The sequence below is a fragment of the Oryctolagus cuniculus genome, chromosome 3, assembly GCF_051225735.1.
Source record: "Oryctolagus cuniculus isolate XC-2025 breed Fujian yellow rabbit chromosome 3, ASM5122573v1, whole genome shotgun sequence".
NCBI classification, from domain to species: Eukaryota; Metazoa; Chordata; class Mammalia; order Lagomorpha; family Leporidae; genus Oryctolagus; species Oryctolagus cuniculus.
The window spans coordinates 115,213,131-115,501,488 of NC_142869.1; the positions used below are offsets into that span (position 1 = coordinate 115,213,131).

The 288,358-nt window shown below is 40.7% G+C and overlaps 1 long non-coding RNA gene, 1 other non-coding gene and 1 pseudogene across 12 annotated transcripts; 2 read left to right on the forward strand and 1 right to left on the reverse strand.

Annotated features, from left to right (window-relative positions):
* Positions 1–4,524: 4,524 nt before the first annotated feature.
* On the reverse strand, positions 4,525–123,842 carry LOC103348742 (uncharacterized). Of its 11 annotated transcripts, XR_016231618.1 has the most exons (6): positions 123,511–123,842; positions 90,510–90,541; positions 77,163–77,254; positions 76,930–77,034; positions 13,155–13,217; positions 4,525–5,258 (listed from the first exon to the last, which is right to left on the reverse strand). It is a non-coding gene; the product is annotated as an uncharacterized LOC103348742 (long non-coding RNA). The 11 variants fall into 11 exon arrangements; XR_016231622.1 differs by lacking the exon at positions 90,510–90,541 and having other exon boundaries at positions 123,511–123,841; XR_016231620.1 differs by lacking the exon at positions 90,510–90,541 and having other exon boundaries at positions 76,930–77,054; positions 123,511–123,841.
* A 126,375-nt stretch (positions 123,843–250,217) lies between these two features.
* LOC127491937 (U2 spliceosomal RNA) lies at positions 250,218–250,309 on the forward strand (annotated as a pseudogene).
* A 20,330-nt stretch (positions 250,310–270,639) lies between these two features.
* Positions 270,640–270,746, forward strand: LOC127491892 (U6 spliceosomal RNA). Its single transcript, XR_007920824.1, has one exon. It is a non-coding gene; the product is annotated as a U6 spliceosomal RNA (small nuclear RNA).
* Positions 270,747–288,358: the final 17,612 nt, after the last annotated feature.

Here is a 288,358-nt window from a genome sequence, read left to right on the forward strand (position 1 = left end):
AGCTTACTCAGGGCTGCAGTGGTTTCTGAGAACTTTGCCAACAGGCAGATTCCAAAGATGGCCCTGGAGTTTCAAGAACCAATTCTGCCCTTTCAGGCCTCATGGCCTGTAATGTAAGAGAAGTTTTGAAGATCTCTGACCTGCCCTCAGGGCCTTTCTCCCCTTATCTTGTACACAACTTCTTTCTACCTTTACTACTTTGCTTATTTTTCTAAAAAATATTTTTATTTGTATTCTTTTTATTTGAAAGGCAGAGAGAAAGAGACAAACAGATACAGAGATTTCCATCCCTTGATTCACTCCTCAAATGCCTACAACAGTCAGAGTTGGGCCACACCAAGTCAGGTGCCTGAAGCTCAATTCAGGTCTCCCACATGGGTGGTTGGGCCCCAAGCTCTTAGGCCATCATCTGATACCTCCCAAAATGCTCATTAACAAGAAATTGGATTGGAAGCCAAGCAGCCATGACTCGTCAGGCTCACTAATATATAATGTGAGTATCCCAAGTTGCGGTTTAGGTACTATACCAAATTCCCACTATTCTCTTTAGCAAGTGGTTTCTCTACTTCATTTTCCTCTCCTGAAGAGGGATTTTTTTTTTCTTTTTTCTTCCGCTGGTAAAGATGCAAATTTTCCAAAACTTCCTGCTCTTCTCCCTTTTGTCCTGATTCTCACCTTAAAATTTGCCGCCAATAACAGCCATGCTGCAGCCTGAACTTTTCTGCCTTGAAATCTCCACTACCAAAAAACAACCCATCCCACCAGTGTGGGGAGCAACTGGGAGTAACTCAGACTAGACTAAGTTACTGGAATTAAGACTTATTCTATGCATCTGCTCTCCCACAATATGGCGCTGGGAGAGAAGAAAACAGCTTCTACACAGCTGCCTCCAGTTCAGCCAATAAACTGTAGAACTTGCTCCTGATTGGAGGAGAGCAGCGTACTCGGCGTGTGGGCAGCCGAGTTAGGATTGGCAGAAGAGGACTATAAAGGAGGAGAGAGACGGCATGCACCAGGAACATCTAAGGGGAACATCTAAGGGAACACCTGCGCAGCCCCCGAGAGAGCCGGCCGGCGGTGTGCCACTCCCCTGCGGAAGTGGGGAAAGTGGCCAGGGGGAACCGCCCTTCCACGGAGGTGGAAGGGACAGTAGCCAACCCTGGAAGAACCAGCAGCAAACCCGGGGAGGGCCGAGCAGACGAAAGAACAGCGCAGGGCTTAGTGTCATTCCTCCACGAAGAGGGGGAGCGACATAATGGTGCCGTGACTCGGATATGAAGCCTAGGCAGGGTTTTGTGTCGTTCCTCCATGAAGAGGGGGAGCGACAACCAGCGTTAAGTTTAGCCTCCCATAAAGGCTCAAGACATGGACACAAAAAAGCCAGGTTCTTTGCCAGCATGTGTTAGGGATGGTCTATAGTCCCAATTCACTTTAGGATCTTCCTTTCTATCTGAAAACGCATCATCATAGCCTTTGCCATCCACGTTTTTGTCAGCATTCCAGTTTTCTAAGCCATCATCCCAACTTTTTATAGAAGGAAATCTGGGATCCTGTAATTACTTGGGTTTCCCCTTCTCCATGCTCTGCAGGCAGGGCAATTCAGATGTAAACTGTGTGACGCAAAATGTAGACTGAATAGGAAATCAGAGACAGTGTAGTGAAAACCTCCTGAAGGATATTTAACTGGGACCATCCTTTGCAAACTGAGAGGTTGTGATCTGACAGATACAGTGTTGGAACATTAAAATCAAGGACATAAAATGAAGGATGCCAATGGAGGAGGGAATGAGTTGAACAATTTCATTTTTTTTTTTTTTTTTGGACAGGCAGAGTTAGACAGTGAGAGAGAGAGACACAGAGAAAGGTCTTCCTTCCACTGGTTCACCCCCGAAATGGCTGCTACAGCCAGTGCGCTGCGCAGATCTGAAGCCAGGAGCCAGGTGCTTCCTCCCATTAGGGTACAGGGCCCAAGCACTTAGGCCATCCTCCACTGCACTCCCAGGCCATAGCAGAGAGCTGGACTGGAAGAGGAGAAACTGGGACAGAACCGGCGCCCCAACTGAGACTAGAACCCGGAGTGCCAGCACCACTAGTGGAGGATTAGCCTAGTGAGTTGCGGCGCCAGCCTAGAACAATTTCTTGAAATAAGGGAGCAGGATGCCAAGGTCAAAGGTTTGTGGAAGTGAGAACCAGAAAGTAAAGTAGAGCAAACTTCCCTCCTTTCAAAGTCTTCTTTCAAATACACACTTTCTTTTTAACAGGGAAGACCATGGTGTTGTGTACTCTGGGTTTCACAGAATTTCTCTCCTTTGACGCAGTCGGATGCAACAGAAAGGGAAAGTATCAGGGGAAGTGGGTTTTGGTTCCTGCCTTTCAGAGTAGCTACACGACCTTAGGCCGATTCCCTCACATCCCTGTGGATCGATCCTTTGCCTCATTCAATTCCTTACCCTCCTCACTGAATCTTTATAGCTTTAAGTAGAGTCTCTTGATCACTTAAGCAAAACCATCCCATCAAATTCTTTAAATCTTGAATCTCACAAATGTCTTTTCCTTGTAGACTCTTCTTCAAAGATGGTATTGAAGGCAAGTCTGGTTTGAATCATGAGCAAGACTTTCAGATTATTCCTTTTTCCACATTTTCTTTCCAGTTACCATTGGAGACAGACATAAAACCCCACTTTAACAGGTTCAGATGTTGATGACCTATCAGACTCATCACCTTCAGTAGTTGCCACTTCATCCCCATTCTACATCCCTTTATATGCAATTCTGCTCAACATAATTGACTTTGTGAAATAATGTACCATTTTGGTGCAATTAATTTTGTGAATTAAAGATATAATTTAAAATACAGAAAGATAATTTCTGAGTGATATTTTTAATAGTCTCATCTTCTATATGCTAATGTTCTTCTTAAATTTATATTCAGAGATGGGAAATAATTTAACAACACCAATTAAAATCTTAAAAAATTATTTGGTTTTCCTTTCAGTCTTAAAAATTTGCAATGTTTCATACGTACATAGTTTTTGCATGTCTAGCATTGCATGCACATGTATTATGCATGTATATGAGGAAAATACAAAAATTCACAGAAAATGCATAATATGAGAAAATTATGCATGGGTTTCAAAAATTTTTGCACTGAAATAACCATTTTTAATTCTATGTTTCTATGAGCTTTTTGAAGTACCCTTTCTTTATATACATACAGAGGAAGCCTCAAAGCAGAAAAAATACACTAAAATCTGGAATGCCTATCTTAAATCCTCAAATACTGGAATTTTTTATACATATAAATGTTCTATTTTTCTACTTATTTGAAGGGCAGAGTAAAAGAGACAGAGAGTCCTCGTCCATTGATTCACTTCCCAGATGCCCACAATGATCGTGGTTGCCCTTTGATCAAAGCCAAGAGCCAGGATGCAATCCAGGTCTCTCACATGGGTGGCAGTTATCATAAGTGCTGAATTTAAGTCTTCGTAGGTGTCCTATATATAGGACAATGGGATGTACAGTGGGTTAACTGCTAAGCTAAATGCCCAGTCCTTACATTTATTTTTGGGCTAATAAAAAAGGGCAAATAATTAAACTAAAGATAAATGCTAATTTAGATTTTAATTCAGAAAAGACCTAAAATACACCACCTTATAGCCTCTGATCAGCACAATTCTACTTCATCTCCTTCATTTCTTCTTTTTTCCAGGACTCCATACTGACCCCAAAGTTAAGAATGAAGACCTGTGACTGCCAAGAACACTGTAGTTGTTTCCTATTGTCATAATAAAAAGTTACCACAAATATCATGGCTTCAAACAACACAAATGTATTGTCTTGCTGTTCTAAAATTCAGAAGTCTGAAACAGAACTTAAAAAGAGAAAGATATTAGGGGCTCAAGTTGTGGCATAGTGGATAAAATGCTGCCTGTGACATCAGAATCCCATATGGCCAACAGTTTGTGTCCCAGTTGCTCCACTTTCAATTCATCTCCCTACTCATGGCCTGAGAAAAGCAGCAGCAGATGGCCCAGGTGTTTGGGCCCCTGCCATCCATGGATGAAGCTCCCAGCTCCTGGCTTCAGCCTGGGCCACCACTGGCTATTGTGGCCATCAGGGCAGTGAAACAGCAGATGGAAGAGATCTCTGTCTGTCTCTCCCTCTCTGCGACTCTTTCAAAATAAATTAATAAATCTTAAAAAATACAGAAAGGATTTTGGCTAACACCTGTTTCGATTGGAAGCTCCTTGTGTGTGTGTATGTGTGTGTGTGTGAATGGTCCATTTCTTTGCCTTTTGTACCCTCTTAGAGCTATTCCTGGATTATGCCCCACTTCTGTCTTCAAATCTCTCCTCTTTGACCTCTGCCTCCATCACATCTTCTGTCACCCTCTGACTCTCCTCTTACAAAAACCTTTTTGATTATATTGAGCCCACTGTGATAATCCATAATCATCTCTTATAATCTCAAGATCTTTTATTTAATCACATTTGCAAAGATCCTTTAATCATTTAAAATGTATATTCTCAGTACCTGGGGATTAATATGTGGGCATTGTTAAGGATTATTATTTTGCTTATCACAACTATCAGCGATGAATAATTTAAATCTTATTTGAGTTGGCTAGGAGATCTGACATTGTATTCACATCGATCAAAAAATTATTGAGGCTGGACAAACCCAAATAAATGAGGTATTGTTGAATTGGGGTCCTTAAAATCAAGGTGCTTATAGCATAGGCCAGTGAATGATCTAAGGAAACACAAAGCAGAAAAGAAGATGCAAAGATATGAGCAATACAGGATGCTGTCACATAATCCATGGTTCTCTTCAAGCTCATTCCAATCATTATTTCCATAACTCCTGCTAAAGAAATTATAGCAACAAATTGAATTTAAGATTTGTACCCTGACAACTTTTTTTGACTTGCACACTTTCTTGCACATTTAATATAAATACAATTCACATTCTCTTACACAGATGAATATAAACATATATGTACATATGTACAATTTAAGACATTTTAGGGGCCGGCACTGTGGTGCAGAGGGTTACAGCCCTGGCCTGAAGTGCCAGCATCCTATATGGGCGCTGGTTCTAGTCCTGGCTTCTCCTCCTTTGATCCAGCTCTCTGCTGTGGCCTGGGAAAGCAGTAGAAGATGACCCAAGTCTTCGGGCCTTTGCACCCATGTGGGAGACCCAGAAGAAGTTCCTGGCTCCTGTCTTCAGATCAGTACAGCTCCAGCCATTGCAGCCATCTGGGGAATGAACCAGCAGATAGAAGACCAATCTCTCTCTCTCTACCTCTCTTTGTAACTCTGTCTTTTGAATAAATAAAAATAAACCTTTAAAAAAAGACATTTTAAAATTATTTTTATAAAAAAACTACTTTGACATTTAAATAAATACATAGCTCTAGAATCACCAAATCTTTTTTAGAAATATATTAGATATGTTAGTAATTTTGGGCAAATCTCTATCTTTCTAATTTAGTAATGTTGACTTTTTTGATGAATTTCAATTTTTTAGATCATAGTTATGCCTGAGAATTATAGGGACATTATTATTATGTTACTCAATTATTATGGAGGGGCCAGCACAGCAGGTTAACATCCTGGCCTAAAGTGCTGGAATCCCATATGGGCTCCAGTTCAAGACCTGGCTGCTCCATTTCCAATCCAGCTCTCTGCTATGGCCTGGGAAAGCAGTAGAAGATAGCCCAAAGCCTTAGACCCCTGCATCCACGTGGGAGACCCAAAAGAAGCTCCTGGCTCCTGGCTCCTGGCTCCTGGCTTCAGATCGGTGCAGTTCCAGCCACTGCGGCCAACAGGAGAATGAATCATTGGATGGAAGACTTCTCTCTCTGCCTCTCCTTCTCTCTCTGTGTACCTATAACTTTCAAATAAATAAATAAATCTTTAAAAAATTATTATGTAGCTGAGAAGTAAGTACGTTTTTAAGTTTTTTTTTACATTTTTATTTCAATTTTAATTTATTTTTAACAAATTCAATATGATTTGTAGATACAAGTCTAAGAACATAATGATATTCCCTTCCTCACTTTGTCCCATCTTCTTTCCTTCTAACTTTCTTTCTGTCTTTTTTTATTAGCTTGTTTTTGAGATAACATTTCAAATTCACATTGAAGGACTCAAGACAGTGTGTAGATAGAACCTGGTGCAAAATATTTAATTTAAAATTTAAGAATGAGATAGGACAGAGCCCAAAGAGTCCATCAGATAATATTGGATTGGGTCTTTTAAGCTTCAAAATTGGGTATAGTGAAATCCTTGGATTGTAAATGTGTCTTTAATCCTTTGAGTATTATGGTTAAAGAAAGAAGAAAAAAAAAAAAACTCCAAGCGCATAGTTGAGGAGTCCTTTGGGATGAGGAAGAGAGGAAACTCAAGTAAGAACTTATTAGCCAAATCCTTGAATAAAGGATATCCAGCAGCACAGTAACAAGTAACTTCAGCTGAACTCTACAAAGAATACAGAAATTTTCAATAGCATTGATTGAAACACAAACACCACCCTGGTGAAAACTCATTGACCCAATGTATCTTACTGTTCAGATCCTTCTTTCTCAAAGAACTTTCTTCTACAGAGCTACCTTTTACTACAATTTAAAATTTCCAGGGGTTATTTTTTTTAAAGGATTTCTGCAGGCTATTATTTATCCCTTTGCACTAATCCCTTAAGATCTTTCTGGGCAAATTCAAATTATTAAGACCTTGGGGAAGAAATCCAAGTTTTCAGTTCTTTGCAAGAGCGATTTTATACTGTGATTTCCTAGCAATTGAAACAGTGGCATATGTAGATGGAATTAGCCACATTAGCACAGAAGAAAACCTTGATGGTCTTTGGCAAATTGGGTGCCAAGAAAGTAGTTCCAGGGAGCCAGAGACCTCTGCTTCTGCTCCTGCTCCTGAGAGATATCAGTAAGCATCAACCTCAACAGGATCAGCTGGCTTCCTTTGCTGTGATCTCTGTTGGCACCATGGAGAAGCTGCAGGGCCTGACTAGAAGGGAGAACAGTTTCACCCAGAAGAGACCAAAGTTGCAGTGACTTTTGTGCTGTGTTCCTTCCAGCATTACCATATATTACACTCTTTGACGTAAGATGATAATTTCAGAGAAAGTCGCCTATAGGACTATAAATTAGAGGGCGTGCTTCTTCTGTCTGGGCTTTTTGTGCTTTATTCACATCAAAAGGCAATTACTTTTTGTGCACACTTAATCCCACCAGTTTAATGGGGCATGTAAAATATGCCTTGCAATTTGCCCTTTAGTATTCTTAAGCTTACTGAAAATGAGAGCCAGCTAACCATTTGGATTCTTAAAAACAACAGTCTGCCCTTCAATAACTTAACCTTTGTTTAACTTGAATAGATCCAGAAGTCTCTGAGAATTGCAGTCTTGGCAACACCAGGTTTTTCTCAGGGCAGATTTCTCTAAACCCTAGTTGGAGCCAAAGAAGATCTGGATGGTGGCTGGCCAGAACAACCTGAACTTTAACCACTGATGGGCAGGGGGGCTTTGCCTCATCTGTCAGGGAAGACAAGGACAAGAGGCCAAGAGAACTGTACATTTGAGAGTCAGCCCATCCTGGGAATGGACACCAGCCCTACCACTTACTTATAAACTGATCATGCAAACTCACCCTCTTATCCTTAGTGTTTTTACCTGTAGAACACAATGATGCATCCCTTGGGCAGCATTGAGGCTGATAGCTAATAGAAGCAAATGGGCATCACATGGTAAATTCTTAGGCAGAAGTGATGGTAGTCATCAGGTAGTAGCCATAGAAATAGCAACCTTCCTATAATCTATAATTCATGTCATTATAACTCTCTAGGATCCAGACAGTGGCACCGAGGGTTAGAAAGACTGAGAGGATATGAGCTAATGCCATTTGAGGGAATGGAGGTCACAAATTAGGAATATAATGTCTGAATATCTCAGGCAAAACACTGTACCACATTCCAAACAGGAGCACAGAAATACAAGGAGTGGGGGGTGGAGGGAGCTCAGGCAGAATGGCAGTAGTTCAGATTCTGGGTGGTGGAGGAAAATGCAAAGAAGTAGTCAAGGTTTATTTTATAGCTGTTCTAGTTCAATTGTGTATCAGTCAGTCCAAGCTATCATGACAGAATACCAAGACTAGGGCCAGCGCCGTGGCTCAATAGGCTAATCCTCCACCTTGCGGCGCCGGCACACCGGGTTCTAGTCCCGGTCGGGGCACCGGATTCTGTCCCGGTTGCCCCTCTTCCAGGCCAGCTCTCTGCTATGGCCAAGGAGTGCAGTGGAGGATGGCCCAGGTGCTTGGGCCCTGCACCCCATGGGAGACCAGGAAAAGCACCTGGATCCTGGCTCCTGCCATCGGATCAGCGCGGTGCGCCGGCTGCAGCGGCGGCCATTGGAGGGTGAACCAACGGCAAAGGAAGACCTTTCTCTCTCTGTCTCTCTCTCTCACTGTCCACTCTGCCTGTCAAAAATAAAAAAAAAAAAAAAATACCAAGACTAAGTGATTAAACTGCAGACATTTATTTTCTCAATGTTCTTGATGCTGAAAGCCCAAGATCCAGATGCTGCCAGGGTTGGTTTCTAGTGAAACCTCTCATTTAGTCTTGTAGACATCTACCTTCTCAGTGAGTCCTCATATGGCTCTTCCTCTGTGCACATGCAGAGAGAGAATTTCTGGTGTCTCATCTTCTCGTAAGAGCATGGGTCCTATTAGGTTAGAGCCCACCCTTATAATTTCTTTCTTTCTTTTTTTTTTTTTTTTTTTTTTTGACAGGCAGAGTAGACAGTGAGAGAGAGAGACAGAGAGAAAGGTCTTCCTTTTCCATTGGTTCACCCTCCAATGGCCGCCGTGGCCAGCGCGCTGCAGCTAGCGCACTGCGCTAATCCGAAGGCAGGAGCCAAGTGCTTCTCCTGGTCTCCCGTGGGGGTACAGGGCCCAAGGACTTGGGCCATCCTCCACTGCACTCTCAGGCCACAGCATAGAGCTGGCCTGAAAGAGGGGCAACCAGGACAGAATCCAGTGCCCCGACCAGTACTAGAACCCGGTGTGCCAGCACCGCAGGTGGAGGATTAGCCTATTGAGCCGCAGTGCCCCCTTATAATTTCATGTAACTTTATTTGTCTCCCTAAAAGACCTATCTCTGAATTCAGTAACATGGTGAGTGAAGGCTTCAAATGTGAGTTTTGGGAAACAGAATGCAATGCAAAGCAAATAGGTTAACTTCTAAAGTGGTGTTGTGTGTCCCAGAGATGTTTCCATTTCAGGAAAGAAGGGAAGAAAAAGGAAGAAGACAGAGAAAAGGGAGGGAGAGAAGGAAGGCGGGAAGCCAGAAGGCTGAAAGGCAGGAAGAAAGGGAGGGAGGGAATGAGGGGAAGTGGAAGGGAGGGGAAAGGAAGGCAAGGGAAGAAAGCATAAAAAAGGAAGAGAGAACTTTGCCATCCAACCAAGTGATGAACAAGTGGTGGAATTTTAGACACTGTGGTGGGATTCTTGGAAAATACTGGGAATTGGCACTTTTTTATGGTTCCCCAATCACTTAGTATAGGTATTTCTCAGTTCTACCTATAAGTAAAACCCCTGTTTCCCAAGGCTTCATGGTCTTTTTGGCTGGATCCTGAGAACTATTTGAGTCTTTATTTAACAGATTATACTTATCTCCTCTTATGATCTCTGGCTCCTGTCAGTTGCCTTAACAGATAATGAAGTGTTGGTGAAACTAAAGTTAACTATATCTTCAAGCCTTGAACTTAGCACAATTAATTTTTCTTAGTTCTTTACCTACTGGTTGACATCCAAAAGATGCCTTTGCTTAAAAAGGAGATGTCACATTGTGAGTTCCTGACCATTCTAAGTTATGGTCTGATGATTTGAATTAGAAACGTCGTTTTGTGTCCAAGCCAATCAGCATCATAGGGTAATTTTTGGCTGTCAACCTGGATTCAAGGTAAGGAGTACAAGAAAGTGCTCTCAGTTAATGCATGTATGGAAAGAAGACATTGGATAAGATCTAAGATGAATATATTTAGAATTTTTGACAATATGCTGTCATTGCTAGGTGTTTTAAGATACCTGCAGAATATATGGAAGATAGATGACTAGAATGAGCTCTCATATTGATATACTGGCATCTAATGATTCTACCTTGATGCTTATGGAAAGACCATTTGTCAGAGGCTATATGGCATTTTAGAGGATGAGGGGAGAACACAGCATTGAAGAGAGGCTAGATGGTGTTGTGAATGGTTGCCTATTCGACCATCAGTTTACTTTGTTCCAAATATTATCACTACTATGTGGTAGTTTCATGATACAGCATGATTAATTACTGGAGGTGGTTAGTTAGAATGCTTCCAATAAAAGGTTAATTTTGAATGAAATGTTGCAACAGAACAGTGTTTGCGCATGCAAATATCAATATGGTATATTCACCTTCCCAACAGCACTTGGGCCTCAAGCTTCCTTTCTCAAAATCTCCCCCAGTGAGGCCGGCGCCACAGCTCACTAGGCTAATCCTCCGCCTAGCGGCGCCGGCACACCAGGTTCTAGTCCCGGTTGGGGCACCGGATTCTGTCCCGGTTGCCCCTCTTCCAGGCCAGCTCTCTGCTGTGGCCAGGGAGGGCAGTGGAGGATGGCCCAGGTGCTTGGGCCCTGCACCCCATGGGAGACCAGGAAAAGCACCTGGCTCCTGGCTCCTGCCATCGGATCAGCGCGGTGCGCCGGCCGCAGCACGCTGGCCGCAGCGGCCATTGGAGGGTGAACCAACGGCAAAGGAAGACCTTTCTCTCTGTCTCTCTCTCTCACTGTCCACTCTGCCTGTCAAAAAAAAAAAAATATCCCCCAGTGAATTTAGTAGGGGAGAATTTTCTAAACTAGCCTCCATCTTGTTTCAAGCAAGTAGGAAGGGGGTTCTCGGAAGATAAACTAAAAAGAGTAGAATGAGAGGGACCTTTAAGAAGGAGAGTAGCACTAGATACCCAAGGTAAAACCAGGAGATAACACATTATTGCTTAAGTTCAGAAGAGGACAGAAGATGTATTTGTTGATGGGAGAGGAGAGTATGTAGGAGTAGGGGGTCTCTACACATATAGTGTATAAACTCATCTTCCAGGAACAAGCAACAGTAAACCAAATTCAACCCCACTTATGACAAAACAGAATGGATTGGATAAATGAAGAATCCAAAGGAGTATCTTCAAGCCATTGAATAGATGAAGCTGCAAGAGAATAATAATGACATATGCGCAGTTTTTATTTGACCTTTTGACTTTTCTTCTTCCAGAATGTTTAGTAATATTTCATAGGATATTGTCCATGGAATAGAAAATGGAGTTCTATTACAGGCTGAAAGAGATCCCTCCAACATTTGCATGCTAAAGTTCTCACCTCTATTACCTCAGAATGTCTTCACTATGGGAGAAGGTATTTAAAGAGGTAGGTGGGTCAAAATGAGGGTATTAAGGCAGACTCTAATCGAATATGACTCTAATATGTCCTTAAAAGAAGAGGAAATTTAGACACACACAGCCTCAGAGGGAAGACCAGGACAAGAGGGCCATCAATCTCATTAGGCAAGCACAACCTAACCCTAACCCTAACCCTAACCCTAACCCTAACCCTAACCCTAACCCTAACAAGGACTTTCTCAGAAGAAGACAGCCTGTCAACACCTGGCCCTTAGACTTCAAAACTTTGAGAAAATGAATTTCTGTTGTTTAAGAAATTCACACAAACTCTGGTCATTGTTACAGTAGTCCTAGCAGACTAACAGATGATCTAAGATGTTTGATCTGAATTCTAGAATTGTCAGCCTTTAGATAGTGATTACTACTGGGGGACTCATAGTCTGGGTACCTAGAAACAAAGACATGAGGAGAGGGGCCAGTGCTGTGGCATAGCAGGTAAAGTCACCATCTACAGTGCTGGCGTCCTGTATGGGTTCCAGTTTCAAGACCCAGTTGCTCCATGTCCAATCCATCTCTCTTCTGTGGCCTGGGAAAGCAGTAGAAGATGGCCCAAGCCATTGGGCCCCTGCATCCATAGAAGCTCCTGGCTCCTGGCTTCTGATCAGCATAGCTCTGCCTGTTGCCGCCAATTGCGATGTGAACCAGTGGATAAAAGACCTCTCTCTCTCTCTCTCTCTCTCTCTCTCTCTCATTCTCTCTCTCTCTCTACGTGTGCCTATCCTTCTCTCTATGTGTAACTCTTTCAAATAAATAAACAAATATTAAAAAAAGACACAAGAAGAAAAGTCCCTAATGGGCCAAATGCTCTGACATAAGAGTGAGCCACAGTAATTTCAGTTTACTATGCCTGAGGAGGAGCCAAATTACAGATGTTTCACCTTTGCAGGAAGCAATTCTAGGATGTCTAGAGCCTTGAGACTGCATCTGCATATTGTTTGTAAATATGATATTTTTGTATAAGGCTGCCTAGTTTTTTAATTCTTAATTAAAGACCACTGTATGTATATTTTCCCTCTAGTTACAGTCCTTGTATTTATTTATAAGACAATTTATTTCCCTCATTTCTTAACTAATTTTTCTCTATCAGCCTCATAAGAAACAGCAGTATTCATTTTCTAAAATTAGTAGGGAAATATATCTGTGATGACAAAACAAACCTCAAGTCTCCCATGGCACAAAAGAGCAAAAGAATGTCAGCGAGGTAGAGACTTCTGTTCTATACAGTGGCCTACTGTTCTCCACCCCACTCCCTAAGAGATTGGTGCAGTGTCAGAAGGGGCCTCAGATTTTTTGACCTACGAAATCTGAGAATATATCCACTGAGAATCACCTTAGAGGATCACATGCAATCTCGGGCCAGGTACTCCATGAATGCCTTCCTGGAAGCTGGCAGATAAGAAGCATCCTACATCCTCATCCAATGCCTCTTGCAGTTAAACCATGCTGCTGAGCATGGTTTACAATAGCAGTTCTGTTCCCAGCCACAGAACCTGATCCTCACAATTCAATCGTGGAGATTCAATGCAGAATAATACTTACTTTACTTTCTTTGTTATTAATTTTTCCTTTGTAGACATAATGCTAAATGTTTGACAATCCTTTATATTATATTCCTGAGTACATAAGAAATTTATTTTCCCAACTCCTTACCTCAAGGTACAGACCTTATGACAAGTTCTGGGTGAAGAAATGTGGGAGAAGTGATGTACTCCTTTCCAAGGCTGACCCTATAGAAAAAAAAAATTCAGTGTGTATAGAAATGGCGACAGTCCTCAAAGCCTGAGTCCCTGGGAAGGAAAGAATATATTATGAGGATAATTTCAGTTAACAGTAGCTTAGGAAATACTAAGTTGAATCAATCACATAATCCCTCTAAATCCAATACTTTTCTTATCTTGCCTTCTTTAACCTGCAAATCCAATCAGTAACAGGCAAAGCTGTTTCTGGTTAGTCTGTTGTACCTATAGGAACTGTGGCTGAGAATGCCAAAGAGTTTGAAAACCATTATGCTTAGTGAATGAAATAAGCCAGTCTCAAAAAGACAACTATCACATGTTTTCTTTGATATGTGGCAGTTAATACAGAATACAAAGAAAGTTAAGAAATAGACATCTTGGGAATATGATTGTTATTTTTAGCCCTTTATTTATACTCCTGTGGAATTGTGGTCTTCCCATCTTTTACTTGTTGAATATAATGTGTAGTGGTGAATTACTACTGTGATTATAGTGCATATTTAAATTATGACTTTGTAAAAATTAAAAGAGGGGAGGCAGGGAGAGGAGTTAGTGGAAGAAGGGTAGAGGAAAGTATGGTTATCTTCTTAGAACTGTATCTCTGAAATCAGTTCTCTTTATATTAATAAAAAATATAAGCTCACTTGCAAAAAGAATGGAAAAAGAGTTACAGGAGAGCTGTGAGATTTGATTGGAGTGCTAACTGTACCACTGACCAGCAATGGAATAATGAATAAATTATTTACCTTCCTATTGTATGTTATAAACACAAAGTAACACTTGCCATATGAAAGGTTTGAACTAGATTATACCTTACCTTCATTCCACCCCCTTTGAAATATTTTTAGAGTCAAATTCTCAAATTCAGAGCTCAAAACCTTGAAGCCTGTGAGCAGATATATTTTGTTTGGATTCCATCATGTCTTAAAATAAAAACATTAAATAGGTAAACTCAAATTTAAGCTTCACTGGTGACAATCGCTATTTCATAAAGCAACAAAAATGTTGGAGCTGAGTAGTCAGCTAATCCATTTAAATGATGTATATAATTTGTTTGTCACAGTCCCCACCACTGCCTAGTCTTGTACATTTGCCTAAATTCTATCTGCCAGGTCACTGTAGACATTAGAGTTTGCTTCAAGGTTAGAGTTAACTTTAAACTTTCTTAAACCTGCCAACACCTGGGATGAGGAAGACATGTAGATATTGAGACAGAGCTGGGGTAGAAACTTGACAAAGCCAGGGGATGCTACATGTTAACGACGGAAAACTATCTTGAGAGCAAATATCAAGGTTAGCATCCAGCTGACAACTTGGCTAAGGTGATACATTGAAGCAAAATCACTGTGCTCTTAGACAGTTTCACATAGTGCCTTTAACTCATCTTTGATAGATAACTTATCTTAAACTCTCAAGTTTACAAAGAGAGAAGAAAAAACGTGGAGATATTAAAAGATTAGTAGTTTCCAGGGATCAAGGGAGAAAGAGGGATAAACTGGAAGAGCACAGAGTATTTTACAGAGTGAAAATATTGTATATGATTCTATAAAGTCTGTATGCATGTTATTATACATGTGTCCAAATTCACAGAATATACAGCACGAAGAGTGAACCCTAATGTAAATTAAGGACTTTAGATAATTATGTGTCAGTGTAGGCCCATCTATTGAAAACAAATGTACTACTCTGAACAGTTGTTGACAATGGAGAAGACGTGTATGTGTTAAAACAGGCGTATTTGTGGGTATTTCAGAGTTACTCTCCTCTGAATTTTGCTATAAGTGAGAACTGCTCTAAAAAAAAATGTCTTAAATTTTTTTAAAGAATTTTAAAAACAAAAGGGAGAACTCCACACAACTCTCACATCTTGTTTCGATAATTTAATCACATAGTTTATGTAAAGCTCAGGACCTAGCTCATAATATATACTCAGTTAATAAATGATGATGACCACTATTATTATTGTAATTGATAAAAGTGACTTTTATGTATGTAGTTGTAGGACTTGATTGGGACTGGCAATTATGATATGCAGGTGGGTCTTTCATGATAGCTGGGGAGGACAGGAAGACAATTATGCCAGCTGATACCAAAGCCTGTGCTTAACTCTCATGTGTAGGCAACCAACATAACACTCTCTCCCTCAAACAAGTCAAGCAGTGCAACCACATTTTTCCTTGCCCAACATCTTTATCAAACTATAAACTGCACTTCTGAGGATGTTGCTCTTCCAAGTTTTATGTTAACTTCTTTTCACCCAAAATATGAAATTGGGGGCAAGAAGGAAAATCATGGCAAAGAGAAAATGTAAAAGGATAAATATGCATTAATCACCCACTGCTTAGCACTGTTTGTCATTTCCTCAGAAGAATCCTATACATTTAATATAAATTTCAATTTACTTGTAATGAAACTCAGAAAGGGAATAAGTTAAATTTTTATGTTTTGTTTTCATCAGAGTACTCTTGTCAATATATTAAATCATTTTTAAAAATATTTCTTCTCTAAGTTCACATAAACAGAGATTCTGTTGTTTCCTTCAGTATTCCATTTTCAATGCCTAAAACAGCATGTGGTGCCATAATCTGGCAACATAAATATATCTAGATTGAAGAGTATCTGTATCATCACCTTACTGGAAATCTTTGTCCATGTGCCATATGTAAGTCAGGAAGAAGATGCCCTGGTGTAGAGATATCTACTGTCTTGATCAAAGAGCCTCTGCACACACCACCTGAGGGCAGGAGACATGCACAGGCATGGTCAGATTGTCCTGGGCATAAGTATATTTAGAAGACTGATAATCAGTCTTCTCTCCACACAAGCAGTGCCTGGTAATCTTATGCTATCATGAGTTTTTACTGCCTTCAAAGCAACGGAAGCATTGAATCAAAGGTGTTTCACATCCATTTCACATGTTATCCCCAAAGAACTTAATGCACAGGAGCAGGTGGTGTTAGACACAGTCCATAAGCGCAGACTTAGGAGTCAAAGTCACCAGCCTAAGGCCACAGTTACCAGCAGAGATACAGCTCAGACACTTGAGTTAGGCTGATACCTTTTAAATAAGCCATGCAAAATCTTTATTCCACACAGATGTAATGAAAGCTTAATATGTTCTGTGTTCTCAAGTAAGGATTTGAGTGCTTAATAGGATGGATGGAACACAGGCATTAATTAATATCACAGAGACCTGGGCCTTTAATTCCCAAGTGAATGACCAAAGATAAATTTCTTATCAATTCTGGGGTTCAGTTTTCTCACTTACAAAATTGAAATGCTACCACTTGCTGTCTAGCTTGCCATGAGACTTTAATATATGCACGAAGTGCTTTGCATGGTGCTGTTAAAAAAACAAAACCACAACAAATCTAGTTTTATAGATGTTAATTGGCCTTATTTTCACTTCTAGAATTGGACAGCAGTCTAAACTGAAAATAATTCAGAATGCTCCACTCAACCATATGGACAGGTTATATTTATAGCTAGAGATGAGAAAAGAGATGCACAGAAACTAGAAGCAAGGTACGGAGACAGTCCTATTGGTTACAGCTGGCACCTGCCTTATTTGAACGTGATTTGAACAGTTGTCCACTTGAGATTGGCTATGACTCAGCTACTCGTTACACAGTAAGTTACAGCTTGTTTGCACATCAAGTTAGGTTACAGTTCACCTTGTAGAGAGAAACCTTTAAAGCCAAACCTGAAACATGTGGAGGATGCTTTAGGCCAAACCTAATAATATCTTCCCTGCCTGCCACCTGCCAATAGCATAGTCATTTCCTCAAGGAGGCTGCACTCTAAAAACTGGCTTTAGGCATGAAACCCATATTTCAATGCCCAAAATATGCAATGAAATAAACATTTTCATGGGTGGCCATTTCAAGTTCATTTATAAATGGAAGAAGATTTTTCTGAAAATTTTTTCAATTCTCTTAAACTTGACCATTAGTGACTCCAAAAGGCATCTGATTGTCACAGGGTCTCACTAAATGCAAAGACATAAAGCAATATTGTTATTGCTTATTCAATAAAATCATCTCTCTTCTTGGGTGCAGGATGTCTATTTTAATGGGAAATTTAAGCATGAAAGAAATCTGTAAAATGAATAAATTCATGTCATAAAGCACTCCAACTGCCATTCTCAGGATACTGAGTTTCACAAACCAAGGGAGAAAGAAGGAACAACAGTTTAGTAGAGAAAATATCCCTCTCATTTAGTGACACATGAATCCAGCGCTTAAAGAAATCCTTGTAATTTCAGCACTCTAGCATGTGTTATAAAGGAATGTACAGATGTTTGATCTCCCCAACTAGATTTTGAGATTCATAGGGTTACACACAATTAAATGCTGTTCATTTGTGTATTAATGTGATAATAATACATTGACAGCAGAAATAATAATGATAAGACATGTATTATAGCCACTCTATGTCCCTTGTACGTGTTATGGAATTTCATCAGTGGCCAACACAAAGAAAGGTTTCAGTCATTGTTTTATTATAATGATGGTGATTGAATATCTTTAGTCCAAGACATACCATATTTGCCTACTAAGTCTGTAGCCCTGTTAGTTTTATTGATCACTGTTAGAGATATCCTGGTCGCTGATGCAAGATGGCAGCAAAATAAAGGGAAAGCTCCCCACACTGAAATTCAGCAGAACAGAGCCCCTGTCCTTCCTTAGTTGTTACTATCTTGTGTTTAACTCACTTCAAATCGCTGGACCTTAGTTTCCTTATTTTTGAAAAGCATAGATGCTCTTCAAAATTTTACTTGGACAAAACAATGTGACATTCTCTGAGGTATGATTGATTCCTTCCTAAAGACCTTAATACAAGGATTTAGAATGGCAGCTATACCATTTTTGCTTTGAAAACATGACATAAACTTCCCTTTGGAAAAGCCAAGGCACCTGGCTCATTTGGTACATGGCCTGCTCTCCTGTCATAGCTTTATTTTTCCCCAGAAACCTTTTATTTAATGCCTACAAACTTCATACATTTTATAAATGCAACTTTAGGGACATAGTGATAGTTTTTTTTCCCACTGCACTCCTACCCTTCTTCCTCCTCCCTCTCCTATTCCTATTCTTATTTTTTACTAAGATCTATTTTCAATAAACTTTTTTTTTTTGACAGGCAGAGTGGACAGTGAGAGAGAGAGATAGAGAGAAAGGTCTTCCTTTTGCCATTGGTTCACCCTCCAATGGCCACCACAGCCGGCGTGCTGCGGCCAGCGCACCGCGCTGATCCGATGGCAGGAGCCAGGTACTTATCCTGGTCTCCCACGGGGTGCAGGGCCCAAGTACATGGGCCACCCTCCACTGCACTCCTTGGCCACAGCAGAGAGCTGGCCTGGAAGAGGGGCAACCGGGACAGAATCCAGTGCCCCGACCGGGACTAGAACCCGGTGTGCCGGCGCCGCAAGGCAGAGAATTAGCCTAGTGAGCCGTGGTGCCGGCCTCAATAAACTTTATACACAGAAGATTATACTAAGTAAAGAGTTCAACAAATAGTATGAAAAACAAAACTGTTCCCAACAGTTTTTTGATTTCTTTTTTGATGTCTTCAGTGACCCACCATTCAGCAGCATGGTGTTCAGTCTCTATGTGTTTGCATATGTTCTACAGATTCTTGAGTTGCTGATTTCCAGTTTCATTCTAGTATGGTCAGAGAAGATACATGGTATGATTTTCATTTTTTTTAATGTCTTGAGACTTGCTTTATGGCCTAGAACAGTATATCCTAGAGAAAGTTCCATGCACTTGTGAGAAGAATGTGTATTCTATAACATGGGAAACCCAGAAGAAGCTCCTGGCTCCTGGCTTTAGATCAGCACAGTCTTGGCCTTTGTGGCTGTCTGAGGAGTGAACCAGTGGACAAAAGATATCTCTCTCTCTCTCTCTGCCTCTGTCTCTCTGTAACTCTGTCTTTTGAATAAATAAATCTTTAAAAAAAAGACAAGGGCTGGCACTGTAGGATGAAAAGTTATGTAGATATCCGTGAGGTCCATTTGATGAAGAATGTGGATTAACTGTTGTTTTCTTGCTAATTTTCTGTCTGGTTGATCTTTTTATTGCTGAAACTAATGAAAATGTATGCAAGTCTATGTCTCCCCTTAGATCCATTAACATTTCTTTTAAATAGCCAGGTGCTCTGTAATCAGGTGCAAATACATTTTTATTGTCACATCTACCTGTTGAACTGATGTCTTAATCATTGCATAGTCCCTTGTCTCTTTTTAATGGTGTTTAAGTTAACGTCTATTTTGTCTGATATTAGCATGGCTACACCAGTTTTTGGTGTCTGTTGGCATGGAATAATTTTTTCCATTCTTTCACATTCAGTCTGCATGTATCTTTGTTGATGAGATGTGTTTCTTGCAGACAGCAAATAGATGGGTTTTGGGTGTTTTTGTGTGTGTGTTTTATTTTTAGCAGCCAGTCTGTATCTTTTAATTGGAGAGTTGAGGCCATTTATATTCAAGGTGACTATTGATAAGCAACGACTTGACCCTGCCATTTTTCCATAAATATTCCTATTGTTGACTTTGGATTTCCTTTCTACTTTTACTGGGAGAAAATTTTCTGTCTTCCCCTTCTTTCATAGTGATGACCATGTTTCTGTGTATAACATATCATTAAACATCTTTTGTAAGGCTGGATGAGTGGTGACAAATTCTTTAAATTTCTGTTTTTTTGTGGAAGGTCTTTATATCACCTTCATTCATAAATGAGAGCTTTACAAGGTATAATATTCTGTGCTGACAGTCTTTTTCTCTTAAGACTTGGAATATATCTGGCCATTCTCTCCTAGCTAGTGGTGTTTCTGAGGAGAAGTCTGCTGTGAGTCTAATTGGACCCTCTGAAAGTAATCCAGAATTTCTCTCATGCACATTTCAGAATCTTGATATTTTGCTGTGGAGACTTTGACTACAATGTGTCACAGTGAGGATCTTCTCTGGCCATGTCTATTAGGAGTTTTTGTGCTTCCTGTATTTAGACATCCTTTTCTTTCTCCTAATTAAGGAAGTTTTCTGTAATTATTTCACAAAAAAGGCCTTTTAATCCATTTTCTCTTCTCATGCTTTCAGGAACTCCTAATACCCACATGTTGGGTCATTTGATAATATCCCACAAATCTCCAGCACTTTTTTTGGTTTTCTTCTTTTTTTTTTTTTTTTTTTTTTTGGTCTGACTATACAATTTCCAGAGATTTGTCTTCTAACTTGGATATTCTTTTTTCTGAGTCACTGATTATATTTATAAGGCTTTCCATTGCATTTTTATATGTTCTATTGAATTCTTCATTTCCAATATTTCTTTTTGATTTCTCTTTAAAATCCCAATTTCATGAGAAAAATTTTCTTTCATACCATGTACTGATTTCTTGATTTCATGAATTTGCTTCTGATTACTTCTTTTTTTCACTTTTATTTAATAAATTTCCAAAGTACAGCTTATGGATTACAATGGATTTCCCCCCCCCCCATAACTTCCCTCTCACCCATAACCCCCCCATCTCCCGCTCCCTCTCCCATTCCATTCACAGCTTCTGATTACTTCTAAGTAATCCTATGACCATTTCTTTTGAATTAAATTTCTGGCATTTCTTCAATCTCTTCATCTTTACTTTCTAGTACTGAAGTGTTGTTTGTTCCTTTGGGGGTGTCATGTTGTCTTCTTCATTCTTGTTTCCTAATTGCTGTGTTCTAGGCATTTGTGGAGATGCTTATTATTTTTTTCCCAGTGATGGCTTTTACCTTTGGACTATGTAGACTATGCCTCTGTGGATTAGTGGAATATCTGATCTTTCAGTGAATACCCTGGGGTATATGCTGGGTCTGGCCAGGGAGCTCTATTCAGTCCTCCAGGGTGACTGTCCAAGGCGACTCCTAAATTGTGCATAGTAAATCAATCTCTCTCTCTCTCTCCCTCTCTCTCTCTCTCTCTCTCTGTCTTTCCTTCTCTTTTATCAGAGGGGATTTTTTTCAGCTCTGTTGATGTAGACTCACACTCATCTCCTCTCTTCAAAGGAGACCAGTACCTGGGCACTAGCCTCAGTGTGTACAATATTCATCCATGCTACCACAAGAACCACACAAAGGATCTGTGCAGTCTTCCTCATGACCATGGATCCTGCAGCAATGACACTTACCAGGGAATTAAGGATTCCTGAGTATGTGGAGCCACCCACTGTGACTGCCCAAAGACCCAGCCATACCCTGCACCATCTCATGCAGCCAGTCTTTCATAGGCCCAGCACACAAGGCTCCCACAGTCAAGAGCACCCAGCCTCCATCATTTCTCCCAGCCAAACTCAAGAGTCTCCTCTTGGCTGGTTGCTGGGGACACAGACACAAGCTGGTCCAGCTTCTACGTATGTCCCAAATGGCACCCACCTGCTCTCAGCTAGTTATAGGACACTGGAGAAAGAAAAACACACTCCTTTTTTTCTCTTCTGTGTTGGCAGGTATACTGTCCCAAACAGGACTCCAAGCTAGACTCACGGCATGTTCTTCCTGCAGCTTTATCGTCAGTGGCTTGGGCTGCAGTCTGGTATTACCTCACTTCCATTGTTGGGGCTGAGGCCTGCAGTTGCTGGGGTCCTGATCTGTGCATCTCCACACCCTCCACATAAATCCACATTGTCCCTCTAATTTGTGTGGATTTTCCTCTGCTGTTTTTTTCTCTAATTCTTCCCTGAGAATGCACACACTCTTTACATTTTTTAACTATGTTCCCCTAGACTAGAGCAGTAAGCTCCCTCCCTGTTCTGCCATCTTGGTACCTCTCCCTGTTATAACATTATTCATGGGAGCCTGGAGGGAGTGACATCTGTGCCTGCCTCACCCATGAACAAGATTACCCGTTTTCCAAAAGACATGAATACACAATTTTCTCCATGCAAGATTGACATATTTATAGGGAATTGGTCTAGTTAGTGCTTTCCTGGAAGTGTTCATGTTCCTAGGAAAAACCAGGTCATCTTCCCTCTTCCATTCCCCCACACTATTTTATGTATTGTTGTCACATCTTACAGCTCTTGCTACCTGACCTGAAAACAAAGTAAACATATAAATGCAGCATCATCAACACAGCTACAAAAGATAAGCATTTAAGTGTAACACATCCTCTGACACAGAAAGTAGAAAATACGACTGCTTAATCCTGGAGAGGCATCACCAAAGGACATTCTTAAAATAGCTTAAATTTGTCAAAATGGATTTTTAGAGGTGATGAATAACCATTTCAATATCCAGGATGAGATCAAGAGGATTAGCACTTTTAGCACCAACAAATAAGATTTAGGGGACTTCAAAAAGTTTATGGAAAATAGAATTAAAGTGTAAGATTAATTGTTTGAACTCTATACCTAATGTAGGGGTAATCTTATGTGGATAAAGTTAATTGAAAAAATAGATCTTAGTAAAAATAAGAATGAGAATAGGAGAGGGAGGAGAAAAACAAAGTAGGGTGGGAGTGTGGGTGAGAGGGAGGATAAGATGGGAAGAATCACTGTTGCTAAATTTGTATTTTTGAAGTGCATAAAGTTTGTATACCTTAACTAAAAGATTTCTGGGGAGAAATAAAAAGTAAGTTTATTTTGTTGCCACAAAATTTTAAATTTATACAGTATCTTCATAATGTGCATTCCCCAAGTATTTTTTGAAAAGATTTGTTTATATGAAAGTCAGAATTACAGAGAAGAGACTGAGAGAGATAGAGAGACAGAGACAGAGACAGAGATGAAGAGAGAGAGAGGGAGAGAGGGAGAGACCTAAATCTTCTATTCTCTGTTTCACTCCCCCAGATGGCCACAATGGCTAGGGTTGAGCCAGGCAAAAGCTAGTAGCAAGGAGCTTCATCCAGGTCTCCCACAAGGGTGGCAGGGGGCCAATCACTAGGGTCATCTTCTAATACTTTTCCAAGGTCATTAGCAGGGAGCTCGATTGGAAGTGGGGCAGCCAGGCCACAAACCATCTTCCATATGGATGTTGCAACTTTACCCACTATGCCATTGTGTCACAATGTCAGCAGCTCCCAAGAACTTTTGAAGCCACTGTGTGCCTAGCTTAGTCAATGTCTTAGTCTATCTGGACTACTGTAAAAAGAATCATAGACTAGTGGCCTCTAAACAACAAAAAATTATTTCTCACAGTTCTGGAGCCTGAGATGGGCAAAATCAAGACACTGGCAAACTCAGCATTTAGTGAGGGCTTGTTCCCTAATGACAACTTCTTACTGGGTCCTCTCAAAATGGAAAGGACAAAGCAACTCCAGGACCTCTTTTTAGTGGGCTTAATCCTTTTGGTGAGGGCTCTATATTCATGATGTAGTCATCTCCCAACATGCCCATTCCCTAATACTATTACAACGGTGATTAGGTGTCAACACACAAATCTGGAGAGGACACAAACCTTCAGACTGCAGCAGTTACCATCCCTTTAATTGTACTATTTAAAAAATTCTTATACTAACTCCATGAGGTAATAGTGCTAGTGTTCTCTATTTTGCTTAAAAATAAACTGAGGTTTATATTAGTTAAGGACTTTACATAGGTCACCAGAACCATCATCTGAGCTCTTACCACTGTCCTCCAAGCCTCCTGCCTGGAAGAGCTGAAAAATGTGAACCTTCTTCTGTTCTCTCCAGTTTCTGTTGGTCTTTGCATGTTTTTGCAGCTGGGATTTCTGTGTGAATTTACTTTTGTTCTTTTCAGAAGTAGTCTGACTTCATAATGGTGACAAGGACCCACAGGAGAAAAAATGACTCCGACAATCTAGCATGTTTCCTGTCTACTACTCACTGGACTCAGTGTCAGCATTTCCTAAGTTAAATTGCACCATGGGCTTTTCTTCATCCCTCGACACCAGGACAGATAGCCCCAGTGAGAGCTTAATTACTTCTGCAGTTATGAAGACACAATTTTGCTGCAAATCATCTTGGGCCAATAAACCAAGGTCTGTCTTCGTGCCAAGTGATCATAAAGCCTTCCAGTAGAGCGACAGCTTCCTCCTTGTAAACAGAACAGGGCTTTCAATGGTTGCAGCCAACCATTTACTTGAGAGGGAAAAGGGTACAGTGAAGAATTATTAACAATTTTTGGAACAGGTACAGTTTAAGTCAGCAGATTTATCTTTAAAAACTATTCAAAACAAACATCTTCATCTAGAGTGTGAAGTGACAGATTACAGCGGAAATCTGTGGGAAGCAAACGGACTATTCTCCTCTGGATTTGTGAGAAAATGGTGAGTAAAGAGAAAAGTTTGTAGAGGAGTCATATCTCGATAAAAAGTCTCTAAGTTGGACTCTTGCAGAGTGCAAAGGGCTTTTCAGAAGAGCTGTATTTTGATATTCCAGCCACACTGATGGCACATAATTGTCTCCCTTCTGCAATACACCTATGTGAAGATAAAAGACAGAATAACAGAGAAAGGATCACAATGTTGCACCCTATTTCAGTTTTCAGGGACAGAGTATTTATGGAATCAGAGAAGGGGCAGAGTTAGAGTTGAAGTCTCTTTTCTTCATGGACTTGAAGAAGAAAAGAGTGGTTATCAGGGCACATTTTACTGGATATTATATTTCAAAGGTCATTATTTTACTTCTCTTTCATCTAAAATTATGATTTATCTTAATGGCATCTTTGTGATTTAGGAACCTGGTAAAAATAAGAAAGTGAAAATGAGGTTTTGTGGCTCAGAAGGAATCTCAGAAATCATTAAGGTTTTTTAACGTAAAAATCATCATTTAATAATCATTTCTGAGGAGTGAGTTGACTCAGGATGTAGACCTCAGAAGTCACCCAGCCACACCCAGGCAGGGCCTGTGTTCCATACTCTTTCATTAGGGTTCACCAAGCTTGATCTAGGCCCTATGCAGTCAGAAAGCTCTCTCTGGTCTCACTAAAAGGTTTTCTTTAAGTTGCATCTCCTCTTTATTTCAATCTCTTGATCCAAATGCTCACCTCAATAGTGTTCATATGCTATGTGACCATGTTGCAGAGGCACCTAATCCAGCCTGACAGCAGTGGTGGGTAAGTCTTTGTGAAAGATGTCACTAGCTGGACCTAGGGGAAATAGGAGTTGTATAAAGAAGAGAGTGTTTGGGATGAAGAATGGTATAGGATGTACAAATAAAAAGGAAAAAATAGAGCAACCCACTAGATGTTTAGTGTTATCTGACATGGAGTGAGAAGGGGGATGGATGCAAAATGATGCTGAAAAGGAGGGTGGTGGCAGGTCATGGTGTCCTCAGATAAACACATCAAAGGCACGAATATAGACACATTCCAGGGGCATGTGAGTGAACACCTTACAGAGCCTTCCCTCTGGGTGTGTGCAACCTTGAGTGAAGACAAGTAGGTCATCAAACACTTACTAAGTCATATTCTGAGTTCTTTGATAGGAATATTCACAGGCAGAAAACTGATGAAATAAATACATGGACTTTTGCCCACAACTTATCCTCATTCATTTAATAAGTACTTTTTGAGCACATTCTATTGCTTTTGTTAGGCATTAGGGGTATAGAACCACATGAAAACCATTTTCTGTTCTTGACGAACTCATAATCTCCAAGAATGACATACATGAAAGTCAACATTTATATCCAAGTATGATAAATGTCACAGCAAAAATACAAGTCATAAAGGGAGGACAGAGGAAGAAAAGGTACTCATCCTGGGGACCACAGAAGGCTATCATGTGGACAAAATAGATTGGTCACTTATTAAAGTCTGTGCAAGATTAAGCTGTGTGGGCAGAAAAAATCTCTGTAGGCCAATGCACTGATGTGCACAAATCTGTCAATATGCTCCCTCCTATACTCAGTGTTACAATTCAGATGGAAATGCTCTGGGATATGACTAAGCACAACTGTCCTACATTATGGTCCCACATAATTCTGTTTTAATAGACCCCAAAATCAGTCCTCTCCAGAAAGTAGACCATATAGTCTGATGGTTTCCTGGCCACAATGCCACCACCTGCCCTCATTAAACATAAGCCTTTTAAACGCAGTCAGTCATTCAGGGATTAAAGTCACATGGGAGAGTTTGGGAGCCTGCCAAATTAAAGCTTGGCCCTGAGTTGTTAGGAAAAGAAAGATAGCTTCTAAGATAAATATTTAGATTTTAAGAGACATGATCAGACTGCCATATTTTTAAATTATGGAAGATCACATGTGGAGCTTCCACTCTCAGGCACATCTATCCTCTTAATTCGTTAGCTCAACTTTTAAAATACATAGGAAAACATTGAGTCTTAAGGCACACTGTTAGTTGGAAAATCTCAGGATAAATTTTTGTTCTGAACAAATATTAAGACAGAAAAAATAGTAAATGGTAAATTCAAAGTCAGAGTTTTGTTCTAACTTTTAATATCCTAGTAAAGACAGTGGATTTACATACAGAAAAAAGGCAGTATCGACACTTTTTTTCTGCTTGCTTTTAATCATGTGTTAAGAAATCAAGCTAAATTCTGCCTCCTTCAGAAATTTCTTGTCCTATGTAGGAAGATCACTGAATTCAGAAATCCTTGAATTGTGACTAAGCATACCAAGTCTATCTGTGCTTCAGTTTCCTCATTTTTTATTTTTTAGAAAGCTTTTATTTAATAAATATAAATTTCATAGGTACAGCTTTTGGAATATTCTTCCCACCCCCCCCCACTCCCATCTCACTTCCTACTCCCTCTCCCAACCCATTCTTCATTAAGATTCATTTTTGTAGAGAACTTTTATGTAATAAATCTAAATTTCAAAAGTACAACTTTTGAATTATAGTGGTTCTTTCCCCCCATAACCACCCTCCCACCTGCAAACCATCCCATCTTTTACTCCCTCTCCAATCCCATTCTTCATTAAGATTCATTTTTAATTATCTTTATATACAGAAGATCAACTCTATATTAAGTAAAGATTTCAGAATATCAGCTCTATTCCAAGTAAACATTTCAACAGTTTGTACCCACACAGACACACAAGGTATAAAGTACTGTTTGAAGACAAATTTAACATTAATTTTCATAGTACAACTCATTAGGGACAGAGGGCCAACATGGGGAACAAGTGCACAGTGACTCCTGTTGTTGATTTAACAACTGACACCCTTATTTATGACTTCAGTGATCACCTGAGGCTCTTGTCATGAGCTACCAGGGCTATGGAAGCCTCTTGAGTTCACAAACTCCAACATTATTTATACAGGACCATAATCAAATTGGAAGTTCTCTCCTCCCTTCAGAGAAAGGTCCCTTCTTTCCACTGGGATATCACTCACAGAGATCTTTCATGTAGGCCAGATTCAAATGCCTTAAGGGCTGATTCTGAGGCTAGAGTGCTGTTTAGGGTATTTGTCATTCTATGAGTATGCTGTGAGGCCTGCTTCCCATGTTGGATCTTTCAGATTCCTCATCTTTAAAAGGGAAATTTGTCACTGTGGCACTAATGGCAAGATTGTCTTTCTGAGCCTCAGTTTCTCATCTGCAATGAGGTAGTTGTGCTTAGTAGCTTGAAGAGAAAACTAGACATTCTTGCTACTGGCTTAGCAGAGTGGGTCCTGAGAAGTGTGCTGAAGTGACATACAGGCCCAGAAGAAGTGCTTGAAGGTTAATTAGTGAAGTCAAGTCACAGGCAAGGATACATGTCTCCCCACTTCTATAGTCATTGCCTCCAAGGAGGCAAAACTATTAAGGGACCAGGTTAAGTAAATGGGGAAATAGAGGCTCTGCTGCATTACATCTGAAGTAGCTTCAGATCCAAAGAGTATATCCATATAAAATGTAGTGGTCCAACATCCTTAATTTTGGAAGACTTTTGTAGGTTAGGTAGAGTCATCAGTGAGCAGCTGATACACTTTATAATTTTACGTATTTGTCTGTCAGAGATAATTGTCAGAATTTTATACCAAAGGACAAAGACTCAATCAAATGGGATGGTACAAGTCAAAGTAACTTGAATGCTATGACATGAAGAATTAAATGTAAAGTAATATTATCACTCACTTATTAACAAAGCAATTACTCTTTGCTATAGGTAATTTTTAGGGTACCACAATCCATTTGATCTAACTTCTAAGACACATTGGGAATTCATCATGGGCACAGACAAATACTGCCCAAATATTCTTACACTTAGCATGGAGTCCCACACAGGGTGAGTCCTATCATACTCATTCAATTATTGAAGAAATTTTAAACAAGCATGGGTAAACTTCATGTAATATTGTTCTAAGGCTGCATATCTTCCTAACTCTTATCCCAATTAATAAACTGTACTGTTCAAAATTCATCCTAAACTACCACTTCATACTTTTAGGAAAGGCTATTTAAAGAAAATTGAAATCTCAGAAAATAACAAGTGATATTGGCAAGGCTATAGAGAAATGAGAAGGTATGGGAATCTAAAGTGATGCAAGAGCTATAGAGAACAGTTTGGCAAATCCTCAAAAGCAACCGAAAATAAACTGAGGAATGAATGGATGAACAAAGTGTGTACATACATATAATGCAGTACTATTTAGCTTGAAAAAGGAATGAAATTCTGATATGTGCCACAACATGTGTAAAACCATTATACAAAGTTCTCACTTAATATGTACATAGAATAGTGGAAATAATTATACACAAGAAGAATAGTACTTATCAGGAGCTGGAATAAAGAGAGAATGAGGAAGTATTGATGTGTAAAGAATACAGAGTTTTGGTCTGAGATTATGCAGATGGAATACTGGTGTCGTCCACAAGACAATGTGAATGTACTTAATGTCACTGAACTTAAAAATGGATACAATAGTAAGTTTTATGTTTTACCATAATTTAATTTTTAATCTATTCATTTGAGAGGGACAGCATCAGAGAGAGAGAGAGAGAGAGAGAGAGAGAGAGAGAGAGAGGAAGCTCCCATTTACTCATTCACTCCCCAAATACCCACAATGGCCGCATGAACCTAACTACTTGGACCATCACAGATGCTCCCCTTAGTTTGTATTAACAGGAAGCTAGAATCAAACTGGAGCTGCAGATTGAACCCAGGAACTCTGATGTGGGATGCATTAGGCATTCTAACTGGATGCTTAACTGCTGAGCCAAATACTGGCCCCAATATGTTTTCTGTCATATTCCTTTGCATTTTCACAGATAAATGAAACTCCTTGAAGATTTACCAAAAAAAATGGAGCATGTGATTTGCAAGATCTAACCCCCACTAAATTGTACACAACAGTATGTTGTAGTAACAAGGGCTACAGCTTTGGTTTCATTGTGAACTCAGTGTCTCACTACACAGACATCTTTCTGGAATATTGTGGTTAAATTACTTCACCTATCTGAATTTCACATTTTTCATTTTCCAAATAGGATTAACACTAGAACTTCTTTCCTGCATAGTTGAAAAGATAAATTTTAAAATAGTATTGAAAATGCTTCAACAACTGTTGTTACAATGGTATTTATTGCTGGACTTTGTAATAAAAGTCTCGATTGAAGGTTATTGCTAGAGTGTGTCATTTTGATAAGACAAGCCTCATGTTGCAAGTGGAGCTTACACTTCCAAGGACTCCTAAAGAAAAGATGATTGCCATTGTTCTGTGTATTTCTGAAGCCTCACTCTTTGGGAAGCAGCAGACCTGATGAGAAGAGAGGCTCAATTAGGTAGCCAAGCAGCAAAGGAGAGATTTTGTGTGATCAACAGTAAAGACTCAGTATGAAGACAAACATTTGTTTGAGGAGAGAAGTCAAAGAACAAGAGGCAAATTGGTATCAGAGGGTCCTTTATTGTGGGAAAGCTGGCAGAGCTCTAAAAATAGATTCCCCTAGGACAATCCTTCTATTTGATAGAAGGGTGCTGGCGGTGCCAATACTCAAAGGAGCTTACTGAAATCATGGACTTTTATGGGTGAAAGTAAAAATTGAAATTGTGAAAGATTTCATTCTAATCCTGTTGAAGAAACCACCTGAATTTTTTAGGAGCAAGATACTTTCTTCTGAAGTGAACTGGATCTTTCAGATCTAAGGTAATGGATCTCAAACTATGAGTCCATAGCAATCACTTTTGAATCACCTGTAGGCACACCACAATTCCAAAATCCAGCTCCAATACTCCAAGATGGTTTGGGGATTGGAACTGGAAAGCTGCCTGCAGTTGCTCTGGGATTTGATAAATTCTGGATCCATGACTCTTATTTTGGGTGCATATGAGATTCACCTACCTAGTTTTTCACCCCAGACCAAGTATTTGAGAATCTCCAAGAATGAAGGACCTGTAAGAAGTATCCTTTTATTTTATTTTATTTTATTTTATTTTATTTTATTTTATTTTTGACAGGCAGAGTGGACAGTGAGAGAGACAGAGAGAAAGGTCTTCCTTTTGCCATTGGTTCACCCTCCAATGGCCGCCGCGGCCACACTGATCCGATGGCAGGAGCCAGGTGCTGCTCCTGGTCTCCCATGGGGTGCAGGGCCCAAGGACTTGGGCCATCCTCCACTGTACTCCCTGGCCACAGCAGAGAGCTGGCCTGGAAGAGGGGCAACTGGGACAGAATCCAGCGCCCTGACCGGGACTAGAACCCGGTATGCCGAGTTAGGTACTTTAAAAGGATACTTCTTAGGCCAGCGCCTGAGTTAGGTACTTTAAAAGGATACTTCTTAGGCAGCGCCGTGGCTCACTAGGCTAATCCTCCACCTTGCGGCGCCGGCACACCAGGTTCTAGTCCCGGTCGGGGCACCGGATTCTGTCCCGGTTGCCCCTCTTCCAGGCCAGCTCTCTGCTGTGGCCCGGGAGTGCAGTGGAGGGTGGCCCAAGTACTTGGGCCCTGCAACCCGTGGGAGACCAGGAGAAGCACCTGGCTCCTGACATCGGATCAGCGCGGTGCGTGGGCTGCAGCGCGCCGGCCGCAGCACAGCCCGCGGCAGCCACTGGAGGGTGAACCAACAGCAAAAGTAAGACCTTTCTCTCTGTCTCTCTCTCTCTCACTGTCCACTCTGCCTGTCAAAAAAAAAAAAAAAATACCTAACTGACTCCAAGGCTCAGCTGGGAACGAGAACCTCTAATGAGATCATCTAACGAGATCTCTGTCCAAAGGAAGAGGAAGTCATGGCAAAGTCTTAAAGGTTGAAGCCTGGGATTCCCTTTTGTTAGTATCACAGAATGTTCAAATAGAAGACATCCAACAAGATTAAGGTTTTGAAGCCAGAATGTCTATTATCCATAAGAGGTAAAACAATTCAAGGAAATTCTTAGCCTACTCTGGAAAGAAATAGGGATTCAGAGGGCAAACCTCTCTTTCAGTAAGAGCCTATGGATTCGATCACTCTTCTTACCCCAAAATTTTAAATTTATTTTTAAATTAATGTATATTGAGCATATTTAAATACCAGAGTACCATGAAGGCACTTTCAAGGGACTCACTAAGATTATCATTATAAGGGGAGGAGACTAAGGCTTGGTGAGATGTGATTGGGCAATGATGGAAGAAGAGAGGTGTGTGTGTGTGTGTGTGTGTGTGTAAGAGAGAGGAAGAGACAGAGAAAAAGAGACGATGAAGAGAGGGGAGAGAGAGACAGAGAATCAGACATGGGGCTCTCATTTTCTGTTTCACTCCCCAAATGCCCATAATAGCCAGGACTAAGCTGGACCAAAGCTAGGAGCTAGGAACTCAGTTCAGTTCTCCCACATGGGTAACTGAAATTCAAATACTTGAATCTTTTCCTCTGCCTCCCAGGGTCCTCATTAACAATAAGCTACAGTCAAGAGGTGGAGCTCCATATTGAACCCAGGTATTCCAGTGTGGGACATGGGTGTCTGAATGGGATGTTAACCACAAGCTTAAATGACTGCCCCTGCTTAATGTTTTTAGAATACTTTATTCCTTTCCTATTTTTTTCAATTCTACCAGTTATTTATTTATTTTTTAATTTTTATAATTTATGTTTTAAGGAATACAAATTTCATAAGTACAACTTAAGGAAATAGTTATTCTTCCCACCTTACCCGCTCTCCCACCCAACTCCCAACCCTCCTCCTCCTTCCTCTACCCTTGGCAGTCTCATTCTCCATCAAGATTCATTTTCAATTAACTTTGTACACAGAAGACCAATTCTATACTAAGTAAAGTTTTCAACAACTTATACACACACACACACATACACACACGCAAACATAACTGTTTGAGAACTGGTTTCACAGTTAACACTCAAGGCAACTTATTAAGGACAGAGATCCTGCATGGGGAGTTAGTGCAAAGTGACTCTTGTTGTTAAATTAACAATCAACATTCTTATATATGATGTCAGTGACCATCCATAGCTCTTGAAATGAGCTTCCTAGGCTATGGAAGCCTTTTGAGTCCACAAACTCCATCAGTATTTGTACGAGACCATAAGAAAAATAGAAGTTCTCTCCTTCTTTTAGAGAAATTTACATCCTTATTTAAGGGTCAGTTCTTTCCAGTGGGATTTCACACACAGAGATCCTTCATTTAGAACATTTTTTGCCACAGTGTCTTGGATTTCCATGCCTGAAATGCTCCCACAGGCTTTTCAGCCAGACTAAGAAGACTAAAGGGCTGGTTCTGAGGTCAGAGTGTTATGTAAAGCAATTGTCATTCTATGAATCTGCTGTGTGGACTGCTTCCCATGTTGGACACTCTCTTATTTTTAATTCTATCTATTTTTATTACCAGGCACTTAATCCTATTTATATGATCTCTTTGACATTTAATCCTATCTATATGTTCACTTTAACAATTAATATGATAACTTTAACAATTAAAATGGCATTTTAAAAACCAAGCTTAATGGGATTTGGAATCCCATTACAAGTATTTAAACTATTCCCTTAGAAATAAATCTGTAGGAATGTATGTAGAATTATACATCTTTACAAACTTCCTCCTTCCTCTCTTATTCTCACACTTACTGTTTTCTAAGATATATTTTAAATTGACTTTATACATCATTAACTCTATGCTAAGTAAAGAGTTCAACAAATAGTATGAAGGAAAAAAAGCTGTTCCTTGACAGTCAAGACAAGGCAGCTCAAGTCATCCCTTCTTGAAGTGTCAATTTCATTTGTACAGATTTTGTTTTAGGTGCTCTATTAGTTCTAACAGATCAGAGAAAACATATGATATCTGTCCCTTTGGGACTGGCTTATTTTGCTAGGTGTATGTTTTCCAGATTCATTCATTTTGTTGCAAATGACTGGATTTCATTTTTTACCGCTATATAGTATTCCATAGGGTACATATCCCATAATTTCTTTATCCAGTCTTCAATTGATGAGCCTGTAGGTTGATTTCATGCCATAGCTATTGTAAATTGAGCTGCAGTAAGCATGGAGGTGCAGATAGCTCTTGATTTACAGATTTCATTTCCCTTGGGTAAATTCCCAGGAGTGGGATGGCTGGGTCATACAGTAGGTCTGTATTCAAATTTTTGAGGTATCTTCATACTGTCTTCCATAGTGGCTTTACCAGTATACATTCCCACCAACAGTGAATTAGAGTATTGTTTTCTCAACATCCTCACCAGCATTTGTTACTTGTTGATTTCTGTATGAAAGCCAGTCTAACTAGGGTGAGTTGAAATCTCACTGTGGTTTTGATTTGTATTTCCCCAATAACTAGTGATCCTGAATATTTTTCATGTGTCTGTTGGCCATTGTGATTTCCTCTTTTGAAAATGTCTGATTAAGTCCTTGCCCTTAAGTCTTTGGCCCATCTCTTTAGTGAGTTGCTTGTTTTGTTTTTGTGGAGTTTTTTGATCTCTTTGTAGATTCTGGTTATTAATCCTTTATCAGTTGCATAATTTGCAAATAATCTCTCCCATTCTGTCAGTTGCCTCTTCACTTTCCTATTTATTTTGCTGTACAGAAACTTATCAATTTGAAGTAATCCTAGTGGTTAATTTTGGCATTCACTGCCTGTGCCTCTGGGATCTTTTCCAAGAACTCTTTGTCTGTGCCATTGTCTTGCAGGGTTCCCAATATTCTTTAATAGTTTGATGGTGTCGGGACATAAATTTAGGTCTTTAATCCATGTTGAGTGAAATTTTATGCAAGGTACAAGGTAGGAATCTTGTTTCATACTTCTGCATATGGAAATCCAGTTTTCCCAGCACCATTTATTGAAGAGACTGTCCTTGCTCCAGGGACTGGTTTTAGATCTGTGACAAGATTTAAATTGGTTGTAGATATTTGGATTCATTTCTAATGTCCCTATTCTGTTCTTTTGGTCTATCCATCTATTTTTGTACCAGTGCCAGGCTGTTTTGATTATAACTGTCTTGTACTATGTCTTGAAATCTAGTATTGTGATGCTTCCAGCTTTGCTTTTGTTGTATAAGATTGCTTTAGCTATTCAAGTTTTCCTGTGCCTCTATAGAAATTTCAGCATCATCTTTGGTATTTAGATTGGTATTGCATTGAATATATAAGTTGCTTTTGGAAGAATAGACATTTTGATGATATTGATTCATTCACTCCATGAACATGGAAGATTTTTCATTGTTTTTTATCTTCTATTTCTTTCAGTTTTGTAATTCTCATTGTAGATTTTTGACATCCTTGGCTAAATTTATTCTGAGGTATTTGATTTTCTGGTAGCTATTTTGAATGGGAATGATCTTAAAAGTTCTTTCTCAGCCGTGGCATTGATTGTCTGGGTATACAAAGGCTGTTGATTTTTGTGTATTTACTTAATATTGTGCTACTTTACTGAAGTCTTCTATGAGTTACATTGGTTTTTTAGTGGAGACTTTTGGATCCCCTATATATAGAATTATGTTAGCTGAAAATAGGGACAATTTGACTTGCTCCTTCCAAATTTATATCACTTTGATTTCTTTTTCTTGCCTAATGGCTCTGGCTAAAACTTCCAGTACCACATGGAATAGCAATGGTGATAGTGGGCATCCCTGTGTAGTACCTGATATCAGTGGGAATGCTTCCAACTTTTCCCCATTCAATTTGATTGCCATAATGGTGTTGAGGAATGTCCCTTGTATACTCAAATTTTCTTAGAGTTTTCATGATGAAATGGTGTTGTATTTTATCAAATGCTTTCTCTGCATCTATTGATATATAGTTTTTGTTCTGCAGTTTGTTAATGTGATGTATAATATTGATTGTGAATGTTGAACCATCCCTCCATATCAGTGATAAATACCACTTGATCTGAGTGGATGATGACTCTGATGTATTATTGGATTCTATTGGTTAGAACTTTCTTGAGGCTTTTGCATCTATGTTCACCAGGGAAATTGGTCTGTAATTCTTTCTTTTTTGAATCTTTGTCAGGCTTAACACTGCTTTTGCTGTATACCATAAGTTTTGATACCTTGTGTTGTTATCTTCGTTTTCAGAAATTTTTTGATTTCTCTTTTGATTTATTCTATGACCCACTGTTTATTCAGGAGCCTTTTGCTAAGTATCCATGTATTTGTTATGATGTAAAGATTCCTAAGTTAATGAATTCCAGATTCATTCCATCATGGTCCAAGAAGATACATGGTATGATTTCAATTTTTTTAATTTGCTGTGACTTGCTTTATGGCCTAGTATGCAGTCAATCCTAAAAAAAAGTTCCATGTACTGCTGAGAAGAATGTGTATTCTGTAACTGTAGGATTAAAAATTCTGTAGATGTCTGTTAGGTCCACTTGGTCTATAGTGTCAATTAACTCTGCTGATTTTCTGTCTAGTTGACCTGTCCATTGTTGAAAGTGGAGTATTGAAGTCCCCATTATTATTGTTTTGGAGTCTAAGCTCCCTTTAAATCTCTTAACATTTCTTTTAAATAGCCAGGTGCCTGTAATTAGGTGCATATATGTTTGTAATAGTTACATCTTCCTGTTGAATTGATCCCTTAATGATTATAGTGTCCTTCTTTGTCTCTTTTAACAGTTTTTGTGTTAAAGCCTATTTTATATGATATTAAGATGGCTACACCAGCTCTTTTTTATGTTAGCATGGAATACTTTTTCCATCCTTTCACTTTCAGATTCCATGCATCTTTGTGGTGAGATGTGTTTCTTGTAGGCAGAAAATAGATGGCTTTTGTTTTTTAATCCATTCAGCCAGTCTGTGCCTTTTAACTGGGGAGTTGAGGCCATTTACATTCACAGTGACTATTGATAAAAAGTAATGACGTTACCCTGCCATTTTTCCAAAAATATTCCTAGTTTATACTTTGAACTTCCTTTGATCTTTTACTGAGAGATTTTCTTCCTTTGCCTTCTTTTGTATATTTTAACTCTATATCTATGTGTGGCTGCATTTTGTAATGCTCTTCCTTTCTTCTCAGCTGATTCTTATAGAAAACCATAGAGTGTTTAGGGACTAAAGAACTCAATTAATTCATGAGAACTACCTTATAGTATCCTAATCTTTAAAAGATTTATCTAAAATATTTCAATTGACTCTTGCCCACAAAATGCATGAGTTCATTATCACCTTTGGGAGTTAGTACAGATAGCACAATCTTCAAACTGAAGAGTGGTCCTTTGAGAATCTGCTTGCATTCCTAGGGCAAAGTCACTGAAATAGATGCCCTTTTAAAATTTCAACTTCCCTTCATTGTTTTTGGAAAGTTTACTCTAACTCCCTATTTCAGTAGAGATAGGCCAAAGATGGAATAATGAGACCTCCAAAGGGAATAAAACATTTTTCTGATTCATTTATTTGAGAGTAGGAGAAGAAAAGAAGGAGAAAGAGAGAGATACTGTCAGCTAGTTCACTCTCCAAATCAAATGCCTATAATAACTGAAGCTGGGCTGGGGCCAAGCCAGCAGCTGTCAGTCAAGCTCTCCCATAAGGGCAGCAGAAACCCAATTACTTGAGCTGTCACTACTGCCTCCCAAGGTCTGCATTGGCAGGAGGCTAGAGTCAGGAGTATAGTCAATGTGGGGTGTGAGTGTATTAACTGTAAGTTACCACTTGTCCCCCAAAGAATATTTTTAGACAAGAAGTTTGACAGAGTGGGCTGGTCTGAGTGTCAGGTATGGAAGATGACATAGCTGGTAGTTCTAGCAGTTGTATGAGCTGGACTTGTTATTCTGGCTCTCTCTTTGTTCAATGCCCTCTCCCAACCTCCCTGCCACAGAGTATCTCTGTATCATGAAAAACAGAAGTCAGTGATTAGAAAGATAGAATCCCAGGAGCCTTTCAGTTTTACAATGGTTTATTCATCTGCGAAAAAAAAAAAAAAGAGGTAATGAGCAGAAGCACATATAGAAGGAGAAAGGTGGAGAGAAGTAGTCTGGATGAGACCAGCAGTAGAGTTGCTAGCCTGGGTTCTGTTCCACAGGCTAAGCTACCCTCACCCCAACAATGCCCTCAGCATGGTTTGTGTCTCCCTTATCAGGGGCATCTGGAAAAAAATATGTGGTGAAGTTATTATAAGAAAAAACAGAGTTTCATGTCACAAGCAACTGGGAGCTCACAGCATCCCAATTTTATGGAATTTTACTCCTTCATGGTTGAAAGCTGGTATATACTGGTTAACTTTTTAAACCTTATCCAATATTACTATGAATTTTGCTTTTGTCCTCCATATATATATATATTATATATATATATATATATATATATAATTTGAAATCAGTATTCCTAGCACACACTAAGGCCAGCAAAAATAAATATTTATTGTTCTCTTCCCCAATCTCAGTTTTTCTGCATGTTATCTTCATATATTGTTATCGTTCCATCTCCTGTCAGATGACAAAAATGTTTTTTCTTTTACAGGAAAATGTTCACCACAGGAGAACAGGTGGAAGATTACCCAAGTGAGCCACAGTGCCAGCCATAGTTTCCAGATCTTAAAAGCAAACAAAAGACCAAAATTAAATGCCTCATCTGGGGCCGGTGCCATGACTCACTTGGTTAATCCTCCTCCTGCAGCACTGGCATCCCATATGGGCACCGGGTTCTAGTCCCAGTTGCTCCTCTTCCCGTCCAACTTTCTGCTGTGGCCTGGGAGGGCAGTGGAGGATGGCCCAAGTGCTTGGGCCCCTGCACCCTCATGGGAGACCAAGAAGAAACACCTGGCTCCTGGCTTCAGATCGGCACAGCACCAGCCATGGTAGCCATTTGGGGAGTGAACCAATGGAAGGAAGACCTTTCTCTCTGTCTATATCTCTCTCACTATAACTCTACCTGTCAAATAAATTAAAAAAATGCTTCATCTACTCACACACACTGCTCATTTTTTGGACGTTGGTCACCATTGTGTTATTCATTCTCCTATGGTTTCCCTTCCTAAAAGGTCTGAAAGAAGGATCTCATCACACTAGTATGCCATGGAGTTAGCAATGATTTGGGGCTTTCAAGCCTCTTATCTACAATTGTCATGTGAGATCAAATCACTAAAGTCAAAAGTTGGTCCAGAAATTAAATGGATACTAAAAGGAAAGCTAATACCCAGGTTCATAAATATGAAAGTGGGGGCCGGCTCTATGGCATAGTGAGTAAAGCCACTGCCTGCAGTGCCAGCATCTCATATGGGTGCTGGTTTGAGACCCAGCTGCTCCACTTCCGATCCAGCTCTCTGCTGTGGCTTGGGAAAGCAGTGGAAAATGGCCCAAGTCCTTGGGACCCTGCACCTGCATAGGAGGCCTGGAAGAAGTTCCAAGCTCCCAGCTTCGGATCAGCCCAGCTCCAGCCATTGTGGCAATTTGGGGAGTGAACCAGTGGATGGAAGACAGACAGACCGACCGACCGACCGACCGACCGACCTCCCTCCCTCTCTCTCTCTGCCTCTGCCTCTTTGTAGCTCTTTCAAGTAAAATAAATAATCCTTAAAAAATATGAAAGTGGATGAAAGTGGACCATTTTTTAAATTTTATTTAAGGTGTACTAACTTCATGTATTTCATATATACAAACTTAGAAACATAGTGATTCTTCCTACCCTACCCTTCCTCCCACCCACACTCCCACCCTTCTTCAATGAAATTTGTCTTCTTTGGACAAATCTCTATTCATGCCATTTGCCCATTTTTCATTTGGGTTATTTGTGGGGTTGCTTTTGCTATTGAGTCATGTGAGTTCTTTCTTTGTTTTGTATATTAAACTCTTATCAAATAAATGGTTTGAAAACATTCTCTCACTCACTAGGTTTCCTTTTCATTTTGATGATTGTTTGCTTTTTACAAAGCCTTTTAGTTTTATGTAGTTTCATATGTTTGTTTTCACTATTGTCACTTGTGATATGGGCATCATATCTAAAAATCACTGCCAAAATCAATGTCAAGGAGCTTTTACTACCTTAACCCTTTGTTATCATATCCCTATGCTTTCTACACATTTTACAGTTTCGTATCTTACATTTAATTCTTCAGTTCATTTCAGGTTAATTTCTGAATATGAATTATGATAAAGATCTAACTTCTTTCTTTTGCATATGCATCTCCAATTTCCCAACAGCATTGGTTGAAGGGATTTTTCTTCCAAATTTGTATTCTCCATGCTTTGTAAAAGATTAATTGATCAAATATATTTGTAATTATATTACCGGACTATCTATTCTATTCCATTGGTCTATGTGTCTGTCTTTATGTCAGTCTCACACAGTTTGATCATTATAGTTTTGTAATAGTACTTGAAATATAATGTCTCTAGCTTTATTCTTTTTTCTCAAGATTTCTTTGGCTATTCAGGATCTTTTGTGGCTTTATATGAATTTTTGCCATTGTAAAACTGTTCAACATCATTAATCATCCCAGTCGTGCAAATAACAACACAAGAGACAATGATAATTGGTGAGGAAATGGAGAAAAGAAAACTCTTATACAATGTTACTGGGAATGCAAACCACTAAAAACATGGAAAACAGTATGGAAGTTCCCCTAAAATACTAAAAATAGAACAAGCATTCAATTCCATAAACACACTTGAAGTATATAGACAAAGGAAATAAAATCAATACCGAGAAGAGATATCTGCCCTCTGATGTTCATTGAAAAATCACTTCCAATAGCCAATATATGGAAACAACCTATGCCTCAATCAATGCATGCATGTGTCGCTCCCCCTCTTCGTGGAGGAGCAACACTGAACCCTGCGCTGTTCTTTCTGTCTGCTCGGCCCTCCCCGGGTTTGCTGCTGGTTCTTCCCGGGTTGGCTACTATCCCTTCCACCTCCGTGGAAGGGCAGTTCCCCCTGGCCGCATTCCCCACTTCCGCAGGGGAGCGGCACACCGCCGGCCGGTTCTCTCGGGGGCTGCACGGGTTCCCTTAGATGTTCCCCATAGATGTTCCTGGTGCATGCCGTCTCTCTCCTCCTTTATAGTCCTTCTCTGCCAATCCCAACTCGGCTGCCCACACGCCGAGTACGCTGCTCTCCAATCAGGAGCAAGTCCTACAGTTAATTGGTTGAACTGGAGGCAGCTGTGCGGAAGCTGTTTACTTCTCTCCCAGCGCCATATTGTGGGAGAGCAGATGCATAGAATAAGTCCTAATTCGAGTAACTTAGTCTAGTCCGGATTGCTCCCCACAGATCCCCCTTTCTTTTTATTTTTTGGCGTTGATACGCGCCTGTCTTCGGTGTCCCGCAGCACACACTCTGCTCTACTTGCTAGAGTTGTCACAGGCTCTTACAAGTCCTATCAGGCAAACCGAATCCGGGTCCTCTCTTCGCCATGTTGTGAGGAGGTTTTTAGGCGCTGATGCGTGCCTGTGTTCGGTGCCCTGCAGCGCATGCTCTGCTCTGCCTGCAGGGGACTTACAAAACCTATCAGGCAAACCGAATCCAAGCCTTCTCATTGCCTTATTGTGGGGGAGACTTATTAGTGTTGGTTCGTGCCTATCTTCGGTGACCTGCAGCTCATACTCTGGTCGAGCTTTGCTGGCGCTTACCGCCTTAAATCAGGCAGACCGAATCCAAGCTTAATATTGTTGTATTGTGGGGAAGCCTTACTGATGTTAATTCGTGCCTGTCTTCGGTGACCTGCAGCGCATAAGCTGCTAGCTGCCCGCAGGTGCTCATCGCCTCACTTGATTAGGCAGACCGAATCCAAGCCTTCTAATTGGCATGTTGAGGGGAGGCCTTATTTTTCTCTATTTCTCTATCTCCGGGCATTCCTACCTCTCCCATTTTACTTCTGTCTGCCAACATTCCTATTTCTCTTTTACTTCACTTCCAAACTTCTGTTTCTCTTATCCCTGCGGCTTTCCGGCACCTCGCCCCGCCGGCGGGTTCCCGGCTCTGCGCCGCTTCAGCCCGCGCGCCTCTCTGCGCGGCTTCCCGGCTTTGCGCGGTCCGCGGTCTCCACGCTTAACCCTTTCGCGTCTGAACCACGGCCTACGCCAGCGTTCCCTATCTATTCACGCCCCGTGCTCTCTCTGCACGCGGCGGCTTCCGCGAGTAACACAGCGTAGCTTGCGTCTCTGCCACTAGGATTCAATCTAAGTTCCCCGGGCTAGCCTGGCGAATTCAACCCAGCGTACGTCTCCGCCCCACGATCTGGCTTCCCGTCCTTTGCTCCCCGGGCTAATCAGACGGATCCCAACCTGGCTTACGTCTCAGCTTCTAGTTTCAACTTTTCGCCCCCTATTCCCGGGCTAACTTGAGAACCCCAAAGTGGCTTTCGTTTCCGCCTCGGCCTGCCCCCCGCGGCTTCAATTTCCCTAACATTTTTCTCTACCCGGTATGTTTCCCCAAGCTTTCTTCCAACGATACTCCTCCCTCATTTCTCCTGGCCTCTCCCCACAGTCCGCGTCCGAGTCTGTTTGTTCTAGCTTTCACTTTCGCTTTCGACCTTAGAGATTTCTCCCAGCTTCCCCCCGTAGTCCGTATCCGAGTCTATGCCTAGGCTTTCAATAGCTTCTTCCGGCTCCTTTTTCGTCCGGCTTTTCCCTAGGCTGTTTGCTAGTTTCTCTCTCCGATATTTTCCCTAGTTCTTCCCGTTTCTTCCCTCCTAAGTTTCATATCCGTCCTAGGTTTCCTATCCGAGTTACGTTTCCTATCCGAGTCACGTTTCTTCCCTCCTAAGTTTGCTCTCCGTCCTAGGTTTCCTATCCGAGTCACGGCACCATTATGTCGCTCCCCCTCTTCGTGGAGGAGCAACACTGAACCCTGCGCTGTTCTTTCTGTCTGCTCGGCCCTCCCCGGGTTTGCTGCTGGTTCTTCCCGGGTTGGCTACTATCCCTTCCACCTCCGTGGAAGGGCAGTTCCCCCTGGCCGCATTCCCCACTTCCGCAGGGGAGCGGCACACCGCCGGCCGGTTCTCTCGGGGGCTGCACGGGTTCCCTTAGATGTTCCCCATAGATGTTCCTGGTGCATGCCGTCTCTCTCCTCCTTTATAGTCCTTCTCTGCCAATCCCAACTCGGCTGCCCACACGCCGAGTACGCTGCTCTCCAATCAGGAGCAAGTCCTACAGTTAATTGGTTGAACTGGAGGCAGCTGTGCGGAAGCTGTTTACTTCTCTCCCAGCGCCATATTGTGGGAGAGCAGATGCATAGAATAAGTCCTAATTCGAGTAACTTAGTCTAGTCCGGATTGCTCCCCACATGCATGGATAAAGGAATTATTAATATTGGAATATTATTTACTTTAAAGAAAAAAATCCCTCACTTGTGACAACATGGATGAACCTGGAGGGTATTATATTAAGTGAAATAAGAGAGCCACGAGAAGGGCAAATGTTGTATAATCTCACTTAGATATAAACTCTAAAGAAAGGTAAACTCTAGTAGCAGAGAATAAAATGATGGTTGCCTGGAGATGGAGGGTGAGGAAAATGGGGAGATATCAATCAAGCAATACAAAGTCAGTTATAAAATGAATAAGATGTGCAGATCTAATGCATAGCAAGAGTGTGCAGGACAGTTCTTTGTGGTCCCTTGGGTCTACCCTGTTCTCCCCACGTTCTCACTTGTAGTTCTCAAGAGTAACTGTAGAATGTACTGAGAATACAATATCCTGAGATAGGCAGAAACTTACTGGGGGAGCCCAAGCTCTACCCGTTAAGCTCGGGAAGGATGATGCTCTTCAACATTTTACTCCAGGATGTCTTTGTCCACAGAGCATAAAACCCAGGGAGTGATGGTATCCAGGGTTTAACACACAATGTATGCTAGGATCCAGGGTGTGAAATGCAGAGTGCTTGCTGGAATCCTAGGTATAAAACCCAGAGCGGGATCTCTCTGGTTCTTCAGCTGTATGTGGTCTGCATGAGGCAGGTGCAGACAAAACTCCATCTGCCCTGAGTGGCTTTCCTTAACCTTGCAGGCTTTGATCGCCTAGGATCTGATCCTGTCCCTTGCTGCCTATCTATGAGTAATAAAGTTGCAGTGCTAAACTTGCTGTATGTTCAGACAGCTGATGCACCCCAGAGGCGTGCTCTTGCCACTGTGGGCCAGGCAAGGTAATCCTGAAGGTTATTGCTCCTAAACTTTTATTTTTCCTTAACCCCTCTAGAAGCAAAGAAAATATCCCACTGGCTTACTCATTGCCTACCGGTTATGTTTTTGCAAAAGTCATTTCTTGTCAGGAAGAAGACAGGAATGAAGAGGATTCACAAATGCTAGTATCACTGAGGGAGATATCTGATGAGGAGATGGATATCAAAGACTTGATCATGGCACTAAAAATTAAGATTTCTCAAAGATCACTAAAAATTTGCATTTGTTAATACTTTTTATTAAAGCAAGCAAACTATAGCATTAGCATCAAATTCTATTCTGGGCAGGTCTGCATCTAAGTAATTTTAGCTCTCAAGGCTGATTCAGTCTAGGACAAATCATTGAATCTACTATCTTCTCTCTCTGTGTGTTCAAAAAATGCTGTCTAGTTTTTCTGTAGCCAAAATTTCCACCACACTACTGCTCTTCTAAACATTCTTATCTGTCAGCAGTGAGCTTTGACTCCTGGAGTGCTGATCTTCAGCTCAGACATGGGCCTATTTTTAAAAAACAAAAGTGTCTGGTAGTGTATCCTTGCTACCAGGTTTCTGCTCATTTTCTGTGAAAACACAGATTTCCCTAGCTCCCTCACCTCAGCATCTGTCTCACTCACAGCAGGCCTTACTATTCAAAAGCGCATTATCTCTTCCTACATTACTGGAAACCTGTTTGGAGAAAAACAGACATCTTTAACTTGATGTTCCCTTTCGACCCCATGTAGTTTTCTCCACTGTTGGCTGTTGAAACTCTTGGAGCTGCAGAGGTCCCAGCCTACCTGTATCGGCATTTGCGGGGCTCCTTAGAGCTCCCATAGTTGGTGAGTTCCTTGCACCTTTGTCAAGTGGGCTCAGAGCAATGGTGTCTCAACACTCAGTTTTCTTAGAAGCCAAGAGTATCCCAAAAGCTCGTATTGCCTCACAGAAGTTAGCAATGTGAGAGCAGATGGGCTCAAAAGGTACAGTCTTCCAGGGGGGAAATTATAAGTGTGTGGGCAAGTAGGGAAAAGGAAACAGAAGAAAATGCTCTTCCCCTCTCCATATCCTATACCATTCCTTTCTCTAAATCTATCTACCCTGTGGAAATGCCACAGATGAGTCAGGACATTATTTATTATTATTCTGTATTTTTGAGCCCCCTCACCTCTACAACAACGTTAATTGATAAAATATATATATATATATATAACATATGGATCTGCATTGTGACACACTGGATTAAACCTATGCCTGTGATGCCAGCATCCTGAGCACCATATCTGAGTACCAGTTTGAATCCCACCTACCCTGTTTCCCCTCCAGCTGCCTGCTAATGTGCCTGGAAAAACAAAGATGGCCAAAGTACTTGGACCACTACAACCCAGGTGGGAGACCTATGCAGAGCTCTGGGCTTCTGGCTTCAACCTAGACTAGCCTTGACCATTGAGGTCGTTTGGGGAGTAAACCTTCAGAGTCTCTGTGTGTGTAGTTTCTATGTGTGTGTGTGTGTGTGCATGGTAAGAGGGAGAAAGAGACAGAGACAGAGAGACAGAAAGAGAAAGAGGGAGGGAGACTCTGCTTTTCAAATTAATGCAATAAATATTTTTTAAAAATCATTGCATGGAACTGTCTGTCCATTCTGGATCTCTGGGTCCAGCAATTTGTTCAATTTCCTCCTACTTTTTTATTCATTTCTGCTCACCTATTCATTCTTATTCTTCAAGTTGTCCAAATTTCTTCCCTTATAACCGAATCAAACAATAACTTCTACTGGCCACAACTTTATGTAAAGCTGCGAGTGTCTGTGTGATCATAGGTTCTGTGGAATTACAATGTGTAAGAAGTCCCTCATCTCAGCGTTCTTTCAGAGTTTACTGGGCAGCAACTACATGAACTAATCTTTGTGAGAGAAGTATCATGATTATCAGAAAACTGAGCCTTAAGCATATTAAGGGACATAGAAGCATTCATTTTAGACATAATTCGAATTTAAACTTGCTGACTACAAAACCTTTTCTCCCTCCAATTCACCATATTGCCTAAAAACATGTGTTAAATAACACATAACATGTATGAAAGTTAAATAACAGGGTGAGTCGGAAATCACAGCCCAAGAACGACTAGTGCAAGGCCCCTTGTGCACACCTGCACTCTAAAGGAGTAGGGCAGGCAACAATCCTTACGTCTCACATGTTTTATCCCCATGTTTGACATCTCCAGATGACTGATGCAATGAAGACAGGAAGCAGGGAATAAATGTTAAAACCAGAACAAAGGGAGTCATCTAGGAATGAAGAATGCCTACAAAGATTTTATCAACCAAAAGTTAACCAGAAATTGTTTTTTTTTACCTAACGCTCAGAAAGTTAAGTCTGCACATCCAGTAACACCAAGTGAGACAGTAGGTAGCAGAGAGTTTATGTTAGAGAAAAGCTGTCTTCCAGATTTTCAGCAGTGCACATATTATCTCTAGAAGCCACTCCAAATAAATAGGTAAAGCTAGAGATACATATGTGATGAAACCCTTGCTCTGATAACTCCAAATTCAAGAGACAGAACATTTTTAATAGGTCTAATTTTTCTGACAAACAGAATTGAAGAGTCCTCCAGTCAGGGCTCAGGAGCAAACCAGAGTGAGGCAACAGCAAACATCAGTACAGGAAGGAAATTGGGAATTGCTTTGTGATGTTTTGAATTCAACTAGTTCCCTTGCTGGGAATAATTTCCATGTAAATTATATTCAATCATTTATTACTCAATTATGTAATGCTAACTTGGGCAAGACCTGGTGATACAACAGTCAAACACACAGATACTGTGATAGAATAACTAATGCCCCCTCTCCCAAAGATGCCTGTGCCTTAATCCCAAATATGTTACATTCCATGACAAATGAAACTTTGCAAGAGTGATAAAGCTAAAGGGCCTTGGAATGGGAATAGTGTATTAGTCATCCCAGGCTGTCATAATAAGAAACCAGAGACTGGATAGCTTAAAAGACAGAAATTTATTTTCTCACTATTACATTACAGAGACTAAAAGTGCAACGTGGTGCCATGCTTGTAGACAGATAGCTGCCTTCTTGCTGTGTACCCACATGACCTTTCTTTTGGGCACTTGTGATATATCTCTTGGGTACACAAGAGATATCTTTTCTTCTTCTGATAAGAATGCCACTTTATCAGATTAAGATCCCATCATTATGACCTTTTTTAATCTTAATTATTCCCTTAAAAGCCCTATCTTTGAATAGAGTCATATTGGGATTATGGCTTCCACATAACAAATTGGAGGGGGAGGGTACAATTCAGTTCATGAAAAGCAGCATCCCAAATTATTCAGGTTGGGCCCAATTTAAGAACTTGAGCCCTTAAAAGCCCCGAGTTTTCCCTGACTGAAGCAGAGAAATGCAATGGAAGAAGCAGCAGAGATATGTTAAGCAAGAGAGAAACTCAACCTACTATTGCTGGCTTTGGAGAAGGAGACAGCCACAAGTCTGAGAACAAAATTGATGCTTCAAGGTCAATTAAAATTCTGGCCCATAGCTAACAAGTAAATGGGAACTCAATCCTACAGCCACATAGAGCAGAATTTATTTATTTCTAAATTTTTAATTATGCCTTTTTGTTAGATACACCATGATACTTCAATACATGTAAGCGGTGTGGATCAAATGTGTGTAACTGAATTTTATTTGCATCACAAAAAGGACTTCTATTCTTACCCAGAGCCTGCAGAAACAAAACCCTGCCAATACCTTGTTGTCAGCATTTAAGACAGAGTGAAAGAATGAGCCGAACCCACCAGATTTTTGATATACAGAACTGTGAGCTGAATTTATATTGTTGCTCACTGTAACATTCATGGAAAGTTTTTATAGCAACAATAGAAAACTAATACAGATGTTATCTCTTCCTTCCTGGAGCTTATATTCTAATGGAGAAAATAAAAATAAAGGAAAGTGACAAGTGAGCAAAAGAATTGCAAAGTGGAAAATAACTTTTCTGTGAGAAACAAGCAAATAGATGAAACGGAGAATCGCATAGAGAACATGTGTACTAAGAGCTCCTGTTCACAGTGATGTTTAAGCTGACCAAAAGGAAGAAAAGGAGCTGGCCATTCAAAGGCTGAGAATAACAACATTTCATGCAGAGGAAACAGACATGCAAAGGCCTGAAGGTGCAAAAGAGCTCAGGGCATTCAGGAAACTGAAAGATGACCAGTGGTGTCGAGTATAGAAAAAGGCAGAATTTAGAACAAGGTTGTAAAGATGAGCTGAGCAGAAGGCATGCAGTGCTTTGTAGAACATGATTAGAAAGTTGGGTTTTATTCTAAGAACAGTAGGAAACCTTTGCAAGCTTTTAAGCAGAAAAGTGCTATGAGAATGGAATTCTGAAACTGAAAAATGACTCACCCCCAGAAAAGCCAGAGAAATCCAAAAAATGTCTTAGTTTGGTTACTAGTACTGTACCAGGATTAATTTCTTAATACCAACAACTGTGCCATGTTTCGTAAAATGTTAACTTAGAGGAAGATGAGTGAAGTGTCTATAGGAACTCTTTGTTCCATCTTTGCACTCTTTTGTAGGCCTTGAGTGGCTTCACAATAAGAAGTTAGAAAGAAGAAGAATGCCATAATCCATTTGCTATTGCAGGGGCATGGGAGTGAGAGTGTGAATATCAGCTAGGAAACTAATTCAGCAATCCGCATGAGACCATGTAGAGCAGAGAATCTGCTGAGAGTTAAATTCAAAATAAGCTTTTCTGAAGGAGAACCTTGAGCTATTGATGGTGAGTGAGGTTTATGTGTGCATAGACGTATTTGTTGTAGGAGATGAGAGGTAGAAGGTGAGAAGTAACAGAATGAGAAGTCAAATTATTGGTTTCTGGCTGAGAAAGTATTGATCTCATTAGTTAACAGGAAGAATGCAGAGTGTGGGAGAAAGGAATGAGTTCTTAAGGTGGATGGACCTCCAAAGCATCAAGTATACTAAACTCAGAGCAAGGTCTGGGCTGGAGATGAATATTAGGTGACTGGAAGCAGAACCATGGTATTTAAATACTGCTCCATTCTGGTAGGAATTAAAAGGCATCTACTTATTTTTATAAACAACCAAGAGAAGCAATATCCATGAAGGAAACTTCTTAGGCACAACCAATAGATTGTTGCAATAAAGAGCAGAAGAATGTCACTGGAAAGAAAAAAAATTTTTGACTCATCACTGCTTATTTTGTTTCCTTTCTTGATAAACTTCTCAGAAATTCCATGATAGCACAGCTATCGTTGTCAGAATCAAGCAAAGGAATTACCTGTTTATTCCCAAGCCCAGATAGAATGGGGGGCGGGGGGCAGAGGTTGGAGTAATGGCAGACGAAACAAGATTATTATTATCCATCTATGGAAGTAGATCTGGGGATAAGAATTTTGTCAGTGATGAGGCTGGCACTGTGGCACAGTGGGTTAGCGCCCTGGCCTGAAACGCCAGCATCCCATATGAGCACCGGTTTGAAACCCAGCTGCCCCACTTTTGATCCAGCCCTCTGCTATGGCCTGGGAAAGCAGTAGAAGATGGCCCCTGCACCCAAGTGGCAGACCCGGAAGAAGCTCCTGGCTCCTTGCCTCTGGCCATTGTGGCCAACTGGGAAGTGAACAATTGGATGGAAGACCTCTCTCTCTCTGCCTCTCCTCTCTCTGTATAACTCTTTCAAATAAAAAAATAAATCTTTAAAAAAAATAATTTTGTCAGTGTTTTGAGCCAGATGTTTCTCTTGTCAGAGATCACTTCTAAAATACATGCATAGATGTATGGCATCCTTCTCTATTTCATATATGTATAATATGATTTATATTTTTATCTATGCATAAAGCAAACCAGCCATTTCTTCATACAAGATGCGCTAATGCATAAGCTGTGTCATTTGAAAAATCATTGCTGAATTTCATAGAGAAATTTGTAAGCAGCAAATTCAGATTTAAAGTGCAAGAAATTTTGTGCTTTCTCCCAAACTGAGGTACTAAGATAAGATGCTTCCTAATGAAACACTGATAAGATATCAACCAGGATGATAGGGGAGAAGGCAAAATATGCCTACATTACCAGACTTAATCATGCATTTGAAGCAAGAGAAAAGGGAACCCCTGCTCTTTAACCTTTTCCCTTAGGGTTCTTCCATATCATGACCCTAAAATATTTTGCAACTCACTGTTCCAGTACCCCCAAGGGGAGAGCACTATGCTCTGTTGAGAGACAGTTAAAGATACTTGGATTTTCCAGTTGTCGCCAGTTGCTACTTATGTCACTCCCCCATTTTTCCTGAGCATTGTCTAGCTTTCCACTGTGGGGCAGTATGCCCAACCCTAGTCATCCACTACTCCAGTTGAATGAACTCAGCGGCATAGGCAGATAATAGTGTTCAGGCATAGACTGCCTTTCATAAGTCACTTAACTTCAGTGTTGCAGTCAAAAAAAAAAAAAAAAAGGAAACAGAAAAAGCTCTTTATTAGCCATGGAGTTGTTGGTACTACCTGCTGTGTCCATTGACAGGAACTTCCAGACCAAGTTGACCCTTCAAGGAAAGAGCGAAGATATCCCATGAAGCGATTGTTGAAACTGTTTAGTGGAACTCCATTCTTTAAGGGGATCACCTGGTGGTTGACATCACTTCCTTCCTTAAAAGCACCACGGTTTTCTGTGTTTTAACTCGGTTATCTTTTTGCAGGCTGAACCCCCTGCTGAATTCTTCAGACGTTCACCAGTCACCCCAGCATACCCTCCCTGGCAGTGGGTAAATGGCAAATAAAAAGGTTCTCTCCATCAAGTCAATTGACGAGGGCAGGTGGCAGGGTACCCAAGGATGCTTTTGCTCTCCATGCTGCTTAATGTCTCCAAGATCAAACATAAAGATCACGGGAGGAACAGGTGATCAGCGGGCGACAATAGATGACTGTACCAGGTCCTGGATGAGTTGTACAACTCAGACAAAATGGATGGCCCCATTTAAAATGACTTCAGAAGTATCAAAGGAAGTCTCTGTAGTTGCCGCATGTGCCTTCAGACTCGAACATTATTTTCCAGTCCCTGCTGGTGCTACTATTGCAGAGTGAGAAGGAAATATGAAAAAGCCTTTCTCATCATTCAGACTTCTTCCCATATGCTTTTTCCAAAGAGAATTACAAATTTCATGTATGGGTTGTAAGATGAGGCTGGAACAGAGTACAGAAATGTTTACTGGACACGAGAAAATAGGCATTCCACGTTCTAAGTTTTCACCTAGAAAAAAAATCAGATGATTTCTCCATTGCTCATCAGGAAAGTGGTTCCCATCATTCTATTCCTGTGCCCCCAGAGAAGCAATAACTTCTATTCTGAGATTGTCAACTCATTTTATTCTGTAATGAAAATACAAACAGTACTCTACACACACACACACATATATATATGTACAGATAGATATATATATATATATATTACTTTTACACTAGACAAAAACCAAAATTTTATCTAAAATTTTATATGGAAAGTGTGTTCTTTGCTTTTACTTTAGTATTACTATTTTTAACTAATATCATAAAAATTCAAAGAGTGTAAAGGACATCAAGTGAAAAGTCTCTATTTCACATGTAAATCCCCAGTTTCCTCATTCTCTGTCTTGGAACAACCTTACTTCTGCTTTCACAGTACCTTCCAGAGGTTGTCTGCACATTTAAAAAAAAAAGTGTGTATATATATATATATATAGTCATCCTTTTTGTTTCATTTTTCAGCAAATAATCCATATACCATCCATACTTCTATTTCATTTTTTTGCTTTTTTCCACTTATTTGTTTCTAAGAGATATTTACCTGGGGGCATATATATATTTCTTTTTTTTAATGACTACTTCATATGCTTTAACTTGTACACTCAAACATTTACATCTATCTCCTATAGGTTGGCATGTCCATGGTGTACATTTTTTTGTATTTTAAAAATGCAACAATTACTATTCATAAATAGTTTGCACACACATGTTCAAGTGTATCTATAAAATAAATTTCACAAATTGAAATGTTAGAGAGGGAAATCTATACAAGTTTTTACAACTATAACTGATGTAAACCAATCTAAACAATAACCAATAATATATGACATTATTTCTCTCCTCATACAATTATCAAAACAAGTACATTTTTGTCCACTTGAAACATCTGAAAAGATTATCTTTATGCATATTTTAATTATAAATGAGACTGATTGGTTTCCATGCATGCAAATGTCTTTGTTGTAAATTGACATATTTTTCCATTGACTTGAAATGCCACCAACATATAATGTTGGTACATGTGAAATTAATATTTTCATGTGTCAGGAAGGGTTGAAAATCAGCAATTTCAAATAGACTAGCTAGATGATAAATAAGTAGATAGACATAGATAGATAGAAGATATATACTTATATCAAAAATTTTAAAATATAGCTTAAAATGCATGACAAGGTATCTTCTTACTCATTTTTTAATTAATGTTGTGACTGTTCCTATGTCTTACTTCTCTAAGTTAACATATGATACTAAAATTATATCAAATTATAATTATAGTTTAATTTAGAGATGGTCAGTATCTTTACATTATTGAATTTCTCTATACCCCTATCATACAAAAAAATCTAATTTTATAAAAATACAAATCATTGATATCTCTTAGTATATACCTGGTTTTTTTTACATAGATTTTTTTGTATTTTGCTAATTTTATTCTTATTTTTGCACATTTGTTAATTTTACTTTGTAAATGCTAGCATTGGCAAAAATATTTTCTTCTTTTTTAAAAATTTTGGGTCTTTAGAAAAATACTAATGTTGAATAAAATTTTATAATACATAATTAAATTGTTATTTCTCAAAAAATTTTTAATTTAATTGCATTTTCAAATATGTAATCATAGTACCTGCATATAAACAGTATATTTTTATTCCTCTATTTGTTTTTCATGTCTAATTATTTCAGTTATTTCAGTATTCACAAAACTCATATTCTATTGATAAGCAAAATGCTGATTTTATACATACACATAGAAAGAGCAAGAAAAAGCAGGCATTTATTTCCATGAAATGTGGTTAAGACTTATACAATATTCTTGTTAAATTTTATCAAAAACCATTTTATAATACTTTCCATGGAGAGTAAAAAGATTATGTGGCATTTCTCCTTTGATATCTATTAAGAAATAATTTTATTAATAAGTTTACTAAAATCTAAATGGCTAAAATTGAACCATCCTTGCATTCCTTATACAATTATATTTAATTGTGATGTAGTCTTCTTTCATGTGATATTGAATATCATCTGCTATTATAATATTTTATTTCAAATTTTATATAAATATTCATAAGTGAAATTAGCTTGAAGTTTTATGGTGCAATACAATTATTACGATGGCAATACTGACACCAGAGGAAGAAAATTCAAAAGCTTACATCTCAATTGGTGTTCTGGAGTCTCTAGAATAATTCGAGCAACATTTAAATAATTTATTCCTTACATTTGAGCATAATATTCCTCTGAAATTGTTTGGCTCTGTATTTGTGGGAAAGAAGTAGGAGCTGTATGGCAAAATTTTTGGTTTCTTCTAAGATATTTATTATATTGTATTTCCTATTAAATATTTCACTTTAATAAAATTATACTTAACAAAATATATCACTGAAAATAGAAATAAAATAAAATATGAACATATTTGTATGGATTATTTATAGAAGGGTTAAAGTCAATCATCAATTCTCTACAAATTCCTTTGTGTTTATCTTCTCTAGTTGCTAGACATCAATAATGGAGAGAATCAGAAGACAGAGAAAGTAATTTTGTGTACAAATGTGTTATATGTTTCTAACACATCACTTAACTAAGCCTCTTTTTCAATTTCAATTCACTATTTTCATGAAATCTTAAAGTTAGAATGCACATGCAAAATTTTCATTAAAATGTTATTGTTATACAGGGGAAGAAATGTTAAAAGGTAGGTAATTGGCTCAAGTTTTCAAAGCTAATATAAGTTTGAGCCTGAACTGCAGACCTTGCCTAAGAATAGTAGAACTATTTTCACTCTAATTTTGAGTTCTATAATGTATATTTTAAATGTATATATAGGTTTTTAAACAGTACTGATTCTTCAAATGAAAAAATGTTAGTAACCCAAATGACTTTTTCAAATTAATCTTCAACATATCTATCATCATCAGTCACTACACTGAAAAACTAGAGTTAAGATAGGACTCATCATAAGTGAACATGGACCTTATCTTATTAAAGGAAATGTTTGTTAACTATTGTCTTAGTCTGCATGGACTACTACAACAAAATATCATAAACTGGGTATAGTATAAATACCAGGAATGTATTTCTCACAGTTCTGGAGGCTAAGTGTAAGATCAAGGCAGATTCAGCATCTGGTAAGGACCTACTTTATGAGTTAAGAACCACACCTTCTTGATGACTCCCACATGGTGGAAGGGGCAAAGGGCCTCTCTCAGGCTTGTCTTGGAAGTCACTCATCCAATGCATGAGGGTTTCCCCACAATGACCTCATCATCTCCCAAAGGTCACATCACCTCATTGGATCTAGAGGCATCCAGCACTGAATAATGAAACAAGGATATTTGTTGTTTTGAGCATAGATCCAAATATTCACCAGAGTTCAATAGGATTATTTCCTGATTTATAAAGTACTATCTTCCCATTGTATTTAGCCCTTCTATTCGAGGAAAGTGAATGAGACTAAATTCCATACGTACCAGCACTAGAATCCATACATACAGCACAAATGTGGAAGTTTCTCTTTACTCTATCAAAATTTCAAAGTATAAGTGGGTATGCCAGGGAAGAATACTTTTACTTTGATAGCATCCATTTGTAAATATTAAATGTCCCCTTAGTTACACAATTTAAAATCCAACAGTAATTATAGATTTATTCTGAAGACAGAAGAGATTAACTACAAAAGTCCACTCCCATGCAAGTGAGCATATTTTCATGTATTAATTGGCTTAATTGTGGAAGTACTGAGCTTTTGTTCTGTGGTTTTGACTGTTATTAACCAGTTAGGCAGTACATGTTGATAGTACAGACAGAAAAATATGTCAGTATTCATGATGCTGCAGGCACTGTATATGTGAAATGGGGTTTCTGTTCCTCCCCACTGAGAGCAGCAAGTGAGGCTTTGCAGAATGGAAGAGCGGTGCAGAAATATGAAGCATTGTCACAAGTTGTATGAGAAGGCAGAGCTTTCAGAACCTGATAATTCTTGCTTATTCCAGCCTTCAAGTGCTACTGTCTGTGACTTGACTGTGAGTTATGAGAATTGTGAATGGTTCATTGCTGTGGAAATCTCTAAGACACCATGTCAGGCAGGCGAACACTGCTGGTGGTCTCAGAATCATTGCCAACTGTTGGGATAACATTGTTGTTTCACATCGCATTCACATTTCTTCATTCATCAAGGCTCATTGTTCACATATCCTACAGTTATGAAAACATGCTGATAGAAAATGTACTATGGAAACTGCCAGTAAAATGTGGCAAAGAGGTATCAAATTGCAGAAAATGCTTCTAGTAATTAGAAGTATTTGTGAATTAGCAACATGGTTAGAGCCACGTACAAAATAAAGCAAGGAATAAGAATTACTGTCAAATGGCTGGCACCGTGGCTCACTAGGCTAATCCTCCACCTTGCAGCGCCGGCACACCGGGTTCTAGTCCCGGTCGGGGCGCCGGATTCTGTCCCGGTTGTCCCTCTTCCAGGCCAGCTCTCTGCTGTGGCCAGGGAGTACAGTGGAGGATGGCCCAAGTACTTGGGCCCTGCACCCCATGGGAGACCAGGAGAAGTACCTGGCTCCTGCCATCGGATCAGCGCGGTGCACCGGACGCAGAGCGCCAGCCGTGGCGGCCATTGGAGGGTGAACCAATGGAAAAGGAAGACCTTTCTCTCTATCTCTCTCACTGTCCATTCTGCCTGTCAAAAAAAAAAAAAAAAAAAAAAAACAGAAAAAGAAATATTGTCAAATGAAATCTCCATGTTAGTGATGTTAGTAGAAACCAGGGATAAGGCAGATACCGTATTTTAGAAGAGCTTCTGGGCTGGCTCCATGGCTCACTAGGCTAATCCTCAGCCTTGCAGCACCGGCACACCGGGTTCTAGTCCCGGTCGGGGCGCCGGATTCTGTCCTGGTTGCCCCTCTTCCAGGCCAGCTCTCTGCTGTGGCCCAGGAGTGCAATGGAGGATGGCCCAAGTGCTTGGGCCCTGCACCCACATGGGAGACCAGGAGAAGCACCTGGCTCCTGGCTTTGGATCAGCACGGTGTGCTGGCCGCAGTGGGCATGGGAGGGTGAACCAATGGTAAAGGAAGACCTTCCTCTCTCTCTCTCACTGTCCACTCTGCCTGTCAAAAAAACAAAAATGAAGAAGAGCTTCTGGGTCATGCTCAAAATTCTCTGATGCCATTTCATTCATATGATTTCTTAAAAATAGTAAGACTACTTTCACTTTTATTTGTTCTAATGGGGATTGTCATCATATATTTTATTTATAAAACCTTAAAAGCCACAAAAGAAGTGGATAGAAACAGTGGATTTTCAAGTTTATTATTTTATTTATTTATTTGTCTATTTGAAAAGGTAGACAGGGAAGGGGGGAGAGAAAGAGAGAGAGAGAGATCTTCCATCTGATGATTCATGTCCTAAATGCTCCTAACATCCAGGATGAAGCCAAGAGTGCAGAACTACATCCAAGTCTGCAATGTGGGTGTTCAGACCCACCTACTTGAGCCATCACCTGTGGCCACCAAAGGTGTACATTAGCAGGAAGCTGAAATGGAAAGTGGAGCAGGGATTCAAACCCAGACACTCATATGGCATGTGGGCATCCCAAGCTGTAGAATAACCACAATAACAAATGCTCACATCAGAAATAATTGTTTTTAGTGCAAAGCAGCATTCTAGAACATTTCACCAAAGAGGTGACCTGGAGTACCTCACTAAAATGCAGCCTGTCATTTTGTCTGGCTTACAGTGGCAAATGCAGTCCCTGACTTAGGAATGTGAAGAGAGATATTCAGATTGTCACTGTGAATTGTGTGATCCTGGGCACTTTATTACATCTTGAGACATAATTCTTAATACCTAAAGAATGGACACAAGGGCCAGTGCTGTGGCATAGTGGGTAAAGCCACTGCCTGCAGTGCCAGTATCCCATATGGGTGCTTATTAGATTCCCAGCTTCTCCACTTCCAATATAGTTCTCTGCTATGGCCTGGGAAAGCAGTAGAAGATGGTCCAATACCTTGGGCCCCTGAACCAATGTGAAAGACCTGGAAGAAGTTCCTGGCTCCTGGCTTCAGATCAGCCCATCTCTGGCCATTGCTGCAGCCATTTGGGAAATGAACATCAAATGGAAGACCTCTCTCTCTGTCTCTGCCTTGCCTCTCTGTAATTCTGCCTTTCAAATAAATAAATAAATCTTTAAAAAAAAAATAATAGACACAAATTCCTTGGCAACACTTACCTTATCTTATACAAAACTGTGCGGGGGGCGCGGGTGGAATAATGGGAGGTAATTACTATCAAACTGTTTGATGGAAATATTCCAGAATAAGTAGAATGCTGATCATTCACTTATTTAAACAAATATTTTACTAAGAACCCAAGGTGTGATGCACTTATGTACAAGGAGTTTAGCAGTTAATAAAATGTCTTGTCCTTATGATCCTACATCTTTATGGAGAAGAAAAACATAAGTAAATTTAAAAATATATGATATAATACCAGGTGGTGATTCATGACATGAAAAATATGAAGATGAGGAAGGAAACACAAGGGTCATGTTTGTTTACAAAAACTTCTGGATATGATGTCATGAAGACTATTCTGGTCTGGGGTTATTTGAGTAGAGATCTTGACAGATGAGATGAGTCATGTAAATATTTAGATTATGAGAATAACCGGCTAAAGGAGCAGCAAGCACAACCAGCACTCTTGATGTATTTGAAACAGCAGAGCTGGAGTCAAGGGGGAAGAGCAGAAGAGAGAAGAATTAAAAATCACATTGGACCAAGGGGGAAATTTGTTGAAATGAAATGGACACTATGAGAAACAGTGACTTGATCAGCTCTTGTCCTGACGGTTGATGTACAATGTAATACTTTATCCATTTTAGTAATTTTTTTTGTTCTAGTACCATTGGTTGAACTCTGTAATTAACACACAATTATTCTTAGGTGTTTAAATTTTAACTGAAAAGTGATCCCTGTTAGGAATTTGGAAAACATTATGCTGAGTGTAACAAGCCAATCCCAAAAGGACAAATACCACTTGTTCTCCTTGATAGGTGACAACTAACTGAGCACCAAAAAGGAAACCTGTTAAAGTGAAATGAACACTATGAGAAAGGTGACTTGATCAGCCCTCACCCTGACTGTTGATGAGCAACTTGATATGTTATCCCTCTTAGTATTTTTTTTGTTTGTTCTACTTAATACTTTTGGTTGAGTACTGTAATCAATACACAATTCTTCTTAAGTGCTGAAACTTATCTGAAAAATGATCGCTGTTAAATGTTAAGAGTGGGAATAAGAGAGGGAAGAAATGTGCAATTCGGGACATGCTCAAGCTGACTTACCTCAAACGGTAGAGTTAGAAACATACCAGGGGATTCCAATTCAATCCCATCAAGGTGGCATGTACCAATCCCATCTCACTTGTCCCAGTGATCAATTTCTGTTCACAATTGATCATAATGATAGGACTAAGAACCAAAGGGATCACATAAACAAAAATAGTGTCTGCAAATACTAGCTGATAGAATAAAAAAGGGAGAGAATGATCCAACATGGGAAGTGAGATACACAGCAGACCCATAGAATGGCAGATGTCCTAAACAGCACTCTGGCCTCAGAATCAGCCCTTAAGGCATGTGGATCTGGCTGAAACGCCCATGAGAGTATTTCAGGCATGGAAAGCCAAGACACTCTGGGGGAAAAAAAAAAAAAAAAAAAACCTAAATGAAAGATCTCCGTGAGTGAGATCCCAGTGGAAAGAATGGGTCATCAAAGAAGGAGGTACCTTTCTCTGAAGGGAGGAGAACTTCCACTTTGACCATGGCCTTGTCTAAAAATGATCAGAGTCAGTGATCTCAGGGGGCTTCCATAGCCTCGGCAGCTCATGACTGGAGCATAGGGTGATTACTGATGCCATAAACAAGAGTGTCAATTTGTTAAGTCAACAACAGGAGTCACTGTGCACTTATTCCTCATGTAGGATCTCTGTCCTTAGTGTGCTGTACATTGAGATTTAATGCTATAACTAGTACTCAAACAGTATTTTTCACTTTATGTTTCTGTGTGGCAGCAAACTGTTGAAATCTTTACTTAATGTATGCTAAACTGATCTTCTGTACATAAAGAGAATTGAAAATGAATCTTGATGTGAATGGAAGGGGAGAGGGAGTGGGAAAGGGGAGGGTTGTGGGTGGGAGGGACCTTATGGGGGGGAAGCCATTGTAATCCATAAGCTGTACTTTGGAAATTTATATTCATCAAATAAAAGTTTAAAAAAAATCACATTGGAAAGGTGGTCAGGGTGGATCATGTGTGGGATGCCATTGCTGCAAAATTGTGAACAGCAGAGGCCCTTATTTACTTCTTTTTGCTCTATGAGGATTATTTAGTCTGCTATGCCATGGCTGGCAAAAGGGGGAATGGAGACTTCAGCAACAGCCAAATTCACACATAATGACCAAAGTAGGTGCAGTAGAGGTGACTGATTTGGGATCTATTTTTTTAAAGATTTTATTTATTTATTTGAGAGGTAGAGTTACAGACAGTAAGAGGAAGAGACAGAGAAAGAGGTCTTTCTTCCATTGGTTCACTCCCCAAATGGCCACAATGGCTGAAACTGCACCTATCTGAAACCAGGAGCCAGGATCTTCTTCCAGGCCTCTGATGCAGGTGCAGGGGCCCAAGGACTTCCAGGTCTCTCTCTGCTTTCCTAGGTCATAGCAGAGAGCTGGATTGGAAGAGGAGCAGCCAGAACTAAAACAGGCACCCATATGAGATGCCAGCACCTCAGGCAGAGGATTAACCCATTGCACACTGCACCAGCCCCCTGATTTGAGATCTATTTGGTTTCTGCTTTTAATGTTTTAAGTATTTTTAAAAGTTTTAATTAGCATAAATATATATATTTCTGGGGTACAGTGTGGGTTTTGATACATATTTCTAATTTTTCAAAGATTCAATTATTTATTATGTGAAAGACAGAGTTACAAAGAGAGACAGAGACAGAGAGAGATAGAAATCTTGATCCACTGGTTCACTCCTCATATTTACAATGGCTGGAGCTGAGATAGGCTGAAACCTGGAACCTGTAGCTCCATTTGGGTCTCTCACATGGGTGGCAGGGTACTCAAGTCATCTTCTGCTGCCTTCTCATGTGCATTAGCAAGGAGCTGGATTGGAAGTGAAGCAGCCAGTACCTGAACCAGTGTTCAGATGGGATACCAGCATTGCAGGTGGCTCTTCAACCTGCTGGGCACAGACTCCAATAGTTATAATTTTTAGTGATCAAGTTAGAATAAATATATCCATCATTTCAAATACTTAAATTTCCTTTCTAGCTGTTGTGAAATATGAAATATATTATATTAACTGTTGTCACCCCGCTGTGCTATGGAAGACTAGAATGCAATCCTCCCCTCTGGCTGTACCTGTTTATCAAAGATTTCCTATTCCCTTATCCCCTTCAACTTTCCCAGCCTCTAGTAATCTTTAGTCTCTGCTCCACTTGTTTGAGATCAACTTTATCAGCTTCAACATGTAAGTGGGAACATGTGGTATTCACATGTCTTTCTGTGGCTGTTTATTTCACTTAACAGAATATCCTCCAGTTCTATTCATTTCATCACAAACAACAAGACTTCATTCTTCCTTGTTGCTGAATAATATTCCACTGAATATTATGCTGAATAATACGCCAAGTTTTCTATAACTATTCATCCTGACACCTTGACTGATTAAATTTGGAATATAACTCAAGGTAAACATTTAGGAGTTGTGAAGAAATTCCTCAAATGTTAGTGAAAAGACCTCTTGGTGTACCTGTTATCTCAGCTAAACATATGAAGGGATGTGGGCCTTTATATTATTGGACTCCTCTTCTCTGGTAGATGCCTCAAACTAAAACTTTGAACTAAATTTAAGATACTTCCAGAAGGAACTAGGGAGGTAATGAGCCTTTGTATGTTCTCACTAGTAATCTTGATCTTGTCTAACCTTTTCATGATGTGTTCGCTATATTTTAATAAAACAGAGTGAAAACCACTAAGCTCTAATTCAACAGAATCTATATTATGTATATAGAAACGTGTGTGTGTGTGTGTGTGTGTGTATTTCCTTGGTGTGTGAAAAGAAAAAAAAAAACAGGGCAAGCATTGTGGCATATCAGGTTAAGCTGCTGCCTGTGAAACCAGCATCCCATAATGGGCACCAGTTTATGCATGTCCCAGTTGCTCTACTTCCAATCCAGCTCCCTGTTAATGCACCTGGGAAATCAAGGGAAGTTGGCTCAAGACCTTGAGGCCCTGTACCAATGTGGGAGACCCAGAAGAAGCTCCTGGCTCCTGGCTTCAGCCTGGCCCAGCGCTGGTTGTTGTGGCCATTTAGGAAGTGAACCAGCAGATGGAAGACTTCTCTGTCTCTCCCTCTCTGTTTGTAACTCTGCCTTTCAAATAAATAAGTGAATCTTTAAAAATAAATAAATAAATGACTATATAGGCATAGAAATTAGCTGAGATGAGAAGCTAGAGAGCCTACTCTGATCATTAAAGTGTGGAGAGGTATGAGATAGTTATATTAGAAAGCAGGAAAGTAAATTGACTAGGGAAATGTAGTGAGACTAATAAGCATAATAATTGCCAATTTAAAATTAGTGGCAGTTATTTAACATTAGTCCAGTTACCATGGTCATGTATTCCTCACAGCCATGTGCAGGTGTGAAATATTTAGAGAGTTGGATTTAATCACATTGGGTTTTCTCAGGAGCCATATTGCAGAAGAATGGAAGTTGAAGAGCCACAAGATACAAATTGAAGAAACAGGCATCAGAGCAATGGAGGACACTCAGAAGGCTGTTGGGTCAATAGATGTAAGGACTATTGATGGGGACAGATATCAGGGAGTATTTCAGATGGACAGAATGTATTCAGAGATGAAATCCTTGATATTAGTTGTGCCATTATTGACCATTAACCCAGCTTTTTGAACAGCTCTGGAAATGAATGGTTATGTAGACTTCATAGCATAAAAAGAGAGGGAACCCAACAATTATTTTTGGCTGATGACTAATTCTAATAGAAGATGCTATATGAACATTGAGATGGAAATGTTTGTAGAGTATTTTTATTTGCGTGTTTGATTCTTTTACTAACTATGTGTCAAAACTGAGGTATCTAGGGTATTTTCTCTAATGAAATTTGAGAAATGGGGCAATTTTTTTCATAAAGCTAAAAAATAACAAACTGGTTTGAGTTTTCTGGAGACTTCAGTCTTCAAGAGTGGGAGTATTTCTCAGAGCTCAAAATTCCATATTTAAGATGAAGTGTTCTTTGCAAGTCTTAAATTAATCTTTCTCCTCCACCTTTTTGTCCTTATTTTCTCCTCTTTTCCTTGTCTTCTCTCCTGCTATGCTTCCAAATGAATAGAAAATTTTAGATAAGTACAAATGAGAACATCTGGAGGTAAATGAATAAATAAAATATCTTTGGAATAGACCTTAATTTATCCTTTTGCACTCAAATTTACTTGAAATCCACTATGAATCAAATTGAATCACTGCTGACTGGCATCAATTTCTTCATACCAAAAGATGTAATGTAGCCATGCAATACATTACAACACATCTAATGCCTATGAGATGTCAGCCTGTAGGTCCATAAGTTGTAGAAATTTAAGAAATACATATGGAAGATGGAATATAAAAGAAAATACATAGCCTTGTGTTGTGAACAAAGACAAATTAGCATAGAATATATCACTATATGGAAGTATAATTTAATGTTTTTAGCTAAATATGCCAAACCTTATACATCAAAAATGAATTTGCCATTCAAAATAGGCTACATCAGCAGGTTATACAAGTGGTATTAAAAAAGCTCATAGGCTGAGATAAATAAGCCAGTTCCAAAGGGACAAATATCATATGTTCTCCCTGATTGGTGACAACTAACTGAGCACCTAAAAGGAAACTTGTTGAAGTGAAATGGACACTCTGAGAAACAGCAACTTGATCAGCCCTTATCCTAACAGTCAAGGAACAACCTACTATCTTATTCCTTTTAGTATGTTTTTGTTCTACTTAATACCATTGGTTGAATTCCTCAATTAACACACAATTATTCTTAGGCATTTAAATTTAACTGAAAAGTAGGAATAAGAGAGGGAGGAGATGTACAGTTTGGCACATGCTCACTCAGACTTATCCCAAATGGTAGAGCTAGAAACTTGCCAGGGGATTCCAATTAAATCCCATCAAGGTGACATGTACCAATGCCATCTTACTTGTTAAAGTGATCAGTTTAAGTTCATAATTGATCAAAAAGATAGGATTAAGTGTCAAAAGGATTACATAAATAAGACCAGTGTCTGCAAATAATAAGTGATAGAATTAAAAAGGAGAGAATGATCCTACATGGGAAGCAGGATACAAAGCAGACTCATATAATGGCAAATGCTCTAAACAGCACTCTGACCTCAGAATCAGCCCTTAAGGCATTCAGATCTGCCTGAAGAGCCCATGAGAGTTTCGCAGGCATGGAAAGCCAAGACACTGTGGCAAAAAAAAAAAAAAAAAAAACTAAATGAAAGATCACTGTGAGTGAGATTCCAACAGAAAGAACAGGCCATCAAAGAAGGCAGTGCCTTTCTCTGAAGGGAGGAGAGAACTTCCACTTTGAATATGGCCTTATCTAAACAAGATTGGAGTTGGTGAACTCAAGAGGCTTCCATAGCTTGGGCAGCTCATGACAAGAGCATCGGGTGATTACTGACGTCATAAATAAGAAAATGAATCTTGATGTAAATGGGATGGGAGAGGGAGTGGGAGGTGGGATGGTTGTGGGTGGGAGGGAGGTTATGGGGGGAAAAGCCACTATACTTCAAAAATTTTACTTTGGAGATTTATATTTATTAAATAAAAGTTAAAGAAAAAAAAACAAAAAAAGACAAACACTTATAGGAATGTGCATTGTTAAAAAAAATTACTAAATGTAATTCAAATATTTGCACCAAAATAAACTTACTTTTGAGTTCTATATTCCATAGACTTTCTGAGGTGCTTTGTATATTATATTCCAGTGATGTTAGACTTGCACTAGACATTTTTTAACTTTCTTTTGGGTGGTTTCAATGTCTCTGGATCATAGTTTTGGAGGAGTATTTGACTACAGGAGCAAATTCAAGATTATTTGGAACTGGGGTCAGTAGATGACCATTTTAAGAGATTAGGACAATAAATGAAGAATGTTTTTAACAAAGACATAATTTATTTTATTTGTGAATGTTGTAAATAGATTCTGAAGGCAGCTTGCAGAGGGAAAGCAAATGTTTTAGGCTGTAACCCCATCAGAGAACAAACAAATGACCTGCCATAGTGACCATTTTGCAGGGATATTTGCTTCCTGACCAAAAGGAGAGCAAAGATTAGGGATGCCTTGTATTAAAACTTCTATGTCCCTGTTTCACACCAAACACAATAGACAGAGTTACAGTTTTAAAACATTTTGTCCTTCACAAAATTGAAACAGTTGGTACCAGAACGAGGCTATGCCATATTCTTGGAGAATTACCTGGTACCTGCCCTATGAAAGCCGCAGGAAAAGGGCTGTGCATTAGTAGCATCGCCCTGGCCCTTTCTCCCACAGAATGAATGCATTTCAAGGATGTTCCCCACTGATCATGGCTGGTTCATTCCACGGCTGTCTGTTCTTGAAAACAGAGAGCTCAAAGGACACCCACCTTGATCACTTGGATAGCAGGAACACTGGATTCGTTAATGATCAAACCTTGCACTCTGAGAGTCCTGATGTTATTTTTAACGTCCTAAGCTCCTTTACCTGTGATTCTCAGTAAAGCTATTATCCAAAATGTTGTTAGAAGTTGATTTGCTAAAAGTCTGGCCTCCAGAACATCAGGTGTTCTTGCTCTTTGCTCTTCTGTGGGTCATGAAGCAAATCTCCCCACGCAACTCCTCTTATGTCCCATTTCTATCAGGTGGGTGGAGCTGCTTCCTCCTCAGTTTCCCCGCTCTGCTCATGCTGCTCTTTGAAGAAAATAAAAAGCTTTCAAACGTATATGCTGATCAAAAGTATGACAGTCTGTTATTAATATAAAAATGATACACATTTTGTTCAAAATATTTTTTTCAAAGTTGTCTCTACTGTATTATTTTGTATTTTTCTCCTTGAAGTAATAATAATCCATTTTTATATAATTGGGTATAGTTTGTGCTGTTTTTTCTAGTTATTATGTTCTTTTTAATTTGGGTCACCAGGCATTTCAGAACCCAGAACTAGGGTAGTTCATAACACTGGCATTGGAGTCAACCTTAATCAATCAAGATGGGAGGCCCTAGAGAAGGAAAGTCCTGGATCAATAAAAATGTTTTCCAATGACCATGGATCTAGTGTGTCCTGGATATGGGTATAGGAGTAATAGTAGCAGCATTGACCACAATGAAAATTGACAACTATTGAAAATCTAATATCTCCCTAGCTGATGCTACAGAATCTGTTTTCTCACTTGTTCCTCACATTGCTATATGATATGTCTGGCAATATATTACAGAGGAGGGAAGTATTTTAAATGACTGCTGAGTGTAACACTGAGAACATGAGAGGATTTGAACCCAATCAGTGTGACTCAGCAGCCCTATATTTTCCTTTGACACTGCTGTCTCCCTAATCCACCTAGCCAATGTATGTGACCTCTAATACTTCAAAATGGTCCTCTTGACATTTATCTTGAGCATAGGAGGGCCAGGTGGGAACATAGTGCAATGGTAAAGGAATACTCATATTTCTGCCCTTGACAGTCCTTTTAATGCTGCAAAGGCTAGACTCATTTCGTTGTTCCCAAAGCACTTTCCACTTACTCCATCGCAGTTTTGAACTCTGTATTTTAATTTTCTATGTCCTTGACTGTTTCCTCTAGTACACTCTAAATTCTTCAGATGCAAGCACTCTGTTTGGTTCAAAATTACATGTATAATATTTAGCAAAAATAATCATAACGTAATGGACATTGCTAAATCTTTGTTGTCTTCATTAATGATCACAAGTAGAATGGGCACATGCGATACATTGAAAAATGATTAAAGCCTAAGTCTAGGATACTAGCTGGCATAATGAGTAATCAGTTGTCAGTTTCCTATTTATTTTCTATGTCACTTATATAGCTCTTATTTTTCTGTTCTCCATAGGATCAACAGGACTCTATGTGTGGGAAGGGTTCCCATACATAGATAGATAGATATGTATATTTTGGGATTTATACATGTACATGTGTATAAATATATGTATACGTTTTTCTGTGTGGATGTAAATGTTTGCATATAAATGCACTTTTACATACATATGTATACACCTAGAAAGATTTTCAATTTTGCCTGTGGCCTCAACGTTTTAAAAATTGATGTGCTTTGGCTCTGTAAATCCTGTTGTATCAACTCCAATTAAGAAAATAGGAGAGGTCTTTAAAATTTGTATAGAAAATCTTTTTTCTCTGTTTTTGTCTTAAGAAAATCTTTATTATGAAAAATGTATATATGGACTTCAAACTTTTTCACCAAAATAAATTTACCTTCATTCCATCTTTCCACAAACTTTTTGAAGCATCCTCATAATAACATTTATGGTCTTTTAATATTGGCTTAAATAATTGACTCTAGATTAAAATAATTGGTATAAGAAGATTTTAATTTTCTAACTTCCTTCATGAAACTGCTACATGAATGTAAAGAAGGCCTTGGCCATTAGAACTCCACTATCAAATGAGTTGAAATACCAAACGGAGGCCACACACCTAATGAATCTGGGTCAGCCAAGCTTAATTAGTTGATGTTACTTTAGAAGGTGGTTAAAATTCCTGAGATCCAGTAGACAAATTGTTTTCTTTCTGGTTCCTGGAACTGTTGCTCAAATTTCTAATAGAACATACTTTATTCTCTCTTGTAGGATTTCTAAGCCCTATTACTGAGCCCATACTATAGTTCACTTGCCCCATGCTGTGATTCTCTAACTCCTGCTAATCTCTTGGTTTGGGCCACCTGCGGATCCCTTTGCAATTCCCTTTGCCTTGATTTGACCACTCTGGATTTGTCTTCCTGTATTAGGTTTGATCTACTGCTTATCTGACCCCAGCTGTATTTATATGGTCCCGAATTGTCTGTCACAGAAGGTACCTTGACTCAACTTGGTCACTTCTGGTCAAGTGAATTTCATCAAGGCCACCAGCTTAGGCTGGTGGCTTGCTTATCTCTATCCTTCTATCAGTGGCAATGCTGTTATGTTATGGCACACAGACTTGCTCCTCTGTGCTTGATCTCTGTGTACCAACCCCACACTCCCTAATGGGAAACTTCTTCCTTTTTTTCCTCTTTAATTGCTTATGCTATTCTGGAAATCAACTTTTTCCCACTTACCCTTCCTTTTATTGCTACCTCTCTGCACAGGAAAGCTCAGAGAAAACCATGCTTTGGCCCCTAAACCTAGTAAACACTCTGCTGCCCCAAATAATTGCCTTTTCATAACCTTTTTCCAGCTATAAAAAACTGAGAGCCCTGATTCTGAAAGTGTGGCCTGGAGTCCAGCAGTAAATGTATTGCTCAGGAAATTGTTAGAAAGGCAATTTCTCATACAGCACTTCAGATCTGTTGAGTCAAACACTCTGGAGGTGGGGCTTGGAAAAAAGTGTGTTATCAAGGCTGCCAGCTGGGGACACTTAAGTCCAAGGACTATTGCCATAGAGAAAAGCTCTCTACATCCTGGCCTAACTTGCTGCCTCCTCCTTTGCCTCTCAAATTTAGAGCAGACAGATCTAATTGCCAGTTACTTCCTGTTTCTGCATCCTATCTCTGTTCTTCTCTGCTCAGATGTAATTACCTGAATCCCCAATTGTTCACCTGCCCATTAATAAGATATTTCTGCTTGGTCAGAACTGGCTTGTCTGCCACTGTATCTCTAAGCCCCACTAAAACAAAGTTAACATTATATGAGTCACATTCCACCAAGACCTGCATTGCCACAGGTCTCTTGCTATATCATGACTAATATCTGCGTAGAGTCATCCTGCAATGCAAGAGCTGACCTCATACAGTAATTTGTGTCTTGTCATGCCTCTGAGCAACGGCATCGAGGAAGATGGATATTTAATAAGTACCGGAGTAGGTGAACACCTCTGCTTGTTGCGATTTTAATCATCTCGATTTCCCCACAAGAAGCCTAAGCAATTGAGAATCAACTTCAGAAATAAATCAGAATGTATTCCTGGTAAAATCAATACTTAAGAGAGTTCTGAAACCTCTTGCCCTATTGAACATAAACTACCTCATCTTCCTGGTGGTAGGTGCTTAGTTATAGCCATCTAAAAGTATATAAAAGCACCCCTGGTATAAACAGACAATATCATTCGAGTCATTTTGCATTTATGATCCTATGTCTGAGAGTCCAAGGGAAACTGTGTTCTGGGGCCTGAAGGAAGTGTTTGTAGATATCAGAGACAATGCAACCTTTCTGGATCATATGTCAAGTTAACTTCAGACACTGGGAAATGTTTATTTGGAAGCCAAAGTTTACATTTTTTTTTTCTGACAGGCAGAGTGGACAGTGAGAGAGAGAGACAGAGAGAAATGTCTTCCTTTGCCGTTGGTTCACCCTCCAATGGCCGCCACGGCCAGCGAGCTGCGGCCGGCGCACCGCGCTGATCTGATGGCAGGAGCCAGGTACTTCTGGTTTCCCATCGGGTGCAGGGCCCAAGGACTTGGGCCACCCTCCACTGCACTCCCTGGCCACAGCAGAGAGCTGGCCTGGAAGAGGGGCAACAGGGACAGAATCTGGCGCCCCAACCGGGACTAGAACCCGGTGTGCTGGCGCCACAAGGTGGAGGATTAGCCTATTGAGCAGCGGCACCGGCCTACATTTAGTTTTGGTAGGGAAAATATACCAAAGAGCAATGTGCATCTTTATGGATTGGTTTTTCAAATGTTTCTTCCAGGTAGCGTCACTTCCCTTACTGCATCCTCTCCCCAATCAGCCAAGAGAATATATCAGTCTAAAGTCTGACCAAACATCAGATTAGAAACAATTGAATGATGCTATCAATGATGGCTGTCTCTTAGTCCTGCAAAATGTTCATGGGTAAGGTTGACTTGGGATTATGTAGGGAGGTCTTTTTCCCATGGAGCTGCAAGATGCAGACATTTTTATATTGCATAATTGGTCAAGGCTCGTGTTTGCAAAATGCACAGATGCAGTAGCAGAGGGAATGAGATCAGGTTTCTGACTTGTTAGAGCCAGGTGAGAAGCAGCGCATCCTAAATGCAAGCATCCCAAGTGCATCTCTATTCCTGCATTATTATCCACTGGAATAGCCTTAACTTCTAGGGCATAATCTGCAAATACCTGAAACTGGGCACACTTACACAGTTTCTTATATTCCGAGGGTCTTATTTTTTCCCCAGAGGGGAAAAAAAAAAAAAAAACACAGAGGATTCTGGGAAATGACTTAAATTAGGAGGCCAGAGAATTTACCTATGATATTGCAACCTAAATAGGAGTAGATTACACAATGGTCCCTAAGGAGGGAAGCTGGAAGTGCTGCTTCATAAAGCACTCAATTAGGAAATGGAGCCCAGGTAAGAAGTTTCAGTGAGTGGAGGAGATGGCTCCATGCCCACTTCTGTGGGTAGCTCTGACACAACAAAGACAACAATACCTACACACCTCAGCACCACATGGGGGCAACACCCACACCATGGGTATCAGTGTTGTTATGGTTGTCAGGGTACTAGTGAGGTGTTGTCCTTTCACAACCACTCCTTATCCAGAAGAACAGCGGAGCAAACTACCAGAGTCTAAGAGACTTGGAAAGATAACAGAGGGATGAGGTTCTAGGATAAGATGCTAACAGGTATGGGATATTTATCTAGTTTACCTCTTGTTTAAACATGAAAGTTTAAAAAGGAAAACTCAGGTCTATGAAGCCCATTAGGAAGTCAGTCATGGTTTTCTTTTCTCTACTCATCTCTTTGCCCCAAACCTTGAAACTACCCTCCTTCAGAATGAATAGCCAGTCCCTTATCTGGACATTCCAGATCATTAAGTGTGTGCCTATCTAAATCAATTTTCTTCTCACTCTGCCCTCTCAATTGCACTTTGGCATATATCAATCTATACAGAGTCCTGTGTCTGTCTTTTCTCTGCCTCCCTAAATATTCCTTACTTTTAAAGACCAGGCCAAAACTTTCCTGGATCCCCTCAACCCACAGTGAACTTTCACAGTGAAACTCCTTCTTAGTCTCATATTTCCTTGTTAAATTTCATTCATTTAGCTTTCAGCATCCATCACGTTGTTTTCCTCCTTTTCCTGTACATGTTTTGTTCATCTCCCTAGATGCATTGCAAATCCATTTACTTCCCTCTCTGCCTCCTGTGGGCTCTGGCCCACTGTTGGGCATAGGCAGTTGGCAAGAAACTTTGCATGATTGGGTTACTGATGATCTGATATTGGCATCTTGGTGTGATTGCCTCATGTTTTATCTTTGTTGAGATAAGGAAGCAGAACAGAAGGTCTCAGTGAATAGCTTCTGAGTGTATGAGCATGCTCATCAGCACTTTGGCTCTCTCTAATTCTTGCCTCTCTGACGTCCATCCCTACTGACTTGAGTTTCAGACCATCCCTGGCAGTACGTGGTTGGAACCAGCTGCAGACGTTCCGAGTGGGAATATAGTGCCCTAGGCCAAGGATGAAATCATCAGGCTCATTTTTATTTTTGAACATAAAATCCCTGAGGCTGAGACTTATTTTCTTGGAAGAAAATCATATAATCCTAGAATAGCATAGCAGAGAGGAAACTTGAATGTCTCGTCATGATCACTCCCATGTTTTCAAATAAACCTGATGGATCTGGATTTGAATTTGAATCTTCAGTCCCACATTTATGATATGGGCCCTTGCACAGGTCAGTTATCTAATCTACAAATTGGTGATAAAACGTACATATTAATGGAAATAATTAAGTATTAATGGAAAGTTGCCAATGAAGATCAAACATGTTAATATATTTGAATAGCAGTAGCAATAAGGCCATAAAGAGGTATTTAGCAAATAAAACATATAATATCAATTTTTGTTATCAACCAACTAAATATTGAAAGTGCATTATTTGAAATAAGTATCAGAGATATAAAAGCATTGCCATACATTGCCTTTTAACCCAAAGACCACTATATTCAGCTAAAGAAATAGAACATACTTATAAATATAAAATATAATTAAATTATAATCAGAAGTTGTCAAATCCCACTTCTGTTCCAGATACTAAAACAGATCCAAGCTGTACAAGGGTAACGCATCTACTCTAAAGCTGGTGCCAGTGCTACCAGGGAGCCAGTGGTAAACAGAAAAACTATGAGTGGATAGGTATATATCAAAGTCCTTTTGTCTGTACATAATAAATTTGAAAAAGTTCAAAGTGCTTTAAGCATTAAAGGCAATGTATTGTTTTAATAGCAATCTATGCAGACTAAGAACTAGAGTAAGACATCAGGGATAATGTGGTCTGTGTAAATCTAGTGTTAAAATGGCTGGATGTCCATGTGATAAGATTGGAGGCTTGCAGAACAATGAGTGAACAATATCATTCAGGACTTAATTTTTCACATGTTTCCTTCTTTCTACCTTCTACCTTCTTCAGTGTTTGCTTCAAACTTGGTATTGCAGCTTGTCTCATGATAGTCATTGAAGCTTTGTGTTTCCTTTTCTGTCTGGGAAGACAGATAAAACAGGAGTGGAAAGAGTGATGGAGACACAGCACAGAGTCTTCTAGTCTATTGGGTAAACATGTCTATGTTACCAAGAATATCATGTGTGATCGACCATTGATTATCACATTTACTTCAGACTAATCAAGGTATAAACTGAACCCAGGGTCAGTACCCTAAACCACACGGTTGATAAACAAATAAGAGTACAACATGAGAAATCTCCAAAACGTGCACAGAAAATGGCTATAATGAAAAATGCTTGTATTTCAAAAATGTTTTCTGCCAAATAAACTTATTTAATTCCATTTTCCATGAACTTTTTGAAGTCCCCTAGTGTGGGGAGCAACCCGGACTGGACTGAGTTACTGGAATTAAGACTTATTCTGTGCATCTGCTCTCCCACAATATGGCACTGGGAGAGAAGAAAACAGCTTCTACACAGCTGCCTCCAGTTCAGCCAATAAACTGTAGGACTTGCTCCTGATTGGAGGAGAGCAGCGAACTCGGCGTGTGGGTAGCCGAGTTGGGATTGGCAGAGGAGGACTATAAAGGAGGAGAGAGACGGCATGCACCAGGAACATCTAAGGGGAACATCTAAGGGGAACACCTGTGCAGCCCCCGAGAGAGCCGGCCGGCGGTGTGCCGCTCCCCTGCGGAAGTGGGGAATGTGGCCAGGGGGAACTGCCCTTCCACGGAGGTGGAAGGGACAGTAGCCAACCCGGGAAGAACCAGCAGCAAACCCGGGGAGGGCCGAGCAGACAAAAGAACAGCGCAGGGTCCTGTGTCGTTCCTCCGCGAAGAGGGGGAGCGACATAATGGTGCCGTGACTCGGATATGAAGCCTAGGCAGGGCTTAGTGTCGTTCCTCCACGAAGAGGGGGAGCGACACCCTAGCACATATTAGAATACCAGAGACAATGCCCAGAACTGGCCTTATATAAAATATGAGACAAGCTGCCTCCTGTTTTATATTATATATATATAATATATATGATGTAATTTCTTTTTTTTTTTTTTTTTTTTTTGACAGGCAGAGTGGACAGTGAGAGAGAGAGACAGAGAGAGAAAGGTCTTCCTTTGCCGTTGGTTCACCCTCCAATGGTCGCCGCTGCAGCCAGCGCACCGCGCTGATCCGATGGCAGGAGCCAGGAGCCAGGTGCTTTTCCTGGTCTCCCATGGGGTACAGGGCCCAAGCACCTGGGCCATCCTCCACTGCACTCCCTGGCCATAGCAGAGAGCTGGCCTGGAAGAGGGGCAACCGGGACAGAATCCGGCGCCCCGACCGGGACTAGAACCCGGCGTGCCGGCGCCGCAAGGTGGAGGATTAGCCTATTGAGCCACGGCGCCGGCGGGATGTAATTTCTTTTATCAGCAATCCTCACCCTGGACTAGTTAGGTCAAATTCTGAAATATATATTATCTTCTCCTCATTTATAATGCTTACCTGATGTAAATCCCCCAGGATGAAATTAGGCAGTGTCGGTTACGTAACAGATAAGAGCCACACCTACTGACCTACTAGCTTAAAGCAAGTTGCTACTTTTTAAAAAAACAATTATTTATTTCCTTGAAAATCAGGGTGATGAAAGGAGGGGAGAGAGAGAGAGAGAATATTTTCCATCCACTGGTTACATCCAAAATAGTCATAGAATCCAAAAGTGGGCCAGGCTGAACCCAGGAACCAAGAACTCCATCCTGGTCTCCCACATGTGTGAAGGGGCCCAAGCACCAGCCTATACTCTGCTGCCTTCTCAGGTGCATTAGCAAGAATCTGGATTAGAAACAGAGTAACTGGCACTCATACTGGTACTCCAATATAGGATATCAGCATCACAAGCAATGTCTAGACCCACTGTGCCACAATGCTGACCACAGGAAGTTATTATTTTCTTTATTTTGCTAATAATATATCATTGCAATATCTTGTTCAGAATATGAGTAGGCAACCCATTCAGTTATCTAGTCATAAATAGTGAAAAATTAATTCTAGCAAGAATTAGTGAATCAAAAGGATAAATAGGATTTTCCCCAGGAAAATAGTTTACAAGAAGAATTTCCCAAGCTAAGTGAGAATCCTAAACACAGATAAGAGGCATAAAGTGAAGTGATAAATCTGAAAAACAATAAGTGCTCTAGGACTATTAAAACATTAGGTTTATGGAGAAGGAAAATGATAAGAAATGAATATGGAAATGGATTTTCCTTTTTTAATTTATTTTTAAGGAATACAAATTTCATAAGTACAACTTAAGAAATATAGTTATTCCTCCCACCATACCAGCCCTCCCACTCACATTCTCACCCCTCCTCTTCCTCCCTCTCCCCTTGGCAATTCCATTCTCCATTAACATTCATTTTCAGTTAATTTTGTACACAGAAGATCGACTCCATACTAAGTAAAGATTCCAACCATTTGCGCGCGCACACACACACACACACAATCTGTTTGAGAACTAGTTTTACAGTTAACTCTCATAATACAACTCATGGAGGACAGAGGTTCTGCATGGGAAGTTAGTGCACAGTGATTACTGTCATTAATTTAACAATTAACACTCTTATGTACGACATCAGTGACCACCCAAGTCTCTTGACATGGGCTGCCTAGGCTATGGAAGCCTTTTGAGTCCACAAACTCCATCATTATTTAGACAAGACCATAAGCAAGGTAGTTCTCCCTTTCACTTGATGGCCACTTTTTTTGGCTATGGTCTCACTCACAGAAATCCTTCATGCAGAACATTTTTGCCACAGTGTCTTGGCTTTCCATGCCTGAAATGTTCTCGTGAGCTTTTTGGCCAGAATAGGAAGACTTAAGGGCTGATTCTGAAATCAAAGTGTTACTTCTAGCGATTGTCATTCTATGAGTCTGCTGTGTGGACTGCTTCCAATGTTAGAACATTTTCTCCTTTTTAATTCAATCTACTATTATTACTAAATACTTGATCCTATTTGTAAATCAATTTAACATTTAATCTTATCTATATGTTTACTTTAACAGTTAATATGACCACTTTAACAATTAAAATGGCATTTTTACCACCAAGCGTAATGGGATTTGGAGTCCCATAACAAGTTTTTAAACTGTATCCTTACAAGTGAGTCCATAGGAATGTACCCAGAACTATGCAGTTTTAGTTACAAACTTTCTCCTCCCTCTCTTATTCCTACTAATATTTTTACTGAGATCTATTTTCAATTGATTTTATACACATAATATTAACTCTATGTGAAGTAAAAAGTTCAACAATGGATGAAGAAAAAAAGCAAAAAAAAAAAAAAAAACCAGAAAATAAAACTGTTCCTTGGCAGTCAAGACAAGGGCAGCTCAAGTAATCCCTTCTCAAAACATCGATTTAAAACAATGCAGAAGGTAGAAGGTAGAAAGAAGGGAAGATTTATACCACCAATTTTTATGGGTTTGGAATCCCATGACAAGTTGTTTGGATATATCTTTAGAAGTTAAGTCTTTAGGACTGTATGCAGAACTATACTGCTTTACAGTTATAGACTACATACCTCTCTTATTCCCCCTCTTATTTTTAACTGGAATCTTTTCCCAATTGACTTAATATACATATGATGAACTCTATGTTACATAAATTGTTCAACATATAGTATGAAGAACAGAAAAGAAAAAGAATGAAAACAAAGAAGAAAAACAGGATACACAAAATAAAAAGTAACAATAATAAACTATCCCTTGACAGTCAGGTCAAGGACTATTCAAGTCATTGATTCTAAAAGTGTCAATTTCGCTTCTATAGCTTTCATTTTAGGAGCGCTATTAATTCTCCCAAATCAGCCAAGACACTGCGGCAAAAAAAAAAAAAAAAAATGACTTAAATGAAAGATCTCTGTGAGTGAGATCCCAGCAGAAAGAATGGGCCATCAAAGAAGGAAGTACCTTTCTCTGAAAGGAGGAGAGAACTTCCACTTTGCCTATAGCCTTGTCTAAATAAGATCGGTTTTGGCAAACTCAAGAGGCTTCCATAGCCTGGGCAGCTCATGACAAGAGCCTCGGGTGATTACTGATGTCATAAATAAGAGTGTCAATTGTTAAATCAACAACAGGAGTCACTGTGTACTTACTTTCCATGTAGGATCTCTGTCCTTAATGTGTTGTACTACGTGAATTAACAGTATAACTAGTGTTCAAACAGTAGTTTATATTTTGTGTTTCTGTGTGGGTGCAAACTGTTGAAATCTTTACATAGTATATACTAAATTGATCTTCTGTATATAAAGATAATTGAAAATGAAGCTTGATGTGAATGAGATGTGAGAGGGAGTGGGAGATGGGATGGTTGCGGGTGGGAGGGAGGTTATGGGGGGAAAAAGCTGCTATAATCCAAAAGTTGTACTTTGGAAATTTACATTAAATAAAAGTTAAATAAATAAATAAATTTAAAAAAAAAAGGAGGTATGGATTTAAATCAATCAGAAGTGACAAACAGAAAATTGAACCAGAACGCTTGCTAGAAAAAGGGAAGCTAAGCAGCGAGAGCTGCAACCAAAATCAACTTCTAAATTAGCCCAGGAGTGACACCTTACCCTACAGGTGCCCTAGAGTTTCTACTGCAAACACTACTATCGTCAGTCCCACCCTAGGATATAGCATCATGTCTGCTCTTGCAAATGGACTGTGGCTACCACTGTCCCACCAGCATGAATTCCTCCCTGCTTCTCCACACTGTTCACTCCCAGTTCAAAACTAGGTACTATAGATGGAAGTCTTAACATAAATTAAGTACCTGATACAAAGGAAGCTGGTAAATTCAGGATCCCCTTCCACTGTGGAGGTTAATTTTCCAAACTTATTAAACATTTGTAATTAATTCTTTAATCCATGGAGGATGTTGCCACTGATGGCAACCTTGGTGGACAGAACAATGACAATATCATTCTTGTAGAAGAATGTAATGATGATAGTAACCATGTAATGAATGCTTTGCTTATTTTATATTTGCTCTCACAGCAACTTGAAGAACATTACTGTTCCCATTTTCCACACGAGAAAACTATCCTATACAGGATAACTGTTTTAAGTACTTAAAGCAGGAGTGCACAATAAAGTGCTCTAAACAGATACCTTTCATAGTTGTGGGGGAATGAGGAGAGTAATGGCTATAGTCAGAGAGAATACAAGCCTAAAAGAAGGGGACAGCAATAATTGGAGTAGCTTACTTCAGTGTGTATCAGGGTCACTTGGAGAACTTGTTAAGGCATATGTTGAGGGCATGTGTTTGGCCTAGTGGTTAAGTCACCTGCATCATAGTATCTGGGTTCCATGCTTGGCTCTGTTCTTGAATCCAGCTTCTTGCTAATGCAGATCCTTGGGTACGGCAGTGGTGGTTCTGGTAATGGAGTTCCTGCCAACCATGTGGGAGACCTAGAATAAGTTCACAGCACCAGTGTTTGTTCAGCCTCAGCCACTACTTCTCTTCCCTCCATTTCCTCCTCTCCTCCCCCCAACCCCCACTTCATCCTCCTCCTCTACCTTTCTCTTCCTCTTCCTCCTCCTCCTCCTCCTCTTCTTCTTCTTCTTCATCTTTGTCTTCGTCTTCTCTCTGTTCTTCTTTGTCTCTATGCCTTTCAAATAAAAATAAAATAAAAATCTATAGATCACTGGGCTTATAATCCAGAGTTTCTGAGTCAGCAAGTTTAGCTAGGGTTTAGCAACAATTTATAACTCTAGCTAATGAGTTAGAAGTTGATGCTGCTGCTGATATTTCAAGAACCACATTTTAAAGTAAATTGATTAAAGAGCTGTTTCTCAAACCCAAGTAGTATATGACATCTTTTTAATGACATACATTATTGAGACTACCAATAATTCTCCTCTGTTTATTATAACACTACATGAAAATATACAGATATAAAAGTAGGTATAAATGTGTTGTGCTTGTAACTCATAAACACTGATAAAACCTAAACTATACTTAAATTAAACACAAACAACACTATGAAATTAATGAAATTCAAATTAACATTAATTTTATTGTGACAGATTCTACTGGTCTGTTGAAATTACCTGTTGTTTCATTTAAATTAAAAAACATGTAATCTCAAAACCAATTTTATTTTTAATCTGTTTTTGTAATACTTGTGTAAGGAATGACTATTAGCAAAAATATATTCTGAAAAATGGTATTAATAACTTCCTGGCTCTGTTTCAAACCTTATACTTAATCAAAACTCTTCTAGTGAGCACTTCTATAATGGCAGTTTTAATAATGTTTCCTAGTATCTCTGTGAAGCTGGTTTCTTATGCCTCCTAAAGTATTGCGACATTATTGAAATCTGGATTAAACAGTTACCTAATGCTGTTACTGCTGAACTTGGGAACATAAAAAATTTTATTACATATTTACTACTGTACTTTTGCCGCTAGTGATCTCATACAAGTTGATATGTGTGATGTCCTGATCCTGGCCGATCTTTAATGCACTCAATAGATATGCACAGAACTTAAGGACAAGGCACATGCTCTTATTAACACTTTTAGTAGAGCATTACTTCTTACCAAATGCCACACGATGGTTTCATTCTCTTTTACCTTTCTCTCTTCACACTACTGCAAAACCTTTATTGATGGAGCATCTGACTTCTTTTCAAGTTATCTAGAGGCAATCTCTACGACAAGAATTCCAATGAATGGAATTTAATAGAATGTTTTCTCAGGAAAAACCAAGTAGGAAAATGGAGAAATGGGATAGGCACGGCAAGGGAGACAAGCAAGGGCATGATGCCAAGGTAAACCCTGCAGAGGATAACTCTGGCTTAACCCCACAACAAAGTTCTGTCACACCGTGTGTTATTCTCCTGACTAGGGATAAGAGAGCATAAATATTTACACTCAAGCGTCCATCACACTCATCAGTCATTATTAGCTAAACACTGTGCCAGGAGAGACAAAAACTACCTAGCACTTCAGGGAAGAAAACCCCGGCCGCCTGAGGGTAACCCTCTGACACAGATAAACAGATCTGGCTGCTGACTGAGAAAGCAGGCCTTGAATCACTGTGCATGAAAATGGTCAAGGGATTCAAGAAAAACTGGGCAGAGTATTGATGTTATCAACTGTGACATCTCAGGACACTATTTGGCCTTTCCTTGTGAGGATGATAATTTATTGCCTATCAGCTCCCTAACACATTGGATTGAATCCATGTTAAGTTTCTTTGATAGATACATTTATTATTTATTTATAAAGCAGAGTTACAGTAAGAGAGGAAAAGACGAGAGAGAGAGAGAGAGATCTTCCATCTACTCACCTACTCCTCAAGTGGCCACAATGCCCAGGGCTGGGCCAAGTCAAAGCCAGGAGCATGGAACTCTGCACAAATCACCCATGTGGGTTCAGGGGCCCTAAGACATGAGCCATCTTCTGCGGCTTTCCAGGCACATTAGCAGAGAGCTGGATTGGAAGTGAAGCAGCCAGGAACTGAACTGGCACCCATATGGAATGTTGGCATCTCAGTTGACTGCTTAAGCCACTGTGCCCCAATGTCAGCCTCCTATGTTAGGTTTCAGTAATCGAGGTCATGGAGGAACACTGAGCAGAGCAAGAAGAAGGGCTTTTCGCCCCTGGTTCCTAGGGGCTATTTCAGGAGCAGCTGCCACTGTATCAGGCATTAGAAGGCCAGCAGAACTCACCAACAGCCCTCATGCAGCAATTATGGGCTATTTTTTATGTGTTTTCTCCAACTCCAACCACCCAGCAGACTGCGTGCAGAGCAGCTTGGCTCCACTCCCACTTTTCAGCAAGTTTCTTAGCCACCCAGAGGAACATTGCTATGAGCCAGCTTCCTTCTGTGCCCACCACAGGTTCCTTTGTTGCTTGCAGTCTGCATGTTTTTGTGGCCATCACGCTATCTTCAATGAGGTCTCACTCTTGACCCTGTCTGGGTTCTTCTAAGGACATAGTTCCTTTCTTGTTCACTTTCTCCCAGTTCTATAGGGCATGGCTTCTTGGATTTGTTATTCCTGTATCCTTAAGAATCTTCTTATACTCCTTTTGGGAGTAAAACACATTTTCTTAGCAGGTTTTATTTTTTCTCTTTCAATCACTGATATGACTTTTTTGTCTTGTGATAGAAATGGATATTGAAATTATATGATGCTTAGTTATAAATTTATATCAAGCTGTAAAATATAAATTTCAAAAATATATTGAAATTTAAATCCCTAAAGATATAGCAAAAATCACTTTGAGAATCACAGAGTTAGAGGAAAGATTTTCCTATCAAAGTTGACAGGATTTAATAACTAATTAAATTTAGCATTAAGAGAAGAGTGAAAGGAAAGAATAAAATGTTTTGCTTTGGAAGACTTGGTGTTTGGTGATTATGTCAGGAAGCTACTCCAAGCAGAAGGGTCAAAACTGCTGGGAACTCTGGGGGTGAGAGGGAAGAGAGGGAGGCAGGCAATAGCTTCAGATCGTGATACAGGTCCAATACCTGAAAGAAGATGAAGAAGGAAGGAGGATACAATAAGGGAAGCCCCAGGCTTCAGACACCTCTAAAGGAAGCCTTGGCTTGTCAAACAGGAAATTCTTGTACAAAGATGGCCTGGAGAAGAGACATGTTTTCACTTAATTTACAATCATGTCTTCTCAATGGATGTAAAAAATACAATTTTATCATGGCTTACAAGGCTTTATCCAAATGGACCTACACTATATTTCCCCATCTCATGTCTCAGGACCTCACTAGCTTTCACCATGACTTTTCAACACCCAAGCACACACTTGCTGTTCTCTAAGCCTGAAATGCTCTTCCCCAGACTTTAACATGAATTACTCATTCATTCTTTCCAGGTCTCAGCTCAAAAGTCACCATCTCAGTGAAGTTCTCCCCAAAAACCCTACTAACATATCACCTTCCTCATAAATCTCCGTCCCCTTGCACTGATATTTTTTGCATATTTTTGCTCCTTACCAAATGGTATACCATTTGCTTCTGTGCATTTCTTCCCACTAGAGTAGAAGCTCCATGAAGACAAATATTTCGTCTGTTTACTATAAGTGTATGCCCAGCAACTTCTTTACACTTAGGAGGGACTCAATGTTTATTGAATGAAGGCATGAGTGAGTGTTAGGCAAAGGTCAGAACAGACAAGACTTTGTGGTTAAAGATAAAGATTAGTAGAAAACAAAATGCTTTGAAGTCTCCAGGTTGACATGATCACACTGCTCTCCTAATGCCTTCATTCTCATTGGAGGACAAGTATGGAAAATGGGGCAATCAAATAAAAGGTGGTTGTGGTAATATTTGTGAAAAGATGATGATGGCTTAGACTAGGATCATGACAGTGAAAGTAAAGAGATGCTAACATACTTTAGAGTTATTTAAGAAGGGAAATCAATTGTGAAATATTGGATATTGAAAAATGAAATAAATGGTATTAAAAAGTAAAGAGTAAGATAGACAAAAGAAGCTGAGAATGATGTGACTGTACATGAGTGATCATGGAATCATCCCTTTGTCTAATTTAAAATTGAGACATCAAGGGGGCAGATGGATGTTAATCTCTAGAGCTCAGAGAAGAAATCTGAGCTGATGTGATAAGTTTATAAGCCATCTGCATATGGACAGCTATTGAAGCCTGAAAGCACAGATGAAATTACTCAGGGAGGGAACCAAGAATAAAAGAATGAATGTCTATTAACAAGTCTAAAATTCCAATAATTAATAACTAGGAAAAATATTCTGATCCTTCAAAGGAAACAAAGGAGGATCAGCATGTAAGTAAGAAAAAAAAATCTAAGATTAATGTATCATGAAAATCAAGAGATGAGAGTATTTCAAGGACAAAGATGTCACATGGACTAAAAAGTTAAATAAAATGCAGTTGTATTTAACAATATGAAAGGCATTGGGAACCTTGGTGAGATATGAAATATAGGATAATGAGAACAACCACAGCTTGGTGTAGATCAAAGAGTGGAAAAGAAATTAGATCAGCAAGTAGAGAGAATCATTTAAAGAGGTTTAGAATGTCTGGTTATGGGCCAGATGAAATAAACACATTCAACTAATTACAATTAAAACCCCTGGTTGGGGCCAGCACTGTGGCGTAGCAGGTAAAGCCGTTGCCTGCAGTGCAGACATCCCATATGGGTGCCGGTTCGAGTTCTGGCTGCTCCACTTCCAATCCAGCTCTCTGCTATGGCCTGGAAAAGCAGCAGAAGATGACCCAAGTGCTTAGGCCCCTGCACCCACATAGGAGATCAGGAAGAAGCTCCTGGCTCCTGGTTTCTAATAAGCACAGCTCCAGCTGTTATGGCCATCCGTGGGGTGAACCAGCAGATGGAAGACCTCTCTCTCTCACTCTCTGCCTCTGCCTCTCTGTAATTCTGCCTTTCAAATAAATAAATAAATCTTTAAAAAAAATAAACCCTGGGTTAAGCACATAAAGGAACTGTAAGCATATTCTGAAATGTTAATGAAAACAAGTGGACCAGACAAGAATTTCAAGACTCAAGGGATGCTCAGGAAAGAGATTTGAACACACATTCCACCAAAAAAGGATGTACACATGAGAAAAGTCATTTCTGAAGAAGCTTAACTTTATTAGTCAGGAGAAAAATTCAAATTGAGCAGCATTAAAGGGAAGGGAGATTCATATTATGCCCAAAGTTAAATACAATTACCCATCTACTAGGAGGCTATCATTTCATACCAAGTGGTGGCAAAGATACAGACCAGCAGGACCCCTGTACATTGCTAGTGAGGCTGCAAAAATAATTCAGCTATTCTAGAAAACAATTTCTGGGGCTGGTGCTATAGTACAATGGGTTGAGCCACCACCTGTAGTGCCAGCATCCCATATGGGCACTAGTTCGTATCCTAGCTGCTCTACTCCCAAACCAGGCTTCCCAGCCTGGGAGGGCATGGGAGGATGGTCAAAGTGCTTAGTCCCCTGTTTCCCCATGGGAGGTCTAGATGAGGCTCCTGGATCCCAGCTTTGGCCTGGCCCAGTCCCAGCTGTTGCAGCCATTTGGAGAGTGAACCAGCAGAGGGAAGATTGATTCTCTCTGTCTCTCTCTGTATGTCTCTCTCTCCCTCTACCTCTCCTCTCTCTAATTCTGTCTTTCAAATAAAGAAATGATATTTTTAAAAAAGGAAAACAATTTGGCAGTTTCTTACAAAGTTAAACATACATTTAACCACATAACCCAATAATCACACTTTTAAGTATTTACTCCAGAGAAATTAAAATTTATGTTCACCCAAACACCTATACACAATTGTACATAACAGCATTCTGCAGAATTGCCACAAACTAGAAACCATCCAATTGTCTTATAGTTGGTGAGTAGATAAAAGCATTCACATTTTGGAACATTATTCAGTTGGTTCCCCATAGGCCAACATGGCTGTTCTCTGACTGTCCAGAATGCTAAGCACCTGCCAACATATAGCTGGTCTGATTCTCCCCAATTATTCATGAAAATAACTTTCTAGTATCCCTTAGGGCAGAAAATTGCCTTAAAATTTTGGGGATCTTCAATTTTTTTTTGAATCAAGGAAAATCATGTGACTACAGACAACTCAGCCATTACAAAATTTTTCAGGCAGGGGCCAGTGCTGTGGAGCAGCAGGTTAAAGCCGCGGCCTGCAGTGCTGGAATCCCATATGGGCGCCATTCAAGTCCCAGCTGCTCCACTTCTGATTCCGTTCTCTGCTATTGCCTGGGAAAGCAGTAGAAGATGGCCCATGTCCTTTGACTGCTACACCCACATGAAAGACCCAGAAGAAGCTCCTGGCTCCTGGCTTCAGATCAGCTCAGCTCTGGCCGTTGCAGTCATTTGAGGAGTGAATAAGTGGATGGAAGATCTCTCTCGCTCTCGCTCTCGCTCTCACTCTGGCTCTGGCTCTACCTCACTATGTAACTCTGTCTTTCAAATAAATAAAATAAATCTTTAAAAAAAATTCTTCAGGTAGATCTATTGAGTTGGCTTAATTGTTGAAATATATGAAAGAAAATTTAATCAGAATATAAAGTAAGGTTTGGTGTGCAGAACTCCAGCTTCTGTAACTTGAAAGATCAGCCCATCCCATTCTTGGACCAGTCAGTCCAATGCAGGATATGTGGCTTGTGTCTACATTATCAGTTGCTCTCATCTTGTTCCCCTTATATTGCAGTTCTTAGTCATTCTGTCCTCTTCATATCAGACCTGTCATTCTCTTTTCATCATGATCCCAGTACATATGTTGATGCTCCTCCACATACAATAGAATTATGTTCCAATAAACACATCTGAAACTGAAGATATCCTAAGTCAAAATACATGTATAAGCTAGCTACCTGACATTGTAGCTCAGCAAAACAGTGCATTATGTGGTGTCAGTCATTTCCCCTCGGAAACTTGGAGCTGATTGGCCGCTGTGGCTGCTGTGACTGCCCAGCCTCACAGAACTCAGAGGGCTTCCATAGCCTTGGAAACTCATGACTGGAGCATAGGGAGATTACTGATGCCATAGACAGGAGTGTCAATTGGTAAAGTCAACAACAGGAGTCACTGTGCACTTACTCCTCATGTGGGATCTCTGTCTTTAATGTGCTGTGCATTGAGATTTAATGCTGTAACGAGTACTCAAACAATATATTTCACTTTGTGTTTCTATGGGGGTGCAAACGGTTGAAATCTTTACTTAATGCATACTAAACTTCTGTAAAAAAAAAAAAAAAAAAAAAAAAAAAGAAAGAAATTATCAATTCCCAACTTGACTCTCACTGGGATTAAACATGACAATAGGGCTGATCTGATTTCATCATCATTTAAAACAAATCATCTATTATTTTTCACTTTATGTTTCTGTGTGGGAGCAAACTGTTGAAATCCTTACTTAATGTATACTAAGCTGATCTTCTGTATATTAAGATAATTGAAAATGAATCTTGATGTGAATGGAAGGGGAGAGGGAGTGGGAAAGGGGAGGGTTGTGGGTGGGAGGGACGGTATGGGGGGGAAGCCATTGTAATCCATAAGTCGTACTTTGGAAATTTATATTCATTAAATAAAACTTAAAAAAAAAGAAAAGAAAAAAGAATATTAAGCTGTAAATCAGTAGTCTGAAAAAAAAAAAGATTCAAATTCAAACTTTGAAGCATGGATTCTACTGAATGCTTTCACGTCATTGTAAATTGGGGACAATTTGTATCATCAGTTTGCACTGGCCTCTCAGACTACACTTAATTCTACAAACTCTGCATCACCCCACCCTGCTCTTCTTAGCCTTGATCTTGTTGCTAGCCTAGATCTGTGTAACTTGGCAAACCACCCCTTGGCCCTAAACTCCATTAAAAGGAATCAGGAGAGATCCACCTGGAGTATGTTATTAGGGCTTCCTGGGCCAGGGAGGAAACCATTCTAAAAAAATTAAGATATCATTTACAAATGTTCCAGGATAAAAGAAGGGAAGAGAACAAAATCTGCATCGCCTAAATTCTGAAGCACAGCACCAGGTTTGAAGACCTGTTGTACAGAAAAAATACACAAGTGTATAGATTCATACACCACAACTTCTGCTTCAGTCAGATCACCTCCCAATATTTCTAAGTTCACGCTTCCCATGCAAAGACATCAGATAAATAATGAACTTTCAATAACAGCACAAAATGTCATCAGGTTAACAGACACTTCTGCCATTTTCCACTGCATGTGCTAAATAAATCCATTTGGTATTGATCCCCACAGTTAAGTTTCAGCCTTAATGCAATTCTTACTGCCAAAGCAGAGTAAACAGATAGTTCCTGGAAGAACCTAAACATGTTATTTTTTACTCATCAGATGAGTCCTGTACAGATTAGTAAGCAACTCGATCCATTGGGTGTTTCATTACAAAAGTTACCGACTTGCAGGCTCACAGTGCCTAGCTGGAACTGAGCTATTGGGACTGAATAACAATAACTAAGGTAGAAACTCTATGAGGGGGGAGAAAATGAATACAGTGTGCAGTCTACATTCTGGTAGATTTCTGATTTGTGATCATTACTGCTGTGCAAAGATAACAAGAAAAGAAATTTCTCACCCAAGGGTTTTTATGTGTGACCCCAGCCTGGCCAGATATAATCTCATGTGGTAATACCCCATAGGGATCCAATGTGGCCAACACACCAAGCAGACTATCCTATGCCAGAGTGACTTTCCAATGACTGAATTTTGAGAAAATGTGGGGACCAGGTGCATATACATACGATGCAATCCTGTCCATAGACTATTCCTTTGCAGCAACTCCTGGATTCAGTGTACCTCCCCTCCTTTAGACTTGAGTAAAAGGACCTTCTTTTGGCCTCATGGTTAGAACAGTGGTTCTTCTATGGTTCCCATACCAGCACATAAGCACAACCTAAGGACTTGTTCTTGGACCACAACCAGATCTCCTAAATAAGAAACTCTGTAGGGAGGAACCCAAATATCTGTGTTTTAGCAAACTATCCAGGTGATTATGACTAATCTTAAAGTCTGAGAACCATGACTTTGTGGTCCTCTGCTATCAGAACCCTTCCCTAAAGTCTACAGTTCCATGGGCATTATACCCCTGTGGAGGTCATACCTCCTCTCCCAGACTTCACACATTCAAGCTTTCTTTCAGAGTCAATCCCACAAATCGACTGCACAGGTCTAAGAGGTGGCAAAGAGAGAGTTGGGCAGGAAGGGTTGTGTGGGTGGAACTACCTAACCATAGCTGTGCACACAAGGTCCCCACAGTACTGAGAGAGCTGGAGTTGGAAAGCAAGGGGATCTTGTCTGGGGTCAAGGAGGTAACCAGTTGTAGCTGGCCTGTATTGCTTCCTTTCAACACAGACTTTGGAAGGTCTGCAAATTCCACATTTGATCCCTGCTTTGAAGTTGTTACAAATGTCCATTTTTCAAGGTAGGAAGCATAAATCTTAATTGCTTTAATAGTTTTCATTTAAATTATAATTTTCAAATATTTAGACCTGTGATGAAACATGCATATGAAGGAATATAGATGGGCTACAGCTATACTGTGGTCTTATTTTGTCTAGCCCCCTGAAAAATCCTCACCTATAATTGTAAGTTATTTGGAAGTTTCTGATTAGATGAGCTAAATACTGGAGTTTTTCAAGATAAAGGTTTGCAATAAATGGTTCAAATTTCATTAATGTTTGTAATACAATATACATATAAGATTTAAGGCAAAGCTACAAAGAGGAGAGGATGAGAAAGAGAGGGAGAGAGAGAGAGAGAAAAAGAGAGAGAGAGAGAGAGATCTTTCATTGACTGATTTACTCCCTAAATGGCTGCAATGGCCAGGGCTAGGTCAGACTAAAGTCAGGAGCCAAGAGCTTCATCTGGTTCTCCCACACGGCTGCAAGGGCCCAAGTATTTGGGCCATCCTCCACTGCTTTTCCAGGAGCCTTAGCTGGGAGCTGGATCAGAAGTGGAGCAGTCAGGACACAAACTGGCACCCATATGAGATGCCAGCACTGCAGACAGCAGCTTAACACACTATACACTGTACCACAGTGCTGGTCCCTGGAGCTACTTTCAAAACCTAACTGGCACGGACCTATTTCATTAAGCATAATGGTCTCTAACTGCATCCATTTTGTTACAAGGGACAAGATTTCCTTCTTTTAATGGCTGAGTAGTATTCCATTGTGTATATGAACAGCATTTTCTTTATGCAGTCCATCCAGACCCAAAAGGACAACATCATATTTTCTAAGATTCATGGTAGCTAATGTAGAGAGCACAAAAAATGAAATGCAAGTGAGTGAAATTGACATCTTGAAATTTGATTATTGTTTACAACCCTTGTCTATAGTCTGGGAGAACACTGGTCTTTCTACTTACTACTTGTCTAATTCTTTGTTTATGGAGGGTTATGATTGTGATTATAAAGTAAATGGAGAGTATGTCATTGCATGAATTGAACAAAAAATAAGAAAGTAAGGGAAAGGAAGGGAGGAGGGGGAGAGAATGGGAAGTATCATTATGTTCTTAAAACTGTATACATGAAATACATGAAATCTGTTCCCTTTACATAAATAAATTTTAAAAAATTAATAAAACTAACTAGCTTCATCTACTCAGAGATTTTTCAGATTTGATCACTATTTCACCTGACTTTAACAATATGTAGACCTTTACTTTTATGCTATCCCTGGAACCTACAAAAGTTAACAGAGTGCCTATCTACTCTACCTATTTGCTTAACTCTGAGGCCTCAGTTTGAATATTTTCATGGCACAACCTCCCTTGATCTTTTCATTTATATTCTGCTTAAAGGCCCCTTGTTTGTGCTTTCATATTTATCTATCATCTCTCCCTCTATTACTCATAAATTGTACTGTCATCTCTCATTTAATTATATTCCTCTTTCCCCTCATGAACTTTAATGGAAGAGACCATGTATTTTATATCCAGTGCTTGTAGTATATAGTGTATCTAATGTTACATAAGAAGGGAGCAAATTATAATAAGAATAACAACAAACAAATATAGCTTTCACTATGTGATGGGCAGCACTCTAATCTGTGTATTTATAATATTTGTAACAAGTATATGTATGTGTATATATAAATTCCTAACAATAACTCCGTAAGACAGATATTACCATTATCTCCCTTTCTAAGTTAAAGAAATAAGTCCACAGAGATCACAGAGAGATCAAAGAACTCCTATAGTCACACAAGGGTCAAGATAAAGATTTCAAATTTGAGTAAACGAGATTTTCTAGGCTTTAAATGATTGAATGAATGAATCACTGAGTGAATAGAATAAAGCCATACTAGAACAGCATACTAAGGAACGCTGCATTGGAAAAACAGACAAGGCAAATTTATCTGTAATGGTTAACATTTTGTGTCAATTTGACTGGGCCACAGGGTATCCAATAATTGATTAAACATATTTCTGGGTATGTCTGCAAAGATGTTTTTCAATGAGATTTACATTTGATTAAGTAAACTTAGTAAAGCAGATTGCCTTTCTCGATATGGGTAGGCCTTATCCAAACCACTAAAAGCCTGGATGGAATAAAAATACGAGTGAGAAAGAACTGCCTCTCTTGTGTGCCTCTAGGTATTGATATTCTGTTGTTGGCCTTGGACTGGAAGTACCAGTTCCCCTACTTCTGAGTCATTTAGACTTGATTCTGTTTCTCTGGAGAATCCAGAGTAATATGTCATTGAAAACAGAAAGTGATTCCCAAATGTTATGTTCTTGCAGGTAGAAACAGAGAAAAACTGAGAGGTTCATGGTCACTCTATATAAAAGAGTCCTGAATTCTGATGGTGGTTTTCATTGACGTTCAGTCACATAGAAGAAAAGTTAGTTCAGTTTAGAAATGCAAAATTTGGGAAAACTATTTAAATTATTTGAAGTTGTGTTCGGCCTCATGTCTAAAATGTTTAAATGTCATCATTCTATGACCTTCTGATGGTGCAGTCTCAACCTTAATCTTGTATTCGTACTTTAGGGGTGGAGGTTATTTGGTTATGAAAGTATCTCTAACTAAAGTAGTAAAAGGTCATGGTCAAAGCTTCAACAGGTACCAGTACAAGGTATGGCACAGGAAACTGCATAGCAGCACAGGCAACAGATCACAGCTGGATCCTATGCACAGCAGTGAACCTCAGATTAACTTTCAACTCTGGCCAGTTGTTGCTTGATCTAGAGCGCAGACATCCAAAGTACCATATTTCACAGCTTTCCCTTTGCCTGTTTCAGAGCAGTGCAATCTGACTTTTATTTCTAACTATGGTTGTATCTAACTCTCAAAAGCACAGACTTCCCACAAAGACCCAAAGACATTGTAGGAGTCACATTTCATAGTGATTGAGTGGCAGACACCAAAGCCAGAATACTTACATTGGATTCCTGACTCAACCACTTAACTATTACCTTTTAGCCTTGGACACATCACTCACTCTGAACTTCAGTTTGTACATTTTATTATACTGCGTATAACAACATCTACCCCTTAGAGTCTTTGTGAATATAAAGTTGATATGTTCCAAGCAGATATGACCCTCTTCCATAGGGCCAAGTTCACAATATGCACTAATTCAGAAACTGAAAGGAAACTCCTCAAGAGAGGTATCTCCCTATTTTCCTTCCATCCTATAACACATTAGAGATACCTCCAAGAAACAATGGGGAACAGAGAGGTGAGAGAGAGTAATGTATGCCTGGGTGAAGCCAAAGTGTCCTCCAGAACAGCCAAGACAGCACAAGCTGGCAGATAATCCAAAGTAATATCATTACCATTACAAAAGTAATGATAATGGTCACTGACTTGCATTGAGCATTCATAATATACTAGGCCCTATAATAAACACTTCACAAATATCATTTGATCTTTACAACAACCTATTGGTGAACATTTGTTTTCCCTTGTTTGTTCATTTCCCTGCAAAAAGAGAAACAACCTCACATATTTTAAACAGCCATAATCTTATTGCCTTTAATCATGTTTTTAATTCTTGGCAGTGTTACAAACAGTAAATAAGACAAACAAAGTTCCTGACAGTAAAGTACTTAAAGTAGATTATTCTATGACTTTTCCTTTGGTCTGCTTATTTGTAGTGAGGATGAAATTAAAACACAAGTCCAAGTTCCTGCATAATCCTGGATCCCTAAGGAGCACATGTGAGCCAATGTTGTTTAAGAATCTACTTAATTCTCTAGAGCTTAGTCTATGCATGTTTGTAAAACAGAACCAAGCTGAATCTACCCCAGAGAGTCATTCTAAATATTCACTGCACTAAATCATATACAGCACTTATTATAGTGTTCGGTGCATAATAAACACTATAAATTGTACTATTACTGTATATATGGCAATATATAATTTATAGATACCTTTTGTCACAAATGTTGATACTAGCTTGATTCTGAAAGTAAAAATAAAATAAAGAGAGATTATAACATGATCATGATGGTAAAAATTCTCATAATACAGTTTTACCTAGAAGAGAATTGATTCAATGACATTCAACCTTATTTAGAAACCTCTACTCAGAAATTATCACCATATTTAAATTAATTAATTTTAGACCGGTTTCATGAATGTGCTTCTTGATAAATATATAATTTTTCTAATGTTTTATATTTATGAATGGTCATGCATAAGCATCATCTTATTTGAAACAGGCCACCACCCTATAAATAGGTCAAGTAAGTACTATCACTTTTGTCACAGGTTCCCCCTCAAGGTGGGGAAGCTTGCTGCAGATGGCTTGGCAATGTATGGTCTGAGAGTGACTGCAGGTGTCCCAGCCCTCCGCCTGCGCTTCCAACCAGACCACAACTCTGAAACTGAGAAGGATGCTGTCATCCTATTTGTACCCAGTAAAGAGAAAGATACAATTCTATTCTTATGAAGAAAATCGAAGGTTATTGCATTTATCCAGGTCCACACAGTTTTAGTGTTTTACTGCCCAAAGTACAGATGCCCCACTATCACTGCACCACCTAGCTTGTTTCTCAGAGGCAGCTGGCCAGGCAGTTGGCCAGGGCAAGGCCAGAGGAACAGAATGGAAAGCTAGAGACACGGTGATCTTGGGCCTGATATTGTAGGGCACAGTCAGGTAGGATTTTTCCTTTCTCTGAAAGAAAAATTAACTTTTGCCTTTTAAAACAATGGTGACAACCCCTGCCAGTTTCCACTTATTCTTACAAAGCACTTATCAGCTGTAAACATTCAGGCACTCAGCTTGGTTAGACAAAAACTAAGCTTTGCATTGATGAAAGCTCTCTCAAGGCACTCAGTAGGGTAAAGGTGAAGACTTCATGAGAAGGCAGATAATTAATAAGAGTTCACACTTCCCACATTTGGAAAAACTCCTACTTATATTCAGAATAACAATAATTTGCTAGATGATATGGTAACCTCAATTATTATAATCATATTAAAATCACATCAGTGTGGTTATTCATGAGGAGCACAATAACCAAAACAGAGAAAATTTAATAGAAAACAATAATTTCAAAAACCAATTCAGTCAGTATAATTTCTTCAAACTTTTCTGACAAATTATGTTTTATTAACAATAATAAAGAAGAAAAGTGCCCCATCATAAAATCAAGCAATTTCCATGATCCCGCACTCTCCTATTGCACCACCGTTAGCTTATGTTGGATTACAAGGGCTTCCACATTTCTTGCTTTTACAAATGCTGCTCTTTCTCTACTGAATATTCCATTTTTTGTCAGCCATGGTTCTCTTGCTCCTTCAAGACAACTTAAGAGTCTTCATGAGACTTTTAGTAATTCTCTCGTAAACAGTTATCAAATCCTTCTTTAAAGCTTTACAGTTTTGTAGGTACAAAAGGTCTTTGAAAATGCATGGAAAAGCATACTATGAAAAATCTGTGCATGGATTTCAAAAAGATTTTGCGCCAAAATAAATGTATCTTTTAAGTCCATTTTCCAGAAACTTTTTGAAGTGTCCTCAGATCTTCAAGATACTTCAGTTTTCAGTAGTCACAAGGATGCTCTTTCCAATCTACACTGTCTTGCAGTTATATTACTCATTCACTGCCACTAGATTCCACTGGAAGCATTCCTACCACTCCTTTTTCCTGCATTCTCAGATTGCAAGACTCAAACTCCTTCAAATGCTGCTTTTGATAACCATTATTTTTAGCATGTCATTCATACATGTGTTTGTTGTCCCAAATATCTCATACTTATTCACAAGAGCAACACAGCAAATTAAAATGGCATAAGCATGTGTGTCCAGAAGCTGAAAGAGTCAGAGAAGGGAGAATGTCTGGATCCTCTCCCAAAACTGAGGAGGACCACTGAGAACCAGGTATACTGTGTGTACTTGATGAAAGCTTGCTATATACATGAATTAACAAAGGGATGAATGACTTGAAATAATACAGGGTATCCAGGCTGAGTAGAATTGGAAGAAACATTAATTTAGGGATGTTAACTGGTGGATGCAAGAACCAGCTAATTTGTATTTAGTGAGATACACAAAAGTCAGAGTTTAGAAAATTAAGATGAATTAAAGGACAATCACAGATTGGGAGGGAGGTTAGCAATAAACTACCAAAGCAGGCCCCCTTTACACCATGGTAATCAGATGTCAAAGAAGAAATATTACAACTTTCAAAAGTGAATGCAAGGCTACACAGAACAGAATTTAGCTGCCATTCCAGCCCAAATGATTCCGGGGGTAGACTTTTTTTTTTTTTTTTTTTTTTTTTGACAGGCAGAGTTAAACAGTGAGAGAGAGAGACAGAGAGAAAGGTCTTCCTTCCATTGGTTCACCCCTCAAATGGTCGCTAAGCCTGGTGCACTGCGCTGATCCAAAGCCAGGAGCCAGGTGCTTCCTCCTGGTCTCCAATGCGGGTGCAGGGCCCAAGCACTTGGGCCATCCTCCCCAGCCTTCCCAGGCCACAGCAGAGAGCTGAACCGGAAGAGGAGCAACCAGGACTAGAACCTAGCACCCATATGGGATGCCAGCACCACAGGCAGAGGATTAACCAAGTGAACCATGGCGCCGGCCCCAAGGAGGTAGACTTTTTAATCTCTAATGCCTAGATATTTAACATTTTAAGTATTAGCACCATATGATGGTGAAGATTAGGAAATTTTCAGAAATTCACTTTTACCCATACTAAGATCCTCTACCATTATCTCATATAATGGAGTTCACTAAATGTGCATACCAAGTATGTACTTCCCAGAAAATGATTCTTTCTACTCAAATGATTACCAATTCAGAGAATGTCCATTCCTTCAGACTAGGCCAGGTGAGTCCTTGGGTGTGCCCTTTGGCCCTGTTTCCATTTCACCTTGATTTTCTAAGGTTTAAAGAGGCATAGTAAAGTTATAATTATTTTTGCTATTTTTGATATTAATTGACTATGGTAAAAATAATATAGAATGATAGACCTCCACTCGGTGGCACCAGAAGCACTCATGGTCTTATCTGGTCATATGTAAACAGATTTCTGACTTGGACACAAGGTAAGGCCTGAGAGATGGCATGCTGTAACACATGCTTCTTTTTCTGAATCTCTCCAGACACAACACAATTAAGACCCCTTGAAGGACATCATCCAGAGCACTCAGTGATTGCAGCAAAATGTACTTAGACATCAGTAACTAGAAACAACTAATTCCTTGTGACTTTAAATGGTGGAGAGAGAAGCATTCCAAGCTTTTATCACTGCCATCCAGTTGGTGAACTAGCCACTTATGTCATGACCAAGATCACTGCCTGCAAATTATGCGAAACTGCTATGCCTGTAGTCATTTGGGTAATTTAAAAATAGAAGTCATAATTTGCAAGATGTAAAATATGTCCAGGAAATGGAAGATGAGCATTCCACTGTAGAGCATACAAAGGGTGGTCAGCTACAAAGGTCTTGCTGTTTGTTTTATCATTTTTGGTATGTTTGGTTTTTCTTTTTATTTTGCAGTAAACATTGCTGGCAGCAATCACTGAAAAGTATATTTTTAATTTCTGGACTGAATTTCCGGAACTTGACCTATTCCAGAACTTATGTCTCAAGTTGATGAACATGAAACTTGCACATTGCATTTTTTGACATTTATCTTCAGTAAAAGAAGCAATATGTAGCAGTAGTATTGGCCACATGAAAATTAGAAACGTGAATCTATAAGAAGTAGCAGTATCTACCTAAAAGCTAGTAGTTACTTTAAGATCATCTTTCAAGATAACTGTTTAACCTATGCTCACAGAGAATCAGATGTGACTTTATCTAGCACTCTGAGTAGCATGACTTTTCATTCAGATCAATAAATTACTCTTCAAAATAATTTTCAATTTCAAATCTTCTTCTGGATACATGAGAAGAGATAGCACAATTAGCAGAAAAATATCGTTCAAACAGGCCAATAAAGCCTGTATTATATCCATACCACCAGCTGCTATAATTTTAAAAATCAGGTAATTAGAGGCCTGCACTGTGGCGTAGCAGTTAAAGCCACTGCCTGTGGTGCCAGCATCCCTTATGGACACCAGTTCAAGTCCTGGCTGCTCCACTTCCGATACAGCTCCCTGCTATGGCACTGGAAAGCAGTAGAAGATAGCCCAAGTTCTTGGTGCTCTGTACCCACATTGGAAGACCCAGAAGAGGCTCCTGGCTCCTGGCTCCTGACTTCAGATCAGCGCAGCTCTGGCCATTGCGGTCAATTGGGAAGTGCACCAGCCGATGGAAGACACCCCCCACCACGTGTGTGTGTGTGTGTGTGTGTGTGTGTGTGTGTCTGTGTGTGCGTGTAACTCTGACTTTCAAATAAATAAATAAATAAATCTTTTAAAAACTCAGGTAATTAAGGTAATGGTTCTATTTTTAATTCAATACTGGAAGCAAAGTAGTTTTTGGATGTTCATTCTACTGAAGGGGACATGTCTGACATTGCAAATGTTAAGGTAATATAAGTTAAAACATTCAAACTTGAGAATAAAATTATTTGTTTTGCAGTGATAATAAGAAAACAAACTTTTACACTGTTGTTGCAAAAAGTATGTTCCTTTGTAAATGTTTATTTATTAAGCTATTCATTTGAAAGACAAAGTGACAGAGAGAGGGAGAGGCAGAGAACGAGCAAGAGAGAAATCTTCCAACTACTGGTTCACTCCCCAAATAGTTGCATTGCTTGGCACTGGTTCAGGCCAGTCAGGAGTCCAGAACTCCATCTAGGTCTCACATGTGGGTAGCAGAAGCCCAAGCCTTGCGCCATCTCTTGCTGCTTTCAGGCAAATTAGCAGAGAGCTGAATCAGAAGCAAAGCATCCAGACTTGAACTGGTGCTCGACTATGGGATGCTGATGTTGCAGTAGGTGACGGTACCACAATGCTGGTCCCCAAAAAGTATATTCTTATTTGACTAACTTATGGAGCAAAAGCTTATGACAGCAGAGATATGTGAAGCAAAAAAATGTGCCTGGAATTAACTGCAGTGTGCAAATAATTCATAATCTCATCCAAATTACCATATTATGCTAATTTGTGTATATATTTTGTAAGAGTAACTGAACTGCAAAATATGTGATGAAATTAATGTTAAATATCCTAAAATATTTCAGTACACACATTCTCTCTTTACCATTCACATTAGTGCCGGAGCTTTTACAACTTTGTAAATGAGGCTCTCAGAGTGCCACAGTGCTATTGATTTTCACTAATAAAGCTTCTAAATTTGGTTGCCTTTTGTCAAAAGTCAATTGAAAATCTTGAATTAAATCATTCAAGAAAGGGAATATCAAAAATCTTTAGCTTTTGAAGCTTTTAGTGAATTAAATTTTTTTAAATACTGCAATAGGAAGATTGTGAAATTTATCCCCTTTGATGTAAAAAAGAGAATAAATAAATTAAATAATGAAAGTTTAAATAGTTAACAAGATTTCATTTGGAAGTCACATAATTGAATATGAGAATATTTCCATGTAGAGGAAGGAAGTTTTGATAAAGCTCCTATTTTTAGTTGAAAGGAATGAAATTTTGCAACTTTAAAAGAACTATGATATTTGATAGGTTTTGTCATAAAAATGTTTGTTAAAGAAAGTCTGAGTGGAAAAAAACAGTACCTGTGAATGTGTTAGAGTTGAATTGTTTATACATTTTTAAAAACTGGAGGTTAATATATCCTCCATGTGGCAGATTGTGTAGTACACTTACTAAATACATTAGCATAGAAAAAGTATTTTCTCAATCAAAAACATTATGGTCTTCAGAAGAAAATTAATAAAGTGTACCAATTTCAAATTTATTAACCATAAAATGTAACTTTGGACAACTTTACAGGAAAATACATTTTGAAAATTTATAATAAAATATAAAAAAACTATAGAAAAATACCATTGTTACAGTATTAGAACAAATGTACCCAAGAAACCAGTTAGTATGAGAATAAACTCCAAGAATAAGTAGTAAATATCATAGAAAGCTACTTTTTATTTTACTCTTAAGAGTAAAATTATTTATTTATGTATTTATTATTTAAAAGGCAGAGTTACATGAGAGAGGAAGAGATAAAAGGATGTCAGAGGGAGAGGGAAGGGGAGACGAAGTGAGAGAGGGACAGGTAGAGAGTGAAAGAGACAGATATCTTCCTGGTGGTTCACTCTAAACGAATGCAATGCCTGGGACTGGGCCAGGCTGAAGCCAGGAGCCTAGAACATCATCTGGGTCTCTACTCAGGTGGAAGGTGGCCTCAGTATTTGGGCCATCTTCTGTTGCTTTGCCAGGTGCATTAGTAGGGAACCGGGTTGGAAGTAGAGAAACCAAGACCCCTAATGATTTTTAAATGAATTTTTTCCTTTATCCCTAATTCATATAGGCATATGTATCATTGGATAAACATGTCTTCTTCAAAAACACATAATGTTTTATTTGTTAAGAGTCTTATTTGCTTCCTATTAACTACTCACATTGTTCTATGTACATCTAGTTCACAAAATACTCCTGTAATGTATAGGTGGTGTTCATCATGTTTTTGAATCTATTCTCCTGGTAATGAAAACCTGAGTTGCTTCTAACTGTGCCACCAGGAAGACTGCTGTAATGAACAGCTCCACAGTTGCCCTCCAGGGGCCCGTCAGGCTTATCGGAAGCAGAGTGCCAAGGCCATACACCCTCCAGAGTCCACTTTCTACCGAAGTGGATTTTGCACTCCACATAAACTATGTTATTCAACCCCTCGTCAGATGTGTAGGGAGGTCCTGCTGCTTTTCCACATTCTCACAGAATATCTTGAATCATCCTCCTTTTTGATTTCTAGCAATCTGATGAAAATAAAGTGGTACTTTATTTTTTTATTTTGATTTGCATTTCTTTGTTAATGTGGTTGAGCATCTGTTTATGTTCATGTTATCTTCCCAGATTTCTTCCTCTGTAACTCACTAACTCCTAGCCTATACTTACGTTTTATGACGGATTTCCCGTCTTTTCCTTCTTAATTTGCAGGCATTCCCTGTATTTTCTAGATTTAATTCTGTGTTGCTTTCAGAAATGCAAATGTCTTCTCCCAGCCTGTTATCCATCTGTTAACATTGTCTCTGGTGCGTTTTGTTAAACAGAAATCTTTATTATTGATATAGCCAAATCTATAAATCTTTTGCCTTATGGTTTGTGCTTTGGGGGTCTTTCTAATATTATCAGAAAACATCTTACGTTTTTCTCTAAGTTTTCTTTTACCTTTCATAGGTGGGCTTTAATTTGTGCAATTCCTCTTGGTCAATAAAGTGAGTATGGCTAACTTTGTTCTCCTATATTGTGTGAGACCATTTTCCTAATCCAACCTACTTCTGACTTGTGGTGCCCCATTTTCATGCAGGAAGTTTCCACAAAGCTGTGAGTCTATTGCTACAATCATTTTTCCCCATTGATGTAACTCTACACTAGCACAAAACTGTTTCTGTTGTAGAAACTTGTAGCAATGCCTTCACATCAGGCTCAGCAAGTCTTAGATATTGCTCTTCTTTTTCAAAAATCAATCCAACTATGTGTCATCTACAACTGTCCCATTGAACTGTGGAATGTTTGTTGAGTTACTCAAAAATTCCTTATGGCATTTTTACTGCAATTGCATGGAATTTGCAAAGGAATTAAGGGAAATAGCACTTTCACAAGGTTACATCAACCCATCATAAATCCAATATGAATCTCCAGTTATTTGGGCCTTATTAAATATTCCCTAGTTATTCTCTTCAAAGAGAATTATGATTGCTTTTGTTCTCTGTTGAGAGTGTTATTTCATGAAAATGGTGTTTGCTGCAGTGAAGGGATGCCACAATTATTCCTACTAGATGCTTCATGTGGTAACCCTTAAGAATTATCTTCTTTGTTCTAATAATGTTTGTAGAATTTATTGTACTATTTATCTGGATAAACATATCACCTTTAAGAAATAAATTTCTCCTTTTTGCTTTTTGTCTTTTATCTTTTGCCTTTTCATCTCTTGTTTATCTAAGAATTTATATAATGTTAACTAATCATGGTAGTAATAGGCATTCTTATCTTATTCTTGATCTGATCTTAAAAGTAATGTATCATATTTCTCCACAATGTAAGATGTTTGTAACAGACTCTGTGAAGTCAAGGAAATTGCCTTCTGGTCACAGTATTCTAAGTGTTTTTTATCACAAATGTGTCAAAGTTTATCAAATGCTACATTTTAGTTGCAGCCCTTGAAAATAATGAGTATCAGTATAATGAATATGTTAATAGGACCTCCTAAGATTGAAGCTACATTCTTAAATCAACCTGAAGTACTTTTTTAAATATATGCTAAATTGAGTTACATGATATTGTATGTTGGACTCAGTTTACAAAATATTATTTCCTAATTACTAGAAGTAAAAGGTAAATACAAAATTTATGTAAAAATGTATGGTTTAGAGATTGAACAGTCAGTGAACATGAGAGAAGCATGAGATTACAACCAGTTTTCTTTCTTCCATGAGCTATATTCTGCCACCCACTATGTACCCCAAAGAAACTTCTTAACCATTTAAGCAGAGATCATGGAAGAGAGAATCACATTAGCACCTGCTAGGAAATAAAGAAAGGATTCCAACTGTTGTTTCACTGCTCAGCAAGTTTAAACAAAATTTTAAACTATAAGCCCTTCTGAACCAATGATGTTTGCAAGCAATCCTATCAGAAACCTGGTTTTATGACTGTTTTCACACCTAATGATCTATTAGCTGTAGGATTGTGGGTTGGGGGGGTCACAGTAACAAAAGAATTAAAAGAGGAGTCTGTTAGAAATGCTTTCATCCCTGTACCTTCCCAGTAAGTGGCTTGAATTGTTCCATCTGCAATCTGCCTTTGCAAATAAAAGCAGTGTCATCAGTCACTGGGAAACAAACTCCACAAATGCACCTTGAGTGACTGCCATGCCCAGAACACCATCTACAAATGCACCTTGAGTGACTGGCATGCCCAGAACACCAGCATGCAGGTGGGACTTGTGCTATAAAAGGGCACCTGCTGAGGAGCATTAATAACAAGTTGCTGCTGAAATCATGGGTGGTGTTACAGCAACCAGCAGGGATCCAGGGCCTCAGCGCTAAATCCTTATTCTCTTTGAGAGAGACTTCTGTGAATATACCATGATGAAGATCAGTATAAAAGGAAAACTCCAAGCAAGAATTGATTAATGGTTTAATCATTTTACCCACATTTATTGAACCCCTGCTAAGTGTCTATCACTGAGATTACGAAGATGATAACACACAATTTCCAACTCTGAAGAAATGTACAGTTGAGTGAGGGAGAGCCACAGTAAATAGCTCATAATAATGAGGATAGTCACACTGTGCAAGAATGCTAAGGATGCATGAGGCACTTCTGGGGCAGAAAAGGTTTGCAGCCTAGATAAGGAAGGAGTCCCTCTCACTTCCCTAGGAACAGATACTTGAGCTGATTACTAGGAGAAATGGAAATCTAGCTACGTGAAGATAGTGCAAAGGACCCAAATAGCTGAAGCAACCTCAAGCAGAAAGAACAAAAATGTGGACATCACATTACCATATTTTAAAATCATCTACAAAACTGTAGTAATTAAGACAGTATGGGACTTGCAATAAAAAACAGAATTTAGACTAATGGCATGGAATACAGAGCCCAGAAATAAACCCACACATTTGTTGTCAATTGATCTTACACAAAGGTGCCAAGAACACACCATAGGGAAAGAACAGTCATGTTGGGAAATCTGTATACACACAAACAGAAGAATTAAATTAAACTTCTATATCGGGCCATGTACAAAATCAACTCAAAATGGGTTAAAGACTTAAATACAAGACCTAAAACTATAAAACTAATAAAAGAAAACATAGGGAGAAAACTTTAGGACATTGGTCTCAGCCATAAATTTTTGTATATGATCCCAAAAATAAAGGCAATAAAAGCAAAAAGTCAATGTGGGACAACATCAAATTAAAGCAGTCTGTACAGTAAAGGGAACAGTCAGAAGAGGGAATCATAAAAGTGGGAAAAACTCTGTAAACCATACATCTGATAAGGAGTCAATACCATAATAGAACTCAAGTCAATAGAAAAAAAAATAACTCAATTAAAAACTTAGCAAAGATCTTGAATAGACAGTTCCTAAAAGAAAACAAATAGCTCAACATAGTAACCATCAGGAAAATGTAAATTAAACCATAATGAAACATCACTTCATACTTTTAGAATGGCTATAATCAAAAAGACAAAAGCAAGTGTTGGCCAGGATGTGGGGGAACAGAGAAGCTCTGTACACTGTTGCTGAGAAAGTAAATTGGTACAGCCACTTGGGAAAGCAGTATGGAGGTTGTTAAAAAATTCAAAAACACAATGACACAATCTCACAATCCCACTACTGGGGTATATATCCCATTACTGGGTATATGTCTAAATGAAATAAATTCAATATAGCAAAGAAAAACTTGCACTCCTATATTAATAGATTATTCACAACAGTCAAAATGTGAATCAACCTTCATATCTATCTGTGGATGAATGGATAAAGAAAATACAATACATACATCACTTCTCAGCCTTTTGGCTAAGATCAAATGAAGAAAATATAACACATATAAACAATGTAATAGTATTTGGCCCTAAAAAAAAGAAGGAAATCCTATCATTTGCAGCAACAGATAAACCGAAAGCAAGATTTTGTGAGTGAAGTAAGATCTCACCTATCAGTGAAATTATAAAAAGTTGAACTCACAGAAACAGTAGAATGGTGATTACCAGGGCTGGGAAGAGTGAAGGTGATAAATAGAGAAACATTGCTCAAATGGTAGTAAGTTTCAGTTAGGATAAATAATATCCATAAATCTAATGTACAGCATGATGACTATAGTTAATAATAGGCCATGTACTTGAAAATTGCAAAGAAAGTAGATCTTAAGTGTTCTCACCCCCAAAAAGGCAAATATATGACATGATGGATATGTTAATTAGCTTAATTTAACCATTTCTTCATGCATACATCTCAAAACATAATATCCTACATCATGAATATATATAATTTTTATTTTCCCATTAATCCTTATTGGGGGTGATGGAATTTTTAAAGTAAAATAAATACTGTGTTTTGTGTTTGTACATGTATAATGGCGAAGAGGTAGAAAGGTTACAGCAGAAGAAATCACAATACATGTAAAGTCTCAGACCAAAAATAGCTGATATTTGTTTGGGAAACTGCAAGTCCTTTCATATGATTGAGGCACAAAATACAAGACTCAAGAATAGGGGCCAGGGGCAGGCACTATAGCAAGGTAGGTTAAGCATCTGCCTGCAATGCCAGCATTCCTTATGGGCGCTGGTTTGTGTCCTGGTTGCTCCATTTCCAATCCAGCTCCCTTCTGATGACCTGGGAAAGCAGTAGAAGATAGTCCAAGAGGTTGGGCCCCTGCACCTGCTTGAGAGACCTGGAAGAAGCTCCTGGCTCCTGGCTTCAGATATGCCAAACTCAGGCGGTTGCTGCCATTTAGGAAGTCAACCAGCAGATAGAAGTTCTCTCTCTCTGTCTCTCCCTCACTCTGTCTGTAATCTGCCTCTCAAGCAAATAAATATATCCATTGTGATACAGCAGGCTAAGCTACAAGCTCTGATGACAGCATCCCATAAAAGTACCAGTTCTAATCCTGACTGCTCCACTTCCAATCCAGCTCCCTGCTAATATGCCTAGGAAAACTGCAGAAGATGGTCCAAGTATGTGGGCCCCTGGCACCCATATGGGAGACCTGGATAGAGTTCCAGGCTCATGGCTTCAGCCTGGCCTGGTTTAGCAGTAGCCATTGCAGCCATCTGGGAATTATGGAATATATTGCAATCTGTCTTTCTCTGTCTCTCTGTGTCTCACCTTCTCTCTGTGTGTAATGTAGCTCTATCTTTCAAATAAATAAATAGATCTTAAAAAAAAAAAAGAATCAAAGAAAGGCTTAAAAAACAGATGGAGAAAATCAGTGTTTTAAGGGAAGCCATTGAAGAGGATCAGGCAAAAGAATGGCATTGGTGCAAGAGAAACTGCTTCCCAAGGCAGTAGCTTCTTTTACTGGCAATTGCCTTAAAAAAAAAAAAAATATTCCTACTAGCTCTCTATACTTCCAAGAAATAGCCAGTTACAAAAACCTTCCACACAGTTCCTCCTCCTTTAAAATACCCCCAAACTGTTTTTTTTAATCCTCTTGCAACAAAACAAGAACTCCCAGTGTCTTGAGATAACCTCGCTTGTTTCCAAGAAATTCCAGTTTAGTAGAAGTCACACCAGAGACTGTCTCAGAGCATCCTCTCTTACGTTGTAAAGCTGACTCTGTTTTCTATGCCTTTGAAACTCCACTGACCCCAAAATGACAGCAGATGAGTTTGATCTCAGCAAGTTTATGGATAAACAGTCTGTGCTAATCTCATCTCGGGCTTTGTGTCATGTTTGACGTGACTGAGGCTGTAGACTGAAGGCAGAAAGAAATGAAGGAGTTGCAAGAGCACAGGCAAGAAGACATGAAGGCATTCTTGTTCTAATTCAAATAAGAGGGAAGGAGAAAGGGGGAAGGATGGTGAGAGAGAAGGGGAGAGAAGGGAACAAAGTCAAGCAGGGACAATCCAGGGACAATCCGATTAAAAAATACGGATGTGTTTAAAAGGCACAGTGGGGAAGACTCAAATCAAGTTTTTGATTTCTGGATGGCAAAGTTAATGTTCTCTGAATGAACATGGTAATGGACACATGGCCTATTCCTAAACAATCCAATTAAGCTTTTAGAAACAATGATAAAGAAGATTATAAGCTATTTTCAAAAATAACAATATGAACTAGAGCTATGCAAAATAAGCCGACTGTTAAAGTAGACCTTCCAATGTCAGAGCAAAAGTAAGAAAAGCACAGGTTGGAATTTGTGCTCTTGTGCTCACATGCAGGCAGTGGTTGAGTCAGGGCTCTTGGAGCAGGGCTCAGGAAACATCCACAGTCAAGGCTCAATACCCCTGCAGCAGAAGATTCTGTAAGGGTAAGGCCCTTCTGCCAGTTTCCAGGACAGCATCTGCTGACCAAGTCACAGTGTAGGGAAATCTTGAAGATGAGTTGGAAATGGTAATACTAGATGTTGGATCTGCTCTCTCTTCGGCTTAAAGGGTTCCCCTTACATTTGTTTTCACATTGAAGTTCTGCTTCTTTATTGTGCTCCACTGGATTCCTTTTTCCTCCTGTTAGATGTTAAGCTGCTAGAGAAATAGATTTTGAGCTCTTAGAACAATCTGTATCTTCTCACCACGGGCCTCCCTTTCCACTTCTCTGTTTTTCTCCACCAGTATCTTGCCTTTGCCTCCATTTCTGTCTCCATTTCTACCTCTGAAATGCCTCCTGGAGCTTTCCTAAAGTCTCATTGTCAGCGTTCCTAGGATACTGCAGAGGACTTTGTGTTCTTACCTACCCGCTGGGGGCAAGCACATTTGTGCAGTCCAGGTCAGTTTCTCCTTTGGCATTCCAGGCACAAAAAGGTGTGGCTACACATTCACTCACCCTCACACATTTGTAGCTCTCTTCTTACTATTTAACTCTTGAAAGAGAGCATTAAGGACAAGAAAAATGTGATTTTATTTGTATCAATGCTTGTACCAATTTGTACTATTTGTACCAATGCTTGTTGAATGAAAGTCTGATAAATGTGTCCTCTAGAAACTTTTAAAGTACTAAAGAAGATGAGACAAGCAGGCACACCTGCAACAAACAAAATAATTAACTCGTAGTTGCAAAAATGATAACAGGAGTTGTGAACAATTTATACAAATAGTACAAATTGGTACAAGCATTGATACAAATAAAATCACATTTTTCTTGTCCTTAAAGTTCTCTTTCAAGAGTTAAATAGTAAGAAGAGAGCTACAAATGTGTGAGGGTGAGTGAATGTGTAGCGACACATTTTTGTGCCTGGAATGCCAAAGTTGTGAACTACAAATCAATGCACCGAAACTACACAGCATGGTGAACATGTATAATCAGGGAAGCTCCATGTCAGAGAGGAAGAATGCCACAATGGAGTCTGCTTCCCTGTATATGAAGTATAGCTATTACCAAAAAAAAATCAGTTCACTCAGAAATATTTAGCAACCATAGTGCACTCATAGATCAAGACAGATGAAGTCAGCATTCAGCACCATTTATCCTGGATGGCTCAACACTGAATGGAGAGAAAATGTCTAATATCTTTAAGTGCTGTCCTCAAATTGGCCATTGTCATGTGTCTTCCTCCATTCAAGCCTGGTATTTAGCCTAGTGGTTAGGGCACCAGGTAAGACACCTAATCCCATGTCAGAGCACCTGGGTTCAATACCCACCACTGGTTCCTAACTCTAACTTCCTACAGTGCAGACTTTTGGGAGTTACTGTTGATGCCTCAGTTAACTGGGGTCCTGCCACTCACATAGGAGATTAAGACTGAGGTCTTGGCTCCAGGCTTTAGCAAGGACCAGTCCTGGCCGTTTCAGGTATTTGAGAAGTGAATCAATAGATGGGAGCTCTCTCTCTTTTGCCTCTCTATTTCTAAATAAAACTTAATTTTATAACATAAAAGATATGGGTTCTTTACATAGCAGAAATGAAGTTTCACCCTGTGCATAAAATATACACATTTTCCCCAGCCATCCCAGTCTAGGGAAAATCACCAGATACATTGTACAGGCTCCCTCACAATCCATTCCCTGAAGGTCTGAGTTCTTTGAACAATTTGAGAACATGGCACAAAATGGAAAGCAGACTGAAGGGTAGAAATGTAAATATGAAACTTTAATGAGTGCTCTTCCTTCCCACCTAAAAGGAGATGGTAAATATTTCATGCTGTGCTCAGCTGGACTTCAAGTGTCTGGTGCCATTAGTGATATTCTTCCTCATCTCCAAAAACCTACCACAGGTTTGTGATATTTCATAATATGAAAACTTAGCCCAACTCTTCCACTTCATTCAATGAACACTCAAAACTACAACTGCATCATCTCAAGAAGATTGCATTGGCCCTTTAGTGGTTGGGGGTGGGGGTTGGATTTTTGGCATATTAAGAGCAAAGCTCTAATTAAGTTGATTATGCAGAAAACAGAAAAACACCTTTTGATGATAGATTCCAAATTAATTGAAGTTTTTTATTAAGTTTCCATCCAATGTTGTAGGAAATCTATTTCCTTATATTGGACTCCTTTGGTCACAGTGGTTCATCCCAAACTTCCTGGTGTCTAGTTGTATGATCTTGGGAAAAGTATTTGTTTTTCTTTTTGTTTTTTGTTTTTTGTCAGGCAGAGTTAGACAGTGAGAAAGAGAGAGACAGAGAGAAAGGTCTTCCTTTCCATTGGTTCGCCCCCCAAATGGCTGCTACAGCTGGCGCGCTGTGCCAATCCAAAGCCAGGAGCCAGGTGCTTCCTCCTGGTCTCCCATGCAGGTGCAGGACCCAACCACTTGGGCCATCCTCCACTGCCTTCCAGGGCCACAGCAGAGAGCTGGACTGGAAGAAGGGGAACCGGGACAGAATCCAGCACCCCAACTGGATCTAGAACTCGGGGTGCCAGTGCCACAAGTGGAGGATTAGCCTATTGAGCTGCGGTGCTGGCCTAGTATTTGTTATTTCTAAGAATCCATTACAGGGTTTAATCATACCTGCCTGTCATGATATTATTCTTACTGCCTCCCTAAAGGCACTCAAGGTGCTTGAATCATTTGTATTTTTAGCCTCTACCACATATATCCCCCACATACACACAAAAAGTAATTACTACTTCTGAAACTACTCCTTCTGAAATTACATCTATTTACCTTATCATCTGATTAATAGTAATATAATAATGAAAGCCAAAATACAACCTGGAAATTCAGTGAGAAAAAGCTGAGAGATTGACAGAAAGGGAAAAGGTATTACAAAAACTAAAAATAGAACTACCAGGAAAACCAGCAATCCCACTCTGGTGAATATCAAAAGGTACTGAAATCAGTATGTCAAGGGATATCTATGCCAGCATGTTCATTGCAGCATTAGTCTCAAAAGCCAAGATATGGAACCAAGGTAAGAATACTTTAATGGATAAGTCGATAAAGAAAATGTGGTACACATACACAATGGAATACTATTCAGTCTTAAAAGAGAGAAAATCCTGTCACTTACAACAACAAGGATGAACCTGGAGGACATTATGTTAAGTGAAATAGGCCAGGCATAGAAAATCAAATATTGCATGATCTCATTTATATGTATAATCTAAAAAGTCCAAACATAAAAGTAAAGAGTACAATGATGGCTACTAGAGGTTAGGGGATTTGGAAGTGTATAGGGATATGTTGGTTAAAGACTACATGGTTTCAGTCAGACATAAGGAATAAGCTCTCTTATAGATCTTATATAGCTCTCAATAGATCTTATAGATCTATTGCACAGTAGCATGACTATAGTTGATAATAAAGTAATAGGGCAGGAACTGTGCAACAGTGGATCAAAAACCACAGTATGGGATGTCTGCATCCCATATTAAAGTGCCTGGTTCAAGTCCTGTGTACTCCATGCTTCTGATCCAGCTTCCTGCTTATGTGCCCAGGAGGCTGCAGATGATGGCCCAAGTACTTGGGTTTCTGCTGCCCACATAGGAGACTTAGAAGGAGTTCCTGGCTCCTAGCCTCAGCCCATTCTAGCTTTGTCCATTGCTGACATTCGAGGAATGAACCAATAGTTGAAAAAACTCTTTCTCTCTTTGTGTGTGCGCATGCATGTGTGTGTGCCTTTCTCTCTGTCACTCTGCCTTTCAAATAAATGATCTTTTTAAAAATAGTGTACTGTAAATTTCAAAATTTCTGGGAGTAAATCCCAATGTTTCACCACAAAAAGTAAATATATGAGGTGATAAATATGCTATTTAGCTTGATGGAATCATCTACCATTATGTACATGTGTCAACACATAGGATTATGCCTCATAAATATGTACGTAAGTATTATCCTTAAATGAAAAATTTTATTAATTTTAAAATAAAGCAAATTCTAGGAGCAGGCATTTGATGCAGTGGCTAAAATGCCCATATCCCATAGTGGAATGCCTGGGTTCAAGTCTTGAGTCCCCCTCCAATTCTAGGTTCCTGCTAATATACACCTTGGAAAGCAACAGATGATGGCTCAAGTACTTGAATCCCTGCCTGCCTTTTGGGAGATTTACATGCAGTCCCAGGTTCCTGGCTGTGGCATGGTCCATCCCTGGCTGTTGCAAGCATTTGGGGAGCGAACCAGCATATGAAAAATCTCTCTGCCTCTCCATCTCTATGCTTTTCAAATAAAATGAAAAGAGGCAAATTTTTAAAAGAAAATTTTAGAAGTCAAATAAAGCAAGAACTAGGCTGAGTCTGTCTTCTTTCTGCAGCTTCCTTCAGTCTCCCCCTAGGAGGTACCACATCCTCTTTCAGGCGTACAGTACCCAGACCTCATTTCCTTACAGTTCCTGGAAGCTAGGAAAAGATAAAATGGGTCACTATTTAGGTAGGCAATGCAATTTCAAAGTGATTTCTTTTTCATTTCATCTTGCATTCTGAGTTTTGTCTGTGATGAGAGATAAAAGGTCTTCTGTCTAGTTAAAGGACATTAATCATGTAGGAAATGGAAAGGAGTCATGGCCAAAAACCAGTCCACTCTGCCAACAGCCAGAACTGATCTCAACTCAACCTGCAGAAAATAATTCAATCTCCCTTTAATTAATGAGGATCATTCACAGTCTCAAAATTATCACTTGGAGCATTAGAGATTATTATAAACATAGATAGCTTGCAGCATGCAGTTCCTCTTTGGGGAAATACTACAACATCAAGCCATAATAGTTTCACTTGACCATTTCTCCTCAAGCTGATGCACCACGGGCTGGCCACTTGGAGAATCCACCTCAGTGGGTCTTTCCTCTCCTGGGCCCTTCCTTTAATCCAGAAATGGAAAGGTCTCTACCTATTTTTCATTTACAAAAACTCATTACCCAGCATGGCTATCCACGCTGTCCACGTGAGCTGACCTGAAAATCCTCCTGATTTCAACTTCATAAGAAACATGGAAAGAAATTCTGGCCTGGATGTCCTGAACTGAGACAATGGCTCCCTCAGTGAGAGCTGTTCCAGCAGCCTTTCAATTAGCTGGGAAGGTGGAGGCTACCTGCTAGTGTGAACTCCAGAAGCATCAACAGCATGAGGTAAGGGAATCAAACACCACAGAGCTCCCACCCCCACCCTCCATCCCGTGTCTGTCAGCTTGCTACACAGAATGCCATCCCAGTGAGCACAGGAAAAATGTGGAATGAAATATAGGAGAATGTGTGCCTACCTACTTTTATTCTGAGGTTTTGAAAATGAGCTCTGCTAATCGGTATCAGAGAAACCCAGAGAGGTCAAGCAAGTGAATGCCAGAGACCTGGGGTCAGAAGGATGCCTTTAATTGGTGGTTTCATTCTTGCAAATGACAGCCCTTCTCATTTCACAATCAGGGATTCAGGTGATAAATCAAAAGGGTAGTAAGTAAAAAGCTTCTGAAAGAATAGCAATTCAAAGTTATGGCACTCCAGCCAGGCTGAGGGTCAGAGGGAAGTTAGAAAAGGGACCTGAATCTCATTGTATTTGGCACATAACCCACAATTGGATAAAAAGACCTTCAACCCTGAGGTAGTAAAGGCTATCATATTATTAAGAATTGAACATCTATCGGGGTGCTTCAAAAGGTTCAAAAAGGGGCTAGCTAGCATTGTGGTACGGTGGGGTAAGCCTCTGCCTGCAATGCAGGCATCTCATAGAAGCACCAGTTTGAGTCCTGGCTGCTCCCTGTCTGATTCATCTCCCTGCTAATGCTGGGAAAGCAGCAGATGATGGTTCAAGTACCTAGACTCCTGCCTGCATCCATGGAGGAGACCAGGATGGAGTTCCTGACTCCCTCCATCTCTCTCTGTAACTCTGGCTTTCAAATAAATGAATCAATAGATTTTCTTTTAAAGTTCAAAAGAAAATGGAATTAAAAGATAAATTTATTTTCATGCAAAAGCATATGAAATCCATACATACTCACATTTTATACCAGATGTTTAAATATATGTCCTTTTGTTATGAATTCATTTTATCGAATGGGGAACATCGGACTTAGAGAGGTGAGATGGATTGTTCAAAATCACATGCAGGACAACATGTGAAGGTAGCCCCCAGACCCAGGTGATCATACACCTGCTCCTTTTGATCACAGTCAAGCTTCATAACCCTTGACAACACACACTTGAGTATTCTGAAGTCCAGAGGAACTGGCATTCTTGCCAGTTCAACTTCCTGGAAGGTTCATTTCAGATATGCTTTCAAAAGAAAAACCAGAAGTAAATACACAAAGGCAGGCGAAGAAAACCTACTCACATCTGAGTCTAATTGCAATTAGCACATAAACTCAGCCTCAAATGATGATGTATTTAGCACTGGAAATTAAATTCATTAATTATTGTGCAACCACCACTGAAATCTTGCAGCGAGTCCATCCTCTGAATAAAATATTTTCAAATTAGTGGCACACTTATTTCTGCTTATTAACAATTTAATAGTTATGTTTTAAGCATTTTGAATTAAGAGAAAAAGAAAAAAGGTGGTAGGAGAGTGAAAGATAATTGAATCAGCAGCACCCTCGACTGGAAAGTGAGAGAATTGAGTCCTCTAGAAAGAACAGTCTTGTATCTCCCTGGGAGTTCAAATGTTAGAGATGGTAGAGCTGAACCTTAGTCCAGTGCATAAAGTAAAGCTTACCTATTTGTTAGCCTACATTACCAGAAGTTCACATTATATTTCTTGTTTATATGCTAATTCATTCATCTATCCATTTATTCATTATCTTTTACCTTTATTCAGTGATCAGCATCATGCATTGAGTATGTCAGGCACTGTGCTAGACTCGCAGGATTAAAGGTAAAGCTAGACCTAGTTCTTCAGGTCTTCAAAGAGGGAGGTGCCTTTCTCTGAAGGGAGGAGAGAACCTCCACTTTGACTATGACCGTGTCTAAACAAGATAAGAGTCGGAGAACTCAAGGGGCTTCCATAGCCTTGGAAACTCAGGACTGGAGCATAGGGAGATTACTGATGCCATAAACAGGAGTGTCAATTGGTAAAGTCAACAACAGGAGTCACTGTGCACTTACTCCTCATGTAGGATCTCTGTCCTTAATGTGCTGTACATTGAGGCTTAATGCTATAACGAGTACTCAAACAGTATATTTCACTTTGTGTTTCTATGGGGGTGCAAACGATTGAAATCTTTACTTAATGTACACTAAACTGATCTTCTGTAAAAAAAAAAAAAAAAAGAAATTATCAATTCCCAACTTGACTCTCACTGGGATTAAACATGACAATAGGTCTGATCTGATTTCATCATCATTTAAAAAAAAATCATCTATTATTTTTCACTTTATGTTTCTGTGTGGGAGCAAACTGTTGAAATCCTTACTTAAGGTATACTAAGCTGATCTTCTGTATATTAAGATAATCGAAAATGAATCTTGATGTGAATGGAAGGGGAGAGGGAGTGGGAAAGGGGAGGGTTGTGGGTGGGAGGGACGGTATGGGGGGGGGGAGCCATTGTAACCCATGAGTCGTACTTTGGAAATTTATATTCATTAAATAAAAGATAAAAAAAAAATAGAATAGAAAAAAAAATTAAAAAAAAAAAAAAGGTAAAGCTAGACCTAGTTCTTGACCATGGGAGATTATAGTCTAGTCAAAATAGACTATAATATAAACTCAAAAATATAGATGCATGATTTGGTTAAGCTAGAGTTAGGCATAGGATGTTGTGAGAGCTCAGAAAAGCATTTGAGGGAGGTGAAGAAAACAGACAATTTCCTGGAGAATACTCCTAAAATGGATATTTAAAAACCAAAGAGCTAAGGAAGAAGAGGGAAAGAAGGAGATAATTCCAGAGTAACAAAAAGCATGAAAATAAGCACATTGGGGCCAGCGCTGTGGCGCAGAGGGTTAATGCCCTGGCCTGAAGTGCCAGCATCCCATATGGGCGCAGGTTCAAGACCCGGCTGCTCCACTTCCAATCCAGCTCTTTGCTGTGGCCTGGGAAAGTAGTGGAGGATGGCCCAAGTCCTCGGGCCCCTGCACCTACATGGGAGACCCGGAGGAGGCTCCTGGCTCCTGGCATTGGATCGGCGAAGCTCCGGCCATTGTGGACATCTGGGAAGTGAACCATCGGATGGAAGACCTCTCTCTCTCTGCTTTTCCTCTCTCTGTGTAACTCTTTCTAATAAATAAATAAATCTTTAAGAAAAAAAAGAAAATAAGCACATGATCTAGAAACTGGATGCTGTACTGGGGTGGGGTGAGGGGTGCGGTGTAGTGGGAAAAGCCACTGCCTGCCATGCTAGCATCCCACATGGCCACCAGTTTGTGTCTTAGCTGCTACATTTCTGATCCAGCTCCCTGCTAATAGCATGAGAAAAGCAGTGAAGATGGCCTAAGTGTTTGGGTCCTGGCCATCCACATGGGAGACCTGGATGAAGCTCCTGACTCCTGGTTTTGGCTCCCAGCCCAGCTGTTGCAGCCATCTGGGGAAAGAACCAATGGATGGAAGATTCAGCCCCCCCCACTAAATCTTTCAAATAAATAAATAAGAGATTGGGGTGGGAAATTTAAGTAGAGAAGACACCTTGGAGGGCTTTAAACCAATGAATGTTAATGAATCTGGACTTTATCCCATTAGGCAACATTTCCCTGATATAATATTCACCAGTTTTATGATCAGGAGTGAGATAGCTTATAACTGAAATATTACTAACAGAAGTTTGAATAACTAAGGTTTTCAGACGATTAACTGCTTTTAGATTCTATGAGTTCAAAGGAACCCTCAGTTACTCACATATTGATAAGTTTTCTTGAATTTGAGCAAAAGACAAGGAAGTACAGCAAGCCAAGAAGTGGACATGAGAAGACCAAATTGTCTAAGGGAACATCTCCCATGTGAACAGATTTTCATGTGACTGTGAAGCAGTGGTCAACGATGAGTGTGATGGTAGAGTGTTTCATTAGCATGGTCTCCTTGATGAAGCTGTGGCCTGTGAGAAGTTGCCACCAACGCACTCCCTTTTCCCCTCCATGGCAACTCACATCATCACATTGGTTCAAAAGTCAATCTTCAGCATGTAAAACAATATCAGAGTCTAGGAGGTGTTCCATATGTGAGAGGTCTTCCAAAAGTTGCTGGAAAATGTGTAGTATGAAAATGCATGCATTTCAAAAACTACTTACACCAAAATAAAGTTTTCACCAAAATAAAGTTTTCAAATTCTGTTTTTCCACAACCATTTTGAAGTGCCCTCGTACATTGATTGTTCAAGATAGGTTTGAGTCTTCTTGCACCAATTATCTGTCATTTGGTGCCAAGGTTGTTATGCAAGACCACACAATAGCACAAGGTAACTGAAATAAAATGAGTTCAGGTATGACAACCTAAAGTAAATGCAATTGATTTGGCAAACTGACAGCAGAGAGCAAGAAAACTGTTACAGGAGGCTAGAAAAAAATGCTCAGGGGGTTGTTTCAGAATGCTGAAAATATCCTATGAAATTGTTAGACAAGAGGACAATAAAGCTTGAAAAATAGTGACCTGTGATAGGGCATGGTAAAACACTTGGTAACTTCATATTCTTTGATGAAACCACTACATTTATAAATAAGCCAAGTCAGAAAGACAGTTCATATGAGTGGCATCAGCTCTAAAACCAAATGTCTAGTCAAAACTGTCAGCTCTCTTGAATGGTCCACTAATTTAGCCAGAAACTCAAAATCCTTATAAAGTTCTGGACACGGTATTTTTTTGGCAAGAACTCAGGAATAAGAGTCCTTCAGGAAAACAGTCATCCATTCCTTACCCTGTCAGTGACTATCTAAATTAAGACTTGCCACCTGCCTTATCTGGGTCTCAAGCTATTTCATCTGCACATAGGGGTGAGGAGATGAATGGACCAAGAGAAACATGTGCGTTTTGCACTTGAATCTTTTCTCCAATTGTATATAAACAGCACTCTGCAGGCAGGAAAGAAAAGACAACCAAATTTGTCACTGACCAGCGGGACAAAGATTGAGTATAGCCTAAAAACAATTGTCCTGAATGATATAAAACACTAACAACCAATTTGTGTGCAAAGTAAATTAACAAAAAAAAAACCAGAATCTTAAAAATTCTAACTCAAATGCAGGAAAAATAATAAGCAAAAGGGAAGTAAAGAACATTTTTCTGAAAGGTCAAGAATATTTAATACAAACAATTGCTTTCAACTTTTAAAGAAATAAAGGTTAAATGAGGCTTTGTATTTTGAGACCTTCCATAAGGGACAATACAATCAGTGAAAAGAGGACTTAGGAATTGGGAAAAAAAATTGAGAATAACACTGGGAAATTTAAACTAACTTTCAAATAAAAGGGTATCAATGTATTACTTTTTTTTTGACAGGCAGAGTTAGACAGTGAGAGAGAGAGAGAGAAAGGTCTTCCTTCCGTTGGTTCACCCCCCAAATGGCCACTATGGCTGGCACGCTGCACCGATCCAAAGCCAAGAGCCAGGTGCTTCCTCCTGGTCTCCCATGGGGTGCAGGGCCCAAGCACTTGGGCCATCCTCCACTGCACTTCCCTGGCCACAGCAGAGAGCTGGACTGGAAGAGGAGCAACCGGGACAGAATCCGGCGCCCCAACCAGGACTAGAATCCTGGGGTGTCAGCGCCACAGGTGGAGGATTAGCCAAGTGAGCAGCGGCGCCAGTCAGCGATGTATTACTTTTAAAAAGTGGGGTGTATCCAAAATATGAAAGAAAAAACAAAAGTTACAAAAAAGCAGGTAATAAGATAACAGGATAAGATGGAACAAAATAAATATGATACATTTTAGTTACCTGTGTTTAGAACAAAATCAAAAAATTAATGGTTATCACCACAGAGTGGAATTTTGTGTGATTCTTATTATTTTTCTCCTGTTCTGCACTTCATAATGTTTCTTTTTTTTAGTGAAATTGACATCTGTTTTATTTTATTTATCTATTTATTTTATTTGAAAGTCAGAGTTACACAGAGAGACAAAGAAAGGCAGAGAAGTCTTCCATCCACTAGTTCACTCCCCAACTGGCCACAATGGTCGGAGCTGTGCGGATCCGAAGCCAGGAGCCAGGAGCCTCTTCCAGGTCTCCCAAGTGGGTGCAGGGGCCCAAAGACTTGTGCCATCCCCCACTGCTTTCTCAGGCCATATCAGAGAGCTGGATCAGAAGTGGAGAAGCTGGGACTCGAACTGGCACCCATATGGGATGCTGGCATTGCAGGCGGCAGCTCTACCAGCTATGCCACAGCACTGGCCCCATTTCATAATGTTTCTACAGTGAAAATAACCTCCCTTCATGGTTATAAAAAGCATTGATAGTTCTTACTATATTCAGTAAGTTGTTCAAGGGTGTTTGAGGACACTGTCAAAAGCAAACCAGACCATTGGAAAATGACAACGACTTCAATGAAAGCCGTCCTTGTTCACCAGCAAGATCGTTTGCCTGACCCACCCATGCTACTTTCTCTTTGCAATCAGGCAGAATTTGAAATGGTACTGTCTAGACGGGGTTTTCTTCCAAAATAGATGCACCTAACAGCCCTTTGCCACCACCTTTACCTAAGAGATCTCGACAAAATTTCTAGAACCCAGATTACTTTAGCATTTGCCACACACACTTCTTAGTTTTATCTGTTTCTTCTCTCCAAAACCATAGAGGAGAGCTTCAGAGTTAAAAGATAGGGTTTATAAAGCTCTCTTTCTCACAGTGCCTCACATAACTCAATGGACAAAGATGATTCTCCAAATCTTTCTGAAATACGTGCTGAGTCACTCTGGGATGGAAATGCCAGTTTCAAGCCAGGCACAAGTGTCTCTGATTCAAATTCACATTCAGGGGCTGGCGCTGTGGCATCAGGAGTAAAGCCACCGCCTGCTGTGCCAGCATCCCATATGGGCGCCAGTTCGTATCCCGGCTGCTCTACTTACAATCCAGCTCTCCACAATGGCCTGGGAAAGCAATAGAAGGTGGTTCAAGTCCTTGGGCCCCTGCACCAGTGTGGAGGACCTGGAAGAAGCTCTTGGCTCCTGGCTTCGGACCCGTGCTGCTCCAGCCATTGCGGCCATCTAAGGAGTGAACCAGTGGATGGAAGATCTCTCTCTCTCTCTCTCTCTGCCTCTCCTTCTCTCTCTGTGTAACTCCCACTTTCAAATAAATAAATACATCTTTAAAAAAGAATCACACTCAGATGCTAAATATAGAACACCATGGTTCTGTATTCTCCTAAATGGAAATAAAATTTATTTGCCTTATTTAAATGTTCAAAAAGTCAGCAGCTTTGTTTGTTCCTCCTGACTGCAGAAGAAATAAGTTGGACCTATGAAGAACCCATGGCCCACCTCTATCCCTTTGTGAATTATAACAAGTAAAGATCAATGACAACAGAGCAGCCTGCACCGCAAACCATTTGATGGAATATAGAAACTATTAGGTACAGCCATTAAGTTTCATACTTGCAGAAGGTCCAGTGCTATGATCCTTCTCCAGAGAAGTTTGGGGGTAATCTTAAGTTCTTTCTTTTTCAATTTCAGATAGGTGGGAGTTGGTGGGGTTCATTTATCAGGGAAACCATTATACTTCAGTTGAGAGAAGAAAGCAATTTATTGTTTCAAGAGATAGCCCCACACAAAATTCATTGGGCTGCCCAAGGTCGAGGTGAAGGTTCTCATCAATACAAACAGCAGGAGTGAACATGAAACTAGATGACATGACGAGAAACTGCAGGTGGACTGCCAGTCTTAGATACTTGGCCCCCACCAAAGGGTAACAATTACAATAAAATCATAAAAAAATAGTCCATAGGATGCCATACTCCCTTGTACCTTGCTCATGACAAAACAGTCCAGGAGATTAGTGAATGTCAAATACTCATCCAGCAGGGTAAACAGATTACCCCAAGTGGGATAAAGAGACATTTTGTGGCTCTAGCATTTAGGGATGCACTGTTTGGGATACAGATAGTGCCTAGTTTACAGTTTTTAGAGTTATATTTCCTTGATTTTATATTGGTGTGAAAGCAACAAGCATTCAGTAAAAGCTGTACTCCAAATCTTGAGTGTGGTTCTTTTAGGGATGGTAGTAAGCAGCAGGACACTCTTTCACGATGCTGGGCAGAGGCAGCAGTGGCAGCCCCCAGTCAGCCCTACAACCATGTGCATGAGCAGCTGGCATTCCACAGTGGGCTGCGTTGCTAAGCCTGGGTGGTCTGTAATTTAGGAGTATTAAATGCATTTTCAACTTACAATATCTCCCACTTACAATACACTTATTGGGACTTACTCTCACGGTAAGTTAAAGAGCATCTGTACACTGTGCCACCTAACTTGTGGATCTCGTGGCCTTCACGCCTGGCACCAGAAGGAACTCTGTAATGTATCCTGAAGGTTAAAATGAGTGGCCATTGCCTCAGTTCCAGTGTTTCTATCCAACCTAAAATGCCCCCTCCAGTAAGCCACATCATTAACCTGAAAACTCATTTCAAACAGCAGTTCCTCTAGAAAAATCTGACAACGTAGCCTTTTTTCTCCTTTTGTAAACCCTCCAATCCTTCAGACACATAAAAATCAGGCATAAATAGCTATGATGCTTTAGATTACATATAAGGATTAAAATCAGGAACCAAATGTCTCAGTCCATTCAAGCTGTCATAACAAAATACTATAGACAGAGTGGCCTGAAAAAAAGAAATGTGTATTCTCAGAGTAATAAGGCCTGTAGTTCTGAGACCAGGCACCAGGATCAGGTGACGGTTCTTTTCCTAGCTTACCTACAGTTCCCTTCTCTTCTCATGCACCTCACATGCAAAGAGAGAGACAGAGTATGCATACTCTCTCATGTCTCTTCTAATGAAGACACTAATCCAATTGAACCAGTACCTCACCCTTAAAACTTGATTTAACCTTAATTACTCCCTTATAGGTGGTATTTCTACAAACAGTCATCATAGGTGTTATGGATTCAACATATGAATTTTAGGGATCAAAATTCAACTAATAAGCCAGCGCCGTGGCTCAATAGGCTAATCCTCCACCTTGCGGCGCCGGCACACCGGGTTCTAGTCCCGGTTGGGGCGCCGGATTCTGTCCCAGTTGCCCCTCTTCCAGGCCAGCTCTCTGCTATGGCCAGGGAGTGCAGTGGAGGATGGCCCAGGTGCTTGGGCCCTGCACCCCATGGGAGACCAGGAAAAGCACCTGGCTCCTGGCTCCTGCCATCGGATCAGCGCGGTGCGCCGGCTGCAGCAGCGGCCATTGGAGGGTGAACCAACAGCAAAGGAAGACCTTTCTCTCTCTGTCTCTCTCTCTCACTGTCCACTCTGCCTGTCAAAAATTAAAAAAAAAAATTTTTTCAACTAATAGCAAACTGTAAATTTAAAATCTTAAATTTTATTTACACTTAGATTTTGGAGAACATTTATTCATCATTCAAAATATGAGGGTCAGCACATGAAAGAGTAACTCAGTATGTTTCTTCACCAAGAAATGCACGAAAGTTTAGTTTTATTTGCTTCCTTTTCACTAATACCTTTAATAAAAACATTAGGTTTTAAAATTAATATCCTACATTCAAATGCATATTTACTTCACATTAGTTCAATTATTTATATTTTTCAATATTTACCTTATTTAAGATTCTGTACTACATATTCAGAGAATGCAAAGAATAGTTTAGAAGCTTACAATATATGGGGAGATATACATGTAAAAGGTTACAATGCAACATAGAATTAACTTATTTGGTAAATATGGATTGACCATCTAAGATTTGCCAAGCACTATGCCAAGTACAACATGTGACACATATTCCAAACTCAGGGAGTTTACTGACTAGCCTTGGAACTCCTAATGCATGCATAAGAGAGATACAAAATACAGCCAGACTGAGTTGAGAGTAGAGGAAGATTAGTTCTCATGAAGCCTTCATTAAAGGTTCAAATAATACTAAGCTTTGACAATAAATGTCCAACACAGTCAAACCATCTCCACTGCACCATCTCCACTTGCTCTTTCTTATTGCCAGCATAAGCCAGTTTCAGGCTTCAGTGGTGAAGTCTACATCTTGGTTGGATACATATTCTTGAGTAAGCCTTGACTGTGTACTGCATCAGTCTCTAAGCACCTATGGTCAGATCTTCTGAAATATTTATCAAAGTCATAAGCACAGAGCCTACTGGGAGATTTTCAGTATCAGTACAGCAAGCACATTATCAATTAAAACTAGAGTTTGCAGATCCACTTTTGGCAGTCACGGGCTATATGATCCAAAGAACTATTACATTAAAACAAGTACATCCCAGAAAAAATATATTATTTTTACTGCATTGGTAGGCCCTCCAAGAAGACATGGAAATCTCCAATGCTGTCAACACTCCAACCAAAACTGAAAATGGACCTGGAAGTAAGGAGTCATCAAATTGTAAAGGTGTGCTTGCCCTGAAAGCAGATATTCCCACAACCCTGAAACACAGAGGCAGCAGCAAAGTCGGAGAACTGAGTCTAAAATTCTCACAATAAAGCCACAAGCCATCAGCAGAGGCCAATGTAATCCATTGCAGCTCCCTTAGAAGCTAATACAATCTTCCCTTAGGAAGACCATCGGCAATTTAAGACTGTGTGATTACTAGGAATTAATATCAAACAAATCCAGTGTAATCAGAGATCACAAACCCGACAAGTAAGCAAACCATCTTGAATGAGACTCAACAAAATCAGCAAACAATAGACTTCCATCTCTAAAGATTCTGAATTTTGAAATTAGAAAGTATGAACTAGGGCACAATTATGAACTAACAGATAAAGAAAATAAGTGTATTTAAAAAATGAAGAAATAAAAATGCACTAACAATGAAAATGTATGTTTTTTTAACTGCTTCTAAGAATTGGGGAAAAATAAGCATTTGTGTTAAACATCAGATTATACATAATAAGGAGTAAAAAGATTAAGTAAGAACAAAATATAAAGATATGGGAAATAGGAACAAGAGATTAAGATATACAGAAGGCCGGCGCCATGGCTCACTTGGTTAATCTTCCACCTGCAGTGCCGGCATCCCATGTGGGCACCGGTTCTAGTCCAGGTTGCTCCTCTTCCAGTCCAGCTCTCTGCTGTGGCCTGGGAAGGCAGTGGAGGATGGCCCAAGTGCTTGGGCCCTGCACTGCATGGGAGACCAGGAGGAAGCACCTGGCTCCTGGCTTTGGATCAGCATAGTTCTGGCCTTAGCGGCCATTTTGGGGGGTGAACCAACGGAAGGAAGATCTTTCTGTCTCTCTCTCTCACTGTCTAACTCTATCTGTCAAATTAAAAAAAAAAAAAGATATACGGAAAACAGAATGAGAAGATCGAGAAGATCTTACAGCCAATGAAATAGATTCTCAAAATGAGAGAATAGAGAAAATGGCTGAGACAATAAGACATCATAACTGGTGATTAACATGAAAAATAGTGTATGCCAAACAGAATTAGTAGAGCAATCCATACCAAGACACATTGTAGACTGAATAGAAACATTAAAGTAGCCAGAGCACAAAAAGGTCACACAAAGCTGGCAGAAAACTTATCAGCATAGGAAGCCAGAAAACAATGGGATAATGTTTTCAAAGGCTGTGAAAAAAACTCTGCTTAGACTTGCATATGCATTTTTACTAAGGACCCCCAAATAAAGAAAATGACTAGTCAGTACGAAAGTAAAAGGGAGAAAATGAGCAAATAAAATGGTTAATGTATAAATCTGATCAACTATTATAAAATCATCATTATTATATAATAACAATAATGCTCACTGACGGTTTATGAGCAATATAAATAAAATAGTCATCAATAATAACGCAAGTTGGAGGTGGGTGGGTGATCAGTGTTGAAATGCTCTGAAAGTCTTGTATAAATGGAGTTAAGAGCTATGGAATTAAGAAAATAAAAAATTAGTACTGGTTATGTTATAGAACTTAAATTAGATGATGAGCTAATGTAATGAATTACAATTTACATATGTTACATGTCTTTTTTTAAAGACATAAAAACTGTTTTTTCAGGTTTTTATTTATTGAGAGACAGAGACACCTGCAATGGCTGGAGCTGTGCTGAGATTGAAGGGGGAGGTGGGACCTCAATCCAGGTCTCTTACGTGGGTGTCAGGGACCCAGTTACTTGAGCCATCACTACCATCTCCCAGGATCTGCATCAGCAGGAAACTGGAGACCAGAGCCAGAGGCAGAACTTGAACTCAGGAACTTTATATGGGATTCCAGCATCTTAGTCGGCATATTAATGTGTAGGTGAATCATCCACCCTCAAAACTAATTTTTTAAGGAAAAACTTCTCTAGAGAAGTGTGTGTTTCCTGGTGCACAACACAAAGTACAGACAAATCTCTTTGGTGCCCCCTCATTCTCCTTTCTGGATTCTTCTAAACTCCTCCACTTAATCTATTTACACGGGGACATGGATAGATACTATGAATGAGAAATGGAGGAGAGTCATTTAACTATCCCTTTTTTTTCCTACTTGATAACAGCATTCTCTAGATTAGCAGGGATCAAGTAAGATTTGTACTTGCAAAACAGAAAATTAGCTACACGAAATGCATTGGCAATCTTCAGCAGCTTCTAGACAAAAGACAGTTTCACAGACATGGGATTGAAAACAGTGAGTGTGTCAGCGTATGGTGGAGGGAGACAGAAGCAGCAATGCAGCTGAATGCATTAACTGACAAATATGTTGGATCTGAGGCTGTTTATATGTAAGGTTCATTGATGTACATAACCAGAAATTTGTAATACAGTGTTAACATTATAGAAGGGTGTGAACACCTTACATAAAGCTATTTATATAAAACATGAATATGTGTGTTTCAATAGAGTATGTTGTGGAGGGATATACATCTGTGTATCTGTTTACGTGGGGCTGTTTTTATGTGGGGCTGATAGAGAATTATATTAGGGATATATCTGTTGGGAAGGGTTGTATGGGCTGTGAAGAGTGACCTATGAGAGTTTTATTTGTAAGGAAAGGGGCCAGAGTGTGTATGAGTGTGTACATTTGTGAAATTGTTTGAGTGTATGTTATATTTTGTTCCTTCTCCCAGTCCTTCTTTTTAAAAGACCAAATTACTCTTGATTGAAAATTTTACTGAAGGCAGCCAGGTGTTAATGCCCTCATTCCTCCAAATATAAAGGGAGTAAAGGTCCTTGTTGGACCAAGAAGCAGGTTGAACCTGTCCCCAAATGTTAATAGAAACATTGATTCACTTAATACACTGGATAAATGCCCTGGCTCAGATAAATAATTTCACAAGCAGCTAAATCCTCTTGTTTCTTCCAACACTTAGACAAGAGGAAATATCCATAGGCTAATTCCTTGTCCATAGTCTGACACACCAGTACTTTTCAATCACAAAGCTGACTTGAAGTCATACGTAATAAAAGAACAAGTGCTCCGTTACTTGGCAAGTATAGAGTAGATATTATTTTGGTTTAAAATAACCCAATTTACAAAATGGACAAAGGCTAGCTACATCTTCCTCAGCCCAAGAGGCAATCACAGAGCAAACCCAGCTGCTAAACAGTGACTTCATTAAGTGTCAGGGCTCTGCTTCAGCCTACCCTATTTTGGGAGGCAGGACCAAGTCCATGCATATCTGTGGAGCATGACCTCCGATGCTACCTACCCTGTGTGGCCAAAGAGCAACCCCAGAAAGCTTACTGAGCCTGGGAGCCCAGCCTTTTCCAACTCCAGATTCTAAAGAACAGCACAGTCACAGAAGATAACTTGCAAATCTGCCTGATCAGAGACAATCAGAGTCCAGCCATTAGCTGCATCTGAAAGCAAAGTTGAGCCAAGGGTCTCAGGGCACACATGGAGCACAACTTCCATTATAATTCAACCTCAGAGCACAGGAAGTGACTCAAGCCAACTGAAGAACATGACACCAAGGTCTGCCAGCTACCAGTTGACCTTCTGGGGATTTAAGAATAGACTAAATAATAAAGGTCTATCATAATCCAAGAATATCTGCAAAATTCAGAGAGTTGACGATTTCCTCAGGTGCATAGGCATCAGCCTAAGGACACAGGATTATGACAAATTGAGGAACTATGACACTAACCTAAAGAAATTAATAATGCCCAAATAATGAACATGGCAGAAATGGAGGTATATGAAATAATTGAGAAAGAACTCAGAAGAATCCTCTTAAAGAAGCTTGTGGAACTTCAAGAAAATATGGATACAAAATTAAATGAAATTTGGAAAGCAATTCATGAACAAAATAGGAAGTTTGGCAAATAAATAGAAACAATTGAAAACCCAAATAGAAATTTTAGAGAAAAAGAATACAATAATTGAACTGGAAATTAAATAGAAAGTTTCAAGCAGACGAACAGTGAGCTCAAAGATAGGACTTTGGAAATTATCCAGAGACATAAAAGCAGCAGAAACTGTGCAGGCCCAGATAGGGGGATGATATCTTCAAAGTGCTGAAGAGAAAAAGAACTATCAACCAAGGACAGTTTACCCAGCACAGCTGTCCTTCAGAAATAAGGGAGAAATTATAACTCCTAGCCAAAAAAACTAAAGGAGTTCATCAGCCCTAAGCCACTTTACTGGAATTGATAAATAAAATTCTTCAAGCTGAAATAAGAGACTATTTTTAAATAATAGCAAAATGAAATCACATAAAAGTAAAACAACCTAATGTTATAAGTAATGTATAGTCACATTCAGAATCTGTAAAGCAATCAGATAACAAATTACAACATGGAAATAGCAAGTTCTTACCTCTCGGCCAGTGCCATGGATCAATAGGCTAATCCTCCTCCTGCAGCTCTGGCACACCAGGTTCTAGTCCCTGTTGAGGCAAGTGCTTGGGCCCTGCACCTGCATGGGAGACTGCCGCGAGCGTCTCGGGGAGTCTGGCCAGCAGACTCAACCCAGGGCCCGTGACCACGGTTTCTCGGGCGAGAAAAGAATGAATGACGTTTATCGGTCTTCAGTAGACTTTTTATTAGAGAAAGTAAACGTGACAGAGGTAGAGAGGAAGGAGGAAAGGAGAGGAGAAAAAGAGAGCTTCCTCCTTACACCCGCGGCTTATATACAAAATGCGACCAATCAGGAGCAAGCTAGAGTCCATGCATCGGGCACACCAATCCGGTCTCTGTTCACGTGAAGGGCATGCGTCGTTCGGCCAATCAGGTAAGGTGTCACGCAGCAGGCAGGCAGGCAGACTCACTGCGGGGGTCCTGGCGCCATCTTGTTGTTTATCGCGACCGCGATCCCTCCGCCTCTGGAGAGCCCCGCCCGTTGGAAAGCCCCCCCCCCCCCCCCCGATCAAAACCGAAAGTAAAAACCTCCGCCTAGCGATGCTGCTGCGGACTATTCCCCGACAGGAGACCAGGAGAAGCACCTGGCTCCTGGCTTTGGATCAGCGCGGTGCGCCAGCCGCAGCAGCCATTGGGGGGTGAACCAATGGCAAAGGAAGACCTTTCTCTCTCTGTCTCTCACTATCCACTCTGCATGTCAAAAAAAAAAAAAAAGTTCTTACCTGTCATACACTATGCTTAATGCCAGTGGATTAAATTCTCCAATAAAAAGACATAGAGTAGATAGTAGATGAATGGTTTCAAGAAAAGGAAAGATCCAACAAAACGTTTGGCATGAGAGACTTACTTTACTAGTAAGGGTAAACAGAGACTCAAAGTGAAGATATCCATGCAACCGGAAATACTACACGACCAAATAATCCCACCCCTAGTATATATCCAAAGAAACTGAAATCAGTGTGGTGAAGGGACATCTTCAGTCCTATGATCCCTGAATCTTTATTCATAATAACCAAGATATGTAATCAATCTGAGTGCCCACCAGCAGATGAGCAGATAAAGAAAATGTAGTAGATATTTACAGTGGAATACTATTAAGCCTTGAGAAAGGGAACATCCTGTCATTTTTGAGAACCTGAATGAATCTAGAGGACATTATGCTAAGTGATATACATTAGGCATAGAAAGACAAATATTGCAAGATCTCATCAGTATATGGAGCATAAAAAGTTAAACTCATAGAAGTAGAGAATAGAATAATACTATAGTCCAGGGTCAAAAAGGAAGGGAATAGAGAATTTAAATCAAAGAGTTAAAAAATTCAGTTAGGAATAATTATTGAGGAAAAATAATTTTGTGAGATAACACATCATGGTGGCCACAATTAATAATAATGTATAATATGTTTCAAAATTGCTGAGAGAGCAAATTTCAAATGTATCATCAAAAAAAGTGAGATGTTATAATAATTAACTAGATTTAATCATTATACATTGTATATGTGTATCAAAACATCATATCATGTCCCCAAAATATGCACAATTATTATTTTCAATTAAAAATAATTTTTAAAATTGTTTTATCACTCTTCACATCATATCCAAAAAAAATCAAACATAATGCACTTACTCTTAAATGTATACTTTATTAATCTCTGCAGGATATTAAAGAAGCTCAAACATAATACACTTATTCTTAACTGTATACTTTATTAATCTCTGCAGGATATCAAAGAAGCTATGTAGCAGAATTTAAAATTTTAAAGGTGAATTACAATCTCCACCTCACCACCCACTAGTACTGTGACTACAATGTGAGTATAGATATTTCTCTCATATGAGTTTCTTTGTTTGGATTGATGCCTAACATTACAGCAAGTATTCTGTCAAAAAAAGCTGTGTATTCAGAAAGGCAATCACAATGTATCTATTGTGTGAAGCAGAGGGACTCCATCCCTCAAGATAACTCCATCCATTATGTGGACAAAACTTAAAAAGCATATTCAACGACTATGATGAGAAACAAATTACAACATAAGTTTATAATATGTTTAGAAGGAAAATCTCATAAATTAGAATATTATCTGAAAATACAAAATTCATTGCTGTGAAGTTAAATATGTTTTTTCATATAACAAAGAAGTAAACTGAGATTCTTCCCTACTGGGAATAAGAATAAGAAAAATAAAAGAATTTGAGATTGTGTTTTTTAAAATTTGATTGTGGCATTGTGCCAGACAGGGGAGCTACAGAAGGTGTTCCAAAGAATTAGGGAGCTTTTGACAAAAACTCCAACATTAGGAATTCCTGAGCAAGCCATTCATAGAACATCCTTTGCAGTTCAGTTGCAGCTTAAATGAAAGGGACCTTACCAGGTGCTACTGAGCACGGCTACCTCAGTGAAATTAGGATTAAACTTCTACCTCTTAAGTCTTCACAGGTAAACTCAAAAGACACACCTGACTATTCCTGTAAGCCAATCAGAGACCTTAAGTACCTCTTCAAAGCCAAAAGGATAAGTAAAGTTTTTTGCTGCACTTTAAAGCATTTGTGCTGTACCCGCCTCTTTAGATGCCCTCTGGGAACTGTTATTGAGAATAAAACACCTAATGGGTTCTTCTATTATAATTCTCTATGTCAAGCTAAGTGGGTTGATAATCTATCACCACCCACCACCTGGGAGTCTGTAAGATATGCTCTTTTCATCTTAGGGGGCACTCTATTTACAATTGGTTTTGTTTCAGTTTTGCTTATGCTAATTAACAATCCTATATGTTTCAGAACTCAACTTCTGGGAATAACTGACCTTGCAGGGGACACAGACATTGGCAGTGAGCAAGACTGCTCCAGCTCACAAAGCGAATTTGTAAGATGAGATAGACAGAGACTTCGAGACCTGGGACAGGCAGAACCTGCACTATGCCCCTCATAAGCAGGAAGCAGCTATAGAAGGTGTGATGATTCTACACCTTTCAACATCCCTTAGGATTAAGGGAATGGAGTCTCTGAGGGGGGAATGTTGTAGGCAGCATATAGGATAAAATTGAGGTTTGTGAGCTAGAAGACCAAGCCTTCACCATGTCCCTGTGTGACCTCATGCCCCTACCTGACCACACCTGGACAATCAGACTAATTAACCACTCCCCTTTAGAAGTGGATTAAAGGCCTGGAACACAGTGGGCCCAGCCCTTTTTGGCCTTGTGCCTCTTTCTCCATTACAGACCCTTGCTGCCCCTGTGCCTTTCGGGGTGTGTGGCCTTCAAGCCATCCGCTGCATGCTTCCTGGCCTGCACGCTCCTCCACGTGGCTGGCTCCTGGTGCTCAGTATGAATCCAGATTTGCCCCTCTTTTAGACAGGGCCCTCACTCTCCTATGCATTTCTCCCACTAAATAAAAGCAAAAAACTTAAAAAAAAAAAAAAAAGAAGAAGAAAGAAAAGAAAAGAGGAGGAGAGGAAAGTGACGGGAACCTTAAAAATCACAATAAATGTACAGAAATATTAAAAACCATAAGAAAATGTTTTGAACACAGTAATTTCATGTCATTTTTTTATCTGAACAAAATGGAAAGTTGGGATTGAATAAAAGCTATTATAAATTACCAACGATGTCAGCCTGCTTGGTCATTTTTACTTTTAACAGTAAGTTTAAAAAATTTAGTACGATCTAAAACTCTTGCCCTTTTTTAAAAACAAGATAAAGGAGATAGTTTTGCCAGTCCTTACCCTATTTTTTTTTCCTTTTGAACACTATTTAAACAATTAAAATGTCCAAATCTTATTCATTTTTTTCTTTCCATTATTGTGACTGTCCGAATCTCAGCTACAGAATCGAAATTCAGCAAAATACCACTCCTTGAAAATTATTGGCAAATTCTCAGCTTATAAACAATGGACATTTGGATTGCCATGTTTATCTCAATAAATACTGTACAAAAGCTCCTTGCAAATATTAAAACTTTTTTTCAATCACTTGGAGGCTAGCTGTTAATATTATTGGTAAAGACTTTTGCAAACTTCCCGCAAGGCTCCTACCGTACCACTAGAACTTTTAAAACGTTTTGTGTAGCTTTCTTTTCTCACAGATCTATGAGAGGTTCCTTCCTATGCCCTGCCTACTTTATGATCCTTCCTACCCCAGTTTTCTCTGTACAAAAACAGTCCCCACAAAAGTAGCCCAGATCCACTTATGATCCATCTCCCTGCTAATGTACCCAAGAAAGGAGAGGAGGATTGCACAAGTGTTATGTCCTCTGCTTGCCCATGTGGCCGACCCAGAAGAGGCTCCTGGTTCCTGGCTTCAGACCAGCTCAGTTCTGCCACTGCAGCCATTGGGGCAGTGAACCAAGGATGGAAAACCTCTCTCTTGCTCACCTGCTCTCACTTCATTCTAGTTCTCACTCTCACTGTCCCGCTAACTCTGCCTTTCAAATAAATAAATAAATGTTTTAAAATTAAAAAAATAATAAAATTTGAGTGAAAAGACATGCAATTCTTTGTAACAAATCTCAGCAATAGTATCATCTTTTAATCTTAGTGGTTGCAAAAGGACCATATCTTGGTTTTCAAATATGTCTTATGTCCCCTGATCTTGTGAAATAAATCCTTAAATCAGTTCCTGATTTCCTTCTCAATCACCAATACTAATTATTATGTCCGCCTCCTTATACCTATACTTCTCCTTCTTCCTCTGGTTGTTCCAAACATTTAGCCCATAGCTTCAAGAATAGTTATAATCCAACGACATGTGCATTAAGTCTTCTGGACATCAAACTCGGTGACCACCCTTCTTAGAGAAACTGTTGAGATCATACACATAAGGCTGCTTGTCACCACTCTTCATCCGCGAGGGGCAGAAGTGTAAGACCACCCAGCCATCATTCTGCTTTAAAATCATCCCTGTAACTCCTTTATCTCACCAAGCTCTGCAACCCACCCCTTCCTTCCTATGCACTCCCATTATATCCTCAGTAATTCCCACCAAAGGAATTAACAAAGTTCTCGAGTTCCCACATATTAACAAATCACACAATAGACAATTAAATCTAGATTTTCCAATTCCAGAATGCCAGGCTATTAAAAACAACTCACTGCGGTCTCCAAGTATAGCAAAATTTTCCAGGCTCCAAAGCAACTTCTCAGAAAAATCTCTACCTGCTCACCTTCACTGAAACCTCATTTTCGCTGATGATACCACTTTTCCTTGTCTGCTGTCCCCTCACATCCTAGATACAACATTCCCTTTCCTTACCATTGTGTTTTCAACTACCTCTGCTTCTTTGAAATGTAAGACATTTATTTACATGACCCAGGATTGCTTAGGCCTTCTGAGAAATAGAAAGCAGAGTACAATTATGGAGGCAAGAATTTACTGAAATGGTCATAGATAAGATGCCTCAAGACACAGTACAAAAGGCAAAGAAGTTTGAATTCCAGTTCTTCTATCCTGGCAGATATTTACCCACTCAGGTTTTGGAGGCTGCCATCACTCCACTGTGCCTCTGCAGGGAACTACAAAAACATCAAGAATCCCTAACCACTCCTTTACCTCCTCGATATCACATATTGCCTTTGCCATTTCAAGAGAAAATAACCTTTTCCAATATCCTAGCCTCTGTGAGATATCAGTAAACAAAATAGAAAAAAAATTCTCTGATTCCCTAATATTTCAATGATGGGGAGGAAGATAAATAATAAACAAATTACCAAGTGTGTAGTATGCCCAGTGTAATACGTAGGAAATATAAGCAGCATAAAGGACACAGAGTGCCCATAATAGAAGAGTGCCATTCTATGTTACATAAAACATGTGTGTAGAAACTTAAATCATTTGAAAATTCCTAAATGAGTTAAGGGAGTTGATATGAGATGAGCAGAAAAATGGTGTGATTTGACTTATATTGTAAAGGATTCTTTTGTCTGCTATTGGGGAGCCAGTATAGAAGCAAATTTTCCAAGGAGATAACTGTTTGGAATAAGGTTGAAGTGGTACAGTGAACAGTGAGCAGATTCTATGATGTGTTTCAAAGCAAGAGCCAAGAGAGTTTGCTGATAGGGTGGGTATAGGAGATGGCAGGGAATAAAGGGGGGAGGGGTCAAGCACAACTCATTTTGGGGGGGGTCTAAAAACTGAAAATGTAGAAGTGCTATCTATGGAAATGAGCAAGCAAAGGAGATTTGTTGAGCGGTGGTGAAATCAATTTTGGACAAGTTGATTGAATAGGTAGGCAAATTATTAACCAAATTGATTTAAAATCTGGAGTTCACCAAAGCCTAGACTGGATTTAAAAAAAAAAAATCACTGAAGTTATCAGTATTTAGACAGTGTTTGCTACCATAGGACCAAATGAGATTGTTTTGGGAGTGAAGGCAGCTAGAGAGAAGTTTTAAGGACTGAGCCTTTGGATGCTCCAATAATTGAAGATCAGGAAGATGAAAAAGAGACACAAAAGAAGCAGCAGTTTAGATGGTAAGGAGAACTAAAAAAAGGAGTGCCAGAGGCAAAGAAGAAAATATTCTGAAAGTATAAGTCAGATCAAATGAAAACCGAGAGCATGCTCCTATTTGTCCATGTGGAGGTCATGTGCAACCTAGCCTGGAGCAGCCTCAAGGAGCGCTAGAGGTGAATCCTCACAGGAATGGGTTCAGAAGAGGGGTGAAGGGGGAAAGCAAAGGAGGAGGAATAAAGTTCACCAAGAATAAAGTTCAAAAAAAGGAAAAGAAATGAAGGATAAGGGTAGCTGGAAAGAAAAATGGGTGTTGTTGTTAATGACGAGAAAGATTTACACCATGTTTGTGTGCTTGTGAAGATGACCCCAGCGAAGAAGGGGAAATAATGACAAAGTGGACAGCTACTTGAGAAGGTGGAACAGATGAGGGGGCAGGGGACACGACACGGGAGAGGAACAGTAGACCTTAGCTAAGTGAAGGGCGAGATCGTCTATCCTAGCAGGATCCAAGTCAGAATACTTAGGGATACATTCAGATGAGTTGGTCTGTTTAGTAGTGCAACTACGTAGGAATTTACTGAACAGATCCATTTCACTTGGCTCCATGCTACACCCTCTCCTTGTTCTCCTCCTATGTCTCTGGCAGCTCCTTCTCTGCCTCAGCCCCTCTATCTGGAGGATTAAGGTTCTGTATAAGCTCTTCTCTTTCCCTTCTTTATTTCTCAATTGGCTACATTACCTTAGCAATGCTCTTAGTACCATCCAAGTTTATGTATCTTGTTCTAACATCTCCTGGAAGTTTCAGAACCACATATTTAATTGCTCTCTTGGAATCTCTACTTGAAAATCCCACAAGAATCGCAAGCTCAACATTTCCAAAACAGGAAAACCATCTTCTCCCCGGAATCCAAAAGCCAGAAACCTACAAGTGAATCATCCGTCACAATTCCCTTACAGCTTACATTTAAATCATCACCAGTTCCTATGCATTTTAACTTCTAAATATCTCCTGGAGAAAGGCTCCTACTTCCCTCCCGCTCTACCATGACCACCGCCAGCACCTTTGCCAGGATGCACGGCACTCACTCTCATCTTACCCTAATTCGCTCTCCACACAGCAGAGAAATATTTTTAACATTTAAATGTGATCACATCCCCAGACTCACTTGTCCTGTGTCAAAACAGTTTTATCTAACATGTAAAGGGGCAGAAACTCTCTCAAATAAGAACATCAATAAATGAATTTAAAATTAATAGCTACAAAATCTGGCATGTTGTGGACCTTCCTGCCTCTGCAGATATTCACTCCTCACTCTCCAAGCTCCCGCCCTTCCCCCTGACTAGAACGTTCCACCCCGCTCCTACTCCCCTCCTCCCATTCAGATCTCAGGACAGGTGTTACTGCCTAAGAGAAGACTCCCCCCATCTCATTTTTGCTCCATATTGGTCAAATCCCTTTCATGTGCCTGCTTTCAGCCTCACAGACCTTTCTGCTAGTATATATCATGGCACTAATTTTACATTTATTAAACTCTAACAGGGCAGAAACTTTATTTGTTTTCTTTTCCATTGCAATATCCTTACCCTCTAGCACCTTCTTCAAATATAATAGGCGTTTCATATTTGAACAGATATATAAATAACAGGTAGTTCTTACAAAGTCTATAGTGATTGATGGAAAAAAGAAAGACACAGACACAAAGGTACATAGGGTACTTCAAATGCACCTAAGGGATAAAACGATTTAGTCTCACCACGACACAGCCATATCAAGCTAAGCACACTAGGTGCTTCCAATTATCCTGAGATAATATCATTCAAAAACTTTGCACTTTTAGCATCAGTCAGAATGGCTTAATGAAGAACACTTGCTGGGATATGGAAACCCTAAGTTGCAGGCCTTGCTCTGCCACTGTACAACTGTTTTATTTTTAACAAGGTATCCCATCTCTCTGGATTTTCTCTCTTCATCTCTCTGAAGATCCAAAATGGCTTCCACACCCTCTTCCAGTTCAGAATTCAATATCACCTGTCAACACTGACGCTTAAGCTACATAAGCAGAAGGACAACAACATAGAAATCTTTCTGTTCTGGGACAAGGTGGGGCTAGAATTGCACCATGAAGAAAACATTAAGACAAGTAAAGGCAGAAAAGAACATTCTAGAAGAAACAGGATTGCAAACACATGTGGTATTTAAGTGATAATTGGTCACACACCAAGTATGAGAAAGAACCATTCTCCCCGCCCCCAACTGTTCCATTCCTTCAGACACTGCTCCACCATTGCTGCAATACTCAGAGTCCAGTCGGTCCCTCAGGCTGCGAGATGGCTTGACCACTCTCTCCTCAGGGCCTCAGGCTCCCTTTTGACCACAGCTCCACTTTCATCTCCCACTACAGCCCATTAGAAACTGAGGAAAGCAGGGCTATCCATGGATCGTACACGTATCAGTGAGGCTGACACATGGTGGTGCAACACAGAGCCAGATAGCAGAGCAACTGGGTCTCCAAGGCCATGTGGAAAATGCCAGGGATTTGGTTTCCATCCTCACACCCCAACCTCCAACAGCAAGTCAGCCTGAACCTGGAGGCACCACAGAGGCTGTTTAATAAGACATTTGTTGACTTCCTTCTTGCTACTTCTGATAATATACTCCTTTCTGATGCTTTCTGTGATTTGACACTGAATGAAAACACATGATCTCACAGCTAGGAAGCATCAAGTCTGCAACACCACCAGTAATCCTGTGCCAGTGCTCCAGCATTTGATCTGTAGTAATGGCACAAAGGCAGACAAGACGCTCCTGATAAAATTAGCCATTGCTCCTTTCTGGGCAAAATTAAGGTAGGTAGAGGAGAAGGAGGGCAGGGAATGAGAGAGTTGATCATGCTTCCTTTTAGTTTGAAAATAAATCTCAATGCCCATTTTGATAAATTACAGTCTTCTATGAGTTTAGGATAATTTAAAAAGTGGTCTTCTGTAAAGAATCATTTTATTTATTTGAAAGGCAGAGTTACAGAGAAAGAGAGGGGACAGAAGCAAAGAGAGAGAGATCATCCAGCTCTCTTTTGGTTCACTCCCCAATTGGTCACAATGGCCAAGCCTGGGTGAGATCGAAGCCAAGAGCCAGGAGCTTCCTCCAGGTCTCCCACGTGGGTACAGGAGCCCAAACACTTGGACCATCTTCTGCTGCCTTCCCAGGCACATTAGCAGGGAACTGGATCAGAAGTGGAGCAGCCAGGACTCGAGCCAGAGCCAGTGCCCTATGGGATGCCGACATGGCCGGCCAGGGCTTTAACCCACTGTGCCTCAGCACCAACCCTTAAGAATAATATTTACAACTAACTACTGAACTTACATCATACTGAACTCAAGAAACTGAGCGTAATGATCAACTTGAAGGACAAATCCAAAATCAAGGGTGGACAAGGACAATGTGTGGGAAGCCAAAGGATGGAAGAGAAAGAGCATGAAGAAACGGTAGTTTCTTAGAAGACTTCTTACTCTGTTTCCTCACCCCTTCAGTCTCTCTCACAGAGTGGAAAAAGAAAGCCATTTACAGTTCTGGGAGGCCACATGCTCACTCGCTAACCTCCATTCTTCAAAATTTTGCAGATGCAGCTTTTTTGCATGGCTGAACTCCACTTCCTTTATTTCAGTCCACCATGGCCTGGAGTCCTGTGTTTGGGTAGAGTTGAAGGGAGGGAAGAGAGGATCAGAAAAGTATTGGTTTATTTACTATACGACCTTACTATTCTAATTATGAGAGATACAATGATCAACCAAAGACCCCTCTCTCATAGACCTTTCTATTCAAGGGCAAGGTCAGACAGTAAACAGATGAGCTGATTTCAAAAAGTTTATGGAAAAACAAAATTGAAAGATAAATTTATTTTGGTGTAAAAAACATTTTAAATCCATGCAGTTTTTTCATAATATGCATTTCCTTGAACTTTTTGAAGACTTCCCATAGCCACATAAAATATAACCAATTTTGTGTATTAGAAGGTGTTATAAGGGGTAGGAATGGAGTCACCAGATCATTTGTTTTCCAAACTAAAATACTTTTGAGTCACTGTTAATAATTCTACAGAAACAGCAGGTATAAACAGGAGCTCTCATAGGCAAATGAGTCTGCAGTGCCGTACTCACCTGTGGAAGAAGGAAAGTAGTGCAATAAGGAAGGTCTGAAATGTTGAGCAAGGAAACTACAATTTTTAAAAGAATGACCGAGACAGACCTCATGCAGAATTTCACACCTTACCTATGTGAGTCCATGGTTCCTCATGTGTAAAAGAGGATCAGCCTAGAATAAGTTCTAAGGCTGTATTCAGTTTTGGGATTTCACAACCAATGATCCAGGGGTGGGTGTGCGTGTAGGTGTGCCACTCTTCTATGGTCTGATATAAGGAGAGGGAGGAGATGTGACTTTAATTGCTGAGGTATTCCATCTAAAGGCCCAGTGTTCACGACTGAGGATTGTGCAATTTGACTTGAGTTTATCAAATGGGTGTAAAGTAATTACTTTTGTATTTAATACATACAGTATTCAGTTCATGAAGAATGTGGTAGTTGGTTATTGAGCTGTTTCCTCAGAAGTGATGGTTCAAACTGTAAGTATGAATAGACTTGGGGAAAGACGGGGTGTAAGGAAGAGCAGAGGTCTTTTAATAATCCTAGAAAACTCTTGCATTTGGGAAGGGAAGAGAGACAAGCACAAGACAAGAGACTGCAGCCGTCAGAAACGTAGAAAGACAATATACACTGGTGTTACTTCCAAGGAGGTATCTTCAAGTGAAGCAGAGGGAAGGAATCCCGTTATCAATCACCACTGTCATGAGAAAGATCCAAAGGAAGGGATCAAACGACAGTGAGGAGGACCATTTTGACAAGGAAATTAACTCAGTAGATGCATTTGTTGGAGAATAATGTTGGTAAAAGGGAAAAAAAAGGTACTAGTTACGTGCTATCTGTGCTTACAGGCAGTGAAAAAGGAGAGGTTAAATTCATGAGAGAAAGAATTAATTTTGAGAGAAAGAACAAAGAATTAATTTTGAGAGAAAGAACCTGTGAGACCCTGGAAGTAATGCTGTCCTGGGCCAAAGTGGAGAATTTATAATCTGGCCAATCTGACTAGCTAGCTTCCTTCCTTCCTTCCTTCCTTCCTTCCTTCCTTCCTTCCTTCCTTCCTTCCTTTCTTTCTTTCTTTCTTTTTTTCCTGCTCTACATTAGTCTAGAAATGCAATGGTCCTCAGCCCATGAACCCCGACAAGGCCCTGCTATCTTTGAGGAATGAATGTAACAGAATTCTTGTTCACTCTTCAGGAGGCCTGGCTCTTTCCCTCTCCTGTGGATCCAGCTATGGCTATTCTTCTTTGGAAGCCTCTCAGAAAGATTAAAGGCAAAAGAAGGAATCTTCCCAATCTGTCCCTAATCTCTCCTTATAGGAGTCTTTGGCCTCTTTATTCTGCCCAGATTGGCCTTTTCTACCAGAGCATGAGCTTGCTATAACCTTGACCACTCTGCGCATTTACCTAAACCCCTCTATTCACTAGGATGCTTTGCTAAACCTGTGCCAGACAAAAATCTTCCAAGATTTTGCTCAAATCTCAACTGTCCTCTCTGTCTTCCCCAAGTGTCCCAGCTTAAGGTCATCTTACCTCCACTGAATCTACCCTTAGAATGCATTGCCTTGAGTTGACGGTGATATTTTCATATGTGCTGGGCTAAAACCCACACCTAGAGTGCTCTGGGGATTCATGCGAATACAGCCATTTCTGAAGGCTTGTCAGGGGAATATCAAAAAATTGTGTAGCCTCTTCAGGTCACTTAAGACTTTGTGCCTGCACCTTCAAAGGGGTTACCCAGATAGATGTTCAGGACTCAAAGACCTTGGTGTTTTGGTATTTGTTTCACAAATTACTACAGTAATTACTATAACAGTATAATAAATTACTCCCCAAATTTACTGACTTAAACAATGAAAAATTGTTTTACTCAGGAATCTTCAAATTGGGCCAGGCTCTGCAGGAAGAGTTTGCTTCCAAGGTTTTGCAGCCTGTGCAGCTAGGGCAACTTGAAGGCTAGAATTAGCACAACCTCTGAAAGCTCCTTTGCTGACAGGCCTGGGAACTGGAGACACTCACATAACTTAGAGCTACAAATAGCTGGGTCTTCTCAAGCATTTCTGCCTCAGTGCACTATCTCCATTGGGTCCCTCCAGGTGGTGGCTCAGGACTGGAACCAGGTTGTCAGACCTTCCAAGTTGTCTCAAGGCATATTCCAAAACGAGTGAGCCATAATCCAAGGTCAGGGAAATAGATCCTATAACTCAATGATGAAGTTAGACATTGCAATATAGGAAGAGTAAATGAAATATAATAGGGGCTAGCATTGTGACCTAGTGGGTTGAACCATCATCTGCAATACCAGCAGCCCATGTGAGCACCTGTTCAAGTCCCAGCTGCTCCACTTCTGACCCAGCTCCTTGCTAATGCACCTGGGAGAGCAGCAGAAGATGGCCCAAGTGTTTGGGTCCCTGCACCCACCTGAGAGACTCACATGAAGTTCCTGGCTTCAGCCTTTTCTACCTTTGGCTATTGAGGCCATGTTGGAGAGTGAACTAGTAGGTGGAAGATCTTTCCCTCTCTGTCCCTTCTTCTTTCTCTGTAACTCTGGCTTTGACTTTCAAATAAATAAATCTTAAAAAAAAACACCAACCGATAGAATAAATAAAGGGGAGAGTGATCCAACATGGGAAGTGAGATACTCAGCAGACTCATAGAATGGCGGATGTCCTAAATAGCACTCTGGCCTCAGAATCAGCCCTAAAGGCACTCGGATCTGGCTGAAAAGCCCATGAGAGTATTTCAGGCATGGAAAGCCAAGACACTCTGGCAAAAAGATCTCTGTGAGTGAGATCCCAGTGGAAAGAACAGGTCTTCAAAGAGGGAGGTGCCTTTCTCTGAAGGGAGGAGAGAACCTCCACTTTGACTATGACCGTGTCTAAACAAGATAAGAGTCGGAGAACTCAAGGGGCTTCCATAGCCTTGGAAACTCATAACTGGTGCATAGGGAGATTACTGATGCCATAAACAGGAGTGTCAATTGGTAAAGTCAACAACAGGAGTCACTGTGCACTTACTCCTCATGTAGGATCTCTGTCCTTAACGTGCTGTACACTGAGGCTTAATGCTATAACGAGTACTCAAACAGTATATTTCACTTTGTGTTTCTATGGGGGTGCAAACGACTGAAATCTTTACTTAATGTACACTAAACTGATCTTCTGTAAAAAAAAAAAAAAAAAAAAGAAAGAAATTATCAATTCCCAACTTGACTCTCACTGGGATTAAACATGACAATAGGTCTGATCTGATTTCATCATCATTTAAAAAAAATCATCTATTATTTTTCACTTTATGTTTTTGTGTGGGAGCAAACTGTTGAAATACTTACTTAAGGTATACTAAGCTGATCTTCTGTATATTAAGATAATCGAAAATGAATCTTGATGTGAATGGAAGGGGAGAGGGAGTGGGAAAGGGGAGGGTTGTGGGTGGGAGGGACGGTATGGGGGGGGAAGCCATTGTAACACATGAGTCGTACTTTGGAAATTTATATTCATTAAATAAAAGATTAAAAAAAAAAAAGAAAAGAAATGGAGCAGATAGAGGGTGGCAATCATCAGAAAATAAGAACTTCCAGATTCACCTTTGTTCTTTCGTCAATCTCTTGACATTCCCTCTTCCAGTTCTAGCTCCATATTGACAGCATCTTGGTAACTCATTGATCTTTCTTGCTCTTTGACTCTGTGTTGAGCCAATAGATTTAAGGTATAAATGCTAAACTTCAGGGTCAGACTGAAGCAAAGTCTAATTCCCTTTCTTGCTTCTAGTACAACCTTAGGAAAATAACTTATTCTTCATAATTGATAGCTCTCACCTGGACAAAAATCATGTCCTCAAAAATGATACCTTCATTCCAATCCATGTTGCTCCCCTGCCTGGTCCCATACAGAGCAGAGACCTCCTTCCTGTACCTGCTGTCATAGGCAATCTCCTCCCTGATCACTGCAAGCCCGGTGAGAAAAATAAAGAAAAACCAACCCTCCAATAAATACAAATAAGTGCATTTACTCCACCCACACTGCCTTCACAGGATAAGCTATTTAATCATGTGCTAATAATAAAAAGTCGACTTTCCTGATGCCAGACGTGGGAGGCTGAGGCTGCCCTCAGTGCCCTGGTGTTAATTACTTCCTTGACTAACTGCAAGAGACACTTATTAAATTTTGAGACTCTCTGACTATAAGGGGAACATGCAAGCACAGCTGATGTCTCTTTCACTTTCTGAATTAAGGATCAAAAGTGCCAGCCAAGGTAGAAAGGAAGAGCATTGCTCAGGTGGGAGAGCAGCAGATGGAAGTGTGTTGAGCTTGGGCTCATCATCCAGGGAGCAAAGGAAGCTGTAGAATGTGTAACAGCAAGAGCCAAGCAGACCTGGATCCTAATGAAGCCTTACTCCAGCACCTGTGCACAAACATTGTGGTCTCCACTACCTACTGGAGATCATTTTCATCTATAAAATGATATTAGTGACAGCTACCATGTAAAGTTGCCAGTAATCATGAAAATCCTCCAAAATAAGACCTTTTGTCCAGGTGAGATATATCAATCAGAAAGATTAAATTATTTGCCTAATGTGAGTACTCTGCAAATGCTACTGGTCATGCTAATAGGAGAATTAACTATTATCATCATTACTCACGCTAAAATGTCAGCTCAATTTCACAATATCCCACTATTAGTACCCAGGCCAGCAACATCAGATGATGACAAAGGTAAATAATGCCAGAAAGGAACAATACTCAAAATTTGTTTCAATGAGACTAGGGTTGATGTCAAGGCTTTCCTGTCAACATTCTCTGGTTATTCAGGTATCTTTCCTAAGCTTCATCCCATGAAAAGTTCTCCAAACCAGAGTTAAATTTGAATTGCAGCCCCACTGCATCCACCTGCTAGCTACCTGGTTTCAGACCAAAGGAAAATTCTCTTTTGACTTCCTGTTCTATAAAATGGAAGTTAAAACATACACAATAAACTTGTTTAAGAAATGACATGGAGAGGCGGTGTTGTGGCACAGCAGGTTAAGCCATCACCTGCAAAGCCTCCGTCCCATATGGAACGCCAATTCAAGTACCAGCTGCTCTACTTTTGATCTAGCTCCTGCTAATGTTCACAGAAGGCAGCACAGGCTTGTGAAAGTGCTTAAGTCTCTGTCATCCATGGAGGAGACCCAGACAGAGTTCCAGGTATCTGGCTTTGGCCCAGGCAACCTTTGGCTATTGGGGCCATTTGGGGAGTGAGCTAGCAGAAAAAAGATCTCTCTTTCTCTCTGCTCCACTCTCTGTCTCTCTGCCTTCAAATAAATAAAATAATTTTTTTTAAAAAATTATTTATGTGAGAGGTAGAGTTAAAGAAAGAGGAAAGACAGAGAGAAAGTTTTACATCCACTGGTTCACTCCCCAAATGGCCACAATAGCCAGAGCTGAGCCAATCCAAAGCCAGGAGCCAGGAACTTGTACTGGTTTCCCATACAGGTTCAGGGCCCAAGCACTTGGGCCATCTTCCACTGATTTTTCAGGCCATAAGCAGAGAGCTAGAAAGGAATAAGAGCAGCGAGGACATGAACCAGTACCCATAGAGGATGCCTGCACTACAGGCAGAGCGTTAGCCTACTATGCCACAGCACCATCCCCTAAACTAAATCTTAAAAAAAAAAAAAAAGAAAGAAATTACATGCTGCAAACCTAAAATACCTGGTTTTCATTATGGGCAACACAAATAGTGAGGTACATTATTATTCTTAATCCAGGAAATATTCAAGCTTCATCAACCTAGGGAAAGAGCATGTCCTGAAATCTGCACCTTCCACTTTTTGTTATTTCCCACAGCCCATGTACACACACCACTTGCATACCCATACATGTACATAGCACAGAAATATACCACACGCACACACAATACACACATGACCATTTAGAATGGGTGCCTGTTTCATCTGCCAATACTTTTTTTATTATTTTATTTAGTTGAAAGACAGAGTTACAGAAAGAAGTTGGGTCAGAGAGAGAGGTCTTCCATCCAGTGGTTCACTCCACAACTGGCTTCAACAGCCAGAGCTGTGCCAATCCAAAGCCAGGAGCCAGGAGCTTCTTCCACGTTGCCACGTGGGTGCAGGGGCCCAAGGACTTGGGCCATCTTCTACACTTTCCCAGGCCATAGCAGAGAGTTGGACCAGAAGTAGAGCAGCCGGGATACGAACTGGCGCCCATATGGGCGCCCATATGGCACTTCAGGCCAGGGCGTTAACCCACTGCGCCACAGTGCCAGCCAGCCAATGCTTTCTGAATTAAGGTAATCTACCTTAAACAATCCAGAGTGCAATATTTACCTACTATAGGATGTAACACGGAGAAGAGAGGAGATTGCTCTGACTCTGTCATTTTGGTCCTAATATATTTCACATCTCCATCTGACAAAGGATTCACAAATCCAAGCTAATCATCACAATTTCATGGAGACTTTTAAAGGGACATACACTTGAGTCCTACTACAGATCTACTATATCAGAATATGCATGGGCTAGAATTCCAAGACATATATATATAAAAGATCCTTATATGATTCTAATGATCAACCAGGTTCAAGAACTACTACTAAAAATTTGATTCTCACAATCTCTGAGCATTCTGGATTCAGAAAGAATAACTAACCCACTTTATAGGTAAGGAGTATGAGGATGGGTAAAATTTGACCAAATGATAAGTCCATGAATGGTTTTTTGATGCTGGTCCACTGCTGCAGGTAATCAGGTGTGTGACTGTGCATAATTCATTCAGGTTCTCTGGGATTTCATTCTCCTGTATATAAGATAATAGAATTCCAGTCTTCTAATTCCTGAATGAAAAGAGGGGATTGTGGGAAGATGATTGTGTACTTCATGTACAAATAGAAGATGCTGTCATGGTTTAAAGTCAGTACCTAGAACCTCTCCACAAGTAAAGGTCTCAGTCCTTGTTACAGCTCACCAGGAAGATGTCTGGCAACATAGACATTGAGTGTCTGTCCTCCTATAACCATTACCCTTTACTGTCACTGCTCACCCACAAAACAACAGAGCCCCTCTGGCAGCTATGTCTGTGCAGTTTCGTGTCCCTTTCCACTACCAGTCAGACCAGTAGAGGACACTTGACCTAGAGTCTCTTCCAAAGGAAATCACAGTTGCAGTAATGACCAATTACTAGTCTCTCTGTGTGACTAGAATTTGTAACATAGTTACAGTGTGTCTGTTTTCCACCCTCTTTGTGGTCAAAAGAGCTGAGAAAGTCATTCTGCCAAGAGAGAAGTAATGCCCAGGCAGTGAGATAAGAAAAGATGGCTAGGGCTAAGTAACAGTACTCTTTACACTATCCATTTTGGGGGGTCTGTTTCTGAGGTCTTTGAACACGGCATGGCACACTATAATATATGCTCACTTGATTTGCTAATGCAAATGTGCTTCAGGTACTGGAACCTGAAAGCAGCTCTAAACCATACAACTGCCCATCACTGTCATAAGAATTTCTTTTTTTTTTTTTTTTTGACAGGCAGAGTGGACAGTGAGAGAGAGAGACAGAGAGAAAGGTCTTCCTTTGCCATTGGTTCACCCTCCAATGGCCGCCGCGGCCGGCACGCTGCGGCCGGCACACTGCGCTGATCCGATGGCAGGAGCCAGGTACTTATCCTGGTCTCCCACGGGGTGCAGGGCCCAAGTACTTGGGCCATCCTCCACTGCACTCCCTGGCCACAGCAGAGAGCTGGCCTGGAAGAGGGGCAACTGGGGCAGAATCCGGCGCCCCGACCGACACTAGAACCCAGTGTGCCGGCGCCGCAAGGCGGAGGATTAGCCAAGTGAGCCATGGCGCCGGCCAAGAATTTCTCATGCTATCAGAGACAACATGTGAGACTCTGCCTCCTTGCTTTTATCAGTTCTACAGAGGCCAGGCCCCTCTTTCTTCCATTGGGAGGTTTCCTAGAGCTAGGGAGAAAAGGTGGAATCTTGCATTAGTCACAACAGGCAATCTGCGATATGAACCCATCGTGTTCTGGAAGCTTCTTCCAAAAACATCCAGGGTGACTCCTTGGTCAATCCAAAGGCAAAGAAAGGAACTAGGAAATAACATCGGCATTTATATGGCTCTGTGAAAGGTGAAACCATTCTTACTTCGGTATAGGACTTAAACACCATTATTTCCTAAATGCCAAGAAAGCTTAGAGCTACATTTGGGCTTCATCTGCAGTGAGCATGTTGTACTTTGTAGTAGCATTTTTGTATTGGTCTCATTTCCGGATGCGTTTTATGTCCCTAACCTTGCTTTGCCATTTTTTTCCTTTCTCATTTCTAATATATGTTATTTTGTTGCATTTTAAGCCTCCTTAAATCCTTTCTGGAACAAGAAGCAATATAACAAAATAAAAACAGATTTCCCCTTTGTTACCAGCAAATTCTTCCACTTTTGTTATACATAGGCACGTAAAATGATAGATGGTAAGAAATAAAATATTTAGGCTCAGTGTTCCATCAGTCACTGCAAGGCATTTATTGTTCACTTCTTATGTTCAAGGAACCGCAAAGACTACAAATAAGTGCCACAAACAGCAAAAAGCTCCCAGTGTAGTCCAGAGGAGAAAACACACATATAAAAAAGAAAAAAATGTGCAGGAATGCAAGGTGGCAAATACAAGGGATCCTTGTGGACTGGGATGGCCACATGAAGGTGGGAGGGCTGACACTGGGATTTGAGAATAGAGAATCTGAATATGTGTGTTCCCAGGGTGGGAGATGTAAAAGGAAAGATAGAGACATCAGAGAGTGCAAGTAAGAGAGCATGAAGGTCACAGGAGAATGTCTAGGATGGGGTTCCCAAATTTCATCCTTAAAATCCCCCAAAGTGCTGGATCTCAATCCCCTGAGATTTTTAATTCAACAGGTCTTACAACCTAACAAGTTCCCAGGTAACTCCTTTGCTGTTAGGGACCCACATTGAAAAACACTGGTCTAAACAAAGAAAGTTTTCTATGGAGCATTTCAGACAAGAGCGGCCCCCAGAGCACTGACGTGGTGATTCCTGATACTAAGGGAGGTGAAAAGTGAAGGCTTGCTGGGGTCCACTTTGTCAGAGGCCTCCCTCTGCACAATGGAGAAATAACTCTGTGTGTCTTTGTCACCTGTCTTCAAGCTGCTCAGAGCCTATCCTTCTGTGTACTGCTCTTGTTCCTTAACAAAATTGTTTACAGTTCTCAGGAGTGAGAACAAACCAAAACTCATCAGTCTTTTCTCTTCTGGACTCTGCTCCTTGGGAGAAATTCTAGCCCCATCCCAAGCCAAAAGTAAATCATTCCCTGCGATGGTTTTTTCAACCCTGCCTCCACCTGCTTCCTTCCTGGGCAGGCAGGTCTGTCATCAAATCCACACTCAACTCTCAAACCCATCAGTGCCTCCTCTGACTGTGACCAATGCTCCACTTCTGATTTTCACAGCAATTGGGCACTGTACACAAAATACAGGGGTCAAGGAAAGGGGTGGAGAAGGGTGAGACTTCCTGAGTTCTTTGGGCACTTTCTCTCTTTAGTTAGATTATGGCACGTGGAGCAGACTTGGGGAGTTATGCAGATCTGGGCTTAAATGCACCCATATGTCACCATTTAGTGTTCTACTGATTTTTTTAGATTTATTTATTTGAAAGAGTTACAGAGAGAGATAGAGCCAGAGAGTGAGAGAGAGGTCTTCCATCCCCTGGTTCAATCCCCAAATGACTACAATGACCAGAGCTGAGCTGATCTGAAGCCAGGAGCCAGGAGCTTCTTCCTGGTCTCCCACATGGATACAGGGGCCCAAGGACTTGGGCCATCTTCCACTGCTTTCCCAGGCCTTAGCAGAGAGCTGGACTGGAAGTAGAGCAGCCAGGGCTTGAACTGGCAACCATATGTGATGCCAGCACTGCAGGCTGGGGCTTTAGCGCACTGTACCACAGCACTGACCCTATTCTATTAATTTTAAAACAACCGCTTGATAGCTCAGCCACAGTTTCTTCATCTTGAAAAGAAAATAAAACTATCATTTTTATTGTGAGACTGTGAGCTAAATAATGGGATGTGATATAACATATATTCAGTAAATGGAAGAAATTTTATGATCATTCCATTGTTTAGGGTCATGTCTTCATTATCTAACATTACCACACCTCTTGAAACAGGTGTGAGATAGAGAGTAAACATAAGAAGAATGCAGGTAGTTATGATACATGACATCAAGAAATGACCACCATAATGAAGCAGGGCTAGCAAAGTTCAGAAGATATTTAGGATGAAGTTCTCACAGAGAATTTCAAAAAAGAAGGTGTGAAGTTAAAAAATATGAGGGCAAGCTCTGTGGTGGAGCAGGTAAAGCCTCTGCTTGCAGTGATGGCATCCTGTATAGGTACCAGTTCTAGTTCTGACTGCTCCTCTTCTGATTCAGTTCTCTGCTATGTCCCGGGAAAGCAACAGAGGATGGCTCAAGTCCTTGGTTCTTTCTACCCATGTGAGAAAACTGGAAGAAGCTCTAGGCTGCTGGCTTCGGATTGGCCCAGCTCCAGCCACTGGGGCCATTTGGGGAGTAAATTAAAAAATGGAAGACCTCTTTCTGGCTCTGTAACTCTGCTTTTCAAATAAATAACTATTTTTTAAATGTTGTGAAAAGACTTTCAACAGCAAACAATTGGAGACAGTGATTCAATGCACAGGAAGAGTAGTGGCCCTGAGGAAGGTCCACAACATGGGGCCTAGCATGGGACCAGTATGGTGGCTCAGCGTGTTAAGCCAGTGTGTAAAACACCATCATCCCATGTGGAAATGCTGGTTTGAATCAAGAATACCATTTCTGATCAAGCTACCTGCTAATGTGCCTGGGAAGGCATCAGATGATGGCTCAAGTACTTAGGCCCTTGCCACCCATGTGGAAGACTAGGATGGTGTTCCTGGCTACTGGCTTTGGCCTGGCCCAGCCCCACATGTTGTGGTCATTTGAGGAGTGAATCAGGTTAAGAAACATATTCTCTCTGTCTCTCTGTTACTGTCACTCTTTCCCTCTCGCTCTGTCATTCTGCCTTTCAAATAAATAAATACATCATGGTCTGGTAAATGTAAATAACAAGTGGAACTGGGGGACTTCAGAAGTCACATAATGAACCCTTGGAAGAAAGGTTTAACTTTGATGTAATCCAAGAGGGATACCAGGATCAGAAGCTTGGCATTGGCCTACCTATTATCTATGTGTCTATTTATTCATCTATCTATCTATCTCTTCTTCCCTGTACACACTCTTATTGTTTGAAAAATTATGATTAATCAATGCTAGCTGTTGAAAAACAAAACGTTATTTGAAATGCCTTGGATGGGAGTCTTAGAGACAAGAACCTAGGGTCAATATTACAAACTGATTGATCAATAAGCATTACATAGAGCTGTGTATGGCAGAGGTGCTGTATGTGTTACAATTGAACAGGACTACAAGGTCCTGGTGAAAATTCTGTCTCCAACTAACAAGTAACTGCTCCTAAAATCCAATCTATTGGTTGAGACATGGAAGGCCATTATTAATAGGCAAGTCTTATCACATTTTGGGATACCCGAGAAGCAGATCCTGAGATGGAAGTATGTATGCGGGAAGTCAATAAGGCAGCACTTTCAGCTTCCATACCTGTAGAAGGGAGCAAAGGAAACAGGACAGGGCAGAGGGAGAAGTAGAATTTCAAAATGGGTATGGAAAAGCCTCAGCTCATTCCATGGAGCTCTAAAAATGAGGTGGCTCTTGAGAGACTCAGGGGTCAATGCTTTATATGATCCTGTTGACCAGTCAACAGATGCCTAGAAATGGGGCATGATCATAGGTTAGATGTCTCCCTTTATCCAAGGCATTTTCCAAAAGTGGCTCATGGCTGGCTGCCAGCAGTCCTCCATAGCAACTTGAGGAGTCAGTCCTTATTACTTTAAAAAAAAGATTGATTTTATTTATTTGGAAGACAGAATTACAGCAAGAGAGAGGAGACAGTCAGAGAGAGAGAGACTGGAATCCCATCTAGGTCTCCCATGTGATGACAGGGTTCCACGTGCTTGTTCCATCTTCAGCTGCTTTCATGGGCACAGTGGCTGAGAGCTGGACTGGAAGTGGAGTAGCTAGGACTGAATCTAGAGCTTGGATATGGGATACTGGCATCACAGACAGCAACTTAACAACTGCACCACAATACCAGCCCCATTATTTCCTTTTTTTTTCAAACTTTTATTTAATGCATATAAATTTCCAAAGTACAGCTTATGGATTACAGTGGCTTCCCCCCCATAAGGTCCCTCCCACCCACAACCCTCCCCTTTCCCACTCCCTCTCCCCTTCCATTCACATCAAGATTCATTTTCAATTCTCTTTATATACAGAAGATCAGTTTAGCATACATTAAGTAAAGATTTCAACAGTTTGCTCCCACACAGAAACATAAAGTGAAAAATACTGTTTGAGTACTAGTTATAGCATTAAATCTCAATGTACAGCACACTAAGGACAAAGATCCTACATGAGGAGTAAGTGCACAGTGACTCCTGTTGTTGACTTAACAAATTGACACTCTTGTTTATGGCACTCCGCGAGTGAGATCCCAGTGGAAAGAATGGGTCATCAAAGAAGGAGGTACCTTTCTCTGAAGGGAGGAGAGAACTTCCACTTTGGCCTTGTCTAAATATGATCAGAGTCAGTGAACTCAGGGGGCTTCCATAGCCTTGGCAGCTCATGACAAGAGCCTAGGGTGATTACTGATGCTATAACTAGTACTCAAGCAGTATTTTTCACTTTATATTTCTGGGTGGGAGCAAACTGTTGAAATCTTTACTTAATGTATGCTAAACTGATCTTCTGTAGATAAAGAGAAACGAAAATGAGTGCTGTGATTTTAATCCCTATGCTAGTTATAGCATTAAATCTCAATGTACAGCACACTAAGGACAAAGATCCAAATCCCTATGCTATTGTATTTATGGACCAAATTGGTCCACACAAGAAAGAGCTTTCTAGATTTCAGCAGTTCTGATGGGGGAAGTAGAGTGGTGGCTCCAAACCTCTCTTTCTTGCCTACAATGAAAACTTAAATGAATCTATTTTTATAGAACAAATGTAAGTAGGGCCATCTTGGTTCCCTTTGAATACCATAGTGATCTCTTTGGAATACTAAGAACCCCATAGTGAACTCTTTGGAATACTGGGACTCTGGAATGTTTTGGTGCCATTGGATGGACATAGCATGGATTTGGAGTCAGGCAGACCTAACCATGGACCTGACACTCCTAGCATATGTGACCTTGGAAGGAATTTTTCTCTTCTATAAAATGGGCTTAATACTGATTTGCTGAATTGTCATGAGGTCTGGTGATTAGATAAGATGAGGAGACAAAATTGACCTTTAGATTTTGGAATGTGTGAGCATGAGAGACCTTTGCCAAGGGCATTTTAGCAGAGTCTCAAGGACAAAATGCTGCTGAAAAGAGAAGGGCTGAGGTTGTGTTGACCACACCTTGAGAAGCTTTGTTGTATAGCAAAACAGGATGGATGCTGTTAGAAATTGGAGATCACAGAATGTTTTTTAAGATAGGAGGTACTATGGAGCTCACGTTATGATGTAGCAAGCAAAGCTGCCACCTGTAGTACTAGCACCCCATGTGGGTTTTGGTTCAAGTCCTGGCTGCTCCACTTCTGATCCAGCTCTCTGCCTGGGAAGGCAGTGGAAGATGGCCCAATCCTTGGACCCCTGCACCCATGTGGGAGACCCAGAGGAAGCTCCTGGCATCTGGCTCCTGGCTTCAGATTGGCTTAGCTCTGGCCAATGCAGTCAATTGGGGAGTGAACCAGCAGATGGGATATTTTCTCTCTCTCTCTCTCTTTCTCTCTCTCTCTTTTCACCTCTTCCTCTTTGTAACTCTGCCTTTCAAATAAATAAATAAATCTTTAAAAAGAGAGAGAGAGAGAGAGAGAAATAGGAGGTACTAAAGCAGGTTGTCTACTTGTGGGAATGATCCAGTTGAAGAAAAAAATGATGTAACAGCAGAGAGAGTAGATGATGGCTGCAGCAATGCCCTTTGGTAGAGCATCAAAGATAAGACCCAGAGCACAAGAACAGAGGCTGGCTGTCACAGAGGACATGGGAACAGGTACAGGAGGTGGCAGCCAGGGGTTGTTCCTAGCCAGAGATTATCTCTTCTAACAGGGAAGGTGAAGGCCTGAGACATTAATAGAGTTCCTAGATCACAGCTAGTTAAAGGCAAAATGACTCTCTACTCCCCATGAAATTACCTCAGCCCCCTGGAAAAGGTCTATCACTCTCTCTGCACTCTGTTGGATTGTCCATTGCAGACTCATAGCTGTTGTTTTGTTGTGTTTTTCTTTAGTGATCCTGAGTTCCTCTTGAATTCTTTGGTCATCTGCCAGACACTAATGTAATGAGAAGTTTGGATCTGTGCCCTGAATTTCCACTTACAGAGGCTTTAAAATCCCCCATGGACCATTTGAGAGGAAGGAGTATATGAATTTATAAAACAGAAGCCTTTTTATAAACAAGACTCTGTTTATAAAACAGGGTCCACCTGGCATTTCTTCACAATGGGGCAAAATAACCCCTGGTATCAGGCTACAGTGCCCTGCGGTGTCCTCCCCACAATGGATGTTTGTTGAAATCTTTTGAATAAATCAGCAGGCCATTTATACCACAAGTTGTTGGAACTTCTGCAACTGAGCCAATTCTTTCCCAAACCTGATATTCACTTCACTGTTTCTGCTATGAAATCAGCACACCTAAGGGCTGGTTCTTTTCAGACTTATTTGTAGGCTGACAATAGAACAATATTTTGCTGGCCTCCATAAATGCACCATAATTTCAAATTACTTAGACTCAATCATTGGTGTCTAGTCTAGGAACAGAGCTAACTTCTATGTTACCATCAGAAAACAACCCATTTAACAACAAGGTAGTTAAACCAGAATGTTGTGAGGATCAATGGACAAAAGTGTATGATGTGCAAACCTCACTGAGGGACCTCAGCTTGACACAATAGAAACCAGCTAGGCGGTATAGCCGCCAGGTACCTCCAATTTCTGTCTCACAAAGATTTCTGAACCATCCTCAGAAATCTGGCCTTGAATACCTGCTTTCTTTTGAATTGACTGCCAAGCTGTGACTTCCCTGACAAGCCTTTCCTGATATCAGCAACCTTTTATTTCTCAAAAGTTTAGAGAATATATAACCACCCACCCTGCACAGAGCATGTTGCAATATCTAGGATAAGAGAGAGTTTCACATCTGCTGCTCAAAGAGGCTAAAACAAAGACTTACCCTTCAATATCACATTTAAGTGTTAATCCCCAATAAAAACATTATGAGCGGTTAAGGAAACCATTCATGAGTGGCTGGTGCTGCCCTAGCCTGAAGCACTCACATCCCATATGGGTGCTGGTGAGTCCCAGCTGCTCCACTTCCTATCCAGCTCTCTGCTATGACCTGGGAAAGTAGTTGAGGATGGCTCAAATCCTTGGGCCCCTGCACCCATGTGGGAGACCTGGAAGAAGCTCCAGGCTCCTGACTTCAGATCAGCACAGCTCTGTTGCGGCCAACTGGGGAGTGAACCATCAGATGAAAGACCTCTCTCTCTCTCTCTCTCTCTCTCTGTGTGTGTGTGTGTGTAACTCTGACTTTCAAATAAATAAATTAATTAAAAAAAATAAACTATTCATGGAAAGCCAGAAAGATGGCTTTGAGTTCTTACCCGTAAAACAAGAAGATATTCTAATGAGATGACCAATGAAGGGAATCAACTGGATGCTGTTTGACTCTGGATGGCATCTGTTGTCCACAATAAACAGTGCTCAACTTTGGAGCCTCACAAGATTCTAATCACAGCCCCACCTTTACTAGCTGTATGACTGTGCCCAGAGTCTTGAATGTAAAACAGCATCTATACTTGCAGTATAAAAGGTTAGAAGACTTGCCCTGGGTCATACAGCAAATGAATTACAGAGCTGAATTTGAACCTAGGTAGTTGGATTATGGTTAGATATTATCTAGTAATTGGATACTTTACACTTAATTGCCTTGCAATAAGTTACTTTTTAGAAATTTTTGCTCCATGCTGATGAGATGAACATGTATGGACCTTTTCTTTATTTTTTTTAAAAAAGCATTTTTATTGACTTGAAAGTTACATGCACACGCACGCATGCACACACACAAATGAAAAGAAATGAAATATGCAGAAGGAAGGGTATAGGGCCTATCTCTTTCTTAGCTAGATAATCCTGAACTACCTCTTCTACGCTGAGACAAATAATATATGACATCTCTCTGTCCTTCATAGTCACTCGGGAAGTGCCAGAAACCTTTAAATCACCTACTGCACACCCATAGGTAGTCAGCGCTTCAGGTGGTAAATTTACAGGTAAATGGATTTCCCTAGCATTTCTTTCTCACCCCCTTCAATTCTTGATCTGACATTTGGGTTTAACAGGGAAAGCTAATGGAAGTAACTGATTGCCATATACATACAAATGGACAAGTATCATTTCTGATGTGTGACTGCTGAGGAGAAAAAAATATTTTAGGCACATCCTACTTTTCCCCTGACTGGGAGATTGAGTAAATGCAGTGTGGTTGATCTTGGAACATCGATTGCCCCAAGAAGATCAATTAGTTTAAAATGAATGGAAGCAGAAAGGGGCATCTGAGTGATGTACAACACTCGAATATTTGGATCTGATTTTTTTTAAAAAAGAGTTTTCGAATCTGAGTGCTGCATTTCAAACCCTTAGGGCAGGCATGACATCTTTTTAAATGTGTGCAGCCCCAAGGATATGGCTGTTGTTCTACAAACATGAAACAGAATAGTAACACTTACAGTTCGCCATGTACATTTTGTCAAAATTCTTGAATCTGATTCATCCAACTGGGCATATTCCCAGAAGCTACTTAGAAATTAATTTTCTGGAGATAGCTGTTGAGGTCTTCTTTGAAGAATAAAGAAATCAGACTTCATCCAGGAAGCCTTCCTGAATTGAACAGAGGAGATGACAGTACTCTCCAGATTCATTTTCTCTAGCTTTGAATCTCCCTGGATTGCTTTTCCAGATACTCATGCAAAAGAAAAGATTTAGCAGAAGGGCATTTGGTACAGCAGCTAAGATGCCATCTAGGATACCTGCATTCCATGTCAGAGTGCCTGGGTTCAAGCCTCATCTAGGCTTCCAATTCCAGCATCCTACTAATATGCATCATGGAAGTCAGCAGATAATAGCTCAGGTGTTTGGGTCCCTGCCACCCTGCCACCAATGTGGGAGATCTATATTTAGTTCTGATGACCTGTTTAGCCTGGCTGAGACCTGAATATTGCAAGCATTTGGGGATTGAACCAGGAAATAGAAGAGCTCTCTCTCTCTCTCTCTCTCTCTCTGTTCTGTCTCTCTCCCCTCTCTCCCTCTCTCTCTTTCAAATAAATAAAAATAATCTTTAAAAGTAAATAGAGTTTATATAGTTTTACCTTATCCCCATGAAATAAAAACTTCTAAAAGTAACTTATTATGCAACATGTAATTAAATTTGCAATACTTAATTACTAAGTAATATGTAATCCTAAGCCAAATACCCAGGTTCAAATCCTGCATTATCACTCATTAGCTGTTTAACCCAAAGCAAGTCTTCTGACCCTGTGACTCATTTCTTTAAAGACAAAATCAGTGTGATATTATTAGCTGCATGACAGAATGATTATAAAGAATAAGTGAGCTAATATATGTCCAGTGTTTTGCATATTGCTTGGCACACAGTAAGGATGACAGAATATTCACTATTGTATTTAGGCTACAAGAGCCTGGCTACCATTCTGTGTGAACACCTGATGCCCATTTGGTGACAAAAATAATTTAAATCACACACATCAGTCTCAGAAAATTCAGCCACACAATCCTTCCATTTGACTTCCTCCTGTACCAAGAGTAAGTCATCTAAACAATTACTGTCTAACACAAATGCAATGATAGCTGTCAACTCTAACATAGAAATTGTCCATTCAGAAATCTGTTTTACCGTTTTTGAAAAGGTTGAATGTGAACAGGTGAGTTTGTTGAGAAAAAAGAAAAGTAAAAGAATGTCTGTGGTACTCACCTCTAAGGTCAATTTCTTTGGATAAAACACCATGAGGCAATCAGAGTATTGCAACACCATCATATTTTCACTTCAACCTTCTCTAACCACTCACAACCCCCAAATACACTTGATGTCTGTGTCTGACACATGATCATTCATCTGTTTAAAATAGCCCAACCTCTTTACAATACCCCAGTCTCATGGTAAACACTATTTACCTTGACTCAACAGGCTTCTCTCTGAAACAACCCCAGTTCCCAAGCAAGTTTGGTAGGTTACCTCTTTGTATTCCACATAAACTAGTGGCTGAATTTTCTCACCACATTCAGTCATTTGTCTCTCATTGCTATTAAACCCTGGGATTCTTGAGGGCAAAGATTAATCCTGATGTTTCTCTACATACCTGGCTTCTAGAAAAAAAATGTACATACTTAGAGAGCAATAAATTCTTAATAATTTACTTAATTAAAATATTGATGTGAGAGAGAGATATTGAGGAGAGAGCTTGCAGAAAAACAGAAATTGGCCCTTAAGGCATTCGGATCTGGCTAAAGAACCCATGAGAGCACTTTAGGCATGGAAAGCCAAGACACTCTGGAAAAAAAAAACAAAAACAACAACAACAAAAAAAACTCTAAATGAAAGATCTCTGTGAGTGAGATCCCAGTGGAAAAAATGGGCCATCAAAGAAGGAGGTACCTTTCTCTGAAGGGAGGAGAGAACTTCCACTTTGACTACGACCTCATTTAAATAAGATCAGAGTCAGGGAACTCAAAATGCTTCCATAGCCTTGGCAACTCATGACAAGAGCCTAGGGTGATTACTGACGCCATAAACAAGAGTGTCAATTTGTTAAGTCAACAACAGGAGTTACTGTGCACTTACTCCTTATGTAGGATCTCTGTCCTTAATGCGTTGTACAATGTGAATTAACGTTATAACTAGTACTCAAACAGTATTTTACACTTTGTGTTTCCGTGTGGGTGCAAACTGTTGAAATCTTTACTTAATTTATACTAAATTAATCTTCTGTAAATAAAGAGAATTGAAAATGAATCTTGATGTGAATGGAATGGGAGAGGGAGAGGGAGATGGGAGGGTTTGAGTAGGAGGGACGTTATGGAGGGGAGCCATTGTAATCCATAAACTGTACTTTGGAAATTTATATTTATTAAATAAAAGTTTAAAAAAAAAGAAAAACAGAAATCAGAAGCACATCTATAGCTTTAAGATATAGATCATCCTTTTATAATCTCCTGAGGTCCAGCCTTACAACAGATCCCCCCAAATTCCCAACTCATTTCACATACTAAAACAGAAGGACACAGAAAGATTAATATGACCAAAGATTCTAGCTAGTGAGTGTTACCAAGAGAAAGAGGGGAAGTGTGAAAACAAGAATTTCCCCAAACTACTAATCTAGTAATGGTGCGGTAAATCTCAAGCAATAGACTATATTTTACTGCACTCTGTACCTAATTGTCACCCTCTTTGTCCAAACTGATTTCTTAGCCTCCAAATAATAGTATATTCATTATTAGTTGATTTAATTGTGCCAGAAAATCAAACCTCAAGTACTAAACTCACATCAGAATATATATGTGTGTGTGTGTATGTGTGTGTGTACTATATAAAATACAGTCTTGTAGCCCTTTCTCAGATTCAAATGTGAAAAATGATCATCGCAATAGTGTATCTAAACAGTGACACCTATAGATGCATTAAAAATATGTTTGTTTTCTCATAGAAGGGAAGACAGTCACATTGTGAATTCCAAAGAAAGTATTTCTATTGTACTTTCATTACTTAAAGTATTTATTTATCCTTCATTGCTATTATTTCCTTTGCTTTATTTTTTCCTGAAACGGATGCTTAAAGTTCTCCAGAAAGTCAAATAATACATTAATATTTGGGTAAAACTCACTGCCATATATTAAATAAATAGCAGAATCTTAATCACTGTTTGTTCATTTTAACATGGGACAAGGGGCTGGCACTGTGGCTCACTTGGCTAATCCTCCACCTGCAGTGCCGGAATCTCATATGGGCCCCGGGTTCTAGTCCCAGTTGCTCCTCTTTCAGTCCAGCTCTCTGCTGTGGCCCGGGAAGGCAGTGGAGGATGGCCCAAGTGCTTGGGCACCTGCACCAGCATCAGAGACCAGGAGGAAGCACCTGGCTCCTGGCTTCGGATGGGCACAGCGCACCGGCCATAGCGGCCATTTGGGGTGTGAACCAACGAAATGAAGACCTTTCTCTCTGTCTCTCCCTCTCACTGTCTGTAACTCTACCTGTCAAATAAATAAAAAATAAAAAATCTTTAACATGGGACAAATGAGATGTCTGAACAAAATTAATCTGTCTTAAAATAAACACAGTAAAGAAAATTTAGGATGAAGCAAATTAATCCATCAAGTGGCAACTGTGAGATTCTAGTGAAAACAGAAGCTACCTGGCATGCATCCTCTCTAAAGTCAAAACCTTCATTGAGGACAAAGTAAGGTCAAGATTGTAATCTCAGCTCGTTACAGTGTGTCACTCACACCATAAAGACCTTAGTCAACTTAATTACAACACATAAAATAGATTACTTTTGTGTTAGCCATCTCCTCACTTGCTCCAAAAACAAAATCCAGGGATCTTGAATTCCCTGAATAGATTTGATTGTATTTATCTTTCCTCTGCAGAGCCTCATAGCAACTACAGTAGACAACAGTCATTGCCCATATCATACCCAATGCCATAGCAAAACAGAAACAGAACTCTGCAAACAATTGTGTCGACACAATAGCACTAGTTAAAGATGGAAAGCTTCAACAACAGTTTTAAGAAAATAGTAAAAAACTATGCTTTTGGATATTTTCCACTAAACTGATGAAAACAAACTTTTGTTTTTAAAAATACATATTCTTTATTAAAAATGATCAAAATCAAAGCTAAAAAAGGAAACTACTACTACCAAACACTACCTCCAAGTGGAAAAAAAAAACTAAAAGGGAATTCATTATCTGGGACTAACTACCTGAATTCACATGTGACCACACAAAATCATTAAAACCTAAAAATTCTAGAACAAAAACATTGCAAACTAATCAAGGTATTCTCTGGCAGACAAACAGTAACAGTAACAATAACAATGATAACATGGAGTAATGAAGAGAAAAATTAACTAGAAACCTGAATACTTGGGTTCTGGCCCACTTCCAACTGAGGTTAGGTGGCTTTGTGTAAGATAAGAATCTTCTAATAAAACCTAGCTTTTTATTTCCTTACATGTTAAATAGAGCTCGTAGCGGACCCTATTCTACTCCACTACATCAGCAGCCTTTTGAAGTCATCACCATCATCAATACCACTTTTGTCATCACTACTACCACCATTAGAGGAATCATGGTGTAAGCTTAACTCCACAATTTCATTATCTGATACTTAATTGAACATGGATGTCAGGATTTAAGGCTTAATTTGAACTTTAAAATGTAACCTGGTGGTCCAGAGCTGTGGCATAGTAGGCTAAGCCTCCGCCTACTGCGCCAGACTTCCATATGGGAGTCAGTTCGTGTCCTGGCTGCTCCTTTTCTGATTTCTCTGCTATGGCACCGGAAAGCAGTAGAAGATGGTTCAAGTGGTTGGGCCCCTGCACCCACATGGAAGACCCAAAAGAAATCTTGGCTCCTGGCTTCAGATCTTCTCAGCTGCAGCCATCTGGGGAGTGAACCAGAAGACAGGAGACCTTTCTCTCTGTCTCTCCCTCTCTCTGTCTGTAACTCTACCTCTCAAACAAATAAATAAAAATCTTTTAAAAAAAACACAACCTGGGAAAATCAATAACACTAAACATTTTTGATGATGTAAGCTGCAACTTGAATGAAGACAAACACATTGTATTGTCCAACAGATGCTCGGTACCAGATTTATATAAGTAATGCTTATCTTTATTTATGATTACCAAAGTTACAGAATATAGTCTACAGTAGAAAGTTTGGAGACTTGAAACATGTAAAGAAGAAAATTCATCCTTATTCTAATTGATATTATTGCCCTTAGAAAAATATTGCTAGTACTTTTTAAAGAATTTTTAGTGAGGTGTTCTCACTAACAGTCTACTTTGTGTGTGCGTGTTTGGAAAGCTCTTGATGAGAATTATACACGTGTTTATAGAGTTAGAGTTTTTCATCTTATTTTATATTTGACTATACTATGCTGTTATGACTATCAGAAATAAGTAGCCTAAAATGTTTATTTTTAGCAGACAATTCACTTCAAAATAAAAAGAGGCAAAAAAGGAAAAAATTCAAATCTGATTCCATTTTTTTATTTTAGGAACATAAAAATAAGCTATGTAGCATTAATAAATATAGGCACACTAAGAATTTATTCTTTCAAATGGTAATCTCTGTACAAGCGAAAGATGTTTCCAACAGCCAAGTCTCTGTCAGTGATGTACCCATGAAGGCATGTAAGACCAAGGTTATCAAGGACACAAAATGTCCCTTCTTACTTTTGTCTTTTGTTAAACCCAAACCTACCCCTCCCATCAGCAGAGTAAATAATATGATGTTGGAACATCAAGCCCCACAATGTGTAGGGAGGAAGCAGACATTAGTAGATCAGTGCAAACATCTATGCATAAGATCAGTGCAGCCTTGAACAGGAGGATGGCCCTGTGGAGTTGTCCTGGCTCTCTGTGAAGGCTGTCCTGACTGCCTGCATAAAGGCATCCCTCCTTCACATCACCTTTGCTCCCTGTGCTAAGTTCCACTGAAGCATCTACTGCACCGAATTGTGATTATTCATTTACTTAGTACCCAAACTGAACTACAAACTCCTTAGCAGGAAGACCTCAGGCAGCTTTCTCAGTAATTATTTTTTTCTTAATGGTTTAATTTTTTAAAAGATTTATTTATTTGAAAGACATAGTGACACAGAGAGAGGAACAGAGACAGGGAGATCTTCCATTCTCTGAATCATTCCCCAGCTGACTGCAACAGCCAGGGCTAGGCCAGGCTAAAGCCAGGAGTGTGGAACTCTATCTAGATCTCCCATATTGTGGTAGGGGACCAAACACTTGAGCCACATTCTGCTGCTTTCCCATGTGCATTAGCAAGGAGTTGGTTCAGAAGCAGAGCAACTGGGACTTGAACTGACACTGCCCTATGGGATGTGTCACAAGCAGCATCTTAACCTACTGCACCACAATACCAGCCCCCATTTCTAATAAACACCTATCACCCCCAAAATTATATAATTACACTAATAAAAAATGAAGTTTTGCCATTTTGTGGCTACATCATATCCATTCAAAAAAGGAAGTTGGTTCTGTGTTGAAAAACTCATTGAAAAACACTTTAGAAGGGGTGTAAAGAGTGATGACATCACAGATCTTCTCAGCCACCTGACTCCCTTCCAGCCATAGCTAACACAACTGCTCTCTCCATTTCTCTTTTTCTTTTCCCCCTAGACTTCTCTTCTGCTCTCTCAAAACTCCTACCATCCTGCTGACCCTATTGCAGCATTGTAGGAGCTGCCCCCTGTCCCTTCCTAATGGAAATCAATTTAATTTTCTCAGTACCAATTCCAAATTTACACTGATTACTTAGATCAGCACAACACAAATCCAGGCTTGGCAGCCTCCTGAGAGCAAAGAAGCCCTCCTGCTTAGAAGCAGGCTTGAGGGAAAGCAATAAATACTTAAACATTAATATTGTTATCCTTGTCACATAAGAAAATGAATTAGTGATTTCCTGGATGCTCTCTGGGGATGACCTCAACGCCTGCATTTTGTGATCCTCTCATCTTATTACCATTTCTTTCCTAAAGTCTTCCCTCCTTAGAGTCAGGAACTGTCAACTGTAAGTGATGGGCCATGTACACAGATCCCATTCCTGTGATGAACACAGTGGGAAAATATTGCCCCTCCCAGCCCCATGCCTCCACGGGGTGCCCCAAGCCTGCGTGTCATCCCTGAGCAATTTTCATCAACCCGCTCAGAACTTGCCTGAGGAGAAGGGGGGCTGGAGCGGAACTGTCTCTTTAATGGGATTTTAATGTGATCTTCAGCAAACTAATCTTATTTAGATATCATAGGAAGCCATGTAATCTCATCTGGGCACTCTTATTTCCTACAGAAAAGGGAAAGCTTTGTAATTCATTTTCAGCAACAGGAACACTTTAATAAAATCTGCTTCCGAAGGTTAAATGATCACACAAACAGCTGCAGCCCCGAGACCCTCTATCCATCTCATTGATTGGGGCAACCATGACAACAAAATGACCACTCCAAAGGTTGTTTAAATAAAACCCACGCAAAGAGTTTATTCTACTGTCATATGCCTCTTTTTGCAGCAATGTTTCAAAGTCTTGTACTTAAATGTTGAGTAAGGACAAATGTGCTGGGGACTGGTCTCTGGCCTAATTCTGGAAATAAGCCAAACACAAAAAGAGAAATACCACAGGATCACACTCACATGAGAAATCTCATGGAAGTAGATTACAAAAGTATGGCTATCAAAGGCTGGGGGGTCAGGAGGGGTGTTAAGGAGACACTGGTCATGGAACATATAATTACAGTTAGAAGGAATTGGCTCAGGCAATCTGCTACACAGCATGGTGACTGTAGCTAATGATGACATATTGTATCCTTGAAAAATGCTAATAGAGTGGATATTAAGGCTTCTCAACATGAAAACCGTAACTACTTGAGGTAATGCACCTGTAGATAGATATAACTATTCCACAATGCACAAATACTTCAAAATATTGTATGTTATGATAATTACATACAATTTTATGTTTAATTAACTAATCAATTAATTAATTTTAAGGGCTGATGTTGTGGTGTAGCATGCTAAGCCACAACTTCAAAGCCAGCATCCCATATAAGAGTACCAGTTTGAGTCCCAGCCACTCCACTTCTGCTCCAGTTCCCTGTCAATGAACCAGAGAAGGCAGCAGAAGATGGGATAAGTACTTAGGCCTCTGCTATCCTCATGGGAGACCTGGATGGAGTTCCTGGCTCCTGGCTCCTGGCTCCTGGCTCCTGGCTCCAGCCTGGACCAGCCATTTAGGGAGTAAAAAAGTGGCTAGAAGATTTCTTTCTCTCTGTCTCTCTCTGTAACTCTCTTTCAAATACATAAGAATAAATCTTTTAAAATTTTTTTGTTAGTGACAAAACCATGTAACCTTGAATCATTTTAAGCCTGGGTTTATTTATAAAACCTCATGATGCAGTGACCTTGATTAAGACCCATGGGCACCAATGGCAGGCTCATAAATAGGTATTCCTGAAAAAGTATATTTTAAAATATTTTCTCAAGACACAGATAGAGTAAAGTCTGCATAATACCATGGAGGAAAAACACAGAGGAGGAAGACTGGAGTGGGATGCCTGTTACTTTACCCAACTGGTTCAACTGTAACACCAAGCCTGTGCAACCGGCTCTCCTTGGGAAGAATCTCAGGAAATGCCATTCATCACTTTAAACAATTTGGAAACCTATGAATCATCTCTATTCCAACCCCTCTTCTTTATGTCTATACCTCTCATCCCAACGTGTGAGCTCCTTCAAAACAGGGGCTGCACCTTTTCCTTCTGTCTACACCAAGTATCTACTAAAGGACCTGGCACATAATCAGTGTTTGTGACTTAATAAAGATTTGTGCTGAATAAATGTTTATTGATCAAAAGAATGAGCTCATGTGTCACACTAAAGGCTATAAACCTAGGGGTTCTGTAGATACTATCTTCCTTAATTTTCAACACACTCAAAAAGGAAGAACACCAAGTAACTATTACTTCTTTTTCAGAAATTAACAAAACTAAAATTCAGTAAAATGATGCATACAATACACATCTTATCAGTGGCAAGCTGGAATTTAAATCCTTGGGCTTCTGTTTGCAAAGTCAAGACTTTTTTCTATTTTATCACAATTTCTCACTGGTGTTTGTATAAACCATGAATAGCATTCATAGTAGCATTAGTAGACTCAAAGCATGAGCTATTGGTTTTCTTAAAATAAACATTGATATTTAAACATTCTTGAATGCCACAAAGTACACATAATAATCACCAATACAGCACCCATTGCTGAGAAGTTAGTCAATCATATCTGTGAAGTGTCCTCTTCCTTAGAACTTTATATCTGGCCGGCGCCGCGGCTCACTAGGCTAATCCTCCACCTGCGGCGCCGGCGCTCTGGGTTCTAGTCCCGGTTGGGGTGAGGGTTCTGTCCCCGTTGCTCCTCTTCCAGTCCAGCTCTCTGCTGTGGCCTGGGAAGGCAGTGGAGGACGGCCCAAGTGCTTGGGCCCTGCACCCTCATGGAAGACCAGGAGAAGCACCTGGCTCCTGGCTTCAGATCGGTGCAGTGCACAGGCTGTAGTGACCATTTGGGGGGGGGGGGTGTGAACCAATGGAAAGGAAGACCTTTCTCTCTGTCTCTCTCTCTTTCTCTCTCACTGTCTAAATCTGTCAAAAAAAAAAAAAAACTTCACATCTATTTTTCTAAGAAAACATTTTCCCAAGGAAGAGCCAACTCTGTGTAATGCAAAGAGGGGACATTGCCCGTATATATGGTATGATTTGAAGGGATTCCCTACTTGTTCTCAAAATTTCTCTTACCACAGTCTCTGTTGGGGTCTGTAAAGACAGACATTGAGGTGAAGATCTGTGTGCTCTAGGAGGTTAGAGAGTAGGGGCATGATGTCCATGAACAACACCTGCAAATAACTGAAGGAGCTGAACTGTAACGCAGTTGCAAAAGAGGCCTGAACTGACCCTATTGAGAGCTCTGGAGTTGTAGTGCCTTCAGAGTTGTCCTCAACTAAAGTAGGGGCATCAGCAAATAATAGATGCAAGAAGCTCCCTGGGATGGGTATAAACGTGGGCAAGCGCCTATACACGGTGAAGGCAGAAAGGTGAAGGAGAGGACCGTAGCGTGCAGTCATCAACAGCTGACACTCTCAGCCAGGATGCAATGAGTTTCTGTCATTAAAGAGTGGGAAAAGGAATGGGTCTAGGGGTGTAGCATTCACTGAATTCTATACCTGTTTCCATTTGCTTCTTACCAAATAATGGCCCATTTGGAAATAGCTACTAAGGATTTGGGCTGGTCCTATTTCTTGGGGAAACCTCAGGAGGAAAATCTGTGGGATGAATAACATTCCTTCCTGCTATAGCTGCTCACAAGGCTACAGGTCATCATGTCTCTTTTCTACTACTCATTCTGATTTTCCTCTCTGTCAGCGAGCATCTCAGCTGATCTAGTTGGTTCATGTCGTGAGGTGACTGAGAATCCACCCCTAAGAGGTCTGAGCCCCTAGTCAATGTGCCCTTTTCAAGCTCTGCACATATCCATACTTGTCAAATTGGGCAAGGATTACCAAGGATTGCCCCCAGTGGATCTACCTGGGTAATAAATCATTTTCCATGTCTCCATCATGGAACAGAATCCTTGTCTTTTCCTGACCAGGTAGGTCAGTTATCACTGCCAGCTGATGACTTTTTTATTGCCTGCTCACTCCATGACAAAAGTAGCCTAAAATAGGTAGGTAGCAATCAGAAAGTAATAAAATGCTTACAGTATCCTCTTCTGGAATTATTTCTGCTCTGGGAACAAGACCTCTGGATGTATAGACTAAGGTAGGAGGGCAGTAAGCATAAACTTCCCCAAAAGATCACTAAGTGTGACTGTAAATAGGACTACTTTTACTTCTACCTTTATCTCTAACAATAAAGCTAAGGAGTGTTGGTTTAGAATGTATATCAAGTCACTGTTTCTCATAGTGTCCATTTCACTTCAACAAGTTTCCCCTTTGGTGCTCAGTTAGTTGTCGCTGATCAGGGAGAACATATGATATTTGTCCCTTTGGGACTGGCTTAATTCACTCAGCATGATGTTTTCCAAATTCCTCCATCTTGTTGCAAATGACCAGGTTTCATTATATGCAACTGAAGCTTACAAAGACTATTTCATGGTTCTATCCAGATGGCAGATTCTGGATGCTATGCCATATCAGAGGAATCCATGATCGTTTGTCCACTTCCTCACCTCCTTTCCTATAGTAATGGGGGTCCCTTCATCTTGAATAACATTACACAGAATCCTATGTGAGTGGGTCACACATGGTAAACCCTTGGATAGTAAAGCTGGCTAAGGCACCACATGCAGGAAAAGAAAAAGAAAACTCATACCCAGAGTATGCACTGATCCCGATCAAAACAAATCACTGTACTTCCAGGTAGGAATGTTCCAATATAATCCATTTATCATCATATGTCTGGTTGCCATCCTTAAGGGATGCTGTTATAATAAGGACATAGGATCTGTCTTTGTTGCAAGAAGATCCCACACCCAGAAGCAGTACAGCTAGACAAGTCTTGGTAAGAGGAAGCTCATGCTTTAGGCTTTATCCAGTCTCTCATCTAGCTATTTGTCACAGCACCCACTTGTAAGAACACTGCTCTGGCAACTGAGTGGCCCCTGACAAAGCTGGATAACATCATTTGGCCAAGACATTTTCTCTCTTTGGCAGTTTAGAGCCTCTTCCATGGTAGATGATCACTAGTAGGCATTAACATGGGTACATAAAAGTCAACAGCTGGAACTTTGCCCCTGAAAAGATTTAATATTGCTGCCATCTTTCAGGGAAACCCTGGAAAAGGTTTGAAGCATATAATTAGTTTATTTTCAGCATGTGCCCACATATTAAGCCAGCTCTTCTGTGAAACAAACTTGTCCTTTTTCTCATCTGTCAACTGACCATAACAGACTCCATATATGGCCACATGTAAGGGCTGAAGGGAAGACTTTTTTAAAAAACAGGTAGAGTTATAGATAGTGAGAGAGAGAGACAGAGAGAAAGGTCTTCCTTCCATTGGTTCACCCCTAAATGGCTGCTATGGCCAGCGCTGTGCCGATCTGAAGCCAGGAGCCAGGTGCTTCCTCCTGGTCTCCCATGCAGGTGCAAGGCCCAAGCACTTGGGCCATCCTCCATTGCCCTCCTGGGCCACAGCAGAGAGCTATACTGGAAGAGGAGCAACCAGGACTTTGAACCTGGAGCCCATATGGGATGCCGGTGCCACAGGCAGAGGATTAACCAAGTGAGCCAGGGCGCCGGCCCCCGAAGGGAAGACTTTAATGCAGGAGGGGTGGATGATCACGGAGATTGAGGCTGCTGGTTCATGGAGTTGATTTGAGCCCTCTAGTCTTGTTCACAGTATCATTTTTATCTACCAGTGGATTGCTGCAGGACCTGCCCAAACACATGATTTGATGGATTTGATAGACCCCAGCTCATAATTAGCATCTGTGGTCACAGGACCACATGAGGTCCCATGTTCAGACACCTCCTAGCTTATCAGACTTGTTTTATGAATGGTACAGTCCACTCTGCTGCAGATGGACTGGCCTTATTCCAGATCCCTACATGGCAGTCTTCTCCATCACAAATAGAGTAGCCCTATGTCCATGGGGATAATTCCCAGATGATGCCTGAAATTGTATAATATAAAACCCTAGAATTTAATGTCCTTTTCACATTAACCAAATACCTATCACACATTGTGGTTATAACTTCTGCTGTTTGAGGTACAACAGCAAAATTTTTTTCCTCCTTTACAATTTTTCAGATAGAAGATTCATTCTTGCTGTGGATCCTAGCAACTTCAGCATACCACTTATTTCTTTCCTGATTTAGTTGAGAACTTACACCTTTTGACTTAAAGAAAGCACTCTATGGTTTCTCTTTGATATACTGAAATGCCGCTAGTCTTGCACTTTGGGGGCATTATTAAGAAAAAGAAGAACTATTTGAACAAAAACACTGCAACACCACCACAGTTAATCTGATATCTGACACAGCATGGAGACAGTGGACAAAGGGATGATTCATATTCCAAGTGGGATCTAGTGCAGCAGTGTAAGATTGCATCACACTGCTCAGAATGGCAAGCAACTAAAACTTATGAACAGTTTATTTCCAGAGTTTTCTATTTAGTATTTTTGGGCCACGGTTGGCCTAGGGCAACTGAAACCACAGAAAGCCCATGGATAAAGGGGGACTACTGTCCTTCTATTAGCATACAATCTGTAGAATCTTGTGTCTCAAACAGCAAGGCTGTTTACACTGTAGGGTAGACCTGCTGCAGAGCCTTTTCCTGTTATAAACGCATCCAGAGCTTGCAACTTTCCAGGTTATCCAGGGAATGGGTCAGAGCAACATTTCCAAGTGTGGAAAATGCTGCCTCCAGAACCCGGAGAAAAATAACAAGTGTTAATGGTGGGAAACTTGAGATACAAAATTTTCTATTAATTGACAAATAATAATTGTGTAAATGTTACTTTCAGGAGTTTCCCCATGCCCCAGACCATTGGATCCTAAAAATTTCTGATGTGGCACATCCTTGAATCTCCACAATGTTTTATCTCCCACCCTCTGAAGCATTTACGCCTCCAAGGTACTCCCTCCTTCTTGCTAATATGGTCAAATTAACATGTCTTCATCAATGTAGCAACTCAATTATGATGTCTAGGTCCTTTTACAGATATATTATATCAGAAGGAAGAGTTAACACAGCTCTCACTTTCTCCGCAACAAGCACATGATTGAGAACTTGTTATGACTCTCCTTAATAGACAGAGAAAGAGTTGAGGAGTGTGGTGTGGTAGTTAATGCTTGGGATGCCTACATTCAATATCAAAGGGCCTGGTTTGAATCTCAGCTACTCTGCTTCTGATCCAGTTTTCTGTTAACAGTACAGAAAGCTGCAGAAGATTGCTTAAGTATTTGCATCCCTTCCACTCATGTGGGAAACCTGGCCAGGCTCCTGACTTCAGCCTGGCCAACATCTCGCTATTGCAGGCATTTGGGAAGTTAGCCAGTAGACAAAAGATTGATATCTCTCTTTCTCTCTCTTTCTCTACCCCTTTAATAAAATGAAAATTAATACAAATTTTAAATATAGAGGGGAAATAACATATTTTCTACAGAGATGGATACATATCACGTATCTGAGGCGGTGGAAATATATAGCACCCAACAGAGCAACAGCAATCAGGGTCACTACTGGACTGATTTTCAGTGGTGCATTTTCATTGGCCAAGCCCCATCTGATTTGAGTAGAGGTAGGATTAGTAACCTAAACAGGAGAATAATGAGGACAATCAACCATACGTCATTTAAGTTTTAAAGTATAACACTACTCGCCATTTTCTCCAGGAAATTATATTTGTTTCATGTACTGTCATGCCTGGGAGGGGTGAGAAACTTCACAGACTCTCTCTTGGTCTTACCCTCCATGACAGAACTTTCCTTTGTTGGGCAAGAAAGGAATGTGAGATACCATGCCCACTACAATTATGCACATAGTGGACCAAGGAAATTATCATTGGATGGATCCATCAACTCACTGAGAGCTGATCTGGGTCAGGATCCCATCTTTGACTTGGTCTCCATATGGGCCCACTCTCAGGGGACCATGTATTCAATAGTGAACTTGGGCCGTGTATTCAATAGTCCTCAAAGTACTTAAGTAGTCCCCTTTCCCTAGTATACAGTAATCCAAATAAATGGCTATAGGATGATTTGTTCAGGAACGGGAGATATTGTTACCAAAAACACTAGCCATTGTGGTAGAATCCTTCCACCTGGGAACCTGCCTTCTTCATTCCATGAGTTTGGATTCTCAGAACTGTCTCAAGTGCAGAACCTGGGCAAGCAGTTATGACATTATATTTTTCAGACTGTCCTCAGACTGCTGATTATCCACTCTTGTTTTATCTCTGTTACATAGATTAAGGAATAGCTTTATTGGCATCTCATCTCTCTTGCCTCTCAGGACATCATGTTCCATTAATTATCTCTGTAACTTTCTGTGGGTGGTGTCCGCTTCCTGCCAGTCCAACCTTGCCACTCATTACAATAATTTCACCCACTCTGCTTCTCATTATCACCACCCAGCCTTTGTGATTTCAGGATTTGATCATCACCATGGCAATCAGGAAGCCAGTCCCTTAACAATATTTTATACCATGAATCTTGGGCTGCTGGCTGCCTTCAACTCCTCTCTATCTCATATTGCTTTGGTAAAGAATGAAGTCAGATTTTCTCCTTCCCTTAGTATAACCACTCTAAAATGTCTCCTTTTCCTAAGCCTTTTGATTCTTCTACAGTCCTGGCATTTCTACTTTCCATCATGTGCTCTAAGTGTCCAAAAGTCTTCCCAGCAGCTCATTAGCACTGTCTCCTAGGGTTCTTTGCTGCATCATGGGGAAGTTAAACCCTGTATCACAGGAGACTACTCTAGTTTTGATCAATTCTACTTATCCAATTTTCTGTTTTATCACCCCTTGACTTAGCACCCTCAGGCTCCAGTCCCATGTATGTATCCAGTCTCTGCAGGTATGTAACGGCTAGGTCCAGCAGTTCCTTTGGCATAGAATCCCTTTTTTCCTCAGCAAATCTGGCCCCTCACTGGCCAAGCTTTGTTGTGATTTGACAACATTTATTGGTCTGGTGGCCAAGAGAGAAGATGAAGTTTTCTCCTGAGGCCAGCCCATGATATTTTGCAAGCAGAGGCCTCTGTAACATTTCCAAGCAAGTGAGGGAGTACCAGCCTGTAGAATGAAGGAGAAAGTCAAAGGGTGCAAAAAGATGAGCAGTTTCAAACTGCTTGAATGCATTGACTCACTGTTCAAGTCTCAGGGTTCCAGTTGATCCAAACCACAGTCTTGACTTTGATACAGAAACCCTCTGAGGCTCAGCACTTCACTTCAGTTCACTCCCCTGGACCTGATCCTTAGCTTTATAGCTCTCCAGTTGCAAAATCTTGGGATCTCCTTCTATCTTCCCTCTACCATACTTCTCTCTAAATTGGTGATTAATCACTTTCACCTTTCCTCTGTCTGCCTCCAGTGCATGCATAGCACTTAGCAAAGGCCATCCGACTCTACAACCAAGCCTTAGAGCCTCATGTGATTTGTAGGTGTTGCCTCCAAAATTCAGGTATTGCTAAAATGACAATATGAGATGAGGACCTTTAAGAAGGGATTAAGTCATTAGAAGGAGAAAATCTGACTTCATTCTTTACCAAAGCAATATGAGATAGAGAGGAGTTGAAGGCAGCCAGCAGCCCAAGATTCATGGTATAAAATATTGTTAAGGGACTGGCTTCCTGATTGCCATGGTGATGATCAAATCCTGAAATCACAAAGGCTCTTTCCTCATCAATGGGATTGGTGCCTTATTAAAAATGCTTGATCTTGGCCGGCGCCGTGGCTTACTAGGCTAATCCTCCACCTGCAGCGCCGGCACCCCGGATTCTAGTAATCTTAACTGGGGTGCCAGATTCTGTCCCGGTAGCTCCTCTTCCAGTCCAGCTCTCTGCTGTGGCCCAGGAAGGCAGTGGAGGATGGCCCAAATTCTTGGGCCCTGCACCCGCAAGGGAGACCAGGAGGAGCACCTGGCTCCTGGCTTCAGATTGGTGCAGTGCCAGCCGTAGGACGCCCGCCATAGCAGCCATTTGGGGAGTGAACCAACGGAAGGAAGACCTTTCTCTCTGTCTCTCTCTCTCTCACTGTCTAACTCTGCCTGTCAAAAAAAAAGTGCTTGATCTGGAGTGGATGTTGGTTCTCTCTTGCCCCTCTGCCGTGAGAGGACACAGCAAGAAGGCCCATATCATCTGCCAATGCATTCATTTTGAACTCCTTGGCCTCCAGAACTGTGATAAAATAAATTTCTGTTCTTTATAAATTATCTAATCTCAGATATTTTGTTATAGTGGCACAAAGCAGACTTAGGTGGCTTCACTACTTCCCCTGAACCTTCCAAACATCACCTATATTGCAGAGGTTAGTGCATTCCCTTCCACTGGAAGCCCATTCTGGTTTTAGCCATAGTGCCCACTGCACACCAAGGAATGGCATACCTTTGCTCATGGACTCCTCCTTGCCATTGACTGATGTGTGATCCAACTTCAAAGCCCCATTTGAAAGACTGCTTCTTAGGAACACTTCTGCTGGCAACTGTCCTAGGTCAGAGGTTTACCTGCAGGAGTCTTGGAGGAGGTGGAGGGAATGCCCAACAAGAAAATGTCTAAGGAAACGAGGGAAGATAGGTGGGCAGGGAGACAAGTTGAACTTCAATGCACAATAACACAACCCCACCTAAACCCACAGGGAGCTCTGCAATTAGTAACGCTTTTCGGAGTTGTCCCCAAAAGTGGCAGGGGCAGGCTTTTGTTACTTGTCAACAAATGTGGTTTAGCTCCAGGAAAGTTGACAACCTTGAGCAAAGGAGCTCCTGTGGTTCTTGGAGGGGTTACAGTTAGGAGCTTTTAGCAGCCAGCATTGAGCACCTGTGAAATGAGCTTCTCTGCACAGAAGGGGAGTCTGGGCCATTCTACACAGCATCCACCTGCCTTCCTTTGCATTTGTGCACCAAAGGACACTTTTCAAATGCAAAACAAATGGAAAACCAGAGACTTACTGTGGGGAGCAACTCGGACTAGACTAAGTTACTGGAATTAAGACTTATTCTATGCATCTGCCCTCCCACAATATGGCGCTGAGAAGGGAGCAAACAGCTTCTACGCAGCTGCCTCTCGCCAATTTGATTGAGCTGCAAGAGCTGATCTTGCTCCTTATTGGAGGAGAGCAGCGTACTCGGCGTGTGGGTAGCAGAGTTGGGATTGGTGGAAGAGGACTATAAAGGAGGAGAGAGACAACATGCACCAGGAACATCTATCTGAAGGAACACCTGTGCAGCCCCCGAGAGAGCCGGCCGGCGGTGTGCCGCTCCCCCGCGGAAGTGGGGAAAGTGGCTAGGGGGAACCGCCCTTCCACGGAGGTGGAAGGGACGGTAGCCAACCCGGGAAGAACCAGCAGCAAACCCGGGGAGGGCCGAGCAGACAAAAGAACAGTGCAGGGTCCTGTGTCGTTCCTCCACGAAGAGGGGGAGCGACACTTACTGATTGGTAATCATTGCCATGCTCATGGGATTAAATCCAAAAAGCAAGAGATTGAGAAAGACCTGCTATTGATGAAAGGAATGACAAGGAGCATCATGGGCATTTCAGATCTGTCTTTATTTAGGGAGCTCCATCTTGGAGAACTGTTTGACCAATGGATACTGTAAGAGTTCACAGATCCTAGGAAGGAAAAAGGAAAGTGATGAGAAAGAAAGAGATCTTCCATTTGTATTTTCAAGTAACAGAAATTGGACCATAGTCATCTTAACAAACAGGGTTTATTTTTCTCTTAAAGCGTGGATGTAAGATCACTGCTGTCATGCCCTTACAGAGGAGGGAAAAGGACCATACTAACCAACCCAATGTTTTTTATCAGAAATGCAAATGACCCCCAGAAGTGCCTGTAACAAATGTTGTATGTGATTTAAGTTCAAGGGCCAGAATTGAGTCCCACAGCCATTCATGACTGCAAAGAAGATTTAAGTAAAGAATGTTTGGATATACAGCCTTGGTGTTGAAAAGGACCAAGGGAGTTTAGGGTAGAGAATGGATTGGAGTGAACCAGTTAATTATTACCCACAGTTATCAATGTTGGAATTAACATTAAGTAAACATTGGGGTAAAATTTTCTAAAACATCTATCTTTTTTAAAGATTTATTTATTTGAAAGTCAGAGTTACACACAGAGAGGAGAGGCAGAAAGAGAGAGAGAGAGAGAGAGAGGTCCCCCATTCATTGGTTCATTCCCCAGATGGCCACAACAGCCGGAGGGGTGCTGATCCAAAGCCAGGAGCCATGAGCCTCCTCCAGGTCTCCCACACCGGTGCAGGGGCCCAAGGACTTTGGTTATCCTCCACCTTCCTCTCAGGCCACAGCAGAGAGCTGGACTGGAAGTGGAGCAGCCGGGCCTCGAACCAGTGCCTACATGGGACGCCGGCACTTCAGACCAGGGTATTAACCTGCTGCACCACAGCGCCGGCCCCCTAAAACATCTATTCAACTGTGGTCAAGTAAGGTGTTAAAATAAAGGTTGTAAATGTTTCCCATCTCAAACGTTCAAGTTACTGAACATCTTTGTGAACACAATGGAATCTTAGAGTGGAAGTTTGTCTGAGGGACCCCCACATAATCGGTATGTATGAGTGTGTGTATGTGTGTGTGTGCGTATAGGAGTACTTGAAAAAGTTTATGGAAAAATGAAATCAAAAAGTAAGCTGGGGGTAGGAATTTGATCTAACAATTAAGATACTGCTTAAGATGCTTGTATCCCATGGTAGAGTGCCTGGGTTTGATACAAGGTTCTGGCTTCTGACCCCAGCTTTCTGTTAATGCAGATCCTGGGTGGCAGAGGTGTCAGCTCAAATGATTGGCTTCCTGTCACCAACATAGGAAACCTGGATTGAGGGCCTGGCTTCCAATTTTGACCTGGTCTGGCCTCAACCATTGTGGGCATTTGGGGGTTGAACTAGTGGATGGGAATATTCTCTATATACCAGTCTATATATGTCTCTCAGATAAATGCTTTTTTAAAAAATGTGATTTTAGTGCAAAAATATTTTGAAGTCTATTCATAGAGTCTTTTTTTTAATATTTTATTTTATTTATTTGACAGGTAGAGTTACAGACAGTGAGAGGGAGAGACAGAAAGAAAGGTCTTCCATCTGCTGGTTCACTTCCCAAACGGCTGAGAAGGCCGGAGCTGTGCCAATCCGAAGCCAGGAGCCAGGAGCTTCCTCCCAGTCTCCCACGCTAGTGCAGGGGCCCAAGGATTTGAGCCATCTTCTATTGCTTTCCCAGGCTATCAGCAGAGAGCTGGATCAGAAGAGGAGCAGCAGGGACTAGAACCGGTGCCCATATCGGATGCTGGCGCCGCAGGTGAAGGATTAACCTACTGTGCCACAGCACCAGCCCCGATAGAGTCTTAATCATATACGTTTTCCTTGAAGTTTTTGAAGACCTTTCACATGCAAGGATTTCAAAATTATTTCACACCAAATAAAAACTTATGTTAATTCCATTTTGTATGAACTCTTTGAAATGTATAAATGTGTATGTGTTGTGTGTGTATATATATATGCATATGTATATATATATATATTTCTGTATATTGCATGTTTTGATATCTTCAAGAACCTTGCTAGCTGGAAGAGACTGTCCCTCCTAGGGCTAGCAGATTCTGAAAAGCAGCAAAAGGCCCAAATAGAAGCATCCTTTGATAAGCAATGCAAAGTCAAACCTCTCCTGCCTCAGATCTGTGCCTCCCAGAAGACAGCATTCCCCTATTCTAATTACCACAGAGCAATTAGGGACCACCAAACCACTAAGGATCATGCCCATAGTTTAGGGTAAACTCAAAGTATTCACATTTACAAATACTCAGCTGTTCATCCTGTCCCTTAGCCTTTCCCACAGAAACCTCAATAAAGCTCTCACTTAATGTTTTCCCCTTCCATATCTCCGTCTCCTACTTCATGACCTCCCTGATGTCTTTCCCATGTGTGTCTCCAAGATACCAAAAATAACACAGAATATAGTCACTGCTTCCAGAAGCAGTGACTATAATAGACCTTGTTTTCCTGAGCCATTCCTATATCTCCTCTTGGGGGGTCCTATTTGACTCACCATCTTGGAATAATACAAAACAGAGGCAGGCATTATCTCTCAGAGGGGCAGAGGGTTAAGTCAATGCTTGGGATGCTAGCATCCAGTAGTTGAGTGCCTGGGATAGAGTCCCACCTCTGCTAATACAACCTCAGAGACAGCAAGCTCAAGTACTTGGGTTCCAGCCTCCCACATGGAAGACAAGATGGAGTTCCTCACTCCTAGCTTCAACCAGATGTCATGGAGATATGGGGAGTGAGTCTTCAGATGGAAGATCTCTCTCTGTCATTCTACCTTTTAAATAAACAAAAATAAAAACATAAACTTTTAAAAAATACAGAAACAGGAAAAATGCACCAATCAATGGATATATACTTTATGCATAAAACAAAAATCATATAGCTCCATGATGAAATGTCCAAAGAGAGGGACCCTAAAATGTTTCTAGAAAATTGGAGAAGGCAAATGGAATTAAATGTACCTTATCAGGCAACATCACTTTGCACAAGACTTTCTCTCTTATCGTCAAACTTTATACTAATCTAACGGAAGACTATAGCTATTAATTCTAAGCCTTGTAAGGTAAACTTATTAGTGTGCTGCAGTTAGTATTCAGCTACAAATGAATTCAAGTGCAATATTTTAGTTATATGAGAATGATTGACTTTTAGCAACATGTATTATAAGGACTAAGGAGTTAGCATATGGTCGGGCTGCCCCAGTGCCTGGATACTGCTATTTTTTTTTTAAGTTTATTTACTTATTTATTTATTTGAAAGGCAGAATGGCACAGGGAGAAGGAGACAGAGAGACAGAGACAGAGACAGAGAGAGATCTAGATCTTTCATCTGCTGATTCACTCCTCAAATGTCTGTAAAAGCTGGGGCTGTACCAGGCCAAATCCTGGAGCCAGGAACTCTATCTGGGTCTCCACATGGGCAGCAAGAAACCAAGTACTTGAGCCATCCCAGGTGCATTAGCCAGAAGTTGGATTGGAAGCATAGCTGGGTCCCCATCCCAGGGACTCCCATATGAGACACAGGCATCCCAGGCAGCAGCTTAATGTCCTGTACCACAATGCCCACCCTAGACCACTGCCTTTGCTGAAGGCTGTGCTCACATGCAGGTAGAGCCATAAAACTGAAACTCTCTCCTGGATGCCCAAGTAAGGTTTCCCAGAATGCCCTCTAGGACATCCTCAAATGACAAGACACATGTTTAGGTCTATCCTGTTGCAATCACAGTTACTAGAATCTTCAGCAAGAACTTTAGTTCTCTGACAGAGTGGGACTGGTGGACACATACAATTCAGGGTCTCATGGATGCCTAGATGATACCAACCCAGACACGCTTTGAATAGCACTAATTTATAGAAAAAAACCTGCTCTTAGTTTGCCTTTGGAACTTTTAGCTTCTAACCAGGTAGTACCAGAAAGATCATTTATATTCTCTTAATTTTTCCTGTTCTGTCCATTTTTTTCATTTTATGAACACTAAAATATTTATGAAGCTTCCCTCTTAAAATCTGCAAGCTCCCCATCTTCTTTTCTTATGCAAACAGAACCCTTAAGGGTGGTGAAAGCAGCCTCTAACTCTGCCCACAGGATATTCTAGACTCACAATTAACCACCAATCTGCTGAGGCCCCTTTTAGCTAGCTGCTTCCAAAGGGGAAACTTGTTGATATAAGCCAAAAGCTGATTGAAGATTACATATGTATGAATCCAATCAGTCAGCTGTAAAAAGTATTCTGATGCATGTTCTGTAGATAATTTGCAATTGAAAATCCATTAACAGCATAAACGGAGATGAATAATTCTAAAATGGACTGACCAGGTGTGCCAAAATGTGGATGTGAAATGCATTCATAAGGCAAAGTAAAATACTTGCTGTAAAGTGATCTGATTTCTTTTCCCCTCTACTAAAAGAAATTGAAAATAATTTAAATTGTTTGAAGACAAGTCTGTTGACAGGCATACTAACAAGAAGAATGAAAGTAGAGAGAGAAGTATTTGGCATAACAACGGGGGCTTAAAAAAAAGAATTGGGAATGTGCAGGCAGCAAACATCTGATACATTTCAGAGGTGATTTCAATCAGGACACAAGAATAAGTAGAAGTAAAGTGAAATGCTGATATTGCAAAACAAACTAAACAAAAGGAGTAGACTAGAATAATAATGTCACACAGCAGAATTAAAATCCATTCTGAGAGATGTTGAGTTAAAATTTGTTTTCCTTCCAAAGAGCCTTTTAATTAGAATGGGGGAGTGTTTGCCATGTGTGTAAGCGTGTTGTTCTCTAGTGATCAGATCAGGGTGAAGAAGATGCTGGAGAGAGCTGCAATATTGTGCATTAGGGAAGTGACATTCACACTGCTGTCTTCATTTCAATTCATTCTGTAAGGCTTATCATTCTGAGGTCTGATGTTCACATCACAATATGAATATTCAAAATGCTGCTTTATATATCACAAATGGTTTGGATTTGAATTATTTCTTCCCAGAGTAGAGGAATTTTTCTCCAGCAAACCTGTGTGTTTTTCTAGATATAATCACTTCAAAAGACAAGTTTAGAAAGAACTTTTCTAACTTACTCAAGAAAAAAATCTTAACTAAATATGAACAGCATTTTTCTCCCTCTCAGATTTTTTAAGTATCCAATCTAATTTTTTCCAAGATGTGGAAACTAAATTAACTTAGCCTCCAAGCTCATTATAAGAAAAATAAAACACAGGTGTTGAAATCAGAACTTGGAGATAAAAATATCATGAGAAAGAAAATGAGAGTGAAAGTGACAAGAAAAAAACAAGCATTAAATCTATGGGCAGGATAGGATATAATGTATTATTGAAATAATGCTAAATATTCAGTTAATTGGTTGGAATTCTCAGAGTACAAGTGATTCTTGTTGACTTATATTTTCTATATAATTGAAACTTTCCCTAAAGGTCTCTTCTTTTGTGCCCATCTCTTAAATTAGCTGGAACCATAATTGAATAGTAACTCAAATAGTACAGAAATATAAATTTATAATAAGATTTGGATTGTCCATGAGACATGCTTCACATGTTTTTCTGTAGTAACGTGTGTTTAAACATATTCACGTTCTGTAGTATTAAGCTGTAGTTAGATCAAGATAGGAGTAATCTGTGATCTATATAGTCTTTACAAAGTGCTAGATTCCCTGAAAGGTGCTGTTATATACCAATCAACTCAGTAATCATCTCAGAAAACCTTCAAGAAAGAAATCGCAGCCATTTCACATAAAAAAAAAAAAAAAAAGCAGCACTCTAAAAGGTTAGTAAGTTTCCCCAAATCACATGGTCAGTAATTGGTAAACAGATTCTAATTCAAATCTGTCTGCTTCCAAACCCACATCTACTCATCACATCACAATGATCTGGACTCAAAGCTTAGTTCCACCATGAATTGAGTTGTAAAGTTTGTGACATGTTTTACCTCTTTTGGCCCTAGTTTATGAATCTTTAAAATAAGAGTATTGATTTCTAACTGCTAGCTGTCCCCCAGTATCCACTCTATCATTTTTTATTACAGTAGATCTCCAATTTCTAGCTAAGCATATGTCATAAATGCCATGCTTTCTTGCATATAGGCATGGCCATGTGATGAGTGCTTGTGACTAATTACCAGTGGGATGTGAGCAGAAGTGAAGAGGACAATTTCTCCTCATATCCTGAAGAGAACTAGCCCTGCCCTTCTTGATTCCTTTACACCTTCTTGACAACTAGAATGTGGAGGTAGTGGCAAGAAATGCTGGACCACATAGATGATCACAGAGTTAGTATCAAAGAGTTGGGTAAGAGGAGGATCCTGGGTCCCTGAAAGCAGATATCACAAAAGCTGTTCATGTTGCTTACTCAGGTTGGGAACAACAGTGAGTGAGAAACGAAACTCTATCTTGCCACTTGATAAAGTGATAAGTATAAATACACAACCGATCAAAAAGATAGGGTAAGTGTCGAAGAGATTTCACAAATAAGACCAGTGTAAGCACACAATGAAGGATAGAATTGAAAGGGAGAGAATGATCCTGCAGGGGAAGCAGGACACACAGCAGATTCATAGAATGGCAAATGCCCAAAACAGCACTCCTGCCTCAGAATCAACCCTCGGGACATTTGGATCTGGCTAAAAGGTCCATGAGAGTCTCACAGGCATGGGAAGCCACGACACGGTGGCAAAAAGCAATCTAAATGAAAGATCCTGGTGAACAAGACCCCAGCAGAAGGAACAGGCCATCAAGGAGGGAGGCGCCTTTCTCTGAAGGGAGGAAGGAACCCCCAAGGTGATATGGCCTTGACTAAACAAGTTCAGAGTCAGTGAACTCAAGGGGCTTCCATAGCCTAGACAGCTCATAGCAAGAGTCTCAGGTGATTGCTGATGTCATAAATAAGAGTGTCAATTGTTAAATCAACAACGGGAGTCACTGAGTACAGGCTCCCCACGTAGGATCTCTGTCCTTAATGTGTTTTACTATGAAACTTAAAAACAACACTACTAGTTGAACAATGCCCTATACCTTGTGCGGTTGTGTGAGTGCAGCCTGTTGAAATCCTTGCTTAGTGTATACTAAGTTGATCTTCTGTATATGAAGGTAATTGAAAATGAAACTCGATGAAGGGCGGGATGGGAGGGGGAGTGGGAGAGGGGAGGGGAGCGGGAGGGAGGGAGGTTGGGGGGGGAGCCACAACAATACAAAAGTTGCACTTTGTAAATTCACATTTATTAAAAAAAAATAATAATAATAATAAAGAAAAAAAAACCCTCTATCTTGCTTAACCTATCACTTAGGCTCTCTATTACATGTGAGTTATACCTAATCTATGCAGTCTGATAATAGTTCTGTGATTATCAAGAAGTATGGTGTGTTTGATAAGTGGATGAATGAATCAATAAGCAAGGATTATTTTTGTTGTTGGGAGGAGGTCATTTGGTTCTTTTCTGAAAGTGGCAAATGGAAATAAAATCTTGTATTTGCTTTTGTTTAATCAAACATTTACTACACTAATTTTATACGGTTTCCTGCAAAGAAAGACTGACCTATTTCCTTTTGTCTGTAGATGTTTTTTGAAAGTACTCAGTGATCTAATGGCTGAAAGCTTTTGTATGTGTGATTTATTACAAGGCCCAAAAAGGGCAAGAGTTTTAAAAAATAGATATAATCCAATAGAGCCAGAACCAGAATGAGAAAATAATGCATACATTTTCAACTGTATATGATTTTTATTGTAAATATTTTATATCTAACTACAAAAAATCCTTTTCTAGCTTTGCCAAGTATATAATTTAAGACTAACACATACAACATAAGGAAATAAAATATTCCATATCCAGAAGTGAATCATGGACTTAAGGGTCTAACTGGAAAGCAAACCAAATCAGTCTTCCACAATGGAAAAGCTGAGAAAATAAGGAGAACAAGATGCAGTGAGGAAAAGGGGAGTGATTAAATTACAGGAGCAGCACTTGATTTGACCAGGATAAAATTTGGAACGGTTTTTTGGTTGCAATTGAGTTCTCAAAGACAGAGAAGATTGAGTTGAAAATCAAGCCAAGAAGAAATTATTGTCTTCCCTCTGTTGGCAGAAGCAACTCCAGGAGGAAATGAATTTCCTACAAAGCATAACTTGAACCAAACCATCAGTCAAGGTAAATGCAGAGTAAAAATTCAACTCAACAGCTCTGTTGAAGCAAATTGGCTTCTGTTGCCTTATTTGGCTGGGGGCTACAGTTCAAAGATTTGGGGATGTGTCCTATGTTAAAGGTAGAGCAGATTGTGAGTGCATATTTAACTTACGGATTAGGATGCCAACATCCCATACCAGAGTTCAATTTATGGCTTCAGCTCTGATCCAACTTCTTGCTGTTGCAGACCCTAGGAGGCAGTGCAAAAGGCTCTAATAATTTGGTTTCTGCTACCCACGAGGAAGACCTGGATTACATTCCTAGCTCCTGACTACCAGCCCCTTGTTTCAGCCACAGCCAAACCCCCATCTCCATCATCTACCTATCTATCCATCTCTCACTCACTCTTTCTTAAATAAATAAAGTTTGAAAGATATAAGATTGACGGTCCACTTCTTTATTGGGGAGCTAAACCCTCATGCTTTCAAAATGCCATTGCCAAGATGATCATTCATCCATTCATGCACTCAACAAGTACTTACCAAGTATCTATCCTACATATGTGATTCTGAAGAAGCCAGAGATACAACAGGGAAACTTATACATTATCACTGTTCTTGGAAAGTTGACATCATTGAAGGATGGAAACAAGAGATAGAAAACAAATCGATAAAGAATATGGGAGGCCCGTGCTGTGTTGTAGCGGGTAAAGCCACTTCCTGTAGTGCCAGCACCCCATATGGCACTGGTTCGAGTCCCAGCTGCTCCACTTCTGATCCAGCTCTCTGCTATGGCCTGGAAAAGCAGTAGAAGATGGCCCAAGTCCTTTGGCCCCTGCATTCCGTGGGAGACCTGGAAGAATCTCATGACTCCTGGATTCATATTGGCACAACTATGGCCATTGCAGCCATTTGAGGAATGAATCAGCAGATGGAAGACCTCTCTCTCTTTCTCTGCCTCTGCCTTTCTGTAATGCTGCCTTTCAAATAAATAAATACATCTTTAAAACAAAGAGTATGTCAGGTATCAAAAGTACAATGAAGAAAACTACATAGAGAAGAAAAATGAGAACATATTGAGAAAGCAGGATGCAATTTCATGTGAGACAGAGAAAATGTCTCTAAAAGATGACTTGAAATAACAATCATGTGAAGTTAGTTGGGATAACAATGCTACTCGAATGCTGTTCTAAGCCCCTGGAATGTCAGCATGCTTGGTTCATTCAGAAAACAGCAAAATGGCCAGAGTGGCTGGAATTGAGTGAATGCTGAGAGGCAGGAGAAGTGAGAGTAGAATCTGATTAGTGGACTTTGAGGTCTCATGGAAGACCTTCAGAGAGGAAGCTAGAGAGTCTTGAACAGAGAGAAAACACCATTTCCTTGCATTCCTGAAGCATCACTCTGACTGTCAAACTAACAGACTAGGTGGACAGGGCAGAAAATGTGGGGCTTTGTTAGAGGCTGTCACACAAGAATCCAGGCAGGAAACAACTACTGGTGAAATGATCAAAATAGCAATCGAGGGGATCAGAGAGGGGCTGGATCTGGATGCATTTCCTCAATAAAGCTGATTCCATATTCCAGGTAGTAGAGAAAAACTGCAAGGTTATATATCAGCCAGAGAATCAAAAGCTACAGGGTTATCATTTACTGAGACAGGAATCTGATTGGGGAAAACAGCTCAAAAGTAAGAACCACATGTCCAGCTGTGGCTGTGCTAAATTTGAGGCAGCATTTGACATCTAGGTGGAGACATAATGCAGATAACCCACTGTTAAGGCTTGGGTTTTAAAGGAAAGATAAGAAGATCTCTTGGAGGATAGATCATTTTGAAAATCAGAGTTGCTTGTTTAACTAGTGGTGAGAACACCTACGAAGCTGCTGCTTGTACAACTAGTGGGTGAGAACATGTAGAAAAAAACATTTCTAGGCTAAGGCTTAAAGGTCATTACTTTGATGACCATGGCAGAAATTTCTGGTTGCCTTTCCAACATGACTTTTCTGTTCTTCCTAATAAAATAAACTTGTAATTTTTAAAAGAAGCAGTTCCACCCTAGATGCATATAGCTTGGCACACAATGCTGTACAGAAGTGTATTTAGAGCCTGAAGTCAGACAAACCTGGGTTTGAATCCCTGTTCTGCTACCAATAGGTTGGTTGTGTCCTTGGGTGAATTCCTTAACCTCCTCAAGTCTCATTCTTTGTGTAACTTTGCCCCATGAAATTATACATATACAAAAGCACACTGAAAATCGTCCTGCAAGGCTAACTACTGTGATCATTAATTACTCTTTTTCACATGCATTCTTAACTAGGAGTCTTCTGGGTTCAGTGTGCAGGGTGGCAGGAGCAAAAGTGGGAAAGAACTTTACTGTCTGAGTGAACACATGAAGTTTCCCAGTACCAAAGAGATTCTTTTATGGCCTCATGATTTTTTTAACTGATCCGGTTGGATAAAGATAACATTGGTCCTTTCTCTATTCATCTTTAGCAGAAAGTAGGGCAGGACTTTGCCCTACTCAATGTTTCATTAAGCGAGATGCGTGCCTGCCCTACACAACCTCAGTAATAACTGGCACTCGGGATGGGGGATGATTTCATCCTACCTGAGTGCACTGGAATCTATATTCTTTCCCCAGGCGAGGACTTGCCTGATACATTCATCACCTGAACTTGTGGCAAGTGATTTTCTCTGCCTTTATCATGTCACCTCCCAGCCCCGCGCCAGCATATGGTCTATTATGTGCAAATGATTAAACAGATTTTCTGCCATGGGTAAAAAATATATTTCCCACTGGATATAGCAAAGGGTCTGTAACTTTCTCCCAGAAGAGCGAGCCTAGAATTCTAAGTGACTCTGTGGGGCAGATAGAAAAGAAAGTCATTATGCTGATGGGTCCATAACTTGTGATTTCTATTGGCATAAAGGAAAATGTAGCCAGTGTGCGATTTCTCCTGGACAAACTGGAGGTCAGAGTACTGCATTCAGAGATAATTATTTCAGAGTTCAGAGGCTTATACACAGTGTCCTTCTCTTGGGTGCTCTCTTCTTGTTGCGTTAGGGATCTTTCATGTATTGTGATACTCAGCTCATGTGTTACCAGCTCCAGGTAGTGAAGATATTGACTACATTCTCTTTCCCTTGGCCAAGTAAACAGCATCTCTGTTGATGTTCAAGATGCTGAGGGCAGGGCTGGCTTTGTGCTGCAGCAGGTTGGTGCACAAACTGTGATGCCCGCATCCCTTATGGGTGCTAGTTCAAATCTCGGCTTCTCTGCTTCTGATCCAGCTCCTCGCTAAAGAACCTGGGAAAGTGGCAGAGGATAGCCTAAGTGTTTGGACCCCTGCCACCCTAGCTGGAGACCTGGACAGAGTACCAGATTACTGGCTTCAGCCTGGCCCAGTCATTGCAGCCATTTGGGGAGTTAACCAGTAGATGGAAAATCTCTTCTCTGACCTGACTCTGCTTTTTAAATAAATATATGAATCTTTAAAAAGAAAGACTCCCATGGCTTACCAAGATCAAAACATTTATTACATTGCATTTAGCTTTGCATTTACTTGTCTGTTTCACACACACACACACACACACACACACACATTGTGTGTTCCCTGGGTGTTATTTTTATCTCTGAAGCCTTAATTCTTAGTACATAGTAACTATGCTTTAAGCAGGTGGTGAATTCATCTCTAATTCACTAAAATTTCCTTTAGGTAGGTTGCTAAGATGACCTTACTAATATTCAAAACATTTTCAAATATTAAATTTTTTAAACATATACTTGATATGCTACACATATATTTTCAGAAACTAGGGAAAATACACCAAAATGTTATACTGTAAAGGCACCAAAAAAAAGCTTATGGAAGAGTGGAATTAATAGATATTTATTTTGGTGCAAAGAAATTTTGAAATCCATGCATAGTATGCATTTTCCGTGAAATTTTTGAAGACATCTTGTATCTCTGAGAGGTAGAGTTACTTTCTTTTGCTCTTAAATTTTGTTTGGGTTACCAAACATTCAATAATAGACATACTATTTTCAATTTTTTAAAATGATAATAAGCATTAAGTGCTTTATTCTGTAGACTGATGATACTAGCTACTAACTGACCACTACTGGAACATCTGCTCTGCGACATTTTTTCTAGTAGCCATATAACTTTTTGCAATTTTCTCAGCTTCTCAGAGACTTGGTGTCATCTATAAAATTATGTGGATTAGATGGGTTGTTATGGAAACTAAATAAAACCACATACAAAATGTCTTTCATAGTACCAGACACACTTCCTCTCCATAAAAGAAAGTGATTGGGTTGCTGCTTCTAGAAATGAGGTTCCAAACCAGAAAATAAAATTTTCTCTTTTGTTAAAAATAAGCAATCACCTGCTGCAGGCCACAAGACTGGTTTTAATTTATCCATGGGACATGAGGCTACCCTAGACCAGCTCCCATAGAAACAGTCAGGAGGCAGATCGTGATGCATTGGAAACAAGGTTCTATGGGACTCTTGGTCAGCAGCTCCTTTTTGGAGCTCCATGGTGAAATAGTCAGACTACTGAAAAAAATCATAATCAATATCCTGTACTTCTACTGAAGAAGAGAAGAACAAAATAGGATTTACATGGGAGTGAGGCTCAAAAGTAAACTAATCTGAGTTTGGCTGTCACATCTGGTCTTTATCCCTCCTGCACAGCCTCTGGCAAAGCATTTGTTTTTGGATGTAAGTACCCTGAGGTTTCTGAAATGAAGAGCAATATGATTAATGTTACAGAGATGTCATGAGAGTTACATGCACAACTTGTAGCACATTGTGTTCCACAATAGTTGTCATTTCAACCCAGACACAATTCACAAGTCTGAAAGCTAGCAGGTAACCTAAATGGAACTAGTAGGCCAAGTTGCTCCTACAGCACAAAGGCGGTTACATCTCAATGAAGCAACTACCATACATACAGCCTTAGCCACAAGCGGCCTCCTTGAAATTCAAGGCTAATAGCCAGTTCCCCTGTTTTAAAGGCAAGAGAAACATTTGGATTTTATGTAGAATGTCTCAGTTTTTAGTTCAGTCTTTAAAATTATCAAACATTGTGTAGGTCAAGCAAATCCCAAGTATGGGAAAGAACTGGTCCATGCATGTCCAATTTGCAGCTTCTGGTTTAATCTCTATATTCAGAGATTTAGATGAAACTAAATGCTCTAAGAATAAACAGGACTAGACTAACTGAACATGTTCAGCTCCAGGTGCTTTCCACGGCCCCTGGTCAACTATTAGTCATCAAAATGCCTCCCAGACATCCTTGGGCATCTTACAGAAATGCAATAAAAGACAACCTCATGCTCCACTTTAAGAGTCACAGCAGTGTCCACTGAAACAAATGTCTTTGGTGGCCACAGGAGGCTAGAATCCTTCGGAATGTCATCCTTCACACTTTGCAAATATTTTCTTTTTTTAAAAAGATTTATTTATTTATTTGAAAGAGTTACGCATAGAGAGAGAGGCAGAGAGAGAACTTCTACCCACTGGTTCACTCTCCAATTGGCTGCGACAGCCAGAGCTGATCTGAAGCCAGGAGCCAGGAGCTTCTTCTGTGTCTCTCACTTGGATGCAGGGGCACAAGAACTTGAGCCATCTTCCACTGCTTTCCCTGGCCATAGCAGAGAGCTGGATTGGAAGCTGAACAGCCGGAACTCGAACTGGCACCCATATGGAATGCCAGCACTGCTATGCCACAGCACCAGTTCATGCAGATATTTTCAACAATCACTCTACTTTAGAATCACCTGAAGAGCTTTTAAAAGCTACTATTTCCCCCAGTCCCTCCTAGGACTAATTTAATTAGAATATCTTGGGTGATAATTCACAACAGGATGAATATAGTTAATAATACAGTATAAGAAAAAGGGAAGGGAGGGGGAGAGAGAGAAGGAAGGAAGAAAGGAAGGAAGGAAGGAAGGAAGGAAGGAAGGAAGGAAGGAAGGAAGGAAGGAAGGAAGGAAAAAAAGGAGGGAGGGGGAAGAGGGAGGGAGGGAAGGGAGAGGGAGGGAGGGGGAGGGAGGGAAGGGGGAGATTAAATAGCATTAATATGCCTCATTGTCTTTTTTATCAGAGGTTGTCAGGATTTTATTTGTTATATGATTTGGAATCATTGTGAGATACCAATTTTAAAACGCTCCTTCCAGAGGCCAGCACCGCGGCTCACTAGGCTAATCCTCTGCCTACGGCGCCGGCACCCCGGGTTCTAGTCCTGGTTGGGGCGCCAGATTCTGTCCTGGTTGCCCCTCTTCCAGTCCAGCTCTCTACTGTGGCCCAGCAGTGCAGTGGAGGATGGCCCAAGTGCTTGGGCCCTGCACCGGCATGGGAGACCAGGAGAAGCACCTGGCTCCTGCCTTCGGATCATCCAGCAGTGCAGTGGAGGATGGCCCAAGTGCTTGGGCCCTGCACCGGCATGGGAGACCAGGAGAAGCACCTGGCTCCTGCCTTCGGATCAGCGTGGTGCGCCGGCCGCAGCGCGCCAGCTGCGGCGGCCATTGGAGGGTGAACCAATGGCAAAGGAAGACCTTTCTCTCTGTATCTCTCACTATCCACTCTGCCTTTCAAAAAAATTAATTAATTAATTTTAAAAAAACACTCCTTCCAGAAACAAGACAAACAGAAATATAGGCTAGACTGAGAAGAGAAGTTAAATTTTGTTTGCTCAGATGTGCTTAATCACTTGAAGACTGAAATCCACTTCCATGTTTTAACCTTCACTGTTCTGTATTGTTGCTGAACTCAAATGATCTGATATCTCTCCTTTCATGGGAATGCTCAATGAGGGACACAGGCAGTGTAGACCTGATACACGGAGGCATGGGGAGCTGTGTGGAACAATTGCAAGATTATTTCAGGAGACAGTATGAAGGTCAAAGTCAGGCAAGCAAAGCCAAATAGACAAATGAATTGTCAAAATGAGTAGAGCTCCTTTGGAGAATTGGTAACTGATTAACTGAGTCCAGCGACTGGGGACTCAAAGGAAGAGGGCAAGAGACTATGGGGTCCAACAGGCAAGTGGGAAGGTGATGTGGACAAGCACAGATGCCAGCTGCTGAACTCTGAACTGCAAAACCCAATTAGAAGCCCTAGATGAAACAGGCACAAATGGCCAGCCGTTTTCAATAAAAAACAGGAAAACCTCTTTCTTTCTTTAAAACCTTTATGAAATCAAATGAAGCTGGGGTCCCATGGCTGTGATATATTGCACTGGGATATGTCAGAACAACCAAATGACACATTTTCTTTTACCCCTGGCTAGTAATTAGCTCTGTATTGCTAAAGGGCCTGTCAGCAGCCCTGTCACGGAGACAGAAAATGCAGCTACTCAAAAGTAGCTGGGCTTTTTCTTCACTCACTTGCCCCTTTACTTTTGTAAACACAGCTCTTTTCCTCTGGATTACTGTCTGTTCCTAAGGAAGCAGGGAAGAGGGAATGGATGTGGCAACCTGGCAGTCACTGACTGCAGCATTGGAACTGATGTGTTGGGGGCAAAAGGAAGGGCACCCATTGGGCAGACTGTGCATAATAATCACTGGTAATCTGTGCCATAAATCACCTCTGCTAATCCTCCCAGCCTCCTTGAAAGGTTAGCTCCAGTGTGCAGGGGAAGGAACACAAACTTGCAGAGATTAAGTAATTCATCCAAGTCCAGATGTATCCTAGGGGCTAGAATTTGAATCCAGTTCTTCCTGGTGACCAGGGGTTGGGTAGCATTTGACACCATGCATGTTCTAGAACAGATGCTTCATAAAAGTTTGATCTTTCCTTCTCTTCTCAGCGATGACAGCAAATGCTCAAACATTAAACTTATGCAGAAAAAAGAAAAAATTAGATCACTGGTAATCCTATTACTCAGACATAATTGTAGTTAAGATTTTCATCTATATTCCGTGGACTAGAATGCACTGGTAAACACATCCAATTTCATTTTATAAAACTGAAATTCAGCTGTATGTGGTGTAACTTATTAAAACTTACACTATGGAGCCTGTGCTGTGGTGCCGTAGGTTAATCTTTCGCCTGCAGTGCCAGCATCCCATATGGGAGCCAGTTCTAATCCCGGCTGCCCCTCTTCCGATCCAGCTCTTTGCTATGGCCTGGGAAAGCAACAGAAAATGACCCAAGCACTTGTACCTATGTGGAAAATTCGGAAGAAGCCTCAGGTTCCTGGCTTTGGATCAGTCTTGCTCCGGCCATGCAGCCATTTGGGGAGTGAATCAGCAGATGGAAGACCTTTCTCTGTCTCTTCCTCACTATCCGTAACTCTACCTCTCAAATAAATAAATAAAATCTTAAAAAAAAACTTTTACTAATTATATTTTGATATATGATTTATAGCCTTTAAAATTGAATGCTTCTTCATATAGATGTCACATCATTTATCACTGGACTTGTGGATACAGGCCTACAATAGTTGTCTTATGCATGAAGATATACCATATACATATACATATACATTAAGTACATCAATGATTCTCAACTATGAGTGATTTTGTCCCATTAAAGTTCATTTGGCAAAGTCTAGAGACTTTTCTGGTTTTCATAATTGAGGAAGGTGCACTTGTCAGTCAGTGGGTAGATATGAGGAATGCTGCTCACATCTCCAGTGCACAGGACAGGTCCCAAAACAAACAATGATACAGTACAAAATTTTTATCCACAAATTTTCTAAAGCTCTGTTCTCATAATCCGAGAAATATTGTAGCAGAGTCTGAATTTCCAAAGGCTTGGGCAGTCTTGCCACTATGGCTTTACCAGTCACAACCCATGCTTTGGTCCTCATAGGTTGGAGTCTTGTCTCTGCAGCTCCACTAGACCTCTCCCAGGTGAAGACGTGCAGCAGTTCTGGTCCCACATGTTCACTTGGCATGACTCTAGTGAGGGCTCTCTGCAGTGGTTCTGTCCCTCCTACAGGTCTCTTCCTGGGCCCTGAGACTGTCCTAGGCATCCTTTGAAATCTAGGTGGAGGCTTCCATACTTCCTTGGCTGTGTTGGTGTATTCCAACATGGTTGGTGTATCAGGCTACCTTTGTCCATTGATGTTTCAGCTTTCCGAGGCTTGCATAGCACTTGCATTGCAGCTTTCCCTGGAGGGTGTTTCATGTTGCTGCCACCTCTACTTTCCTGGAATCTCCTTGGTGGCTTCCTTGCCACAGCTTCACCAAGAATCACCCCATCAGCGGCTCCATGCAGGAACTCCAACCTTACAGCACAACTTCGCTGGCCTCCCAGACTTTCCTATTTAGCCTCAGTAGAAGATACTATGACAATGCGACTCTCTCATTCTGAGTGTCTAAAAAATCAGAAGCACATGGATGCTTACACCAAGAAATTCTGCCAACATGGACCACACCTGGATGTACTTGAACCCGCAGCTACAGACCCAGAGTGTTTGGAGAGCTAAGCACAAGGAATCAATCCCATGGCAGTCTTGAGTGAGCTCTCAGAAAGCAATCTGGGGTTTCACAAAACAGTTTTTCCACTCCAAGCTTCTGGTTCTGTGATGGAAGTGGCAGCATCAAAGACCTCAGAAATGCCTTAAGAGTCATTGGTTCCCTTTCACCTGTGCTAATTTCTTTATCAAGCGATTTCTCCATCTCACTTTCTGGTCCTGAGAAGATTTTTCTTCCTCTGGAAGGCTGCCAATCTTCTAAATCCTTCCACTATTATCTTTTTTTTTTTTATTTGACAGGTAGAGTTATAGACAGTGAGAGAGAGACAGAGAAAAAGGTCTTCTTTCTGTTGATTGACTCCCCAGTGGCCACTACAGCCTGTGCTTCGCCAATCCAAAGCCAGGAGCCAGGTACTTCCTCCTGGTCTCCTGTGTGGGTGCAGGGGCCCAAGCACTTGGGCCATCCTCCACCACCCTCCCGGGCCACAGCAGAGAGCTGGACTGGAAGAGGAGCAACTGGGACTAGAACTGGCGCCCATATGGGATGCCAGCGCCACAGGCGGAGGATTAACCAAGTGAGCCATGGCGCCGGCCCCTAACTATGATCTTTTTTACCCCTGATTCTCACTATACATCTTACCAACAGGAGCCAATAACTCCTATGCTGTATGTAGCCTGGATGCTTTGCTGCCTTGAACTGTCTTCTAACCACAATCTTTAAGGTCAGCCTCCCTCGGAGTCTTAGGACATGGACACAACATAGCCAAGTTCTTGACATGAGAGAACAGGTTTGAACTTTAGTCTTCTTCCCAATAGAATCCTAATTTCCATATGAAACTTCATGGGTTTCGCCTTCTCTGCCTGCATCTTTATCACCCTTCTGATCCTCTAAGCCATAACTAGAATTGCTCTTTTTTTTTTAACTTTTATTTAATAAATATAAATTTCCAAAGTACAGCGTATGGATTACAATGGCTCCCCCCCATAATTTCCCTCCCACCTGCAACCGTCCCCTTTCCCGCTCCCTCTCCCCTTCCATTCACATCAAGATTCATTTTCAATTCTCTTTATATACAGAAGATCAGTTTAGCATATAGTAAGTAAAGATTTCAACAGTTTGCACCCACATAAAAACACAAAGTGAAAAATACTGTTTGAGTACTAGTTATAGCATTAAATCACAATGTACAACACATTAAGGACAGAGATCCTACATGAGGAATAAGTGCAGAGTGACTCCTGTTGTTAACTTAACAAATTGACACTCTTGTTTATGGCATCAGTAATCACCCTAGGCTCTTGTCATGAGCTGCCAAGGCTATGGAAGCCTTTTGAGTTCACCGACTCTGATCATATTTAGACAAGGTCGTAGTCAGAGTGGAAGTGCTCTCCTCCCTTCAGAGAAAGTACCTCATTCTTTGATGACCCATTCTTTCCACTGGGATCTCACTCGCAGAGATCTTTCATTTAGGTTTTGGTTTTTTGTTTTTGTTTTTGTTTGTTTGTTTGTTTCTTTGTTTGTTTTGCCAGAGTGTCTTGGCTTTCCATGCCTGAAATACTCTCATGGGCTTTTCAGCCAGATCTGCGTGCCTTAAGGGCTGATTCTGAGGCCAGAGTGCTCTTTAGGACATCTGCCATTCTATGGGTCTGCTGTGTATCTTCCTTCCCATGTTGGATCGCTCTCCCCTTTATTTATTCTATCAGCTAGTATTTGCAGACACTTTTCTTGTTTATGTGATCCCTTTGGCTCTTAGTCCTATCATTATGATCAATTGTGAACAGAAATTGATCACTGGGACTAGTGAGATGGCATTGGTACATGCCACCTCGATGGGATTGAATTGGAATCCCCTGGTATGTTTCTAACTCTACCGTTTGGGGTAAGTCAGCTTGAGCATGTCCCGAATTGCACATCTCTTCCCTCTGTTATTCCCACTCTTATATTTAACAGCGATCACTTTTCAGTTAAGTTTCAACACTTAAGAATAACTGTGTATTGATTACAGTATTCAACCAAAAGTATTAAGTAGAACAAACAAACAAAAAATACTAAGAGGGATACGTATTAAGTTGTTCATCAACAGTCAGGGCAAGGGCTGATCAAGTCACCATTTCTCATAGTGTTCATTTCACTTTAACAGGTTTCCTTTTTGGTGCTCGGTTAGTTATCACCAATCAGGGAGAACATATGATATTTGTCCCTTTGGACTGGCTTATTTCACTCAGTATAATGTTTTCCAAATTCCTAACAGGGATCACTTTTCAGTTAAAATTTAAACACCTAAGAATAATTGTGTGTTAATTACAGAGTTCAACCAATAGTACTAGAACAAAAAAAAAAAATACTAAAATGGATAAAGTATTACATGGTACATCAACAGTCAGGACAAGAGCTGATCAAGCCACTGTTTCTCATAGTGTCCATTTCACTTCAACAAGTTTCCCCTTTGGTGCTCAGTTAGTTGTCGCTGATCAGGGAGAACATATGATATTTGTCCCTTCGGGACTGGCTTAATTCACTCAGCATGATGTTTTCCAAATTCCTCCATCTTGTTGCAAATGACCGGGTTTCTGAGCTTCCATTCTAGGCTCCTGTAGGCTGCTCTTCCAGACTTTTCCAACCTTTTCTGATAAAGGAATTACAAAGATTTCTCTACTTCTCCATTTATGTGTATTATCCACTTGTCGGTACCAATTTTCTATATTAGTCAGCTTTTCATTACTACATTGAAATACCTAAGACAGCTACTTATGAGGAAAGGAGGTGTAGTTCAGCTCACGTATTAGTAAGTTCACAGTTCAGAATTGTTCAGGGCCCCATGGTTCAGCCATCTGGCGAGGCCAGAAGATGGCAACAGCAGAGCACATATGAAGGAACAATCACATGGCAAGACTAGAAGCAGAGAGAGAAACGGGTCCAAATTCAGGCTTTTGTAACAACCCTCTAGTGAGGACAGAGGCTGACTCAAACTCCTCCCAATACACACCCCAGTGACCTAAGGACTTCCCAGTAGGCCCACCTCTGCCATAACGGGGTTAAATCCCCACTGTCTTGGCATCATTAACTTATGACTGTGGAGATTAAATGTCTGCATGAGTTTGGGAGACATAACCTATTCAACTGCAGCAGCCATGTTTTCTCTCTCTTCTTCTCCCTGAAACCAACTTCCTCTTATCTCATGGTCATCCGAATGACACTGGATATGTAAATCAAAAAGTCTAATCTAATACCAGTCAAGCAAATCTAGGGCTCAGAATACATTTGGTCAGTACCTCAGACTCACTTTCCAGGTTGCCACAGGCAAGAAAGAACTTATCTCCAAATGGGGAAGTTCAAAAAAGTGTTTCAAGGAAAGTCTCTAATTGGCTCAACTTGAATCACATGCCTACCTCCTAGAATAATTAGTATAGCTAGAAGGCAAGTCTGGTTAGATTGGGTGGGAGAGAAGGATGGTTTTGACTGGCAATCTGTATAAGAAATAAGAGTAAAGATAGACTAAACCAGAAAAGAGGGAAAGAGGTACCGGGCAAACAGCCCAGTAGATACACTACAAAATCTCTGCAAATCACCTATGTTAATATATCTTTCTCATTCTGGGGATTTAAAAGGATGATGATTGAATTCAGATAGGACTTGACCCCTTGAAACTTTCAATTCCCTACACTTTCTGAAAGCAATATGAGATGAAATGTCTGCAGACGGGGGCACAAAGTGTAATGGTTTTAGCGTTTACATAATAATTCCTTGACCTCCCAGCAGACAAATGTCTTAAGCTGGCATCTGGTCAAACAGAACAAGATGATTTCAGTCAGACATAGGGAAGCATGTAAATAATGGCAGATCTAATGTTTCTAGTAGCCCCTAAAAACCCAGCCCAGTGGTAAGCTGAATACTAGAAATGATAGATCAATGCTAACAGCAATAATAGACAATCCTTGGCTCCAAAAATGTACCCAAACCTCTTGTAAAGGCTTTTGGCATATACAGATGTTCTTCAAATTATGATAAGGTTACATCCTGATAAACCTATCATACACTGGAAACATCAAAACCTGGAAATGCATTTAACACACTTAACATAATAAAAATCATAACTTAGCCTAGCCTACCTTAAACGTGCTCAGAACACTTACATTAGCCTACAGTTGGGCAAAGTCATCTGTCACAAAGCCTATTTTATATTAAAATATTGAATATCTCTTGTCATTTATGGAATATTTATTGAAAGTGAGAAGGAAAATGGATATATACATATACTTTCACACCGCCCTAAAGACGAAAAATCATAAATCAGATCAATTATAAATTAGGGACTGTCTGTGGTAACTAATATTAGAGTGTTATCCCCTGAATTAGTTTAAGTGACTTTACCAAAATGAGTGATTCAAGCTCAGACAGTCTTGCTTCAGAACTCATGCTTTTCTGCACTGCATTATACCCTGTGGTAGAAAATAATCTGTGATCATTAGCCATGAACCTGAAATTGCCTAATCATTGAATTATTGTTATTGAGAATTTAGACAGCAATAAGAAAACCTCCTGATGCCTCCCACACATAGTCACAGATGCTGCTTTTCAAATGCAACAATGTCCTAGTCAGAGGCAGGTGAAGGATTTCTTAGAAAGGACACAATGCAAGTATTATAAGGATAATAGCTGATAGACTTACATCAAAATCTAAAATTTCTACATAATAAAAGATATTATAAACAAAATTCAAAGGCAAGTCATAGAGTAGGAGAAGCATTGTTAATACTCAAAAACAACAATTAAAAACCTGAATATAAAAAACTGCTACAAATTAATAAGGAAAAGATAAACCACCCAAGAGATAAAACAGACAAAAGCTGTGAAGAGTCATTTCACAGAAGAGGAAACCCAAAGGATGAATAAACATATGAAAAGATTGTCACCTTCATGAATAGTCAAAAAAGATACAAATAAAACAGCAAAGAAATACTGTTTCACATTCATACATGAGCAGTGAAGTTCAAGACTGACAAGGTTGGGTTCTGGCAAGAATATGGAGACAAGGGAGTCTCACATCCTGCCAGTATGAGGATACAAAGCACACCTCTCTGGCAAACAATTTGACAATACCAGATAAGCTGAGATTGTGCACCTCAAGGTTTGTCTTAAAATCGCTTGCCCATGTACACAGAAAGACTCCCAAGAATGGAAGTGGCAGCACTGGGAAATTTCAAACAACTGTACTTTACAAACCACAGGACAAGAATTGTTACATATTCCTGTAATGGAAGTCTCCACAGCAGTATACATTAATGAAAATAAACAATTAACATCAAAATGAGTAAAAAGAAAAATATATCATGTTGGAGCCAACCTTGTGGCACAGCAGGTTAAGCCACCACTCATGATGCCAACATCCCAAATCAAAGTCCCCATCTGAGTTCCGGCTGCTCCACTTCCAATCCAGTTTCCCACTAATACACCTAGGAAAGCAGTGGAAGATGGACCAAGTGTCTGGGATGCTGCCACCCTGTGCGAGATCCAGATGGAGTTCCTGACTCCTGGCTTCAGCCTGACCCATCCCGGGCTGTTGTGGCCATTTGAGGAATAAACTAGCAGATGGAAGCTCTTTCTCTCTCTCTGACTCTCCTGTTCTCTCTGTCATTCTGCTTTTCAAATAAATAAATAAACCTTGAAATAATACATATATAAGGTTGAATAAAACAAGTTACACCACAATATAAAGGATTGAATGCTAACTTTTTATATTTTAATTAACATATAATAACTGTAGTACAAACATCTAAATTACATATAGCATTTACATGCAATATATATTAGTTTGTATTATGTAAATATACAAGTTTTTACTTTAATTATAATACTTAATTTTAGCTAAATGTTTATACAAAATATATGTATGATTTTCTATAGTTATGTGTAACATATATAAACTATATTGATATTAAATATAAAATTTAGTTTGTACTCCTTTATGAGTACTCAAATATAAGTCTATGTCTTTTAAGTTTATGTTTTTTGCACACAGAGCTATGTGATAAAAATGTGCAATACAAAACTGAGTCCCTATGCAACATCTCTGATGTAATGTTTGCAGGCCTTCATCTGCCACAGTCCCACATTCTCTCTATCTCCTTCCCTTTGTTTAAAGTTTCCTTGCCCTTTTTGATGATTGCAAACCAACCCGTTACTAAAATTAATTCACTGAATTGAAAGAGTGGTGCATTAGGTCCAGCCAAGCCCAGAGTCCTGGATCACAACACTCACAATGTCATTTATCTCCTCTATAGATGATGCCTTGATGTTAGGTCTTATCTTGAGACAAGCACATAGCTTCTGACAAGCTTGAAAATCCTCCGCCTTGTGGTGCCGGCACACCCGGTTCTAGTCCCAGTCGGGGCGCCGGATTCTGTCCTGGTTGCCCCTCTTCCAGGCCAGCTCTCTGCTGTGGCCAGGGAATGCAGTGGAGGATGGCCCAAGTCCTTGGGCCCTGCACCCCATGGGAGACCAGGAGAAGCACCTGGCTCCTGCCATCAGATCAGCGCGGTGCGCCGGCCACAGCGTGCCAGCCGCGGCGGCCATTGGAGGGTGAACCAACAGCAAAGGAAGACCTTTCTCTCTGTCTCTCTCTCTCACTGTCCACTCTGCCTGTCAAAAAATAAAAATAAGTAAATAAATAAATAAATAAATAAAAATAAAAAAAAAATTCCTGAAAGAAACTGATGACCATACTATCACTGACCATTCAAAGGAGGACCACAAGCATGACAGCCCATGAGAGACCTGCAAACAAGCTGATCACATACTTCTCAACTGCAGCTCCAATCTCTTAAATCGCTTGCTCTTAATCCCAAGAGGATTTTAAAATTAAATAATAGCTGCCCATATGCCTTGCTCTGAACTTTGCAAAATAAATGCCTCCTTTCTCCCACCTGCTGTCAGTGATTCAATCACTATGCTTCAGGAGACTGAGTCTGGGTTTTTTTTTTGTTTTTTTTTTTTTGGGTAGGGGTACATTTTGAAGGGCTCCACAAGAACACAATACAATGGTAACCATAGTTATTTGCCTCTGAGAAAAGATGGAACTGGGAGTTCTATAAAAGGAAATTTAATTTTGATTGATAACATTTTATTTCCTAAAGTATAAATAATTATGAGTGGAAGGTACATTGGCATGCGTTATATTTTCATTACTATATTTTTTAATCTTTTATAGGAGAAGAACACATGCTAATGCCTCCAAGTTTCATTTTTATAAAAGAAGCAAGGGAAGAATTGACTCTGAGGGCAGCAGCTGGGTCCCATCTGTGCCAGGGCCTGGAAAAAGGACAGGCTAGCACTTGTTGGAAGTGTCCAGTGGACCCTCCTGGTCAGGGAAAGAAGGGTGGTTTCCAGAACCTTCTCAAACACAGCTTCCAAAAGGGACCCAGGATTCTGGGAGGCTGAGAAAGGTCAAAGCAACCAGTGCAGAGAGGATCTTTCTGAAAAAAAGGTGATAATCCAGAACCTATTGTAATTTGGCTTAGGAAATGTGTCCTCATTTTAAATCGTGTGGGTTTGGTGTTCTGAGAAGTCACATTGCAGTCTAATCCCAGTGAGGGAAGCATCATCAAGCGGTGCATTCTCATCCCACAGCCTCCTCCCTTCTAGGCAGAGCCGAAGACTGGCAGATCACTCTCAGGCAGGAGCTCACCTGAGACCTTCCAGGCCCTGCTCATGGATTTTGGGCAAGTCCCTTTCATCTCTGAGCTGCTATTTCCATGCCTGTGAAGCTAAGGTGCTGGATGAGATCATCTCCTAGTTCTCTTCAATTCAATGTGACATGAATGCATAACTATATATGAAAGACTTTCAAAAAGCTCATGGGAAATGCATATTATGAAAATGCTGGGGCCGGTGCTGTCGCGCAGCAGGTCAAAGCCCTGGTCTGGAGTGCCAGTATGCCATTTGGGCGCCATTTCTAGTCCCAGTTGCTCCTCTTCAGCTCTCTGCTATGGCCTGAGAAAGCAGTAGAAGATGGCCCAAGCCCTTGGGTCCATGCATCTGTGTGGGAGACCTGGAAGAAGCTCCTGGCTCCTGGCTTTGGATCGGTGCAGCTCCAGCCGTCACGGCCATCTGGGTAGTGAACCAGCGGATGGAAGACCTCTCTCTCTGTCTCTACCTCTCTCTGTAACTCTATCTTTCAAATAAATAAATCTTTTTAAAAAAAAAAAAAAAAGAAAATGCTCTGCATAGAGTTCCAAAATGTTTGTACCAATTTATCTATGAAAACCACTTTTCTATGAACTTTTTTTAAAAAAAAAAAGATTTTATTTATTTGAAAGGCAGAGTGATAGAGAAAGAGGGAGAGACAGAGAATGATCTTCCATCCACTAGTTCACTCCCCCAAATGACTGCAACAGCTGAGGCTGGGCCACACCAAAGCCAAGAGTCAAGAATTTCATCTGGGCCTCTCACTTAGGTGGCAGGGACCTGAGTACCTGAGCCATCTTCAGCAGTTTCCCCATGTGCATTAGCAGGGAGCTGGATTGGCAGTGGATCAGCTAGAGCTAATAGTGACTACAATATCAGACCTCACCAGTGGTGGATTAATCCACTGAGTCACAACACTGACTCCTCTAGGAACTTTTTTGGAGCCCTTGGTGTGTGTGCACCTGCCAAAAACACAGGCACAGACACATGCATCATCTCTCCAGAGCTGTGGTCTCCATTGCATACAATTGTGTTGACATTATGGTTCTTGTCAATAAGTTTGAGAAAGGACTTAAAAATGAACACAGTGAGTGTTGAGGAAGTGAATATGAAGGCCATTCAAAACCATTCATTCACATTAATTATCTATGGTGGGACCAGCATTGATCATGCATAATTGTGTAGAAAGGACCTACTCCTTCATGACCTACTCCTTCAGGGTCCTTTGTGACCCTGGGAAAAAAATATTTAGCCATTCTCTGCTGCCTCAATTTCCTCTTGAGTAAAAGTAATATTGCATCACCCACTTTCATTGTCAAAAGGAGAATAAAATGATATAATGTCTATAAGGTCATATACAAAATCTGTAAAACAGGAAGTATTCAACAAATGGTAGCGTTTGCATATAGGTGTTTATCAGCTTGTGTTTGCATCTATGTATGGATATTTATCTGTGTGTATTAATAGCCATTCCTCCAAGCAGTCTTGAATCTGTCCAGGAGTATCCAAGGGAAAAAAATAATGATTAGATTTATCAAATAAGGTTTCCAGCCTGCTTTTCTGACTTGAGGCAAGTGAATACTTGGCATGGTTTTCTGTTTTCACAGGCAGAGCAGTTTCAATATCCCCAACACAACAGTGCCAGGGGACACTTCTTTGTCAGTGTTCTTCTGGCTGGATTTTCAAACGTCTGGGCCTTGCTTGTTATGCTTCTAAGATGTCTAGGGTAGTATGTTTGGAGTTGATAAACCCCAGGAAATGAGATCACCTACCATGTCCATTTCCTTGTGTTCTCATTGGCAACCAATATATACTCCAGGGGTTTAACCGTGGCCTCACTGAGCCATTGAAATCCCGTGATCTGTGACATAGACCCTGCACCTTTCTTTAGCCTAAATGTCACTAACCTCTATGGTTATTGTCAACTCCAGATTCAAGTGCTCCAAATTTTCAGTTTCAGTCCCAAATTAAAAACTTCTTTAAATAATTCAACTGCATTCCTTTAATTGACTCCTTCTTCCACAAGTGCAGCAAAACATCTTTGGTGATTTTAGAGCTGTCCCTCTTCTGGGGGTTTAACTCAGCTGGTTGCCCCTCAGTTTGAATACTCAGACAGATGCTGAGTCATGCTGAATTCTACCTGCTGGGTCTCTGAGGTGTGTTTAGCAAAGGTCTGCAGCTTCTAGGTTGGCCTTGGCCCTAGAATCACCTGGGTTCTCAAGTGAAACCCTCTATTTAGATTCACCATATGCCCAGCTCCACTGATCCAGCAGGGAAAGGCACCTCAGTTCTCTCTGTTCTTAGATCTCACAAATCTATCTTGGATCTGTCCTGACCACTTTCTGTCCCCTACAAGATCCACTTTAGGGGTCAGCACCATGGCACACTAGGTTAATCCTCAGCCTGCAGTGCCAGCATCCCATATGCGTGCTGGTTCTCATCCCAGCTGCTCCTCTTCCAGTCCAGCTCCCTGCTGTGACCTGGGATAGCAGTAGAAGATGGCCTAAGTGCTTGGGCCCCTGCACCCACATGGGAGACTGGGAAGAAGCACCTGGCTCCTGGCTTCAGATTGGTGCAGCTCTGGCCGTTGAGGCCATTTGGGGAGTGAACCAGTGGATGGAAGACCTTGCTCTCTCTCTCTCTCTCTCTCTCTGTCTCTCTCTCTCACTGTCTGTAACTCTACCTGTCAAATAAATAAATAAAATCTTTTAAAAAATCCACCTTAGAGGCTCACTTCTCCCCATCTGTCATCATTTCCCTACCAATTCTCCTTCTCCCACCCTAAAGTATCACTTTCTAGCCCCCAATCCCAGTTGGGGGAATAATACAAAGAAAAGCAATCAGCTAATCTTCTATGCATTTCTTCCCACCATAAATGTTTTTATATGTTATCCCTATGTGTGCTCAGGTCCAATATACAGCCATGTACTACTTAATGATGAGAATATATTTTGACAGGTGTGTTGCTAGGGTATCTTGCCATTGGGCAAATATCATAGAGTGTGTTCGCATAAACTAAGATAGCTCTGACATCACTAGGTGGTATAATCTTATGGGACTACCATTGCACACACAGCCCATCACTGACTCAATTGATACGTGGCTTGTGACTGCACATATATGAAAGTAGAGGAAGAGGCATTAGGCTTCTATGTCTTAACAATTCCTTTCATCACACACACTGCTGAAGTTCCTACTGGGGATCTAGAGATAAGTAAGACAAGACCTCTTCCCTTTAGATGACCCCAGCTGAGTGGGAAAACAAGTAATTACAATGCAGTATGGTGAGTGCAATAAAGAAAGACCCCCCTCACTAATATAAAACTGGGGAGATCAAAAAGGGACAGATCAATTCCCTGATGATAGGGTGGTAAGGAAAGGGTGATCTGGAAAACCTGTCTAGAACAGATGCTGAAAGATCTGCCTAACCAAAAATATCCCTTTCTTTTTTTTTTTTAGGTATCTATACTAATGTTTTTAATTTTTTTGTTTTTTTTTTAACTTTTATTTAATGAATATAAATTTCCAAAGTACAGCTTATGGATTACAATGGCTTCCCCCCCCCAACTTCCCTACTATCTGCAACCCTCCCCTCTCCCTCTCCCTCTCCTCTTCCATTCACATCCTTTCTTCTCCCCACATGCACACTCAGCCAAACTCATAAAATTGGCATTTTCCCATTAGGATTGCTTCCTAAGAAAGTCCTAAATATAAAATGAGTGCTTAGTCAATTTTAAGGCATTATGTTATCAGGAAAGAGTAACACATTAGCCTGCAAATATACTAGGAGGATTTATTATTTATGATTAATTATTAATATGACCCTTTTTCACCCAGCAGAGACTGAAAGTTTTAAGGAGAGCCAGGTCCTAATTGAAGTGAAAGCAGCAGGAAAGCAAGAGCATGGGAAGTATGTTCAGTTGAATTCCCTGGGCCTAAAATGGTGATTCTTGTTCCTATAATTCATCAAGAGCATGCTCACAGGGAAACAGGACTGAGGAGGGCAAGGCAGGGGAACAAGGGGAATAAGGATATGACCTCAACTGGAGATGAGCTCCAGTCTCATTTGGGATTGCCACCTGCAAGGCAAGAAGGGAGCAGAGGAGGTAGGCAGCAGGAGTCAGCTCCCAGAAGAGCAGGTTGCTGTTGCTCAGAGAGACAGCCAGGGGCAGTTTTCAGAAGGAGATGAGCACATCTTCTGGGCAGAACACCTACAGCACCCACCAACATAGCACCCACAAAGGATTAAACTCCAGCACTGGGATAGCGCCCCAAAGCCCTTATCTGCCTTGCCTCAACTGTGGATCCCACAAAATCTCCAGGTTGCAAAGAGCTGTTCACAGGAACTTCATCCACTCTGGCCCCCAGTCAGCATCTTCCCTTTCACCTCTAGCAGTGGTGGCACAGTCAGGAGCATGGTGTTCACACCAAAGCTGCAAATGGGGGAGGCAACTCTCCTCCCAATGATTCCCTGACCTTTTCCTCAGCAGAACCAGCCTTGGGGAGCTACAAAGAAACAGATTAGAGGGGCCAGAGCTATGACATAGTGGGTAAAGCTGCCGCCTGCAGTGCTGGCATCCCATATGGGTGCTGGTTCGAGTCCCAGCTGCTCCACTTCTGATCCAGCTCTCTGCAATGGCCTGAGAAAGCAGCAGAAGATGACCCATGTCCTTGGTCCCCTCCACCCACATGGGTAAACTGGGAAGAAGCTCTTGGTTCCTGGCCTCAGAACCGTGCAGCTCCAGCCATTGCGGCCATTTGGGGAGTGAACCAGTGGATGGAAAACACCTCTCTCTCTCTCTCTCTCTCTCTCTCTTTCTCTCTCTCTGCCTCTGCCTCTCTGTAAGAAAGGAAGAAAAAGAATAAAAGGGAAGGGGAGGGGAGAGGAGGGGAGGAGATTAGGCTGCCCAGTTTTTAGCTGGAGAGAGCATCACTGCCACGCTGATTCCTTGGCCAAGCATCAGGATAAAAAAAGCAAATGTAGCAACTGGATCTTCAGAATTCTCAGGGAAAAGTAGATATGCAAAAGCAAATCCCTCAAAATAATTTTAGGGTATGTCCCACATAGTCCTGGTGTTTCTTGATCTTTCCTTCTAAGATAAAACATTAGCCACTCTTTTTTTTTTTTTTTTTTTTTTTGACAGGCAGAGTGGACAGTGAGAGAGAGAGACAGAGAGAAAGGTCTTCCTTTGCCATTGGTTCACCCTCCAATGGCCGCCGTGGCCGGCGCGCTGTGGCCGGCACACCGCGCTGATCCGATGGCAGGAGCCAGGTACTTATCCTGGTCTCCCATGGGGTGCAGGACCCAAGTACTCGGGCCACCCTCCACTGCACTCCCTGGCCACAGCAGAGAGCTGGCCTGGAAGAGGGGCAACCGGGACAGAATCCGGCGCCCCGACAGGGACTAGAACCCGGTGTGCTGGCGCCGCAAGGCGGAGGATTAGCCTAGTGAGTTGCGGTGCCGGCCAAGCCATTCTAATAAATTCTAATAAATTGCCAAATTCAAATAGAGTAAGAGATATAATTTTCTCTATTTATATCTTCTTTCTATTCTATATTCTTCGCCTCTGTTTATTTCTGTTTAGTACTAAAAACTCTTCTAAGCACAAAACATGTGAGGCAAGTATCAACTGTCTGTTAATAGAAAACTTGGGGAAAGCCAATACTGTTTGGTTCATGCATATTGAATGAGTAATAACGGTCCTTATTTTATAATCCATATATAGAGTATTAAAATAATAACTACCAGCTATAGTCTTACAACACTCTGAACTTTGAGCTGCTAGATGCTGTAACTAGTATTATTGTATGTAACATAGACATTGAATGCCCCTACTTTACAAATAAATACATAAGTGAACTAAGGCAAAGGGAGTCCCAAGTTAACAAAATATTTACACAGAAATTACTTAAATATATGCACATAATAAAGTGCATATCTGTCTGGCAATTTCTCAAAAGGTTAAACGGAGTTATTGTATGACTCAGTAGGTCTACTCCTAGCTGTCTATCCAAGAGAAATGAAAACATATGTCCACACAAAAGCTTGTGCAGAGATGTTCATACAGCACCATTCATGGTAGCCAAAAGTTAATGATCAACTCAATTACCCATCAATGAATGGGTGGGTAGACCAAATGTTGTATTTGATTACAGTGGAATATAATTCAGTAATTTTAAAAGGAATGAAGTATTGATAAATGCTACAGCATGAATGAACTTGAAAACTATCCCAATGGGAGAACAGGGTCATCTGGGCCCAAAATGAATGACAGCCTTCAAGCAAAACCTCTTGCTGAAGCAGCTTTATAAAGCTTTTAAGATACAATCAGTGGCCGGCGCCACTGCTCAATAGGCTAATCCTCCACCTAGCAGTGCCAGCACACCGGGTTCTAGTCCCGGTCGGGGTGCCAGATTCTGTCCCAGTTGCCCCTCTTCCAGGCTAACTCTCTGCTGTGGCCCAGGAGGGCAGTGGAGGATGGCCCAAGTGCTTGGGCCCTGCACCCACATGGCAGACCAGGATAAGTACCTGGCTCCTGGCTTCGGATCAGCGCGGTGCACCGGCCACAGCGTGGCAGCCATTGGAGGGTGAACCAATGGCAAAGGAAGATCTTTCTCTCTGTCTCTCTCTCTCTTACTGTCCACCACTCTGCCTGTAAAAAAAAATATATATATATATATATATATATATAATCAGAAGAGAGAGACAAAGACACACACACACACACAGAGAAAGAGAGAGAGAGAAAAAAAAAAGTACTGAAGACAATCCTAGTCCAACACAGTAAAAACTTTCTAGAAAATTTTGCTTGTTCCCACATACACCCCACCCAGAGTTGCTTTTTCTTCTTTTCTAAATCAGAAGAAGTCCAACTTCTTGATCTTTTCCTGAGAATTTCAGGATTTGACGGTATTGGTATGGCAAGAAGACTGGAGGGAAGTGCACCCCCAGGCAGCTTCAAGATCTGGGAAAATAAAAGGAATTCCACAGTTGGGACTAGCACTATCACATGGGGAGGAGAAGGGGTTGCCTTAGACTCTGAGCAAACACCAAGGAGGGCACAAGTGCTGGCAGCTCAAAATTTCTCATCCAGTATTTTATCACTTCCCTGAAATTTCCACCATCAGGGTCAGTTTTGGTCTTTAAATTCCTTTAAATTCAATGTAGAAGAATTCAGGTGATGGGGCTTGCACTGTGGCATAATAGGTTGGGAATCTGCCTGTAGCATCCCATATGGGCGCCAGGTTGAGGTCTTGCTGCTCTACTTCTGATCCAGCTCCCTGCTGGTAGCATGGGAAAGCAGTGGAAGATGGCCCAGGTGCTTGGGCCCCTGCACCTGTGTGAGAGACCTGAAAGAAGGTCCTGCCTCTCTGTCTATAACTCTGCCTCTCAAATAAAAATAAATAAATAAATAAATATTTTTTAAAAAAAGATTTAAAGAAAAAAAAAGAACTCAGGTGTTGCATCCTACACCTCATCTTGTGTGCAGTCACAGAGCAGGGGTTTTGACATACTCACGTTCCTTCCCTCATTACTGTCCTTAATATTCTCTGCTGCCTTTTGAGCCCCTATTGCTGCAGCTACATTTGCTAACTTGAGCAGACCAAGTACAACACCTTGACCACCCCCTACAAATAAAACTACGTATCACTCTGTTCACATTAAGTAGTGATTTGCAATGTCCTTCTCTCCTTTCCTGCTCTCAATTCTGCCAACAGCATTTCTTAATGCAAACAGTAAAAAAGTGAATTATAAGCACGATCCAATTTTGTTCAGCATAATTAGTGGATTAGATATCAGAAAATCCACTTATTTTCATAGCTTATCTGACTTCCCACATCTTCCACCACCTTGCACTCAGAAATAAAGGTTCAAAGAGTGCAAAGTGAGAAAGTGTTTTCTTTCTAAAAGACAATTACAGCTATCAAATTACTTTTTAAATGACTCTAAATATGATGCTTTCCCAACTGGATATTTTTTCCATGAAAAGCAAGGCTGAGGATATGAACTACAGACCAGCAGTCGAAAGTGTATCATTGAAGGTTGCAGAGATGTTGGAGACAGATGTTGATAGCTGAGAAACACCAAGCCACCCAGCTTTGTCTCAATCTGGCTTCTGTTATCAGATAGTTTGAGGTTTGATTCTTGGCTCTGCCATCTGTATAACTTTGAGAAGATAATGTAACTTGTCTGAACATACTTCATTAGCTCCAACACAGGCAGGTTGTGAGAATCCAATGGGGAAACACCTTTAATGTGCTTGGAACAGCATTTGGCACATGGTAAATGGTGTGCATTATCACTCTGTGTCCAGAGCCCAGCTAAAGGTATCAAGGCCATGACAGTGGCCCAGATCCTCCTGTGCCACTCAGAAGGTTCATGAACATGTGCACCCAACAGTGATATGGCAATGACTCTTTTGAAGATTGCCACAAATAGGTGCCCAAAATATCTCACTCCAGCATGGTAAAGCTTTTCCTGGAGAAGCCAGTGGGAGATACTTAATGCTATCACCCACTATGCAAGGGGCAAAGGCAGAGGCAGTGGGACATACTGAGAACAGAGAAAGGAAAAAGACTTCTCAGACTTCTGTCTCTCTAATGTCCTCTATAGTGCCATGGTTGGGATATGATTTGCCCCACAAAGGTTCATGTGATGGAAATATATAAATATACATATATATATATATGTAATGATTATCTTGGTTCATTTTGTGTTGCTGTAAAAATATACTTGATGCTATGTATAGAGAAAAGAGGTTATTTAGCTAGTGATTCTGGTGGCTGGAAAGTTCAGTGAGCATGGTGCTGGTTTTTGTGGGGGCTTCTGGCTGTATCACATGGCAGACGGTGGACAGGGAACTGGTTGCATGCAGGAGAGGCCGAGCATGTAGGGTGACCAAACTTTACAAGAATTTGCTCTCGTGAGAACTGATCCTCTCATACAACACCTAACCCACTCCAACAAGATGGGAATTAATACAGGATATATATATATATATATATATATATATATAGCATATATACAATACATAATAGCAATACTAATTCTGAGATAGCATAACTTTATTTTTCTTTTCAACTTTTATTTAATAAATATAAATTTCCAAAGTACAATTTTTGAATTATAGCAGCTTTTTCCCCCATAAACTCCCTCCCACCTGCAACCATCGCGTCTCCCACTCCCTCTCCCATCCCATTCTTCATCATGATTCATTTTCAATTATATACAGAAGATCAGCTTAGTATATACTAAGTAAAGATTTCAACAGACTGCACCCACAAAGACACACAGAGTATAGAGTACTGTTTGAGTAGTAGTTTTACCATTAGTTCTCATAGTACAACACATTATGGGCAGAGGTCCTACATGGGGAGGAGGTGCACAGTGACTCCCCTTGTTGATTTAATTGGCACTCTTGTTTATGATGTCAATAATCACCCGAGGTTCTTGTCATGAGCTGCCAAGGCTATAGAAACCTCTTGAGTTCACCAACTCCGATTTTATTTAGACAAGGCCATATTCAAAGTGGAAGCTATCTCCTCCTTTCAGAGAAAGGTACTTCCTTCTCTGATGGCCCATTCTTTCTTCTGGGATCTCACTCACAGAGATCTTTCAATTAGGTCATTTTTTGTTCGCCACAGTGTCTTGGCTTTCCATGCCGATAGCAGAACTTTTAAGAGGTGCAGCCTAGAGGAGATAATAAGGTCACAGGGGCACTACTCTTGGAAGGAATTAATTCCCATCTTGTTGGAGTGGGTTAGGTGTTGTATGAGAGGATCAGTTCTCACGAGAGCAAATTCTTGTAAAGTTTGGTCACCCTACATGCTCGGCCTCTCCTGCATGCAACCAGTTCCCTGTCCACCGTCTGCCATGTGATACAGCCAGAAGCCCCCACAAAAACCAGCACCATGCTCACTGAACTTTCCAGCCACCAGAATCACTAGCTAAATAAACCTCTTTTCTCTATACATAGCATCAAGTATATTTTTACAGCAACACAAAATGAACCAAGACACTCATTACCTACAAAATGGATGAGAATGTCAACTGTCGAGTTGACAGGCACTCCTGTCACCAAAAAGCAACCAGGGTGGGGTAGCTCTCCTATTATCCAGGCTTGGTAAGTACGATTGCTGTTGTGTAAGAACTATGTGGGTATTTCCATCTAATACTCAAAACAAATGTTTTAGGTATGTGTTGCTCTTACACTTGTTTTACAAATAAAGAAACAGACATACAGAGAACTTAAGTAAATGTCAAAGGTTGCACAGCTTCTGAGTGACAGAATTGTAATTGAAAATGCAAAAATCTTTCAAATTCACATCATGTACTCTTTACTCTTTACCCTATCCCCTAACAAATGCCTGAAGGTTGGCAACAGGATTTGGCAAAGCTGGAGCTAATTGAACAATAGGTAGTGCCTCTTTCAATTCTGAAAGGAAAGGCCAGATCCTCCTGGGATAGAAGGTAATAAGAAGGTTCAACACAAAGGTTTCCTCCTAGTGGTCTCAAGAATTCCTTTCAAAAATGCTGTGACTAAGAGCATCTCAAAACCTGCATCTCATATCGGGGTACCTGAGCTCAATTTCAGGTCCAGCTCCTGACTCCAGCTTCCTGCTAATGAAACTCTTGGATGTAGCAGGTGATTACTCACATAATTGGACCCTTGACACACATGTGAGAGAACTGGATTGAATTTCTGTCTCCAAGCTTCCAGCCAATGCAGACATTTGGAGAGTGAACCAACAAATAGGAGTGTTGTCTATCTATCTATCTATCTATCTATTGATCGATCATCTATCTATAAGCACAAACAGCCCTGATTCATTCAGCCTACTGTCTTTAGCATAGAGTAGCACTTGGAAAAGTTACTATGATGGATTTTATACATGTACTTATTTTCAACAAATGTTCATCACCTTCATGAATTATTATGCTCACTGTCACAGGGACATGAAGGTCTAAGACACTGTACCAAACCTCAGGAAGGGTACAGTCTAATCAGACTGCCTGGCAGACTGTTGAATCCAGAGTAATTCAAACTAAGCCTGGAGGAAGATGTGATCTGCTGGAGGTAGAAAGTTTCTAACAGATTGGATGGAGGAGGTGGCATTTGGTAGGGTCAGCAAAAATGTTTGGGCTTCTCCTTGAACACTGGAGATATTCCTTAAGAAATCCTTAAGATATTCCTTAAGTATGACCATACCATACTCTAGGTAGATAGAAGAACATGTTTAAAAAAAGTTTTTAACTTGGTGAGCATTATTGATACATCAGGTTAGGCCACAGCTTGCAATGCTCATATCTCATACTGGAGTGCTGGTTCAAGATTTGGTTACTCCACTTTCAATTCAGCTTCCTGATAAGGCGTCCTGAGAGGGAAGAGGTGATAGCCCAAGTACTTGGGCCCCTACTGCCAATATGGGAGACCTGGGTGGGTTCTAGGATCCTGGCTTCAATCTGGCCTCGCCCTGGCTGTTGCAGGCATTTGGGGAGTCCACCAGCAGATGAAAGATCCTCTTTATCTCTGTGTCTCCTGCTCTACCTTTCATGTAGATTAAAATAAATAAGTAAACCTTCTAAATTATATTATAAAGGAGACCTCTGACCATTGAAAACAGACATCGGGAGATATTTAGTGAGTATTTGGCAGCATTGGCTCTAGGAGATATAGCCAAAGAGACTGATGGAGATTCCTGGATTCTGCTACAATCCAGATTTTACAGATGTTTTGGCTTTGATTTCTTTGGGTGACTTTCTTACCAGGAAGAGAGAATTCTCCTGGTTGATTTACAATATCTTTGTAAGAAAATGAGCTTTGTAGTCAGACAGACCTGGGCTCAAATCTATCCTCCTCTACTTCCATGCTGACTGCACTCTCTACATCCCAGAGTCTCCCTCTAAAAGATGAGGTTATTTTAAGAAGTAAGTAGATCTATGCATGAAAATGACTAACACCAAGGCTAGCACAAATTAAGAGATCAATAAATGTTAGTTTTGTTAATAATCACTTTTGTTTGCACTTCAGTCAAGTCAATTTGGAAGTATCATTATGCTGCTAAATCTGTATATATGAAATTCATTAATTTTCCCCCTTATATAAATAAAAAAGTTCATTTAAAAAAACTTTTTAGTAGTCTGCTTCCATTTGTTTGTTCCCAGCTTATATAGTATGATTGTCATACACTTTACTGCCACATGTTATAAACCCCACAATATATTGTTTCTGTCTTCCTTAAAAAAAGGAATTTTTGAGGGACCTGGATTTGAGATCTTTAAATATGGGCAATCTCATGCCACTGTATTATACTTTGCCTGTGCTGCTGTAACAGAATACCTGAGACTGGAGAATCTTTAAAGAATGGAGATTTTTTTTCTTACATTTCTAGAGGCTGAGAAATCAAAGAACAAGATGTTGGCATCTAGTAAGTGATTTCCAACTACCTTTGTACATGGCAGAAGACAGAGGTACCCACTGAAGCTAGCAACCAGGCATTGGTCTCCTAGGATTCTAGAAGAATTCAGAAAATTTCCCTAATTTGGAGAAAGAAAGGGACATCCAAGTAAAGGAAGCACATAGTACTCCTAATAGACATTATAAGAAAAGATCCTCACCATGACACATTGTAGTCAAACTCTCCACAGTAAGACATAAAGAAAAAATTTTAAAATGTGCATGAGAGAAATGCCAGGTTGCTTTCAGAGGATCTTCAATTAGACTCAGAGTGGACTTATCAGAAACCCTACAGGCTAGGAGAGAATGGCAAGATAAATTCCAAGTCTCAAGAGAAAAAAGCTGTCAACACAGAATACTGTACCCTGAAAAGCTCTTATTTATGAATGAGGGTGAAATAAAGACCTTCCATGACAAACAGGAACTGAAAGAATTCAGCCTTAGAAAAGATGCTTAAAGATGTGCTACACACAGGAACATGGTCATCACTATGAAAGAGTTCACCCTCAGAAAATCTTCCAGTAAAAGCACAAAGGAAAACCAAAGTAAACAATAGGAACACTTATGGAAAAACAGCAGGGAAATTGAGCTAACTCTGGTTTTTTTTTCGTCTGTAGTTCCCTAGATTTCAGGATATCCCATTTCTGAGAATCTAGCCACATATTAAGGCAATCTGTTTTTTAATCTTTTTAAAAAGAACACATTGATTTTATTGGATCACCTTGTTTTTTGTTTCTCTCATTACATGCCATTGTGTGATTGAGTGTTAACTCTTAGTTATGTTTTTTAGCAAAAGAATGTATCAGTTATTTAAAATGAATTTTTCCCTGTCTTTGAAGCTCAATCCATAAGTGTCTTGTCAAAACAAAAGAAAATACTTGGGTTTGCATTCCTTGGATACTTGAAAATGGAAATTGATAAAATGTTTATGTATTTATATATATCTTTATTCTTTTTATATATTATTATGTAATGAGCTAGGTTTCTATTTCTAGATAAAATTAGAAATGAAATAAAAATTTGAATTACTTAAAGGATGAAAATAATGATAGTGTTTATAAGCACTCTGAACACTTTTGTGTTTGAGGCATCCAAAATTCAGGTGTTCCCTAGATTTTTCTCCTGAAATCCTGCTCTTCTTTTCTGTACCTCATGCATTTACTCTCATTATTGATGATGTAAAACAGCAGGGTTAAAGTGTCATTGTATCTGTGTTCAGTATGAATCTCATAGCTTTTTTTTGGTTAATATTTTACCCACTAATGTAATTTTAGATATGTTTAATCATTTTAACAAGGCATCTATAAAAATTTAAAACATTGCATATTATATTTGAGCTAGTAAGTGAAGAGTAAGGAAAAAAAACTAGTTTATTGAGACTGTAGATGTTCCATTAGTTAAATTTCAAAATTTTTAATAAAGGAATTTTCAGAGATAGGTTGAGACCCGACAGTATCCATTAAACAAGCTCCTGTGATGTGAAAAGGAACCCCAGAAGCAGTGGACGACATGTGAGAGCATTTACTTGCCGTGGTTGTGGTTGTGGTGTGCTCGTACTTCAACACAGGTGGTGACAACCTGGCATTTTTGAAGCCCAATAATCTGGAGCCATGTCCTGCATTTATCTCTACTAAAATCATTATAAATTAATGGAATCTACAAAGAAGAAACTTTATGACTGTACTGTGTTTGGGAGCCTTTGTACAGCTAGGTAAACTTTCCATGATACAAAGTATTTGGATTTTAAAATTTACTATTATAAGAAAGAAGACATGGCACTATTCCATGTGTTTAAATGATAACTTGCTTATTGAATTTCAGAAGAAAAAACTATGAAATGAGTAATTATCACTGCATTAGATGTAATGTTAAATTAGAAGTTGTAGCAGAAAGCTTAAATCTGTGTTTCTCAAATGTGCACCATAGTAGTTTAATGGTGCTTTGTGTATACTGTAATTGCTACAAAGGCTCAGCACTGAGAACACAACCTTTGATGTAGGTGTTTTGATACGCCTCAGAAAGTATCTGAGTGTGTGTGAATTTGTTAATTTGTTTGATAATGAAGATACTTCCTGGTCTTTTGTTGTTGTTGTTCTTACTTTCATGTTTAAATTTGAATTTTTACATTTTTACCACTGTTAACTTAAGTACAATATGTTCAATGGTTAAAATGGAGTTGTCAGTGAAGAAACTTAAAAACAGCCTCATTCATGTAACCGCTTAAATAAAAGCTACATTTTGTATTCTATGTTCATACACTTTTTTAAAAGATTTATTTATTCATTTGAAAGAGTTACACAGAGAGAGAAGGAGAGGCAGAGAGAGAGAGAGAGAGAGAGAGAGGTCTTCTAGCCACTGGTTCACTCCCCAATTGGACACAATGGCCTGAGCTGCACCTGTCAGAACCCAGGAGCCAGGAGCTTCTTCTAGGTCTCCCATGTGGATGCAGGGTCCAAAGACTTGGGCTGTTTTCTACTGTTTTCCAAGGCCATAGCAAAGAGCAGATTGGAAGTGGAGTAGCTGGGACTTGAGCTAGTGCCCATATGGGATAGCAATGCTGCAGGAGGTGCATTTACCTGCTATGCCACAGCACTGGCCCCAGTTCATACACTTTTAATGATCTATATTTCTGTTTAAATATAAATGATGATGTTTATGTTTTGTTTATGTTTAATAAACATTGATTAAATGAAAGAATGTGTCATTTTGAAGAGATTTATATTCTGTAAATAAAAATTGATTGAAACAATAAAAAGAGGGAGAGACAAGATGAGAGACAGAGGAAGGGAGAACTCAACCTTTTATAAAGAACCCACAGCCTTGGGGGCCAGTGCTGTGGCTTAGCAGGTAAAGCCACCACCACCTGCAGTGCTGGCATCCCATATGGGCCCCGTTCTCATCCCGGCTGCTCCACTTCTGATCTAGCTCTCTGCTATGGCCTGGGAAAACAGTAGAAAATGGCCCAAGTCCGTGGGCCCCTGCACCCACATGGGAGAGCTGGAAGAAGCACCTGGCTCTTGGCTTCAGATCGACGCAGCTCTGGCCGTTGCCCCCAACTGGGGAGTAAACCAGTGGATGGAAGACCTCTCTCTCTCTCCCTCTCTCTCTCTCCCTCTCCTACTCTCTCTGTGTAACTCTGACTTTCAAGTAAAATAAATAAATCTTTAAAAAAAAAAGGAACCCACGGCCTTGATAACTCATCCACTCCCTATGCTGGAGAGAATGCACATTGCCTGGATAAGATCATCAATCATTCATGAGACTAGAAACCTAATGAACTAATCACGTCCTTTTTTCCCCAGAAACCTTTTATTTAGGTATATAAACTTCATGTATTTCATAAGTACAACTTTCGGAACACAGTGGTTCTTCCCACCCTACCTGCCCTCCCACCCACACTCCTACTCTTCTTCCTCCTCCCTTTCCTATCCCATTCTTATTTTTTACTAAGATCTATTTTTTAAAAGATTTATTTATTTACTTGAAAGTCAGAGTTACATAGAGAGAGGAGAGGCAGAGAGAGAGAAAGAGAGGTCTTCCATCCATTGATTCACTCCCCAATTGGCCACAATGGGCAGAACTGTGCCGATCCAAAGCCAGGAGCCAGGAGCCTCCTCCTCTCACATGGGTGCAGGAGCCTAAGGGCTTGGGCCATCTTCTACTGCTTCCCAGGCCATAGCAGAGAGCTGGATTGGAAGTGGAGCAGCCAGGACTCGAACCAGTGCCCATATGGATGCCAGCACTATAGGTGGTGGCTTTACCTGCTACGCCACAGCGCTGGCCCCAAGATCTATTTTTTTTTAGGATTTGTTTTATTTATGTGAAGGGCAGAGTGATAGAGAGGGTGACAGAGATCTTCCATCCATTGATTCCCTCCCCAAAAGGCCACAATGTCCAGGGTTGGACCAGGCCAAAGCCAGGAGCCTAGGATTCTATCAGGGTCTCCCACATGGGTGCCAGGGTCCAACTACTTGGACCATCTTCCATTACCTTCCTGGGTGAATTAACAAGGAGCCGAATCACAAGTGAAGCAACAGGGTCTCACATGGGCACTCTGAGATAGGACGTTGGCATCATAGGTGATGGCCAAACCTGTTGTGCCACAGTGCCAACCCTAACTTCATCATTTTGAAAAGATCCCACTTCTTATACTGTAACATCGTGATTTAAATTTCCAGCATGATGTGGCACAGCAGGTTAAATCACCAGTTTGAGTCTCAGCTGTTCCACTTCCGATCCAGCTCCCTGACAATGGTCTTGGGAAGGCAGCAGAAGATGGCCCACGTGCTTAGGCTCCTGCTACCCATATGGGAAACTGGATAGTCTTCCTGGCTCCTGGCTTTGGCTTGTCCCAGCCCAGCCATTGCAGACAACTGGGAGTGAATCAGTGGATGGAAGATTCTCTCTCTCTCTCTCTCTCTCTCTCTCTATCTCTCCTCTCTTTCCTTCTCCCTCTCCCTCTCTCTCTCCTTCTCTCTTCTTCTCTTTTGCCTTCTCCCTGTCACTCTGCATTTCAAATACATAAATCTTTAGAAAAGTAACTTTCCAATGTAAGAACTTTGGTGGAAACATTTCCATCATGGAGCAAGGTAGTGGGAGAGAATGAAAATGTGAAATTTTTGTTCTACACATTCTACTACTCACCCATCCCATTCCTTGAGGAGTGCAGCTGGGAGGGAAGAAATTGTGAAGAGAAAGTGGTATATGTAGCTAAATTATCTGTTTTTTTATGAAAATTATATTCTTTCCTTTTAATATGACACAAAATAATTAACAAAGACTCTATGCAAACATGGACTTCTGATTACGAGGATAACCACCCAAACACATAACAGTATAATGATTTGCCTCCATTTGAGCCAGAATCATGCAGGTAGAGCTGGCAACCCTTCTCTGTAGAAGACCAGATGGGAAAGACTTCAGACTTTGTGGGCCATACAACCTCTACCACAAGAACTCAATTGTGTCACCTTAGTGAGGAAACAGCTATGGACAATACATAAACAGAAAAGCTTGCCTGTGTTGTAACAAAATTTTATCTAACAGACTGTGAAATCTAAATTTCATGTAATTTTCACATATCAGAAAATATTGTTTGCATTTTTACCCAACTATTTTAAAATGTCAAAACCATTCTTAGCTTTCAGGGCTATAATGAAAGCCAGTAGTAGACAGGATCTGATTCGTGGTGCTTTGCTTGTAAACCCTGAGAGATTCTTCAAGACTCTCTGAAGATATTTTTGTGCTACTCCTCTGTGTCATGGTTGAGGATCATGACCATGGAGGGAAAGTTGACTTGTCCAAGATCAACTGGGTCTCCCAGACTAACAGGCTTAACAGAAAGAACATGTCTATTAAGTGTCAGGCAATTATTGGCTCAAAAATGCAAAGCCTCTGTTTTTCCACTTCTGCTTGTTACACTCAGTGTCAGTCTGTTGAGCAGATTCTCCCACCTCCTGCATTTTTGTGGGTTACTTTGTCATTTTCTAACTTGGTCATGAGGCAGCTATCTTAAAGAGTCTTAGAAGTGAAATGTGATGAGGGATTTTCTGTCACCACATGGATCCGAATTGTGTGTTCACCACCTGCATGTTATTAAGAGAACTTCTGCAACACTGAAATGTGTCTCTGACCTTAGGAAGCTATCAAAGATAATGCTGTAATTTCACCTTCACGAGAAACTACCGAAGGAAATAAAAACTACAAAATGTAAAAGGCCATTTTCTCTTTTAAAAATTGCTTTACATATTTTAATTCTTGTCTTTCCCTTGGGGGTTAGATATTTTGGTCACATAGTTATCCAATTAAAATGAAGACTCTCTCCTTTATCCTTTAGGCGAGGACAGCTGCCAGCTGCTAAGTTTTATAAAGTCTTTAATCTTGTCCATAAATATTTAACAAGAATTGGTTGGTACACAAGCTGAAGTAAAATAAGAAATCAAAGAGAGAATCTGGGTAGTAACCCCTGTTTTGTGCAAAAGCTGGGTAAAACAAAAGCAGAATGACCAATTGCCTCTTTTTGTATTAAAATATAAAATATTTCTGAGTGTTTTGATCACCCTTTTAGCCTGCTTGTCCTTAAAAATGTGCAAAAATAGGCAGATTATAAAGAGATATTAAATGTGACTATCAGTGCCCTTTTCTCCAATATCCTGCCATTTATTTCTGAGATGGCCTCTCGTGTTTCCATGGAAACCCACACAGAGCATCTCTAAGAACTCCAGCAGCATTTGATGATTTAGAGTTTTCTTTTTTGTTCTCATCTACACATGCACAAACATATCCAGAGACAGACACAAAGAGATAAACATGTATATATGCTGACCATAGGCAAAGGTGCTGGTGAGACTGCACACACAGACCACCACCCTCCTACACGTCTGCCTCACAACTTCTTAAACTGGCTGAAAACAGTATAAATAACTGACCACAAATAGCAAAGGATTCACATATTCTCTTCTTTGATCTGAAGGAGGGAAGGCGGCCACTCACCATGACCCAGTCTTTGGACTTCTTCCCCTTATCCCCTTCACCACCTCCAGCTCTGCCCTTTCAATCCTGAATCTTCTAAAGTTGTCTTCACTTCCACATCCTCCCAGGACACAGACCCTCATGAGGTCATCCTGTTTGTGCACCTGCTGCTCCAGAGCACTGCAGAGAATGGAGAGAGGATGCTGCTGGCACAGACCTTCTGGACTTGACTGTTCTCCTAACTTGCCTTAATAACCAACAGACTTCAGGATGCAGCATGCTTTGCCCATAAAAAATTAATCTTTAAAATTAACTGAAATTTCTCAATTTCCACCTAAACCCACTTGACTGTGTCCTCACTTCATCAACAAGGGAGATTAAAACTAGGTGGCAGCCACTTTCTTTATATCAGGGTAATTGGTAGATAGAAGAGAACCATATGTAAGGAGGAAGAGAAGAAGGGTGAGAAAATTAATTGATGATCCTTTGTCTTCCTTGTTTTGGCTCCACAATTGTGGGCCTTCAAGTTATGCTTCATTTATTCAGAAATACTAGTTTTTATTGCTTTGATCCTATGTTGGGTTTCTTCTATCATAACTTTAGGATTTTCCACTTTTGGACATCCCAGAGAACTCAGATTGTTTGTGTACGAATTGCCCTGGCTTTGAGGTTGCTTCCCTCTAACAATTGTCAAAACTAATTCTACTCCTTTGCTCCAGTCCAGCATGTCTGTGACCCTCTAAACACTTCAGCCATTCACTCAACAAATATTTAGAAAGTATCTACCAAGCACTGAAGATTCTCAATTTATAACAATTAATACTGACATAAATAAATCCCTACCTACCCTGGGCTTCCCCTAGCCTATGACTCCATCTCTTCCCAAGTCCACCCCTGTTGCATGGCTCTGGCACCAAGTATGATCCTGATCTTCCCCAATGCCCACTGGATACTGGTATTGATTTCTCACTGTCTTCACTCTAGGCTCTTCGGCAGGTTGGCTCAGAACTACCTAACAACACTCTGTGTCAAATTGGATCCCTGGGTAATCTACAGGCTCAGCAGACCTTTCTCATCATAAGAGTTGTTAAATCTTTTCACTTTTTACATTTTCTGTGTGCCATGTGCTATTTACATACCTCATTCATAATAATTCATCTTTGTAGAATGAAATAGGGATAATTAGGTCCATTGTTGACTGATAAATAGAAAAGTTCTGATTTTTCCAAAATCATCTCACCCAAAATGTTCCAACTTGAGCCTGACAATCTACATTAAACAACTTGGTTTTGTGTGTGTGTTTTTTTTTAACTCTAGATACTATTACCTCTTCTTATGCTTCTGTTCATATTTTCTTTACTCCAATATTACTTGAAGGGTGACACTCTCCACCCGCCATTCAGGAGATGACTCAGTGTTCTTATTTCATATTTCCAATGAAACTTTACATGTGCCTGGACCGAGGACATCATCCACCTTCAGGTACCACTGGTTCTGTCCCAAAGGCTGATTAAGAGAAAGATACCTGTCTGTTCTGTCAAACTGCAGAGAACCAGTGTGGAAGCAAGCTCCCTGCACCTGGTGTTGCAAAACGTGTTTGGGTTTTACTGTCTCCCCCGACATGGCTGTTCATTATATTGTCCACATGGCATCCTCCATCCTTGACACATCTCACCCCTCATGTAGTGATGATTATCAGTCCTGTGCTCTGCTAACTTCTCTAAGGCAGTTTCCTGCAGATCTAGTTTTTGTTTTATTTATCACTTCTTTCTGCCCTTTCTTGCCTTAATTAAACTCAGCCTTGGGACTTAGGAAGCCAGGGAACTCATATTTTCTTCCTTTTGATAAAAGCAATATTGCTTCCTAGGGATAGCCAAAATTATGCCCCTACCTCCCACCTGTGCCCAGACTCTATTATGCCTCAAACATCCTTTGTCCTGTGTTTTCCCATTTCTACTTGACCAAGTGTTTCAGGTTTAGTTTACACTTTTTAAATTTTTTTTATTTTTTGAATTTACATTTTAATGGCATCTAATTCAAAGGAAGGAAATGGATGAGAAGTGGTTTCATTTCCCACTCTTTCATGGGCAGCTCCTGTGATTTTTTTCAAATCATTGAAAAGCAGCTATTTTCTCATTCAAGACAAACTTTACAACTCACAAGAAAGGCTCTTCCTCTTATTTACATAAGTAGATGAATGGGAAAGAATTTATTTGACGATAACAACTCACAGTTATCTATGGCTTATAATTTTTTAAAGATTTATTTATTCATTTGAAAGGCAGAGTTACAGAGAGACAGAGGCGGGGAGAGAGAGAGAGAGATCCTCATCTGCCAGTTCACCCTCCACATGGCCACAATGGCCAGAGCCACGTCTATCCAAAGCCAGAGGCCAAGAGCTTATTCCAGATCTCTCATGTGGGTACAGGTGCCAAAAGACTTGGGCCATCTTCTACTGCTTTCCCAGGCCATAGCAGACAGCTGGATCAGAAGTGGAACAAGCAGGACTCAAACCAGCGCCCATATGGGATGGCGGCACTGCAGGTGGCGGCTTTACCCGCTACACCACAGTGCCAATCCCTATGGCTTAGAATTTTTTAAAAAGGCCAAAAGACCTTAAATCTCAGGAAATGTATGTTTACCTAGGTCCTAGGTAGTATGGTTTGAGGGCCCACCACGAAATTCTAGCTGTCTTTCAATCTCCAACCTCGTTTACAACAAAACAAACAAACAAATACAGGTCTTGGGTTCATATTGAGATTTAATATATTAGTAGAACGAACCTACTGTGTCCACACCCAACACAATGGGTCATCCTTCCCTGATCTATTCCTTTCCAGAGGACAAAACAATCTTTCTAGAACGTTATGCCATTGTCTTACATAATAACTTTTCATGGTTTCCCGTTGTCTTCAGGCTGAAATACAGACTCAGCAGCCTGATAACAGGTTCCTTAATAATAATAATAATAATAATAATCCCAAAGCCCTCTCTAGTCCCACTTCTCAGCAGATCACACAAGTCCTGCTCTGTGCCCACCATCATGAGTGTGGTCAGTCACATTTGCCTGCTACTTCTTCACTGACTAATTCTTTTTCCCATTAAGAGTCATCTTGTATGCCACCTCCTTCAGGAAGCCCTCCCTGACTGTCTATCTCTGCTCTGCTCTGAACACTGGAATGATAATGTGCTTCTCTCCTTCATGGCACTGAACCTAATACCATTGTTTTTCCTGTTAGGAAAAAGGCTATTTTTTTCTTTCTTGTTTCCCCAATGTCTCCCAAGAATAGTGTAATAATTTAATAAGTGCAAGAAACGAGACTGAATAAATGAATAAATGAATGAAGAGAAAGAATAGAAGCGAAACCACTTGAGACCATCATCCCAAAGGTCACAATTTTCCTGAGAGCCACTCATGAAAATGGGAGCCAGAAAGCCCAGCAGCTATGGAGAAACAATACATAAATTATGAATCCAGAGTCACTAAGCCCCAGGAAAGTCTCAGCTTCTCAGACTTTGGTCACAAAACGTAGATCCCCAGCATCTTGCTAAGAGGGCAAACTAATCACAGCAGCCTGCGTGAATCACTACCAGGAACCTCCCCTCCCAGTGGAGCTCAGGACACTGGTGTCACCAGGAGCTTCCTTCTTGGTCACCCGGAAGTCCCAGTTCCTACAGAAAGACATGGAAATGTAAACCTTAATTCTGCCACTGAGACTGAACACTCGTGGAACTAAATCTGTTATCCATGACAAGAGACAGCCTAGGTAACTCAGTTTGACCAAAGATTTACACACATCATTTGTTTTTTCGTTTGTTTGTTTTGTTTTGTTTTTAACTTTTATTTAGTAAATATAAATTTCCAAAGTACAGCTTATGGATTACAATGGCTTTTTCCCCCCCATAACTTCCCTCCCACCCACAACCCTCCCATCTCCCGCTCCCTCTCCCATTCCATTCACATCAAGATTCATTTTCAATTATCTTTGTATATTGAAGATCGAGTTATATATTAAGTGTATATTAAGTAAAGATTATACATTAATATATATATTAAGTATATATATATACCATTTATTATATGGTATATATACCATATATTACCACTTGCTGAGCATGAAAGTCTGGCTGTCTACACTGTCTTCTCTAACTCTAGTCCGGTAGGGGAGTACAGGACACCCTGCTTTGGTTTCTGAAAAGGGTGGGTGGGGTCAAAGCCCCTCACCAGGACTTTGCTGCTGTGCTTGGGACTGAGGCATGGTTTTTGCTGTGGGGCTTTATTGGAGTTGAGCAATTTGTCTAAAAGTTACCCATCTTTCTGGGCTGCCTTCTTTTCATATCTTCTATATATTAAGTAAAGATTTCGTCAGTTTGCATCCACACAGAACATAAAGTGTAAAATATTGTTTGAGTACTAGTTATAGCATTATTTCACATTGAAAAACACATTAAGGACAGAAATCCTACATGAGGAGTAACTGCACAGTGACTCCTATTGTTGACTTAACAATTTGACACTCTTGTTTATGGTGTCAGTAATCACCCTAGGCTCTTGTCATGAGCTGCCAAGGCTGTGGAGGCCTTTGAGTTTGCCAACTCTGATCTTATTTAGACAAGGTCATAGTCAAAAGTGGAAGTTCTCTCCTCCCTTCAGAGAAAGTTACCTCCTTCTTTGATGGCCTGTTCTTTCTACTGGGATCTCACTTGCAGAGATCTTTCATTTAGGTGTTTTGTTTTGTTTTGTTTTTGTTTGTTTGTTTGTTTGTTTGCCAGAATGTCTTGGCTTTCCATGCCAAAAATACTCTCATGTGCTCTTCAACCAGATCCGAATGCCTTAAGGGCTGATTCTGAGGCCAGAGTGCTGTTTAGGACATCTGCCATTCTATGAGTCTGCTGTACAGACATCGTTTGAACCAATACCTTTTACTTTCCCATTAATGCCATCAACACAACCACCAGCATTATTTTTTAGCAGACCAGCAGAATATAATGCAAGTCTTGGAAAAGAATACAAATAGAGATGGGAAAACACACATTCTGATCATCAACAGGTTGATCTTAATACTGGCTTGGAAAAGTTTATAAGAAAAACTGTAAGACATTGTTTAGGAAGAAGCAGACAGACACTGTCACTTTAGAAAAAATGGAATAGATATACTTTCCCCTGTTTCTACCACTACATACAACGGGAAACTACCCATGGTGTAGAAAGCAAACCTGCACTCTGAAAGGTGGAGATCAGAAGGTGGAAAAGCCAGAGGTCTGGAGACCCAGGGCATGCAATGGTGGTGAGTCACCAGGGTTTCCTTTATGCTTCATGTGTCCCACAATTGGTTCTGAAAACACTGATAACTTGGAAATGCCATGAAGGCAGACCAAAAACAAAAGCCTTCTTGCCACGCAGAAGATATGAAAAGAAGGCAGCCCAGAAAGATGGGTAACTTTTAGACAAATTGCTCAACTCCAATAAAGCCCCACAGCAAAAACCATGCCTCAGTCCCAAGCACAGCAGCAAAGTCCTGGTGAGGGGCTTTGACCCCACCCACCCTTTTCAGAAACCAAAGCAGGGTGTCCTGTACTCCCCTACTGGACTAGAGTTAGAGAAGACAGTGTAGACAGCCAGACTTTCATGCTCAGCAAATGGTGATGGGATCCCTCACTCCCAGAGTGCCACTGAGACCCATATGGCAAACCTGGATTACTGCAGTGGCAAGTCATCTACCCAGCAGCTGCAAGACCACCTGCCCCTCCGTGCTGGGAGGCAACCAGAGGAGCCAGTGGAGAGTCAGATTTTTTACCACAACCCAGTGGTAATGAGAATATCCCCAATCCAGGGCATTAGTGGAGGCCACATGAGAGCTGTAACAAGGCACCCCCCTCCCTCCCAGGCAAAGTGGCACCAGCAAAGACTTGGAGAAGAGTCAGAACACTCACCCAGCAGCAACAAGGAGCTCCAGCTCCCTTGGGTGATAACAGAGGGCAAGTAAGGAACCTGGATTCTGGTAGTAAGACCTGTCATCACCCCACAATCTTCCCTAATGCAGCAATGTTAACAGAAAGCCAGCTAAAATTAAGATCTAAGTAAGATTCAGAGTCTCATAATACAAAAAATATATAAGATTCAATAAATAATCATCATACAGGTACCAGTGTTGTGTCACAGCAAAACAAGTATCCCATAGAGGAGCACCAATTCAAACCCTGGCTGCTCTCCTTACAGTCTAGCTTCTTGATAATGTGCCTAAGAAAGTAATGGATGATGTCCCAAGTGCCTGGGCCCCTGCCACCCACATGGGAGACCCAGATGGAATTCCTGGCTCTGGCTTTGGCCTGACACAGCCCCAGCCATTGAGGTCATTTGAGAAGCGAACCAGCAGAAGGAAGACATATATCTCTCACTCTTTTTCTCCTTCTTTTACTCTGTCAGCCTGCTTTTCAAATAAATCAATAAATTGCCTTTAAAAATCATCATATAGAGGTCATCTGTGGCATCTGCAATGCCAGCAACCTGTATGGGTACCTGTTCATGCCATGGTTGCTCTACTTTCAACCCAGCTTCCTGCTATTGGCCTGGGAAAAGTGGTGGAACATGAGCTAAGTGTTTGGGTCCCTGCCATCCATGTGTGAGACAGAAGGAGCTACTGGTTCCTGACTTCATCTTGGCACAGTGCTGCTATTGTGGCCATCTAGAGAGTGAACCAGTGGATGGGAGATCTCTCTCTCTCTCACTTTCTCTCTCTCCTTATTATATGACAGTCTTCTTTCCAGGTAGGTAGGTAGATAGATAAATCGATCTGCTCTTAAAATAATGCTATAAAACATCATACAAAAAAAAAAAAACCAGGAAAATCTCAACTTGAACACTGGAAGAGGGGGACAAGAGACAGCAAATAAAGAGATGTTAGAGTTCTATAGCAATCCTGTAATGCTTCAATGGACAATAATAACATATTGAAACAAATGAAGAAACAAGAAGATTCAGCAAATAAACCAAAACCTCAGGAAAGGACAGATGTTAGAAAGAACAAAATGGGAATTTTAGAACAGAAAAGTACAATAACCTAAATAAAACTCAGCGGATGGACTCAAAAGCAGAACATAGAGGACAGAAGAATTGTTCTATGAAGACAGAGCAATAGAAATCATGAAATCAACAACTGATAGATCATACACTCACACTATCTGGAAGCAGAGATAAGGGTTATGTGGAATCTATCTTTATTATGTCTTATTACTGCATGTGAAGACAGAATTATCTCAAAATAAAAAGTAATTTTAAAAAAGAAACAGAAAACAGGAGAGGTCTTGAGAAGTCACCAAATAGTACATAAACATAACAACTAAATTGGGGAGAAAAGTTTAATCTTATAAAGCAATAAAGTCGAGTGGTGTTTTTTTTTTTTTTTTGCAGAAAATAAGTTCTCAGCCATTTCTCCACATAATCAAACAAAATTCACATTGTGGTGTAATAGGACATCTTGGGTTATGTAAGACATCATAAGTTTATGGCAAACCCTTCTTGACTATGTTTGTGCCAAGAATTCCATGATGTACTTCACATGGATTTTCTAATTTAATCCTCACCAAGACTCTATAAGGCAGCTCTTCACATAATCCCTCTTTAAGAGGTGAGGGGATTGAGACTGGGTATGATTTGAATAGTAGTTTGGACCAAGTGTTAAAGACCTGGCCCCCTGAGTGGTGCTATTGGGAGGCAGTGGAACCTTTAGAAGGTCAACCTAGTGGAAGGTCCTTAGGACACTGTGGGTATGTCCCCAGAAAATAATTCTTATGAGGTCATTATAAAAGTCTGAATTTGGGTTCTCTCTCCCTCTCCCTCTCCCTCTCCCTCTCCCTCTCCCTCTCCCTCTTCCTCTCTCTCCCTTTCTCCCTCCTGACTCACCAAACAATCCTCCCTCCTCCATTTTCACTCCACTATGTACCATGGGACCTTCATCAAAGTCTGCATCATGCCATTTGGAATCTGATCTCTAAAACTGTGAGCTAAATAAATTTCTCTTTCCTTTATACATGGATTATCTTGGATATCTCATTGTAGTAGTGAAAAGGTCACTGACATAAGGCTTAAAGAGATTAAATCTTGCACAGGATGATGCAGCTCAGAAATGGTGAAGCCAGGATTCAAAGTCAGATCCCAAAGGACACCCTCTCACCAACAATCCTTTAGCAAAAGCTCTCTCTTCCTAGTAGACAGACCTCCTGGAAGGAATAAAGCAGTTTGCATTTGGATCCTGGAACTTCCTGAGATCATGGTTCTGCCCCTGCTCCCACTTTCTGAACTGGCAACTTGGGTGGACCACGTCCATGTGGGGTCCATGGATAAGACCCTGAAATGCATGGAGGCCACCTTCAGTTGCAAGCACAGGTAGAAAGTGCTGCTCACTCTCCAGTTGTCTTCTTCCTGAACATTTGAAAAGTCAAGCAGATCCCTCACAGCGGATTCTCAGATGAGGCAGAGAGGAGGGGATTGCTGGGAGGCATCAAGAGGGACATGTTAAGCTTCCTGTGAATATTAGCCATAAATGCTTAAATAATCCTTAGGAAAATTAGAGCAACATGATTGCATTTATACCCTGGGTAAGTAAAGCAAACTATATGGGTTATATTAATTATCAAAGAAGTATATATTAAAATAAAGTGAAATGCTGCAACTTAAGTCTCTAAGGTTGACAGTAAAATATGCTCTTTCATGGCACTGGAAGGCGCTTGATGAGACTGTAACTCAGACACACTTCTGCAGGGGCTGCAGACAGGCACATCCTCTCTGGAAAGCAGTTAAACACATGTCTCCCAACCTCTGCAGAACCAGCAGGAATGTGTGGGGAAAGATACTCACAGCAGCATTATCGACAACAGTGAAAAATTAGGTACAACCACAGGGAAGTGTTAAATAAACTAGAAATATCCATGAGATGGAATATTATGGGCCATTAAAGTTATGAAAAGCATGTTTATTAGTATAGGGACACGCTCATAATAAGTAAGTGAAAGAAAACAAGATACATAAACATAAATATGTAGTATTATTACAACTACATGTACAAGGACACTTCAAAAAGTTCATGGAAATTGAATTAAAATAGATAAATTTATTTTGTACAGAAAGGTCTTTTAACTTGTGCACAGCTTTTTTATAACATGCATTTTCCATGAACATGTTGAACACACACCTCATAAAAGTAGATATATAGATAGAGATTATACATAAACACACATACAGAGAAAAATCAGGATGAGAATGCAACAAAACATAAACAGCTAATGTCTCAGGAATGGGCTTTCAGGGTGTTTTATTTTACTTCTTGTCCAATTCTCCAAAATGCCAGATTTCTAAAATTGGCATAATACTTTCTTAATGCGGGAAACAATTTTAAAAAGCTAGATCGATCCTGTGACCTCTGAGAGGTTACTAATGAAGGAGGTAGACCAGAGCCAGTGGAAGGAAAGCTGAAGCAGATAAATGAGCAATAAGAAGGGACTCCTCATCCACACACACGCACATATGCTTTTATGCCTGTTGGAAAGCTGCTGGCCACAGGAAATTGGATGGTTTATGTTTATTATTTATCACTGTCACCATGTGAGAAATAACACCCACAGGGAAAAGCCAGATGGCACCTGGCTCTGGGAGGACAGAGAAGAGAAAAGGTTCTAATAATCTGTAAGCCAGAGAACACCCGGATGGGTGAAACTTGAGCACCATGGACACCACACACTGATCTTCTGGGTCTTCACTTCAGCGCAGCCTCTGCAGAACAGCCAAAAGGAAAAAAGAATAAATAAACGAACAAGCAAACAAGCAACTCCTTCCTTTCCACCACCTCAATCCCTCCTCCCACACACCGCCATCCCCGGGGATGCTCAGAACTCTCTGCCTGGGCCTGAAGCATTGTTGCAGATGATGTCCAAGTCTGGAGGTAATGGCCACAGATATAAACCTGGGAGCAATGTGCTCAGTCGGAAACAAGCTACAGGTTGGATATTTCTAGAACTTTGAGAGCTTTTCATGAGTTTACAACCAACAGCCAGGAGCAGACAATTAGCCTAGCAGTTACAATGCTGCTTGGTATGCCTGAAACCGGGATTGACACCCTAAAATATGATACGGGGAATTGGCCCCCTTAGAGTCCCCCAAAAGCCCCACCTGGGGTGCCATATGAAGCCGGAATTTGGAGTGCCATATGATATCATCATATGCTTATTAATAAATTCCCAATATTAATAATTGGATAATAATTAATAATGTGAATTCTTGCCTAATATTCAGAGAAGAATTCTGAATGTCAGCATAAATGAACAAGGCAGCATGGTACATTTTAAGATTTTATTCAGTGAGAAAAATGCATAGAAGAGTGAGGGCCCTGTCTAAAGGAGAGAGATAAATCTGGGTTCATACCGAGTACCAGGAACCAGCCACATGGAGGAGCATCTAGGCAGCATCTGGGCCAGCATGAGGCGGGTTGGCCCGAAGGCCACGTGTCCTGGAAGCACAGGGCCACAGCCAGCCCTGTACTGGCAAGAGGCCAAGGAAAGGAAGGGAAGCTGGCCAGGTAGGGGCATGAGGTCACACAGGGGTGTGGTGAAGGCGTGGTCTTCCAGCTCACAAACCTAATCAATTTTAACCTGTATGCCTGCCTACATCACGCCCACATCCCACATTGCAGTGCCTAAATTCGAGTACTATCTTTCTTCCCAATTCCAGCTTCCTGCTAATGGGTACCCTGGGAGGCAGCACGTGATGGCTCACGTAGTTGGTTCCTGTTAGCCACATGAGAGACCTAGATTGAGTTCCTGGTCCTTAAATTCAGTCTGGCCTATCCTTGACCATCACAGGCATTTCAACAATGAACCAGCAGATGAGAGCTCTGTGTGTGTGTGTGTGTGTGTGTGTCTCTCTCTGCTTGCCTCTCAAATAAAGCTAATAATTAATTGATTTTTTTCTAAAAATCATGCCTCTGCAAGGAGTAATGCCCCCTTTTCTCTGTATGTGAGTGAGAGATTTGCAAATTTATCTCCATTTCTAGCAACAGGAGTCCATATGGAGCAATCAGTTCACATTCAGTGAAGCATGGTCTGCCTTTTTAAGGTAACTCCGATAGATCTCAAGTCCCAACAATACAGTGGGAAGTGGACTATCAGGAATGCCTTGAGCACCTCTGCTGCAGCCCAGCAGAGCACAGCGAGGCAAGGAGAGTGCTGCTGATGCAACTGACTCTTCCAGGGCACCAAGCGCTTTATGCATACTGTTTTAGAAGCAATAGTTTGAAATGGTTTAAGTGATTATTAATTCTTTCCTCAATTAGAAAAGGAATCATTACGAAACAATTTGAAAGAAGGAAAATGTATGCATTGGGACTGTGACACAGACCCATTTTGCCATAAAAGTAATTGTATAAATTTTATATTGTTTCATCTTGTCCCTTTTTAGTTATTCAATTATCAATCCACCATTTTTGCCTTTTCCTGTTAATAATAACCTTTTTTTTATCATTCTGGTTAGTATCATTGTATCAGCACTCTAAAGTACTTTTTCCTGTGTTGGTCTTCTTCGTGTCTTTTATCTGGCACTATGTTAGTTCTTTACACATATTGTTACATTTAACCTTCAAAGTAATCACTAGTAGGCAATAATAAAAGTAACACAATGATGACGATGCAACAGAAACCCAAGGCATAAATAAGTTAAATGAGATGTGCAAGAAAGTAGGGACTTCAGTTGGGTTGCTGTTTGTGAAGCTCCTGGTTTTACCATTGGCCCACACTTCCTCCCAGCAGGCTACACCAATAAGAAGAGACACATGGAGAGCCTCTCAAAATGCATTGTGAAAGACACTTAACCCAGTGTGATGATCTCAGATAAAAATGTTGCCCATTGACTCCTACCATGAAAACCTTCCAGAACCTGCAGTGTCCATAATTATTGCGCTTATCACTGCATTATTTGCTAGTCATGGCCAGAACAGCAGATAAGGTAAAACATTTTAGAGGCAGATAAAGCATAACCATTTTAAAAAGGCAGGAAGTGCAGTTGATAAAAATGTAATTGCCTGTTTCTTCATGGAACATGTTTGCAGAGTAAAATCTCTAGTTTTGCTATTTTTATTGCTTCTGACAATAAAGGCATTAAGGAAAATAATTTTTCCCTGCACTCTATCAAGTAATTTTGCATTATAATTAATTGATTTTTTAAAAACTGTTTTCAAAGCAAAATGTGTGGAAGGCACAGGAGCCTGTGGCTCGGGATTTTATTCTATATCAATTAGGAGAATGAACATGTTGCTCTCAGTCTGCAGCATAGTTTAAGGAGAAAAATCTCTGACACATTACAGGTTGCTGTCCTCTTTCAATGCCTTAGTGGCAATGCAAGCAATAGAATGATTATGTGATGCTTGAGAAATAGCGTCAGTAGGAGGGCATGCAGAAAAATTTTTAAATGCATTTTAGTTTGCCTCTGTCTTTTCAAACTTGTTTTGTAGGAGTAATTTTCAAAAATTTTCTTTTTTTCTTGTCATCCTTACCATATAAAATAGTTTTCTCCTTTTTGACCTTTGCTAGCTTTTCATAACAAACCTGTTCAGTCCCAAGCTAGAGTTGTAACTCTCAAATGCATCTAACAGGAGACCCTCTCCCTCCTGCAGGAAAGAAGTCAAGACCATGTTTTCCATTTGCTCACCTGATGCACCTACCTGCCTCTCGCCTCAATGTGAGACAATGTCTGCTTTCTTCAGACTCCAAGGACAGGAAAGGATTTCCTCCAGCTGTGACTGAAGTTTCCAGCTGGCTCTGTCTCAACAGCCCTTTCTTTCATGAGTGTTTCAGAGGCCAATTACAGGATCTACTCTGTTTGATTTTAAGCCTCTAATGAGGCCATCTTGAACTAAACCCCTCCAGTGTACCTCCAGATCAGACCTCTTCTACTCATCTCACATCTTGTTTTATCCATTCTAGCCCTGCAAACTCTAGATGTGCAACCTATTCTCACAAAGCCAGCCTGGTAGCCACCACAGTATCTCACCTTCTGTCTTCCTGCTCTGGACCCTATTGCATCTGCTCTTCACGACCCCGAGATGAATAGAACAAGTTTTCCTTGTGATCTGCTTGAGGGCTTCTCTCTGAGAAGAGGTGAGAATAATGCACCTGTCTGCTTTTCCCCATTGAGGGGAAGAGAGAGAACGTGCTACAACACTTTGGCAACATCCTCCAAGAAATCCTCTTCTGACTTTGAGCTTCTTTATATAGACATTTCAGGCTGTCCATATAACAAATTGACCTCAAAACCTCAGTAGCTTTGCAAACTTGATTCTGCTCTCTGGCAAAGCCTGCTGGAACTCTTGGGAGTCTCTTAAGGTCTAGCAATTCATCAGACGACTCCATGGTTCAGGCCACTTCAATTTTGTGGCTCAGCCACAAAGACCAAGGCTGGGGAATAAAGTATTTGGAGAAGCCACACTCACGCTTAACACTTTGGCTGAGAAGTGACAGGAGTCCCAGTCCACTCACAGCTCATTAGTAGGAGCTAGTCATATTACCCCTAATGGAAAAGGGACAGGAAATATAGGAATACACAGGATTAGTGGTGGGCACCTGTATCTCAGTCACAAGTCCAAACCTTGAAGAGAGGGTTATGGGTCAAAACAGGCATTTCAACTCCCTGGCAAGTCTTTCTTCAATTCTGCAACATCTTATGCTGTTATGAGGGTTTCTGGAATCTAATTTGTTGGGCTTCAGCCAATAAAAGGAAACAGAAATAGTTTCATTAAAATATCCCTTTTTGTTTAGGTTAATATTTTAATATATGAGAGTATACAATTAACAGAAATAGTATTTAGTGAGTATCTAGTAGGTACCACACAGTGTTTGATGTTGTTTGCAAAAATGACCTAACTTGATTATCAAAATAATGCTTATAGATAAGTGATGATGCCTCAGTTTATCTTAACATGAGTCTCAGAGACTAAATACATTATTCAAGGTCAGTTCATTAGGAAGGAGTCAGGTTTAGAATCCAAATAGATGGTTTACAATAGTATTTTTTTTTTTTTTGGACAGGCAGAGTGGACAGTGAGAGAGAGACAGAGAGAAAGGTCTTCCTTTGCCATTGGTTCACCCTCCAATGGCCGCCGCGGCCAGCGCTGTGGCCGGCGCACCGCGCTGATCTGATGGCAGGAGCCAGGTACTTGTCCTGGTCTCCCATGGTGTGCAGGGCCCAAGTACTTGGGCCATCCTCCACTGCACTCCCTGGCCACAGCAGAGAGCTGGCCTGGAAGAGGGGCAACTGGGACAGAATCCGGTGCCCCGACTGGGACTAGAACCCGGTGTGCCGGCGCTGCAAGGCGGAGGATTAGCCTTGTGAGCCGCGGCACCGGCCACAATAGTATTGTTTTGCATGAGGTTCACTTGTGTTCATCTGAAACGAAATACAGCCAGTATATAAATCTATTATATCAGCACCTGACATGATTAAAAAATCTATGGGTCAGTGCCACGGCTCACTAGGCTAATCCTCCGCCTGAGGCGCCGGCACCCCAGGTTCTAGTCCCGGTTGGGGCACCAGATTCTGTCCTGGTTGCTCCTCTTCCAGTCCAGCACTCTGCTGTGGCCTGGGAGGGCAGTGGAGGATGGCCCAGGTCCTTGGGCCCTGCACCCGCATGGGAGACCAGGAGGAAGCACCTGGCTCCTGGCTTCAGATCAGCGCACCATGCTGGCTGCAATGTGCCGGCCGTAGCAGCCACTTGGGGGGTGAACCAACGGAAAAAGGAAGACCTTTCTCTCTGTCTCTCTCTCTCACTGTCTAACTCTGCCTGTCAAAAAAGAAAATCTATGAAAGCAGAGTTGAGGGCTACTATTAGGATCATTATCAGATTTAATGACCTTCACTGAATTATAGAGATATCACTACACAGAAAGTCTAGCAATCATTTCTTGTGTTTCCATCAGTGTAATTGTTTTCAATATAATTATGTGCTTATAAGAGTCATGCCTTCCATGGAGTTGTGACTTAGTTATGCCCCAAGCCTTATCCATCTTTGGTAGATAGAAATGCCTGAATGAGAAGGTGAGGGTAATGAATATAAAATATACCAATCCATGCCTGAACACCCCCCACCATTTGCTGGTTGTCCTCACCTCCATCTTTACCTCTGTGAAGTTTATTCATTAGACACATACTTCTTGCACAGATAAATTAATAAAAACTTTCAGATATTGCATCCACAAATACCAATGGTTCATAAACTTATAATCATATAACTGTGTTATACAAAGCTGTGATTCCAGCTTTCCACATTCTCAGGAAAGTTGGTGGGGATTATTTAATATGAAGATACCTATGTTAGAAGTCATCTAATGCATTGAACTAAAAGTACAAAATGTGGTTTTCAACATGCAGCAAATGGGACATACCCAGCAGCAGGTAGCAATTCAGAGGATGAGAAAACAAACTCAAGGAGCATGCCAATCTTGACCATTTGTAGCCTGTGAGAAAGAAAGTGTTCCCCAGCCATAGGCAATAACCACTGTTATGACTCCAGAGATGCTACAGTACTTAAGGTATTAGCAGTGTCAGGACAGAAAAGACAAACAAAACAAAAAGAAGAGCCATGTAAGGAGGATGGCCTTTCAAACAGTGCTGGATGGCCTCTCCAAATCTGGCTAGAGGACCCCCCTGCAGGTGAGCCTAAGTGGCAGACTGGAGACTGCTCATGTTTTCCTCCTCTTCTGAGGAACCATGGCAATGTTAAAAATATGTATTGCATTCTTCTGTTTGGTAGCTCAGCAGTCTGGCAGGGAATATAGACATGAGTGTGACAGTACCCTATACTTTAGGCAAATCATTCTTCTAATTTACACTCATGAATTCTTTACTGAATGGAATCCAAATTCTACTTCAATCCTTATGACTTTCTCATTAAATTCAATCTCCACATACTTGTGTCACTCATTAAATCTATTTTAACACAAGCTGTCAGGATCAGTACTAGGTACTGGAGACAAAAATGAGTATGATACCATCTTTAGTCTCAAAAACTATGTTGCATTGAAGGAGATAGAATTACAAAGAAAATACATGGTTATTACTCAAACCTTTAGAACTGCAGTTTAAAGAAGATTTTGACCTCTAGAATAATACACAGGTCATCGTATGAGTCATGGATTAGGTATTTGGAAAGGCAACACACAAGGGCAGAGGTTGGGCAAGGAGCATATGGGAGGAGTGGTAGGCTTACAAATGACCCAACAGACATAATTCCATCTTCTTGATAATGGACAGAGGCTCACTGTTCACGGAGAATGAAACAAGAACCCCAAGCATATCATCCAAGGTTGGAATCAGAATCATTGTAAATCAATGGTGAATCCATTCATCTTAGAGATTGGTGGTGGTGGTGGGCAAAATTCTGGCCAATTATTCAAAACAAAAAGTAAATGAGAGTTTCATGTGTGAGATAAAGGACACAAACTCTTTGAGAAAGCTCTTTGGCACCACCCTTTGCGTGGCAAGGCTGTGAACACCTAATGCCTTGGAGTCAGAGCAGAATTCTTTTTTTTTTTTCTTTCTTTTTTTTTTTTTTTTTTTTTTTTTTGACAGGCAGAGTGGACAGTGAGAGAGAGAGACAGAGAGGAAGGTCTTCCTTTGCCGTTGGTTCACCCTCCAATGGCCGCCGCGGCCGGCGCGCTGCGGCCGGTGCACCGCGCTGATCCGAAGCCAGGAGCCAGGTACTTATCCTGGTCTCCTATGGGGTGCAGGGCCCAAGCACTTGGGCCATCCTCCACTGCACTCCCTGGCCACAGCAGAGAGCTGGCCTGGAAGAGGGGCAGCCGGGACAGAATCCGGCGCCCCGATCGGGACTAGAACCCGGTGTGCTGGCGCCGCAAGGCGGAGGATTAGCCTAGTGAGCCGCGGCGCCGGCCCAGAATTCTTATAACCATAATACCTAAACCTAAGGTTAAAGATTCAGCACAAGATATCAAAGAAGATGCATATGGAGACTGGGCTCAAAATGAATTGCTGAACCTTTTAAAGAGTCTGGAACTGCCTAGATTGGAACTACCTTAAATGTTGTCAATGAGGATCTGATATTGTGGCACAGTAGGTTAAATAGTTGCCTATGACACCGATATCCCATCTAGGTGCCAGTTCATGTCCTGGCCATTCCACTTCCAATACTTTTCCCTGCTGGTGGCCTGGGAAAGCAATAGAGGATGATCTAAATGCTTGGGCCCTAACACCTGTGTGGGAGGCCCGGATGAAGCTCCTGGCTTCTGGCTTCAACCTGGCTATTGAGACAATTTGGGGAGTGAACAAGCTGATGGAAGACTCTCCCCCCCCCCCACCCTTTCTCTCTCTCTAACTCTGACTTTCAAATACTCAAATACATCTCTTTTTTTAAAAAAAAAAAAAGTTGCCAATGAACAACTTCATAAATAAAATCAATGTTCCTTGAGGATTCTATGACCTGCAAGCCAAAGCTTCCTGACTCAGGTTGTGTAGAGATGTTCAACCAACTGCCATAGGTACCAATGATTCTATGAGTAGCCTTGGGTGTCAAAGTAAATATGAATATGTTACTCTCTATGCTCTTCTGAGCCAACATTTCAATGTAGTGTTATAGAGGACATGGATTCAGGGTGTTGGGGACAGGGTATCATGAAAGAGACTACCTGGGGGAAACATGTGAACAGATCTGGAAGCCTGGGGGAAATTGGACAAGATGGAGAAAGAGGTGATCAGAAATACTGTTGTGCTTGTTGTATCTGCTTTCAGCCTGTGTCTAGTCATTCTACCACCAACTCCTCAAAGGTTTCCTACAGAACCTACTCTTGAAAATTTGCTTCACACATCCTCTCCCACCACAGTTTTCTCTGGGAATTGTAGCTGGACTCAATAATGGCAGCCAAAGATCCCTAGAGACATTGCTTAAAAAACATTTCCTTAGGATGGAAAATCCTCCATGGTGTAGAAAGAGATACTCAGAGAAGCCTCTTCAGGCAGCAGCTGAAGTTACAGTACTACTGGGTTCTTCCCAATCTTACTCCTCTAGAACTTCTCTCTCTCTCTCTGGTTCATCTTCTATTGGTTCCTGAAGCTAAAAAGCACCGGTATTCTAAGAAAAGAACAGACACCCAAAGGTCATGGCCATAAGGAAGGAAATGAAAACCATACATGGCAATGTATGACATTGGAGGAGTAGGAACTACCCATGTGGAACAAACAGCAGGAGCAGCCCACTTGGCTCAATCAGTGGCTCCCCTAAAGCTTAACTAACTCTTACAATAATTCTATAAGGTGGATTAAATAATTCTCATTTTTAAAGACAAGTAAACTGAGGTTCAGATCATTGAAACACTTGTTTAAAGGTCACAAGGTCACATTGCCTATAAGTAAATGCCCAAATGGAGATTTGACTATGGATCTAATTCCAAAGCTTTGGCTCTCACCTCAGTGAAACTTTATTCTCACATAAAAGAGTTTGATACCATGGGATTATTTGATCAAGATTCAAGAAAGGGGTACAGAGGTCTGTTGAGAAGTAATTTTAATCTGTTATTTCTTAACTTCAATCAGTGTTTGCTGAGAGTCTGCTCTGGAGTAGGCACTGGGGTATAGAAATATGCTTCACAAGACCCATGTGTGTGGTTTCAGAAGGACAACCTCATGTTTAGTATAGTCCTTCCTGCATCAATATGAAGTCAGACATCACAAGACAACTGTGCATTTCAATCACTCATATAGAGACAAAATGTCTAGAAACAGAAAAACAGCAATTCTTCATGAATAGGGCAAGACAGATAGAGTTGGGAAAGGGCAATTTATTCTTCTGATGGTTGCAAGACTCCTCCATCTTGTTGCCACATGGCCCCACAGAATGGGTGATGATGTCCTTGATCTTCTCTCGCCTGTCCCTGGAAGTGCTTATTTTGTTCAATCCCCTGCCTCAGAGAAGGAGGAGCTGCAATAAACTCACCTTCATGGTTCTTGACTGCCCATCCTCTGCCACCCTTTTCCCTGCTGCTTAAGTTGCTTCACAATCTCCCAGAATCCTTTTGTGCCATGGTGACCCTTCTTCCAAATCTCTTGTAGTCAAGGTGCTGTGGAATGAGATGCTGCCTTGATTGCAGGCTTGCAGGCAAGCTAAGCATCCATGGATTTGGCACTCATATTTCATCAGCAGGGGAGGCAGATTTTCCAGTATGAAACAGCAAGAGCCTTGTACATAGCTCCAGGTGTAGTTTAGGAGACAAGCTGAAAACATGTAGAATAATAATGAAAACATTAGCATTTACTGAGATTTGGTCTTAATTATAACTCTACTTCTTTTTTTTCCCCAAGACATAAATCCCCAGGAAAATCATCTGATTCGACATTCTCAAACACACAGCTTGTTCATTTTTTGTCAAGTATTTGGTTTATTCTTTTGTCAGTCATTCACTGGACATTCATTGAACACCTATTGCATGCAAACATATCTTCAAAGTTTGAAAGTATACCTTATTCATGTCCTCCTCTTCTCTCTCTCCCTCCCTCTTCCTCTCCCCCTCTTTCAATGGAAGCATTGATTAATGATTATTTCAGTGTAATAGGAGGCTTCTGGGAGAATTCCACAAGCCCCTAGCCCAAGGCCTAATCTGCTCAACATTTTTATTGTTAACTTAAACATTGACATTGAGAACAGTATCAGTTAGTTTTCCATCATTATAAAAAATACCTGAAAGAAGCTACTTATGAAGGAAAAAGATTTATTTTGGGTTCATAGTTTTTATAGGTTCACAGTCCAAGATCAGATTGATCCCATTGGTTTGGCTTTCTGGTGAGGTCAGAGGATGGCAGTAGGATAGCATGTATGGATAAAAGATCACACAACAAGCCAGGAGACTGAGGGAATGGCTAAGCCTAACTCACCCATTAGAGCAAAGCTTCTCATGAGAACTACATTCCAAAGGCACACACCACAGTGTCCTAAGGTCCTCCCTTTAGGCCCACCTCCTACACACCAAAATTTGATTAAATTTCCATGTTCTTTATCAACAGCTTAATAACTCTGGGGAGTTCAAGAGTTATATCTTATTGGACCATAATACACAACAAACAATTCTCAACTGAAGCAAAGCATTTTAGAAAGATCCTCTGATAGTGATACCTGGGTTCAAAAATACTTTAAACTACTGTTTATTAAGAGAGTCAAATGGAAAGTTCTATACTTACTCTCAAAATAACAATTTCCCATCAGTAAAACGAGAACTGACTAAAGATTAAATATGGGGCCCAGTGCTGTGGCGTATCAGGTTAAGCCACTGTCTGCAACACCAGCAGATTCGAGTCCCAGCTGCTCCACTTCTGATCCAGCTCCTGGGAAAGCAACAGAAGATGACCCAAGTACTTGGGCTCCTTCACTCATGTTGGAGACCCAGAAGAAGCTCCTGCATCCTGGCATCAGCCTGACACAACCCTGGCTGTTGGGGCCATTTGGGGAGTGAACCAGTGGATAGAAGACCTCTGCCTCTCCTTCTCTCCCCCTCTCTGTAATTCTGGCTTTCAAATAAATAAGATAAATCTTTTAAAAAGATTAAATATGTATTTAAGATTAGACATCTTGTTTTGTGTCACTCACTTTGATTTTTTTTAATTTCATAGACTCAGACTTAAATAGGAGCTGCTATGCCATCAACTCTTTTATTAACATCCATGACTGCTCATTGCACTACCAAGGTAGGTAGAATAATGGTTCATATTCTAATCCCATATACTGTGAATGCTAAATGGTGAGGGATTGCTAAAGTTGCACATGGAATTAAGGTTACTAAATAGCTACCTATAAAATAATAAGATTTTCCTAGATTGAACTCAATTTATAGAAGGTCCCTTACATGTGAAAGGAGGCAGAAGATCGGAGTCATGAAGAGGCTTAAAGATGTTGTCCTACTAGCCTTGAAATTGGAGGAAGACACCAACAGCCAAGGAATACAGGTAGCACCCAAGAGCCACCCAAGACAAGGAATGGGATGTTTCCATGGAGCTCCAGCAAGAATGCAGCCCTGTGACACTTTGATTTTAGCCTATAAGACCAATTTCTGGCTTCTAACTTTCAAATCTGTAAGATAATAAACTTGAATTCTTTCAAGCCATTAATTTTGTGGTAATTCTTACATCAGCAAGACAATATAACTGGGTTCATTTGTATGCACTCACATTTTTACCTGATCTTTGCTATAACCCAGGCACTTATCTTCATCTTTCAAACACAAACACTGGTACTCAGAGAGGTTAAATGACTTTTCCAGGGCCAGATGCCTATTCAGAGACAGGGTAGAATTCTGACCATAGTCCCAAGTCTGACCATAGACTCTAAGATCTTTGAAGTACCATGAGCCAGATCTGTATCAGTGGTTTACATACTGTACCCTGCAACCCTCTAGTTGCAAAGTGAAAGCAGAAACAGATAACTTTTTAAATGAAAACAAAAAAGAAAGAAGAGAAAAGGAAAAGGAAGAGGAAGGAGGGGAAGGGAGACAGGAGGGGAGAGAAAGGGAGGATGAGGAAAAGGAGAACTAAAAGTTCACTACAGGTGCTATGGGTAAGCATTTTATACAATCTATATTTTACATATGTTTTACTTATTTTATTTGAGATAGAGAGATGGAGAAAGTGACAGAAAGACAGGTGACAGAGAACTCCCATCTGCTGTTTCATTCTCCAAGTGCCTGTAACTGCCAAAGCCAGGAGTCAGGAGCTCAATCCAGATCTCCCATGTGGGTGGCAGGAACCCAGGTACTCAAGCAATCACTTACTGCCTTCCAGGAAAGCATATCAGCAGGAAGCTAGAATCCGGAGCAGAGCCAGGATTCAAACTCAGGCACTCTGATATGGGAAGCAGATGTCCCAAGGAGCATCTTGACAGCTAGGTCAGAGACCTGGCCCAGTATGCTTTAGATATATGGTTGCTCATGCTAATAAAATTGATGTCTTAGTGTAAATTAAAGCAAAAAAAACTTGAAAGACGCTGCTGAACAACAAATCCACTGGACAGAAAGGGAAAATATGACCTAGTTCCTTTCTTCAAGAATATCCAAAATCTAAAGACTTATTAACAAGTTACTTGGATAATATGGACTGGGTATGTTACAATGTGCCAGAGAATCACAGTCAATGATATGAGCCCACATCATCCTGATTGCCCACGGGAGGCCCATGGTCGGGGAGGGGAGTCTCTTAGAGTCTTATACACAGCATGTACAAAACCAAATTCATTATACTCAACACCTCTGTCATTAGAGCCTGCAGTGTACTTAGAGGCATCATTACCGTTTGTTTATTCAAAATAAAAACTCTATAATCACTGTCATCTATTATCAAAACCAGTAGATTTTGCCTTCTAAATCCCTAAATTATCCCTTTTCTTCATCCCTATCATCTCAGCCCTGAGATCTTCTTCCTCACATTCATTTGCACAACCGCGGTATTCCCCCAGGCAGCCCCGCTCCCCTACCTCAGTCCCTCTCATCTGTCCACAGCCACAGGTACCATGGTATCTCTCCTCTCCTTAAAGCCCTGCCTGGCTTCTCCCTCGAAAGACATGCAAATTCAGCACTCCTGCAGCAAAAGTCCTCATTTCCAACCCCATAGTAACAGACTACCGCCTGCCTCCACCAAAGCACTTGAAAATCCCCATGTGGACTACGCATGCTCATACCTTGCAAACTTTACCCAGATTGCTTCTTCCTGTTTAAGAGAACTCACTACCCAGTAAAGCTGAAAAAGTAACTTTCCTGACCCCCTCAAGTGAAAGAAACCGCATCCTTGGCTGTATGAGCACATTTCTTTTACAACCCTGATCCAAAGGCAGCCTATTTGCTTCTCCAGTGTCCCCAGGGCAGAGACCACATCACATATTTATTTTTGCTCAGCTTCTATCTCAAGGGCAAGAGCACAGTGAACCTTTCCCAGGAAAAGTAACTGATGGTTGGGAAGTAAATCCAGAGCACAGACCTGGATCTCTGTCTTCTTGCTCAGCATTTTTTTTAAAGATGTCTCCATGCACCATCATCCAACTTGTCCAGAACTAGACTCTTGATTCTTCAAAACTGAGTTACTGCCCAAGGATCCACTTCAGCAAATGTAGCTGCTTGATGCAGAGAACTGATCAACTTCCCTGATATTCTCAATGACAAGCCATCATTCATTTACCTCCAATGAGGGCCTTCACAGTATCTGCCTGTCTTTATTTTCACCATCACCTCCTGGCCTGGCCACTGTGGTTTCTCTGATGCTGTGCTGAAGCAGCTTTTCCCTGGTCCACTCCACATCCACATTTGTCTATACCACATTCCAATCCATCTTGCATATGGCAAACAATGTCCTACAGAGAGACACAGACATCCAATTGTGTCACTCTCCTAGTTAAAATCATCTAGTCACTCCAGATCTTACTATAAAGAAAATTTTTCAAAATTTTTTATGGTTCACAAATCTCTTCTCAGTCTACCCCCTGCCCGAGGCTCAGGAACTCCCTGCCTGTCCAGTAATACTGGCTTTCTCGTGGTTCTTCAGTTCATCTACCTTGGTGCCTTCTGGAAGCTTCCCTCTGGGTAGAAATGAAGGATGACCTTGGGCAATTCCATCAGAAAGGACACCGTTCTCTCCTCAGTTAACAGACGCTTTCTCCCAGAGTGCTGTGTACTTTCCTTTTTGATACAGAGCAAAGTTTCAAATTTACATTTTATAGTCCTTCAGTGTTTGCAGGGATTCATGAATACCAAAATCCATGGATGCTCCAGTCTCTTAATAAAATGGCATGGTACTTACATACAATCTACTCACAGTCTCCTGTACACTTTAAATCACCCCTAGATTACTTTTTATATTTAATATTATGTACAAGCTATGTCAATAGTTATAGTACTGTTATTTAGGAAATAATGACAAGAAACAAAAGTCTTATGAGTTCAGTACAAATGCAACTTTCTCCCTTAATACTTTCAATCTGCAGTTGGTTGAATCATGGATCAGAACCCACAGACACAGAAAACCAGTTCTATTTACATGCATGTCAAACTGATGTCTGTGTACTAAACTTTAAGCCCGCTAAAGGCAAGAACCATATTTGTCTGATTCATTTCTCTCTCCTCAGCTCCTTGCCACGCACACTGTAATTGCAGGCTTGCCAAACATTTGGTCAGTGGAAGAATTTAATCAACAGTTTTGCAGAGCACCAGTTTCCCTGAAAAATCTCCAAAGGCCCTGGTTGGGGCCAGAAGGAGGCAGAGCAGGTGGATGGCGGTGGCATAGGGGGGAGGCTCTACACCCAGTTTGCCAAAGAAGTCTGATTTAGATGCTGTGTCTTCTGCAGATGGGTCTCTTTTGAAAATAAGCATTGCATTTGTATAATATGCAACATTAAGGTTAAAAAGCAGCAATATGAAGCAAACGGTGTTGATTATGAAGTTTAGCATGAGGGACTTTGGGAAGTGACAAAACAGCTTTGCACCTTGATATGGAGGTGGAGGTTACACCAATGTGTGTGTGTTTGTCAAAACTCATAGAAATGAACTGAATTTTACAGAATATAATTTTTAAGTCAATAAAAGTAGGAAAGTCTTGATTACGTTGTTTCCAGATTCATAGCATTGAAGGAATTGCCTATCATGACCCTCCAAAAAACCGTATGCCATGACCAAACACACACACACACACACACACACACAGAGCTTAGGAGCCTGGAATTAGATTTTCCATGCATGTCCAAATGCAGTGCTAGCAGGAACAAGAGACATGCAGCCGTTTTCCCAATGAATAAATCAAACAATTATTTCCAACCTACTTCAATATACCAACTGTTAGAGTAGATAAAATTGCCCACTGAGGGAATGATTTACTTTATTAAATGAGCTACAACCAAATATTTTAAATCACATATTATATTCCATAACATATAAATTTTAAAATATTGCTTTTTCATTCACATTTAAGTAGCAGCCTTTTTGGAACTTCTTCACAGGTGGATAACAACAGAATGTCTGTTGTAACAAAGCCTGGCTTTGAGCCAAATACAACAGAACACATTTCTTCAAAACATATCATCTTTAGCTTTTTAATAGTTATTTAAGGTACAGCATTTTATGAGTCCATGTGGTGTCATCATTGGGATAATATTTGTTAGTCTTGTAGTTGCATTCATGATCTCCAAGGGCTTCTCCACTGTATCACTACTGATATTTAGACTGGAGAATTCTTTGTTGCAGGGCTGTTCTGTGCATTATAAGATGCTTAGCAGCACCCCTGAGCTCTACCACTGCACTGCCTACCTCCGTCATGACAATCAAAAATATCTCCAGAAATTTCCAAGTTGTCTCCCAAGAGAGCAAAATTGCCCACCCATAAGAGCAAATGACATAAATTTCTGACTGTATTCCTACATGGCTTGATTTCTAAATTATTTATTTATAATAACACCAATACTTAGAATTGTGACATCAGATACACAGAAATTGCTATTAAAATTTTGTAACACTCTACTTTCTTTTTTTTGTCTTTTACTGATTCTACTATTTGATTCTACAGTGTATTCAAAAAAACCTAAATGAAAGATCTCCACAAGTGAGATCCCAGTGGAAAGAACAGGTCATCAAAGAAGGAGGTACCTTTCTCTGAAGGGAGGAGAGAACTTCCACTTTGACCATGGCTTGTCTAAATATGATCAGAGTCGGTGAACTCAGGGGGCTTCCATAGCCTTGGCAGCTCATGACAAGAGCCTAGGGTGATTACTGATGCCATAAACAAGAGTGTCAATTTGCTAAGTCAACAACAGGAGTCACTGTGCACTTACTCCTTATGTAGGATCTCTGTCTTTAGTGTGCTGTACATTGAGATTTAATGCTATAACTAGTACTCAAACAGTATTTTTCACTTTATGTTACTGTGTGGGAGCAAACTGTTGAAATCTTTACTTAATGTATGCTAAACTGATCTTCTGTATATAAAGAGAATGGAAAATGAATCTTGATGTGAATGGAATAGGAGAGGGAGTGGGAAAGGGGAGGGTTGCGGGTGGGAGGGACATTATGGGGGGGAAGCCATTGTAATCCATAAGCTGTACTTTGGAAATTTATATTCACTAAATAAAAGTTTAAAAAAAGAATAAAAAAAGCAGACTCAAAGTAGTTTCAAACTTATGTGTGTTCCCCAAACAGCAATTTACTTGGTTTCCTATGTAAGAATTAAAACACAGCTCCTCATTGCCAGGTGGAGTTCTGGACAAAGTCTTCCCCCTCACAAATAGAAACATTTTCCATATCTCCCTATAAGACAACCAATGGGTTTCTACTTCAGTCATTTCTGTTCAGGGCTACAGCTCTTCATTGATCCTTCTGCTGCAAAGACATGGTTTTCTAATGTGGCTTCATTCCAGGCCTTCTCAGTGGCCTCTTACAAAATATGGCTCAGAAGGAGCCCCATGAAAGTCTATTCAAGCCAGGGAGAAGGAAGCTCTGATCATTAGCACTCTAGATGCTTTGCAGGCTAGAACTGGTCAACTTTTTAAATAGATATGTCACGGCATTTTACAACACTGAGCTTAGAGATTGTAAAAATTCACATAAATAACAATTTCATCTTTCAAGAAGAAATTAAATAGTAGTGGTACATGCTGCTCTGAACCCAATTTCACCCAAGAAGAAGCAATGTTTTTAGTGAAATGAAAAGGTCACAGGAAAAAGTGACCAAATGATATCTAGAGAGCCTCTTCTGTAAACAGAGAGACAGAGATACAAAGATAAGAAGAGATTGTAAGAGAGAGCAAGCGATTAGGAAATGAAGGAAAAACAGCCCTGCATGTTATTACTTTTTTAGCATAGTCTTATGCAAGTTTTACCCAGTGGTACACTGTAGCTCTCAGTTCTTTACCTGACTATAGAAATCCAAACCTGCTTCACCAGTTTTTGAAGAAAAGTCACATTGTTGTGAGAATCAGATGCAATAATGTTCAGTACCATTCTATTACAGAATGAGAAAAAAATAAAGCTTGACAAGCCACTAAAGCTTAGGGAAATGAATATCCAAGGTTTGTGTTCCCTAATATTTTACCCCGGCATTATATGATTTGACATTAAAGGTCACCTCATAAGAGGATTAATAACACACAGGAGAAAGTACAGGAAAAGTACATTCTGTAATGATGCTCATCTCTAAAGTGAGTCATGTTGAGTGCCTTAAAAATTCTCCATGGCCTTCCAATTCTCATTGCCCAGAAACATTATAGTACCTAATAATTGTGAATTAACTACGATCTGTGTTAGTCAACTTTTCATTCCTTTAAACAAAATACCTGAGAGGAGCAACTTAGTAAGGAAAAAGTTTGACTTTAGCTTACACTTTGAAGGTTCACAGTCCAAGATCAGTAGTCACATTAGTCTGGCATCTCGTGGAAGGTGGCAGGGGAAGAATGGGTGTGAACAATGAACACATGATAAGCCAGGAAGCAGATAGATACACAGACAGAGAACTCTCTACTAATATAACTAACGTTCTCATGAGAACTACCTTCAAAGGGCACATCCATCGTGACCCAAACACTGCCCACTAGGCCCGCTTCCCAGACGCCATAATTAGATAAAGTCCTCACCCTTAACCCATCAATTCATTAACTTTTAACATAAGACTTTGGGGTTAAAATCTCTACATGAGCCTGGGGATCCAGATCCTGTCAAACTATCACAGAACACTTGGTAAGGATACTTTGGGAGGTTGTTCCTAGTCTTGGCAACACTGAGAAAGTAGGCCATCTATGTTTTGAGGACCTTGCCTCCCAACAACTGATATCTCCTCTTCATGAAGCTGCCAGTGTCCTCCAGTTGTTTTCCCCAAGTGATGCAAAGGGGAAAAGGCTTCAGCAATCTGCCTTGACTTCTGTAAATTGCCAGCCTCCTCTACCCTTAAATAGTCACCTGATGGGTGGTCCAGTTCCCCTAGCACAAACATCTGGTCGATTGGCTGTGTTTGGTCTTACTTTATTTAAAAAAAAAATTTTGTTCCTCCACATTTGCCAGTCTCTGAAGTTAGAATCCGAGGCAGCATGAGGTGGCGGGGCCTCATTGAGTCAGGATCCTGGCTCAGTGGATTGGAAAGTTTTGCCCCCGCAAGAAGGATGATATTTCATAGTCATGTCTTGTTTAAGTTCTGTTGTCACCCAGTGTCCTGAAACTCATACTAAATTCCATGTATTTTTGTTATGAATATTCTGGAAAAAATGAAGACAATGTGAAAGAGTAAAAGGTTTTAATAGCCAAAAAAGAAAGTCATATCAGTGCCAGCCAGCATCAGGTGTACCCTGGTTCATAAGCAGGTCCATTTCCGATACCTTTCCTCAACGGAATGACTAATAAAGGCATTTAGACAGAAAGGTAGCCCTATAAAGTAGATTATTTTTACAACGCCCTCCACTTTATTTCAGATAGTGACCCTTTGCTGTGTGGCCAGGAAGCCCAGCGCAAGGGGGTTTGTCTGCTTTCATTTTGGCTTTGGTTGTAGACTTTCTCTCTCTCTTGTGCTCTCTCTCCAACTCACAGCCCTTAAGTTTAAGTATTCTATCACCTGTTATTTCTTCAAGTCTTCAAATTATCGACCTGCTCACCTGAACCTGTAGATAAGCCTAATTCTCACCTGTGCTGCAGCAGACAAAGGGCAGAGGCTTAGAACCAACTAATCTGGCCATCAGAGTTTTAATTTCCTCTACCAAGCAGAAGAGAAAAAATGAAACAGTGAGAAATACTCATGCAGCCCATAAACAGCCACCCTTCCTGCTCCTGAGCTGAGATCCAATACCAATTTAGTCTTATCTGTCTAGCAAATCATTATTTGAAGACTTGAAAAGGTCAAGAGAGTTCCTGGTCGCACTTCTTAGACTTTCATCTTCAGCACAAAGAGGGGGAGGAATCTGACAAGCATGGGGCTAATTTGGTTCACTCAGGCACCCACAGGGAAAATATTCAGATTGTCTCTACACGGATCAAAAGGAATCCATAATTCATGGCACACTCTGTCCCTGTCTGGGCTGGTAAAACATCAGCCTTCAAGATAAAATAGGGTTGGTGAGTTCTGGATGGAGGGGAATATAAAATGTGAAAAATCAGCTGGGCCACTTATTCAATCATACTAACAACAGTTCTTGAGCACCTACTGTGTACTAAGCATTGTAAGCCCCTGTCCTTTAGGGCTGTACAGCCTGGGGAGAATCAGATAAATAGAACAAGGTTTGTAGAACTGACTGAGCTTTAAAGTAGTATGAGTGAGCCTGATAAAACAGAGAAGAAATGTGGCAATGGAAGGGATATACCAATATGCATATAGGGTATTGCATGGGGAAAAACAATGAATTATGAAGGGGCAGACATCCAGAAAACCTCTCTCAGCTGGTGTAGGAGGAAGAACAGCACATCATGGAGAGATCCATGGCAAGAAGTGTACTACATAAACTTTGACCATAAACACCAAGCACTGATTGGGTATTCCAAGAAGTAGGTAGCTCCTAACCACGCAAAGCTTAAGGTACAAGTTTCAAAGTTAATAGATACAGAGAAATCTAGATTCATTCAGGGTCCATTGTGTGGTGCTAACCCTAACACCAAAAGTAGAGCTCAATGCAGACCAGTAAAACAAGAGATGAACATCAGGAGCACCAACACTGGGCCTTGAAGATTAAAGGAGAGATAAAGAAGAGAGGGCAAGCATGACAGAGAGTACAGCATGAGAAAGACAATTGACAAATACCTGTTCCACTACGATGAATGGCTTGGGTTGGGCAACAGTAGACATTGGTGCTACAGAGGCCTTGACTGACTGACCATAGGGATTACTACACAAATTAAGTGTCTCTTATTCAAAATACTAGAGAACAGAATTTTTTTCAGATTTTTGAATCTTTGCATATACATAATGAATTGTTTTGGTAATACAGCCCATGTCCAAACACAAAATTCATTTATGCTTTCTATGTACCATATGCACAGAGATTGAAGGTAATTTGACCCAATATCTTTACTGTACCTGCAGTTTGGCTGTGGCCCATCACATGAGGCCACGTGGGATGTTTTCAGATTGTGGAGCATTTTGGATGTCAGATTTTTGGGTTATGCATGTTCAACCTGTAGAATCAGATTTAGACTTCTGTGTTCCCAACTAGATAGTGAGAAGTTTTGAAATCTTTTCCATCTCCTTCCTTCCCCATCTGACCCAGAGATGTTCTATCTTCCTTCTTTTCATGTCCCAGGAAAACACTTCTTGGATGGGGAATATCCTCCTCTGCTTGTCCCTTTGCATGGGCTGGTGACAGACTCTGAGATGAAAGGCAAACTTAGAAGGAAGATGAGGCTCCTCACCCTCCTTTTTTAGATGAGGAGGCAGAGGTCCCAAAAGAAATGCTAACTAGTGTGGGGAGCAACTCGGACTAGACTAAGTTACTGGAATTAAGACTTATTCTATGCATCTGCATCTGCTCTCCCACAATATGGCGCTGGGAGAGGAGTAAACAGCTTCTACGCAGCTGTCTCTCACCAACTTGAGTGATGACCTGCAGGAGCTGATCCTGCTCCTGATTGGAGGAGAGCAGCGTACTCGGCCTGTGGGTAGCAGAGATGGGATTGGTGGAAGAGGACTACAAAGGAGGAGAGAGACAACATGCACCAGGAACACCTGAGGAACATCTGAGCAGCCCCCGAGAGAGCTGGCTGGCGGTGTGCCACTCCCCTGCAGAAGTGGGGAAAGTGGCAGGGGGGGCCCGCCCCGCCCTTCCACGGAGGTGGAAGGGTTGGCAGCCAACCCGGGAAGAACCAGCAGCAAACCCGGGAAGGGCCGAGCAGACAAAAGAACAGCGCAGGGTCCTGTGTCGTTCCTCCACAAAGAGGTGGAGCGACAAACCAGGCCGGTAGATGCATCTAACCCCAGTAGATGGGGCATTGATGAAAGCATGGCGAGGGCACAGAGTTGGCATGAGACAGCAGGTGTGTAAAGGAAGAGAAGCACAGGGCTTGTGTCTGAGCTTTAGAAGAAAACACAAGCAAGAGAAAAAGAGTGAGTTAGCTAGAAAGATGAGGGCTGTCTTTATCAATCATGTTTGTTTATTTTTTGTGTCTTGTGATATTCTGACATCTGAAAAACCTTGCTGGCTGGGGAAAGACAGCCTTTCCCAGGGCTAGTCAATTCTTTTTTTTTTTTTAACTTTTATTTAATGAATATAAATTTCCAAAGTACAGCTTATGGATTACAATGGCTCCCCGCCATAACTTCCCTCCTACTCAAACCCTCCCATCTCCCATACCCTCTCCCATTCCATTCACATCAAGATTCATTTTCAATTCTCTTTATTTACAAAAGATCAATTTAGTATAAATTAAGTAAAGATTTCAACAGTTTGCACCCACACGGAAAGACAAAGTGTAAAATACTGTTTGAGTACTAGTTATAACATTAATTCACATTGTACAACACACTAAAGACAGAGATCCTACATAAGGAGTAAGTGCACAGTGACTCCTGTTGTTGACTTAGCAAATTGACACTCTTGTTTATGGCATCAGTAATCACCCTAGGCTCTTGTCATGAGCTGCCAAGGCTATGGAAGCCCCCTGAGTTCACCAACTCTGATCATATTTAGACAAGGTCGTAGGCAAAGTGGAAGTTCTCTCCTCCCTTCAGAGAAAGGTACCTCCTTCTTTGATGACCTGTTCTTTCCACTGGGATCTCACTCGCAGAGATCTTTCATTTAGGTTTTGTTTGTTTGTTTTTGTTTTTGTTTGTTTGTTTGTTTTTTGCCAGAGTGTCTTGGCTTTCCATGCCTGAAATACTCTCATGAGCTTTTCAGCCAGATCCGCGTGCCTTAAGGGCTGATTCTGAGGCCAGAGTGCTCTTTAGGACATCTGCCATTCTATGGGTCTGCTGTGTATCTCGCTTCCCATGTTAGATCATTCTCTCCCTTTTTTATTCTATCAGCTAGTATTTGCAGACACTAGTCTTGTTTATGTGCTCCCTTTGGCTCATAGTCCTGTCATTATGATCAGTTGTGAACAGAAACTGATCACCGGGACTAGTGAGATGGCATTGGTACATGCCACCTTGATGGGATTGAATTGGAATCCCCTGGTATGTTTCTAACTCTACCGTTTGAGGTAAGTCAGCTTGAGCAGGGCTAGTCAATTCTTAGAGATAACAAAGTGCTTGGCCAGGCACAGTGGTCCTCATTTGCAAACTAACCCAACTCCATATTGCCATGGGTTGAGCATGATTTGTCCCTACCCAAACACTCATTTTGAGGCTTAATTCTTCAGTGTAGCAATGTTGAGAGGTGGGAAGTGTTTGGGTTATGGTGGAAGAGCCTTCATAAGTGGACTGAGTGGGAATGAGTGAATTCTTGCTCTCTCAGGACTGGAATAAATACGAGAGTTTTTTGCAAATCAGGTCACCTGAGTTCCCTCCCTCTTTTGCATGTGCCCATTTCTCTTCCACTTCTAATGTGAGCTGAAGCAACACACGGTCCTCAGTAGAAGCTAAACAGATGCGGCCACCCAATATTGAAGTTTAAGTCTCCTATATAAAGCTGTAAATTACCCAGTTGCTGTTGTTCTATTATAGCAACAAAAAAACAGAATAAGATACAGTTTCTTCATCTGACTCATACAGTCTAGAAAGCATTATTTTTCTGCCCTAGTCAACCCAGGACTGTGTACCAGACAGAGAGAGACAGCTGCTATGATGCAAATCCTGCCAGGTTTATTCACATAGCAGGTCCTAAGCATTCACTCAGCCCTACCTTGCCTTTTCCACAGAAACTCCCATGGAGGCTCTGGGCTGCAATTCACCCTCATTCCTGCTTTTGCTCCCTGACCAAACCTAGTGCTTTTCCATGTGGTCCTAGAGAGCATGGTAAGCCCATTTCCTCAGGAAATGGAAGCATTAAAATCTCTTCTTTTAGTAGCATTGGCCTCCCTCATTGGCCATGATTCAGACACCATTATAACTTAGGACATAGGCACAGATCATGGCCTTAGTTAACATCTAATCTTGAAATTGAAATTTACCTCCAGAGCATCCTCTGTGGTACAAGATTACAGGTGATCTCTTAAACCTGCTCAGCTCATCTCAAACAAAAAGAAACAGTTTTCTTATTTCCTGAGACTTATAATATATTCCTAATCCATGTATAGGCCTTCAAATAACAAGAAGTCATGGAGCATCTAAAAGATCAGATCACTTGTTTAAAAACTTAAGAAAGTTTACAAGACCCAAAAGGGTAAGAAGTTGAACAAGGAGTGATTTTCTGTTATTTACTTGACACAATAAATATACCTCTGTGGAATAACTTCAGCTTCAAAGAAACAAAATGTGATAAATGATAGTGAATTGTGTCTGTTGTCAGAAATACAAAGATAAATGAATGTACTTAACCTAATTCTGAAAGCAAGAATGTAGTTTCAAATAGTTATGAAGTGAGTGGGATTATAGGCACTTAGGGAAGGTACAGCCTTGGAAAAAGGGGACTCTGTTCTTTATCCAGAAGTAAGGCAGAGAGTGGCTGACTGTACAGATATACCACTAAGTGGCATGGTGGACCACCAATGGTCTTCCTTTCTCCCTTACAAAATGAAACTCTGACATTATAGTTGAGCATATGGCTGCCCAATGTGGACTGCATTGTTCAGACTTGGTAAAGCCACAGGACTACCTCTGGAATGAAATACAAGGAGTATTGTATGTGACTTCAAGTATGTGTCCTGAAACAGAAGGATGTGCTTGTGTTCTCCTGTTGCTGCACCCAGCTACCTAGAATGTGAACCTGTTATCTGGATCTCAATCAACCACAATAAATGGTCAGTAAAGACCACACCCAAGATGCAGGAAAGCATTGAATTGGAAGGTGTCTGCAGTCCTGAGAATCATAGAGCTGACGTACAGCCCTGAACATCCCACTTTCTAACTACATGGAAGAGAAAAATAGACTTTATCCTGCTTGAGCTACTTCCATCTTGGGGGATTTTTTTTTTTTTGACAGGCAGAGTGGACAGTGAGAGACAGAGAGAAAGGTCTTCCTTTGCCGTTGGTTCACCCTCCAATGGCCGCCGCGGCTGGCGCACTGTGCTGATCCGATGGTGTGGGGAGCAAACCGGACTAGACTGAGTTACTGGAATTAAGACTTATTCTATGCATCTGCTCTCCCACAATATGGCGCTGGGAGAGAAGTAAACAGCTTCCGCACAGCTGCCTCCAGTTCAACTAATAAACTGTAGGACCTGCTCCTGATTGGAGGAGAGCAGCGTACTCGGCGTGTGGGCAGCCGAGTTAGGATTGGCGGAGGAGGACTATAAAGGAGGAGAGAGACGGCATGCACGGGGAACATCTATGGGGAACATCTAGCTGAAGGAACACCTGTGCAGCCCCCGAGAAGAGCCGGCCGGCGGTGTGCCGCTCCCCTGCGGAAGTGGGGAATGTGGCCAGGAGGAACTGCCCTTCCACGGAGGTGGAAGGGACAGTAGCCAACCCGGGAAGAACCAGCAGCAAACCCGGGGAGGGCCGAGCAGACAGAAAGAACAGCGCAGGGTCCTGTGTCGTTCCTCCACGAAGAGGGGGAGCGACACGATGGCAGGAGCCAGGTACTTATCCTGGTCTCCCATGGGGTGCAGGGCCCATGCACTTGGGCCATCCTCCATTGTACTCCCGGGCCATAGCAGAGAGCTGGCCTGGAAGAGGAGCAACCAGGACAGAATCTGGCGCCCCGACCAGGACTAGAACCCGGTGTGCCGGCACCGCTAGGCGGAGGATTAGCCTGCTGAGCCGCGGCGCCGGCCTGGAGGATATTTCTTAACACAAGGATAAGAAAGTTAATTATTTGAGAGCACTCACCTAGAAAGACTGAAATCTTCGGAGCAAAGCAGAAGGTCAGATAACAAGCATGGAGAAAAGAATGAAGAATATATAAGACAAGAGCTTGAGTATGGCACAGTGAGTACCAGGGGGACATATCAGAGAAGCAGCAGACAAGATAGAACTAAAAGAGGCTCCTCCAAAAGAGAGAACCCAGTTGGGAAAAGAGAGCATGGATACTTTTTACACTCACAAAGTTTCATTTTAGTTTTCTATAGTGAGATACACTTGAAAATAGACACTGGAAAGAAATACTGGAAAAAGAATGCTGACACTGGGGAGATGGGTGTGGTTAGGAACCATCAAAGCAGTTACGAGAATAAGAAAAATGTGATTGCTGCTAAAGGTACAATAATAATAACTCACAACTGTGAGTTTTTGGATAAGAAATTTCAAACATAGAAGGAAAGAGAATGGGAGAAAAGCTAAGTTTCAGGGTTGTGATAGAGACAAAGTCAGATTTTGAGGAAAGAGGAAGATGAGGATCCCAGTAGCTGGTTGCTAAGGTCATGAGCTTTCCTTATAAAGCAGACATAAATATAAACCCAGATTTTTCATGAATTAGTTGGACTTCCTTGAGAGAGTAATTTAATTTTCCCAAACCTCTGTTTGCTTATCTGTAAAACAGGAATGAAAGTAACTATGTTGTAAGGCTAGTATAGTACCTAGCACATAATAATTGCTCACAGCTATTGTTACTAAGTGAAGAGTGTGTGTTTGGGGAAGAGAAGCCCAGAGGTTGAGATCTGAGGTAGTGGACATCAGGGAAAAGGAGAGGGCAAGAGCAGGTGAAGTCATGTAGACAGAAACACACCTGGAAATTGCACCCTCCTCCTCTGCTAAAGCATTTGGTTTTCAAACTGAGTTTTTTGTTTTTTGTTTTTGACAGGAAGAGTGGACAGTGAGAGAGAGAGAAAGAAAGAAAGGTCTTCCTTTTGCTGTTGGTTCACCCTCCAATGGCTGCCACGGCCGGCGCGCTGTGGCTGGCGCACCGTGCTGATCCGATGGCAGGAGGCAGGTGCTTCTCCTGGTCTCCCATGGGGAGCAGGGCCCAAGTACTTGGGCCATCCTCCACTGCACTCCCTGGCCACAGCAGAAAGCTGGCCTGGAAGAGGGGCAACTGGGACAGAATCTGGCGCCCCGACCGGGACTAGAACCTGGTGTGCCAGCGCCGCAAGGTGGAGGATTAGCCTACTGAGCCGCAGCGCCGGCCTCAAACTGGGTTCTTATGATTGCTCTTAAGTGGATTCCTTTGCAGGAAACGAAAGAGAAAATATATGGGTGGGACTCCTGCCCTTCTTGTTCACTTCAACCCAAGCAACTCTTTCTTTATAATTTCTTTTTTATTTTTTCTTTGACAGGCAGAGTTAGACAGTGAGAGAGAGAGAGACAGAGAGAAGGGTCTTCCTTCCATTGCTTCACCCCCCCCAAATGGCCTCTACGTCTGGTGCCCTGCGCAGATCCGAAGCCAGGAGGCAGGTGCTTCCTCCTGGTCTCCCATGTGGGTGCAGGGCCCAAGGACCTGGGCCATCCTCCACTGCCCTCCAGGGCCACAGCAGAGAGCTGGACTGGAAGAGGAGCAACTGGGACAGAACCAGCGCCCCAACCGGGACTAGAACCCAGAGTGCCGGCGCCACAGGCGGAGGATTAGCCCAGTGAGTCGTGGCGCCGGCCTCGTTATGATTTCATATTTTTATATTTTGGAGAGTCAGCGTAAAATTTCACCCAAACAGAGGATTCTAATGTTAGAAAAATAAGAAAATGGAAGAGAAAGAATAATAAATGGTAGCACTATTGCTTCTCAGCCTTTTGGCTAAGATCAAGTGTAGTATCTGTTCTTATCAGTTTAATAATAAATGGTAGCAATAATAACTTCTCACCCTCACAGAAAGCAATTCTCCCATTTAGGAATATTCATGCCCCAGAGAAGACCAGAAACACTCTTATGGATATGTCGGTCATGGTCCTAGCCAAAAACAATACACTCAAAAGAGAGGATTGAAGTCTATTTTCACGGGGTATAAACACAGTTAAGGGAAACCAAAAAGAGATAGCAGAGCAGGCCAAAGGGAGCCACAGCAAGTAGTGCTTATCACCTCTAGATACAAAGAGACAAGCAGAGGGACACACAGAGTCGTAGGCCTGACTTGGTGGCAAGCCAGGATTTCTGCCTTTCAAGAAATAAAAAACTCACTCCATTGACCATCAGGAGTTAACCAGGGGAATAACTTCTCTGGCTTCTCTCTTTCTCCCCTCCTCCCCTTCCTCTCCCAACTCCCAGTCTCTGTCCTCTCCCTCTCCCTCTCCCTCTCCTTCTCCCTCTCCCTCTCCCTCTCCCTCTCCCTTTCTCTCTGTTATCCCCTGCTTGTGCGGCCAGCTGTCCAAATCCAATAGAAACCAGATAATTAAATCAAGGCAGAATACAGAGGCCAGCCTTCCAGGACATGAGTAAAGTAGAAAAGACAGAAAGTGAATCTAGAGAGGCAAATAGGTACTGTCCATTAGAGTGGGTTTTTGTTTCCTCTGCTAAGAATCCACTCTCCTTCACTGCCCACATGAATGTGCAGTGCTGGTCCTTTCCTTGAGGAATGTTCTATATCTGATGGTTGAGCAGGTAAATAGAAACAAGGACACTCAATGCTTCTCCTAATTTCCTGATTATCCGCTGTACTAGTTATCTATTTCTGTATAACAAATTACTTAAACTTAGTGATTTAAAACAACAAACGTTTATTATGCCTCAGTTTCTGGGAATGCAGAGTTTGGGAGCAGCATAGCTGGGTAGTTCTGATTCAGAACTACCATCAAGGTGGCATGGATCATTCACATGGCCAGTGGCAGGAGTCTGCAAGTCCTTGCCACAAGGAACTCTGTCCATATAGCTGATTGAGTGTCTTCCTGAAATATCAAGTGGTATGCCAGAGAGAGAGAGAGGGAGAGAGGGAGAGAGAGGGAGAGAGAAGGAGAGAGAGAAGAAGAGAAGAGAAGAGAAGAGAAGAGAAGAGAAGAGAAGAGAAGAGAAGAGAAGAGAAGAGAAGAGAAGAGAAGAGAAGAGAAGAGAAGAATAGGAGAAGGAGAAGAACATAGAACAAAGAAAAAGTCACAATAGCTTCAGGAACCAGTCTCTGAACTCATACACTACCACAGCTGCTCCTGCCTTACTATAATCTTTCTAAGCACGTCTAACCTACACCTGTCAGGGGTAGAAGAAGAAAATGATTAAGCTACAGCTCTTGAATGAAGACTTCATGGTTTGAATATAAGTTTGGTATCCCTCAAAGGCCCATATGTTAAAGCCTTGGTCCCCAAAATCTTATGCAATAATTCTAAGAAAATAGAAGCAATTCCAATCAAAGTATTTAGGGGTGAGGCCTTTGGGAAGTGACTAGAATGGATTAGGTTGTTAGGGGAAGCACAGGATCAACCTTTGGTGGCTCTATGAGAAATGCAGAGGACATGCACACTCCTTTGCCAAATGATGCTCTGTACTAGCAAGAACACATCATCAGAAGCCAAACTGATGGGTCCATCCAATGTTAAGACCATGACTCTCCAAAACTGTGAGCTGAAACACATCTTCCTTTACAAGCAACGTACTCCAGGTGTTTTGTTACCATGATGAAATCTAACTAATTCAGAAGAAGAATTAAAGAGTTTGTGGACTAGGGGTCAGCGCTGTGGCGCAGTGGGTTAATGCCCTGGCCTGAAGCACCAGCATCCCATATGGGCACCAGTTCTAGTCCCGGCTGCTCCACTTCCCATCCAGTTCTCTGCTGTGGCCTGGGAGAGCTGTAGAGGATGGCCGGAGTCCTTGGGCCCCTGAACCCGCAAGGGAGACCCAGAGGAAGCTCTTGGCTCCTGGCTTCAGATCAGTGCAGCTCTGGACATTGTAGCCAATTGGGGAGTGAACCAGCAATGGAAGACCTCTCTCTCTCTCTCTCTCTCTCTCTGCCTCTCATCTCTCTGTGTAACTCTTTCAAATAAATAAATAAATCTTTAAAAAAAAAGAAGAAGAATTTGTGGACTTACTTTTAAATCACCACCCACATCCACGTGTATCTGTCAGCTTTAAAATTTTGCTTCCTACTAAACCTGCCTGCTAGGAATGACACTGTGCATGCACCTTCTGCACTGATGGCAAGAGGCATAATTTCACCACAGCCCAGAATTCGCCTAATAAGACTCCACAAAGAAAAAATGAATCCAGACTCTAAAATGGAAAAAAATTACATATCTGATACACACACATATGTATAAAGATGGGTTTTCCTAAATGAAATATTTCTGTGAGTGAGATCTCAGTGGAAAGAATGGGCCATCAAAGAAGGCAGTACCTTTCTCTGAAGGGAGGAGAGAACTTCCACTTTGACTATGGCCTTGTCTAAACAAGGTCGGAGTTTGTGAACTCAAGAGGCTTCCATAGCCTTGGCAGCTCACGACAAGAACCTCGGGTGATTACTGACGTCATAAATAAGAGTGTCAATTGTTAAATCAACAACAGATCACTGTGCACCTGCTCCCCATGTAGGACCTCTATCCTTAATGTGTTGTACTACGAGAATTAACAGTAAAACTAGTACTCAAACAGTATTTTTCACTTTGTGTTTCGGTGTGGGTGCAGTCTGTTGAAATCTTTATTTAGTATATAGTAAGTTGATCTTCTGTGTATAAAGATAATTGAAAATGAATCGTGATAAAGAATGGGATGGGAGAGGGAGTGGGAGATGGGATGGTTGCAGGTGGGAGGGAGGTTATAGGGGAAAAGCTGCTATAATTCAAAAGGTGTACTTTGAAAATTTATATTTATTAAATAAAAGTTGAAAAAAAATTTTTGCAAAAACAAACAAAAAATGGGTTTTTAAAATTTTCCCCAAAAAAAAAACACTTTTATTTAAGGAATACAAACTTCATGCATTTCATAAGTACAACTTTAGGAATATAGTGATTCTTCTCACCATACCTGCTCTCCAACCCACACTCCCACCCCTCCTTCTCCTCTCTCTACCATTCCCAGTCCCATTCTCCACTAAGATTCATTTTCGATTAACTTTATACACAGAAGACCAACTATATACTAAGTGAAGAGTTCAACAATTTGCACACATGCAAAAAAAGATGGGTTTTAATTGTTCCTCCTCCATCTCAAACAACAGCATGGTAAGTATGATCTCTGAACAATAAAGAACAGTATGTTGAAAATGACTAAGAAGTCTGTACAACTTTTAAGTTGTGTGAGCACAACACAATGACTCCCAAAGGCTTGGGGTGATGTTTGTGTAACTGTTGTTGAAAGGTGTATTAGAGCACAAGAATAGTATGCCAGAAAGAAAACACAATACTTTAGAAATAAAATGTCAGGGGCTGGCGCCGTAGCTCAATAGGCTAATCCTCCACCTTGTGGTGCCCGGCACACCGGGTTCTAGTCCCGGTCAGGGTGCCAGATTCTGTCCCAGTTGCCCCTCTTCCAGGCCAGCTCTCTGCTATGGCCCGGGAGTGCAATGGAGGATGGCCCAAGTGCTTGGGCCCTGCTCCCCATAGGAGACCAGGATAAGCACCTGCTCCTGCCTTCAGATCAGCGCGGTGTGCCGGCCGCAGAGCGCCGGCCGTGGCAGCCATTGGAGGGTGAACCAATGGAAAAGGAAGACCTTTCTCTCTGTCTCTCTCTCTCACTGTCCACTCTGCCTGTAAAAAAAAAGAAAGAAAGAAAAGAAATAAAATGTCAGGGTATTTTGTAGAGTGGTGAGATTTATAGAGATTTTGATAAAGACTAAAATTTAAAATATTTACAAACAGAAACATATATGGTATTTGCTTTTAAATCTCATCTTATTTTCAGTTGCAACTAAAATGTTGATAAGATTCTCCAGCAGTAAGAAATTGATTCTCACACATTTACTTACAGCTTCTGGTGGTTTATGAGCTTCTGGTAAATACAATGTCTGTCTGTTCCTCAACTTTTACACATTCATTTGCCAGACTAAAATAATCACAGATTTCATTCTTCCCTTGTGGCAGATGTATAAAACAGAAGTCACACAAAAGTAACAATGAGATCTATACATTCATCAGTGTGTGTTTCCCTTCCATATGTTCACGGATTTCTTGGTATGGTACATAAACACTTAATGATCACATTCAGGTAGAATCCCAATTTTGCTGCTGGATGATCACATCTGAGTAACCTCGAAAGTTTATTTCCTCTAGTCTGCATCTAGGATAATAATCCTATGACAAACACCCCACCCTTTTTAAGCCCTTGTTAAAAACCTAAAAAGATATACTCCAGCCTCTTAAACCTTCTTTTTTAGCCATCTTCAGAATAAGATGATTATTTTTGGTAAAATTTTGTAAACTGTTTCCAGGAATGCCAATGTTCCCCCTTTCAGGTTTGCAAATGTTTGATAATGTGAATAGATGCTTCCTTATTTCCCAGTGTGGTCCATTTGCGTTTCTGCATTTCAGATTTTATTAGATAAAACTCACTGATATGTTGAAACATTCAGCTCTCATGCCAAGAATGTGGAGAAACTGGCTGACAATTCTCCAACACCAGACTCAAAAGTCCTAAGTGCTAACTTTATCATTCATCATGACTGCTTCTCAATGTCAGGAAAGTCATCTGACACCTCAATGTCTCCTTGTCTTTCATTACCACACAGAAATAGAAAGACCAATCTTTACTTTCTCTTTGACAGACATCTAAGCAAAGAGTTTAAAATAGGCCAAAATTAAGTGTCACAGAATTAACTACTTCTGTTTATGCACCTCCACCCCTCCCCACAGTCCACACTAATATACCTTTTTGAGGGGATGCCCTTGACTTACTGAAGAGTCAGTTCCTGAAATTTTATATCCCACACTTTTAGGGTAAACGATTAACCCCAACAGCTGACAGGCAAAGGAGCTTGGGAGCCTAACTCCCTTGCTTCCATGTGAGAAAACACAGAGGTAAAATTTACTTTTCAGAGTTCCTATATGGGATCATGGTGTAAATCTAGCCTGAACCCGCACCTGATCTTGGCTTCCTCCTGTTCCCTATCCTACTCCCTCATTCCCTCCCTGGTATCCCCTGGGAGCCCTTCTTAAATTAAGTAGTGTCACATAAATCCTTATCTCTGGGTCTTTTCCTAAGGAACCTGACCCAAGACACAGCCTAATTCAGAACAGGAATCACACTAATAATACTCTCCAAAGGAGCTGTATCTTGTAGGTACCATCAATAATTTCCACATTAAAACAAGGCTCTTTGCCCTTGATGTCTCAAAGGTGATAGTCGCAAAAATAATTTAGTGTCTGTTGAATCACTAAGGATTTTCTGAAAACTTCTTGTTCCTTGGCTGCTCATGAGTGCCAGTGGTGATCAGAAAGTGGAATTGAGAGAAGAGCAATCACTGGACATGTGTACCTACCAGGAAAGTGTTTTGCTACCATGACAAGCAATCTCCAATGTGAGTGGTTTACAAAAGAATGAATAAAATAAAATTTTATTCTGCAGGACAGCTCTCCAGGTGGCCTTGGGCCAAGCCAGTTCTATATCTTTTAAGCCTGTGGTTCTCAAGAATAATTCTACAATGTGCTGAGAAGGCAATACCCAAGGAAAGGCATCTGGCCAGAATGTCCCGGGCTCTGTTCTAGTTCCCTAAGGAAACAAGATGTTCTTCAACACTTCAGGCCAATGAGTCCTGGCACCACCTGGTATAAAACTCAGCGTAGGCTGCTTTCCAGACAAGTTCACCACCACACGGAAAAGGGCACACTAGACATGAAAGTTTCTGCCTTTAAGTGGCATGCATCACTTCTGCTCAGAGTTCATTGGCTAAGATAAGTCACATGGTCATTACTATCATAAGGCAATTGGGAAGTAAAATTTGTTACATACCTGGAAGAATGAGAACTAAAGTATTTGTGAACACTTATGATTGCCACAATCTCCTCCTAACATCAACCAGAGGACCTTGAGGAAAAAAAAAAAAAAAAAAAAAACTGTGACTCCTGAAAAGCAAGCCAGACACATTTCATGACTTTGAGCTACCAGAGTTTCTTTGAGACTTATTCATTCAATACCTATTAATATCTTCTCCAAACAAATGACTATGATTTGCCCTGGAGGCAGCATAACATCACAGCACTGGCTCTATGCTATGGAATTAGAAGATCTGGGTTCAAATAGCCCTATCCATCACTTACAGCAGTGCAAACACAAGAAAATCAGCTTTCTTACTTTCATTGCCTGAAAAAATGGAGACAATAACACAATATACTCTACAGAATTGAAAAGAGAATTAGAAGTGATAAAACACATTGGTGCCCAATAAGTATAAGCTATTATCTTTGTTATTGCTTAAAAGATGAGAGAGGACACCTGCCCTGGAGAAGCTTACTCTAAGTTCTAGGGTGTGGCTTTTCAACCCATTTGAGCTCAGTTCAAAAGACACTTCTTAATGTTCTGCTGTGTGTAGGATGCTGGACTGGACAGTGGGTGACAAGAATGAATAAGGCATAGACACTGCCCTTAAAGAATGGACAAGTAGGTGATAAGACAAAAGCACAGAAAATTTCAATACTCTCTGAGTGACAACACGGAGTTTATGGGAATGCAAAAGGGGACATTCAGCTAAACCAAGCATAAACAGGCAGCTTTTTGAAGGCAGCATTTTCCTGAGGCGCATTTCAAATGTGCAAAATCCGTTACCCTTTACCTCAAGGTTAGTCGGGAAGGCTTTCAAGTAGAACTCCCAGAATGCCTTGCTGTTGCTGTCAGTGCTTAGGGGGTGTTGCCTGATGGCAAGGGAAGTCCCTGCCGCCCTGCCCTCCTCCTCCTTGATTTGGTCTCTCAGATGGCCTATGCAAGAAGAACTGCCTGTCAAAACCCGAGGCAGATAGGCAAGGGGCCAACATCCACCTGAAGGCAGCCCTTGCCTGCTCTAATGAAATACTTGATTCTCCCCCACAAAGCAAATTGCAAGGTACAGATGAAATGTCTGAAAACAGCCATGGCCTTCATGTTTCAGGAGTTCTGTGAGCAATTCTGCATGGATCTATGACACTGCTTCAGCCATGCTGAGGGCGAGAGGCAGAGTTTTCTTTATTATCATTCTTTTCTACGATTCATCTACTCTCAGAAATGTGAAGCCTCTGACTGTATTAAAATGAATATTGGCACCTATAAGTCCCACGTGTTTGTTATCTCTTAACCCAGAAAGACTATCTTAAGTTTTCCCAATGACTATCATCAGACACATTGAGAATAAGATCAACAGACCAGACACCCTGGCATGCTTTTCATATTGAAAACAGAACACACATATCATCTAAATACGAAGCCAGGGGCCCTGTTTTTATTTACAATCCACTTGAAAGAGATGGTTTCTATGGCAGCGGGAAATGTGAGGGTTTTTTCAAAGGAGCTATTGAATTGACAAAGATTCACTCACCCCATTAAAAGTCTTTCTTCTTCTTTGATGATATGCCAGCACTGATGAATTTTGGGTGATATATGCCACAGTGCTTGTTCTACAATGTTTGAGAAGACACAAGCATAGGTCTTTGACCTTCTTTTCTGCCATTGGGTTTCTTACCAGGTCATGCACCTACCCCATTTGCAGACATTCGTATGTAAGGGAAGGGACATCTGTTAATAACATCCATTAAATGAAGAAGCAGTGGGTGTGTGTGTAAGAAAGAGAGAGGCAGAAACATGCCATTGATGTTTTGAAAAGACACAGTTTAGAGATTTATTCAGGAAACCTGCTGATATGCTGATAAAACAAACAGCTGCATGATTGATAATGATTCCTGTAATCAAAGAAGGAAACATTTCATCTATCTTTTTATTTCATGTGATTGTAGCCAGAGGAGTCAGCATGGTGCAGAGACTACAGACACTAGCTTCTTTCTTTCAGATGTTAGTGGAGAGTCTCTGATTCAGCTGGCAGGTAGAAATAGTCATCAACAGCCCCCTGGGAGAGGAATGCCATCGTAGGAGTATGGGGGCTCTGTTGGCACAGTCTTCAGGGACAAAGCAGGTTTTTTTTACAGGCAGAGTGGACAGTGAGAGAGAGAGACAGAGAGAAAGGTCTTCCTTTTTGCCGTTGGTTCACCCTCCAATGGCCACCGCAGCCAGCACACTGCGCTGATCCGAAGGCAGGAGCCAGGTGCTTATCCTGGTCTCCCATGGGGTGCAGGGACCAAGCACTTGGGCCATCCTCCACTGCTTTCCCAGGCCACAGCAAAGAGCTGGCCTGGAAGAGGGGCAGCCGGGACAGAATCCAGCGCCCTGACCGGGACTAGAACCCGGTGTGCCGGCGCCACTAGGCGGAGGATTAGCCTATTGAGCCGCGGCGCAAACCAAGGAGTATGGGGGCTCTGTTGGCACAGTCTCCAGGGACAAAGCAGTTTTAAAACGATCAAGGAAGATGCAGACATGAAAGAAAAGAGCATTCCCAATAAAGCAAATACAATGGCAAGAGGATGTAGAGGAAACTGATCTTTGCTATAGCCACCCCTAAATTCTCTCCCAAGCCAGACCCACACATCTACTGCCATCTCCACTTGGATATCAGTTGGACAACTCAAGCTCATTGCCAGATTTCTTCAGCCTTCAGGCAATACCAAACTCTTCCTGTGCATACAACTCAGATAATGTGCAGTCATCCATGTGGCCAACAACCTAGAAGGCTGAAGATCATCCCAAGCTGTGCCTTCTTCACGCTTCTTTCCTATAACCAATTCCCACTCTATGCTTTCTAATGGGGCTCAGCCTCCATTGCTGTCCCTGCCATGAGACAGAACCTTAGCCTTGTTCCCCACCTGGTTTCATCTCCTATCCATTCCCACACTGTTGCAGAATGTTCTTACTCTGTATAAATGTTGACACATTTCAAGTCACATTCATATACTGAAAACCCAATGGAGTTTTTGGAATCACTTAAAATAATGAACAGAGCAGCCAGCACCAATCATGATCTGGTCACTGCTTGGCTCTCAACTACTACTTCTGACCCTCTCCACAAGCATCTGACAGTCTCCACAATAACTGCTTGGCCCTGCTCTGAGCAAACTCTGACTTCCCACAAGCCAGCCTAACTGTCAGTGTCTTATTAGGATGTGTTTATCTGTCCTGTTGGAGGCAGGTGAGCTGTCCTAGCATCAAACACATTTACATAGCACCAACTGAGAGAGCTGAAAAATGGAGTCATGGGGCCTCTGAGGCCATAGAAACTATGAACAATGGCCACACACATATGGCTTTGTTCAGCTACTACTCCTCTGGTACCTGTCATATTTCACTTATAATAGTGAATTGAATTGAGCAAGGAGCTGTCAAATAACCTTACTAGTAGAACAGCCATGTATCTAACACATAAGAGTTTCCATGCATTGAGAACCCAGTTTTGACCTCATTTCAGTCTCACAACTATGAGGGTGGATGTTATTACCCTCATTCCTTGAATGAGAGAAGTGCTCTAAAATATGATAAGGAGTGCATTTGGTACAGTGGCTGATTCCATTTAAGACACTCATGCCCTATATTGACATGCCTTTGTCCAGCCCACCTCTCACCCTGACTCCAACTTCCTGCTAATGCAAAGTCTGGGAAACAGCAGAGATGGCTTAAGTAGTTGGGTCCCTGCTTCCCACTGTACAGACCTAGATGGAGTTCCTGGCTCCCAGCTTTGAGCCCAGCTCAGCCTAAGCTGTTGCAGGCATTTGGGGAGTGAACAAATGGAGGGAAGATCTCTGTCCTTATATTTTCAATATTTATTTATTTTACTTGAAAGTCAGAGTTACACAGAGAGGAGAGGCAGAGAGAGAGAGAGGTCTTCCATTTGATGGTTCATTCTCCAATTGGCTGCAACGGCCAGAGCTGTGCCGATCTGAAGCCAGGAGCCAGGAGCTTCTTCTGGGTCTCCTATGTAGGTGCAGGGGCCCAAGAACTTGGGCCATCTTCTACTGCTTTCTCAGGCCATAGCAGAGAGCTGGATCAGAAGTGGAGCAAACGGGTGCCCATATAAGATGCCGGCACTGCAGGCCAGAGCATTAACCCACTCTACCACAGCGCCAGACCCAAGAACTCTGTCTTTCAAGTAAACACTTAACAAAATACAAGCCAGAGAGCTAGCTTTCTCCTTCACATAAGACAGAGCACAGGCCCCATCTATAAAGGTACTTCAAAAAGTTCATAAGAAAATGGAATTAAAAGATAAGCTAATTTGAGTGCAAAAACAATTAAAATTCATGCATAATTTCTTCCTAATACATACTTTCATGCACATTTTAAAGTACCCTCTTATGAGTTAGAAATTTGGCATTCACCAGGTATCAAATATGTCAACACCTTGTCTTGGACTTCCCAGCTTCCCAAACTGTGAGAAATAAACTTCTGTTGTTTATAAGCCACATAGTCTTTAGTGTCTGTTATAGCAATCCAAGCAGACTAAGGCGTGGGTTGCAAGAATAAACCCAGAAATACAGAGCCACAGCCGGCTGGGAGGTGAACCTTCCTGCCAGTTCTGTCTCAATACCACCAGGGGAGGAAGAGGCAGAGCCCCCAGAAGAAGTAATTCCATGAGTTTCATTTCATTAAAGAGGGTAACATTCCTGTCTAAAAAGATCCTCTGCTTTTACACGCCCACCTTATAAGGACTGCCAGGAAAAAATCAAACCTTAAATTTAGAAAGCTACACCGCACTGCAACACAGATCCCTGAGTGGCATGATGTATGTATATTGTGCAGGGCCCTTCGGTTTCAAGCACTAGAAACAAACTCTGGTAACCAACTTCAAGTAACTTCAGTGTAAACAGTTCAATAATTGGTGGGAGGGCAGGCACTGGCCTGGCAATTAAGGTACCTATTAAGATACCCACAACCCACATCAGAGTACCTGGGTTCAATTCATGGCCCTGGCTCCCAATTTAAGCTTTCTGACAGCACAGACCTTGGGAGGCAGCAGACGAAGGCTCAAGTCCAGGAAGTCAATCCAGGCCTGCAGGCCGTTGTGGACATTTAGGGAGTGAGTCAGCACAAGCAAGCAGGCTTGTTTGCTCATTCTCTCTTTCTCTCCCTCCTTCAAGTACATAAAAAATAAATTATAAAAAAATTCAGTAGACCTCAAATAAGAGAAAGCTGCTTTGATGGAGGATGCTTGTAGGCGGCTCTCCCAAGTAGAGGTGACCCAGGATGAGTCCAGCCTAGGTCCTCTCCTCTGGGTCCAAATGGTCCACTGGGACCATGCTGTACTACTCCACTGGAGCCCTCTCTATTTGCCTTGCAGTCAAGGGCAGCTCCAACTAGCCTCTTTCTACATCATTTCCACCCCAAATTCCAAGGGACACCTTGAGTTCTCCTGAGGATTGTCCCATACCTTCACTCCAGCAGCTGCAATGGGTAAGGGCTTTATCAGGTCTAATACTCTGATCCTTGAAAGGGATTTTCTTGAAGCCCTCTTCACATGCTTGGCAGGCAGGGCTAGGATGGTCAGAAAACACCATAACCACAAATGCTGATGATCCACAAATCACTGCCTCCTTCATGATAGTATTAAAAGAGAGAGTGAAAGCGTTAGAACACCATCCTGCAATGCTAATAAATTAATAAATCCGAGCGTTAAGCAACAGTGCTGACATCAAAAAAGAGCAAATAACACACTTTGTGTGGTGAATGAACACACGCCACCTACAGTTTTGCCAAAGGGATTGAAGCTGAATCTGCTAGAGGCTCTGGATCCAGCTGAGAATTTGTAGGAAATACAGGGGACAGAGAGACATGTTGAATTGTGCTTTGAGTATGTAATCAATAAACTCTAGACTACGAGAAGATCAAAGAGTTCAACAGATTAATTATGAGAAAAAGAAAGAGATGGAGAAGAACTCATTCAATGAGAGATTTAAATGAAGGCAAAGTTGTTTATATGGGCAAGCCTAGAGAGTCAGGATGCACACTTGGGTGATAAAGCCATATAAAATGCAAAACCATGGGTGTTACAGTGAGACTCTTTTAAGGAAAAGAGAGGCCCGTATTTGGGATGGAGCAGAGAAAGAGGCCCTGAAGTACCTTCCAAGTTTAATTTCTTTACCTGGATTGTGATTAAAAGGATGTCTTCAGCCAGCGCCACGGCTCACTTGGCTAATCCTTCGCCTGCGGCACCGGCACTCCGGGTTCTAGTCCCGGTTGGGGCGGCAATTCTGTCCAGGTTGCTCCTCTTCCAGTCCAGCTCTCTGTTGTGGCCCGGGAAGGGAGTGGAAGATGGCCCAAGTGTGTGGACCCTGCACCCGCATGGGAGACCAGGAGGAAGCACCTGGCTTCGGATCGACACAGTGCACTGGCCGTAGCAGCCATTTGGGGGGGTGAACCAACGGAAGGAAGACCTTTCTCTCTGTCTCTCTCTCTCACTGTCTAACTCTGCCTGCCAAAAAAAAAAAAAAAAAAAAAAAAAAAAAAAAAAAAAAGGACGTCTTTACCTTAAAATAATTCACTAAGCTAAAAGCATTATTGTCTGGATCTGGGTCCAAGCTTTTATTTTCTGGATCTTGGTCTTATTTTTACAGAAAAGAAAAAGAAATAAATCTGGAAAAAATGCTCTCAGTTATGTGGGGGCATAATGTAATATTCCCCTTGCTCCCCAAAGAGGTCCACCTCTTAATTCCTAGCAGCTGTGAATGGGTTCTGTTCTATGACAACCCAAAGCTTGCAGTGAGATTCAGTTCTAGATCTTGACATGGGAAAGGAGCCTGGATCACCCAGGTGGATCCAATAAAACCACAAGCGTCCGCAGCAATGAAAGTGGTAGGCAGGAAAGGCAGAGTCAGAGAAGCAGACCCAATGAGTAAAGCAGGGGTTGGAACCATGTGGTTGCTGCCTTTAAAGACAGACTTGGACGCAAGCCAAGGGCTGCAGGCAGTTTCTAGAAACTGGAAAAGGCAAAGAAATTGACTCTCTTTCAGGACCTCCAAGAGGTAAGCAGACAAACCAGCATCTAGATTTGGGCTTGGGAGACTCATTTTCAACTTCTGACCTCTGAAACTGTAAAATAATAAATTTGTGTTGTTTCAGCCAACAAATTTGTAATCATTTGTTGCAGAAGCAACTGGAAACCAAGATAACTCTCCTTACAAAGGCAAGATATAGAGGAACAGCCAAAGGTCCTTGTGGAATGTCTGTCAAATACTGTGTCTTAGCTTTAGTCATCAGGTACTAGGGAAAGTCTCAGGAAAGTTCTGTTTTGTTAGGTAAAAAGAAGTTCTTGGAAAGACAGAATCAAGAAGCTCAGAGAATCAACGGACCACTATAATGCTGTTCTTGATTAAAGAGAGAACCGAGAACACTGTAGAACTCAGAAGAGCAGGAAGGTTCTGCTCTCAGTGAGGCCTTTTGGTGAATTTACCCTACCTGCTGGTCTCAGTTGAAGGAGAATGATGCATGGTGGGAGCGCGGTACCTGGATTTATGATCACATAAAGATCTGACAGAGGAAAGGGGCTGTGGATGGATGCTGAGAGGCCAAAATTTGGCAAATAGGAAGTACTATTTTCATATTAACATCACTTGTAAATTTGCCAGTGAGCACAACTTAGTCCAGACTAGGTGACTGGCAAGCAATTAAAACTATTTCCTACAGTTTTGGAGGCCGGGAAGTCCAAGATGAAGGCTCTGGCAGATTCAGTGTCAGGTGATGGCCAGTTTTCTAGGACCTTCTGTGTGTCTTCACATGACAGAAGGAAGAGCTCCCCTGTGAGGTCTATTTTATTAGAGCACTGACCCCTTTCATGAGGGCTCCCCACCATGACATACTCATCTCCCGAAGTCCTCTCCTCCAAACACCTTCACCTTCAACATACAAATCTGGGGAGGAGGACACAATCAGACCATGATGCTCCTTCCCAAGGCATCCTCCACCCAGAGGGAGGGGCACAGCATGCAAAGGTGAGCAGAGAAACTGAGCCAAGTCATTACCAAGGAGAAGAAACCTGAACAGACCACAAATGACAGAACCTCAGAAAGGAGGAAGAGGGCAGGTCACCAGAAATAGGAGAGGGACTGACAGGAGCCTTGGGGAGCCTAGGCAAGCTCCCCAACATCTCTTGTTCATAGAGTGCTTGTTGGAAAGGCCTTGCCTCTTCTAGTTTTTCCTTGCAACAAATTCAACCAAGTCACCTATATTTAGAATCAGAAATTTTAAAAAGAAATTTAAAAAGTACTCTTGATTTATTAATTATATTAATGCAAAGAGAAAATGTGTAGCTTCTCTCTTCAGCAGGGCTATTCTCTCTTTCACTGTCTCCTGCAAGTCTCCACTCCCAGTCCATCACATCCCCATCTAGAGACATGGAACGCTGTATTTTAATATTGCTGTAAGCACAGCTTGACCTTTAAATAGCATTATTTAAATATTAATGACATAGCAGGAAAGCAGCCTACTGACAGGTGTTATACAAGTCAGACCAAATAGGGCACTAAATCTGCAAGCAGCTTTGAAACTCCCATTAGCGATAATGAGGAAAAGGCATGTATTTCCACACACTGTCCAGCACTGGGTCGCTCCTCATCCAGTCAGAATAAATTAATGGAATATGATGTGTGAAAGGAAAGAAATCATCATTCTTCCTTCAAAATGCAGCTTAATGACTTCTGCAGCTCCACACCGTGATGACAGGAAAGGGCTTGTTTGTCCCTCAGACTTTGAAATGAATGCCACATTGCTTGCCACAGTTGGATTCAACACCAAGGAATGAGAGCAGCAGACATGCTACTCATGACAGGCCCCAAGCAGACTCTCCCACCTGACCATAATTGCCTCCTGGCTGGCTTGACAGCAACAGGTACTCCCGGCCATTGTATTCATCTCTTGGACACTTTCATTGAGCCTGAGACATCACAGCCTGCAATAATGTGTCCTTTCCAGAGCACCAATAAACAGAGAGAGTCTCAGTTCCTTTAAAATCTACTCCAGCCAGGGATTCCTCAAACTTGGCACAATTCATGATTGGGGCTGCGTGATTCTTGGCCATGGGGCTGCCCTGTACATTTCAGGGTATCTAGCAGCATCTCTGACCTCTTTCACCTAGATGCTAGTAGGAGCTCCCCAGTGTAACATCAAAAAATGTCTGCAGACAAGGCCAATATCCAGGGGAGGTATGTGCAAGATAGTCTCAATCAGAGAACCACTGGCCAAGAGAAATGTGTTGATTATAGACCTCAGAGGTACAAGCCACATTTTACCTCTTTTAAGAATTTTTCAGCTAGGCCTGCAAGCAAAATTAACACATGGCGACCAACAGGAGAAAAACGTAGAAATTGGCTTAATACAAGTTTTATGTAGCACAGGAGCCTTCATAACAAATTAGTAAAAGAGCAGTAAATTAAGAAAATGTGACAAGTCAGAGGGCCTGGGGATTGAGTAGTTAGTTGGACAAAGTAGCTGGGAAGTTAAGTGCTAGTCTAACAAGATCTGTTAGATTCTGTTGCAAGTGGAACATCATTTGCTTGGGGATTCATTCCCTGCTTTAAAGAAACAGAAGCTTAGAATCATCTTCCTCCTGCTGTTTTTCAAGCACCTGTAGCTCAAAATAGTCAATGCACCAGAGTGAAGTATCTTTAACTCTTTCAATGTCTTTATGTTCACTTCAAAGTCCTCACTTCAGAATCTAACAGGATGGACAACTCACCGGCTGGATAAGTTGACATGTTCTTCAGGATACTTTGTCTGGAAAAGGAAATTAAAGTTGAGATAATACAGGAGACCAGGAGGATGTCTCTAATTTAGTCACCTGACACCAAAATGAAGGAAAGATTCCATAAGTTCCATGATACCTTAAACACCATAAACAAAGACACTTACACCATTTAAAATTAAATCCAAATTTGCTTACTCTAAACATAATATATGTTGAGGATAGAATACCACTCAGTGAACTATAAGTACAAACAATCTATCATCTTTTCATGTTTGACATGATTTTTATGTTTTGTAATATTTATAAATGTGATAGGATATTAATATCACTCAAAACTTCTTTTGTTTTTGTTGTTCACTCTCTATGTGTTTGCATATGCTCTAGGGATTCCTGACTTGCAAATTTCCACCTTCATTCCACTGTGGTCTGAGAAGCTGCATGGTATGATTTCAATTCTTTTGAATTTGCTGAGACTTGCGTTATGGCCTAGTATGTGGTCAATCTTAGAGTAGGTTCCATGTACTGCTGAGAAGAATGCAAATTCTTTAAGTGTAGGATGAAAAGTTCTGTAGATATCTGTTAGATCCATTTGGGCTATAGTGTCGATTAAATCTGCTGTTTCCTTATTGATCTTCTGTCCAGTTGATCTGTCTATTTGTGAGAGTGGAGTATTGAAGTCCCCCAGTACTACTGTATTGAAGTCTAAGTCCCCCTTTAAGTTCCTTAACATATCTTTTAAATAACCCAGTGCCCTGTAATTAGGTGCATATTCGCTTATAATACTTACATAATTGATCCCTTAATCATTATATAGTGCCCCAGCTTGTCTCTCTTAACAGCTTTTGTGTTAAAGTTTATTTTGCCAGACATTAGCATAGCTACGCCAGCTCTTTTTTGGATTCTGTTGGCATGGATTAACTTTTTCCAACCCTTCACTTGCAGTCTGCGTGCATTTTTGTTGGAAAGATGTGCTTCTTGTAAGCAGCAAATAGATGGGTTTTGTTTTTTAATCCATTCAGCCATTCCGTATCGTTTAACTGGAGAGTTGAGGCCATTAACTTTTTTTTTTTTTTTTTTTTTTTTTGACAGGCAGAGTGGACAGTGAGAGAGAGAGACAGAGAGAAAGGTCTTCCTTTGCCGTTGGTTCACCCTCCAATGGCCGCCGCGGCCGGCGCGCTGCGGCCGGCGCACCGCGCTGTTCCGATGGCAGGAGCCAGGAGCCAGGTGCTTTTCCTGGTCTCCCATGGGGTGCAGGGCCCAAGCACTTGGGCCATCCTCCACTGCACTCCCTGGCCACAGCAGAGGGCTGGCCTGGAAGAGGGGCAACCAGGACAGAATCCGGCGCCCCGACCGGGACTAGAACCCGGTGTGCCGGCGCCGCTAGGCGGAGGATTAGCCTAGTGAGCTGCGGCGCCGGCCGAGGCCATTAACATTTAATATGACTATTGATAAGTAGTGACTTTGCCCTGCCATTTTTCCAAAGATATTTCTAATATATACTTTGAACTTCCTGTGATCTTTTACTGAAAGATTGTCTTCCTTTACCTTCTTTTGTATTGATGGCCATGTTTCTGTGTGTAACACATCTTTAAGCATCTTTAGCAGGGCTGGACGAGTGGTGACAAATTCTTTCAATTTCTGTTTGCTATGAAAGGTCTTTATTTCACCTTCATTCACAAATGAGAGCTTTGCAGGATATGATATTCTGGGATGGCAGTTTTTTTCTCTTAGTACTTGGGCTATATCTCACCATTCCCTCCTAGCCTGTAGGGTTTCTAATAAGAAGTCTACTGTGAGTCTAATTGGGGATCCTCTGAGAGTAATCTGAGGTTTCTCTCTTGCACATTTTAGAATCTTTTCTTTATGCTTCACTGTGGTGAGTTTGATTACAATGTTTCATGGCGAGGATCTCTTCTGGTCATGTTTATTGGGAGATCTTTTTATCTTTTTTTTTTTTTTTGACAGGCAGAGTGGACAGTGAGAGAGAGAGACAGAGAGAAAGGTCTTCCTTTTGCCGTTGGTTCACCCTCCAATGGCCACCGCAGGAAGTGCGCTGCAGCAGGCGCACCGCACTGATCCAAAGGCAGGAGCCAAGTGCTTCTCCTGGTCTCCCATGCAGGTGCAGGGCCCAAGCACTTGGGCCATCCTCCACTGCACTCCTGGGCCACAGCAGAGAGATGGCCTGGAAGAGGAGCAACCGGGACAGAATCCAGCACCCCAACCAGGACTAGAACCCAGTGTGCCAGTGCTGCAGGCAGAGGATTAGCCTATTGAGCTGTGGCGCCGGCCCTATTGGGAGTTCTATGTGCTTCCTGTACTTGGATGTCTCTGTTCTTCTCCAAACCTGGGAAGTTTTCTGCTAGTATCTCAATAAAAAGGCCTTCTAATCCTTTCTCTCTCTCCATGCCTTCAGGAACTCCTAGAACCCAAATGTTGGATTTTTAATAGTATCCTGTAGATTCCCAACAATATTTTTTTAGATTTCTAATTTCTTCTTCTTTTCTTTGGTTTGACTGTGTTTTCCTGTGCTCTGTCTTCTAAGTCTGATATTCTCTCTTCTGCCTCATTGATTCTGTTTTTAAGACTCTCAAAAGTGTTTTTATTTGTTCTATTGAATTCTTCATATCATTTTGATTTCTCTTAAATATTTCAATTTCATATTCTATTAAATTCCTCATTTCATTTTGATTCCTCCTTAAGATTTCATTTTCATGAGAGAGATTTTCTGTCATGTCCTATATGGATTTCTGTAGTTCATGCATTTGTTTTTGATAACTTCTAAATATTCTTATCCTAAATTTTTTGAGTTCCATTTCTTGCATTTCTTCTATTTCATCATCTTCATAATTTCGTATTGGAGTGTCATGTTCTTTTGGGAGTGTCTTGATGTCTTCCTTATTCTTGTTTCCTTGGTTTTCATGTTTGTTGTTTGGCATTGTGGAGTTATTCTTTGGTTTCTTTTGTTGTTGTTGTTCACTGTGGCAGCTTTTCTCATTATACTATGACTCTAGATTAAGTGGACTGTCTTTTTGATGAATCTCTAGATGCATGTGTTGAGTGTGGCCTGAGAGCTCTTTTCAGAGTTAAGGGTGTGCCAAAGGTGACACACACAGGTTTGGCATGGTAAATCTCTCTCTCTCTCTCTCTCTCTCTCTCTCTCATGTGTTTTTTTTATTCAGAAGGGAAGTAATTTTGCTCAGCTGAGTTCTTCTCCTCGATGGTGATCAGTGCCTAAGCGCTAGCCCCAGTGGGTACAATATTGCAATATTGTCCACTCCGTCTCAAGGGCCACACAAAGGATCTGTGCAGTCCCCAGTGTAAGCTCAGATTCCCCTACAATGTCTCTCACCAGGTAGCCAAGGCCGCCTGAGCTTGTGGCCTCTTCCACCGAGACTACTCACATCTCAGCCACCCCATTAGTTCTCCCACACACCCTCAGTTTTTTATCCACAGTCCCGCTTCATAAGCTCCACATATTCACTATGTCTTAGTCTCCTGTTATTATTCCCCACAAGAGTCAGATTTTTCTATGTGGCTGAGGGCGGGTGCAGCCCTGAGCTGGCACAGCTCTTACATATGTCCAAAATGGCACCTGCTATATTGTCTCACATGCCTTTGTAAGGTGCGTGGAGAGATAATCATGTCTGTACTGTCCCTTTTATTTTTTTCTCTCTTCTAGTTAGGCTGGTATACTTTCCCCCATGGGGCTTCAAGCCTCGTTCCCTCTAGGCTCTTCCTGCCACTTTTCTGCCACTGTCTTGGGCTACTGCAGTTTTGTCTCACCTCTTTTTCAAGTGCTTGTGTGGAGGAGAATCTCGGCAGCTGGGATCCCAAGCTGTGGGCACCCGTGCCCTCCACATAGATCCACCATGTCCCTCTGATTCCAGAAGAGTTTCCTCTGCCATTTTTTCCATAACTCTTCCCTGAGACTACACTATCTCCACTTTCATTAAACTATCTTTTCCTGGACTATCAGTGCGCTCCTTCCGTCTTGGAATCTCCCAGAGCTGGTCTCATCCTTTAAAAGTGTTTTTCCTGAGAATTCAAGTCTGTGAGGAACTGAGGAGTTCCTGACAAAAGTCAAAACTGGAGATAGCAGTATGAACCAATGAAACAATCAGTGAGTAAGGATATGACCACCTTTTTGGGTATTTTTAGGCATATGAGTGGGTGCTTTTTCATGGATGCTATTTCTTCATGTACTTCTGAATATCTACTGATGGCACAGTAAAAAAAAATGAATGAATAGCCTGTGAATTAACATGTAGAGTCCAGTTTACTATTTGGGATAATCACAAATTATTTTATGCCATATACTAATTCATCAAATCACTTGTACTCTCGATAAATAAAAATGTATGTGACCCTCTCAGAGGTTGTCAGAATAAATTCATCTTGAATATCACAATGCAACCTCTTGTCAACCATTTTCACGTGCAGCTTGCAGAGTCCAGACTTTAACCTATGTCAGTTACTCTCAAAATGTTGTCCTCAGATCACCAGCAGCAGCAGCACCTGGGACTCATTAGAAATGAGGATTCTTGTGCTTGCTTTGTCAGCACATATACTAACACTGGAATGATATGGGAAAGCTTAGAAAGGCATCTGTGCTAGAATGACATGCAAATCCATGAAGTATTCCATATTTTAAGTGACTGAACTGAGTTACTACTTATCACTAATAACTATGAATGTAAATAGACTCAATTATCCAATTAAAAGATGCACACCGATTGAATGGGTTAAAAAAAAGGTCATGACTCAACAATATTCTTCATGTAAGAAATTCCCTTTACTAGGAAAGACACACACAAAGAGTGAGAGTAAAAGGATGGGAAAAGATATTCCAGGCAAATAGAAACAAAAAATAGCAAGAGCGGCTATACTCCTATGAAACAAAATATATAGTAAAACAAAAACTGTAAAAGGAGCCAAAGAATGCCACTATATAAAGAACAAGGGATCAATTCAACAGGAAGATATGGTTGTAAGTGTATATGTGCATAATGCCAGAGCACTCAATTTTATAAGACAAACATTGGTAGAACTAAAGGGAGATTGTTTTAACATAATAAAAGTGGAGAACTTCAACATCCCACTTTCATCAGTGAATAGATTATCCAGACAAAAAATAAACAAAGACACTTACAGAATATTTTATCCAATAGCTATGGAAGGCACATTATTTTCTTAAGTACTGGGAATATTATCTAGGATGGACCATATATTAGTTCACAAATTAAGTTTCAACAAATTCAAAACACTATCGTGGATCTTTTCTGACAACAGCGGAATAAAACCAGACACCAAGAGAAAGAGAAACTCTGGAAAGTATGTAAATACATAAATATTGAACAATGAGTGACAAGAAATCAAAAAGGAAATTAAAAATTCCTTGAAACAAATGAAAATGAAAACAAACATGTCAAAACAGGGGTTAGCAAAAGTAGTGCTAAGAGGGAAGTTTTAGCAATAAGAACCTACATTTAAAAAACAGAAAGATACCAAATAAACAGTCTAACAGTTCATGTCAAGGACACAGAAAAGCAAAAACAAACCAAAATCAAAGTTAATAGGAGGAAAGAAATAATAAAGATTAGAGCAGAAAAAATTAAATAAAAAGTTTTTAAAAGTACAAAAAATCAATGAAACAAAGAGTTGTTTTTTTGAAAAGATAAGCAAAATCAATAAAATTTTAGCGGCACTAAGAAAAAGAGAGAGGGGTTGGCACTGTGGCAGCTCTCTGCTATGGCCTGGGAAAGCAGTAGAAGATGGTCCAAGTCCTTGGGCCCCTGAACCTGTGTAAGAGACCCAGAAGAAGCTCCTGGCTCCTGGCTTTGGATCATCACAGCTCTGGCCATTGAGGCCATTAGGAGAGTGAACCAGCAAACAGAAGACCTTTCTCTCTGTCTCTTCCTCTCACTGTCTGTAGCTCTATCTCTCAAGCAAATAAATAAAATCTTTAAAAAAAGAAAAAGGGAGAAAAGACTCAAAAAATACCAGAGATGAAAAAGGAGCTATTATTACTGATGCCACAGAAATACAAAGCATCATTACAAGCCATCATGAACAGTTACATGCCACAAATTAGAAAACCTGGAAGAAATGTACAATTTCTGGGCATAGTTAACTTACCAAAATTAAATCATGAAGACACAGAGAATCTGAACAGACCAATAGTGAATGATGGGGTGGAGTCAGTAACAAAAAGTCTGCCCTAAAAAGAAAAGCATGAGAACAGATGGTTCCATTGCTGAATTCTATCGAACTTTTAAGGAAGAACTAATAACAGTTCTTCTCAAACTACTCCCAAAATTTAAAGTGAGGAAACTTATCCACATTCATTCTATCAGACCAGCTTTACCTTGATTTCAAAATCAGTCAAGGATACAAAGAAAACCATAGACCAATATCCTTTATGACTATAGATGCAAAAATTATCTATATAATATTAGCAAATCAAATCCAACAATACATATTGAAAAGATCATACAGTGTGATCAAGTAGGATCTATCCTAGGGAAGTGATAGTTGTTGAACATATGCAAATCTGTAAATGTAATACATCACATCAAAAAAAGAACAATAAAATTTGTATGATCATTTCAATAGATATAAAAAAGTATTCAATAAAATTTAACATCTATTCATGATAATTAAAAAAGAAACTAGAACAAATTAGGTATAGAAATAACAAGCCTCAACATAATGAAAGATATTTAGGACAAATCCACAATTATTGAGGCAGTAGATGATGGCATATGTACTGATGTCCCTGCCACCCATATGGAGACCTGAATTGAACTCTGGGCTACTGGCTTCAGCCTTATCCCACCCTGTCTGTTGCATGCATTTGTAGAGTGAATGAGTAGATGGAAGATATCTCACTGTCTCTCAACTTCTCAAATAAAGTGAAAATAAATGAATAGTAATTAAAATATAAAAATAAAAGCTGATTACACAGTGGAAAAATATCCACAGTTAACACAACATTGAATGGGGAAAAGCTGAAAAACATTTTCTCTAAGATCTGGAGCCAGATGAGGATATCCACTCTCACTGCTCTAATTCAGTTCATACTACTGGAAATTTTAGCCAGAAAAATTAGGCTAGAGAAATTTTAAAAAAAAAGAAATATAAATAGTAAAGGAGGAATTCAAATTATCCCTTTTTGCAAATGATGTTTTTCTTTATTTAGAAAAAAACTGAAGACTCTACCAAGAGACTATGAAAGCTAATAAATAATTTCAGGAAAGCTTCAGAACACAAAATCAACACACAAACATCAGTGGCATTTTTATACACCAATAATGAACCTACAGAGAAAGAAATTTTAAGTACAATCTCCTTCACAATAGTTACAAGAAACAAAATACCTTGTAATAAATTTAACTAAGGCTGGGGTTGGTGCTGTGGCATAGCAGGTAAAGCCACCACACTGCCTGCAGTTCCAGCATCCCATATAGGCAGCAGTTTGAGTCTCTGCTGCTCCAATTCCAATCCAGCTCTCTGCTTTGGCCTGGGAAAGCAGTGGAATATGGCCCAAGTCCTTGGGGCCCTGCAACCACATGGGAGAACTGGAAGAAGCTCCTGGCTCCTGGATTAGGATCAGTGCAGTTCTGGCTATTGTGGCCATCTGGGGAGTGAACCAGTAGATGGAAGACCTCTCTCCTTCTCTCTCTCTCTGCCTCTGCCTCTCTGTAACACTGCCCTTCAAATAAATAAGAAAAAAAATTAATCAAGGAGGTGAAATATCCCTGCGATGAAATTATAAAACACTAATGAAAAGAAACTGAAATAGAGGCAAGAAATGGAATAACCTCTCCATGCTCATGGATTGAAAAAATTGATATAAAATGTCCAAACCACCTCAAGTTATTTACAGATTCAGTGCAATCCTTAACAAAATGCCAATGACATTCTTCATAGTACTAGAAAACGCAATCACAGAACACCCTGAAAATCCAAAGAAATTTAGAAAAAAGGAACAAAGCTTGAAGCATCACAATACCAGATTTCAAGACATACTACAGAGCTTTTGGATCCAAAACATTGCAGTACTGGCATAAAAACAGACACCTAGCCCAGTGGAATGGAATATAAATCCAAGAAATTAACCCATGCCTCTACAGCCAGCTTATTTTAGACAAAGTTGCCAAAAACATACCCTGGAGAAAGGGCAGGTTCTTCAACAAAAGGTGTTGGGAAAACTGATATCAGTTTGAAAAAGGTTGAAATTTCTACCTTCACCCTATACAAAAACCAACTCAAAATGGATCAAAGATCTAAATGTAAGACTACAAAACTACTAGAAGAAAACATAAGGGAGGAGTCGGCGCTGTGGTGTAGCAGGTAAAGCTGTTGCCTGCAGTGTCAGCATCCCATATGGGCACCAGTTTGAGATCTGGTTGCTCCACTTCCAATTCAGCTCTCTGGTATGGCCTGGGAAAACAGTAAAAGATGGCCCAACCCAGTGAAAGATGGTCCAAGTGCTTGGGCCCCTGCACCTGCATCGGAGACCCAGGAGAAGCTTCAGGCCCCTGGCTTCAGATCTGCCCAGCTCCTCTCATTGCAGCTACTTGGGGAGTAAACCAGCAGATGGAAGATCTCACTCTCTCTCTCTCTGCCTCTACCCCTGTCTTTATGTAATTCTGCCTTTCAAATAAATAAAAAATAAATCTTTAATATTAAGAAAAGAAACATAAGGGAAATAATCCAAAATATTGGCTTAGGCAATGATTTTTTAGATAAGACCTAACAGCACAGGCAACAAAAGCAAATCTGGATAAATGGGATATCAAAGTAAGAAGTTGCTGCACAGCAAAGGAAATGATCACAGAGTGAAGAAACAACCAACATATTGGAAGAAAATATTTGTATTTGGCAAAGGGTTAATATACAGAATATAAAAGGAACTTGAAAAGACTCAATAGCAGCAAAAATTCAGTTAACAAATGGGCAAAAAAAGACTTGAGTAGACTTTTCAAAAAGAAGAAATACAAGTGGCCCAACAAGTACATGAAAAAAATACACGATATCACTAGCCATAAAGGAAACACAAATTAAAACCACAATAAAGTACCATCTCATTCCAGTTAGAGTGGCTATTAATAGAAAAGAAAAATATAGTAAATGCTGATCATGATGTGGAAAACAGGAAATCCTTACCCTTTGTTGGCTGGAATGCAAATTAGCATAACCATTATAGAGACTTGTCTGACTGTTCCTCAAAAAGTTAAAAACAGGAGCCAACATTGTGGTGCAGAGGGTTAAGCTACTGCTTGTAACGCCATATCGGAGGGCCAATCAGAGTCCCTCTGTTCTGTTTTTGATCCAACCCTGCTAGTGCATCTGAAAAGGCAATGAATGCAACCCAAGTACTTGGGTCCATGTCACCCTTGTGGGAGGCCTACATGGAGTTTCTGATTCCTAGCTTCAGCATGTCCCATACCTGGCTATTGTGGCCATTTGAGAGGTGAACAAGTGGATGGAAGATATTGCATATTCTCTCTCTTACTCTCTCTCTTTCTTGTGCCCTCTCTGTTACTCTACTTTTAAATAAATATTTAAAAACAAAGCAAAAACCTAAAGATAGATCTTATCCAGCTATTCCACTTCTAATAATCTATCCAAAGGACATTAAATCAGCATATGAAAGAGAATCCTGCAATCCCATGTTCCTTGCTGGATTATTCACAATAACTAGGATCTGGAACCAATCTAGATGTTCATCAGTGGGTGAATGGATAAAGCAAATATGATATATATACAAAATTGGGTATTATTATTAAGCCATTAAAAATGAAATCGTGAAATCTGAAGTAAAATAGACAGAACAGAAGATAGATTAAGTGAAACAAGCAAGACAGACAATATATACTGCATGTACTGTCTCTCATATACAAAGTTTAAAAAAAAATGAGTTGGGGCTGGTATTGTAGTATAGGGGGTTAAGCCACAACTTGTGACATCCACAACCTCTATCAGACTGTCAGTTTGAGTCCCAGCTACTCCACTTCCCATTCAGCTTCCTGCTAAGGCATCCTGGGGGTCAGCATATAAAGGACCAAGTGCTTGGATCCCTGCCACCCAGGTGGGAGACTCAGATGGAGGTCCTCACTCCTGGTTTCAGTCTGGTCTAGCTCCAGCTAATGAGGCCATTTAGGGAATAAACCATGAGATGGAAGCTCTCGCGCGCTCTCTCTCTCTCTCTCCCTTTCAAAATAGATAGAAATAAAACAAACATTTTAACTACTTGGTTTGAACTTAAAATAGAGATTATTAGAGGCTGGAAAGAGGAAAAGGGGGAAGTTGGATAATGGGTATAAAATGCAGTCTGGTGAAGACAACCAGCTTTGGAGAACCACAGCACAGTAGGATGACTATAGATCATGTGATGTGTTACATTCTGTAAAAATAACTGGAAGAGAGGAGCTGGTAGATTCCAAACTCAGAGAAAGATAACAAAATGGGAAGGTTAATTACCTGGTATGATTGATGTATACTGTATATATGTGTTAAAATATTACACTATACTCCATAATGATGTATTACACATTAGTCCAAAAAATTTTAATGAAAACTCTTGCAACCCTCCCCTCCCCAAATCTGCTGAATCAGAGTCTTGGGGTAGAGCCCAGCCACCTGTGTTTAACAATCCCAGCAGGTGATGCTGATTCAGCTAAAGTTTGAGACCAATGGACCTTAAAAATTACTTACACTGAGAAGTTAAGCTGAACCCTAATTCATGAAGTTGCTCATCTTCTTTCTAGCTACCAAATTTAATTCAACACTCAGTGTAGTACTAACATTATTGCAGAACCAACATCATTATCACTGACAGTGTTGTTTGTAGTGGATTAGAAAAAGTACAATGCATAATCAGCAGAGTGCTAGCCTTTCTTTCTCCCTTGAAAGTCCTAAAATTTGTAAGAATCTGGCTGACACCCACCAAATCTAAGAAATCCAGAATCATGAGCATCTTGGCACCTTTCTGTGTATTCCTCATGCATATGCATTATTAGACAGCATATGTTGTTTAATCAAAAGATAGCATTGCACTGGGTAATGTTCACCAGCACTGGCAAATATTTCACTTTCAAGCTGCCACAGTTAATTATCTGGAAAAATACAAATATTCACATTTGGCCAAGTCCCTTATCCCCTCCCTCTGAATCTCTTCTGCACACAGCAGTTTCAGCTGCATATCCTATTGCTCATCTAATCAAAGCGCTTGAAATACAGACCCCATTGCTTTTTTACAGTCTTCTGGTTGGCAACAGTCACTATGAACTGTGATGGGAAATGAGGCCAGAACATGGAGATGACTGGAGCACCCTGACCAACTGTATTTGGATGCCAATGCCCCAGTGAGGAGCCCAGGTATAGTGCAGGTGGACTCTGGAGTTAGTCTGCAGGGGCCAAATCCCTGCTTTGCCCCCATCCAGACCTCCCCTGGTAAAACAGGGATAATGGCTTCTCATAGAGTTGTTGAGGAGACAATCCACACAAAGCCCTTAGAGTATGGCATATAATAAGTGCTCAGCACATCACATCTCAGGTACTTCATTGTATTGTAATCATTGCAAATCAAATCTCTTATGAAATAGCCAACATGACATCATGAGAGACCTGAGTTAAACTCAGACGACCCTGTGCCTAGCCAGAGTAGAGACAAGCTACATTGTGACCTCACTCCCAAAGAAAATTTCTGAGCACTGTTTTTTAATTCCACAATGACATGGTTAAAATCAGACACAGACAAACAACTTAGGGGTATGGGAGAATTGGGAGCGACCAGTTAAACTCTTAAAGTGTCAGCTAAGACAAGTTGTCTCTAGAGTTCTACTGTACAAGATTGTACCTGTAGTCAACAATCATGTATTCTGCACCTAAAAATGTGTTAAGAGGGTAGATTGTGTTCTTACCACAGTCAGATTTTTTTTAATGTTTTTAGCATGGATATTTGGCTGGCAGCTATGCCACTGCTTGAGAACCTGTATCCCATATCAGGGTGCTGGGTTTGGGTCCCAGCTGTGCTCCCAATTTCAGCTTCCTATTAATGAGCACCCTGGGATGCAAAAGGTGATAATTCAAGTGACTGGTTCTCTGTTACCCACATGGAGAAACCTGGATTGGTTCCTGACTCCTAGCTTCAGCCTGGCCCAGTCCTGGCCATTGCTGGCCCAGTCTTGGCCATTGCTGGCATTTGGAGAACGAACTAGCAGATGGGAGATTCTCTCTCTCTCTCTCTCTCTCTCTCTCTCTCTACCTCTCTACCTCTCTACCTCTATCTCTAATTCTGCCTCTCAAGAAAAGTAATTAAATGAATAAAAACTTTCTTGATTTCAAAAATAAATCAATATACAAGTTGTGCAACTAGTAAGAGGAAGAATTAGGACTTAACTCCAGAAATTTATCATCACAGAGCCCGCCCCTAACAACTATGCTACGCTACCTTTCCTTAGCTATTTAAATGTTAACTTAACAAATATTTATTTATTAAGAGAACATGAATGCATTAAATTAAAACATATCAGAGAAAAATAAAATCAGACATTAACACCTTACCAAAAAACCTTAGTGTTAACACCTTAGTACCATAGACTTGGAAAATGGGAAGTATAGGCCAAAGTAATTAGACTTAGCCTATGCCAGTTTTGTTGTGTTTAAAGAGAAAACTATATACTATAGAGTTCTTGGGTACATTAAAGAAAGCAAAGAGTTCTACATCAGATGACTTCCACAAGTTACTTGCAGTCCTCATTTGTAAACTGGATTTAAGGATGTTTACCTCCTGGGGTTGCTGTGAATATCAAATATAGTGTCTAAAAAAACAATAACCTAAACTAAATTAATGTTGGTTGCCCACAAAGAAGTGTTCTTTCCAAAGAAGGTGGCCTGGGATGTGGTGCCACCAGAGTGAGCAGGAGTACCAAGAAGATAGGGAGAGTCAACTTCTAACATGGTCATGAAAGCAGCTGAGATGGGAGTGAATCAAGACAGCATTTTACCTGGTGTCAGCCTTCCGGAGGATTTCTTAGCCTGGATTAAACTGCTCCAAGGGCTGCATTCATGACAAAAGTGGATCTTACTTTCTGAAAATCAGATGGAAGAAAGGAAGATTTCTTTTTTTGAAAAGTAAAGAACTGGATGATGTTATCTGGGGATAAATGACTTGAACTGGAAGAATTGGTTTCTAGCCTTCCATAGACATGAGACATAACTCTTCAGCTGTAAAGATTGTCAACAGGAATTTCTCCATAGCAAGTCATGAAAAATATGTCAAGATAGCGGTTTGTTTATGTGCTGGTGTAATGTACAGCAGGCCCAGGAAGAAATAAGTCTTGTTAAGATAGAATATTGTGGAAAGCTTGCTTATCTGCACTCTGGACACCAAAACATGACTATAAAAATCAGGTAAAAACCACTTCATCATGACACCTGAATGCAGTCAAATATATAATGCCTGGAGATCATCACTGATAAATAATATTTAAAAGACTACAAAAGAATCTGTTGAATGTTGGCCCAACTCTCTGTAGTGAAAACAAATATAATGTACTGTACACATGAATATTTAATGGACCACAAAGAATGAGTTCGGTATCCATCTTCATTATGTTATTACCAAGAAACTCCTAATGATACTGGGACACAGAATCACTCAATAAATATTTGCTAAATATATAAGCAAACCAATGTAGCTAAAGGAAAAATTCTGGCCTTATCCTGAGGAGCATTTCCTGGGTGCCCCTTTGAGCAGGAGCAAAAGTCTTGCTCCAGCTCCTTTGAGAGGAATTATGAGACACTGGGAATTTTCTTAGATATATTCAAAATTGCCAACTCACATCTTGTGCAACTGCAAACATTTGGAAGTACAATTTCCTTACTAGTTTGTTTATCTGAGGAGTAGTCACACTAAATCATTGCCTTCTGTCTCTCTAAACTACAGGATCATATTTTGACTTCAGAAGTTGCATTTTTTCTGAGTAGTCAGCTCCTCTGAAGGCTGTGGTCATGATAAGGATACTTACTATTTGGAATCCACCATAAAGTTGATCTTCCTGGGGGCCAGCATTGTGGTACAGTGGGTGAAGCCACCACCTGTGATGCTGGCTTCCCAGGTAAGCACCATTCAAGTCCCAACTGTTCCACTTCAGATCTAGCTTCTTGCTAATGCACCTAGGAAAGCAGCAGAAGATGACCTAAGAACTTGGGCCCCTGCCACCCATGTGGGAGACTCCAATGGAGCTTGAAATTATGAGCTTCAGTCTGGCCCAGCCCTGGCCATTGTGGCCATTTGGGGAGTGAACCAGCAGAGGAAAGATTCTCTCTCCCTCTCTCTTCTCCCCTCACGCTCACTCTTTCTCCTCATTCCTTCTTGTCTCTGTATTTCTGCCTTTCAAAATACAGAAAACTAATTAAAAGAAAAAAGTTGGTCTTCCAGCACACAAAACCACAATTGTTCACCACCATGTTCAGCTAACATCTTCTCACACATATCCAGAAAGAGTATCTCAGCATATGCCTGACCCATTACTTCTTGCTTAGGACTGTGTGGGATTATTGGTAATTGCACAGAGGCTTTCCATAAGAGTTGACTGACTTTCACCTTCATTAACCATATTTTGAAGTTTTGCATTTCAATGAATAGTGGCTTCTTTTAAAAGGCATGGTTGAATTCAGAGAATGTGTTCACATTTATTTTTCTACATAATGCTGCTGTTTTTGAAATTCTTCTGATTTTGTATACACTGGCATGAGCATTTCCTATTAAATTTTCCTATCATCTGTGCTGTGCTCCTATGTTGTTCTGTGTATATAGAAACCAACTCTGGGCCTGTAGTTGTGGCATAGTGTGTAAAGCTGCCACTTGGAATGCCAGCATTCCATATGGACACTGGTTCATGTCCCAACTGTTCCATTTCTGATCCAGTTCCCAGCTAATGGCCTGGGAAAAGCAACAGAGTATGGTCCAAGAGCATGGGTCCCTCCTACGCATGTGGGGGACCTGGAAGAAGCTCCTGGCTTATGGCTTCAGGTTGGCCCAGCCCTGGCCATTGCAGCCATGTTGGGAGTGAACTGGCAGGTGGAAAATCTTTCTGCACCTCTTCCTCTCTCTCTGTGACTTTCAAATAAGTAAATAAATGTTTAAGAAAGAAATCCACTTTGCACATACTCACACAGACTACAATGTGATGGAAACAATACTGGAAAAGCAACACCATTGCATGAGTATTTTCTTATCCTGCCTTGTGCATGACGATATTTGAATCTGTCAGTAACTTCTCTGGCTTCTTCAGGCAAGCAGGGCTTCAATTCATTGAAATCTCCTGAAATTTCACCAAATGGATGGAATGCCAATGCAGACAAATGACTTATTTTTAAGCTGAAGTTTCTGTCATTGCCTTAGGGCGGTATCAGTTCTCCAGAACTCAACTTTCTATGCTTCTTACAGCCTTTTTCTCCCCCAATGGGAATTGTAGTTTTTGAAGATTTCAACATTCAGGAACATGGTTTTTTGAGATTTTTAGAAGTTAGAAATTTTAGACTTTAGGAATTTTGATCTCTTGAGATTTCATGATTAGAAATGACAGCTTTTGAGATTGTGTCTTCAGAGTTTGTGATATGCATAGCTTTTTTTTTTTTTTCCATTGGAAAGAACTTAGTGTTTTCTCATTGATGGGAGAGGGAGAAATTCAAAAGACTTGATTACTGTGCTTTGCAAAAGAGTAAGCTCAAAAGACAGTAATGTCTATGGATCTGTTTACTTAGAAAAGAAACATGGGGAGGCAGTAAGCTAAAGGAAAATCTTACCTTGGAAAACCAAATAGGCATGTGCCTATTTGTTCAATTGAGAGTATTTGCTCTCTGCTGAGTCTGTGACTATAGGCATAATAACGTCCTCATCTGTAAAATGGGTATAATAATATGCACTCAGGCTTGCAATGCTTAAAAGAGCCTACAAGTGGAGCCAGCGCCATGGCTCACTTGGTTAATCCTCCGCCTGCGGTGCTGGCATCCCATATGGGTGCTGGGTTCTAGTCCCAGTTGCTCCTCTTCCAATCCAGCTCTTTGCTGTGGCCCGGGAGGGTAGTGGAGGATGGCCTGGGTGCTTGGGCCCCTGCACCCGCGTGGGAGATCAGAAGGAAGCACCTGGCTCCTGGCTTCGGATCGGTATAGCTCCAGCCATAGTGGCCATTTAGGGGTTAAAACAGTGGAAGGAAGACCTTTCTCTCTCTCTCTCTCTCTCTCTCACTGTTTAACTCTATCTGTCAAATAAATTTTTAAAAAAAGAGCCTACAAGTATAGAGTACCTGACATATAATGAACAATAATGTGAGTCTCTCGCTTGCCTCTTTTCTTTTGTATAGAATGAAATTCATGGAAAGGTAGATCTTAGGAATAGGTCATAGCTTTATTAAGGTGCACTACCTACAAACAAATGAAATTGGAATTACCAATTACCAATTCTCTACTGTTTCTCTGAAAGTTCTGGGAGATATCAAGGCTTCTGATTACTGGCACATCTAGAGAGATGCTGAGTAAGATACCTTTTTGATTGGGCAAGGTATGGTACAAACCACATCTGGGTCATGGTGGTCAGGGGCAGATGGAGTTGCATACCTGTCACCTAGGCCTGTAGGCTAGGATTCACCTCCATGATTGGCATGTAGAAGCCACTTAATCCCAGACAAAATCTTCACTGGCAAACTAAATATTGCCTGCTCCTCTGGTGGCCTCCTCACTGATCCACTTAGAATCAGTGCCTTGCTATTTTCTTAATCCCCTCAAAGCAAAGAGGAGGGACAAATATTCTTGCAAGAAATGTGTGAGGGAGATAAATCCATCATGTAATTTTTAATTTTCTTCAATAATCTTGCTTCCAAACTTCCACTGAACTTAAAGTGATTAAGGTAATAAAAAGGCTTTGTCATTTCATTGACCTATCATTGGCCTTCATAAAAAAGTCATCATGAACTTAAAATTCTAGTGTGTGGTTACTAATATCATAACTTTCCATTTTCTTTACTTTCTGTAGTAATTATGTTGCTTCAAATAATTTGTTCTAAATGATTATCCAGTGTGCACTCCATGCAATTTCCAATATTTCAAAGAAACTTTCTATTGGTCTGCAAGAATTTTATATTTTATACTGAACTTCATAATATGTGTTATACTAAACTTTCCCTGTAAGTTTATGGCTTTTGTACCCTGCTTAAACGTCCTTTTGTTTGTGGAAAGAGTGTCCTAATCCTGATTTTGAGCCCATATGCTTTGAGAAAATGAATCCACTCTAGGTTCCAGGGTGTATCACATGATATAAGCTATCCAATCAGTGCATTCTACCTTCCGGGCAATGGTGGTTCATTTAGGAAGAGGCCCAAGATCTAAGTTCAGGTGCATTGAGATCAATAAGGCTCTACTCAAGGATTATGGGTACAGTATTATGGGAAGCAGATTCTCTTCCTCTGGACTACACATCACATCATTGGGAATGATGGCCCACTCTCAAGGATGTTGAGGATGAAGCCATCAAATAGAAAGCCAATCTGAGATTCTATTTCTGTTGACAACGTTTAGGTTCTGAAACAGGCTTCAAATTTAGTTAATTTTACCTGTAGGCCTTTCAGTCTACATAAGCAAAAAGTGTTCAATTGGTTGGGTCAGATTATCTGCAATTTGCAAGTCTTAAGAGTCCTGACTAAGTTATTTGTTAGCACAATGGCTGGTGATAAATTAGTTTATAAGAAAGCAGGGGCCTGCTCCACAGTTCAATAGGCTAATCCTCCGCCTTGCGGTGCCGGCACACAGAGTTCTAGTCCCAGTCAGGGAGCTGGATTCTGTCCCGGTTGCCCCTCTTCCAGGCCAGCTCTCAGCTGTGGCCCTGGAGTGCAGTGGAGGGTGGGCCAAGTGCTTGGGCCCTGCACCCCATGGGAGACCAGGATAAGTACCTGGCTCCTGCCATCGGATCAGCGCGATGTGCCGGCCGCAGCGTACCGGCCACAGCGACCATTGGAGGGTGAACCAATGGCAAAAGGAAGACCTTTCTCTCTCTCTCTCTCTCACTGTCCACTCTGCCTGTCAAAAAAAAAAAAAAAAAGAAAAGAAAGAAAGAAAAGAAAGCAGGAAGAGTAAGGGAGTGTTAGCCATGGTGTGAGCTCTGTCCTTGTTGGCTGTGTGTCCTTGAGCAAACTATTTAACTATTCTGTGCCTCAGTTTGCCTTCTGTAAAGTGGGGAAATTAACAAGAATATCACAGAATTATTGTGAGAAATAAATTACTGACCACGACCAACTTACAGCAATGACCAATACATAGTAAATTCCCAATCAATGTTCATTCTCATTTACTCTCCTCCTTGGTCTCATTTGGCATAACTAAAAAACCCTCAGCTGACACACAATGATCAGCCCTGTAGGAAGAGACAGTATTTTGCCTGCGCTTTAATTAGTGATTTGTTTTCATCTGAGGTCAGTGTTCCCTTCCCAGCTGCCTTTAAGCCCATCTGTTAGTTCATGGCTTCTCAACCTGAGAGTGCATCAGGATCCCCTGGTGGGTGTGTTAAATCACAACCCACTGAGCCCTACCTGCAGAGTGGGGCTGATTCAGTAGGACAGGGGTGGGGCCTGGGAATGTGCATCCCTAGCAAGTTTCAATAGTGCTGCTGGTTCATACTTAAAGAATCACTGGAGTATACATACTTTACGGTATAGGAGGTCTGCTGAGCTGTGTAGGCACACGATGCACAAAACATTAAATCAGCAGAAAAAAAAAAAAAAACTGACCAAAACCAAAAATGACTCCATAGCCTTCTGCCTTCTGTGAAGGGTATCAGAGAGAATGCTATAAATCTTCTCAGGAAGGAACAAGATCTCTGCTACTTTTCCTTTTCAACAGAGGCTGGTGGAGATGGAGAAGAGCTGAGGCCATTGTTCAGGTCCACAGGGCTTCTGAAGCTCTGGGTATGCAGAGATGCCCAGAGATGAGACATTTTGTTGTACCTTAGTGAAAAGGGGATAGGGGGAGGAATGTGGAATAAACAGGATAAGACCTGAAGAGGAAAAGGAGTGGGGAATGCCTGGCAGGATCTTGGGTTGGTAAAAATGATGAGGGTTATAAACAATATTAATCAATCTCAGGTTGTTTTTATTTGTATATCAGTCCTCTCTAAATCCTTGAATCTTCACTAAATTCAATTTTATGGGCTGAACTGTGGCCCTCTAAAATTCACATGTTAAAGATCAAACTCCCAATGTGGTATTTGGAGTCAGGGCTATCACAGAGACAATGAAGAGTAAGTGAAGTCTCTAGGGTGGACTCTTTCCACTATAACTGGTGTGTGTCCTTCCAATAAAAGGAGATTAGGGCCCAGACACACAGAAAGGAGACCATGTGAAGCCACTGGGCAAAGACAGCCATCTACAAGCCAAATCACACCCGTGTAGATGAAGCCTGTGAAGATGAAGGCTGACACCTTGATCTTGAACTTCTAGTCTCAGGAACTGCAAGAAAATAACTTTCTATTATTTAAGCCACCAGTCTGGTCCTTTGTTACAGCAGCCCAAGCAGATTAACACTGGCAATGACCACATGAGGGCCTTGGAGCCAGAGTGCAGGGGGAAAACTGAGGAGAAAGGAAAGGAGCTAAATTCTGCAGCTCACACAGCCACACATGTGGGGAAATGGCAGTCTCTGGAAACTGAATTATTCCAAGAAAGCAGAAGCTTGAAGTCAATGGCAGCCAGCAGGAATGTCAGCCACCTCACTGTAACTGGGTGATAAGATGCTCTCATGGTGATTCTGAGTTGTATCTTCTGATGATTAATTGTACTGATCATTGTATCATATGCTTTTTAGTCATTGGCATATCTTCTTTTGAGAAATGTTTGCTCATATCATTTTATAGCCCATGAGTATGAATAATTATTATGTCAATTGTAAAAACAAAAATATTAAAATAATTAATTTTATTATTTTCTATATAAACCGTTTTTTTTTTTTTTTTTTCAGACCTATTGTCATGTTTAATCCCAGTGAGAGTCAAGTTGGGAATTGAAAATTTCTTTCTTTTTTTTTTTTTTTTTTTTTTTTTTACAGAAGATCAGTTTAGTGTACATTAAGTAAAGATTTCAGTCGTTTGCACCCCCATAGAAACACAAAGTGAAATATACTGTTTGAGTACTCGTTATAGCATTAAGCCTCAGTGTACAGCACGTTAAGGACCGAGATCCTACATGAGGAGTAAGTGCACAGTGACTCCTGTTGTTGACTTTACCAATTGACACTCCTGTTTATGGCATCAGTAATCTCCCTATGCACCAGTTATGAGTTTCCAAGGCTATGGAAGCCCCTTGAGTTCTCCGACTCTTATCTTGTTTAGACACGGTCATAGTCAAAGTGGAGGTTCTCTCCTCCCTTCAGAGAAAGGCACCTCCCTCTTTGAAGACCTGTTCTTTCCACTGGGATCTCACTCACAGAGATCTTTTTGCCAGAGTGTCTTGGCTTTCCATGCCTGAAATACTCTCATGGGCTTTTCAGCCAGATCCGAGTGCCTTTAGGGCTGATTCTGAGGCCAGAGTGCTATTTAGGACATCCACCATTCTATGAGTCTGCTGAGTATCTCACTTCCCATGTTGGATCACTCTCCCCTTTATTTATTCTATCGGTTGGTGTTAGCAGATACTAGACTTGTATATAAACCGTTTTTGAAAGAAGAAACATAAGCCACCCAATCCAGAACCTCTGGAAAGACAGAAGTGATGTTATTCCCACTGACTCTGGAATGGGAGCAGAGCTCACTCCATTTAAAATTAGTGGTCCAGGAACCTCAGCTCACAGCTAATGGATATGAAATTGCTCTAAGCATTTTGAGGGACTGAAGAGAGCTCGATTTTCTAGATTTCTAGACAGCTCTCAAGATAGCCATTAGCCCTCCTTTCTGTAACACCTTTTTGACATCTCAGATAGCCAAAGAAAGAAGGGGTCATGGGCTCTGGACATTTCTAGCAACTCTGAGATTATGACCCATGTCCAAGAATTTGGGGGTCAGCATGCTTGGAGAAGTACTACCATTTAGATCTTCCCAACATGACTCAAAAGCTCCGAGGAGGAACAGGCATTTAACCAAGTGTTTAGAATGTGGGTTGGAACATCCACATCCCATATTGAAATGCCTGGGTTCAAGTCTTTGCTAGACTTTCAATTCTAGATCACTGTTAATGCATATCCTAGAAGGCAACAGACAATGACTTAAGTGGTTGGGTCCTTGGCTCCTATGTGGGAGACTTTGGTTGGATTAAGTTTCCAGCTTTGGGCATTTAGGAAGTGAATCAGCAGTTGGGTTCTCTCACTCACTCACTCTCCCTCTCCCTAACCCTCTCTCTCTCCCTCTCCCTCTCCTTCTCCCTTTAAAAAAAGTAAATAAAAGAACTCCAGGGAAGGGAAATAAAAATTATATGAATTTCTAAGTAATTATGGCTGAGTAAAACACTGAGAGAATAGAATATTAATTGATTGATGGCCATTAAAAAGTACTGCATAATTTGTATGGGCTTCTACTGTGATTTACATGATAACCTTTTTTCTCCTCCACAATAAAATTCACAAACAGAGAAGACATCTGTTTATTGGTCTCCTGTCTCCCATTCACATCCATTAGGCATCTGGGTTTGGCGATGGAAACTTCTAATTATTCTGTAACTAAAACCCTTCCTTCTCTTGACTGAACACCTGACTACAGTTCCCTTTTTGCACCCAGAAGGACCTCTTACTGAGCTGTAACTATAACCAATTTCCTTGGGTGGTTTTCAAGCGCTGATGATATGCCCCATATGCAAACCAAATCATCATGGTGATAAAGAGAAAGCAAGGACATCCAAGCAGTATCCCCCAATGTCTGTCCCTGATCCCTGCTCATGCATGATGAGGGGTGTGGGGAGGAAGAGCTAGGTTAAGGCTTTCTGGCTTGGTATCTTGAGGTATTGAGTCCCTAAAAAGAAGAGAGTGCCAGAAAGAGGATTTTTACAACATGCCACAAAGTACAATAATGTCCCATCAATTGCACACTTAAAGAGAATTTGACCTTCTCTTGCATGGTTGCTGACACTTCACATTCAATGGAGGATGGAGGCTGTTCACCTCAATTCCATATAATCCTACCTCACTGTCAAATTATCAAAACAGTAAGTCCATAAAAAGACTATGTTGGGGCATATGAGCCAAAATATTGGGAATAAGAGCATCCACTTCTGTATTAA